Source organism: Cervus canadensis, chromosome 15 (genome assembly GCF_019320065.1).
Source record: "Cervus canadensis isolate Bull #8, Minnesota chromosome 15, ASM1932006v1, whole genome shotgun sequence".
Classification (NCBI taxonomy): domain Eukaryota; kingdom Metazoa; phylum Chordata; class Mammalia; order Artiodactyla; family Cervidae; genus Cervus; species Cervus canadensis.
This window is the reverse complement of record NC_057400.1, coordinates 59,900,436-60,188,793: the sequence shown is the minus strand read 5'-3', so window position 1 is coordinate 60,188,793 and position 288,358 is coordinate 59,900,436. Positions and strand designations below refer to the sequence as shown.

Sequence of the window (288,358 nt, the reverse complement as noted above, 5' to 3'; positions counted from 1 at the left end):
AACCCTGGAAAACATTTGAAAAAGATGAAATTTGTCTTTGGTGTGCCTCTACCCCCACATCTCTGGCGTCTAGTATCTTTCTGTTACCGTTGGCTGTTTAGAGTCATTCCAAGAAGAAAATATGTAGTCTCTACCTTCTCCACCATAAAGACACACCCTTCACTTTTAAACTTTTGAAGTATGATGCCTTCAACTTAATATTTTTTGTCTTGTGTCCCATTACTTTGAATTAAATTAACTAATTAATTAGTTAGTGATACATCCTTAACAGGTTATATAACTGTTTCTGTGGTGGCTTCTCCTGCTGAGAATTCTAGGCCATTGGTAAGAAAGAGACTGATGAGCCTTTTTGTTGCCCCTGCAATCTTAATCAGGTGCCCTCCTCATCTATATGTTTATACAAGCTTGGAAATAATCTGGATTTACATGTTGAAATATCTTTCTATCAAATGTAAATAGAATGCATATGTATTTCTAATCTAAAGTTAAATCATTCTTTCAAATATTCTTTTATAACAGACTATTTCTGCAAACTCATTTTTAAAGTAAGCTATATCTAATTCATTTAATCATGATTACAATATATCAGTCTTATCATAGGAATTGGAAAGATCCGTTAATCATGTCTCTATAATGGAAAATTTAATTTCCTTTGCTTCATTAATTGACAATAAATATTTTCAGGGATTTGAATTTTAAACAGCATTAATGATAGGTGATTCCAACAATACTCATATGTGCCCTGGACAATTTCGATACATTGAAGAGACTTGTTTATTTGCCAGAATTTAAAGCTGCACCTGATTTTTATTTGTCAAAGAACACATTGCTTTTGAGGACAACAAGCAGCAACTGCTTTTAAAGCTCATTTAACAATTAACTCTTTTTTTGTTTTTGCTGTTATCATTTGTTTGATAGAGAGTGTTCAGGTAATATTTGAAACAAAGAACTGTTGGATAGGGAAGAAACGTTTAGTACAGATGAAATTATAAAGATTCTGTTCTTGTTACGTCTTTTCAAGGTTAGCCTCGAGATATTCTAGGACACTGTAGAGAAGTCAGCCACTAGAGCAAAGGCAGTGACAGAAAATTGCTCTAAAGTTACCTATTCATTTATTTGTAAACTATAGGTACATATCATTTGCACCTCTTATTTAACCAAATATAAGTTAATATTTACTGAGATAACATGTAAATGATTTTAAAATGATTTTAAAAATGATTTAAAAATGCTTAGCACTTCAAAGATACAGGATCAAATTATAATTCTTTGCTTTCAACAGGAATAAATTTATACTAATTTACTTCCTATTAAATGAACAGCTTTCTATATTTGAGCTCCATGGCTAATATTCTATTAAAATTATACTTTCTTATCTTAAATATGTTTCTCTAATTAGAAAGGGATCTGAAAAAAATCAAAGACTTTCACCTGAGTGAAATAATTTAAATAATTCACTACAATTTATGCAAACTCATTTTATCCATCCTTATTGTTTACACTTGCAAAATATCCAACAACAAGTCCTGCTTGGTTACAAATTAATGCTGTGAGCTTTGCTGTCTTATTTCTAGAAACAGCAGTTAAATGTGAGATTAAAATCACCCCCGTTCAATAAGTACTTGTTTGTGTATTGCAGATCATAGTCTTTTATCAGGAATAATAATGCAGCTTTACTTTTTATGGGAAATGGAGAATAAAACCTCAACAAATGGATGCAACTCTTCAGAATGGCTCTCAAATGGGCAGTGCTGAAAATTGATCTGGTTACTTGTCAGTTGCATTATTCAGAGATGACATCAGCATCAAAGCTGTAGCCAATTGTGGCTCATTGCCCACCCCGTGGCAACCTTTGATAAATTAAAAACCCTACTCCATAAAGATATAAGCATCTCCAGGGCTGTAATTTGAGCTATGAAACCTAATTAAGCAACTTTCCACCAGGCTCATTAATAAGCACTGAACCAGGTTCTATACAAACACCTGAACATACGACTGTGAATACTAACAAAGCATTTCATAGTATATCATCACCAACAAGTTATTCTCGAGGAAAAGCAGTTAGATGAGACAGTTTTCATAGTAGCTATTTCTGACTTTGTTTATATTAGCTTGTTAGATTATTGCTAACTGGAAAACAGAATTGAAATCTTTTGACAATGGCATGCTCTTTGATGTTCTTCAAACAATTTTATTCCATTGCTTTGGTTCATAAGATATCATGTTTCTTTACCTGGAGGGTTATGTTCATTGAGAATCACAAGTGATGCTGGTGTAGGTCTTCTTTTCCTGATCTGTGAACAATAAAGAACCACCTAAGGTCAGAGTCAGATGCTGCTCCAGCTTGCTCCACAGCTTGCAAGGCTGTCCCACCCTCATCTTTTCCCGACATAAAAGAGTAAATTTCTGGGAGGCACAGAGTAGTTTACTCACTAATTTCATTTTGAGTAAAAGAAAGTTAGACAGTAGAACTGGCAGATACTAATATCACCTTCTTTAATCAAAAACTACATTTCCACAGAACAGAAATAGTTGTATGTAATCAAATGATGCCACCAAATATTAATACTGAAGTGCAATGAAGTACAGGGATGACTTGCTAATTTCAGTGGCTCTCTTGGAGCCTCATAATTGATGATGCTTTCAAGATCCATTACCCTTATTTCTAAACAGGGTAAGAGCAGCTTAGAAAACTCAAATTTCTAGCAGGTTAAATTTAACAGCATACATTCTTAGCTTCAATTAATATTTTAAACTTTTCTTATTTTCTAGATTACTGTTTAGAACAAATTAACAAAGAATGAACATGGCTTTTACGGAAGTATATAATTCACTTAAAACTAAAAGATTTTGTTTGTGGTGTTTTTTCCCCCTTATTTTAAGAGTTACAGGAACATATTAGAATTTCTAATGTATCCTTGATTATTTAAATATGTAAATAATTTCCCAAATTAGTAGGATAGTGGATACATTTTACTAATAATATCTTGTCCAGGATAGAACCAATGCTCCATTTAACATAGATACATTTTCAAGGTTGTATCTGTCTGACTTGAGTTTGGGTGAATCTACTTCAGATTATCAAAACATCCTAGGAAGATAAAAGTCTCAGATTCAATAATTATTTTCAAGACTTTGTATATAATATTTGTAAAAGGATTCAGGAATAAGTCAAGTTTTAAGAAATTAATAATTATGTAGGCAGAAATTTTATTACAAATGATCTTTTTACTAGTTCCATTGAATCAAGAATCTAAGTAAATCTGAATATGAAAGGTGATACAGTAAACCAGCCTCCCATGAAGACAGAAAGAGATAGAAATAAAAATATATGGATATATTTAACTTGGAAAAATATCCAGGTTGTGTTAAAATACTATTTTTAATATCTGAATGTTTTTTAAATTATACACATACCTATGATCCTGTACTACATATATTTATAGTTGCTGCTTTTGATACACAATAAAAACATAAAATATTAAGCCCATGATCTGAAATTATTCCAAGATTTAATGCTTTCATTGTTAAGTGAATAGTTTGATTTGTATAACTAAAAAAATAAAAGCTTGCTAATTCTGAAAAAATATATAAGTTTCTCTAAATATTGAAGCTGTTATTTTAATAAGCAAAAGCAAACAGATTTTTAGATCCAAATCTAAATTGCTGATGTGACCATTTTTCCTTAAGGGGTGCTAATTTTGTATCATATGAAATACTGTATTTAGCCAATAGTTCCTTCAGTGAAACTCAAATACAAGTGCATATGAAAGCAAACTTATTTCTCATTCACATATTCTGGGAAGCCACAAAGTTAGGCAAATTCAAGAGGTAGAGAAGCTTTTCATTAATAACAAGAATGTATGTCTGTATTACTTATGTATAGGAACTGGTCCCCACCCAGTTCCACTTACCTGCTCAGCTGCTTCGGGTGCAATCTGACTCTGGAATAAAGGCACAGCAAATTGTATCTTTTTGGGACTGTTTGGCTCCATGATAATGATGAGAATTAGTCAGAGATGTAAAGGACTCAGGAAGACGAACCCCAGGTGGTGTCTGGGATGTGTTTCCTCAGGCACACTCCGCCCAGCCACACAGAGTGCTTTGTAATAAATAGCTGTAATTCCAGAGCGAGCAAGTGAAGATGCCGAGGTCTGAGTAACTCTCTTCTTCAACATCCACAGTGATGCCTGGCTTGCCTGTTCCCCACCAATCCCTTAGATCCTTCAGCACAATACGGAAAGGAACAAGCTAATTGTATGCCTCTTCACTAATATACACATGCCAAGCATTCACTCAGCAGCTAATTGAAAATGCAATGCTAGCCTTGAAGGACCTGCTGCCCTGGGATTTGAAAGAAAGGCTCTATCCACTGTACATCACTAAGCGGCTGCTCAAAAGTGCATTGTAAGCTCGCTCTGAGTATTGCAGGGATGAGCCATTCATTATTGATGAACATAAAGCAGGAAGTTTTTAGAGTTGGGGGCAGGGTTTGGGTATAGAGTCATTTTATTTCTCTTGGAATACCTTATCAGTCAGACACCTTAGTTACTTCAGATCTAGCTACCAAACTGATGAATGGCCATGGAGGTTAAGCCACAACCAATAATATCAGTTATATTTATGCTGTGAGATCTCTTTAGGTAAGACTGATCACGAGAGACAGAGCATCTGTGGTGTAGTGAGAACATTACCCTCCTGGCTGAGCAGATCTCAGCTCAAGTTCTATTCCTACTACTAACAACTTCTGCAGCCTCAATCAAATTAGAGGCAATGTCTTGGCCCCCATACCTTCCTCAGAAAAACAAGGGGTTTGGACTTGATGACCTTTAAGCTCCTGTTCTGTTCCAGCATTCTATAATTATAGTCCACAATTTTCATTAGAGTGAAAAGTATTGGACTGCTAAATTTAGCAAATTGCTTGAAAGTCACTGCTGCTGCAATGACCTCTATTTCCTGATGGCGCCAGTTATAGCCTCTGATTTGGAAGAATACAGAAGTGACTAGACATCAGTGGAAACCTGATGGGATCCAACAGTGTGATTTGTTGTCAATAATGGGGATATATGCAAACAAAAGGTCTTAGGGGAAAAAAGTGTAAAGGGGGAAATCTTCAGAATGATAGAGTCATATGATAAGGATTATGGTCATATTAGCTAGTGGTGAAGGTAGAGGGGGTCAAATGGCCTACTCTTCACATCTGTTAGTATATAAGGGGAAACAATAGCAAAGCCAGATGGTCTTCATGCATTCAACTCCTTTTGCAAAGGAAGCCTGAAAATGATGCTGCTTTAATAGGAGAAAGAACTTGGGTTCTCTCCTTCCTTACTGAAAGATAGTGTTTGATGAGTGCTAGATATTTAACACAGATTTTTCAATATGTTTTGGACTTATCTACATTTAGACATTGGCTATTATTACAGATATTTACAAATGAAGTTTTCTCTCTTTTTTAAAAAAATTTTGAGTCCATATCCAGAATCCATTTTAATGATTTAAGTATGCAGCGTTCTACGGAAAGATTATAGAAAGTGGTGTATGCATTACTCAAATAGTTTTCTATACCCTCTAGGGGAAAAAAGCAAGTGAAAATGTGGATATGTAAGCACTTTGAGTTGGAGAACAGTGCCGACCAGCAAGAAATCTTGTGATGGGTTCATCTTTATAGTTTCAAGAGGAAACTTACAAATTACATTTTGTGTAACAGTTTACAAATGAAAATATGAATTGATATCATTAAAGGAGGTATTTCTTCTGTGTATTTCTTCAAATTACATGTAAGGAAAATAGGACCATTTCTAGTGAGTAGTTAATCCAAAACTTCATTTAGTGTAATAATTAAGAGGATGCACTTGGCAGCTTTGAGTTCAAATCCTGGCTCTGCTACTTAGTTTATCAAGGTGGAGCAGTAAGAGAACTTCCTTTTAGTGAAGTTCAGATGGATTACATGAGTTTATTTAAATGAATTATTTGAAAGATCTCATTACAAGGCCTGCACATCATAACCACTGAGTAAAACAGGTAGATTTTTCAAAGCTGAAAATACAATTTTAATCTGGATTACAATGGATCTCTACCTATTTAGAATAACTTGATATCAGTTAGAACAATAGGTGGTAAAGTGAAATACCACATGTGCATTACAACATAAACATCACTAAACAATTCTCAATAACCAATTCTCTGTTTTGAATAGTTCAGCCAGAAGTAATATCGTAAATAGTATTGAGTGTCTGGACCCTTTAAGCTGCTTCTTCATCAGGCCAACTCCTGTGCACACTTCAGGCCTCAGCTGAGTGATACTGCCTCTAAGTAGCTTTCATAGCCCTCCTCCTACCCACATTGCATTTAGAGCCACCTCTTCTGCATTCCCAAAGCACCCAGAATATCTCCACTCAGTACAATAGCTGCTGGTCTGTCTTTTAACTGTCTAACATTTTCAGTGCCACACTTGCAATTCACACAGCAAGTGTTTGTTGAGAAGATATTGCAACCTACTCCATGCCGGGCTTTTTGCTGTGGCATTAAAGGAGACACTGTGTTAAAGGTGTTTGAAGTCCTTTTAAAGCTAAATTCTTATTCCAAGAACCACTTAAAATGCAACTTAAATTTGAAATAATCTAAAAATTTTAATATGTTTATATGGGGAGTATAGTTCCCTGCTGGCTCAGCTGGTAAGGAATCCGCCTGCAATGCGGGAGACTTGGGTTCGATCCCTGGGTTGGGAAGATCCCCTGGAGAAAGGAAAGCCTATCCCCTCCAGTATTCTGGCCTGGAGAATTCCATGAATTTATAGTCCATGGGGTCACAAAGAGTCAGACATGACTGAGCAACTTCTTAAATTTAAATACTTATGATAAATATTATGTGAACATTTTTTTCTTCCTGTTACAGATAATAGTAATAGTGACACTTACTATGTGCCAGGCACAATTCTAAGTGCTTTATCTGCATTAACTTATTGAATATTATTAACTTATTCATAACAACTCTCGGACCTAGGTACTATTGCCATCTCTAATTTGAAATGAAGAAACTGAGAATCAAAGAGTTTAGGTAATTTGCCCAATGTCATCCAGCTAATATGTGGCAGAGACCATTCAAATGCAGACAATTCTGCATCAAGCCTGGGCTTTAATCACAATGGCTACTTTCATATAAGGGCTTATAAAGAACCCACCTGCCAATGCAGGAGACATAAGAGACAGAAGGTTTGATCCCTGGGTCTGAAGATCCCCTGGAGGAGGAAATGGCAACCTACTCCAGTATTCTTGCCTGGGAAATCTCATGGACAGAGGAGCCTCGCGGGCTACAGTCCGTAGGGTCACAAAGAGTTGAACAGGACTGAAGCAACTTAGCACGCACGCAGAGAAGTCCAGAGTAGGCACCAGAATCGCTGCAGTGGCTAGATGTTCTAACCTCAAGAGTCCAGTGGTAAAAGACCATAGGTGACAGGACATATGAATAAAAGGAAAGAAAGTAGTATGATTAAAAGATATAAGTAATCATGATCTTACATTTCAAATTGTAAATCAAAATAGAATGGAGAAATTAGGGTTTGATATTACGTCACCAAGCTGACTTGAAAGAAGGCAGTTTTTGTTTTTCTTAAAGTAATGGCCGCTATCATTAAAGATTTAAAAAGCTTCTAGAATAAGCAGTAGCTATAGTCTCTCTTCAAGATAAGAGATTCTATAAGTAGAGAAGGCAAAACATCAGGACAGCAGACCATTAAGTGAAGTGAAGTCGCTCAGTCGTGTCTGACTCTTTACGACCCCGTGGACTGTAGCCTACCAGGCTCCTCCAATCATGGGATTCTCCAGGCAAGAATACTGGAGTGGCAGACCATTAGGCCTTCCTAATTTTACTCTGTAGTATCTGTCTGACTTTATATTCCACAGCTCCTCAAGACCCCCATTTGGCTACACTTTACCCCATAGCCAGTCTTTCTCTGGCCTCCTCTTCCTTCCTGGGAAGCTTTCTATTTATCCAAGTTGATTCATCCTCTAATTCTACTTCCCTAAAAAGTCACCTTCAAATTCTCCGAACAAGAGAAATCATTCCCTTTTTTCCTCTTGTGGTATTTAACTATATGTAGTTTTATGTTACTCTCCACAGCTTTCCTTTGTGTTCCTTTGGACTCCCGTCCTCAACACCAAATCCTTTTCTATCTTGTCTTAATATAAACAGAATCCTTTTCTATCTTGTCTTATTATATTCTTAATATAAACAGAATATAATATATCCCCAACAACAAGATGTTGAGGATCTAGCTTCTAAATAACTCTACTTAGACTTCATCTGTCATGTTGTCAGGAAACAAGGTGTTGCAGTGTACTTGAATTTTCCCTAGTCTGTAGCTCATTCTTTTAAGCACTATTCAGCTCAGTTCAGTCACTCAGTCGTGTCCAACTCTTTGTGGCCCCATGGACTGCAGCATGCCAGACTTCCCTGTCCATCACCACCTCCTGGAATTTGCTCAAACTCATGTCCATCAAGTCGATGATGCCATCCAACCATCTCATCCTCTATTGGCCTCTTCTCCTCTTGCGTTCTATCTTTCCCAGCATCAGGGTCTTTCCCTGAGTCAGTTCTTCCCATCAGGTGGCCAAAGTATTGGAACTTCAGCTTCAGCATCAGTCCTTCCAATGAATATTCAGGACTGATCTCCTTTAGGATGCACTGGTTGGATCTCCTTGTAGTCCAAGGGACTCTCAAGAGTCTTCTTTAACACCACAGTTCAAAAGCATCAATTCTTTGGTGCTCAGCTTTGTTTATGGTTCAACTTTCACATTCATAACATGACTACTGGAAAAACCATAGCTTTGACTATGCGGATCTTTGTCAGCAAAGTAATGTCTCTGCTTTTTAATACACTAAGTTGGTCACAGCTTTTCTTCCAAGGAGCAAGCATCTTTTAGTTTCATGGCTTTAGTCACCATCTGCAGTGATTTTGGAGCCCAAGAAAATAAATTCTGCCACTGTTTCCACTGTTTCCCCATCTATTTACCATGAAGTGATGGGACAAAATGCCATGATCTTAGTTTTCTGAATGTTGAGTTTTAAGCCAACTTTTTATCTCTCCTCTTTCACTTTCATCAAGAGGCTCTTCAGTTCCTGTTCGCTTCCTGCCATAAGGGTGGTGTCATTTGCATGTCTTAGATTATTGATATTTCTCCCAGCAGTCTTGATTCCAGCTTGTGCTTCATCCAGCCTGGTATTTCGCATGATGTACCCTGCATATAAGTTAAATAAGCAGGGTGACAATATACAGCTTTGACGTACTCCTTTGCACCATACCTTGTTTTTATTTGAGTATTTTAATGGACACTTAAAGATATACTCCATACTTTTATGCCTTTTTAAAGGAGTATATATTAATTATTAGTTGTTCTTTTTCCTTTGTGGCATTCATGTAAACAACAGTTATTGTACGCTCTGATCTAGAAAGATGTCATCTGAAGCTATTGATATTTCTTACCACCTTCAGTTCAGTTCAGTTCAGTCGCTCAGTTGTGTCCAACTCTTTGCGACCCCATGAATCGCAGCACGCCAGGCCTCCCTGTCCATCACCAACTCCCGGAGTTTACTCAAACTCATGTCCATCGAGTCGGTGATGCCATCAAGCCATCTCATCCTCTGTCATCCCCTTCTCCTCCTGCCCCCAATCCCTCCCAGCATCAGGGTCTTTTCCAATGAGTCAATTCTTCGCATGAGGTGGCCAAAGTATTGGAGTTTCAGCTTCAGCATCAGTCCTTCCAATGAACACCCAGGACTGATCTCCTTTAGGATGGACTGGTTGGATCTCCTTGTAGTCCAAGGGACTCTCAAGAGTCTTCTCCAACACCACAGTTCAAAAGCATCAATTCTTTGGCGCTCAACTTTCTTCACAGTCCAACTCTCACATCTATACATGACCACTGGAAAAACCATAGCCTTGACCAGATGGACCTTTGTTGGCAAAGTAATGTCTCTGCTTTTTAATATGCTATCTAGGTTGGTCATAACTTTCTTTCCAAGGAGTAAGCGTCTTTTTATTTCATGGCTGTAATCACCATCTAATTGGGGGCAAATTCCATAGATACATAGTTCTTATAGCTGTTTTAAAGCTTTTATCTGATGATTACCAAGTCATTTTTTTAAATTGTCACTTGTCTTTGTCTATTCAGATTGCTACAACAAAATACCAGGGATTGGGTGTCTTAAAACAAAAAGCATTATTCCTTACTGTCTAGAGTCTGTAGCCAGTAGAATACAGAGGACGTGATGATACATGACTGTAGAGTCTAGATCACAAGAGGTTGTACTGTCTTGGGCCTCCATCTGGGAATGCGTCCACTAGACACCAGCCACGGCACTGTGAAGAAGCCAGAGCCGCAGGGAGGATACATCTAAGCACTCTGGTCAACATTTATATTTTTGTGTGTAATGTGAGAAAAATGTTTGAAAGAATATGTTCTGAGACGTTGCTAGGAATTTTCTCTGGGAGATATGTCACATCTTCAATCTTTATATTTTTCTATTTTATGCAATAGGCAGGCATTCAGTTTATTAAAACAAAATGTAGCTTCCAGGATAACAATATAATTTTTAAGTAATATTTTTAAATGGTCTTAATTTTCACACATAAAAACATTGTTTTCACTCCCTTAAGTCAGAGAAATTGAAATGAAATAGCTTTTTTAAAAAAACACACTTTACCTTTTAATTAAGGACAGTTTTCTTTGAATGAGATGATTGTTTTCATAAGAATGTTGAATTAAATGCAAAAAACACTGTGTACCATTCATATTTACCTATAACAACATTATTACAGGAAAGATTACAGACACATAAAGGGTCTTTCAATATACTTGCTGATATATGCAATATAATGCATAGATGGTACAATAATAATTGGAAAAAAATCAGGAAAATCTGTTTTCTTGGAATTTCTTTGAAAAACAGCTATTTTTTTGGTTAACTTATTGATTCTCTAAGCTTGGATGACAAATAGAATATATCCTTACTTTTACATAATTAAAATAGCATGAAAGAAAGAAAGGTGAGAGAAAGAGGGAATTAACAGGGCAGAAAATTAAGCTTCTTAAACTCTAAGGAATCTCAAAATCTGTTAATCAGAAGAAAGGTTTGAAATATAAATGATATTAAGTTCTACAAAATGTGATCAGGCAAAGTGTGAAGTAGGTTGTAGTGATACTTCTTAGTTAGATAATACTTGAAGGAACAAGTTCTTACCAAGTCCTTCCCAGTCTTACTCTTTTAGATGTTTTTCAAAAAAGAAACTTGAATAGGCAACACATTTTGAAGAAAACAAAATAGGCAACAGATAACTCTCAGCTAATACTCCATCTGTAGTTTAATTCTTTAAAATCTGTCATTAAATGCTAGATAGATAGCAATCAACTTCCTTTTTTTTAGATTAATTTTTCAAAGCAGGGTTTTGTGAATCACCTAAGGCTGGTTCCTTGTGACCTCATATAATTGATGTCAGACACAATATGATAGTCAAAAATTTTTTTCAGTAGGCTCCTAAACCCTTTCATCCATAATACAGATATCAAGGGAAGCATTTTGTGTACTATCTTTATGGAGAGACTGTTTTAAATGATTAAAGAAGACAAGAAAGGGCTACACTTGTGATAACGATGAAGCACTTTACTTTAAAACATGTATAACCTTTTAAAGGGTACTCAGGCATGGCTAGTGGAAGATTATTAGGTAAATCCCAGCCAGCTTCACCCTAATTCTGACCCCTGGGGAACAGTGCGAACTCTGATTCATGGTTCTCAGGTTAGGGGCTTCTACCAACCTAACATTGACCTTCTGCTGGTGCTTTGGTGTTTCCCCCTCACTCCTTCATGCTTGTGCTATCTTAAATAGTATCTAAACAACCTGGGGGCACAAGGAGAAAATATGAGTTCCCCAGAAAAATTCCAGGAAGGGCCCCACTGTGTGTAAGGTTGTGATTGAGATGCTTAAGGTTTATCGTAATTCTGGAAGAATCCTATCTTAGAGTGAACAGCAAATCTTTATGCAAGGAGTATGACCAGTCTTTTTCAACTACAATTTGTGACAAAAATAGAACTTTAAGTTTTGTAATAATGTAAAAAAAAAAGCAGATAAGATTTTTCATTTAATGTTTGGTTGTTTGGGGAAATGTTTTAATAGCATCTTCTGCTCAACTTACTTGGACCTGCAAATATTATCAATGGAATCCAATTTGAAATGTATACTTGCTTCCCCCGTTATTGAAAAGTAGAGTGTTCCTATGAAAGCCTCTATAAGCTGAAATGACTTAAAGAAGCAATTACCATCAACTTACACGAGAATGTTTTTAAGCATTCCCAGACCCACCCAACTAACCTACTAAATCATATCGTTATATCATTCACTACGATTGAAATGCTTGTTACATCCGGTTTTATGCTAAGCGTAACATTCCTACAAACTCTCTTAGGCTTTTCTGACATCTTGGAACATATTTTGCTAAGGGTTGCACAAAACCAATCAAGATAAAGCACAGATGCTCAAACACAGTTCAAAGCTATAGAGGCTTGATGCAGAGATGCTGAGTGTAGTTCCGTGGAAGGAGCTTGGGGTCATTCTCTCTGCTCAGGGTGTGCAGTGCTTCTGTGATGTTACCCTGCAAAATGAATGCGGAACTCTGTTTTTACTTTTCATCTATTTCTGTAAAAGTGAAAGATCCCCTTTGATTTCTTTCAGTTGTCGAAAACAGATACTAATGTAGGTCTTGAAGAAAAGCAAAGTGGCATAAAAGCGATCTTTCAGGTAGTGGGGGAAACCTGTGTACCACTGAGTTGTATCAAGTGAAATGTTATGTATCTTTAATTAATATTAGGCATCTGCCTCTTGGATTTCTTGGGAAAGAGTGACATACATGACCATATAAGTCAACTCTAGATATTGGTTCCCTTTTTTTTTTTTTACTAACCTATAAAAAAGGTTTTTTTCTTACCCAAGAAAAAAAGATTTTTTTCTTTTTTTTTTATATAGAAAAGATTTTTTTTCCTTTTTTACCTAAAACTCTCTCTATGCATGCTTGTATAAACCTTGTATTAGAAATACTTCAAGGTGGCATAATTGACTGACTTAAGTTTTATCTCTTATCCCTTAATCTTCCTGCCTTTGGTAAAATGCTGATATTTAGGAGACTGCATAAAAGGCAAAATACAGGGAACACTGGAGACAAATGTCTACATCAGTCCCCAGAAACAGAAAGCTGGTGCTCATAGTGATTTGGCAAGTTTCTCAAAATCTTTTTTTAAAAGAAAACAGAATATAATTTTAAGTGAGGTATGCATATGATTTGTAAACTTTCTATGATATAGATGTCAGTGAGGCTGTGGTAGTATATGAATGAATATTCATATTGAATGTAATTTTACTTTTTCAAGAAATATATTTGATTAGAACACCTCCAAAAGGAAGCCAATTATTTTCTGTACTCTGTGTCAGAAAAAGATCTGCTTTGCCAAAAATTCCTTTTCTTCTGACTTATACCTCAAGATAGGATTAAAGTTGGCCCTTTTAACACTCATGATTTTCCCTTTTTTTAATCATCATTATAGAACTTAACAGATACCCTTCTTTACTTTTTCTGCTCATCTCCTGCTCACCTGCATACTTACTATGTAAAGTATATTACATATTTAGTAATTTATATGTATTTTTTGTTGTTCCAACTTCCATTTAAGCAAAAATAGATTCTTTATGAGATGATTGCATCTTTCAGTGGCATGTTGTTGCAATTAGCAATCTTCTGGTTCTGAGTAGACTCTGAAAAAGAACATGATCCATTCTTGAGTGTTTGCCCAAGTTTCTGTGTGCAACTTAGGCTTATTCATGTCCACAAATAATCACAAGTAACAGAACATTAAAAACTAAAATAATTTGCTGCTTAAGATGAGTCACTTCCAGTAAAAGCAAACCTCTTCATAAGACCATGAAACCTGTATTGAATGTCTCAGGGAGTATGCCATGGTTTCTTGACCATGTTGGTCCGTACTGACTCTGGTCTAGTCTGTGAGTCTGAGTTGCCGGTTGATCACATTTATTTCACAACAGTCTATTATGAGGATCATCAGTACTATCCCACAGTCTATGTTTCTTGAGAGTTTAAAATATTATACACTTTTTTTTTGTCTGTGATTGCCTGGCCCCCTAGTTGTAAAAGTATGTGACTCACCACACTGCTTGTGTAAGATAGGCAGAATGATTTTGGAAGAAAAGAAATCATTCTTAATTCAGAAAGAAGATGAAATTTCATCAGGTTGTCTTGTGCTGAGCACTATTTTCCAGTGCAAATGATGAGTCATGGAGCAAAATGGATGATTGTGTGCATGCTAAGTCGCGTCTGACTGTGTGATCCTATGGACTGTAGCCAGCCAGGTTCCTCTATCCATGGGATTCTCTAGGCAAGAACACTGGACTGGGTTGCTGTACCCTCTTTTAGGGGATCTTCCCAACCTGGGGATAGAAACTTTGTCTCTTATGTCTCCTGCATTGGTAGGCAGGTTTTTTTTACCACTAGTGCCACATGGGAAGCGCCCATTTCAGAGGTGATTCAGTTCAGTTCAATTCAATCACTCAGTCATGTCCAACTCTTTGTGACCCCATGGACTGCAGCACACCAGGATTCCCTGTTCATTAACAACTCCCGGAGGCCTGCTCAAACTCATGTCCATTGCATCGGTGATTCCACCCAACCATCTTATCCTCTGTCGTCCTCTTCTCCTTCCACCTTCAATCTTTCCCAGAATCAGGGTCTTTTCCAGTGACTCGGTTCTATGCATTGGGTGGCCAAAGTACTGGCACATCAGCTTTAGCATCAGTCCTTCCAACGAATATTCAGGGTTGATTTCTTTAGAATTGACTGGTTGGATCTCCTTGTAGTCCAAGGGACTCTCAAGAGTCTTCTCCAACACCACAGCTCAAAAGCATCAATTCTTCAGTGCTCAGCTTTCCTTATAGTCCAACTCTCACATGACTACATCTCTCACATCCTACATCTCACATGACTACTGGAAAAACCATAGCTTTGAATAGATGGACCTTTGTTAGTAACGTAATGTCTCTGCTTTTTAATATGCTGTCTAGGTTGGTCACAGATTTTCTTACAAGGAGCAAGCGTCTTTTAATTTCATGGCTGCAGTCACCATCTGCAGTGATACTGGAGCCCAAAAAAGTAGTCTGTCACTGTTTTCATTGTTTCCCCATCTATTTGCCATGAAGTGATGGAACCAGATATCATGATCTTAGTTTTCTGAATGTTGAAATTCAAGCCAACTTTTTCACTCTCCTCTTTCACTTTCATCAAGAGGCTCTTAAGTTCTTCTTTGCTTTCTGCCATTAGAGTGGTGTCATCTGTGTATCTGAGGTTATTGATATTTCTCCTGGCAATCTTGATTCTAGCTTGTGCTTCATCCAGCCTGGCATATTGCATGATGTACTGTGCATATAAGTTAAATAAGTAGGGTGACAATATACAGCCTTGATGTACTCCTTTCCCAATTTGGAACCAGTCTGTTGTTCCATGTCCAGTTCTGTCTGTTGCTTCCTAACCTGCATACAGATTTCTCAGGAGGCAGGTCAGGTGGTCTGGTATTCCCATCTCTTGAAGAATTTTCCACAGTTTGTTGTCATTCACACAGTCAAAGGCTTTGGCATAGTCAATAAAGCAGAAGTAGATGTTTTTCTGGAACTCTCTTGCTTTTTCAATGATCCAGCATATGTGGGAAATCTGATCTCTGTTTCCTCTGCCTTTTCTAAATTGGAGGTGATTAGGAGTAGGCAATTAAGAAAGCATGATAAGAAAGTCAGCACAGATCATCACCTTTCTTCTCTTTAGAGAAGAAAGTTTAAAGCCTTATTTTCTAAGCACATCTCAGGCCACACCTCCTCTACCACCACTGAACTTCTTATTCTGTATTGAATAACTCAGCCTTTGTCCAACACTGCATCCTTTGTGCATGAGGACACTTGCTCAGAACGTCCTTCTGCCCCACCTTTGTTACTTGACAAATAACTATTCTTTAGGACTGAGTTCAAATGACTTCCCCTTTGAAATGTCTCCTCAGAATCCACTGGACTTTGAGAGGTTTTATTCAGACATTATTTTCTATCCTACTGAAAACATTCAGAAAACCAAAATCATGGCATCCGAACCCATCACTTCATGGCGAATAGATGGGGAAACAATGGAAACAGTGACAGACTTTATTTTCTTGGGCTCCAAAATCACCACAGATGGTGACTGCAGTCATGAAATTAGGACACTTGCTCCTTGGAAGAAAAGCTATGACCAACCTAGACAGCATATTAAAAAGCAGAAACATTACTTTACCAACAAAGGTTTGTCTAGTCAAAGCTATGGTTTTTCCAGTAGTCATGTATAGATGTGAGAGTTGGACTATAAAGAAATCTGAGTGCCAAAGAATGGATGCTTTTGAACTGTGGTGTTGGAGAAGACTCTTGAGAGTCTCTTGGACTGCAAGGAGATCCAACCAGTCAATCCTAAAGGAAATCAGTTCTGAATATTCATTGGAAGGACTGATGTTGAAGCTGAAACTCCAATACTTTGGTGACCTGATGTGAAGAACTGACTCATCTGAAAAGACCCTGATGCTGGGAAAAATTGAAGGTGGGAGGAGAAGGGGATGACAGAGGATGAGATGGTTAGATGGCATCACCGACTTGATGGACATGAATTTGAGCAAGCTCCAGGGGTTGGTGATGAACAGAGAATCCTGGCATGCTACAGTCCGTGGAGTTGCAAAGAGTCTGACACGACTGAGAGACTGAACTGAACTGGTTAAAAGCTAATTATACTAATAATTGATAGGTGAATAATATTTATTGTCTATACCTGCCTCTAGACAAACAAGACATTTACCACATCCCTTTCCCCAGACTTTACTCTCTTGACATAGGGAAACAATCTTTTGTTTTAATTTCAGGTTTTTCTTTGTATTATGTTGTATTATGACATGTTATTTCATTTTACTGCTTTATTTGGCCACCATTATCCTTATATCTCACTTCATCTTGGATTCCTTCAGTTTTGTTGAACTATGTTATTCAGTAAATTTTTAGAAATGAGTCATAGGTAGTAAACTTTCTAAGTCTTGCATATCTAAAAATGAAACTATTTATTTTGCTCTCCCACATAAGTGAGTTTGGTTGGGTAAAGAAATCCAGGTTAATTTTTTTCTTTCATAACTGTGGTAATATTTCTCCATTGTCAACTTGAATCCAGTGTTACTTATTTTAATTGGTAGAGAACTCTTTCATAGGCTAATTTTTTCTCTTGAGAAACTCTTAGGATTTTATGTTTATGTTTGGCATTCTGAGATTACATTAGGGTATGTCTGAATGTGGGTAGTGTTTTTCTATTCATGCTAATCAGAAACTTTGGATCCTTTCAATATTTTGAATGACTCACTTTCATGATTAAGTTTCTTAAATTAATTTATAGTTTGGGATTGCTATTTGTATTTATAGTTGAGTATCTTCATCAAATGGGATTGTTGGAATGTATTTCTTCAGATCAAGTAAGAACCTAGTTTATTGTTCTGTGTTAAATTCAACTAAGTTCGGTCTAGTCAAGGCTATGGTTTTTCCAGTGGTCATGTATGGATGTGAGAGTTGGACTATAAAGAAGGCTGAGCGCGGAAGAATTGATGCTTTTGAACTGTGATGTTGGAGAAGACTCTTGAGAGTCCCTTGGACTGCAAGGAGATCCAACCAGTCCATCCTAAGGGAGATCAGTCCTGGGTGTTCACTGGAAGGACTGATATTGAAGCTGAAACTCCAGTACTTTGGCCACCTGATGCGAAGAGCTGACTCATTTGAAAAGACCCTGATGCTGGGAAAGATTGAAGGCAGAAGGAGAAGGGGACGACAGAGGATGAGGTGGTTGGATGGCATCACCTACTCAATGGACATGAGTTTCGGCAAGCTCTGGGAGTTGGTGATGGACAGGAAGGCCTGGCGTGCTGCGGTTCATGGGGTCGCAAAGAGTCCGACACAACTGAGTGACTGAACTGAACTGAAATTCTGGAAACAGAAGATTCCCTAGATGTTTGAGAGGAGGGTTGGGCAGGGAAAATGTGAAAGGTATACAAATAAATTTTATTTAGGGTCTGAATATGTTACCTGGTTCACTGTCCACCTTGGGAGTACTGTGTCAGAACTTCCATTTGAGTGCCCTGCCCCAAATTTATCCTGTAGATGATGGAAATCAGTGGTTCTCCTTCCCTCTCTTTGCTGTGGATTTGTAAGTTCCAAGTTATTTCAGGTTCTGCTTCCCTTCATCTCTAGCCCCATCCTTCATACAGAGGACTCTCCTAATGAGGTAACACTTTGTATATGAAACAGTCTTTCAGGCTTCATCCTGGGGCAAGTACTGCTGTTGCCAACTGCTTTTGTACAGAAGGTGGAGGATGGGGGTGAGGAGCAAGCCAGCTGGCCCAGGTTATCCAAATGAAGTCTTTAATTAATTGCTCTTACTGCTCCCAGGGGCTGCTCCCTGTCTTTGATTTGTTCAGTCTGCGCACAATGGTTCTTCAAGCCTCTTCAGGAAATGCTAAGGCAATATAGAGCCTTCCTTCTCCAGCAGCAGCCTTTACATTACTACTCTCTCTTTTCTGATTTCTCCAGCAAGATCATCATACCTGCTCTTTACCATCAAAACTTCCTTCAAAATTGCCGATTTCTGAGTCCATCTTCTTTACCTAGAGGGTAAAGTGGATTTATTATCTATTAAAATATTTTCTATCATTTCTATGTTTATGTGTGCCTGCAATTCCAGCAGGCACAAAAGGGGAGCTGGAGCATGTTTTGGTTCACATTTTTTGAGAATGTATTGATTGTACACTACAGTAATTATTCTCTGCTTACATAAGTCTCCCCACTAGAAAGTGACCCCCAGCTGCAGCACTAAAGTCTTGGCAATCCCCATTGTGAGCTCAGTTGTCTGTAAGTGGGGAGGGTGGATGAACAAAGGCACAGAAATCTAAAAACACAAAAACTTATGGAGGAGAGAATTCTGACTGTTTTGTTGCTGGAAAGAAAAAAAAAGAGAGAGAAACTGGTGAGGGGAGAGAGAGAGAAAATTTTATGTGATACTGAGGTTGTTCTTGACCCCTTTCTGAGCTCCAGTTCTCCCATTTGGGAAACATGACTATATGACAGCCAAGATACTTTTCTTGTTTAATCTCTGTTTGGTTCCATGAATTTGGTTCCAGGAATCTATAGGCTTTACCAAGACCACTGATCTCACAGCATCCTACAGATAGAAACCATATGGTTTACACTCATCCTAAAATAGTGAGGAAATTATTTCATTATTCTTTTTTCTATGATTTATGAGCAGCACTCTTTTCCCTTCAAACAATTCTCCACTGTTAGGCTTGGTTCTTCCTCTTTCAACCACCTGTTCTCAATGATATACTCTGTGGCTGATTCTACTAATTTCTGATAAGGCATTAACTGATAAGAGAAGTGTTAGCTGATAAGGAGTGAGGGAAGATTTATAGAATTATATACAGTTTTTTTGAGGCAGCATTTAATAAAAAAACACTATCTCTTCATCAGTTGCAAGGAGAAAAACTACATACAGATCACATGGTTGAACAACATAGGGGTTAGGGATGCCAACTAATCAGATGGCATCTGATTCTATAGCATGAGTACCTAAATTAAGAGCAATTAATTGGCTACTGTAGAAGTTCTAAACACTTAAAAAGATAAAGTCATACTAGTAAAATGATACACAGTGACACTGATATTTGAGGGAGGGTACATTACTTGAAACCTTCTCAAATTATAGTCTAGGGTCAAACAGTCACTTCCCTCTTGCTTGCTATCAGGTTTCAGCTTACAGAAAAATGTAACTTTTTTTTACAGTCTTATGCATCTTCACTGATAATATGTTGTATTTTTTCCAGTTGACACTAAAATAACTCATATCTAATTCTTTGAATTCATGCAGATGTCAAAATATTTCCACATACTTCTACCAGGTGCATCTATTTTAAATTTGAACCAGAAAATTCTAGGCTGAAGACCAGCCAACATAAAATATTTTTTATAAAAGATGTGTGTTCAGTAGTTGATAGCATTAAATTTGCTCTATCTAGAGCAGAATTCAAACAGACATAGGAACGAACAATATGAGAAATCCTGATTCAGATACATATGACTTAAAAACACAAGTTTGTCAGTTGAATAAATAAACAGTAATATTTAGCACTTATTTTATGTGTGAAAAAAGTAGTTATTCACCAACATAAGCAATTTTGAAAATGTTGTTACTAGATTCAAGGAGAGTTTCTGCAAAATTTTTAATTGTGAGTTTTCAATGTAATGAAAGTTTAGAAAACAACCTACACACCCAGAATCACTAAAAGTCAGAATGAGGCTACCAAGTGTGTTTTAGGATATAGAGCAATTGTCATTCTCTCACACGGTGGTGTGTGTGCTCAGTCATGTCTGCCTCTTTGCAACCACATGGACTGCAACCTGCCAGGCTCCTCTGTCCTTTGAATTTTCCAAGCAAAACACGGGAGCATGTTGCCATTTCCTTCTCCAGGGGATCTATCCGACCCAGGGATCTAACACGTGTCTCTTGCATCTCCTGCATTGGCAGATGGATAGATACTTTACCACTGCACCACTTGGGAAGCCCCTTACACTGCTCATGAGAGCTAAAATGGCATAGTCACTTTGGGAAACTAAATATGGAACGTCTACAAAAGCTTAATATATGCATACTCTGTGCAGTCAGCCCTGCTCTCAGGTGTCTATCCGACGTATATCCCAGAAATGCAAATATTTGGGTCTCAAAATACACTTACAAGAAATTTTTAGCAGAGTTACTTATAACAGCCCCAAACTGGAAAGTTTGCTGTCCATCAGTGCTAAAATAAATTGTGAAACAGCTGTATAATAGAATACTCCAAAGCAATGAAAGCTCCAATACTTTGGCCACCTGATGCAAAGAGCTGATTCATTGGAAAAAACCATGATGCTGGGAAAGATTGAGGGCAGGAGGAGAAGGGGGCAACAGAAGATGAGATGGTTGGATGGCATCACTCACTCACTGGACATGAGTTTGAGCAAACTCTGGGAGATAGTGAAGGACAGGGAAGTGCTGCAGTCCATGGGGTCGCAAAGAGTCAGACATGACTTAGAGACTGAACAAAAAAGCAATGAAAAAGAATGAACTATAGCTAGATGATACGACATGGATGAACCTCACAATAAGTTCAATAACAATGTATGACACAGAAGAATATATACTGTACAGTTCATTTAAATGAGGCTAAAAGCAAGCAAAACTATAATCAGAGAACAAGTTATTTTTTTAAAGGAACTATTGACTGGGAGGAGGTACAAGGAATACTTCTGGGGTGCTTGTATTATTCCGTATCTTGATGTGGTGTTGTGATTACCCCTAGGAAGAAGGCTACAAGCCTGCCAAGACCCGGCCTCGTAGACCATGCACCCTCTCAAGTTTATGTCATTACAGTGGATACAGATGGTGTTCCATCCACATCCCCTTGGGTCTTCTTATGGAGCCCCCTCAACTTGTCTCTGTTGTACTTTAGCCAGCTTACAGCTGCAATTTTCAGAAGACTCTCCTTTGGTTACTGGAGCCCCTTTGGCTGTACCTGCATGGAGCTGGAAGAGCTTATACTCCCCACAGGGCAGCCTGTGGCTAATGGCTAACTGGTGTGGGAGAGTGAAAGCCCATCTCCTTTCCCCCAAGACAAGACAAACTCTCTGCACAACTGCCTATAGATTAGACTAGAGCTGTGACTTGAACTAAAACTGCTCCATTGCTTAGCTTCTTCCCCTTACCTGTCTAGTTTCTCCTACTCCTCTACTGGCTTCTTTTGTGAGTTCAGCCTTAACAAATCTCTTGCCCACAGATTCTCACATCAAGGTCATCCTGTAAGAACTGGATCTCAAACAACCATATTGGAAAACCAATATCACATGGATGTGGCTTTCTCTCCCCCATACCACTTCAGAATACTTAACACTGCCTTCCTTATTGCCTAGAGTTTATACCCACACAGTCTGTTTCAGGACTTAAGGTCCTAAAAGTCTTCTATTAATTAAATGGAGACTAATCCAGGAGGCATGACTCATGAAGCATTCGTTCTCATCCTGAGTTCTTGGGTCATCTTTACGATCACTGCTCTAAACTCTTTCTCAGTAGATGGCCTATCTCCACTTAACTTAGTTCTTCTTCTGGGGTTGTATCTTGTTCCTTTGATTGAAACCTGTTCCTCTGCTGCCTCATTTTGTTTTAGATGCTATTTGTATTTTTATGTATGTGGTAGCTAAGTTGTGTTTCTTAACCTTGGAGAAGTAAGCCTTCAATAAGAGACATCACATGTGTCGCAGCAGTGCATTCCTCTCTCATTGCCAAAGCTGTGTGCTCTAGAGATCCCTCCTAAGGGGGCTGCATGGGTCCCTCTGTTGCGGCAGGCTGTGCGGGCAGTCTGATGAGCTTGGTTCCTGTCTCGTCCGGTTGATCGCCAGGCCCTGCCTGTGAGGACGCTGCTGGTTGCTCTTTAGCAGTTCTGGCCATGAGGTGGGCCTGCAGAGCCCAGGGCTAGTGCTGGCTCACTGGTGCATGGAGTCGGGGTCCCAACGACTCTGGGGCTGTTGCCCACCCCTGCCTCCACTGGCAGGTGAAGCAGATCCTGGAGTTGGTGGCACAGTGGTAAAGAATCCATCTGCCAATGCAAGAGATGCAACAGATGTGGGTTCGATCCCTGGGTTGGGAAGATCCCCTGGGGGAGGAAATGGCAACCCACTCCTGTATTCTTGCCTGGGAAATTACATGGACAGAGTGGCCTAGTGGGCTACAGTCCATGGGGTCACAAAAGAGTTGGATGTGACTGAGTACACACACACACTTGCAGGGAGAGATGGTTAGATGGTTCCTGGAATCTGACTGCAGGGCCTGTGGATCCCAGAGCTCAGCTCATATCTTTGGGAGGGGGTGCGGTTCCTGGTATAGTTGGATACAGGGTCCCAGGTGTCCTGAAGCTTGAGTTGGCCTGCTATAGGCAGGACCAAGACCCAGCTGGTCTCAGGGGAGGATCTAGTCTACATTGCAGGGTCCTACTTCTGGTGTCTGCCCTCTGGTGGGTAGAGCTAGGTCTTGACCCTGTGGTGGGCTTGGCCATGTCTAGGGGCGTGTCCAGAGACAGCTGTGGCTCTTGAGGAAGTCTTAGGAAACCTGTCTCCTGATGGTAGGCTGTGCCCCAGCCCAGTTAGTTGTTTGGCCTGAGGCACCTCAGCACTGGGGTCTGCAGACTTTTGAATGGTCTTGGCATTCAAGAGCTACCAGGAGCGTTCCAGCGGCTGACTGTCTGGTTTGTATGTCCCCAGGGTGAGCCACAGTCTTGCCCCTCCCCCAGCCTCTCCAAGAGACTCTCCAAGACCAGCAGGTAGGTCTGGTCCAGGCGCCTATCAAATCACTGCTTTTGCCCTGGGTTGTCGTGCATGTGAGATTTTGTGTGCCCCCTCTAAGAGTGAAGCCTCTATTTCCCCTAACCTTGTGGGGCTCCTGCAGTCAAGCCCCACTGGCCTTCAAGGCCAAATGCTCTGGGGGCTCATCATCCCAGTGCTGGATCCCAGGCTGAGGAATCTGACTTTAGGTGGAAGAAACTCTGTGATATAACTATTCTCCAGTTTGCGGGCTACGCACTGGGGGGGGGCGGGGGGTAGGGCGGCGTGTAATGGGATTTGGAATTTGATTATATGTAGGTTTACCCCTCTACTCATCTCACTGATTTTTTTCTTTATGTATTTAGTTGTAAAAGATATTTTCTGATAAAATCTAGTCTTTTTCATTGATGGTTGTTTTGCATATAACTGATTTTGGTCCGTCAGTGAGAGCAGGTGAGCTCAGGGTCTTTCTATGCCGTCTTGGCCTGCCAACATCTTGTGAAACATTTATCAGTGATTTACATTTTGGCAAAATGCAAAAAGATTAGCAGTGCAGTCATCTGACAGGACCCTCAGCCAGCAGGAGACCCACTGCTGGCTCGTGATTGGGCTCAAGGAATGATGTTTAGAAAAGGTTCAAAGCACAAGCCTTGACTGGAAAGGAGACCTGAGTGGGGCATGAGAAACATTCTTTGGGCTATAAGGAGCAGTGTTAAGATTTTCATCACCTGGACACAGGAAAGAAAGAAAAAAGACTCAAAAAAGAAACTATTTTGAGCAGAAGACAGTCTAACTTTGTGAATTTTATCTAGGACTAGCCTTGAACTAATATCTATTAACTCTGTGTGTGAATGCATGCTGTGATTTAATGAATCAGGGGACTTAATATTTTTAAGTGGTTGCGAGTGGGGCAATAACTCCTTGTCCCATATTGCAATAACTACCTGTCCCAGATGAAACCACAAGCTTTCATGATTGAATGAGATTTCAAGAGCTTGTTTGATAACAGCACAGCTATCCAATGGAAAAGCAGATCAGTACTAATTACTCCAACTCAAATAGGTGATCAAAAATTTTTGGCCGAAAATCCATGCTAAGATTTACCAATATTAACAGCCAGTGGTATGAGCTTTAGAATTAATTATCTAGTGAGTCAATAATCATAAAAATTTCTAACATACCAGATAGAAATTTCAAAAATATTTTAAACCTATATCTCACAATTTAAGTTTATTTATATCTAAAATTATTTTAAATTGGCCTTTTAAATAGTTTGTGCTGAAAGTATTAAGTGATTGAATTGGAGTGAATGGTAATTAAAGTTACCAAAAGGGCCTGTGACAAAAGGAGATGATCAAAACAAAAAAATGTACAAAGAAAACTGCATCGACAAAGGCATGCCAACATTTCGGTTGTGTTTATCTCTGCTTGCTAGGATTGAGGATTGTTTTATTATCTTCATCAGGAAAAGGGTAGTTTATGAAAAACACGATGTGTAAGAGCCTCTCTCCAGTTCAGTTATCTCAAATAGAGACTTAGTGGGTGACTGTCACCAAGGCATGGGCATGCTGTGAAACACATTATTATGAAGGCTTGTGTGAATTGGGTAGAGAGATTTACTTTGATTTCTTTGAATTATCCTATACTGCTTAGAGAATATTCCAACATAAGGGAGCATTACAGACCAAAATGGAACTGTTCTTGTTGGTAGTGGTAAGATTAAACAATCAGCCATTTTCCTAACATTTATTTCCTTGGTGGACAAATACTGAAAAGGAGTGGATAGGCACATGTAAACACATACACATGACCTTTACCTGGTGGAAAATAAATTATATTTGTGCATGTCTCCCTTAGTAATTGCTCAGTGATTCCCTTGCAGTTTATAAATGCCAGTAAATTATAAGGCATGGCAGAAAAAAGGAAAAATAATTTTTAAAAAAGAATGAATTTCAAAGAAAAAGTATAGCTGATGAGAACAAAATTCTTACCAAGAGGTTTTAATTAACAAGTTTTTATTACATTGAATGGGATCAGATGTGAACCTGTGGGATCATTTATTTAATATTTGACATTTCCTGTGAGCAATACCTTTCATTTGAGCATCTTACAATATTTTTTAAACATAAAACCTCTGTAATACCTGCAGTATTGTTTTGTTTTATGATAAGTCATCAAAGAACTTATAGTCTACAGAGGTCACCTAGAATGAGACTGAATCCATAACACACCCCTCCCCCTATGGCCCTCAATTAGGATTTAAGAACTCCACAACTTCAACTCTAGAACATTTTATAACATGAGACCCATATCTTTAACTTTTAGAGGTAATTTTTAAGGAAATGTCTCTAGGAAAAAAATGTCTATACATGAACACATACAGTTAACTATAATCTACCTAAGAATGTATTCCTTATGATTATACAGTGGAGGTGATGAATAGATTCAACGGATTAGATTTGGTAGACAGTGCCTGCAGAACTATGGATGGAGGTTTGTAAAACTGTATAGGAGGCAGTGACCAAAGTCATCCCAAAGAAAAAGAAATACAAGGAGGCAAAGTGGTTGTCTGATGAGGCTTTACAAATAGCTGAGAAAAGAAGACAAATGAAAGGCACAGGAGAAAGGGAAAAATACACCCAGCTGAATGCAGAGTTCCAGAGAATAGCAAGGAGAGATTAAAAAAGCCTTCTTAAGTGAACAATATGAAGAAATAGAGGAAAACAACAGAGTGGGAAAGACTATAGATCTCTTCAAGAAAATTGGAGATATCAAGGGAACATTTCATGCAAGGATGGGCATGATAAAGGTCAGAAACAGTAAGGACCTAACAAAAGCAGGAGAGATTAAGAAGTGGCAAAAATACACAGAAGAATTATACTAGAAAAGTCTTAATGACTCAGATAACCATGATAATGTGGTCACTTACCTAGAGATAGACATTGTGGAGTGTGAAGTCAAGTGGACCGTAGGAAGCATCACTAAGAACAAAGCTAGTGGAGGTGATGGAATTACAGCTGAGGTATTTCAAATCCTAAAAGATGATGCTGTTAAAGAGCTGCACTCAATATGCCAGCAACTTTGGAAAACTCAGCAGTGGCCACAGGACTGGAGAAGGTCTGTTTTCATTTCAATCTCAAAGATGGGCAGTGCCAAAAAAATGTTCAAACTACCATACAATTGTGCTCATTTCACATGCTAGCAAGGTGTAATGCTCAAAATCCTTCAAGCTAGGCTTCAGCAGTACACGAACCAAGAACTTACAGATGTCCAACTTGGTTTAGAAAAGGCAGAGGAACCAGAAATCAAATTGTCAACATTCACTGGGTCATAGAGAAAGCAAAGGAATTCCAGAAAATATCTACTTCTGCTTCATCGGCTACACTAAAGCCTTTAACTGTGTGGATCACAAAAATCTGTGGAAAATTCTTAAAGAGATGGCAATACTACCACCTTACATGTCTTCTGAGAAAACTGTATGCAGGTCAAGAAGCATCAGTTAGAACTGGATATGATATAGTAGACTGGTTCAAAATTGGAAAAGGAGTAAGTCAAGGCTGTATATTATCACCCTGCTTGTTTAACTTCTTTGCAGAATACATTATGCAAAATGCTGATCTAAAAGTCTGTCACTGTTTCCCTAACACCACAGTTCAAAAGCATCAATTCTTCAGTACTCAGTGACAGACTTTAGTTTCTTGGGCTCTCAAATCACTGCAGACAGTGACTGCAGCCATGAAGTTAAAAGATGCTTGCTCCTTAGAAGGAAAACTATGACAAACCTAGTCTGCATATTTAAAGCAGAGACCTTACTTCTCTGACAAAGGTCCATATAATCAAAACTGTGGTTTTTCCAGTAGTCATGTATGAATGTGAGAGTTCGACCATAAAAAAGGCTGTTAGTCGCTCATTTGTGTCCGACACTTTGAGACCCCATGAACTATAGCCCGGCAGGCTCCTCTGTCCATGGAATTCTCCAGGCAAGAATACTGGAGTGGGTTACCGTTTCTTCCTCCAGGGGATCATCCCTACCCAGGGACTGAACCTGGGTCTCCCGTATTGCAGGCAGATTATTTACCATCTGAGCCACCAGGGAAGCAGAGAAGGCTGAGCGCCAAAGAACTGATGCTTTCAGATTGTGGTGCTAGAGAAGTGCAACAGGTACAACAGACTCTTGAGAGTCTATTGGACTACAGGGAGATCAAACCAATCAATCCTAAAAGAATCAACCCTGAATATTCATTGGAAGGACTGATGTTGAAGTTCCAATAATTTGGCCACTCGATTTGAAGATCAGACTCATTGGAAATGTCCTTGATGATGGAAAAGATTGAGGGCAAGAGGAGAAGGGGACAACAGAGGATGAGATGGATGTATGCTATCACTGATTCAATGGACATGAGTTTGAACAAACTCCGGGAGATGGTGAAGGACAGGGAAACCTCACGTGCTGCAGTCTGTGGGGTCTCAAAGAGTTGGACACCATGTACCTACTGAACAACAACAAGATATACATATAAAGAGTTCATAACAAATGAAGTATTAATAGCAGTAGAACCAAAGGTGATTGCAGCCATGAAATTAAAAGATGCTTACTCCTTGGAAGGAAAGTTAGATAGCAACCTAGATAGCATATTAAAAAGCAGAGACATTACTTTGCCAACAAAGGTCCATCTAGTCAAGGCTATGGTTTTTCCAGTGGTCATGTATGGATATGAGAGTTGGACTATAAAGAAAGCTGAGCCCCGAAGAATTGATGCTTTTGAACTGTGGTGTTGGAGAAGACTCTTGAGAGTCCCTTGGACTGCAAGGAGATCCAACCAGTCCATCCTGAAGGAGATCAGTCCTGGGTGTTCATTGGAAGGACTGATGCTGGAGCTGAAACTCCAATACTTTGGCCACCTGATGTGAAGAGCTGACTTATTTGAAAAGACCCTGATGCTGGGAGGAATTGGGGGCAGCAGGAGAAGGGGACAACAGAGGATGAGATGGCTGGATGGCATCACTGACTCGATGGACATGAGTTTGGGTAAACTCCAGTAGTTGGTGATGGACAGGGAGGCCTGGCGTGCTGTGATTCATGGGTAGCAAAGAGTCGGACAGCTGAGTGATTGAACTGAACTGAACAAATGGGGTAGTCTGCACACGTTAAATAGAAAGGTGGAGTGCTTAGGATTTTTTTTCCCCTGACTCCTTTGTCAGATGTAATCTTTCTGAAGTCTCTTAATGTTTGTCAGAGGTTCTCAAATTTTCTTGGTTTGTGATCCCCTAATGTCTCAGTATATTTTTCACCATGCCCCTAAGAGAAAGGAAATACCTAAGTGTTCCATTTATTAAGTAGTTTGGTCTGAACAACTAATAACAGTAGTTGGTGTGATGTCCAAGAGATGGCATTGTGCTTTCCTCAACAATTAACAGTCTCCCTCAGTGGCTTCTATGATCTCACTGCCAGGGGGCTCTTGGGCACCTCAGCTCAGCTTGGGAAGAACAGCTTTATTATTTTTTTTTTTTTCAGTGGGTTTTGTCATACATTGACATGAATCAGCAATAGATTTACACGTATTCCCCATCCCGATCCCCCCTCCCACCTCCCTCTCCACCCGATTCCTCTGGGTCTTCCCAGTGAACCAGGCCCGAGCACTTGTCTTATGCATCCCACCTGGGCTGGTGACCTGTTTCACCATAGATAATATACATGCTGTTCTTTCGCAACATCCCACCCTCACCTTCTCCCACAGCGTTCAAAAGTCTGTTCTGTACTTCTGCTTAGATCATCTATGCATGAGGTGGAGTGAGCGGCAGAACTGGTCTTGGAGGAACTTGAGACAAGTGAAAGGGATTCCATGGAAGGAGGTATCTTTCATTACAACTCCAGGTAAAAGTGCCTATTACTAAAGACTAATGAGTATAATGCTTACCCTAGGAAAGAGGAGAACAGCAGGTCTCTCATATGGAACACGTAGGAAGCCTCAGTCTAGTGCAGATGTCGCATTCTCCTCTTTAGACAAAACCTGCACTATTACAAACCCTCTACATTGGTTTGTTCTATTCATTTCACCTTTTCATTGTCTGTGACTCATTCTATAATCTACATAACCTCAAGGATAACTATTTTAAATAAAATAGGCCTCTGTTTGTATCTGATTCACTCACACCAAAGGAAATAGATTGCTCGTAAATACTGAGCTTTGTTTGGGGCAGCCAGATTTAAAATATAAGCATAAATGAAATTTGCTTTGGAGAGCCCTGATAGGATAGCCCAAAGAACTAGGCAGTTTGTGGATCTGACAGTGAAGTGTGATAACACATCTGTGTGCTCACCAGTTGGATGAGAGGAAATGGATGTTTCAAAGTGCCCTGGGCAGAGGAAATGGTTTTAAGTGAACCTGCAGATGAGAAGTTTCAAGAGTAGGAGGCTTTCAATTGCAGGTGTTGATTGGCTCTGGAACTGACTGTCACACAGGAAACTCCATGAGCATGCATTTGGGAGAATACAGGGATTTTTGTTTGTTTTAGCCAGCAATTGGTGATTCTCCTGTCACTCCAAGAATGCCAGAGACTTTCTAATCAGGCTCTGTTGAGAATGAAATGCTCTGTTCACAGTTAAACACAATTCCTCTTTTTAAGAAATGTAGATAGAGTGCCTGCTAAGCACCAGGCATTGTCTGGATTTATGGAATATCAGGGCCTGAAGTGAAGGATGAGCAGCGTGAGGACAACTCCTTCCCTTTCAGGGCTAGGCCTTGTTGTTAATTTAAGAACAGAAGGCTCCATTTCACAACTCAGAGGAAACAGAGGAGGTGTCTGGGTAGTTCACTTTCCTCCCTGACTTTTTAAATGAGGGGGTTGGAATACATGATCTCTAAGCCCTAACATTCTGATTCTAGTACTGAATGAAGTTCACTTCAAAGTCAGGGAAAGAGTTACAGCAACATAAATAGACCTCAGGGTATAAACACTGTGTTATCCAAAGGGAAAATAAAGATGACAGGCTACATGTTTTAAAATAAACTCACTGTGGTTTTCAATTCTCCATTCTAACCTTGAATTTTATGAGTATTGATTTCCTAAGAAAGAAAGCTGACAGCTCCTACCTTCCTTAAATACCTTTTTATTCATTTTACATAAGTCCATTAAAAAAAATTTCAGGCCCAATATATATAACTTTCCATTTAAATGCCCTTATTACCATCCCCAAAAGGACCTTTCTTATGTAACTAAAACAAAAGATTTAATTTTGGACAGAAAAAGTTACACTTGACATTTGCAAGAAATTAATACCTTGCTTTGCCTTAAAAAACAGTCGTGACTGTTAGGTACTTCAATGAAATGTTATTGATAATACAATGGGATGGGCAAACTAAGGAACTGAGAGACATGCAATACCTGTGATTTACTTAAAATCACACAATTATTTTATATTTCTGCCTCATTATCATCTTAATGTATTTTATTTATCTCTCACAGTAGTCCTCTAGGGTTATTTCCCTGCTCTATAGACAAGAAAATAGAGTTTCAGAGAAAATGTGTTCTTAAAATAGTAATGAATTCGAAAGTAGGTGTACCTATCTCAAAAGCTCTTGCAATTTCCCCCTATATCTTATGAGATTCTAGCACATAATCTTTACTTTGTGAATTGTACATTCTCACATAGATCAAATGGAAAGGGTATCTCCATTTTTCTTCAGAGAATCAGAGGGAAGCAATTGTAAAGAAGGGATAAGGGGGGAAAGTGGCGTTAAAGAACTGCTACTCTATTACTCTAAAATGTTCCCAAACTTACTTTACGTGAACCCTACACAGACCTTATATTGTACCCAATTTGGATTCCCACAGTTCCTGGAATACACCTTAACTAACCTCAGAGTCTTCCCTCTTTTCTCTCTTACAATGCCTGTCCTTTCTGCTCTGCTTACTGAAAGCCTGTTCATCCTGCAAAGTCCATTTCATGAGTCACTCCCCTCTCATGAGGCTCTTTGAACCTCAGTTTTCTCAATCACAGAGTGGAGAAAAGAATTCTGGCTGAGATAATCATATCTACCTGGCAGAGTCATTTAAATGATGATTGACACTTCCATCAGTGATAAAATGTAAAAAGAAAATAAATGTGTTTTTTCCTTACTGTTAAAGATCAAATTTTAGTAGACCCATAGCCTTTAAACTTGCTCTTAGAACATGTTTTGGCATTAAAACTTCCAGTCTAGTCCAACAATTGCAAAGATGGAGGCTAGTTCAGTAAAGAAATAAATGATCTAAACTTTTATATGGTATCAAGCTTTATCCATTGATGGAGGTCTGGGAAAGGAGGGGAGGGGTGCCCTTCAAAAGTAGCTTTGGAAGCAACTCATCTTCTGCCTCCTCTTTTGCAATTAAGCTACTGCTCTGGCCTCTCTCAAGTCAGCCTGGGGAAAGAGGGACTAAAGGAAAGGGGCCATGGCTGGCATGCTCTCCTCTGAGTAACTGTTTTGAGCATCTAGGAATCCACCATTTCTTCATGTATCATAACCCACTGAGGCTGTCTTTTTGGAGGAGATTCCTTTTTAAGATGACCCATGTCAACTCACTTTTGGAAGGGGTCTCATTTTGTTCTCACAAGCCAATTGGAGTGGAAGTGCATAACATCACAATGGTGTCTCCTTACACCCCTTTGACTTCAGACTTCTAAAACTTGAACACCATTATCTGTCTCCTTCAATCTCCAGGACACAAATATCAGAATCTCCCCATTGTCTTTGCTCATTGGCATGAGGCGAAAATAAAGTATCTTTCTATTTCTGTGAGAATGGAGAAGAGAATACAAAGCTCACATGAAGAAATCTCTCTACTCTGCAAACTTCATCCTTGTACCAGGGGTGCCTGATCAAGCTGGCAAGCTACCTGATAACCATCCTGTTATCCCTTAACATCATGCACAGCACTTCACTTTGAGGTAGAAATTGTTAGGCAGTTAGTGTGGGCACTCTGAGAGCTTGGCCTATTTCAGTAAACATCCCACTCCATTAACCTAAAACTATATACCCTCTGTTCCGAATTCTTGACCAGTGTGTCCCTGGTCTGATAAATGATCAACACTCAGATCCAGGAGGGGGAAGTAATCAACTTCTGTTCCATATGTCTGAAGGAAAAACAATTGGTGATCATTAATCTTTAGCCTGTACATCTGATCCATTGTAAAATGGCCAGGGGTCATGACATAAGGTCACAAGATAACTGACTTAATGTCTAAGAAAAATAAGAATCTGAAGATCAAAAGAAGCCACAAAGAGTGACCTTCAAGCTGATTGCTTAGAAATGACATATGTTGAAAGTAAGAACCAATCAAAAATGTACAAATCAATACTAGTATAACTGTTTAAACTGCTTCAAGTCCCGCCTTTTAGGCATGTCACCTCCTCTCAGCGTCCATGCTGAGAGCTTTGAGATAAATCCTGTTTGCTTGCTATTTGCTCACCATTGTGAGTGTTTGCGTGTTTGCTGGGTTCATTCTTCAGCTCTGAGAACAAGAACTCGGACTCCTGTTTCAACTTCATTATCTGGATCGTTGGGTGAGGGAAGGAAATTATTCTTTGGAATCTATTATATTGATCTTTGTCTTTTGGCTCCATTTAACAACCTGTTCCACAGATAAAGGGTTTAAGGAGTAATTGAACCGTGAATGTGAAAGTCATCAAGAACCAAGGAAACTTTTCTGTCTTTCTCTCTCTGTCGTGAAACAGCTACCATTAACTCTGCTTCTTCCTGCTCATAATCCATTTCATTCTCCTCTTTCTGCCCAAATTCTCTTTCTTGGTTTCTCTCTGTATCAATACATACAAAAACCAACTATCCCACAGCTTCCAATGTTATATATTTGCTCCTAGAAGCCACAGAAACTGACTAGCTTGAATCTCACTCACTTCAAAATTCCTAGAGAGAAAATACAATTGACCTGGTCCAGACTAAATATCTATTCCTGATCCACTGTCCTTTGTTCAACAAACAGGCTATCTGACCCCATCCCTAAGGACAGGGAAATTCTTGAAGAAAGGAGATAATAGGTTGGGTAGATACTCCCCAGGGCTTCCTAGGTGACCCAGTGGTAAAGAATCTACCTGCCAAGCTGGATACATGAGTTCGATCCCTGGTTCAGAAAGATCCTCTGGAGATGGAAATGGCAACTCATTCTAGTATTCTTGCCTGGGAAATCCCAGAGACAGAGGAGCCTGGCATTTTACAGTCCATGAGATTGCAAAGACTAGTACACAACTGAACTGACTAAACAGTGGTAGCAGCAGATATTCCCCCACAATGTCAGAAATACACATATTGCCTGCCACATGGTCTGGCATAAATAGATGCTTAGCATTTTCTTCTACCTTTTCAAGACATTTACTGTCTTCTGAGGAATTAGATAGAGCAGACATTGTGGTTAGCTCTCCAAATTACTCTCCCTTTCCTTAGTCACTGCCCCAGTTTTCATTCAGATACCTTCACCTCCCCTGGGCATCTCCCACTAGCAGTGGAGCAAGTGGCTGAAGCCCAACTAATGAACATAATCCCTCTCCCTGGTCACAGTTATTTGTTCCAGGATGACTGATCAGGCTGAGGAGATCAAAGTAGAGGTTATCTGGTGATTTCTGGAGAAAAAGTGTCCTCCCCCTTCAATTTCAAGAGCTGGCAAGAGTAAGTTTTTGTCTTTGTTTTTAATTTCATAACCTCTCCTTTATATGTCAAGAAACAAAGCACAGAAATCTGAGAAAAGTATTTTTACTGAAACGTTTAAATATGAAGCATACAAGAGATGACAGGAGGGAGTTTTCAGGTCGAAAAAACAGAAACAAAAAAGTAACAAAACTCCTCCTTAGGTGTGGTGTCTTAGACTTCTTGGGTTGCTGTAACAAAATACCACAGACTTGGTAGCTAAACAACAGGGATTTATTTCTCATCGTTCTGAGCTAGGAAGTCCAAGGTTAAGGTGCCTGCTAGTTGAGTTCCTTGTGAGGACTTTCCTCCTGGCTTGCAGGTGGTCAATTCACTTTGTGTCCTCATGTGGCAGAGAGAGAGAATGAGGATGTGGGTGTCTCCTTATAAATATGCTAATTTTATCAGATCAGCTTTTTTCTGGTTTTTTTTTGGAGTATAGTTGATTTACAATGCCTATTATGTTAGTTTCTGGTGTATAGCACGGTGATTCTGTGGGTCTGTGTTTAGTTTCTCAGTCGTGTCTGACTTTTTGAAATCTTTTGGACTGTAGCCCACCAGGCTCCTCTGTTCATGGGATTTTTCAGGCAAGATACTAGAGTGGGTTGCCATTCCCTTCTCTAGGGGATCTTCCCAACTCAGGGATCAAGCCTGTGTCTCCTGCAATGCAGGTGGGTTCTTTACCTGCTGCGCCATCAGGGAAGCCCTAGTAATTCAGTAATATATATATTTATATTCCTTTTAAGATTCTTTCCCCTTATTATACAATATGTGTATAGTTCCTAGTGCTATATAGTAGGTTGTTGTGGTTATCTATTTTATATATATCCGTGTATATATGTTGATCCCAACCTCTAAATATATCCCTCCCCACCGCCTTTTCCTCTTTGGTAACCATGGATTTGTTTTCCTAGTCTGAGAATCTGTTTTGCAATTTGTATCATTTTTTTTTTCTAGATTCCACATATAAGTGATATCAAATGGTATTTGCTTTGTCTGGCTTAATGCAGTTAGCATGATAATCCCTAAATCCATCCATGTAAATGCAAATGGCATTATTTCACTTGTTTTTATGGTAAGTAGTATTCCATTGTATGTATATGTATATATATTTATACTGCCTTTTCTTTATCCATCCATCTGTTGAAGACATTTAGATTATTTCTGTCTTAGCTATTGTGAACAGTGCTGCTATGAACATAGAAGTTTTGAATTATAGCTTTGTCTGGATATTTGCTGAGGAGTGGGATTGCTGGGTCATATGGTGATTCTAGTCTCAGTTTTCTGAGGGACTAGGAAAACTAGTGTTCTAGTTTTCTACTCACTGTGTTCCTTAGTGGCTGCACTAATTTACATTTCCATCAGCAGTGACAGAGGATTCCCTTTTCTCCATACCTCTCCAGTATTTATTTTTTGTAAGACTTTTAATGATCACCATTCAGACTGGTGTGAGAGGGTAGGGCATCTCATTGTAATTTTGATTTGCATTTCTGTAATAATTAGTAATGTTGAGCATCTTTTCATGTGCCTGTTGGCCATCTGTATTCTTTGCAGTAAAGTCTATTTAGGTCTTCTGCCCATTTTTCAATTGTGGTGTGTGTGTGTGTGTGTGTGTGTGTGTGTGAGTGTGTGTGTGTGTGTGTGTGTGTGTGTGTGTGTGTGTGTGTGAAGTTGTATGAGCTGTTTTTATATTTTGAAAATTAATCCCTTGTTGGTCTCATTTGTAAATATTTTCTCCCATTCTGTATGTTGTCTTTTCATTGTGTTTATGGTTTCCTTTACTGTACAAAAGCTTATATGTTTAATTAGAATTCAGTTTTTTTGTTTGCCTTTATTTCTATTGCCTTGGGAGGCTGACCTAAGGAAACATTGGTATGATTTATGTCAGAAAATATTTTCCTTGTTTTTTTCTCTATGAGTTTTATGCTGTCTTGTCTCATGTTTAAGTCTTTAAGCCATTTTAAGCTTATTTTTGTGTACAGTGAAAGGGTCTAACTTTATTGATTTAGATGCAGCTGTAAATCAGAGACTGTAAAAAACAGACTGTCTTTTTCCCATTGTATATTCTTGCCTCCTTTGTCAAAGGTTAATTGACCATAACTGTGTAGGTTTATTTCTGGGTTCTCTATTCGGTTCCATTGATCCATATGTCTGTTCTTATGCCAGTACCATGCTGTTTTGATTACTGTAGCTTTGTGGTAGTGTCTGGAATATGCCCCCTGCTTTGTTATTTGTCCTCAGGATTGTTGTGTCAATTCTGGGTCTTTAATGGTTCCATATGAATTTTGGGATTATTTGTTCAGGGAGTGCATGTGTGCTCGGTTGTGTCTGATTCTTTATGACCCCATAGACTGTAGCCCACCAGGCTCCTCTTTTGATGGAATTTTCCAAGCAAAAATACTGCAGTGGGTTACCATTTCCTGCTCCAGGGGATCTCCCTGACCCAGGGATCAAAACTGAATCTCTTGTATCTCCCATATTGTCAGGCGGATTCTTTACCAGACTGCACCATCTGGGAAGCCCCCAGTTCTGTGAAAAATGTCATGGGTAATTTGATAGGGATCACATTAAATATATAGATCAGAACATTTTAAAATTAGTTTTGTTATTCTTCTGGAGCCTTTAGCAACTAACTGAATTAATCTTTGACACTTGCTAATTTTATATTTGTCAGAGTTGTATGTTTAATTTTTTTGAATATTATGTTTTGATGAGCATCAAATGTAAATGGTGAGCAAGCTTAATTTTAAAATAAAAACCTACATTTATAAACATTTAATTCACAATGCATGAATTAAAAACACTTCAGTTGTCTCATAGGATTGGCTATCTGCATGGGAATTTTTATTTTAAAGAGATCAGCCTTTTCCCACACTATTCCTTAGGCTGATCTCCCAAGAAAAAAATGTCAAAGCACTAGGCATACACAGTCTTACTAGCTGACCCTTGAGATGAGTACACAGATCTGTACTTTTATGTTTCACTGATGTTTATCTTTGTAAAACAGATGGACATGAAAAATAAGAAAAATATTGGGAAAACTACAAAGTACTGTTCAGCCATAACTACATTTAAGACCCTCCAAATTCTTTTAGTCATCATCCGTTGTGTAGAGTCCCTAATTTCCTTTTGACCCAGTGATAGGAAATCCTATTAAATTGTTTTACATGAACTTTGAAGCTCCCAAAGTTTGTCCCTCTTCTTCCTGAAAATAATCCTAAAGAAAGAGTATGTGGGCTTCTTTCTACAGAAGTCCTTCTTCTTCGCCCATGTTCTACATAAGTTGTCAGAGTTCAACTGTGGGTGCCTGGTTTTCATTTCTCTTGCTACTCTGCCATGAAAAGATCACAGTTGCTGTCTTGTGCTGGTGATGAGTTTGCTCACAATACAGTCAAAAGGTCAGGGCCATGTTGATGGATAGCAGAAACCAACACACTATTGTAAAGCAATTATGCTTCAATTAAAAAAATAATAATTTTTTTTTTAAATATGAGGGCCATAGTGGAGCCCTCTCAAGTGTAGAGTCCAGGAGAGTAGCTGCTGCTTTTTTAGTGTTGGAGAATGAGCCCTGCATCACAATCCTGAAATAAGGGATTATAAACCTTGATTAGTATCTTTTAATTGCAGAGAGAATACTAAGGAAATAATCATAAGTTAATATAAAAAAATGATCCCACCAGAACAATCAGGAGTAAAGGCCTGACAGTCACTGACTCTGTTAAACCATACAAAACTAGACTGATAAACAACTAAATGTGAAATTCCACCATTGCTCAACATTAGGTCTTGAGATAATGACTTGACTAAGTTGGTATGTTTCTTTCTAAATAAATGATTTTGAATCCAGAACAAGTGACTAGTTGTTCAAATAATAGAAAGTCTTTTGTATAGAACTTGCCTAGAAATGCTAACTCATGGGGCCAAACTCTGTATACGTCTCTACGAAACTTGGGAAACACAAACAAGGGAAGCTCCTTCACATTTTTAGCTTTCCATAAACAAAGATGACAGAGAAAAGGATGAGCTGCTGATGTTTTTCCATTTCATCCTGTGAACCTTTCATTCTGGGAATTAGCACCAGGGCTAAGGTCTTTGGGCACACCATAATTGGACTGTTTTACAAGGAATGCAGCCCAACTGGTACTTACTTAGTTACCGTTGACAGTGCCAGTGCATGCTGCACACGGGATCTGAGACAATCCCAAATATGTACATGCTGTAACTCTGACTTCCAGTCACCAAATACTAAATGCCAATGAAAGGATTTTTCATATATGTAACTTCAGTTCACCCCCTTAAGCTTAACATTATTGAATGAATAAAAGGAAACGTGGGATAATTCTCTGTTGCTTTTCAAATGGGATTCTGCCAATATTTACTATCTCTACTCACAACATTTGATATGATATTTGTCTCCTACTTTTTTTCTCATAATCCATGAAACATTTCTAATAGAAGCAATGTAATCTCCTTGCTCTTGGATTTATGGCTAAAGATATTTAAGTAAATTTTTCAGTCACACCAAATCTAGTAAGAAAAGTATCATTTCCATGATCGTCAAGGAAAGTATTGTAGTAAATAGAAGATAAAACCTTTTCCTGGTCTTTGACGAAGATTGCATATGTCTGCTCTGAAACATTTAGTGTAGTTCTGGCCAATAGACTTTAATAAAGACAGAGCAAATCCAGAAAACAGAAAAAGGAACTCATAAACTGTTGAAGCAAAGTAGATGGTGGATAGTGGGTAGGAGGAGATCTCATTTTTGAGAGGAAAAAATATCTAGTGTTTTGCAATCTGAAAGTCAGTGTGATAGTTTATTTGAAACCTCTTAAAACTTACTAAGGGCTTCCCTGGTGGCTCAGATGGTAAAGAATCTACCTGCAACGTAGAAGACTTGTGTTTGATCCTTGGGTTGGGAAGATCCCTGGAGAAGAGAATGGCTACCCACTCCAGTATTTTTGCCTGGAGAATTACATGGACAGAGGAGCCTGGCAGGCTACAGTCTGTGGGGACACAGAGTTGGACATGACTGAGCAACTAACACTTTCACTTTCACAACGTACCAAATTAATGGATTAGAGACCTCTGGCTTTTACAATTCCAGTAATAGTAGAAATAACAAAATGCCCTTCAAAACCAGAAACATGAAAATTTAAGACACGTGAAAGAAAATACTTTGCTCAAGTGAGGCAATAAATAATCTGATCCAGCACAAAGGTAGTGTGAACTGACAAGGGCTGCCTCCTTTTGGGAGGATTTGGGGATCCAAGGCCCTCTTCATTTTATATTATATCTCTTTCTTTCAGTCTAAGTGATACAGTTAAAAAAAAAAAAACCTTGTGAGCTTCTTATGTATCAGTTTATAACCAGTTCTATTAGAAAAATTCATATCCACAAAACTCTTAAGATAAACCCTTATATAGTAAGGCTTCTTTTGAGACTCCTGTGGGAAAATACACTTGAGAATCTTAGACGTCTGATTATTTAACAGAAATGATGCGGCCAGGTAGATATTAAGATTCCTTAAGGAACTTTCCTTTGTTGAAATGTTTTATGAACAACTGTCTTAAATTCTTCTGAGGTATTAACAAAGATCTTACAGATTCATCTTCGATTCAATCTTTCCCAGAGCCATTTTTTAAAATTGAGTAATTGTTTTACAGATTTTGGGTATGTAAAATGCTTTTATTTCAAATACAGCAAGTTTGGGTTCTTTTATATTTAATAGTTTATTCTTTAGATAACTTCTCTATCGTCCTCAAGTTTCATCTTAGACAATGAAAACCCAAAAAAAAAAAAAAACAAACAGGTGGCATTTTGAATATTATTCCTAGAACTCTCCTTAGCTAGGTCATTTAGTTTATTAGGTACATTCTTCTCTTTGCCACATTATTGCAGACAACTATTGAGGTGATGGAATTCCATTTGAGCTATTTCAAATCCTGAAAGATGATGCTGTGAAAGTGCTGCACTTAATACGCCAGAAATTTTGGAAAACTCAGCAGTGGCCACAGGACTGGAAAAGGTCAGTTTTTATTCCAATCACAAGGAAAGGCAATGCCAAAGAATGCTCAAACTACTGCACGATTGCACTCATCTCACACACTAGTAAAGTGATGCTCAAAATTCTCCAAGCCAGGTTTCAGCAATACGTGAACCGAGATGTTCAAGCTGGTTTTAGAAAAGGCAGAGGAAACAGAGATCAAATTGCCAATATCCGCTGGATCATCGAAAAAGCAAGAGAGTTTCAGAAAAACATCTATTTCTGCTTTATTGACTATGTCAAAGCCTTTGACTGTGTGGATCAGAATAAACTGTGGAAAATTCTGAAAGAGATGAGAATACCAGACCACCTGGCCTGCATCTTGAGAAACCCATATGCAGGTCAGGAAGCAACAGTTAGAACTGGACATGGAACAATAGACTGGTTCCAAATAGGAAAAGGAGTACGTCAAGGCTGTATATTGTCACCCTGCTTATTTAACGTCTATGCAGAGTACATCATGAGAAACACTGAGCTGGAAGAAGCACAAGCTGGAATCAAGATTGCTGGGAAAAATATCAATAACCTCAGATATGCAGATGACACCACCCTTATGGCAGAAAGTGAAGAGGAACTAAAAAGCCTCTTGATGAAAGTGAGAGAGGCGAGTGAAAAAGTTGGCTTAAAGCTCAACATTCAGAAAACTAAGATCATGGTGTCTGTTCCCATCACTTCATGGGAAATAGATGGGGAAACAGTGGAAACAGTGTCAGACTTTATTTTTGGGTGCTCCAAAATCACTACAGGTGATTGTAGCCATGAAATTAAAAGATGCTTACTCCTTGGAGGGAAAGTTATGACCAACCTGGATAGCATATTAAAAAGCAGAGACATTACTTTGCCAACAAAGATCTGTCTAATCAAGGCTACGGTTTTTCCAGTGGTCATGTATGGATGTGAGAGTTGGACTGTGAAGAAAGCTGAGCACCGAAGAATTGATGCTTTTGAACTGTGGTGTTGGAGAAGACTCTTGAGAGTCCCTTGGACTGCAAGGAGATCCAACCAGTCCATCCTAAAGGAGATCAGTCCAGGGTGTTCACTGGAAGGACTGATGCTGAAGCTGAAACTCCAATACTTTGGCCACCTCATGCGAAGAGTTGACTCATTGGAAAAGACGTGGATGCTGGGAGTGATTGGGGGCAGCAGGAGAAGGGGACGACAGAGGATGAGATGGTTCGATAACATCACCGACTGGATGGACATGAGTTTGAGTAAACTCCGGAAGTTGGTGATGGACAGGGAGGCCTGGCCTTCTGTGATTCATGGGGTCACAAAGAGTCAGACACGACTGAGTGACTGAACTGAACTGAACTGATGTTGGCAGACTCTGACATCACAAAAGTTTCCATTCCTTCACCTTCCAATAATATTTTCCTCTCCTTTTTAATGACTTTGCTGACAGTCTCCTCAAGGCCTTGTATGTCTTCCACAACCTGTCTCCCTAAGACCCCTTTGGTTGCACTAACAGTCTCCTCAACACCATTCCAACTTCTCCACACAGTCCAATTCCAAAACCAGTGTCACATATGGAAGGTTTTGTTATGGCAACATCCCTTTTTTAGGTACCCAAATTAGCAGTCGTTTCCTGTTGATATACAGATTATCCCCCAAATTTAGTGGCTTAAAGTAAAAACCATCATTTATTTTGTTCATTAATCTGAAATTTGGGCATGATTTAGCAGGGACAACTGTCTCAACTCTACATGGCATCATCTGGGATGACTTTCCTGGCAACTGGAGAATCCAAAATTCATGATAACTTGTTCACATACTTGGCACTTTGGTGCTGTTCATTGGCTGGCAGTTCAGCCAGAAGCTTCTGTTTTTCTCATAGATCTCTTCTTCCAAGATGTTTGGCCTTCCTTACAGGGTGGTGGCTGGGTTCCAAAGCTAAACATCCTGAAAGAACCAGAATGACATGCATAACATTTTTATGTTCTAACCTTGAAAGTAACAATCAACATTTCTACTACACTCTAGTGTTTGAAATAGTCATAAAGTTCCAACCAATTGCAAGGGGAAATAATATATACTCCAGCTCTTAATGGGGAGGTAGCAAGTTTTTAGAAGAGTGTATGGAATAGGAGATATTCTTGGGCCCATCTTTAGAAAATATAATCTGCTACATTAAGTTAAAAATTATATAAAAATTACTATTTGGCAATATATTTCTTATCACTGATGCCAAAACTATGAAGAAGAATTAAACACTTTATAACATAGCTCTTGTTCCTTTGAAAGTAAATGAAATTTGTCTAGGTGGATTATAGATCTAACCCAGTTTGGGAATCTTTTTATGCCCATCTAAAATGGACATATCTTTGCACATAAAGTACATGTATGCAATTGTTTTCTTAAGAGCAGTTGAGTTGTTCAAGCAATAATAAGAAGAGTTATGCTATTTTTATAATGTTCCATACAGTATATCTACAAGTTCCTTCAATAGGTGAATACTTCCAATTAGCAAATAGTGAGGGCTTCCCAGGTGACTCAGTAGTAAAGATTCTGGCTTCCAATTCAGGAGTCACAGGAGATGTGAGTCCAATCCCTGGGCCAGGAACATCCCATGGAGTAGGAAATGGCAACCCACTTCAGTATTCTTGCCTGGAAAATCCCATGGACAGAGGAGCTTGGCAAACTACAGTCCTTGGGGTCACAAAGAGTTGGTCATGACTGAGCATGCACATGCTTGCACACAATAAAATACAAGTTAGTTTCTAAATTTTAATCTAAATAGTCACTCTTGCCTCCAAAACTATTCACCCTCCCCAGTGAAAAGTACTATGGTTCTGACTGTAAAATTAACATGTCTGATGCAGTAGTATCCTTTGGAATCATCTGTAGCAAGTTCCTGAACAACTTTTGATCCTGTTCTGACTCACAACCTTTATCAAGTGTTTAATGTCCTTTTCTCACCAACCAACAAAATATGCTTTTTTATTAAATGCATGGCTTGCAGAATACAATAAATAATTTGACCTGAGTTTTTAAAAAATGGGCATATCCTCATAAAATATAGCTATCAAAATAATTTATTGTTTTTTAATAAGAAAAAATGTCTATATTTACCATCCAGTTTAGTTCCATTTGGGCTTACCTGGTAGGTCAGCTGGTAAAAAATCCTCCTGCAATGCAGGAGACCCCAATTCAATTCCTGGGTCTGGAAGATCCCCTGGAGAAGGGCTAGGCTACCCACTCCAGTATTCTTGGGATTTTCTGGTGGCTCAGACTGTAAGGGATCTGCCTGCAATGTGGGAGACCTGGGTTTAATCCCTGGGTTGGGAAGAGCCCCTGGAAGAGGGCATAGCAACCCACTCCAGTATTCTTGCCTCGAAAATCCCCATGGACCGAGGAGCCTGGCAGGCTACAGTTCATGGGATTGCAAAGAGTCAGACATGACTGAGCGACTAAACACAAGTTCCATTTAACAAGTATATTTTGAATATCTGTTAGATGCCAAGCATTGAGCTAGGTATACTGTGGTAAATAAGGCCTGTTCTTCTCTTTGTGTAGTTCTAAAGGCATATACTATTTTGAAAAAATATTAAAAGTATATACTGTATTCACATGAAAATCAATGAAGTTGGACCCCTACCTCACATTAGATATTAAAATTAAAACTCTCAGTATCCATACAGATCTAAATGTAATAGCTTAAACCATAAATCTCTTGGGAGACAACATAAGAGTAAATCTTCATGACTTTGGGTTAGGCAGTGGTTTCTTTGATATGACACCAGAACACAAGCAATGGAAGAAAAAAAATACATCAATTGGACTTCATTCAAATGAAAAACTTTTGTGCTTCAAAGACACTATCAAGAAAGTGAAAAGATAGCACACAAAATAGGAGGAAAGGTTTTCAAATCATACATATGATAAAGGACTCATATCTAGGATATATAAACAAAAGAGAAATGGCTTGATTTTTTAAAAATGGTAAATAGATTAGAATAGACATTTTTCCAAAGAAGATATGCAAATGGATGATAAGCACATGAAAAGAGACTCGGTGTCATTCAGGGAAGCTGCTAATCTCTCAGTCGTGTCTGACTCTCTACAACTCCTGCCAGGCTCCTCTGTCCATAAAATTCTCCAGACAAGAATACTGGAGTGGGTTGCCATTTCCTCCTCTAAGGGATCTTCCCAACCCACGGTTTGAACCTGGGAAATACCCATAGAAACCACAATGAGATATGACCACTCACCTATTAGGATGGCTAGAGATTAAAAAAAAAAACAACAGTTTTGTCAAAAATGTGGAGAAACTGTAATCTTCATACACTCCTAGTAGAATTGTAAAATGGTTTGCAGGGTAACTCTATTTAACCTTTAATAACTCTAACTTTGGGGTTCCCTTGTGGCTCAGCTGGTCAAGAATCCGCCTGCAATGCAGGAGACCTGGGTTCAGTCCCTGGGTTGGGAAGATCCCCTGGAGGAGGGAAAGGCTACCCACTCCAGTATTCTGGCCTGGAGAATTCCATGGGCTATATAGTCCATGGGGTCCCAAAGAGTCAGACACGACTGAGCGACTTTCACTTTCAACTCTAACTAGTCGCTTTGGAAAACAGTCTGGCAGTTCTTTAAAAGGTTAAACATAGAGTTGCCATATTCCCAATAAAATCCACTTCTCGATATTTATCCAAGAGAAATAAATATATATATATCTATAAAAAAAACTTGCACATGAAAATTCTTAACAATGTTATTATTAATAGACAAAAAATGAAAATACTCTAAATGTCCATCAAATGATGGATAAACAAAATGTGGTATATCCATACAATGGAATATTATTCAGCAATAAACAGGGATGATGAATTGATACATGATATACACATGGATGAACTTTAAAAACATTATGTTAAATGAAAGAAGCCAGTCACACAAGTTTACATATTGTATTATTCTGTTTATCTGAAATGTCTAGAATAGGCAAATCTTTAGAGACAAAAAGTAGACTAGTAGTTGCATAGGAGGGAGGTGAGACTGCTAAGGGGAACTGGATATTTGGGGAGGTAATGAAAATGTTCTAAAGTTAATTGTGATGATGGTTTTACAACTCAGTGAATATACTGAAAACTGTAGTTTTGTGCACATTAAATAGGTAAACTATATGATATGTGAATTATGTTTTTAAAAAGCTTATACACTCATACAAAGGTATGCACTAGGTAAAGTGGAGGTAAGATAGTTATCTCTACTTGGTGGATCCCAGAGGGCTTCTAGGAGAAAGATATACCTATAGTGGGAGGTACTGGAGAAAAATGAAAGGACCTCCAAGCAGAGAGAACAGAATGTACAAATACAGGGAACAATAGAGTAGCGTGGTTGAGTGTGGTTGAAGTACAGTTGCACGTTGAGAGCTTTCAAGAAATGAGACTTGAAGATGTAAAAAAGGATGAATTTGGACTTTTAACTGCAAAACAATGGGGAGTTGTTGTAATGCTTTGAGCAAATGTGTGAAGGTAATGGCATCATATTTGTATTCAGAATATTCAAACAATATGGAAGAATATGGACTATAGATGAATTACTAAATGCAGAATGGCCTAGGTGAGATATAGTGCCATAACTCAGGCAAGAGGTCTTAACTGAGATATTAGCAATGGAGATGATTACATATGGAGGAGCTAGACTCTCAGGACTTGTAAAGAAGCAAAATACCTAGCAAAAAAAAAAAAAAGACAATATTTGCTAAGCAAAAACCAGAACTTGGGGCATTTACTCTGCTATTTCAACAAGGGAAAAATGTAAGAATTATGTGAAATGGCTAATGCCTCAAATGACATAATTTTTGTATGCAATATTCCCTTGAATGGAAAGACATGACATATGGCACAGTCTAGAAATGTATATTTATATGATTAGAATCTATAAAAGTGGGCTCAAGTACATAAAATTGTAAATACAAACTCTTCAAAGAGAGGCCAAATATATATATATATATATATGTATAAGCAACTACATAACTACTAAACCAGGGGCTTATTTTAGATATTTGGAAGTTCTTTATAGAGTTATTTTTGCAAATTAGTGTCATTATTAATTAGGAGTCCCATAATGTTTGAGAAATAACTATGATATTTTGTACCAGCAACCATAAAAATAGATGGACAGGGCAGCAGCACCTGCTGCATATGGGATGTTTTTCTAGCATCATGCCAGAAAATTTCAGAGAGGTCTAAATGTTCCTGTTTGAAGAAGAAACCAGGAAGTTGGCAGTGAACATCACTTCTCAAAAGTGCTTCTTTTTCTTTTTTTGCTTCTAATTAGATATCAGGTCATGAAACACTGATGCCCACACTTCCTTATTTTCAGTCTCTGAGATATACAAGTCATGATTAGGTAAGTATCACTACCTTAGCAATCCTCATCACCCAGAGCTATAAACTACCCCCTCTAGAGAGAAGATTCTAACTGCTCCATTGTACTGACTTAAAAGTTTGTTGTTGAAATTATATGAGATTTCTGCCAGTTGAATATTCAACTTTAGGTTGTATGTCTTTCAAAATTATATTAGATTGAAAATAATTTGACTGATACATATCAATTAGAGCTCTAATATTCTAATAGTAGAACCTCTCAAAAGTAAATAAATAGTCCAGCTATAGTATATTTTATTTCTAATATTTCTGTGTTGATAATAAATTGGCTTGATATATTAGTTTTTCTCAACTTTTTAAAACCCACACCTCACCAGTTCAGAAGATTTTGAAAGGTTGTGTTTTAAAAGACTTATATGCCAAAGGATTATTTCTTCAAATATAAAATTATAAAACTGAATAAAAACAACATACCTATGCATATATGCATAAATCCACACACATAGACAGAAAAGCCTGGTGTGCTGCAGTCCATGAGGTTGCAAAAAGTTGGGCACAACTTAGTGACTAAACAACAACATGCACATTCACACATACAAAATATGTTCTCATAATTGCCTTTGGACAACTGAGAATCTCTGCTTAGAGGATTTTTAAAAGCTCAACTCAGTGGTTCATTAATTCATTTTTCAAAACTGGGAAGCATAAGAGAAACAGGAGGATTAAGCTAAGAGTAACAGGGGCTTCCCTGGTAGCTCAGATGGTAAAGAATCTGCCTGCCACGCAGGAGACAGGAGTTCAATCCCTGAGTTGGAAGGATCCTCTGGAGAAGGGAATGGCAACCCACTCCAGTATTCTTGCCTGGAGAATTCCATGCACAAAGGAGCCTGGGGGGCTACAAGTCTGTGGGGTTGCAAAGAGTTGGACACAGTTGAGCAACTAACACATACACACACATGCTAAGAGAATGTTGTCAAGGACATTCTTATAAAAAAACACAGTGAATGATTGCAGATAGCCATAACTAAGGATTCGAGTTTTCTGAAACCCCAAAGCCTTTGAATAGGGTTTGATATAAGATAAAGCATTGCATCACTGACAATTACCCTAATTAATCATTTATTGTGGTTCCAATTAAGTGTATTATAAATAATAGAAAAGATAAACTTCTAACAAATGTACCTAATGTTGAGCTTTTCCTGAATTAAATAAAGTTTAGCAAAACAAATCAAAGAATTTTGATTACGGTTCATTTAACATAAAGTTGGAATAAAGTCAACTGTATTTTCACTCATATTTGACTCTGATAATCAACACAATATATCATCTTGATATTTAACACAGGGCTGTATATTTTTGCTTTCTATTCAATTATTATTCCTACCTTTTGCTAATAGCTAATATTAATTGAGTTCTTGTCATATGCTAGATGATATCCTAAATATCCTTATATTATTATACCTTATTAATCTCCTCTAGTAAACCAAAGAGGAAGGTGCTATTGCTATTTTCAGGAGATTGAGTAAAAAAGGTGGCAGAGCACTATGGAGAACAGTGTGGAGATTCCTTAAAAAACTGGAAATAGAATTGCCGTATGACCCAGCAATACCACTCCTGGGCATACACACTGAGGAAACCAGATCTGAAAGAGACACATGTACCCCAATGTTCATCGCAGCACTGTTTATAATAGCCAGGACATGGAAGCAACCTAGATGCCCATCAGCAGACGAATGGATAAGAAAGCTGTGGTACATATACACAATGGAATATTACTCAGCCATTAAAAAGAATGCATTTGAATCAGTTCTAATGAGATGGATGAAACTGAAGCCCATTATACAGAGTGAAGTAAGCCAGAAAGATAAACACCAATACAGTATACTAACGCATATATATGGACTTTAGAAAGATGGTAACGATAACCCAATATGCAAGACAGAAAAAGAGACACAGATGTATAGAACAGACTTTGGACTCTGTGGGAGAAGGCGAGGGTGGTATGATCTGAGAGAACAGCATCGAAACATGTATATTATCGAGTGTGAAACAGATTGCCAGTCCAGGTTGGATGCCTGAGACAAGTGCTCGGGGCTGGTGCACTGGGATGACCCAGAGGGATGGGATGGGGAGGGAGGTGGGAGGGGAATTCAAGATGGGGAACACATGTAAACCCATGGCTGATTCATATCAATATATGGCAAAAACCACTACAATATTGTAAAGTAATTAGCCTCAAATTAATAAAAATTAAAAAAGAAAGTGGCAGAGCTAAGCCTGGAACTGAGGTCTGTCTGCCTCTAGATTGGGACTCTTAATGCTTACATTCATCCACTCCCTTCAGTTAAAGAATATTTTCTTGTTAACTGAAAATATTGTTAATATTGTAAAAATAAATGTGAACACAGACGTCATTTTTTTAGCACACTCAGTACAGATTCAAACATGTAGCCCAGGTCACAGGAAGAACTAGTTTGTTTTACATACCTGAAGTCTCAAACTCAGTGTTCAAGGAAGAATGACATTGAAAGAAATGTTTATTGATAAAATGTTATATTCTAAACCACTTATGATTTAATCCATAATCAGATATGGTAATGCACAGATTCGAAAAAGAAAGCAATGTTCTTAGAGCAGAAACATAGGATTCAAGAAATCTCTTGGTGAGGAAATAACTTGTAGGTCTTGAAGAGCAAGAGGTAAGAAAAGAAGAGGAGAAAGGAAATGTTGAAATTGAGAACAAACTATGAAAGAAATACACATTGCCTTAGAGTACCTGGCTTTTTCAGTCATAAAAGTATTTCCTTACCTAACAGTTTTAAGTTCAGGCTATTATCGATTGTCCCAGCTGGCTCCTGTGTTCCTTTTGTTTTTGTTATTAATTGGAAGGTATAGTGTACTTTGAAGAACCTGGTTTACTGCCAGTTTTGCTATAATTCAGCTAATCCATGAACCAAGACATGTTGTAAATGAATGGTTATCAGTTTCATTGGTGGTCCATTTTGGGTTCCAGGTTTTACTGATGAAGCCAAGCATTCTGTCACTTGGATTTCTAAAAATTAGTTTATTTATAATAGACACAATTCAAAATCTTTGGAAGGTTAAGCCTGTTTTGGGAAACTGTCCCCAAAACCATGAGTGATAATTACAACTGTATTCTATATCTCACATAGTTTCTGATCATGGATGCAGTTTTGGTCACTGCTACTGTGTCTTTTTACAAATAATTTCTGTCAAATGTATATCTAAAGTCTAAAGAAGTAGAACATCTTAAAAAAGATGGGGTGTTTCACTCTTTTACCTTTCCCATTATGGGCATTCCTGCTGCTGCTGCTAAGTAGCTTCAGTCGTGTCTGACTCTGTGCGACCCCATAGATGGCAGCCCACCAGGCAACCCAGTCCCTGGGATTCTCCAGGCAAGACCACTGGAGTGGGTTGCCATTTCCTTCTCCAATGCATGAAAGTGACAAGTAAAACTGAAGCTGCTCAGTCGTGTCTGACTCTGCGACCCCATGGACTGCAGCCCACCAGGCTCCTCCGTCCATGGGATTTTCCAGGCAAGAGTACTGGAGTGGGGTGCCATTGCCTTCTTCAGTTATGGGCATTACAGGCAAAATAGACCAATCAAAGGCTCTCCTAGGAAATTAACATTTACTTCAAAAAATGGTTTAGGATTATACCTGACAGAATCTGTGATGTTATTTGTGTTCTGCTTTTCACTTGGACAGCAACTGAAAGACAACAACAACAACAAGAAATTGCACCAAAATAAAGTTTCTCTTGTGAACCTTGAGAAACTTGATCCACATGCTGGCAAATTTGGTAATTTAGCCAATAGTAAAGTAAAGTCACAAAAAAATAACTTTTTCATTAGTGTTTTGTGCTCAAGAGTCATCCATTAGCCATGTAGTAGATGATTCTACTTATATTTCAGAATGAAAATATAATAAAAATATAAATTCTTAACATTTTTGATTAAAACCCTTGTCTGTTCCTAAGAGTAAGAGGGAACCAGTTTGCACCTACACTGTGTTCCTGCTAAAGATTCAGCCGCTGTTGATTTGAATTAGCTGATTTGCAGGAAGGTGTTTTGGCAGGGAGGAGCCCTTGCCCGTACTGGAGAACAGAGGGTGGAAAGAACGGCAGTGTTTCTCTAGAGTCCTTTTCACCCCTGACCAAGCCCCAAGGAGATGGTAATGAAAGCACAAAGAACCAAAATTGTTTTCACAAGGGATTCATGGGAGAAAGCTGGGTCATAAGAAGTGCTGCTTTTCTAACAGTGTAGGAAATGACAACCCACTCCAATATTCTTGCCTGGAAAATTCCATGGACAGAGGATCCTGATGGGCTACAGTCCATAGGGTCACAAAGATTAAGACACAATTGAGCACACATAGTAAGTGGTAATAATGGGAAGAGAAGCTCTCTCTCCACTTCCAAACAGCATGATACCATCACAACTTTGGCCTGTTGAGGACCCCAGTGGAAGAACAGGGAAGCAAGAGAAGAGGAAATCAGTTGGAAATGACTATTGTGAAGATATATGAATAACTCTTGAATACTCTCAGTATAAATGAATAAGATTTGGAAAATGACCCTATGATTCAGATCAGTCCTCTATCCAGGCACAGGATTGTGATAGATGTTTCTGAATCAGCTCATCACGTAATACCTCTGTGCAAGACCTCAAGTGGTTTTTAACCTTGGTACTAGAAAAATAATAAAAGGAGTTATATGAGATATATGAAAACAAAACCATGAATCATCCATGGATGGGTTTACTAAACAATTCAATAGCACAATAACATATTACAGTATGTTCAACACAGGTGTAATTGTTTTGAATCTCTAATCCCTTCTCAAAAGGAATGGTAAACTCCTCCAAACACCAATTACTGGAACAAATTCTACACTGTAGAGCTCATCTCTTCCTGCAGCACCTCCAGAGCTAGTTTTCCTTTTAGGGTCTCCTTCTGGTTTTTGGCTGGCTGACTATGAGGATTCAGACTATCTTTGTGTTTTACCACTATACAGTCAACACAGTATATACAAACTTATTAGCTGCTATCATAACAGGGCTTCCCTGGTGGCTCAAATGGTAAAGAATCTGAGTCCAATGTGGGAGACCTGAGTTTGATCCCTAGGTCAGGAAGATCCCCTGGAGAAGGGAATGGCAACCCACTCCAGTATTCTTGCCAGAGAATTCTATGGACAGAGGAACCTGGCAGGCTACAGTCCATGGGGTCACAAAGAGTTGGATATGACTGATCAACTAACACACATATCATTAACAGTAAAATAAACTCCTAGCTCATGCTGTTTTTGCTGCCACACAAGCCTCTCTTGAACATGGTTTCTATGAGTCCTTTGGCGGATACCCAAATGGTTTCCTTACTATGTGCTGTGCTTATGTTTGTTCTCACTTTTTAAAAATGTATTTTATTGAAGCATAAGATTTACGAAATGAATTTTGTTGAAGTATAAGATTTATAATGTGTTAATTATTTCTGTACAGTGAAATAATTCAGTTATCCACAGGTATATATACACACACATTCTATTATTCTTTTCCATTATAGTTTATCATAGGATATTGAATATAGTTCTCTGTGCTATATGCTAGGACCTTGTTGTTTATCCATCCTATATATAAAAGCTTACATCTGCTAACCCCAAACTTCCACAACATCCCTCCCTCAACCCCTTCCCATTTGGCAACCATCAGTCTGATCTCTATCTGTAATTCTGTTTCTGTTTTGTAGATAGGCTTATTTGGGCATAGTTTTAGACTCCAAATGTAAGTTATATTATATGGCAGTAATATTTGCCTTTCTGACTTACTTCATTTAGTATGATAATCTCTAGGTCCATCTTTGTTGCTGCAAATGACATTAGTTCATTCTTTTTTGTGACTGGGTAGGATTCCACTGTATCTATGTATTGCATCTGCTTTATCCATTCATCTGTCAGTGGACATTTAGTTTGTTTCCAAGTCTTGGCTGTTGTGAATAGTGCTTCTAAGAAAATAGGGGTGCATGTATCTTTTTGAATTATAGGTTTATCTGGATATATGCCCAGGAGTGGGATGGCTGGATCATATGGTAATTCTACTTTTAGTTTTCTGAGGAATCGTCATACTGTGTTTCTTAGTGGCTACACCAATTTACATTCCCACCAACAGTGACAGAGGATTCCCTTTCCTTCACATTCTCTCCAGTATTCGTTATATGTAGACATTTTAAAGATGGCCTTTCAGACTGGTGTGAGATGATGTCTCATGGTAATTTTAATTTGCATTTCTGTAATAATTAGTGATGTTAAGCATCTTTTCATGTGCCTGTTGACCGTCTGTATGTCGTTTTTGATAAAAGGTCTATTTAGGTCTTCTGCCCATTTTTCAATTATGCTGGTTTGTGTGTGTGTGTGTGTGTGTGTGTGTGTGTGTGGAGTTGTATGAGCTATTTATGTATTTTAGAAATTTAATCCCTTGTTGGTCTCATCACTTGCAAATATTTTCTCCCATTCTGTAGGTGGTCTTTTCATTGTGTTTATGGTTTCCTTTGCTGTACAACCTTATACGTTTGATTAAGTCCCATTTCTCTGTTTCTATTTCTATTGCCTTAGGAAACTGACCTAAGAAAACATTGGTATGACTTATGTCAGAGAATGTTTCCCTTGTGTTCTTTTCTAGGACTTTTACGTTATTGTATCTTATGTTTAGGTCTTTAAGGCATTTTGAGTTTATTTTTGTGTTCAATGAGAGGGTGTGTTCTAACTTTATTGATTTACACGTAGCTATCGAGTATCTACTACTGTGGGCAAGAATCCCTTAGAAGAAATGGAATAGCCCTCATAGTCAGCAAAAGAGTCCAAAATGCAGTACTTGGGTGCATCTCCAAACATGACAAAATGATCTCTGTTTGTTTCCAGGGCAAGCCATTCAATATCACAGTAGTCCAAGTCTATCCCCCAACCACTAATGCTGAAGAAGCTGAAGTTGAATGGGACTTGAAGACCTACAAGGCTTTCTAGAACTAACATCAAAAGAAGATATCCTTTTCATCTTTGGGGACTTGAATGCAAAAGTAGGAAGTCAAAAGACACCTGGGTAACAGGCAAGTTTAGCCTTGGAGGACAAAATAAAGCAGGGCAGAGTCTAACAGAGTTTTGCCAAGAGAATGCACTGGTTATAGCAAACACTCTCTTCCACAACACAAGAGATGACTCTACACATGGCCATCACCAGATGGTCAATACTGAAATCAGATTGATTATATTCTTTGTAGCTAGAGATGGAGAGGCTCTATACACTCAGCAAAAACAAGACCAGGAACTGACTGTGGCTCAGATCATGAACTCCTTATTGCCAAATTCAGACTTAAATTGAAGAAAGTAGGGAAAACCACTAGACCATTCAGGTATGACCTAAATCAAATCGCTTACAGTTATACGGTGGAAGTGACAAATAGATTCAAGGGATAAAATTTGATAGACAGAGTGCTTAAAGAACTATGGACGGAGGTTCATGACATTGTACAGGAGGCAGTGATCAAGACCATCTCCAAGAAAAGGAGATACAAAAAGGCAAAATGGTTGTCTGAGGAAGCCTAACAAATAGCTGAGAAAAGAGGAGAAGTGAAAGGCAAAGGAGAAAAGGAAAGATATACCCATCTGAATGCAGAGTGCCCAAGAATAGCAAGGAGAGATAAGAAAGCATTCTCCAGTGATCAGTGCAAAGAAATAGAGGAAAATAATAGAATGGGGAAGACTAGAGATCTTTTCAAGAAAATTAGAGGTACCAAGGGAACATTTCATGCAAAGAGGGGCACAATAAAGGACAGAAATAGTATGGACCTAACAGAAGTAAGAAGAGGTGGCAAGAATGCACAGAAGAACTATCCAAAAAAGATCTTAATGACCCAGGTGACCATGATGGTGTGATCACTCATGTAGAGCCAGACATCCTGGAATGCAAAGTGAAGAGGGCCTTAGGAAGCATCGCAATGAACAAAGCTAGTTGAGGTGATGGAATTCCAGTTGAGCTATTTCAAATCCTAAAAGATGATGCTGTGGAAGTGCTGCACTCAATATGCCAGCAACTTTGGAAAACTCAGCAGTGGCCACAGGACTGGAAAAGGTCAGTTTTCATTCCAATCCCAAACAAAGGCAATGCCAAAGAGTGTTCAAACTACTGCACAATTGCACTCATCTCACACACTAGCGAAGTAATGCTCAAAATTCTCCAAGACGGGCTCCAACGGTACATGAACTAAGAACATCCAGATGTTCACAGGAGATTTAGAAAAGGCAGAGGAACCAGACATCAAATTGCCAACATCTGTTGGATCATAGAAAAAGCAAGAGAGTTCCAGAATAACAACTACTTCTTTATTGACTACTTTAAAGACTTTAAAGCCTTTGACTGTGTGGATCACAACAAACTGAGGAAAATTCTGAAAGAGGTGGAAATGCCAGACCACCTTATCTGTCTCCTGAGAAATCTGTATGCAGGTCAAGAAGCAACAGTTAGAACTGGACATGGAACGACAGATTTATTCCAAAACAGAAAAGGAGTATGTTGAGTCTATATATTGTCACCCTTCTTATTTAACTTATATACAGAGTTCAGTTCAGTTCAGTTCAGTTCAGTTGCTAAGTCATGTCCGACTCTTTGTGACCCCATAGACTGCAGCACACCAGGTCTTGCTGTCCATCACCAGCTCCCAGAGTTTACTCAAACTCATGTCCATTGAGTCAGTGATGCCATCCAACCATCTCATCCTCTGTTGTCCCCTTCTCCTCCCACCTTCAATCTTTCCCAGCATCAAGGTCTTTTCAAATGAGTCAGTGTTTTGCATCAGGTGGCCAAAGTATTTGTTTCAGCTTCAGCATCAGTCCTTCCAATGAATATTCAGAACTGATTTCGTTTAGGATGGACTGGTTGGACCTCCTTGCAGTCCAAGGGACTCTCAAGAGTCTTCTCCAACACCACAATTCAAAAGCATCAATTCTTCAGTGCTCAGTTTCCTTATAGTCCAACTCTCACATCCACACATGACTACTAGAAAAACCATAGCTTTGACTAGATGGACCTTTGTTGGCAAAGTAATGTCTCTGCTTTAAAAAATATGCTGTCTATGGGTTTGTCATACATAGCTTTTATTATGTTGAGGTATGTTCCTTCTATTCCTGCTTCCTGGAGGGTTTTTATCATAAATGGATGTTGAATTTTGTCAAAGGCTTTCTCTGCATCTATTGAGATAATCATATGGTTCTTATCTTTCAATTTGTTAATGTGGTGTATTACATTGATTGATTTGTGGATATTGAAGAATCCTTGCATCCCTGGGATAAAGCCCACTTGGTCATTATCCTCAATTGTGAAAAATTGAAAGCATTTCCCCTAAAGTCAGGAACAAAACAAGGGTGACCACTCTCCCTACTACTACTCAACATAGTTTTGGAAGTTTTGGCCACAGCAATCAGAGTAGAAAAAGAAATAAAAGGAATCCAGATTGGAAAAAAAGAAGTAAAACTATCACTGTTTGCAGATGACATTATCCTCTACAAAGAAAACCCTGAAGACTCCACCAGAAAATTACTAGAGCTAATCAATGAATATAGTAAAGTTGCAGGATATAAAATTAACACACAGAAACCCCTTGCATTCCTATACACTAACAATGAGAAAACAGAAAGAGAGATTAAGGAAACAATTCCATTCACCATTGCAACAAAAAGAATAAAATACTTAGGAATATATCTACCTAAAGAAACAAAAGACCTATATATAGAAAACTATGAAACACTGGTGAAAGAAATCAATGAAGACACAAATAGATGGAGAAATAGACCATGTTCATGGATTGGAAGAATCAATATAGTGAAAATGAGTATACTACCCAAAGCAATCTATAGATTCAATGCAATCCCTATCAAGCTACCAACGGTATTTTTCACAGAACTAAAACAAATAATTTCACAATTTGTGTGGAAATACAAAAAACTTCGAATAGCCAAAGAAATCTTGAGAAAGAAGAATGGAACTGGAGGAATCAACCTGCCTGACTTCAGGCTCTACTACAAAGCTACAGTCATCAAGACAGTATGTTACTGCCACAAAGACAGAAATATAGATCAATGGAACAAAATAGAAAGCCCAGAGATAAATCTACTCACCTATGGACACCTTATCTTTGACAAAGGAGGCAAGAATATACAACAGAGAAAAGACAACCTCTTTAACAAGTGGTGCTGGGAAAACTGGTCAACCACTTGTAAAAGAATGAAACTAGAACCCTTTTCAACTCCATACACAAAAATAAACTCAAAATGGATTAAAGATATAAAATAAGACCAGAAACAATAAAACTCCTAGAGGAAAATGTAGGCAAAACACTCTCCGACATAAATCACAGCAGGATCCTCTATGACCCACCTCCCAGAATAATGGAAATAAAAGCAAAAGAGAAAAAAAAAAAACACACCAACAAATGGGACCTAATTAAATTTAAAAGCTTTTACACAACGAAGGAAACTATAAGCAAGGTGAAAAGACAGCTTTCAGAATGGGAGAAAATAATAGCAAAAGAAGCAAGTGACAATCTCAAAAATATACAAGCAACTCCTGCAGCTCAATTCCAGAAAAATAAACGACCCAATCAAAACATGGGCCAAAGAACTAAACAGACATTTCTCCAAAGAAGACATACAGATGGCTAACAAACATGTGAAAAGATGCTCAACATCACTCATTAACAGAGAAATGCAAATCAGCACCACAATGAGGTACCATCTCACACCAGTCAGAATAACTGCTATCCAAAAGTCTAGAAACAATAAATGCTGGAGAGGGTGTGGAGAAAAGGGAACCCTCTTACACTGTTGGTGGGAATGCAAACTAGTACAGCCGCTATGGAAAACAGTGTGGTGATTCCTTAAAAAACTGGAAATAGAACTGTCATATGACCCAGCAATCCCACTGCTGGGCATACACACCGAGGAAACCAGAATTGAAAGAGACACGTGTACCTCAGTGTTCATCGCAGCACTGTTTCTGATAGCCAGGACATGGAAGCAACCTAGATGTCCATCAGCAGACAAATGGATAAGAAAGCTGTGGTACATACACACCATGGGATATTACTCAGCCATTAAAAAGAATTCATTTGAATCAGTTCTATTGAGGTGGATGCAACTGGAGCCTATTATACAGAGTGAAGTAAGTCAGAAAGATAAATACCAATAGAGTATACTAATGCATATATATGGAATTTAGAAAGATGGTAATGATAACCCTATATGCAAAGCAGCAAAAGAGAAACAGATGTATAGAACAGTCTTTTGGACTCTGTGGGAGAAGGTGAGGATGGGATGATTTGAGAGAATAGCACTGAAACATGTATATTATCATATGTGAAACAGATCACCAGTCCAGGTCTGATGCATGAGACAGGGTGCTTGGGGCTGGTGCACTGGGATGACCCAGATGGATGGGATGGGGAGGGAGGTGGAAGGGGGGTTCAGGATGGAGAACACATGTAAATCCATGGCTGATTCATGTCAATGTACGGCAAAGCCACTACAATATTGTAAAGTAATTAGCCTCCAATTAAAATAAATAAATTAAAAAAATATATGCTGTCTAGGTTAGTCATAACTTTTCTTATGAAGAGTAAGTGTCTTTAATTTCATGGCTGCAGTCACTATCTGCACTGATTTTGGAGGCCAACAAAATAAAGTCTGTCACTGTTTCCACTGTTTACCCATCTATTTACCTTGAAGTGATGGGACCAGATGCCATGATCTTGGTTTTCTGAATGTTGAGTTTTAAGCCAACTTTTTATCTCTCCTCTTTCACTTTTATCCTGCAGCTCTTTAGTTCCTCTTCTCTTTCTGCCATAAGGGTGGTGTCATCTGCATATCTGAGGTTACTGATATTTCTCCCAGTAATCTTGATTCCAGCTTGTGCTTCATCCATCCCAGCATTTCTCATGATGTACCCTGCATATAAGTTAAATAAGCAGGGTGACAATATACAGCCTTGACATACTCCTTTCCCAATTTGGAACGGGTCTGTTGTTCCATGTCCAGTTCTAACTGTTGCCCACTGACCTGCATACAGATTTCTCAAGAGGAAGGTCAGGTGGTCTGGTATTCCCATCTCTTTCAGAATTTTCCAGTTTGTTGTGATCCAAACAGTCAAAGGCTTTGGTATAGTCAATAAAGCAGAAATAGACATTTTTCTGGTACTCCCTTGCTTTTATGCTGATCCAATGGATGCTGGTAATTTGATCTCTGGTTCCTCTGCCTTTTCTAAATCCAGCTTGAACATCTGGATGTTCTCAGTTCACGTACTGTTGGAGCCTGGCTTGGAGAATTTTGAGCATTACTTTACCAGCGTGTGAGATGACTGTAATTGTGCAGTAGTTTGAACACTCTTTGGCATTGCCTTTCTTTGGGATTGGAATGAAAATTGACCTTTTCTAGTCCTGTGGCCACTGCTGAGTTTTCCAAAGTTGCTGGCATATTGAGTGCAGCACTTCCACAGCATCATCTTTTAGGATTTGAAATAGCTCAACTGGAATTCCATCACCTCAACTAGCTTTGTTCATTGCGATGCTTCCTAAGGCCCTCTTGACTTTGCATTCCAGGATGTCTGGCTCTACATGAGTGATCACACCATCATGGTCACCTGGGTCATTAAGATCTTTTTTGGATAGTTCTTCTGTGCATTCTTGCCAGCTCTTCTTAATATCTTCTGTTTCTGTTAGGTCCATACTATTTCTGTCCTTTATTGTGCCCCTCTTTGCATGTAATGTTTCCTTGGTACCTCTAATTTTCTTGAAGAGATGTCTAGTCTTTCTCATTCTATTGTTTTTTTCTATTTCTTTGCACTGATCACTGGAGAATGCTTTCTTATCTCTCCTTGCTATTCTTGGGCACTCTGCATTCAGATGGGTATATCTTTCCATTTCTCCTTTGCTTTTCGCTTCTCTTCTTTTCACAGCTATTTGCAAGGCTTCCTCATACAGCCATTTTGCTTTTTTGCATTTCTTTTTCTTGGGGATGGTCTTGATGTACTTGATGCAGAGTACATCATGCGAAATGCCAGGTTGAATGAAGCACAAGCTGGAAACAAGATTGCCAGAAGAAATATCAATAATCTCGCATATGAAGATGACACCACCCTTATGGCAGAAAGCAAAGAAGAACTAAAGAGCCTCTTGATGAAAGTGAAAGAAGAGAGTGAAAAAGCTGGCTTAAAACTCAACATTCAGAAAACTAAGATCATGGTATCTGGTCCCATCACTTCATGGCAAATAGATGGGGAAACAGTGACAGACTTTATTTTCTTGGGCTGCAAAATCACTGCAGATGGTGACTACAGCCATGAAATTAAGACACTTGCACCTTGGAAGAAAAGCTATGAGCAATCTAGACAACATATTAAAAAGCAGAGACATTATCAACAAATGTCACCATAGTCAAACCTCTGGTTTTTCCAGTAATCATGTATGGATATGAATGTTGGAGCATTAAAAATGCTCAGTGCTGAAGAATTGATTCTTTTGAACTGTGGTGTTGGAGAAGACTCTTGAGAGTCCCTTGGACTGCATGGAGATCAAACCAGTAAATTGTAAAGATCAGTCCTGAATATTCATTGAAAGAACTGGCAATGAAGCTGAAGCTGCAATACTTTGGCCACCTGATGTGAAGAACTGACTCATTGGAAAAGACCCTGATGCTGGGAAAGGTTGAAGGCAGGAGGAGAAGTGGACAAAAGAGGATGAAATTGTTGGATGGCATCATTGACTTGATGGACATGAGTCTGAGCAGGCTCCAGGATTTGATGATGGACAGAGAAGCCTGGGGTGCTGTAGTCCATGGGATCTCAAAGAGTCAGACATGACTTAGTGACTGAACTGAACTGTCCAACTTTCCCAACCCACTTTGCTGAAGAGCCTCTTTTCCCCATTGTATATTCTTGCTTCCTTTGTCAAAGGTTAATTGACCATAAGTGTGTAGGTTTATTTCTGAGCTCTGTTCTGCTCCCTTGATCCATATGTGTATTTTTGTGCCAGTATCATGATGTTTTGATTACTGTAGCTTTGTAGGATTGTCTGGACTATGTGACCTACTTTGTTCTTTTTCCTCAGGATTGCTTTGGCAATTCTCGGTCTTTTAATGGGTTCCATATGAAATTTAGGATTATTATAGTTCTATTAAAAATGTCAGGATAATTTGATAGGGATCATATTAAATATGTAGGTCATTTTGTGTATTAAGGCCATTTTGACAACATTAATTATTCCAGTCCAAGAGCTTGGAATTCTTTCCATTTCTTTGAATCAGTTTCTTTTATTAATGTTTTATAATTATTTCTAGCATTGTCTTTCACCTCTCTGGTCAGGTTTATTCCTAAGCAGTTTTTTTTTGGATGTGATTTCAAAAGGAGTTATTTTATTATACCTCTTTCTTGATATTTCATTGTTAGTATAAAGAAATGCAACAGATTTCTGTATGTTAACGTTGTATCCTGTGCTACTGTGATTAATCTGTTTATCCATTATAGTACTTTGTGTGTAGAGTCTTTAGGGTTTTCTACATAGAATATAATATCTTCTGCATATTGTTGCTGTTTAGTTGCTCAGTCCTATCTGACTTTTCGTGATCCCACTGCTGTATGCCAGGCTTCCCTGACCTTCAGTGTCTCCCAGAGTTTGCTCAAACTCATGTCCTTTGAGTCGGTGATGCCATCCAACCATCTCATCCTCTGTCATCCCCTTCTCCTCCTGCCTTCAATCTTTCCCAGCATCAGGATCTTTTCAAGTGAGTCAGCTCTTTGCATCAGGTGGCCAAAGTATTGGAGTTTCAGCTTCAGTATCAGTCCTTCAGTATCAGTATCAGTCCCTGAATGTATATTCAGGGTTGATTTCCTTTAGGATTGACTGGTTTGATCTCCTTGCTGTCCATGGGATTGTTAAGAGTCTTCTTCAACACCACAGTTTGAAAGCATCAGTTTTTTGGTGCTCAGCCTTCTTTATGGTCCAACTCTCACATCCGTACATGACTACTGGAAAAACCATAGCTTTGACTGTCTGCATATAGTTTTATCTCTTCCCTTCCAATTTGGATACTTTTTCTTTCTTTTTCTTGCTTGATTACTGTGGAACTTCCAACACTGTACTATTGAATAGCAGTGGTGAGACTGAGGCATCTTTGCCTTGTTCCAGATTTTAGCAGGAAGACTATCAGCTTTTCACACCATTAAGTATCGTATCAGCTGAGTTTGTCACAAGTAGCTTCCATTCTGTTGAGATATGTTCCCTCTGTATGCAATTTGGTAAGAGGTTTTTATCACGAATGGCGTTGATATTTATCCAATGCTTTTCGTGTACCTATTGGGATGATTATGTGGGTTTTGTCTTTTCTTTTGTTGATATGGTGTATCACATTCATTTGTGTATTTTAAACCAGCCTTGTGACCCTGGGATGAATCTAGTTTGGTCATGGTCTTTGATGTGTTGTTGGATTTGGCTTGCTAATATTTTCTTGAGAATTTTTGTATCTATATTCATCAAAGATATGGAATGTAATTTTCTCTACTATCCTTATCTTGTTTTGGTATACATTTGTTTCATTACTACCTTTGGGCTATAATGAAAAGTTCCCTGAAGGTGGCCTCTAAGCTGACATATCTTTGGATATAAAAATTCCTTTTCCTGCTTACCAACTTTCTCTCTCCAAAGTAATTAGCAGATAGGTAGTAAGACTTACTAATATAAATCCTTGCTACTAAAAGTACAAGCATGCTAATGAATTAGAAGCATCAGTTTCGCCTGAGTGCTTCTAGAAATGCAGGAATGTGCAGCCAAGAAAGTAGGACCTGGACCTACACAATCAGAATCTTCACTTCCACAAAATCTCAGGTAATTTGATTTCCATGTGTGGAGAAATACAGAAGTATTACTCTAAGTGGTATTTCATGAGAAATTTTTTCTTGTTACAGAGAAAAAATTTTCTTTGTTGAAAATTGAAATTCAGTAATGTTCACCTTCCATTTAAAAAAGGTGAAAGATATAATCAACTGAATGCAGAGTTTCAAATAATAGCAAGGAGAGATAAGAAAGCCTTCTTAAATGAACAGTGCAAATAGAGAAAAACAATAGAATGGGAAAGACCAGAGATCTCTTCAAGAAAATTGGAGATACCAAGGGAAACTTTTATACAAGGATGGGTACAATAAAGGACAGAAGTCATTACCTTAACAGAAGCAGAAGAGATTAAGAAGAGGTGGCAACAGTACACAGAAGTATACAAAAATGGTCTTAATGACCCAGATAACAGCAAGGTGTAGTCAGTCACCCAGAGCTAGACATCTTGGACTTTGAAATTAAATGGGCCTTTGGAAACTCTACTATGAACAAAGCCAGTGGAGGTGATGGAATTCCAGCTGAGCTATTTCAAATCCTAAAAGATGATGCTGTTAAAGTGCTGCACTCATTATGCCAGCAAATTTGGAAAATTCAACAGTGGCCACAGAACTGGGAAAGGTCTGTTTTCATTTCAGTCTCAAAAAAGGGCAATGCCAAAAACTACAAATTACTGTATGACTGCACTTATTTCACATGCTATTAGTAGCAAGGTTATGTTCAAAATCCTTCAAGCTAGGCTTGAACAGTACACGAACCAGGAATTTTCAGATGTACTGTTATGCCCGATGTCCGAATCCCCGAGCGGGAAGAGAGGCCTCCAAGACAATGCAACTGGCAAAAAGGGGAAGTTTATTACTGACTCGAGCCAGGGCCCTCTGCCGCATCCAACGCAGTGGTGCAGGTCAGAGAGCCCCGAGCCCAAGCTGTTACACAAATTTATAGGGTGAGAAGCTGATTGGTTACACGTTTGCAAAGCAATTTCATTGGTCAAAACTTTCGCGCACGCGGGACTTTCCTGGGGGTTTCCGCCCCGTTCCTAATTTCCTAATTGGCAAACAGCGGTCAGTATTAAGTGAAAGCTAATTGGTCCTAATTGGCAAACAGCAGTCAGTGTTCGTTACTTCTGCTTGCCTCACAGTACAAGCTGGGCTTAGAAAAAGGCAGAGGAACCAAAGATCAAATGGCCAACATTCATTGGATCATAGAAAAAGGAAGGGAATTCCAGAAAAACATCTACTTCTGCTTCATTGACTATGCTAAAGGCTTTGACTGTTTGGATCACAACAAACCGTGTTAAATTCTTAGAGATGGGAACACCAGACCACCTCACCTGTCCCCTAAGAAACCTGTATGCAGGTGAAGAAGCAACAGTTAGAAACAGGCCTGGAACAATGGACTGGTTCAAAATTGGGAAAGGAGTATGTCAAGGCTATATACTGTCACTCTGATTGTTTAACTTGTATGCAGAGTATATCATGCAAAATGCTTAGCTGGATGAATCACAAGCTAGAATCAAGATTGGCAGGAGAAATATAACAGCCTTAGATATGCCAATACCACCACTGTAATGGCAGAAAGTGAAGAGGAACTCAAGAGCCTCTTGATGAGGATCAAAGAGGAGAGTGAAAAGCTGGTTTAAAACTCAACATTCAGAAAACTAAGATCATATGGCATCTTGCCCCATCACTTTATGGCAAACAGAAGGGGAAAAGTAGAAGCAGTGACAGATTTTGTTTTCTTGGGGTCCAAAATCACTGTGAACAGTGACTGCAGGCATGGAATTAGAAGATGCTTGCTCCTTGGTAGGAAAGCTATAACAAACCTAGACAGCATATTAAAAAGCAGAGACATCACTTTGGCAACAAAGGTCCATGGAGTCAAAGTTATGGATTTTCCAGTAGTCCTGTACAGATACGAGAGTTAACCATAAAGATGACTGAGCACTGAAAAATTGGTGCTTTCAAATTCTGGGACCCTTGAAGAGTCCCTTGGACAGCAAGATCAAACCAGTCAATCATAAAAGAAATCAACGCTGACTATTTCATTGCAAGGACTGATGCTGAAGCTGAAGCTCCAATACTTTGGTTACCTCATGAGAAGAGCTGACTCATTAGAAAAGGCCCTGATCTGGGAAAGACTGAAGGCAGGAGAAGAGGGCAGCAGGGGATGAGATGGTTAGGATAGTATCACCAACTCAGTAGACATGAAGCTGAGCAAACTCTGGGAGATGGTGAAGGGTAGGTGAGCCTGGCCTGCTGCAGTCCGTAAGTTCACAGTCAGACATGACCAAGCAACTGAACAACAAGAACTAAAATATTCTTAATTATTTAAACTCCATCCTTTCCATTTCCCATTCATTAAGCCTTTACTAAAACTAAGTCTTCTTGGTAAAGACTTACATCTCCGACCATCCCAGGCTCCACTCTTGCAAATTCTTTTTATGATTTTCATATTTTTTATTTGGTACTTCTAAACTTACCCATTCAGGAAAAAAAGGTGCCCTGTTCTTCCATTGAGACCCCCCTCTCATTCATTTTGGCAGCTAGCATGGTGGCTTGAATATAGTAGCTTTCAAATGTTTGAGTACACAAAGCTTTAAAATGGAAGTAAACATGAAACTCTGATAGTACTTAAGTTCATTTTACATGCAAACTTCGTAGGGGATTTGCCCATTGACTCAGGCTGTTTAATATTTATTTTTTTCATTTATTTTTATTAGTTGGAGGCTAATTACTTCACAACATTGCAGTGGGTTTTGTCATACATTGACATGAATCAGCCATGGAGTTACATGTTTAATATTGATTATCAAATTTTGGGTTCTTGTATAGTCAGAAAAGAACTGTAAGTGGCTACAAAGCTGATTAGTTAAAAATCATTGATATCTGTATCAGTATTAATATCAGTGTTTGGTTTATATGTATCATTACTATTATTAGAATCAGGTAGACAAATTGCTGAATTTGACTGAGAATTTGACTGAATTTGGCCAGAGAATAATATTTTAATGTCTGTTCTTTGTAGCTTAACAGTACAGTTTAAAGAAAATTTTTGACTCAGATGGTAATAATTAAGACTACAGAACTAGATGAGACCAAGAGGCATCAGTGTGCATTCTTTCTCCATGGTGGTCTAGTCTTAACCACATTTTTGAAAGCATCATAGACGCCTTTTCAGGAAAAGAGAATTTTAGCCTATTAGATTATATGCTCCAATTCTTTTGGATCTTGTTACTTATCAAATCTAATCCAAATTCTTCATGTTGTGGTTCAAGAAAATAAATCACTAAAAATATGTTAGGCAAAATAAATACTTTATTAATTTTTTTTTTAGAAATCAGCCTTTGTGTGATGTGATAATTCAAACATTTAAAAAACCTTTTAGATATTCTTTCAAAGTATATTGTTAACCTCTCAACCACTTTTGATTAAAATTTCACACAAAGAAATATAATAGGAGTTGAAAATTATAAATGCTAAAGAATAATTCTAATAACATCTGGTTGTTACTTTACACATTTATTTAACATATATAAAACCAAATAGGAAACTACCTTCCTTTTTTTCCCCCATAAAACAAACAATTCTCACTGGTTAAGAATGAATTGAAATTTATGAGAAAACAAAAATCTAAATTACTTCCATTTTGAAAAAACAAAACCAGCTTATTCATTTCTATCCATTCAAGTCACAGGCCCCATTATTTTGGCAATACTCTACTAGTTAATCTAAAAGAAGAAACATGTCCTTATAATAAAGAAGTCTGGACAATGCAAAAAAGTACATAGTGTTTAACATAAGACGTGTTTCCAAAGAAACAAACAAACAAAAATTCCCGAACTACATAAGCTACAATAAAATTACAATTGTCTTGGGTGAAATAACAATGCTTACAGTGTAAGAACATTAAGTAGTTTTAGGTAACATAAATTCTATCCTACTGCTATTAGTAACCTCCTCAAGAATGAAAAGCAGTTTTGACAACAGGATAGTTTTTCTTCTCGGAAGTGACACTAATTAATAGCAGTGGAGGGAGTATCATTGGTTGTTTCAAGCTCTCAAAAAACGAACCAGTTATTGCACAGTAAACACCTCATAGAGGTCAGTGTTTTAAGAAGCTAGTCTGAAGAAATATGTTATTTATAAGGTGGTTAAGTATGGAAGTTTTCAAGTTTTAAAATTAATTCTAACTAGGCAATCAACAGGAAAATACTGACATACAAATAAATATTAGGCTTTTCAAATGGCTACAGTTTTGATAGTTTAGAAAAGAAATAAAGTCAGCAAAGTGCCTACATTTCTATGTTTTTTGAAAAGATATGCACAGAAGAAATAAACATTGTATACAGTAGCCCAGCTCAGCAGCAAGTATCTTCTGAAGCACAAATGACCCCTCCACCAGTGTATATCATTGGTAACTCCAGTATCACACAGCTAATAGGACCCACGCCAACCTTAAAAGAAGAAAGAAAAGTAAACATTACGCGTTTTTCACTTATTACTGAAGAGTCTTTAAAAGGAAGGATGAGAATAAAGATCCTCCATTATCTATTACGACATGATTAGATGTGAGACCTAATGTACTATGTACAATGAAGCCTATGGGATGTTTCTTTAAAAAACAAAAGATACTAAAAATTTATGATTAAGTCTTGAAATCTTGGACACAACTGAAGCAACTTGGTATGCACGTATGCTTGATGTCTTTATCCATTTGAAGTAATATTATAACCAGGGCAGTGTTATCAAAATTCAGGTTTGAAGGTCCCAATTTCCCCAATTCCAGAATCTATTTACTATAATGAAATTTCAATAAAATGATAAAATATCAATATCACTTGAAGGTTTGAGATTATGAGATTTGACTCACTTAACACTTCAAATGAGGTTATAAAAGGTTTTCACACTGTAAAATAACATATTACATACTTCCTAAAAATAAAAATTTAGCTAGGGAAACAGACCTATATACTAAGAAAAAGCATTAAAAACTAAGTACTAAGTTACATTTAGCTAAACAAAGAAATTCAGAAAAATTTACCTATAAATTCCACTAGTGACTATCTTGCTTAGAATGGGATGCTTTACTTGAAGATACTGCTGCCAGAAGTCCACTTACAATTTCCCGTCTGATTTCCCCAACAATAGACTCTTTAATCTAGAATGGAAAAAGAAGAAAATGAGAATTTAACAGTATCACTATAATCCATTTTATTCTGTTATCAGAAAAAAACAAGTAAATGACATTTAATTTCCACAGTCAGCTAAACTACAGAGAAAACTAAACCTTCATGTAAATCCTTCATGAAATACAGAGAGCAAGCAGGGAATCACATCCATCTATCCTCAAACTTGGATCTTGTTCTGAGATTTGTCTAGCATAATTCAAATAACTCCATTACAAAATATCACACTTCTCAAGTTGAGAACATTAACAAATGTTAAAACTTCATAGGTAATTTACCCTATGACACAAAATAACCTGAAAGAACTGATTATTATGTTCACTTTTATGTTTGTTTTTTTTTTAATTAATGTCTATCTACCTAATGGCAGAAAGCAAAGAGGGACTAAAGAGCCTCTTGATGAAACTGAAAGAGAAGAGTAAAAAAGCTGGCTTAAAACTCAACATTCAAAAAACTAAGATCACGGCATCTGGTCCCATCACTTTTCAAGGCAAATAGATGGGGAAACATTGGAAATAGTGACAGACTTTATTTTCTTGGGCTCCAAAATCACTGCAGATGGTAAACGTAGCCATTGTTCCTTGGAAGAAAAGCTATAACAAACTTAAGACAGCATATTAAAAAGCAGAGATTATTACTTTGCCAACAAAGGTCCATATAGTCAAAGCTATGGTTTTTCTAGTGGTCATGTATGGATGTGAGAGTTGGACCATAAAGAAGGCTGAGTGCTAAAAAAATGATGTTTTCAAACTTGTGGTGCTGGAGAAGACTCTTGAGAGTCCCTTGGATAGAAAGGAGATCCAACCAGTCCATCCTAAAGGAAATCAATTCTAAATATTCATTGGAAGGACTGATGCTGAAGCTGAAGCTTCAATACTTTGGCCACTTGATACAAAGAGCTGACCCATTAGAAAAGACCCTGATGCTGGGAAAGATTGAGGGCGGGAGGAGAAGGGGACAACAGAGGATGAGATGGTTGGATGGCATCACCAACTCAATGGACAGGAGTTTGAGCAAACTCGGGGAGATACTGAAGGACAGGGGATCCTGGTGTGCTGCAGTCCATGGGGTCGCAAAGAGACATGACTTAGTGATTGAACAACAACAATCTCTTGGAAATTAGCAGGATACTTAAGTGGTCTCATTGTTAAAAAAACACATTAGTGACAAAATAAATATACAGGTGTATTCCCTATTTCTACTAACTGAAAGCAAAGTATCTAAGGAAGTTACATATTATTCTAACCTAACATGTACATTTTAAGTGGAGAGAATAATGTTCATTTAGTAAAATATAGTTTAAAACATGAAAAAAAAAATCCTCTGAACAGCCATAAGGTCCGTCTAGTCAAAGCTATGGTTTTTCCAGTAGTCATGTATGGATGTGAGAGTAGGACCATAAAGCAGGCTAAGCACGGAAGAATTGATGCTTTTGAACTGTGGTGTTGGAGAAGACTCTTGGGAATCCTGTGGACAGAAAGGAGATCAAACAAGTCAATCCTAAAGGAAATCAACCCTAAATATTCACTGGAAGGCCTGATGCTGAAGCTGAAGCTTCAATACTTTGGCCACTTGATACAAAGAGCTGACCCATTAGAAAAGACCCTGATGCTGGGAAAGATTGAGGGTGGGAGGAGAAGGGGACGACAGAGGATGAGATGGTTGGATGGCATCACCAACTCAATGGACATGAGTTTGAGCAAGCTCCAGGAGGTGGTGAAGGACTGGGAAGCCTGGCATGCTGCAGTCCATGTGGTAGGAAAGAGTCGGACAGGACTGAGCGACTGAACACCACCACCAAAACCACCATAAACTCTAAATAAGTCAATATTTAGTTGTATGGCATGTTTGTCACCTGTCTGAAAACTTTGCTTTGAATGAGGATTTACATGTCATTTTATTGTTGGAAAACGAAAACAAATATAGAGGCAATGACAATTCCCTCAAGATTTTCTTCTCCAGATGCCCAACACTACACATGCACACCTCCATCTTTTTCTCTCTGATTTGTGGCCCCATGGAATGCAGCCCACAAATCTCCTCTATCTGTGGGATTTTCCAAGCAATAATACTTGGGTGAGTTGCCATTTCCTCCTACGAGGGATCCTCCAGACCCAGGGATCAAACCCACAGCTCCCGCATGTCCTGCACTGGCCACAGATTCTTTCCCACTGAGCCACCTGGGAAGCCCAGGGCATCACCTCTGAGTAGCCCTTTGTGAAGGCTTTAGATGTGTGTTTCCTCAAAAAAACTGATAATGCCTTCCTGAATTAGCACTCAAGACACACTCAACCAGCTTTTAAAAATTCTACATTTCCAGTTTCCTGTCAGCCTATCTCTTTCCTAAAATGTTCCTAAGTACATCCTGAACACATCTCAATGGAAGTCTTTCCAAAAATGGCTCTGTAATAATGTCATGCAATATATACATTACACAATATATATATATATATTTATACATAGATATTCAGAGAAACAAATGCTCCTTAACTACCAACTGTCTGTACTGAAACATATTTAAATAAATAAAATTTTCTCATTTTACCTTCTACTTTAAACATCAAAGGTCTGTTAAGTTCATAGTCCTTCAGATTCATTTTTTAAACAAATATATATTGGATACAAATATGATACCAGAATTTCTTTGCCACAGCATACAAGTACAAATGCAGTGTGTTAAATTAGATCCTCTGTAAATCCATATTTACAAAAGACAATGAGTTAGCAGAGTCTTTCAGTCCTGTTGTCCAATGCACATCTCATCATACTTCACTCAAAAATTTTTTTCATTCTTCATCATTCAAAAACAAACTAGCCCAAAAGTATTATCTACAAACCAAAAAAGTGTGCCAACATTTGGGGGGTGGGGATGGGTGCAGATATCACTGCAGTAAAACATAAAAAAGTCTCTACCAAGGATGTTATTATCTAGTTGGACTCAGAACAAATATTTCATAAAATATTAAAGAGGAAAAACTGTTAACTCGTTAGTGATGTAAGAAGAGAATAAAAAATGAGAGACTAGAATGGGATAGAAGAGGAAAAAGTTATCAAATAATAGCAAACTTTAAGACAGTAATGAAAAAGTAAGGCAAATTGCAGACAACAGTGAGGATGAAAACAGCAGCAAGAGCACCTTAAGAGAGGGAGCAGAAAGAGGCCTAGCTGATAAGATAGTTCCTACCAGTTAGAGAGGAGAGGGACTCGGAATAGGAAGGGTGCCTCAAATGGAAATTTATCAGCATGTTCTGGCACACAGGAAGTGCTCAGTGAATGTCTGAATAAATGCCGCCAATGGGAGAGTGAGAGAGAGTATCACGCGCAAACAAGAACAGACAGTGAGGAACAAAGGACCACCTATAAGTGCTGCAGAACGACAGAACGCCTTTGGTAATTTACTGAAGTGGTAAATGTATGAACAAATACATGAGCTCCAAAGTCTCCCATGTGACAGAGGTGGGGAAGGATAAGTGGTGAGAAAATCAGTGGAATGGATGGTGAAGTCCATTTTATAACTTCCACAAAGTAAAATCCGCTGCAGACAGACCAGTTGAGATCACGGAGGGCATGCACACTGGCACATTACCAAGGTGACGGCAAGCCTGAAGTGGGGGCAACACGTCCATCTACTAGCCTCTCCCGGGTGCCTCGTGTGCGGTAGCCATCACTGCACCGTCACTAACAGGGCTGCAGCAAGACCACAGGCAAGCTGCGCGTTCACCAAAACACATCCAAGAGTGGGCCAGATGAGAAGGTTACTCAGAGGCATGCACCAAGCCTAGGAACTTCAATGAACAGAGAAGAAAACTCGACACAGAGCAATCCATCTGTATACTCTGACATTTAGTTCTGTTCAATTTGCTTCTGTGGACACATGCTCGTTTATTCTATCAAGTAATCTTTTTTACTTACTTTTTCTTTCGGTGTTCTCTTTCAAAAGAATTCTACTGTATCAGTATTATAAGTAATGAAAGCAATCTTTTTAAAAAACTTCACATATGGTGAAATAATGGAAACAAAGGCCTGACAGACATCGTTGTTTTCATGCACCCGTGAGAGCAATAAGAACACTTCCCTAAAAGTGTTTGCCAAACATGCTTAATCCTCACCTGCAAAACTGTTCAACCCAAGCTTAAATCTTCCCTTCCTGAATAATGGCTTTGTTAACAAGGTTAGGGACCCAGAATTTGCTGGGAAGACAATTCTGTTTTTCTTGGTAGCTGATACAATAAGAGTTTAAAAAAACTGGAATTCAGTACCATTATATTAAAGGAAAAATATTAATTTTAATATTTTAATGAATTCAATTTTAAATGAACAGAATCAAGACGAATCTGAATTTTAAATATTTTGCAAAGTTTAACAGAACACCATTGTAACTGAGCTAAAATGATAATAACCCAAATGATTGTTAAAATTATAGATGACATTAGACTAATTTATCCATTAACATATGCTTTTAAAGTGCTTCAAAAGAGTTTATTTTTTTAAGGACATCAATGTTCCTCTTATGCCCTGTCTAGTCTACTATACAATTTGCTTGGTAAGCTCTTCTTTGGACACAGTTAAAGGGTCAGTGTTAAGCTAAAGTTCCTCCAAACTATGTCAAATTCTGAATCAGGAAGTTTCTAACTAACAGTAACAAATTCTGAAAAATTCTTCAAACATTTGTCTTACATGTCAGTCCTTCAAATTATAAAATCTCCCATACTTAATACGGAGGTTCTTATAAATCATTAAGTAATTCTCTAGCACCACCACAGTATGACGGGAACAACCAAGCTTTCTATATATGCTAAGTTCTACCAGCCCAAAAGAATCAATGTTCTGGTTTAGGGATGCTTTGAAAGTGAAAGTGAAAGTCGCTCAGTCTTGTCTGACTCTTTGTGACCCCACAGACTATCCATGGAATTCTCCAGGCCAGAATATTGGAGTGGGTAGCCATTCCCTTCTCCAGCAGATCTTCCTGACTCAGGAATCGAACCAGGGTCTCCTGCATTGCAGGTGGATTCTTTATCAACTGAGCCATCAGGAAATCACTTATAGCACATATCAGGCCATCCATTGACAACATTAAAAATGAGGACTCAAGTGTGCATTAAGAGAGTATTTGTGCCAAATGAGTATAAAAAGTCCAGTTTTCAAGGAAATTTTTCAAACCAAAGCAAGCTAAAGGGAACAAAAATACCACATTTTGTGTCAAGGGAGACGGGAAGTACCTTAAAACTGATTTCCTCAGTTAACAAATACGTTGTGGAGAAAAATAATTACTTAGTTCTACTCAAAAATTGATCTTTGATGTGAAACACCATCAGGCACACCTAACTAACTGAGCAAGGTGGATGTATAAAGCCTGCTAAATATTAGCCAGACACAACCAACCTACAAAATAATTACATTTATAGGACAAATAAATTTATAGAATTAAGATCTTTTAAATTTCAATTTTAATTCATGTCATGAAGTGAAATTACATACATGCAGTGTCTTCTGCTACTGACAGAATGCTTGTTTTGTAAGTGTTAATTTGTCTGAATGTTAGCTGAACCTAGGAACAGAGTACCCAACATGGACAAACATTAAACAGCTACTTAGTTCACTGTGTTATGAAGCACACCTATCTACATCTGGCATTACAATTTCTGTTGGATTTCATTATCACCCCCCCTCTACCACTTCACAGTAACTCACAAGTAACTTATTTTGCAGCCCTTCCAAAATCCAATTCCAGAAGCAAATTTCAGGTCTTTTTCAAGGCAGTGTCACACTATTGCAGCATTTATTTCTTAACAAAACAGTGTTACTGTTCTTATTAGGTTTTCACCTTTTCAAAAATATGTCACTGACAAAAGTTTTGAATGTTATGCTTCTAATATTATTTTCCCCATGAGCTCTGTAGATTTTACTGCACAAATCTGCACAGCATGATTTTTAGGAATGCATATATTAGTGTCATATAAAGCAAAACTGACTTTATTTTCAAGGTACTTCTCAAGCTACTGTCATGCAGCTGTAAATAATGGTACCTCATACATGAACTAATCTCTGGACCCAGAGGAGCAATGGCTCATTTGAAAAAAACATTTTGGTATGTTGCCATCAAGTTACCATTTTAAATATAGCAATGTATCCCTGTCCATCCCAAACTTCCTAAATATCCCCCTCTCCCTTCCCCTTGCCAACCACAAGTTCAGTTCTCTAAGTCTGCAAATCTCTTTCTGTTTGTAAGTAAGTTCAACTGTATCATTTCTTTATAGATTCCACAGACAAGGGCTGTCATCCTGTATTTCTCCTTCTCTGACTCACTCACTCAGTATGACAACCTCTAGGTCCGTGCATGTTGCTGCAAATTGCCACCACCATTCTTGACCTATAACCACTAAAAATTTGTTCAGTATTATTCACAAATTAATTCTAAAAATGTGTTACATTCACATTACTGAATTCACTGGAAGTACAAAGATTAAAAAGAGGGAGCCACTGACTTATTTCTCTGGTTCATTTCAGTATTTTCCATTTCTAAATCCTTACTTCTCAGCACATTATACTAAATGCTTTTCTGTATGATTTTTCAACTGTTCCCTGAGTTAGTTCTATTTACCTTCCTACTAGACTTTAGGCTTAAGGATTTCATGGTCTTACATCCATTTTGCTTTTCTCCTTTACAGAACAGGTACTCATTAAGACACTTGCAAACCATTTTTTTTTTAAAACACAGTAAGCTAGTCTTCTTTTCACTAATGGAAAGAATGAATGATCCCTTTTATCATGAATTTTAGTATCCCAGTTGGAAAGAGCTACGAATAATTATGGTTCTTCCTCAGAGTTACTCTTAAGACAGGGAATAGAATGAGAAAAATAAATTCAACACGTATAATTTTTATCTTATGCACTCTAATGAATTTTGCATCCAAAGACATAATGTGATTTGAGAAAAGGAAAAAAAAAAGTCATACATAAATATGTATCTATAGCAGTCTCCTTTTTAAAATTATATCCATACTGTTCCTTACTATCTGACCCTGGTGCCAAAAGCAACTATTTTACTAATTTCTCAAATATTTTGCCTTTGATTATTAGTCTTCCTAAGCTTCTGCAGTCCTTTCAGTAACCTAGAACTATTGTTAAATGCTTCAGGTCTGCATACTGCTAATCACACAGGGTAAACTTTAATTTCCTATTTTATCTTTGAATGACTTACATAATTTCTATAGGTCTCTACTCACTAAACCAAATAGATTAAATTCTTCATACTTCTTAAAATCTCAATTGACATTATAAAATAGCAGATTTTAATTGTGGAAGAGATCTAAATTATAATCCTTAATTTTACAAAGGTGGAAGCAGAAGTCTAAAGTCCTCGTCACATGTTCACCTATTTTGAAACCTACACATACCTTCTTCACCAAAGTGAATATAGAGAATCGCAATTATTTCACATGGGAGTATGAAATTTGCAGACACAGCATTACAAACATAATAGAAATGAGCTGAATCAATGGGAAAATTACTGAATACAGTCAATCAAAGGAGTATCTTATAAATAATTAATGTTAAAATGAAACCTATTCCAAATAAATTAATTAAGCATAGATTTTACTCACCTCCCTTATGACTTGCTGTAACTCATCTTGCTCCACATTTTTATGCACTTCCTCAGCAGCTGGCAATAATGAGACTTTTCCATGTTCTTCCTCCACTTCAGATTTAGGTCCTACAGCTTCTGAGGTTTCTTCAGTTGCTCCAGCTTCCTCAGAACTTTCCACATCTGGAGGTGTCTGCACAGAGCCTGTTCTAGAAGGAGCAGTTGGTGTTAGGGCCACTGACGCTCGGAATAATTTCTTGCTTGGTACCAGATGGGTTTTGGGTTTGCCCACTGAGTCAACAGGAGGTACTCCAGTTCTTCTACTGGCATGAGAGGGACCAGAACATACAGAAGATGACTCTGATGTTGCTTGGGAAAAAACAGATTCTGAGCTTTCTCCAGGAGGAATTTCAAATCCCATTTCTCCATGGCCCAGGCCCAATTCAGACTTTAGGTATGACTGTTCCCGCATCAGTTCAGTGACCTAGAGATCAGGAAAACTGTAATTTTTCTCTTAAATTAAGACTGGTAGTTAAAAGAAGATTAATATTCTCGATGCTGCCCCAAATCATTTAACTTGTAGAGACATGATTCAAATGCACTCATTTAGTTACTACTCAATTTCATTTGCAAAAACAGCAAGAAAAATTCAAATTCACAGTGAGATCAAGCCATAAAATGTTTAACTAGGCTATAGTTGGATGAAATTTTACTTGGTTCCACATGGGTGTCCAAATTACTTACAAAGAAAAGTAACCAGTAAAAAAAACTCATAATGCCCTCAAATGAACTAATTCGTTTAAAATACAATAAAAATCAATCTTTGTTCAAAATGTAGTCATCTTAAAGATCCAATTACCTAAAGAACCTGGAATCAGACTGTGAAAGCACATTTCCTGAAATATAAATTACTTTTTATGATGCATTACTTCCTTTAGGCCATAAAGATAAATCATTATTGCAATTAACTGGCTTTCTAGTGGCCAAAGATAGCAATGGACTTCCAGAAGTTCCAGACTCACTTCTAATCAAATTAACTAACTTATCAAATTGTGTATTTAATTTTTTTTTACCATCTACATTAGGAAAACTGTGTGTTTATGAAATATTATATCATTCCCTTCCCCAGTGATTTAAAAGGAAAGAGGCTTACTGGTTCCATTACATTCAATGGAGAAGGGCATGACAAGTTATCAGCGCTTCTACTGCCACACATTCCCTGAAAAAGTAAAACAATATATATATATATATGTGATATATGTGTGTGTGTCTGTGTGTAGTTTTTTCAAATTGCAAGTGCTTTATAATAAAATGAGCTAATTATTGCTCTAAAGCAGTCTTTTATGTCACAAAAGTCAGCCTCAGCTGTCACAGGACCCTATAAAATGTGTTACTGTGACTGAAGGTTGCACAGAAGATGTTCTGATTCTCTGATCTCACCAATGCACATTTCTCAGAATAATAGATCAAAACTGTCAATGAGATCAAATAGATCAAAACTGTCGATGACATATTCATTGATAAGATATTCTTAATCTGTGCTATACATATATATATGTATCGGAGAAGGCAATGGCACCCCACTCCAGTACTCTTGCCTGGAAAATTCCATGGATGGAGGAGCCTGGTAGGCTGCCGTCTATGGGATCACACAGAGTCGGACATGACTGAAGTGACTTAACAAAATCGGTTATGTTCAATTAACAAAGAGAAGAGTTCAGTGTTTCAACATTTCAAAACAACATTCTACAACTGAAAGATTTTGGCAAAAATAAGAATACAATTGTTGAAGTTGAAATTGCATGAAAAGGAACATTAGGAGTAAGAATAGTGGTACAAAAAGGAGAGAGATAGTGTTTGTCTCTATTCTTGTTTGTATACATGTTTCTCTGCTTTTACAAAGATCTTATTTGATTCCTTAAAAAACATATAGAATGGAAAAGAATCCAAAATAAAGGAAAAGTGTAAAGGGAACAGTTCTTTTTCAAAGGCAAGAAAGGGGGAAAAAAAGGTTACATGAAATATATATATGTGTGTTCTTCAGTTATACACAATGAGTAACATCTAAATTAGTCATATGCTAACCTACTATCATTTATCCTTTAAAATCCTTAAATTTTTGCATTGGTCTTTATTCTCTATTATTAAATTATGATTTTTCAATATATACATATATGAATATGCTAAATATTTAAGAAGTTAACCACAACTTACACATGCCACTGATTTGTGGGAAAGGCTCATTAAACACTGCATGTTCCTAATGCCATTAAAACATGTTGTTTTTAAATTAAGGCACGTGTCCTAAGTTGCGAGCAACGTCATCAGCAAGTTCTGAGTGAAAGCTGTGACGACCGAGGGCGCATACCATGAGGGCCGAGGGGCGGAAGGGGGGCGGCGCGTGCACCGGCCGGAGCTGCTCCTCCAGCCCCAGCAGGCGCTCCTCCAGCTGCAGCTCCAGGTCCTGGAGTTCCATTCGGACTGCACTTCTCAAACTCTGCAACTGATCAACTTCATACCTGTTAGGAGGCACAGAGCTCGAAAAAGCAGCTTGGAAACTCAGCGCTCACAACTCTCACAAGCTTTGGGACGGTGCTGAAACGCCAAGTTCTACAGACAGCACAACAGCGTCTGCAATAAGTATAACCACCGTAACTGCGTTTTCTTCCTCTAGCTTTCATCACAAATATTCCAGACAATAAGAAACAGATTCCAGCCACTGTCTTCCTCAGTTCAGCGAAGACAGAGAAGATTACTTAGCAAAACATTGTGCCCAATTTTATTTACACTGGCTCATAGACTACATAAAGGGTACACAGCAGTATAAATAAAATTCAGCTTCCAAAAAAAAAAAATAGTTACCAATGCTTTTTAGAATGAAAATATTTTAGGTCAACATTAAGACATATGAGCTTTTACCTTTCCTCCTCAGTCATATGATGATAAACCATGGTTTGCTGACGCAGCATTGCCAATTCTAAATCCATCATTTGCGTTCTAAACAAATTCAGGCTCCGCCTCATTACTTGGAGCTCCTGAAAAGTATTCTAAAATGCAATATAACAGCATTAACTTCCAAATCACACCAATTATTCTGTAACACAAAGATTTAAGTAACAACTTACTTCATAAAGAGGTAGAACAGATGATTTCTGAGTACTATACGGAGCAGCAGCAAGATCAGGTCCTCTCATCATAGGGTACTTCAAAAGAGTGAAAGTCCGATTAGAAAGCAATGTTAAAGTGACTACTTCCACATCATCTAAGGTGTTAAAAAGGCAGAATTTGGGGTGTACATATGCTTCTCTTTGGGGCATAAAACAAAACCTAAAACCACTTCATGTTATAAGCAGAAATCAGATAAATCAGTCACCAGTACCACCTACTACTTCTATCTGTTTTAGTTGTAAGTCAGTATATTTGGAACAGGAAAGAGGCAAAGGAATATATATAGTTTAAATCTATTAATATGTCTTACAGGACCTCCTTCTTGCCTTGAGAAAGTAGAAAAATAAAAACAAAACTCAGAAATATAGAAGCAATAGCAAATGTCGTTCTGAGATCACAGAAACTACCAACTTGGCTGAAGAAAGTGGCAAGCAATCACCACACTCATTCTTAGATATCTGAGTATCTACTATGCATCACTTAGGTAGTGAAAAAGATAAAAGGAAGACAGAAGGCATTCTCAGCCTTCAAGCATTCTCACAGTGGAAGAAACAAGGAGAAAACAGAAGTAGAAACATATACATAATGTTGGCTGGGGTTGGTGTGGGGACTGCTGTGAGGAAAACAACCAAAAATCCAGACTAGGTTAAGTGTTCTCGATAGTGATAACACCTCAGCCGTACCTTAACAGGAAACAGGACTTGGTCAGGTGAAGAAAGGCAGGGGCAGACCAACCCAGGTTAAAAAAAAGTGGCATGTGTGAAAAAACCAGACAGCTAGGGACACACACCTACGCAGGAACCCGTATGTGGAGCGTGCTCACAGGGAATGGGCCTGGTGAGACGGGCAGAGGCCAGGCGATAACGCACATGTCTACTGAGGTGGGGTGGAGTGAGGATGGGGAAATGAGCTGAGTTACTGATGGAACACGGAAGAGAAAACCACATCTAGAGCAGAACAAGCTGGTCTAGACAGGTGGGACATGAAGGTGTAGGTGGACAGGACCCTGGGAATCCCCAGCTGCCCATAACTGCAGCTGAAATGTTAATTTCTCATTTGTAGACAGAACTATATTTTGTAAGGAAGAAAGAGAGACACCCACTTTCTGGTTAGACTGAAAATCATTAGTAGAAGATAATCATCATGAGGATAAAATCTCTGCTTAAAAGTGTATTTTACTACATAACTTTCATTTTTACTGTCAAAGGGGCTTCCTGTCTACATCATCATGAAAAGCAATGCATTAAATACACTCTAGGCTTCTCGACTCTTAGCTGAACCTCCTGCTCATTACATTCCACTGTCATTTTCTTCATTTCCTCAACTGCCTAATCTAAGTAGCTTAGAAAGAGATTCAGAAAGGCAATGTGAAAGGCAAACCAAGAGACAATTTACTTCTTTTTCAAAACTTATTTTGGAAATTATTTCCATCCCACTCACAAATCTGAGAGCAGGGACTTTAAAAGTGACAAGACACACGGACTATTTTTATTCAGATTCACGCGTTTACCTGATTTTTTTCTCTTCTTTTAACCCAGTGGAAGCAGACTAATTCTGTACCAGGAGACCAGCGTCAGGAGTCAGCAGATGAAGGAAAAGCTTAGTCAGAGAGCAACGAGTGGAGCCAGGAGAACACACGGCGACACAGAAGCCAAGGGAGGAAAACTTAGAGAGAAGTGGTGAACACTGTCAGATGGAAGAGAAAAGGACACGCAGCACTTGAGAAGTGTTCTTTTTTAATGACAGAGACAACTTGACTAAGACAGAGACGATGGTGGAGAGGCTAAAGAAAGGAGGACACCTAAAAAACAAAAGCTCTTCTCTAGGAGGGAGACTGGGAACAGAGACATTCACCTTGTTCAGAGTTAGCTACAGCTTTTCCCTTGAGTTAGGAAGGAAGAGGCTGGGGAGGGCGGGGGCAGGTACAGACAAATTTAGGAATGCAAGAAAATGAGGCTGAGGTGGTTGGTGTCTGATGGCTCCTAGCTTTTCAGTGAATTAAGAGGAACTCAGACCAATAAAAGAAAACAAGAGTAAGAAAGATAAACTTGGTTTCATACCTGTGAAAGATTCTGCAGTGAATTTCTAATATCATGCAACACTCTTCGCAGCTGCATCTCGATGGCAGAAGGGGGGTTCACAGAGCATGCTCGGTAAGGGGAGGCGTGCCTGTGTGAGTGAGGACACCCGAGGGGGGCCGGGAAGGCACTGCAGGCGGCGCCCGACACGCTGGGGACACTGTGGGTGCTCAGGGTTCTCATGTGCTCACACAGGGGCCGCTCCTGCCACTCGGCCTGGAGAGAGTGCAGGGAGCAGGCGGACTGGGCGCCGGGCGCCGGGCCGGGCAGCGGCCAGGCCGGGCTCCCCCGCTGACGGCGCTCCTCCGACCGCGGCGCCTCGCTCGGGCCGGCGGCTTCTTTCTTCCCAGGTGTCGGAGAGATGAAGATAGTGGATGTGACTGAAGACTGACCATCGTGCTCGCTCGCTCCTTTTTCTAATCTCTGCTCCTCCTCCTGTGTATACTTGTAGGTGAAGGATGGGGGACTGCATCTGGTCTCTTTTCCAGGGGACAACCGAACATTGACCGATGACACAACCCTTACTGGGCTCAGCAAGGTGGTTGGTAAAGACTGAGACCTCCTTAGCGGGTAGCCAGCTTTTGCAAACAGGTACCTCTGTTTTAACAGATCTTTTGACTTTATCAAACTACGCCCCACTCTTTGAGTAGACAGACTACAAACCTTCATCTGTGCTCTTTGTAAAGCTGTATTAACTCTGTCCACAGAAGAAGGCGACCCCGCTGTATTTTCAGCCCCTTTCTCACCGCATTTAGCTTCAATAGAAGCCAGTGATTTTAGAATGTGGTGGGTAGTATACTGGACATATTCACATTCGCTGCTTTTATCCACGTCACTTTCGGCACTTGCTTCCCTTAGTAATTCCACAGGCTGTGCTGCAGACACATCCTCTTTCCTTTTAGTAATTTCAGTGACGTGATCCCCTGCACTCCAGGTGGACTGCTGATGTCCAATGTTCTCAACAGTCTGGCACTGGAGGAAATCCTGGCCATCTGACCTTCTCTCAGCAACTGCTGCTGCCTTCTCTCCTTCCATCTGAGGACAGGTAAGAGACTCCTCCTCTGATTCCTTAAAATAAGGCTGGTCTTGTGCCGTTGGTGTGACAAGGTCTTCACCAAATGATGTGACCGTTGTCTCACTGTCACAGCTATCTGCACTACTCCCCATGGCTTGCAAGGACTCATGAACCTGTGAGAGGAAAACAGGTAGAAGGATGGAGAATTCAAAGTAGGAGCATTAACAAAACACCAAACTGCTATGATGCTTCTATTCTTTTGGAGTCTCCCACCTTGGTTTTGGCTCTGGTGCTGTTCTAAACTGCTTTCAGTGTCCTTGATCAACAACAACTCTGCTTTCTCACAAAGATTATTCCAGATCTTTACTATTTTCCTTAAATACCCCTTTCAACATCCATCTCCTTTCCTTCCTGGAACAGGAAATGGCAACCCACTCCAGTAATCTTGCCTGAAAAATTCCACAGACACAGGAACCTAGCGGACTACATTCCATGAGGCTGCAAAGAGTCGGACATGACTGAGCAACTAAGCACTCCTTTCCTTCCAACATATGACACTGACTCAGAGAAAATGGACAAAGATATCTTAACTTCTTCCTCAATACCTACAAACTTCCTTGTACCTTACCCCATCATTCCCTCCTCTCAATTCTGAAAGAAAACTGTGTCTCTTTCAAAGCTAATCCCTCCAATCTACTTCTGACCACCTCTTCTCAAAGGTTAGGGTATTTCTCCAGGTTCATCCCAGACTTTTCTGCATCAAGCTCTCTTTCTCTTAGCCAAACAACTTTCCTAAATCATTACTGTATAAAAAAGACAAAAAGACCTATAACCCTATCATCCTTATTTGAAAAAATAACATAATTCATATCTTCCCTGTCACTGATTTACTCTCCAATCACTCTTCTTATTTAATGCATCAGAACTACTCACTCAAGTACTCAATTTCAGAATAAACAAATTTTCATCTTTTCACTCCAGTGGCTACAGCTCTCCTTTTAAAAGTTTCTCCTCCATCTCTCAATTTTTATGCCTGCTGGATTATTCTGAGCCTCCTTTGAAACTTCTCCTCACTGTCTACTCCTTAAATGGGCGCTCCCCTGGTGGCTCAGACAGTAAAGCGTCTGTCTACAATGCTGGAGACCCAGGTTCAATCCCTGGGTCGGGAAGATCCCCTGGAGAAGGAAATGGCACCCCACTCCAGTACTCTTGCCTGGAAAGTCCCATGGACAGAGGAGCCTGGTAGGCTACAGTCCATGGCGTCGCAAAGAGTTGGACATGACTGAGTGACTTTACTTACTTTACTCCTTAAATGCTGTTTCTAAGGTTCTTTTTTAGGTTCTTTTTTTCTCTTATTCCAGTTTTCTTTAAAATTTCCTTATAGATGTTTTAAAGACTTTTCATGTACATTATGTACTGCACACATAAACTATAAGCTCCTTGAGGACAGTTTAAGACATGCCTGTCTTCTGGGTTATCTAACACACTACAGCATAAAAGTCAAGTGATGTTGAGCAAGCTACGGATCCACAGTTTTAGTTAGTTATTAATTAATTATTATAAAATACTGAAACACAGGCACGGATTGTAAAGAATCTGCCTGCAATTCTGGAGACCTGGGTTCGAGCCCTGGATAGGGAAGATCCCCTGGAAGAGGGAATGGCTACCCACTCCAGTATTCTTGCCTGGAACATTCCATGGAAGAGGAGCCTGGCAAATCCATGGGGTGGCAAAGAGTTGGACAAGACTGAGTGACTAATACTTTCATTTTCTTTCACTGAAATACAATGACGGTAGAAAACTTTTTAAAAAACACAAAATAGGTTAAGGATTAAAATACTCTGTTTATTGGTGGTCCAAAAATGAAAGAGAAGCTTTTTGTTGTTGTTGTTTTTAAATATTCAGTCAGAGAAAGATGAAGAATTAGTGTAACTTAAAATGTATAGACAAATGCTCAGATAATAAGACTAAAATTCTAGGATGCAGATGTTATCATTTGAAAAATAAAGATTGCACAGATTGTCTTAAATATACAGACAGTGAAAAATCACCTAAATATAAAGAAGTTAATCACAACACCGACTACTACAGGAAATATTACCTGAAGATGGTTGAGCGAGAGGCAGTCCGTCGAGTCTTCAGCAAATCCACTGCTATCAGAGTGCTGACTTGCAGTACGTAGTAGTTGATCTACCAAAAGAGACATGCAGTTACACAAAGCTGCTATATAGTACTTCGGTGAGTACCTTTATTACATGATTTCCAAAAGATACACGGTACACAACAGTGACTCTTTCTTAGAAAAGCATACATTACTTATGCCAAATTGTGGCTTCACAGCATAGGAAGGGACTTGAATTCAAATAAAACTGAATCACATCAGAAATTCTCAGTGTTTAGTTGCAAATTAAGCTCTAATTATAATGTATTTTGGTCTTATCCTTGGAGAACCACCTGCTGAAATGAAAAATGGCTCTAATAAAAATTAAAGTCCCAAATAAACCAATTTCATAATGTAAAATATGTAAAGACACTTAGGTGAAATCAGACTTAAATGCAGTGTATAAAAACACCTATGGGCTTCCCCGGTGCTCGGTGGTAAAGAGTCCTCCTGCCGATGCAGGAGACACAGGTGTGAGCTCTGGTCCAGAAAGGCCCCACATGCCATGGCGCAGCTTGGCCCACGGGCCACAACTACCGAGCCTGTGACCTAGAGTCCACGTGCCACAACCACTGAAGCCTGCGCATCTAAAACCTGTGCTCCACAACAAGAGAAGCCACTGCAAGGAGAAGCCCACGCACCATAGCTATAAAGTAGCCCCTGCTCGCCACTCCTAGAGAAAGCCTGCATGCAGCAACGAAGACCCAGCATGACCAAAAATAAATAAATAAAATTCTATGTATTTAAAAAACACCTGTTACCTTCCCAATAAGAAAATAAAAATACAATTAAGGCCAACAAATAATCTATATACAAGAAAACTTAAATGTCTCTGATGTTTCAAATGATGCAAACATTTGTAAGTTATCAAACAATTATTTCTTGGCTGAATGAAACTTAATCACATAGGTTCAACTAGAAGGTGATGTTGTTAATTTTTATCATTCCTGGTTAGTATAACCTAAAAAAATTTTTTAGGTAACTGAAACCACCAACTAAGCACAGTAGGCATGATCACATGCCCGGTCACACTGTGAGAACCACAGTGGGGGAGACTTTACAGCTGTTACCGTTACTGAGGATGACACTTCATGACACAGTCAAGCTCTGCAGAAGTTACAGGCTAAATAAATGGTGTTTACCAAGTCCACATTCATTTAAGATTTGAATGATGGGAAGTATCCCATAACATGTTTGAATAAAATCCAAAATTAATTCTTGGTTGCCTGACTTTGAAAACTATTCTCATTACCTTAGGTTCAACCTGGAGCAACATGAAATGGAATAATATTTTTCCCATTAAAAATGTAAAATAATTCTGTAATGTTTTGAAGTCAACAAAACTGCATAATTAAATATAAGGAACTGATCCATATCCTTGATAAGTTTAGGTAAATTGTAGTAACTGTGAAACTGAATTAGAGTAAGGTGTTACCACAGGTCTTAATTATGCAGTATATTATCTGAGAAAATGATTAATATGCCACAGGAGTCATCGCCATAATTATATGTTTGCATATCTTTTTAAAAAGAAAAACTAGACTCAGTGTTCTGAAAACAGGAACCTTATTTACTCCTCTTTGTATCCCAAGTAACTAGAGCAAGCCAACAATAAAAAGTATTTGCTGAATTAATCAATCTCCATAAAGTTATCTCCCTAAAGCAACAACAGACTTAAACTGTTGCTTAGAGGATTTAGAAGTGAAACTGACCTATCTGCTTGGGCAAAGGGCAGTTGCCAAAGAGCCCAGGAAGCCCTGACCAGCTGCCCTCAAGTTCTCTCCTCTAAGACCTGTCTTGGCCACCGTCCAGTAGAGCCCACGCCAAGCGCACTTCTCTGCAGTTGGCCCCGCCTGAATTCACACACACACATCAGGTCAAGTGTAGACCGCTCAGGCTTCCGAGCAGACGTCAGGCAGTGGAAAGAACAAGGAGAGCTGGGTCACGCTCTGGCTTCACCATCATAAGCGGTAACCTCTCCTCAGAAAATGAGGTAATAGGTCTCCTACCTCACAGTGTTACTTCAGAAACTAAGTAGAATGTAGGTGAAACCATTTTTGTAAACTATAAATTACAATTGAGATTCTTTAGTCAGACATCTCAGTTTCACAAAAGACATAGTTTACCAAAGAAAAAGGCAGAATTAAAAAGAAACAGACTTCTGTCCTAATTGAAGCGGTAAGACATTATATCTAATTAAAAACTAGGAAGTTACAGCAAACATTAAAGTGAGAACAAAACAAAAGGTGTAAATTCTATTTATCCAGTACCACAGAGAAACAGTACACCTGTATACTCTGCTAGGCCAAGGAAAATACTGAACATCTTTGGCAATAAGGAAACTGTTGGACTGCTCTTAACATACCTACTGAATGTTAACTTGTGACATGAGTTGCATCACTAAACCTCTATTGTAAATCCCAGGACTGGATTTGAGATTTAGATTACTGTAGCTTCAAAAACTCTATTACTTAAGTAGGAAGTATTTTTATACATGTGCTGTGTGCATTTTTACTAACCCTGTGAGATGAATGTATTACCAGTGATTCAAATTCTACCACTATGATGAACATACTTGCATATCACATCGAAATTTGGAAGGCTACTTTCAAAAAAATGACTAAAACACTATTGTTCTTTCTCCCTCTTTCATGCATATACACAAAACTAGTTTACTGTTAATTTACAAAGATGTGATTCAAAAAAATGTTACCATTTTTAGTTATGCCACCAGAAATAAGAGCTCCCACAGAAGACAAGAGGAAGAAACTCAGATGTGAACACAAACCACATTCCATCTTTCCCGCCACAGGAAGCTTACTCCTCAAAGATCTTAAGGTAATTATACTGTTTTTATCCCCCTTTTGACACAGGGCAAGCTGCTTTTTCCAATGCATCCCTTTACCTATCTAAAGCAAAGATTCCTGGATGGCTATGAACTCTGCCTTACAGCTCAGGAACACATGTATTTACGGACTCACAAAGGGAAAAAAATTAAGCAGGACAGTTCATTTTGTGTTTGACCAGAACTGTGGTGACCTAGGGAGAGTGAGGATCTTGTTTGCCAGTACTATACTACAATAAAAAAAGAAAATTTATATGCATATTGTTTCATATGGAGTCACTCCAGAGATCAGAAGAGAACATGTAATTTCCTATTCTAGGAACATACATATGAATCTTTGCTTTAAAAAAAAAACAAACAAAAAAACAGGGTGGTTCAGCATGTGTGAAGTTTTAAAAATAAATACTCCTACCTTCAGTGCTCATTTAACTTCTCTTCTCCTTTTCTTTCTCCCTAAATCTCCAAAGCTTTACAACTTTAAAGATGATCAGATATGTTTTTCTTGTTGCAAGTTAAAAGTGAAAGAAATTGATTCAAAGGGTCTTTGGTCAATAATTAATAACTCAAGAGAAGAACAGTACCTACAGCAACTCACCTTTGATCTAGTTTGAATTTAACTAGCTTTAACTATTGCTGAGAAACTGGTGTTTTCTGCCAGAAGCACATTCATGTATTATACCTAGGAGCTGAATTTAAGTAATGAAAACCCAGAGGTGGCTAATACAAGTCTATATCTCACGTAAAAAGTAGGCCTGACTTTGTTGCTCTATCACTTCCCATTTAGCCCTTGTGCAGAACTAAAACATTATTTAGAATACACATAATTGTGCAAGAAGGTCATTACAAGATAAGTGAATTAAAATTACTTTATGAGCACAAAAGTCTTCAGGAAGAAACCAATGGTTCTACAATCAAACCATAATGAAGCATGCACACCTGTGTTCTTAATTTTCTTTTTATATTTATAAGCACTACAAACACTGACCAATAAAAAAAAAAAATACCTTTTCCACATCACCCAAAGACATTTCGGTAATGTGCTTGGAAACCAGTGAGTACGGGTTTACTTACCTCTTTTTGACTTGTTAAGACCTAGCTGGTAAGCAGTAGGAACATGAGGAGCTTCTCCCTCTGTACTTTGGACCTGTAGAAAAGTTTTAGGTAGTTAAAACTTGAAAAATCTGTGGCAAAGAAGAATACTTCTTAATAATCATTTACTAACAACCAATCTAACTAAGGAGGTACCAATGCTTTATATATTTAAAAAATGCAACCTATCTCAAAATTGTTATAATGTCCCACATCTCAATTTTATGATCTATTTTTCAGTTAACAACAGGACTATAAGTTTATAGCTAACAAAGAAAACTAACTACATGTGTGAAGTATAATACTTCATTAAAAATAAGTTGCTATTAAATGAAAAACAGAGCCATAAGAAAAAGTTCTTCTCTAAATGTTAAACTTCAAAGTGTAAGGTCAATCCCAGAGAAACACTAACACACTCACTGCAGCACACCGGCACACACTTAAGGTAATTACAAGTCTTGCATCTTGGAAAACAGCACATCATGCTCCCACTGCAAAATCTTTATAAAAGTCCACAAATTTTCAGGTTTCATATAACCACTCAGGTGTAAGACGGCTTTGTCTTGACATAAATGTTCTTTTAAGATATAATTTGGAAGTTGTACATGGACCAGCAGGTTTCATTACAGGATTAAAATGTGAAAGATCTTAGCCATAAATTCTTCATGAAAATTATGTTCAAAAAGATACCAAACCCGCAGAAGCTGTCCTTTTATGCTGTCTTTTTGTTTTCCTACCTGAACAACTACGTAATTTAGGAATTGCCTGATTCTTTACTCATCATACCCACTCCTCCAATACTCTTATCTATCCTAACAACTTCACTCTATACTAAAACTAAATACTTGCAGGGGTATAATACTAATGCCCAACAGTTTACTCTGTGATGATTTGTACTTAAAATAATAAATAACATCCTAGCAAAGTGGGAAAACCCATCAAACATTTTGGCTTTTGGCCTTGAACAAACTGGAAAGTAAATAGCAAACAAGTTTTAGATAGAACCCTGGTTTTGAGCTATGAATCCCATTCCAGAGTAAGAAATATTCCATAGGCATGAGAGTGGAAAAGCCAACATGAAAACACTTAAAAAGTTAAAGATCTTCTTATCCAGTTTTAAAACTGCTGTGATTCCTGCTTTGTTCTTAGCAGTAGCAGCAGCTACATAGTTGAACATGAATCCACGTTTATGTATCTTTTGAAAACTGAAAGCCTACTGGTCATTTAAAACCATCATCTATAAATTAATATAAAATAGTTTCTACTATTCTTTGTTATTATCAAAAAATTATATTCTTCAAAGCAGCAGACATAAGTTCAACAGGAAAACCATTGTTTTGTGTGCAAAGAAACAAAATACATTTTCTTTTTATAGTCCACAGAAGGTCTATTATTAGCCTCTATTCAGGCCTAGCCTACTTCAAAGAGTTTTCTGTAAACCAAATATCAAACAGACCAAAAAAGTGTAACAGAAATCCAAATGTCTCCTTAATTTTATTCTAAGAATCTCAGTTTAGGCAAAAGATTATGATCTCTCATTTTTAAGTGCAGAATTATCACATATTCTGTTCTTCGTGTGTGTGTGCTCAGTCGGGTTCAACTCTTTGAAACTGCATGGACTGTAGCCCTCCAGGCTCTTGTGTCCGTGAAATTTTCTGGGCAAGAATACTAGAGTGGGTAACCATTTCCTTCTCCAGGGGGTCTTTCAGACCCAGAGATAAAACCTGTGTCTCTTGCATTACAAGCAGATTCTTCACCACTACACCATGGGAATTCCCTATTCTATTCTTTAGATTTATAAAATTAGTCACAAGATAACATGACTTTAATGTATATGTATCTTCAGTGAACTATCCTTCAAGATGTTTCTCCACTGCTAAAAAAAAAAAAAAAAATCTTCCTCTCTCCCTCCACTACAAATTCCATAATTAACAACAACAACAAAAAAGAACAGGGCCCTTAAAAATGAGCTGACAGTATCATATTTTACTAATAAAGCTACTAAAGTCAGGATCCTTCCTCGCACTTACTCAAAATCATCAATCACTTAGAAGACAGACTTGCTAGTGATAATGGTTGAATTTCATAGCTTATTATTGTTTCATTATTAGTTACACTTGTGCAGAGGAAAGCATTCAAATTCAAGATGGGGTACCCCACAGAAAATTATAACCCAAACACAGATCTTAAGGTTTATTTGGCAAGATTTTTCCTATTCCATGGTTTTAAATCCTCAGTGAAATTCTGGTCATTTGTTACAAGTTTATCTTTTACTAAATTAACTATAGCTAAATATTGATAATTGAATTGAGTGATGGAAAATGGGTGTTCCCTCTACTATTTAATCTCTGGGTAAGTTTGAAGCTTCTCATAATAAAAATTAAAAAAAAAACCCACTAAAACAAAATGATAAAATCACTGCGTCTCAGTGTTTTGGGATTTAAAGCTGTAGGAAAACAACTTGATAATAATCCACACATTTGAGTTACTACATTTTAAAAATCTTTTAATCAAACAAAGATTTCTTTTTGAATCAATGTCCTGCTACCATGCACATACCTAGTTTGGTTTTTCAAAACCTGTCACATTTATCTTGACTAAAACACATCTTCTTAGGCACCATACTATTGTACTGTGTTTTATAGATCAGCAACACAGAGAATGTTCTAATTCAAAAAACCCTTCCTCTAAGAGTTAAAAAAACTTATACAGCAAAAAGGTCTTCCCAGGTGGCGCTAATGGTAAAGAACCGCCTGCCAATGCAGGAGACATAAGAGACATGGGTTCAACCCCTGGGTCAGGAAGATCCCCTGGAGGAGGGCACAGCAACCCACTCCAGTATTCTTGCCTGGAGAATCCCATGGACAGAGGAGCCTGGCAGGCTACAGTCCATAGGGTTACACAGAGTTGGACATGATTACAGTGACTTAACATGCAAAAAACCAAAAACCAACTTAGTACAGCAAAAAACCAAAACTGAAGCTTCAGAAGTCACAATTCTAATTTTTAATGATACCTCAAAAAATTCAAAGGAAAGAACTATTTTTCCAAAGAAGAGGTAAGAAGCTGTGCATTGCATGACTTGAGTTCTTGCCAGTGTCTGACCCTATCAACCAGCCTGACTGTACAAATTGTATGGCATAATCAACAGGAGTAGGTTTGTACAAAGACCCAAATTCAAGTCTTATTCTGAAAGACCAATGGAACAATTTAGCTGTCAGGTATTTGACTGGTTTGGGATTACTTTAACTCAGGCCAGTAAATATGAGAAGAATCCTGAAATTTAATAGCTAAAAATAAGTAATGAAGTACATACATTAAAATCAGTAATCAGTGTGAAGACAGGATTAGAAACATTTACTAAAGCTTCAGTAGGTTAAAAAATTGCATATGCAGCCAATAGTATCTTAATTTAAATGTAAACTTATTTATAGACTACAGAGACACAAGGCAACTTATTTACAGAAATACATAGATAAAAGCTCTCCTTCCTTTAAGTTCAAAGTATAAGAAATGTTTCCTTTACACCTAAAAGATGAACAATTGCTTATAGAGTAAAATCATTCTGGTTTAACTGTGAATCATTCACACTACTAATCTGTGGCTCTAGACAGTTACCATGATGTATCTATTTGAAATAAATTATTTCAAGAACACAAGAATAATCCAAGCAAGTCATTAAGAATTAGAAAACTCAAGAGTAGGTCTTTAAAACTTTTAGATACACTGAAACTAGCCTGCAAGATATTTTTTATAAGGCAAATTGATTTTTAATTGAAAATAGTGTCTGGCCTTTTATTTTTAATCATAAGAGATAGCCATTTTCACTCTCCAAGGCCTGGCTCAGTCTTATCATCTATTTAACTCTTTTTACATTTAAACAGTTCTTCCCTCTTCCTGGTGACTGTCAGATCTTACCTTCTGCCTCAGGGGGACCAGGCAGCTTCATACTCAGAGCCATGTCTGCAATTTTTTCTCCCACCTAGTTACCTAGAGCAGTTGGCATTCAAGTAACCTGAAAACTGGCTTACTGAGAGACAGTGTGTGTGCTCTAGCTTATATTTATTCGCTGTTTTTACAAAAGGAAGAAAGTTCCCAATAGGAATCAAGCCTCAAGGGAAAAGAGTGCAAAAGAAAAAAGTAACAACCTACTTTGAATGGGATCTAAAAGTTTGCTTTAATAAGATTGTTCTCTTCATTTGTCGGTATGATTCAACAAGCTTGGGAGAAGAGGAAATTAAAGAAACACACTATTTCCTTTCTTTATCCATTGTTCTACAAGCTTTCTTTAAAGTTCCCAAAGGGATTAAAAACACAATTCTAGGAGGTTTTTATCCATATTTGAAATATATCTGAAGAATAAGGATTATCCTTAAAATTCCCTGTATTTACAACATAGCTATGGTTGACTATGTATTATTTGTTGAAAACAGAAATCTTCAGTTATTCTTAAACCATCAATGCCTGTAATCTTGGACTTCAAAAAAAATACACTTTCATGTCAAGTTACTTTCTTCAGTAACTGCTCTTGCCAGCAGAGGGAGCAAAAAAAAAAAAGAAAAAAATACCCCTGCCCATAAAAAAACAACCCAGTTTTAAGGTTCACTTGCCACCAAAGTACATCTATCTAGCACTTAATAAACATTGTAAAGAACTTTTGTGTATATCAGTAACAAAACTCTGGCTTAGAACTCAAGAATTCTAGAAATTAAAAAGCAACATGTAAGAGTGTTTTCTCATCTGAGTCACTAAATCATGTCTACAAGTAACCAACATGTATTTGCATTCTATTGGATTATCATAGAAGAGGGGCCCTAAAGGAAGGCAAGAAGTTACACTTTATGAATGCTAGGACAAGTTTAGACCAAGACAAAGACAAAAGGGCAACTGAACAATAAAATGGAACAAAAAAGTTCTACTAAGTTGTCATCTTCTGAATTCATTATAATAAGATACAAAGAAGCTTACCAAAAAATGTAAAATATTTCACAGGCCTGCTCTTGCCTCCTTTTTAGTTGGAATTAAAGTACTAAAAGAAGCATTCAAAGACTACAAAAAGATATGAACAATTGAAATTTTGCAATAAATGAAAAACCTTAACTGATATGAGAGATACACACTCACCTAAGAGGACATTATATGGGCAGAATTAATTATCACTTCCTAGTTCTCTAAAGCAATGGCAAGCGAATCTAAAACAGCTGTGAACTATTACTGTAACTATTCTGCAATAAAATTTAAAAAGAAAAATTACACATTGTATAATTTATAGCCACAAATCATCCATTTTGAAATTTATGTAAACTAGCAAGAATGTCAGTCAATCCTAAAGGAAATCAACCCTCAACAGTCTTTGGAAGGACTGTTCTGCTGAAGCTGAAGCTCCAATGCTTTGGCCATCTGATGGGAAGAACAGACTCACTGGAAAAGTCCCTGATGCTGCAAAAGACTGAAGGCAAAAGGAGAAAGGGGTGACAGAGGATCAGATGGTTAGATAGCATCACTGGCTCCCGGCTCAATGGATATAAATTTGAGCAAACTCTGGGAGATAGAAGAGGACCGGGGAGCCTGGCAGGCTACAGTCCATGGGGTCCCAGAGTCCGACACGACTTAGCGACTGAACAACAACAACAAAGAATATCATGTTAAAAAAAAAAAAGTTACCAAACACTGGTGGTCTTCCAGGGCTGCAGAAATTCTTTCAAACCTTCTTCCTCAAGGTTCCCTATAGTTTCCTGTCCTTTGTAGTCCCATACCCAGACCTAGCCTCCAGATCTTCATTCACACTTATCCTTCCACTCAGATAACATTAAGAAAAGCGTGCCCAAAGGCACACAGCAATTCAGTGGCCCAAAGAGAACTGAAACCCATCTGACTTCAAAGCCTGCTATCTCTAACTATTATGCAACATTGATCTGAGTTTGAACATACTCTCTCAGGGCATTCTCACAGCATCAAACTGTTAAACTGAGAAAGAAAAACAACGGCGACGGAAGATCTAGAGGAGTCACTATACTGACACCACACAGTCCGGGGACTTCTTGGTTTGTGAAACAAAACACCTGAAAAGTCAAAATCAAGATGATTTTTTCTAGCATACATCCATTCACTGCCTTTCATTTTAAAAACATTATGGGGCACTTTTTTTCCTCACTGTTTGAAACAGTCCTCAGTAATTTTCCACCTACCTCTTCCATTTCAAAGGAGTCCTTCTGCTGTGCCATTATATTTCTTATGGATGGGATCATCAATGGTGCACATGGCTCTTTTTCAGGTGTGGACAAAGGGACATTTTTCAGCTCTGTGCTATTTTCCAGCTCACTGTGACTGGACATGTTGAAATCACTACCTAAATCAGTTTCTATAATACCAGACTCCTCATCCAGTTTATTCTCATGACTTTGAGTTTCTTTACTTTGTCCACTTTCAGCTTCATGGTTAAAATTACTATTTGCTTCATCAGAAAGCCCATCAGTGTCAGAATTCTCCATAAAAGCTGCTGAACTACCTGATACTTCTTCTTTAACTGTAGCTAACATAGAAGATGACTCTTTCTTCTTCACAATTTTTTGAGACTTCTGATCATTTTTATTGCCACTTTCTTCCATCACTGAAACATTTATGATCTTTCCTTTGTCAGCTGCCAGGGAAGGAGTACTACCTTCTCCTTTCTCTGTTTTTTCAACACATAAATTTAGTTTTGATAGTGTTTTCATTAAGCGATTTGCAGTGTTACTTCGGGTTAAAGGTGGAGGCGCGTCTGTCTCCTTGTTGGAGGTCACCGAGGACATACTTCCGATTCTCTGCAGGGGAGTCCCAGAGACTTGGGAATATAAGGAAGAAAATGCATTGGCCACAGTAGTAAGCACTTCAATTTGACGAAAACGGCCTACAAAAATAAAAAAATAAATAAATTATATATATGTTTATATGTGTATGTATACACGTATTATTAATTAAACCATTATTATGGTTCAGAATTTCAATAATTGAACTACTTAGATCACAAAGATTATGAAACCAGATTTTTTTCTTTATCTAACACTTAAAACATCTATATTTACTGTGGAGAGGGAGAAAGATTTTTCACTCTTAAGCACTAGAATTTACATTTTAAAAAATCAGAAGGAAGGACAAAGCATAATGACAACATGGAATAAAATAGACAGAACTGCTATTGATCTATAGCTGTGACTCTCCTTTTAGGTCTTGAACTCTTCCAAATGTTAAGTATATGTAAGTATATATTTTATACCTAATAGGAAGGGGCTTGGATTTACAGATCTCTTAAAACTAATCCAAGAACCACCAAGGTTCCCACTGTTGGGGATTTCTGGTCAACAGAAAAAAAAAAAATAAGCAGAAGATTTAACGTGAAAAATCATCAAATTAGTCATACCTTTATAGATTTATAGGAAAAGCATTTGAAAGTGACTGACTTCAACTAATAGTAAAAGGCCTCTCCTTTATTTATTTCCTTTTGGAACAAAAGCAATCTGGAGATATGTGTAAGGTTCCACAGGTAAGTTACATTCTCCAATGTAACACTTAAGTGGAGAATGGGGTGGGGGGATAGGTAAATTAACTTCTATAAATAGAATAATAAAAATTTAGAATAAGCAAACAGCTATTGCGTTTACCTCAATAATTAAATTTCCACAATTACTCCTAAAAATTAGTAAGGCTTTAAAAACAAGACCATCTTGCTGTGTAGATGCCGTAATTTTAAAAATAACATGCTAACATTTAAAAACCTTACTTGTTAAAGCATAATTTGGATTTTCTACTTCCATCCGTTGCATTTGTGCACTCAGAAACACTTTAATATCTATTCCTCTGGCAAATGATGATGAATTAAAAAATCTGGAAGGAATTTTAGAAGCAATATCTGGTTCATCTCGTCCAAATCCAAGATTATAAAGGATTTCTTCAGGGTCTTCCTCATAAAGTTCCAACAATTCTGAAACACTAAAAAAGACAAAAAGAAATATCAAGATGTAGAGTAAGTTTATAGTCCACATCCCATTATAAATAAATTCACATCCCTACTTTGCTGTGAAAAGATCCTCTACCCCTTCTGCTCTTTACACCATTATTATTTCAGCATCTTTACACATTATGCACCAAATGCGATAAATAACCCTTAAAAGGAGTCTGTTCTTTCAAGCTGCCAGTTTTGAGAAAAAGAGCTAAGCCCTAAGAACACCCTCAGTAAAGAAACTATCCGATTCCTCACCTTATTTGTTTTGTCATTTTAAGAGATGTCCAGTAAATCAGCTAAACAAATTAGAGGACAGATGAGGGAGAATAAAGAGGAAACAGATTAAAGAAAAAATTAAAATGGAAAATGGACTAGGAAGTTGGTACAACTCTGGTACCAAGGGACACCCTGCAGAACTTGAGTTTTTCTGCTGTCTTTTGCTGTCCTAGAAGAGGCAATACAGGTAACAACTGATCTCAGAAAGGTGAGGGAGGAGCTTACTTTCAACTTTTTTCTAACCACTTGCACCCAGGAAGCAGGAGGAATAAAGTAAGAAGAGTTTGGATTACACAGGGGTCAATTCCCGCTCTAATTCTATTGGGAATTGAACTAACCCTTATCTCTCATGCCAGTGATAATCCAAGCTGAGACTCACTGGGGAAACCAGGAATGTTAGAGACAGAATGTGAGCAGAATGAAATTTCAATTTGTTTCAGAGAAAATGTTCAAATTTCAAAACAATAATCTGGACAATAAACTGGTTACTTATGCATATGTATTTGTTTATTTTTATATTTTGAAGATCTTTGGTTTTATATGAAGATAAATCTATGCTTAAATATCAAGCTTTAAATTAGATTTATTCTGATATTTATATCAGAGTAACTCAAGACTCTAGCAGAATGGAAAATTTTGGAAGTAGAAATTATTCCATCATGGAGTTCCTCTCTCATAGGGCTCAAAATACTCATTATGGATGCCAGCAACATTATTAACATATTTGTTAACTTTTACTTAATCTTAATTTTTAAAAAAAGACACTTCTGTCAATTATGTTGATCTATGAAACACTCTGGATTCCTCTTGACTTCATACTGTCAAGCCAAATCCAAGGCTTAAAAAGTTATCAGATCAGGTCATCTACACCACAATGTAAGTGCAGTATAAGCTCAGAGTAAGGTACCTTGAGACTGTCCCACTACTCTTCCCAGATCCAGTGGAATTCATACTTCTCCCCTTCTGATGAAACTGCAGCCTTCTCTCTTTGGCCAAAATATTACTGCTATAAACAAAAGTAGATTATATAAATTTTACCGCCACAAATATTCCTCGTGTTTAGAAAGGAAAAAAAAAAAAAACAGCTACATACCAATTATCAATCTGAGCATCAACTTCATGGAGGTGGTTTGCTACAGGTAAAAAGAGTAAGTGGAATGCACAACTGTTAGCAAGACAATAACTACTGTGATACAATCGTTTAAAAAGCAAATCAGCCATATTGTTACTGCTAAATGTCTATTATACCAAACTCTTGTCCTGGCACATTAAATCTGTGTCATTAAAAATAATATACAGATAGGTAAGAACAGAAACAGTGGCTTGCGGAGGGTGTTTTTGGTTTTGTTTGTTAGCAACATAAAAAACTACTTCCACTGAATGTTTAAGATTAAAAGACATATAAATAACCAATTAAATTTAACAGTTTGAAATAAGTAGTAAGAAGGTATGTGGTATATGTGGTTCTAATTACTAAATTTTAAAACTGTTAATACAGAATACCTAATAAATAAGAACATGAGTTAGCATTATTTAAGTGTTGCAGTATCTATTCCTAACATGGCTTTTTTAAGGCTAATAATTCACTCCAGTTACAGGCAATTTTTCATGCATCTACTTTGAAAATTTCTACTCATTTCAACATACGTTTTCCTATAAAAGTTGCCTTTCAAGTTTATCCTAGACTTACAAGTTCTAAACAAATTACTGTTTAAGTCTAGAGTAAGTTAAATTTACTGCATTTAAATTTTATGGACAAATATAAAGAATAAAATTATTAAAAGTATATCTTTTTTCAGCACACCACACTTTTTCCTTTTTTCATTTCTGATCTGCAGAGCCACGGCAATTTCTCATCCAACAGAAATGTGTCTAACACATAGCATTCAATAAATATTTACTGAATGAATGACAATAATCTTGAAGCAATTTTCAGCAGAACAACATAATAGCTCCACTTTCCTCTGAGACATCCTTTCTGGGTCTGGCTTCCAATAAAATCATTCAATATGGATGAATAGGCAGAGCACAGAGTTTTAGGGTAGTGAAAAATACATTAGATGGTATCATAATGATGGATAAATGTCATTACATATTTGTCTAAACCCATAGAATATACAAGACCAAGAGTGAACCCTAGTGTAAGCTATGGATTTGGGGTAATTATAATGCCTTATTCCAGGAGTTGGTGATGGACAGGGAGGCCTGGCATGCTGCGATTCACGGGTCACAAAGAGTCGGACACGACTGAGTGACTGAACTGAATTGATTCCAGGTTCATCAACTATAACAAATGTACTAGTCTGGTGGGGGATGTTGACAATAGGGAAGCTATGCATATACAGAGCAGAAAGCATATGGGATATCTCTGTACCTTCCCCTCAATTTTTCTGTGAAAAGAACTGTTTAAAAAAAAAAAAAGAAGTAAAAAAAAAAAATTCCATATTGTGAAGCTACTAAGGTAGTTATTAAAAGTGCTATTTACAATAACATTGGAAATGCATTTTAATAAGGGGTTAACAGTATGTTCAACTATCCTGATTGGGGAGCAGTAAGTTTAAGCTTTACACTTTATTTTATAAAGTTTATTCCTGGAAAGGATATTAACAGAAATATAAAAACTAACATATTCACATATTCTAGAGTTTTCGTGTTAGACGGCTCTTAATAAGTAATCTATCACACAGATTGGCTTCAAACAGCAAGAGATCAACAATATTCAGTGGGTCAATTCACTATACATCAACTTACAATTCAAAAAGATTTAATAAAATCCTTAATTCTTTTTTAACAAAAAGCACTCATTAATAACTCAGCTATACAGTAACCAATAATTTCAAAATACCAATAAAACAATAAAAAAAATTCTTAACTTTACATTGTGGAAAGCTTTATTATGAATCCGCAGGAAAAGATAATCTGTAAAAATTTAAACATAGCACAATATGCTTTTACAATCCTAATGCAGCTTTGAACAGACATCAGTATAATGATTTCTAATTAAATTCTAGTAACTCTAATTTGTCTTTGTCCTTTAATCTTCTAAAAATCTGGAAAAAGAGGAAGCGAGGAAAGACAGGAAATACTTAAATGCAAAAAAAAGACAAGCTGCAGCTGCATACCTCATACTAAAATAAGTTTCACTGCAATTTTCTCACATATAAATATTTAAGCTTCCTTTTGCAGGACAAGTCTTCCTTCAGTTATATCATCATTATTTGCCCCCAAACAGTTCCTTTAGAGCATTAAAGTCCAATGAAGACCTTTGAGTATTTCACAATGGTTTTCCAGAGCTATTTCTACAGGTCTCCGAAAGGCTCTCATTAGATTAACACATAAAAGTTTCTGTAAAATGTGTATGAGCCACTTGCAAGAACTTTAACTCTGAGGGTAATAAACCTGAAAACATGTCACTTTCTCTTTTTTAAAAATTTTAAAACTATATGAAAATACTGTTCTTCCAAACATACCTTCAGCTCCCAATGACAAATCATCTTCAAAACTTCCCCCATTTCTCACAAGCACACCTGAAAGAAACATCAGAAGATTCATACCAGTATTCTGTTCTTCCTGACCCCCACATAAAATCATTGTTTTAATTTAAACAAACTGACCAAGCAAAATATAAGATACAGTAAAGCATTTCAGACATGAATGTACTCATAAGTTACTCTCCTTATAATTTCAGGAAGAAGACACAAGTCTTCACTTTACTGTGAAGGAAACCATCATTTGCAACCAGGTAAAACTGTTACAAGTTCTAATCTACTGGCTATTTTATACTTAATAAGCCTTTAAGATGTTCAATTAGATAATGTATCTTACCCAACAGTTTCACTGAAAACCAGATTCTGGTACAGTCATTTCTTTTACCCCCTTATATTAAGTTGGGAGCCAAGCTAGATTTTCCTGATACTATAAATATTTTTTATATACCTTGTCACTACCTGCACATTCTTATTGTACCTTGAACTTTAGAATTCCACCTTGCACAGGTGGTAAAATTTCAGGTGTGGCAATTTCAGTTCATGTAAGCAAAGAAATGCTACACTAAAGCTGACCTAATTCACTCAATATATATTTTCCCTATGTTTACATATCACATTTCTATATTTAATTAGTCTTTATAAAATCTAACTGAACAATAAAAAAAAAAAACGAGTTTCACATTGTGCAAAGGCTTAGTAATTTGTTTAAACTCACCACAGTTTTTATGGTTCATGACAAGGTTTCTCCCTTTTGGCTTTTATCTTAGAACTGCATATTTTATAAACATGAACATCACTTTTATAATTTATACGCACACACACACACATTCACTTTCACTCCCAGGACACTAAAGTAGGACCCTCATAAAGAACAGATTTAGAAAGGCAACTTTCTCTTACCCTTGAGTGTACTACTGCTTTGCTCATCCAGTGAGGCTCCCAAAGGAGTACTGAAATCACATAAACATATCAGCCTTAGTCTTGAAAAGCTGTCTGGAGAGCTGCCACCGCACAGCCCGACACTTTTTAAAGGGTTATAGCTAAGCAAGCTTCTAATCACAGTTTAACATTTCTCCCAAACACACAGGGAATGCAAGTGGATTACATAAGTAATATGCTACCAAGCAAATACCTATCATCAAGTCAGCTCACCAGGAATGATTTAATCACATGTCTGATCTGCCAGCAATTAAGAGCAAGAATGGCAATTACAAATGATATGAATTGGCATTTTCTTTACAAAAACAGAAAAAAAGAGAATGACAGTAGGCATTAAGAAAATGTCTGCTCCTCTCAATCCCTTCTCTAGAAACAGGAAACAGAATTAAAAGAAAACAAATCTTCATCTCAATAAAATTAAAAAATCAGAGTCTAGTTAGAAATAAGGCTCAACAGTTTTCTTGAATCTCATCTAGAATTTTAGAGCACCGCTCAGTGCCTCCCTTACCCCAACTATTACCTTTTCCGATACAGTAGAGAAGTCTGAAATTTATGCTTTTAAACTGAAAAAATACATATATTCTTCATTTAACTCTGAAAAGATTACTAAAAAGTTGGCTTGAGAATCTATCTTAAGAATTAGCCATTACTAAAATTCTTTCACATTCTTATTGTTCAAACAAGTCTTTTAAATGGAAAATATTTTTTCCCATCTCTTTCTCAAAACTAAGCTAAAGAAACAGATTATTTTATTATAAAAGTTCTACTGTGTGTTATAAGTCTTTTGTCAGTAACGATTTGTACCTGTTATAAATTCACACCGGCCATGGGCTCAATCATAAAAATATCAGTTTCAAAAAAATATTACTGAAATGCCAGTGTTAAAAGTTTCTGCAAATATACAAGCAATGGCAATTCTTTAAAAATTCGTGTTTTTGAAATCTAAAAGAATAAGCAGTGCCATAAAATCTCTAAGTTTTTGCACATATTTTAAAAAGCTCTACTTTACGCCTTCAAAAAAAGTCATTTCTCTTCCATGATGGCTTCTTGTGTAGGACAAAACATTGCATTACTCCTTCTGCAGATATCTCTACTGGCCTGGGCACCAACAGAAAATGGCAAATGAGCAGACTATAACTGGCATTCTCCTTCAGAAACAAGTCTCTCACTCTCTTAATCGCTGTCTGACAAATCTTATCAAAAGCTCTATCTCTTCTTAGATGCTACTTTACTCAAGCAATGTGTTTCCAATTAGCTGGTGGGGGGTGGGGGCTGATTTTTAAAATAAAGACTCCTTTTAAGGAACAAGGACAAGGTATCTTTATCTTTATTCAGGATATAGAAAGCAATAAGAAAACAAAGATTATTTGAGAACCTATCATGGGGGAATATGCTGTCTTTAAACCACTTGTACATAATATACAAAGTAGACAATTGCCTGATTCTAGGAAGGATCCTAAATTGCTACAGGGAAAAAAAAATACAGTCACATATACCCTACAGTCAAATCTGTGATGATTAAAACTCACAGTAAAAGACTGTTTGTTCTAGCTTTTCAGAGTACAAGTGAATGTCCCTTTTGTACAGAATAGGTGCAACAGTAGGGAACAAGAAAGAAACTGATGAAAGAAATCCATGAGGGATGAAGCAAGAGAATTTAGAATCTGCCTACATAAATCAAGATTAGCAACAAAACTTCAGGAATTTTCAGAGATCACATGTCCTGGCGAATGTTAACATTTTCCCATTGCATTTATCTGTGAAGATGCACTTACTTATTGTCTGCTTGCTGTGATCTCTTATACAATCTTAATTCCTATATGTCATAAAAACATGATTCTTCTCTTGTTCTTAAACATTTTTTTTGTGTATCTATAGAAAGAAGGTCCATATATCTCATATTTCAGAAGGGTCTGTGATATCCAGAATAAAAGGAGTTCAATAATGGATTGTTCAGCAAGGCTCCAAGCAATTCACCAAAACAGGATACCAACAGAGCAGTGGCCAGTATTTTGTGTCTTTAGGGAAGAAAAACAAACTGGCATATATAAAAATCAGTTCTCTCTCCTCTCCCAAAAAAGACTTCCCAAACTCTGGTACTTGGACAAAAGGTGAAGAAAAGCCCAAATTGAGATGGCAAAAAATATATACAGAAACAAACACCTTAACAATAGTTAAAAAGCCTACATTCTTCACAGGAGATTTAAGTAGCAGACAAGTTGAAAGAAATAATTAAAATATGAAACAGGCACATTTTACTGTAGTAAGATATGATCAATCTCCTCTGTACTTTATCAAACATTTCTGTATCAGCTATCAAAGCATGTAATTAAACTGATTTATGTAGCTTGAATGGCTTCAAAGCTCTATTTCCCTTCTGTGAATTCCAGGGCCATCTGACAAATCCACGTCCAAGGTGTAAACTAGAACAAAATTAGCTAGTTTTAATAGCTCTCCAAACATAATTAAGGCACCAACATAAAGTTAAAGCCCAGTTAATGTAGTTAAGTAAATTAAACTCATTTAAAACACATTTGAAAGGGAAATGACTCTATGCCAGATGTACAGATGTCAAAATAAATGCAAAATAAAATACTGTGTGAAATGTGACAAGCCTTTCAAATAAAAACGGGCCAGCATAATAATACGGCATGATTATCTGTTTTAGGTTTCTGATCTCTGATGCTAACATCAGGCTCCGGAACTGAAGTCCTAACAACTGTAAAGTCAACATGGTCACCAAATAATCGGCGGTCACAGCACTTCCATTTCTAATCGTTTAGAGGAGGAAGCTATCCGCCGGCTTACTTTCCGGTTCAGAGCTTATGAGGTTCACGGGACCCGCAGGGACGGCGGCCCGAGTCACTCCGCCCGGGCGTCCCAGCTGAGCGGATCTCCCCCCGGACGCGAGCGAGGACTCACCGGCAGTCCTTGAGCCATATCGCGATCTTCTCGTTGGGCACGTTTCCTGCGGGACAGAGCGAGGGGACAGCTCGTTACCGACCCCAGGGGAACGCCGACCGCGGGGTCACCCTGGTTACCCCCAGGGAGACTCTTACTGGGGACAAAATGCAGCCTAAGCCACACGTCGCAGTGACCACCTGAAGGGAAATGATGGCACCGGGGTGTCTGTGTTGACGCTGGAGACGCCTTGCCAAGCGCGCGCGTTTAAAGGTCGAAAGTGTCCCCTCGCCCCCTGCCTGGAGCCCAGGATGTCTTCCAGAAGTCAGAGCAGTCGCCCAAGGCGCACGAGACTTTCCTCCGCCAGCCCGCACTCCCCCGAGCTCCCCGCCCGCCACTGCCCGGCCGGGCGCACGGACCTCTCCCCGCGGCCGCCGGCAGCTTCGTTCCGGGGAGGTCGTCCTCGTCCTCGTCCTCGTCCTCGTCCTGCGTCGTCGCTTCTGTGGACAGGTCCTCAGTCTCCGATGCCTGCCAGGAGCCGCGGGACTTGGCCCAGGCCTTCCTCCTGCGACTCGCCACTTGCCACTCCAGTTCCTCCTCCGCCTCCGCCGACGCCGCCAGGGGCCGGTCCATGGCCACACTGGGGGCTCCGCAGCCCCAGCCGGAGCCTGTGAGAGACGCGGCGGCGGCAGGGACCCCCGCCCCTGGCTGTCAGCGCCCCGCCGGGCTGGGGGCCCCGGGGAGCGGGCGCGGGCGCGGGAGGAGGAGGAGGAGGGGACGGGAGGGAGGGAGGGAAGGAAGGGGAGGGAGGGGGCAGAGGGCCAGCGCTTCACATGAAGCCGGCCGGGCGCGGCGCGGGAGCGCGAGTGGCCCGAGCGAGCGCGGCTGGGAGCCGAGCGCCCGCCAGCCCCCTTCCCGGCTCCCCCGCCCCGCCTCCGCCTGACGCCCCGGGGCCTGGCCGGCAGCCGCGCAGCAGCGCGCCCCTCCCTCGGCGGCGTTCCACGCCCCCTTCCGGCCGGGGGTGCGCGGGGCGGGCGCGCCGAGTCCCGAGCTGGGAGGCCCGCCCCGAACCCCCGCTCCGCCCGCCGCCGTGGCTCTGTCGCCTGTTTGTAGGTTAATAATCTTTGCTGTCTCTCCAGTTCTCCTCGCACCCTAAAAGAGAAGGCATGTGGAAAGGCCAAGTTTCCTTGAACCCCCTTCTTCACCCAAGTGTCTGCTTGGGCTCGCTGAAAGTTACTCATCGAGGAGTCCAAAGAGTAGTGTAGGAGGAATTGTGGAGAAAGCTAGAGAAAGAGGCGCGTAATTGGTATTTGTCAAAATGTCTAAACAGGAAAAGACTAGACTGCGTGGAGTGCTACTTTATGCTTAAGAAAGTGATTTAACGTGGCTGTGTTATGTATGAAATTGAATTAAGAATGATTTAAGCAGGAAGTTCCACGTTGAAATTGGACATAAAGAGGTGAAGGAAAATCCAGTGAGAAACGGCTGGGGAAAGTAGAAATATTTGAATTTGGGTGCTACCAGATACAAATGATGTCAAGGTTTGGAACTATTTTAAAAATTAGTTTGAGCATTTCCTTTTGTTGTTTTTAAACTCCTACTAGCAGAAAGACTATAAAATACTAATCAGCATATCCGAGATCCAGACTAGCTTTCCAGAGTCATCACGTATCATTCTGGGCCTTCTGCTGTAAAGTGTGAGGGGGAACTGGAACAGGGGTACTGGTATCTCACTGCCTTGAAATTTCACTATTAATCTTTTCTTTGAATCTCAAAAACTTTCGTCTTCAAGAGTCCTATAGCAAACTACAGCTAACAGTTGAATTGCCCTGCAAAATAGGCCAGAGTCTAGCTGCCTGTAGGAAAGGTAAGCAGGAGAGCCAGTGTGGATGGTACCTGGAGAGAAGGCACTGAATGGGCTGGTTCAGAAGTCACAGAGAACAAACCTGTCTTCAGCTTCATTCGGGGCCCAGAGGGACCCCAACTGACTCAGCTCTGTCATTGCCACATGCTGTTGTTGACTCTATCCTAGCCTCCCAGTTCATTCCTTTTCTTTCTGTCCAATACCTCCATGATCTTCAAGATCCAGCCAAGTCAGAAATTTTCCTGGACTGCATCTTTCCACCACCTCTGGTCACATCTTTTCCACAGTTCCCTGGTATGTAACTGAATGTCTGTCTCATTTATTTTGGGACTGAACTTGTGCAGTAAATGATATGACTGGCTTCTAAGGGTATGTCTGGTTTCCTAGGCAACCTGTAAAGGAAGAGACCAAAGAATGCTATTCTATGTTCTTGCATCCTTTGCACTTTTAGCAAAGTGCCTATCCCATGAGGAACACTGAGTTCTCAACGGAAATTTTCTATGCGTCACATTCCTCAGAATGGACGGTCAAATGGATAAAATACTTGACTCTGTGTTGTATCTCTATGGCCTATTATCTTTAGTTTTGTTGTTTAAATACTTTTAAACAACGAAGAATTTTTGAGGATAATGAACCACATTTTATATTTAAAAACCCACCCACCAGGACCTCCCTGCCAGTCCAATGATTAAGACTGTGCTTCCAAAGCAGGGGACACTAGTTCCACCTCTGATTGAGGAGCTAAGATCCACCATGATGCATGGCATGGCCAAAAAGAAAAAAAAAACAACCACCAAGTCAAATAATAAAGGGGGGAAAATGCCAGCAGATAAGCTTGCTGCTGCTACTAAGTCACTTCAGTCGTGTCTGACTCTGTGCAATCCCGTAGACAGCAGCCCACCAGGCTCCCCTGTCCCTGGGATTCTCCAGGCAAGAACACTGGAGTGGGTTGCCATTTCCTTCTCCAATGCATGAAAGTGACAAGTGAAAGTGAAGTCGCTCAGTCCTGTCCGACTCTTAGCGGCCCCATGAACTGCAGCCCACCAGGCTCCTCCGTCCATGGGATTTTCCAGGCAAGAGTGCTGGAGTGGGGTGCCATTGCCTTCTCCGCAGATGAGCTTAGAGTAACATTAGATAATAGCTTTAGTGCAACAATTCTTGAATTTCTAATCACACAGTCATGTTTTCTTCTACATGATCATTTTTAACCTAAAACACTGTGGGTATAGAAGTAATAGAAAAGGAAATCCTTGTAAAGCTATTTTGAAAAGTAATGACTTTTAATTGTATTCTCAACTTTGAGATTTTACAAAAAGTCCCATGTTTCATTTATTCAAAATTGAATAGCACACTACACATGAGGAGAGTCCATCTGTTTGCTTGCTTCTTCAAGGATTTTATTTTTCCAAACAGCTACTATATTGTAAACCAACTGCCACTACGCTTTGCAGAAGTTCTACATAAAGAATAATGTTTGAGTTACTAATCCCCATGGGCTTCCCAAGTGGTGCTAATGATAAGTCCGTTCAGTCATTCAGGCGACCTCGTGGACCTCATGGACTGCAGCAGGGCACCTCCCTGTCTACCACCAACTCCCGGAGTTTACTCAAACTCATGTCCATTGAGTTGGTGATGCTATCCAACCATCTCATCCTTTGTCGTCCTCTTCTCCTCCTGCCTTCAGTTTTTCCCAGCATCAGGGTCTTTTCAAATGAGTTGGTTCTTCGCATCAGGTAGCCAAAGGATTGGAGTTTCAGCTTCAACATCAGTCCTTCCAATTAATATTCAGAACTGATTTCCTTTGGGATTGACTGGTTGGATCTTCTTGCAGTCCAAGGGACTCTCAAGAGTCATCTCCAACACCACAGTTCAAAAGCATCAAGTCTTCGGCGCTTAGCTTTCTTTACAGTCCAACTCTCACATCCATACATGACCACTGGAAAAACCATAGCCTTGACTAGACAGATCTTTGTTGGCAAAGTAATGTCTCTGCTTTTTAATATGCTGTCTAGGTTAGTCATAACTTTTCTTCCAAGGAGCAAGCATCTTTTAATTTCCTGGCTGCAGTCACCATCTGCAGTGATTTTTAAGCCCCCCAAAATAAAGTCTGTCACTGTTTCCACTGTTTCCCCATCTATTTGCCATGAAGTGGTGGGACCAGATGCGATGATCTTAGTTTTCTGAATGCTGAGTCTTAAGCCAACTGTTTCACTACCCTCTTTCACTTTCATCAAGAGGCTCTTTAGTTCTTTTTCACTTTCTGCCATAAGTGTGGTGTCATCTGCATATCTGAGGTTATTGATATTTCTCCCAGCAATCTTGATTCTAACTATGCTTCATCCAGCCCAGTGTTTCTCATGATATACTCTGCATATAAGTTAAATAAGCAGGGTGACAATATACCAGTCTTGACATACTCCTTTCCCTATTTGGTGGTAAAGAAACTGCCTGCCAATATGGGAGACTTAAGAGACAACAGGTTCAATCCCTGGATCAGGAAGATGCCCTGGAGGAGGAAGTAGTAACCCACTCCAGTATTCTTGCCTGGAAAATCCCATGGACAGAGGAGCCTGACGAGCTATAGTCCATAGGGTCACACAGAGTCGGACCCGACTGAAGTGACTACTAATGCCTACAAGGTGAAGGAAGAAAAATATATATACTAGATGCAGATAATCCCATCCAGCATGATATAGTGGAAACAGTAGAGTCTTTGGTGTCAGACTGAAGTTTGAAATCTGTTCCTATCTCCTTCTGTCTCTTGTATGGCCTGGGGTAAAGCAGCTGATATCTCTAGCTATCACATTCCTCATCTGTGAAATAGTGGTCATGATAACTGCCTGCCCAAAGGTGAAGTGAGGATTACATGAAACAAAGTAGAAATTCAGTATCACTGCTGGAATTGGTATATTGCACAAGACAAAAATCAATCTCATGTGGGGATTTATTCTTATAGTAAATGACATCTGCGTGCTTTTGCAGCTGAAATTTTTAAACATTATAAAGTCAGGCTAGGACAGAAAACCAACTCCAGTTAATTTAGCCAATTTTAAGTAGAAAAGCATATATCAAAAGTGAAACATTATGCTCAGTATAATTCATTACTGATAAAGAAGGCTGAGTGCCAAAGAATTGATGCTTTTGAATTGTGGTGCTGCAGAAGACTCTTGAGAGTCCCTTGGACTGCAAGGAGATCAAACCAGTCAATCCTAAAGGAAATCAACCCTGAATATTCATTGAAAGGACTGATGCTGAAGCTGAAGCTCCAGTATTTTGGCCACCTGATGGGAAGAGCTGACTCATTGGAAAAGACCCTAATGCTCAGAAAGATTGAGGGCAGAAGGAGAAGGGGCGACAGAGGATGAGATGGTTGGATGGCATCATCAACTCAGTGAACATGAGTCTGAGCAAACTCCCGGAGATAGTAAGGATAGGGAATCCTGGTGTGCTGTAGTTCATGGGGTTGCGTACAGTCAGATATGACTTAGTGACTGAACAACAACAACAAGGCCTTAACATATTACTCCAAATTACAAAACAAGATTTACTAGTAGGAAAACTGGCTTGTATCTCAGTTGGTAAAGAGTCTGCCTGCAATGCAGGAGACCGGGTTCAAACCCTGGGTTGGGAAGATCCCCTGGAGAAGGAAATGGCCACCCACTCCAGTATTCTTGCCTGGAGAATTCCATGGACAGAGGATCCTGGCAGGCCATAGTCTAACCCATCCATAATTAGGGTTAGGGTTAGGGTTAGAGATCACAGGGTTAGAGGTCACAAGAGTCAGACATGACTTAGCGACTAAGCCACCAGTCACCATACTAAGGCAGTTTGGTTCTAGTTAAGGCATTGTTTCTTCAGTATTTACATAATTAAAAATTTTATTTTGTGCATCAAAATCTTAATAATTCAGAACCTGATCAGAAAGTGGTATAGTGTTGCAGTTTACCAAATTGAAATATAATATGCTACACTTTTTATTTAATCTGCCATTCTATTTACTTAACACCTTCCAGATCCCTTTGTTGTAATAATAGAATTATCTGGAGGAAAGAATTCTATATAAACTAAGTTTGGTAAACTCTGCTTATTCTCATCTCCCCCAATCCCAACCCAGTCACAATGAATATTAAAGACCTGAGAAGTCCTCAAGTTTGTTTTTTTTTTTTTAAATAAAACTGTTTAACTTTGCTTAACCCAACATTCTAAAGTTCATTTCAACATGTAATCTTTTGGGCCCCCTCAATATAACTGTTAACATTTCCAGGGATACTAGTTTAATGATTTATAATAGGATAAAAGAGGATGAAAGGAAAATGTTTCTGAACCAGTGAATTCTTCAAAAACTTTCAAAGATTTGTTTACAAGTCATATAATTAAACTATGCAGAAAGGTGGTTAGTTTGCCTTAGATTTTTTTTTTATATATTTTAAAGTCATTATTAGCCATTAAAGTATTTCTGGTTATTGTATATATTTTAAAGTAATAAAATTCAGTATTTAAGGTCTATAATTTAAACCTATTACCTATTGTCTGTTTTTTTTCCACATTAGCAAAAACTCTTACTATACTAGTTCACCATCCTCATGAATAAGCACTAACATAGCAAAATAATCTTCTATTTTGATTTGCCTCATTTTCCCGAGTATACATCAGAAAATACAGGTGTTAATACCACTGGAACTTTGCCTTGCAAATTATTTATATAATCTGAGTAAATTTATATACTTTCTCATTTTGTGCATATTAAAAACTTGTCATTTATCGCTCAGCTCACCATTCCTAGGTTACGAGGTCTTCAGTTCTCCACACAGTGCTAAATTTACCCCCTCCAAGGTAAAACCTTTTCGTCTTCTGGTTTTCTTTTCAGTGGCTCAATTTTCTGGTGTTTCTGAGCAACAGGTGAGAATGGCTTATCTATCTTCGTCAACAATGACACGAAGCAAGACTATATAACAGAATAAGCTTTATTTGTTAAATTCATGAAGGAACTCAAAGAAGGTTTTGAAAGTCCTCATAACTGGACATAGTAACACATGGGAAAGCCAAAATGTATTTAATTCGTTTGTGAAGCTTTAAGATCGGTCCTTTTCTTCACTTCCTTTTCAGTCCTGCCTTGAAATATTGCTTTTAAAGGACTCTGATGTTTTGAATCATGAAAGCTTTGGAAAAGGTATATTTATTGATATCAAATGCTCAGTCTTTGCCACTTGAATTAAACATTTTTCCACGGTACACAACAAAACAGGAGGACGTCATTGTTGCATCTTCCAGTTTTCGCAGTTCTTTTATGTGATCGATTTACTGACACGTATTTTCTTCCTAGTTTAAGATTAATTCCTAGCTCTTATGTTACCTATATGATTCTTCCTACTTAAAGGCACTTAAAACTTTTTAAAAATTATTTCACTATGCATATATTTGGAATTATATGTTTATTATAATTGTAACCTCTCCTTCCACCACATTTTATGAGGATCAGAAAAACAGGTTGGTAACTAGATGAGCCATGTATCTGTATAATACTGATAATCTATAAAAGCTTTAAATGGTACAGACCTCACAAATGGTTCTGTAAAATATACACCGCCCCCCCCCACACACATACAGTCCTTTTAAGAAGCAATTCTGATGTGTTCCTGAACCTGAATAAACTGTAAACCGCACTGACCGCTCCCACCACATTTCCCCTCTCTAATCTCCCTTTCGCAGCCCCTTCATGCCCATCTCAGAACAAACAATCTGCATTCAGAACAGGACCGTTTACAAGTTGAATGGAGTTATTTTGGGTGAGTCATTGAAAACACAGTACAAAACCTTTCCTCACTCACCAGAAATGCATTTTTAAAATAAAGCCAAAGAGAACAAGGCTTGGCAAGTTTGAGGACAAAATGGGGAGAGAGCGGGGTTTCTGCCAGACTCAGCCAGGATTCTGTTCAACCATTTTTGGCTATTCTTTACATTCAGCTCCACCAGCTTTCCTTACCATCACTAACCAAAACGTACAAGATTGAGCCGGTAAGCCATCAAAACTAGGACGTTCAGTTTCAACCAGCTCTGCACTGGTAGGTAGGGTCAGTAGATCCCTGAGAACTCAGTGACAGTTTTAAATCCCCCCGTTTGTCCCCCTGAATTCAGAAGTTACATACTTACTTAATAATTTTTTTCTGATTAAATCATTTTGACAAATAATGGTTATAGGCAATTTTTAGAAAGTTCTGTATAAATTCAGTATGCAATCTTTTAAAGTAAGAGAAGTTTTATGAGAGTTAATCCAACAATAAGATATTAAAGGAAATAGAGACAGAAAATAATAAGCTAGTTCCTAAGAACTTTTAAAATTGAATTAATATAAGTCTATACAATGGCTTGATAAATTTGGGGGTTTTAACCTGCAGGTATTCAAGATTCATGCAACAATGTAAGGTCTTATTTATTTATCTATCTATAAAACATGTCACTCACCTTTTATCCTGCAGAATGCTTTCTAGCAGAAATACAAGTGATTACTCTTCTACAACCTATTACAAATCAGCTGAAGCTCACATCTCATAAATGAAGAAAAACCTAGAATCAACAAAGAGACATCCTTAATATAAAACGGTAATTTAGAACTCCTGTAGAGGACCCTACTCTTAAAAGGGGTCCCTGTTCACAAAGAGTCTATCCCCAAGTGGTGGAGACAAGCCAGGCTCTAGTGGATATAATTATGCAAGTATTCTTGAACTCCCTGCAAATTATCAGTTTCCACAGTCACGGTGACAATTATTGGTTAGGCAGAATGAAAACTCTGTGTTTGAAAGTTAATCTGGCTGTGGAAGCATGAGGGTCATAATAAACAAACACATATTTCCTGCTGTAGTTAAAGTACGGTAAAGAACTCTGGTTTCCCACATTTTTTCCTTTTGTGATTAAACAATTGCTTTAAAGTTATAAAATAAGTACTTACACGACCTTCAAAGCTTATCTTTCCTATCTAAGAATGAGTTTATTGTATTTAGTTATATTGAAATATGATCTACATATTATCAAAGGTTAAAGGACCAAATATCTACTGGTGGGAACCTCAAACTAAGAACTTCTTCACAATCTTATTTCAAAACAGAAAAATAAAGCAAACCTCCACTAAAATTTCTTTGAGGTAAGAAAGTTCATTACTGCTGTTACAGTGGCATATTTGGCCTGGATTCCATTAGTATTATCAAACAGCTTAAAGTTGTGTTTGTTAATAGACTGTTATTAAATGAAAGAGCTACAGGGTAAAGGTCAACACACAGGTTGTTTTGCTTAATTTTTTAAAATTCCCCTGAGCCTGTGTCTTTCCAATTTTTTTAAAAACAACTCAGCCCAAGTTGGCACCTTAAAACCTTTAAACACTATAACTACACTAGTGGATATTCAACTTGAAGAAATGCTTTTAGAAGAGCATTTATTTCAGTGGACCCAAGGAAATAACAGTGTTAAAAATGGGTACTTTTGATTGAGCACTTGCTTTGTTTCAGACACTGTATTTATACCTGGATTTACAGTGTCTGGTTTAATACAACTCTATACAAGTTTGTCCCTGGAGAAGGAAGTGGCAACCCACTCCAGTATTCTGGCCTGAGAGAATTCCTTGCATAGAGGAGCCTGGCAGGCTACTAGCAGTCCATGGGGTCACAAAGAGTTGGACACAACTAAGCGACTAATGCACACATACGAGTTTGTAATACCCTCACTTTATAGATAGGGAAACTGAGTTTCAGAGAGGTTAGTGCTTGCCCCAGGCCACATACTAGTAAGGGGCAGAGTGGAACCAGGACTTCCCCCCTGCAGAGCCAGTGCTCCTACACAAGATGTGTGGATGTCTTAGATTCTCCAAGTCTAGTTAGAGAAACCTTGGCAACCACTTCTCATCAAACCGAGGGGACTCTGCACTTACAGTTGATGGGCAGAGGAAATTGGTAACCCGCTACCACTCCTTAATTTTACAAAGAAGGAAGCTGAGCTGAGAAACTTGCCTGCCTAAGGTCAACCATCTTAGTTCATGACAATTAGGGATAAAAATCCATATCTTAGCAGTCCTACAAACAGAAAGGCAGAGGTTAAAAAAAAATTGTTTTTATCTCATCAAATCTTCTGAAAAACTCAGAGAATGTTAAAAACAAAGATTTGAGTGTCCAGGCTTCTTACCAGCATGTAACATTACAGAAGTAAAGTTGATACTTCTGGCCCCAAATCTGTAACTCCACCTAGCCATGTTTCTGGAGAGGACTTCAGGTTGGAGACGGTGAGAATCTCTGCAAACAAGTATGTTCTTCAGCTTATGTTTGAGTCCTTTCTTCTAGGATAACATCCTATTCTATATTAGATGGAAGACTAACCCAAGACTAGCCCAAGACTTTAATACCCATGGCCCAGACGTGTTCTTGCTCTCAGAGGACTTTCTCAGAGGGAACAATGTTCATGATCAAAACAAGGGGATTTTTTCTTCTCAACCTAAAATCTGGCCTTCCAAGCAAGGACTGCCCAGCATAGGACATGACATTTTAAGACTTCGCCTAGTGACACTCAGTCGTGTCCAATTCTTTGCAACCCCAGTCTATACAGTCCATGGAATTCTCCAGGCCAGAATATTGGAGTGGGCAGCCATTCCCTTCTCCAGGGCATCTTCTGAACCAAGGGATTGAACCCAGGTCTCCTGCACTGCAGGCGGATCCTTTACCAGCTGAGCCATAAGGGAAGTCTTCACCTAAGAAATATTTTAAACTCTATTTTGAAGAGAAACAACTTTCAGAAAGATTTTCTAAAGAAACTTCAGTCACTACTGTGACTATCTAACATATGATATGTGGGCATTTTAATATATTTACTCATGATTTAAATACATGCATGTGTGCTAAGTCACTTTAGCCGTGTTCGATTCTTTGTGATCCTATGAACTGTAGCCCGCCAGGCTCCTCTGTCCATGGGATTTTCCAGGAAAGAAGTGGAGTGGGTTGCCATGCCCTCCTCCAGGGGATCTTCCCAACCCAGGGATCGAACCCGCTTCTCTTGAATTGGGAGGCAGGTTCTTTACCACTAGTACCACTTAAGCAGACCAGCAAAGAGCTGGGTGCCTTGTTAGTATCAAATTATTTTCAAGAAGATGGTTTTTACAGAATCACTCTATGATTTGTGCAATGGCATCTGCCTATATTGATTCTCAGTTTGAACAGTGACATGGAATGAAATGTGCCATCTCTAATAAGAATCTTGTTAAGTATATCACCCTGTATTCTTTATAGGAGAACCTCAGGAGAAATATTCTTTTACAATATTTGTTCCAAGAAGAGTTAAAATTACCAGGACATTTTTGTTTAATCTCACAGGCACTGGGAGTTGGATAACTGACAAAATGTCTGTTTTCACATTGGCAGCTAGAAAATTGAAAGCCAAATGTGTGGCTCACTTATGGTAGATGAGTAGGTCATCATGGTATGCATCTTAAACCTTATTCATGGCTCTATTCTGTCCCCACCCTTTTTTTTTTCTTTCATCTTTATTTCTTTTCCTTATAATAAACTGTATAATTTTTGTTATTTCTTTTCTGCAACATGACAAGGACTAGCTAAGTAAAATATGTGAGAATATTGTGCAAAATTATTTGTTTCCTACACAAATATTTACATTTTTAGAGGGACATTAGGAGGGATGTAAACAAAGATATTCTGTTAAATGACAGTATTATGGCTAATATTTTTCCAGCCTTTTAGAAATTATATTTATAATTTAAGGATAAAAACTTATTTGAACTTTAAAAGCTCTAAGTATTCCAGAGATACAAATGTGGGAAGTATGTGCCTGACCCCATGCAGTGTACTTCAGTTTGATTATGTTAAGGCAAGTGGGGAAATTCATAAACTGAGGTTGAAATGGTAGATGAGAGCCAAATTTTAAGGGTCCTGATGTGCTATTCCAAGGGAGTGTGTAAATGCCAGTGTGAAGCTGGAAGCAGCTTTCAGTTTTTAACTGAAGTGTTTTACTGAAAGCTATATAACTGTAACTATACAGTTGGAAGAATAGGGCATGAGAAAGCCTCAGGCAAGGGAACCAGTTAGGAGGCTGATTAGTGGCAGGGGTTGGAGGATGGAGGTTTATGAAGACTAGAGTTAGACAGTGGAGATGGGGCTGCGATCAGATTTGACATATTAGAAACAGAATGTGGGTGGGGAGGAAGAAATAGAATGACCTCCAAGTTTGCTTTCTAGTTTAGGTAACTGGATAAGTATTGGCGTCATTTAACATAACAGAGAATTTAGAATGATTAGTCTTGTGAAATTAATTTGTTTGAAAGTAAAGAGAATAGAGAAGAAAGGAAATGAGTTCATTATTGGGCATATTGGATGCAAGGTCAGAAATAAAGTACAAAGTTGGAACTATGGATGAAAAGTTTGGCTTAAATATTGTAAAGGTGTATATGTGTGTCTATGTACATGTGTATCTGTGTGTGTTTGGAATCATTATATCAGACAGTCATTTTTTTCCATATCATTCTGATCAGTCTTCTTCCTATTTCCCGGGTAAGCTACTCCAAGCCTACTGAGGCAGTAGTCATCAATGACTTCTGAAATATCAAATCCAGTGGATCCTTTCAGCCCTCATTTTCTGGATTTCTTTTTGTCAGAATTGACTATTCCTCACATTTCTTTCCTGATCTTACATTTGCATAATTTATTACTTCCCAGTCTCCTTTACTAACTTTCATCTGTTTACTAGCATAAACTATTAAGTTCTTATCCTCTCTCTGACTGAGATGGAGAAGATTAAAGATGGAGGAGTTCTGGAAGAGAGAAAAGTTTGTTCAGTGTGTTAAGTTTGAAAACCCATTAGACATCTAAGTGGATATATTGAGTAGGCATTTGGGTATTATGAGGGTTTACCTGGTGGCTCAGACAGTAGAGAATCCACCTGCAGTTCCTGAGACTCGGGTTCAACCCCTGGGTCAGGAAGATCCCCTGGAGAAGGGAATGGCAACCCACTCCAGTATTCTTACCTGGAGAATTCCATGGACAGAGGAGGCTGGTGGGCTACATGGGGACACACAGTTGGACATGACTGAGCAACTAACTCTAACACTTGGGTAAATGAGTATAGAGTTCAAGGGGAAAATCTGGACTAGAACCTCAGTTTCAGAGTCATCAGCATATAAATGATATCTGAAGCTACAAATTTAGTTGGGGCCACCAGAGGGGAATTGGTGGAGAAGGTTAAAATGAGGTATTTAAGGATAGTGTCTTGGGGTGCTTCACATTTTCAGGGCAGATAAATGAGAAGCATCCATCAGAGGAGGCTAAGAAAGATCAACTAGCAAGGTAGGAAGAGAACTGAAAGTGATATTCAGAAGGCAACTGGGAGAAAAAAGCTTTTAAAGAAGAGGAAATAGTAAACTCTACCAACTTCCTGAGAAGTTGATTAAGACGAAAACTGAGAATTGACCTCTGGATTTGGAAATTGAGATGTTATTGCTGACCTTGACAAATAATTGTGGTGGAATGGTGAAGAATGAAGTCTTGATTGTAGTGGGAGTCTCTAGGGCTAATTCCTTTTAAAAGAGGGAAACAGGAAATAGCAGGGGTAGTCAAATGATAACAATTAATTGGTTATGCTAGAACAAAAGAGCAGGAAAGTCATTACATATAAATATACAAGCATTCAAAATCATGAATATCTATGTCTGCTAAGGTTGGGGAAAAGCCAGTTCCAAAGTTTTGATCCCTTGGAGTTTATTCCCACTTGATTTTAATATTAGACCTTCTTATAATTATTATACTATCATTTCTGAATAGTGCAGTCATAAGAAAAGTAAAGGTAGGAACAGGAAATGGAGACATCTGATGAAGAGAAGGATGAAGATAGGAAAATAGCTAAAAGGAAATGGTGAAGGATTTTTGGTTATTTTTTTATAGGAATGCATGGGAATTAAAACATGTTTACTGGTTAGAAACAGGAACAAGTAGACAGAAAGGTTAACTATACACAGAAAAAGTTAGGTATTTGAAGGGATAAGATCTTGAGAAAAGGAAGAAAATTAATTTTAGAAGGTGATTTCTTACTTTTAGATGGGAAGGAGATATAAATGCACCAGTGTAGTTAAATTTCCAGAGTAAGATAATTTAAAGGAATTCACACCTATTGTCCTATGTGTACTCTGAGAATGAGGCCAGATCATCTGCTGAAGTGATGGAGTGTGAGCTGTAAGAGAATAAGCTTTGGAATAGTTGCTATTAACAATGGAATAAAACTACAAGAGAAGTAGAAACTCCTTTAAGCACCTTATAAATATTGTCTCATTCATCATAGTATCTCTATGAGATGTGTTCAGTTATTATTTCCTTCTTACAGATGAAAAAAAGGAGTCCCACAGAGGTGGTGCCATTTTGCTACGGGCACGCAGCTGGTAAGTGGAGGAACCAAGAATTCAGCTTTGGTGGTCAGGCTCCAGAGTCCATGCTTTTAACCTCTTTACAGTGCTTATGGCAGTGATGTAACTTCCTTTAGCAGGCTTAGGTACATTGGAGTGGAATTTCAAGAGACAAAATTTTGGATTCCTCCAGGAGAGGATCTCAGCGCTTAAGTGTGATGACAATAGATTTGTTGATGAGATAAACCACAGAAAGAAGGTTGGACAGAAGAGGTAGGGCAGGAGATGAAGAAGTAGGGTCATAGAGGGACTTAAAGACATGAACCTTTGCTCTTTTCTTAAGGTTTTGGATTATTTATGAAGCCTAACAGTTAGTTTGCTAGAAGTAAAGAAGATGGATAGTTGAAAGGAGCAGGAACTCAGATTAAGATAGTATGATTGTGAAATGTAATTAAGAGAGGTGAGGAGTTTCCAGGAAAGATGGGGTAGCATTGGCAGTAGATCAGTGAAGTCCAAAGGAGTTAAAGGCCTGGGCAATAGAGGCGGTCAAGAAATGATGAGTCCAGGGTGTTGGGTGGGGCATCTCTATAAATACTGAAGTCACATATGAATCACTCCAGATGAGACAGGAAACAGGGTGGAGAAAATGGCTGCAGAAACCAGCCGATGACAATGTGAGTTTGATGAGAGAATGAGAGACGGCCTGAGATGAGAGATCAGGCTGAAAACATGAACAAACTCCAGACAGTGGAGTCACACGGGCCAACCAGACTTTCTTGTAGCCACCTGCCTCTGTGAGTATGACAGGGAAGCCAAAGTGGCCATTACCCCAAGATGTGTAAACTGGCGGCATTCCTGAAGAGCTTTTTAAAGGAGTTGAACTTTTGAAATGATTAAAGCCTTAAATTTCCTCAGAGGCTCAACACATTAGCAAAGTAAATATTAGCACAATTAATCTAGCCCATATAAAACCATTATCATGTAAGTACCAATAGGGCCCTAAGGATATAGATATGTTTTAAAAGGTGAGAGAGTGGAAGGAGGAAGAGAACACGGGAAATTGAGGTTTCGGCCATGGGTAATGTGAACTAATATAAAGGAAGAAGAAAGAGCCAGCAACCATGTATATGGAAAACCTCTAATAACATGCCCTAGGAATGATGTAGAAAAGGGGAAGTGTGCAAATGAGCCATTTCCTTCTCTTACTTCAGAATACTCATTACAATTTTTTTACTCATTTTACATACAGTGATACGGGCTTTCCCTGTTCTAAGAAGTTAAAAGCCTCAGAAAACAAAAAATAAATTTTTATAGAAAAAGATCCCACCCCTGAATCAGAAGGCAGGCTAAATTACATAGTTACAGAACTACCTACCTAATATTAGAGGAAATTGCGTTTCAGTCAACAAAAATTCAGATTTGCCTTGGTGACCTGCCAAACCACTACGGCTCCACTTTCTTCCTTACCACCAGAATCCTTTCTATTCCACTGGATATTGGTATCTACATATAACACTAAATGGTATGTTAGCCATCTTATACCGTGAATAGAGAGCCTGTAAAGAAAAACCAAGATTCTGATAAGTTTCCCAGATTTAGAAAATAATAATGCAAGGTCTCCATTAAATTTGAAATTTCAGTTAACAATATCTCATGGGCTATACATTATTTAACTAAAATTCAGATTTAACTAAGTAGGTATGTAATCTGACAACTTGTTGATTCTCAGGATGAAAACATGGAAAGGTGGATAGATCCTAAGTCACGGATGAAGTATTGAGTGGCTAAACAGCCAACTCTGCATGCATGCTAAGCCGCTTCAGTTGTGTCCAACTCTTTACGACCCTATGGACTATAGCCCACCAAGCTCCTCCTCTTGTCCGTGGGATTCTCCAGGCAAGAATATTGGAGTGGGTTGACACTTCCTCCTCCAGTGGATTTTCCCGACCAGGGATCAAACCGGTGTCTCCTGCATTGGCAGGTGAGTTTGTTACCACTAGCACCACCTGGGAAGAATATTTTCATATTGAGCATATCTTCCTTACTGTTAAGCCAATTCTTATTGCATTTTCTGTTACAGCCCAAAGCATCCTAACTAATGCAGTTTTATCAGCCCTCTCATTTAGCAAGTCAGTAATACATATCATTCATCCTCAAGTATCAACTTACAAAGTCTAATTAGTAGTGTCAAAGGGGTTCTTTGTGAAAGTTCTTCATTATGAAGCCCAGTTATGTTTTCTGAATGTATGGTTTTACATCTTGTGTAGTTCTCCATAAAAATTATTTTTGTGTAATGCATAACATATAATGTTTCCCTCTGCACAGTTTACCTGGATTGGATGTTCTCTAAGATCTATTTTAATTCAGAAAATGTTAATTATTATGCAACAAATGAAAGTGTGATATAAACATGGGCAGATATTTTCTTACTTGGTAAAGCATCTAACAATAAAGTCATACAACAGAGATTATTCAGTGTTAAAATGAATTACATAACAAAGGGCTTCTTTTGATAGTAGTCACTTATTTTAAGAGTTAACAGGACTATATTTATAATATTTGATGAAAAGCAGTAATTCAACAACTCTGACATGGAGTTTCTTGAGTTACGAAAAGAGATTAGAATGAAGTCCTTTATGTAATTACATAGTTTCAATTCTTAATATCCCAGAGTACAAGAGAACTTCTAGCAAAATAAAACAAGATAAATAATGAAAAATTTCTAAATTATTATAATCACAGGCTAGGTGGCCCTGGAAGCACCAAAAGTTCTGAATTTTCTATCCATTTCCAAAGATTTACCGAAGGGCCACATCAGTTTGTAAATGCTCTTAAAGTTCTCTTTTCTACCATGAGTGCAAACACAGCGTTTTATGAACAGTAAAAGTTTTGCTTTAACTGACCTCCTCAGTCAGTGTGGAGGTGGCTTAAGCTGACAGGTGCTTTTTATGTGGTGATATATATCTGTGTGCATGTACGCACAGGGCTGTGTGTGTGTATGTGTGTGAGTGTATACGTGCACTTATGCTTGTGAGCCGTCCAGAGGTTACTACATCAAGAAGCCTCTGCTCTAGCCCCCATGTTCATCCTCAAGGCAGATCCATCTGCACCATACCAGAGTAGGTGAAGTCAGTTTTCCTAAGATCTATAGGCCTGGGTAATGGAGGGGGGCTACCAAGGAGATTGTAATCAACACCTTCATTTGGCACGTCAGTACTCTTCAAAATTATGCTGTTAACTGAAACTAGTCATCTCACGTCTCTCCCCTCCCTTTCTTTACACAGTTCTATTTAAATGTAATTCTGCTCTCTTTCCAAGCTTGCCTTCTAAGAAGAACTAAAACAATGCAGTTATAGACACCATTTATTTTAGAAAACTGTCCAATTAACACTGTGTCACTCATACACACATTTTGATGGACTTCCCATGCACACCCCTCAACAAGTATATCAAAGTATCCAGCAAAACCGAGTAATTCCAAAGAAGGAATTATTTTTCTCCTTAGAAAAATAATTTTATCCATATTGGATTTTAGAAAGAATCATGGTACATGCATGCATAGCCACACACCTCTGCAACGCACTTGAGGGGAAGAAAAGAAAGAAAGATTAGAAACATTTAGCATTCAGTGGGGTGGTCCAAAGACACTAGAGATTGAAGAAATACATTTAGAAGTTAAAAAAATTTTCATAAAATAATTTTCATTTGAGATTGATTTTAACCTATATAACAGGATGTGTTTCTTCGCTGCTTCCCCCTAAAAATTAATAATCATACAATATAGGGACCATTCATTGAATTGACCTTGGAAGGATATGTCTAGCTTACTGTTTCTTTCTTTATATTATTTATTTATACTAGGTAAAATTTTGTCTCCATGTCTCACATAAAGAAGAAGCAGAAATATAAACTATCAATGGAAAAGAACACTTCTTCAGGGTCATTTATTTGGAATTTTTTTAAAAGGAATTTCCTTCCTCAATTTTAATTATCTAGTAATAGCCTTTAGTTTTGTATTGTATCCACATAGTATTTCTACTCTCAGAGGTACAAGTTGAATTCAAATATCATTTCTGAAGTAAATAGTACTAACCATTAAACATCATTTATTATTTTCCAAATTATTTTTAAAAGATGATAAAAATTTAAAACTATTGCATAAATATGACATGAAAGCTATGGATTAGGTCATGGTAATGCTTCCTAAATAGCCATATAGAGTATTCATTTGGGTCTACTATTGCATATGTGATTTTATTAAAAAATTTTTTTAATTGGAGGTAATTGCTCTACAAAGTTGTGTTGATTTCTGCTGTACAACAATATGAATAAGAAACAACTATATATATATATATACATAATTATATATATGTATATATCCCGTCTCTCATGAGTCTCCTTCCCCCACCCCATCCTACCCCTCTAGGTCATCACAGAGCACCAGGCTGGGCTGTCTGTGTTATATGGCAGCTTCTCACCAGCTATCTGTTTTGCACATGATAGTATATATATGTCAGTGCTATTTTCTCAGGTCGTCCTCATGCATCAGTACAGTTCAGTTCAGTCACTCTGTCGTGTCCGACTCTTTGCAACCCCATGGATTACAGCACGCCAGGCTTCCCTGTCCATCACCAGCTCCTGGAGTTTACTCAAACTCATGTCCATTGAGTCGGAAATGCCATCCAGCCATCTCATCCTCTATCGGCTTCTTCTCCTCCTGCCTTCAATCTTTCCCAGCATCAGGGTCTTTTCCAATGAGTCAGTTCTTTGCATCAGGTGGCCAAAGTATTGGAGTTTCAGCTTCAACATCAGTCCTTCCAATGAACATTCAGAACTGACTTCCTATAAGATGGACTGGTTGGATCTCCTTGCAGTCCAAGGTATTCTCAAGAGTTTTCCCCAACACCACAGTTCAAAAGCATCAATTCTTCAGCGCTCAGCTTTCTTCACAGTCCAACTCTCACATCCATACATGACCACTGGAAAAACCATATTTTTGACTATATGGACCTTTGTCAGCAAAGTAACATCTCTACTTTTTAATATGCTGTCTAGGTTGGTCATAACTTTTCTTCCAAGGAGCAAGCATATTTTAATTTCCTGGCTGCGGTCACCATCTGCAGTGATTTTGGAGCCCAAGAAAATAAAGTCTGTCACTGTTTCCATTGTTTCCCCATCTATTTGCCATGAAGTGATGGGACTAGATGCCATGATCTTCACTTTTTGAATATTGAGCTCTAAGCCAGCTTTTTCACTCTTCTCTTTCACTTTCATCAAGAGGCTCTTTAGTTCTTCTTCACTTTCTGCCATAAGGGTGGTGTCATCTGTATATCTGAGGTTATTGATATTTCTCCCAGAAATCTTGATTCCAGCTTGTACTTCATCCAGTCTGACATTTTGCATGCTGTACTCTGCATCTAAGTTAAATAAGCAGGGTGACAATATACAGCCTTGATGCACTCCTTTCCTGATTTGGAACCAGTCCATTGTTCCATGTCCAGTTCTAGCTCTTGCTTCTTGACCTGCATACAGGTTTCTCAGGAGTTAGGTAAAATGGTCTTTAAGAATTTTCCACAGTTTGTTGTGATCCACAGTGAAAGGTTTTAGCACAGTCAATGAAGCAGAAATAGATGTTTTAATGTAATTCTCTTGCTTTTTCTATGATCTAACGGATATTGGCAATTTTATGTCTGGCTCCTCTACCTTTTCTAAACCCAGTGTGAATGTCTGGAAGTTCTTGGTTCACATACTGTTGAAGCCTGGCTTGGAGAATTTTGAGCATTATTTTGCTAGTGTCTGAGATGTGTACAATTGTGCGATACCTTGAACATTCTTTGGCATCACTTTCTTTGGGACTAGAATGAAAACTGACCTTTTCCAGTCCTGTGGCCGCTGCTGAGTTTTCCAAATTTGCTGGCATATTGAGTGCAACACTTTCACAGCTGTATCATCTTTGAGGATTTGAAAGAGCTCAGCTGGAATTCTATCACCTCCACTAGCTTTGTTTGTAGTGATGCTTCCTAAGGCCCACTTGACTTCACATTCCAGGATGTCTGGCTCTAGGTGAGTGATCACACCATTGTGGTTATCTGGGTCATGAAGATTTTTTTTGTATAGTTCTTCTGTGTATTCTTGCCACCTATTTTTAGTATCTTCTGCTTCTGTTAGGTCCATACCATTTCTGTCCTTTATTGTGCCCATCTTTGCATGAAATATCCTGTTGGTGTCTCTAATTTTCTTCAAGAGATCTCTAGTCTTTCCCATTCTGTTGTTTTCCTCTATTTCTTTTCACTGATCACTTAGGAAGACTGTCTTACCTCTTCTTGCTATTCTTTGGAACTCTGCATTCAGATGGATATATCTTTCCTTTTCTCCTTTGCCTTAGCTTCTCTTCTTTACTGCATATGTGATTTTAAATCTCTAAAAGCAATCTAGCATCTTTCAAAGAACCATGTACTTATTTTCTACCGCCAGTAATTTAGCACAATAATAGAAATGTCCTTGAATATTCAGAACACACTGCCTGCAAGCCTCTAGTACTTCTTTTGTTGAGCACCAAAGGTAGTACCATTTTATTATCCTTATGCTTACTTTAAATTCTTCTCAATTGCCTTCAGCAGGCTTCTATACACAGCGTGCTTCTATACACAGCATGCTTCTATACACCGTGCTTCTATAAAATACAATCCTATTTTACCAATTCAAGCTCATATCCCACTGACACAAACAATCTTCTCCATTTGGTTGTATCTTCTTCCTCTTCAGTAAATGTACTCACTCACCCCCCGCCCCACTTCATTTCCTTGTTCTTGACACCAGGAATGCATTCTCCTTTACCTTCTACTCTTACTTGAGTGCATCTTTTCCAAAACACTCTTCCTTAGTGTTTTAGTCCATATGGTGCTCTTGCTGTCATTTAATATTTGATTGTCCTGATTCCTGTTAACTAGTTTATTCTTATGCTTTTCTGTAAGTTCCACCCCTTCTTACATTCTGAAACACATTGGAAGTTTCTCTACCAAACTTTGTTTATTCATTGTTCGTTTTTGTACAACTCAAATTTCTAGATACACTAAGTCAACAAGTACAATTAAAAAAAGAGGGGGTTTACTTGTACGAAAAACTACATTCAAGATCCCTTTCCCTTATTTTGGAATGTAGTTTCTAAATCTTTCTCATGCTGGCTACTAACAGGAATATCATTTCAAGTTTGGATCTGGTATTCCCCCTCTTTCTTCCTTGCACAAGGTAATACAGTGGTTTTCAAATTTGTTTTTTAGGAAGAGTTTTCTGTCACACTCATTCTTACCCAGAATTTCAAATATGTGAAAGAGTTTCAGCAGAATAACTTTTATTAAAGAATGTAGTGTGTGAGGGGGAAAGGGAAGTCCTGCCTGCTTGACACTTCCATAGCCCCACCAGTGGCTCCTGGGGCTCCTTGGAATTCTGGAGACACCCTGTGGAAACAGCAGAAACCTTTGTCTTGGCTCTGCTCTTTTCTTTGTTCAGGCTTGCGCAAGTCTCCTCAACCTTAAAAACAATGAACTTGATCTTCAGAGACCATTCCTATGAACTGCAAATCTCACAATGCATGCAGTACTCAAAACAAATGAAAGATTCAAGCCTAGTCTATTTTGTATTCTATTATTGTTTTCAGTCAACATTTTTAGATACTTTATTATGAAAAAATTGGTTGATGTTTGATAAAAATTAGTATCAAGGATTGATCAAAGATTTGAACACTTCAGGGGGTACTTAGATTCTGGTTTGTGCGTACCTTTTATTATCAGTAAATTTCAGTTTTGAAAATTCTACTTTGAGGTAGCATTTCAAAAAAGAAACCAAAGTTTGTATTCAACATTCACAACGTCTAATCGTCTGTATTCCTTCAAGGAAGCAAGCAGTGTAACATAGTGTTCCTACATAGAAACAATCTGGTATAAATATCAGTCAGATATTTGCTTTGGCAGGTGTTTTCACTTAACAGAATGTGTGAAGAAATACACAAACCTAGTGTCAGGCAAATGCCATTGAAGAGTACTATCATTCCAGTTAATAAAATATATTGGTGAAATTAGGCCATTTCATTTTGGCTGTATTAAAAATCTATTTCTACAGGCACTGATTCATTTGTAAATGGAAAAAAAGTCAGGCAAAATACCAAAACAGTAAGTTCCACTTGATTCCGAGCAACCTGTTAAATAAACCATCGCTGCTTTTAACTGCAGAGTACTTAAATGTGCCTGCCAATGTCTGTAATTTTTTTTTAGAATTCCTGGTTTCCCCATCAGATAAACTTGATTCACCTATCAATATAAAAGTCCTTTAGCTGTCAGTTTGGCTTGATCAAAACAACTTTTGAGACTACTAAATCTTTTTACCAAAACTTTTCATTTTACAAAATAGATTTATAATGTGAAAATCTAAATGAAAAACCCAACTCATCCAAGTGTGTATATATATATTTTTATGAATATATATATAATTTTAGAAATATTTATTGCAAAATATAGGTATTTCTAATGAGCTTAACTTTGCAAATAAAAGTAATATAATTATAAAACTTACTGAAAATTTAAATTTTTACCATATAACCCTTATTACTGACAGGTTAAAAAAAATTTAAAAACACTTAATCAGTCTATGTACATTTTTATTCATTCAGTAAATAGTCGTATCATGCTTTTTGTACAAGGAGATGCACCCAGATAGGAACTGAGTACTAAGATTTTGTTTCTGATACCCAGAAACTTGCAAACTACTGAGAGTCATAATGAGGAACTTCAGTATCATCTTAATTGTATAGGCAAATTAATTATCACTTAAATTATCACTTAAAAAAATGTTGAAAAGCAAGTAAGTTCTGAAAATGAATCAAAGGGGAACATTTTTGCCTGGAGAAGCAGTGAGAGATTCCTGGTTATACTTTCTCTCCCTTTTTCCATAGAACCAACATTAACCAGCTTTAAAAGCTATAGGTTATAAACAAACAAAAAAAGTTCCCGGCAAGGGTGAGGAGAGTGATTTTGACTTGGGAAAGCCTGATGGAGAAGGGAAGAGTAAAGAATAAGAAAGAAATGGAACTAATATACACTGAGTACTTAGCAATTGAACTTTTGTGTCTATTATGACACTCTTGCTTCTGCTTAAAGGGAACCAGTTAGAAAGCTATTGAAACCACTGAGGTGTAAGTAGGAGAAGAAGACAAGCAAATAGGATTTCTTATCTTGCTCTATTTAACTCTGTCCCAGTTGGCCAGTCCTTGAGGGAAGAATAGAAACTAATAGAAAATGTTAAATAAAATTTTCTTTCATGTATTCATGCCTTGAATTTAGTAGCTCATCAGTGTTTTTATTTGGTTTAATTAAGCTATAAGTTACAAGGGAAATGGGTAAATAAAGGTAATGCTCAGAAGAGATATTGCGAAATGAGTTTTTGGAATAGATGCTACCCAGGAGCACTTGAATACAACTGCTACTGATAAGGCCCACAAGAAGAGTAATACAACCAAGAAAAGGCACTTGAAAGTAAAAAGATGTTGAGTTTGGGGTCTTTATGGGAAAGATCCCATTATTTTTCAATAGCTGAAATACATCAAAATAAAATCCCAAAGCAAAGCATTCTGACAGTTAAAATGTTGTAGTTTCATTTTTATTTAAAAGCAATCTCTAACTATACATTTGTGTTTCATTTATGGACATTAGTTCTTTATTTTATGTTCCAAATAAATTTCCCTCAAATTTCTAGCAATAGCAAATGGGAATCTGGTTCTTCCTATTTCTCCAAAGTCAAATATCTTAAGAATAGAAAGACAAGAGGCAGGCAATAATTTGAAGTTATGTATGCCTTCCAGAGGCTCTATACTTGGTTCATTTTTGTTTTTAACTGGTGAGAATCTATTATCATTGGTACATTTTTACATCACATATAGTAGAATTAGAGTGCATCTTGTCTGAAGACGAAGTTTCTAAGAAAATAGCCAGATATCTGTGCTCAAGTGTAAAACTCTCTGGTAGGAAATGATGACCAAAAGTAAATCAGCCTTAGTGCGTATTTTAAAAATAAGAATTATTTGATAATTGCTTCTGTTAAGAGCTAGTTACATGCCAGCTAACCTAAAATATTGATAGGAAAGGACTTACATGTCATACTAAATTACAACTGTATTAGTTTCACTTTAAGAGGAAACTTTTTTTGAACTTCTCTGGTTCAGGCTAGTCACAGCAATATCAATAAATCAAATTCCCATAGTTATTGTCAACATGCTTATCTTGGTATGTTGCTTCCTATAATATAAAGTAATAGCATTAAATGCTGTGAAATTCCATATTTTACTTCTTGTGGTATGCAAATTTCTCATAGAAAATGTACATATAATGTTCAGACATTGTTAATTTTGACAATAATCAAAAGTTTTAATTTGGCTACTTAAATATGGTTCTTAAGGAAAATTTGCTATAGAACAGGATCTGAAAAAATTTTTTTTCATTGAGAGGCCAGAGAGTAAATGTTTTAGGAATTTATGAGCCTAAAGGTCTCTTGTCAGTAGTCAGTCCCGCCACTGCACCACAAAAGGAGCCGTACGCAGTATGTAAGTGACCGAGCAGCGCGGCCTTCCAATAAAACCGTATCTTCAAAAGCAGGTGGTGGGTCAGATCTGGCCTCTGGGCCATAGTCCGCTGACCACTGCTATAGAACATATAAACATTTTACGTTTTCTGTGTTTAACAAAGATGATTGAACCCCCCTATATTTAATATGTATTATATATTATTAAATATATTGAGATTTGTGAGGATCAAACCAACCCATGGGGAAGGACTTTAAACACTAAAAGTATTGATCAAAGGGTACAAATGTCTAGTTCAAGATAAGTTCTGGGGACCCCAACCAGTCCATCCTGAAAGAGATAAGTCCTGGGTGTTCATTGGAAGGACTGATGCTGAAGCTGAAACTCCAATCCTTTGGCCACCTCATGCGAAGAGTTGACTCATTGAAATGACCCTGATGCTTAGAGGGATTGGGGGCAGGAAGAGAAGGGGATGACAGAGGATGGGATGACTGGATGGTATCACCGACTCGATGGGCATGAGTTTGAGTAAACTCTGGGAGTTTGTGATGGACAGGGAGGCCTGGCGGGCTGCGATTCATGGGGTCGTGAAGAGTCGGACACGACTGAGCGACTGAACTGAACTGAATGTATAATATGATGATTATAGTTAATAATACTGTATTATATACTTGCAGATTGCTAATTGAGTAGATCCTAAATGTACTTACCACAAAAAATGGTAATTATGTAATATCCTAGAGGTATTAGCTAACAGCAGGGGTGGTAATCATTTTGCCATGTACTCTAAGCACCAAATCAACATGTTGTACACCTTAAACTCACACAATGTTATATATCAATTGTATCTCAATAGAACTGAGAAAAAGACTAGAAGCATCTCCATCTATAAGTGAAAGGCACTATGATTTTGACCATGAGGTATTCAAATATTAATATGTTAAATGAGCATTATCTGTTGTTGTTATCTAGTCGTAAGTTATGTCCAACTCTTTTGCAACCCCATAGACTGTGGCCCTCCAGGCTCCTCTGTCCATGGGATTTCTTGGGCATGAATACTGGAGTGGGTAGCCATTTCCTTCTCTAGGGGATCTTTCTGGCCCGGGGATCAAACGAATCTTCTTCATTGGCAGTTGGATTCTGTAACCACTGTACCACCAGGAAAGCCCATCTAGCTGTAAACATATCAGGACACCTTTTCTAATAGTATAGTCAGTGAGAATTATTTCATTTTTCTAACACCTGGGAAGATTTGGAAATATGTATTATTTATGATCCTCTATTATGTTTAATTCTATTATAAATAGGAATTATGTTTGAAACTAATTTGGTATTTTTGGACTTTGTATTTCAAATATATGGAACCAGCAATATTTCTTTTTTTCTACACCTAAAAACTAAGGTACTTATTTTTTAATGAAATATAGTCCCATTAATATAATATAAAATCAGTATCATGGGGGATGAGAAAATTAGGAAAAAAAGAAATGAGCTAAAGAATGGACAGTATCACACTGTTGCCAAGGGAAGCTGATGTCACTCTCACATGGAAAAGTAGAGAAAATATTAAATCTGAAACTCTCCATGAAGAGTGGGAAATATAAATTCTGACCTAGCTAGACAAAGATACTCCTTTAAATTATTTTAATGTAAAGACTGTTTAGATTAAAAATTGTGAATTATCCATAATAAATTATCCATAATAGATTGAGGAGAATGTATTATGGATTGAGGAGGGGCCCCCTGGTGACCCAGATGGTAGAGACTCCGCCTGTAATGCTAGAAGACCCAGTTCAACCCCTGGGTCCGGAAGATTCCCTAGAAAAGGAAATGGCAGCCCACTTCAGGATTCTTGTCTGGAGAATTCCATGGACAGAGGAGCCTGGTGGGGTATAGTCCATGGGGTCACAAAGAGTCAAACACAACTGAGCAACTAACACTTTCACACTTTCAATAGACTGAAAATTTCAGATTGAAGTGACAGATAACTCACAGATTTATTACATTAAAATGTTTCTGCTTCAGAGACAACCAAAAAATTGCTTCAGAGTCAACCAAAAAGTTGCTTCAGAGTTTTAGAGAAATATGTTTCAGTGTTTACAGAGTCTCAAAAGAATCTTAATTGCATAAATTATGATACCACATTAAGTGTTCTTAGGAATAACTATCACACTTTAGAGAGTGATGACTTAAAAAATATCTTGTAATAATATTACATAATCTAAGGAAACATTTCCAGTTAAGCAGGTGCATATTACATAATTTTGCATTTTTAGAGCGTATAAGGGGAGACAAGAGTGTTTCAAAAGATAAGGGAACTAACAATTCCAGTAACATCATCACTCATTTGAATTAAGATCAAACACTAGACAAGTTAGTGCTAATCAGATGTTTTTCTGACCTATATAAAATGATTCAGCTCTCCCACATCTAGTTACTAGTGAAAAAATTAATGAATTCTTTCATTGTTTGCTCCAGGTTTGGGAATGTTCTCTCTAGATTCTCAAGCAGATATGAATTTTATGCATACTTCTATATTAGTACTTATCATATTACATCACAGATATTTTATATTTGCGTACATAGACATTCCTAGTGCTTAACACAGTGTTGGGCACTTAGTCACATTTTATTGCTTAAATTGAATTAAAGAATACACCACAGGAGTTCTGCCATCACTGATATTAACAGTGTGAAGATGGATGATTCTCAATTTGCTGGCACCATGCAAATAACCTTTCCACAGACTATCCAGGGCGTCGTTAGATGGACAAAGTTGTCTTTCAGAGTAAGGCAGGTACTGTGTTAAAATTTCCTAAACTGTCTAAGTACCTTAGATTTTAATTATTTCTTAATAAATGGTTTCAATAGGAAACTTGAACTATTAGGACCCACTATTATTTTGAGATAGTCTACTGTTAGGAGTAACAGAGAAGAAAATGGCAACCCACTCCAGGATTCTTGCCTGGGAAATCCCATGGACAGAGGAGCCTGTCCTGGCTCCAGTCCATGGGGTTGTAAAAGAGTCGGACCTGACCTAGGGTTTAAACAACAAAGACTGTTAGGTGTAAAGATTAAAGAGGCTCTAAGCCAACACTTCCCTGTAGCCCATCTGTAGGAACAAAGATGTTCTATAGATGATCTACTGCTGTAAGAATGGCTAGATTGAAACACCAAAATTAGTATATTTTCTTCACACAAGAAACCAGGAAGATGTTTTTCCTTTAGAAACAAAGAAATTGTATAATTCTAATGCAGATAAGTTTCTTCCTCAGGGAAGAATACCTGGAAGAGGGAAGTGGGAATTTCTCTCGATTGTTAATGAGGTCATTTTCCCTATAAAATATACACTACCTGTAGACAGATCTGCCCTCCCCAGGCCTGAGGCAAACATTATATTTAGAAGTATTTTGACTTACGCCTCAAAATGAATGAGTACCAACCTGTCCAGCTAAGGGTACTGAATGGGGCCTCTGCATTGCATACAAGTATTTGTGCTGCCTCTTCTTGACTCGTATTTTCGTGACTGGTAGAAAAGACCCACTTCAACTTCTTCCCCCTAAAACCAGGCCCCAACCCTACCCCAAACTCCACATTCCAGGTGAGCTGATCTGTTGTAAATACTGAATATTTTGTGTCTTCTCTCATAGCCTTGTGGTACCTTCTCATGCTGAGCATCCTTTCCACTCTGTTGTCTGCTGTTTCCAACGCTTAGGATGCTTTCCACCCTACCAAAGCCCACAATCTAATTCCTGTCCACACTTCAAGGCCTGATTTAGCTGTAAACTGCTGCAGACGCCATCCCCAGTCCTTCGAGATGCGTTAAGTGTCCTTTCACCCGCGCTCCTGGCGCACCTGTGCAGAGCTGTCCATTCATTGTGTGGTTTTCTCTCTTTGAATAGTTAACCCTGATGACAGTGTCTGCTGCATTAGCTTGTCTCTAGTAACACAAAAGCAAGGAGGCAGCATGGGGAAAGAGCTAAGATTTTGGAGTTTGTTGAGGCTGTGGATCTTAGTGTTACGTTAGGCAAGTTGCAATCTCTCTATGGTTTGATTTCATAATCTGTAAAACAGATATAATACTGTCTACTTTGCAGCATTCTTAATAAGCTTTCAAATATGTACTTGCTGCCATTTTTTAAGCACTTTGCCTGCATCATCCCATTTATTCCCCAGCACAACTCTGTGAGGTAGGTAGTCATATTATTTATCTTCTATAGTTAACAAAACTGAAACATAGAAAAACTAAGTAACTTACCCACAAATACCTTGCTAACAAAGGCATAACCAGGGTTTGAACCTGAGCGGTCTGACTCCGGAGCACTTATAAATTCTGTACTGTATTTCCTTCTACATTAAAATTCTAGAGTGTGGTTCAATTAATTGGTTTGAGTTGCCAGTTCTACTGGACATCATACAGATATTGTGTTTGAGGATCTTCATCTTCATGTATGTTCAGCTTTTAGGAAGTCTCACACATCCCACAGCGCATCCCCGGGGGGCTCAGCAGTAAAGAATCCTGCAGTGCAGGAGCCACAGGTTCGATCCCTGGGTCGGGAAGATCCCATGCAAAAGGGCACAGCAACCCACTCCAGTGTTCTTGCCTGAAGGGTCTCATGGACAGAGGATCCTGGTAGGCAATGCTCTGCAGGGTTGCAAAGAGTTTGATACGACTGAAGCAACTTAGCATGCACACATCTCACAAGGCTTTCTATTTAAAGTATACTTAAAGTAAATTGTATAGATTGAAAAAGAATTGTAATAAGGACAAGTCCTTCTAAAAGCATGTTTTTAAGGTATGTTATTCCAATTTAAGGAGCAGTATCAAATATTGAATATTTACAGTTTCTTGCCTTAACTCTAAGTCTTTTCTCATAGGCTTTAATATATAAACACACCAAATTCATGCTTCATTTATGTCTGACCTTGATATTAAATGCTCTTATGTGAGACATTACCTCCTTAGGCTTCCAGAGTGTCCCAGTGTGTCTAGGAGGCCCCAGCCTCACTCAGACAGGAGGCCAAATCCCTCTGCTTTCTGCCCTTTTTATTCCCTTTGTCAATGTATTTTCTCCAAAAATCTATTTGACCAGTTGTTCTTATTCCTGTTTGCAGAAAAAGATGATCTCCCAACAGATCTACAGATGTGAGATTAAACAAACTCTGTTAAGAATAAAAACTCTCCTTACATTAAAATTCTCAGTTCTAAACTGTCCCTTTTCTATTTCAAAACACAGCAATTTAACGTTTCTTGATGGGATCAGAGAGTTGTGGTGGGTCTTGACTGTGCAGGGTTTAGACTTCATCCTGTATTCCTTGAAAAACTACTTACGATACAGAAGCATGGTATAAAATGCTTTATGGAGATTCAGCTGGCAGGTTTCAGGGGGAACTTGTTAGAGAATTGAGACTGTGAATGAACAGATAGTTGCAATATTGCAAATGCAGGATGTTTTCACTTGGGGAGGGGCAGAGAGAAGTCAGAGGGTTACTTTTGAAAAAGAATGTGAGGCAAGAATCCACGTACTGTCTGAGAGGAGAAAGGAACGCAGGAAAAGAGGGAACAGGAAGAGCAAGGGGTTTCTCTGTTGTATTAATAAAACTGGGTGACCAAATAAAGGATGCTGTAAACAGAGATGGAGAAAGCTGATTCTGGCAGCAGGTGTAGGAAGTGGTTTAGGGTGGTAGACAGGAGACAAGAAGGGGGATGAGTAACTCAGTGACAGGCTGTTTCATGTAAAGGCAGTACAAATGCATCTTATATGTTACATACAAGATTCTTTGTGCTGAAAATGAATATATTCTAAGAACCCCAAAGACTTATTCTTAAATTCTATTTCTGTTAAATAATTTCTAAATCATTAAAAACATGTCATTAATTAAAAAAAATAGGACATTTAATTTAGTCATATAAAAAACTGACAATACTTTTTGAATGTCCAGCAAATATTGAGACACTTCACATAATACTTCTTTCTAGAAATGACATGTTTAAAACATGATTTCTCAAATATTCCACTGACCTTAAATAGTCCTTTCATAGTATGCTCTCTGTCCAGTGAATAAATGAATGAATTAATAAGAGTATATAACCAGTGGGGAGTTATCTTTAAACTGTATGATGTTGTTCAGTCGTTAAGTCATGTCCAACTCTTTGCAACCCCATGGACTGCAGCATGCCAGGCTGCAGTATGAAGGAGATCAAAAATAAAGCTGTCAGTTTTGGAACTATCCCTAAAGCAGTGAGAGTTAGTCAAGAAAACTCTAAGGGAGTGACAGCCGGTGAGAAAAGGGCACAGCATCTAGGAATATATCTTGTGTTAAAGCCAAATTTGAGATATAGAGAGGAGAGGGAGAGCCAAGCCAGAAGGCTGAGTAGGGTCACAGAAATGCGAGGGTACTCAGAATAAAGGATGGAGTCTGGTGATAAATGCAATTGAAGATCTGGGAGGGGGAGGGCTAGAAAAAGTTGTTGTGTGTGCATTCCAGTGGAAAAGCCAGTGAGTAGGAGAGGGTGGAAACTTTGCTAAAACAACAACACTGGATATCGACGTAAAGAAACTGTATTACACAGTCAGGCTTTTGGCATTTGTCCCACACCCGCAATTTACAACGTTGGTTTGGTTCACAAATGCAGGTAATTACAGCTCAGCGCTCACCTTCATTCTGCACCCTGATGAGATAGATAGATATATATATAGTTTGCTGAAATGCTCAGTGCAGCTGACCATATATCATTGTGCCAATCACAATTCAGGATCTTTTCTTTATTTGCCAGGTATTGTTTGAGTGTGAAAAAATAAAACCAAGTGACGCAAGTAGCTTTTCAGTGGCTGTATTATTTGCCAAAGCTATGATTGGATAAGGTCCAATACCTTTAGGATAGGCCCAGACATAAATTAAAAAAGCCATGTGTATTTTGAAAGAAACTTCTAGAAAAAAAAAAAATCACATGATTTCATTGTTTTAATTGACTTTATAAGTCGGAGCCCAACCCCTCATTTACAGTGAGAAAAATTGAATGCCAAAGGAGGTCTGATGGCCTGTCCAAGTTCACCAGACTGGTTATTGGCAAAGTTAGGACCAAAGTCAAGTATAATTCTTGATTCCAGGGCCCTACTCATTTTATAAGCCATGCTGCCTTCCTGTGAATTAACAGACTCTCTGTTGCCAACAGTTTTAGCTCTGACATAGTCTAAAAATACCTTTTTTCTGTGTAAAGCAATCTAGTTACAACACAAGCAAGTACCTTCAGTGTCTGAGACATTCTGAAATTAAGATCTACTATTCCAAACTGAGTCTTGGTAAGGGAAATTTTAACCAAATATTTAATATAAGGTGTTTAAAACAAATTAGTTCAGTTGAACCACTTCCCATATTTTATCTGCCTGTTGTTAGGTTTCACAGGTTAGAAACTAGAAAACACTTTATCTTTTCCATGAGGACTTTGAAATGGATTTAATGATTAATACAATTCACATTTAAGAATGAATATCTTTTTAATACATGTCATTTTGCAGTGAGGTAACATTAGCTCAAGTTCCTGTTAGAGAAAGCCAGTTATCATTTTCTCTCTCTCACCCTCTTCATCTTTGTCCTTGACAAGGAAAACAGTTCCCTAAAGACATTAATGACATGTGATATTTTTTTAACTGTGCTCTCTAAACGGTGTGTGAAAATGAAAGTGGGGCTTCCCTGGTGGCTTAGACTGTAAAGAATCTGCCTGCAATGCAGGAGCCACAGAAGACAAAGGTTCTATCCCTGGGTTGGAAAGAACCCCTGGAGAAAGGAATGGCGACCCGCTCCAGTATTTTTGCCTGGAGAATTCCATGGACAGAGAAGCCTGGCAGGCTATAGTCCGTAGGGTCACAAAGACTCAGAAACAACTAAGCAACTAACACTTTCAGTTTCTAAAGTGCCTGTGGAAGGCACTAAGTCATCCCATGCAAAAATGCTTATTGCCAATGGCAAGAACACTATCTGATGTGGGTTTTTTTGGTTTTCATCAGTATTTACAGTTTATATTTAATTTTATTTTTCACAAGACCACCTCATTTCAGTTCAAACTAACATTTAACAGTACCTTAGCAAAACAATCCAAAGTTTATCCAGTATACACACACACACACACACACACACTCACACTCTACAGTTCTTTTGCAAATGTCAGATACCTGCGATGCCTGCAGTGAAAGAAAGCCTGATACTCATATTCTTAAAGATGCATCTCTAGAGCCTACAGAGGGAAGACCCACATAAATACTATAATATGGTAACAAAAAAGACAGCTTAAAGTGAGCGCTAACTTATTCTCCAGTTGGTTTTTAGGACTCCTAAGGTTTTCCACAGTTCACTGCTTAGGTGGTCATGGGGTTACATAGGCCAAGTGAACATGCAGAGGAGTGTAATGATCCAGAGAGGTTCTGGCAGAAACCCTCCTTTGAGAGCCTCGGGAAGGCCAGGGGCGGTAGACACAAGGCTGGGAGGGGCACGAGGTTGTTATACTTTAGGCTGGCATCCAGGGAAGCCAGATGAGGTCAGGCAGATTAGAGCTGTGGTTCCAGGTAATCAAGGCCCAGAGCCCAGGAAGTCAGAGCATGTTGAAAAGAAAGAGTCTGGAGAACACGTGACACTGTTCTTTCTGCTGTGTGTGGTCATCACAGGTCCCTGATTATTGATCACCACCAGAAGGAGGTTAGAAGTCTGTTCAGCAATTCTGCCTCTCCCTAAGGCAGAGGAGCCAGGATTACATAGTGCATATAATTTTTCCATTTTAGATCACAGGTTACTGGCTTCCCTCTTTCAAATATACTGATAGCCTTGAAAGGAAGTTACTGACTATGTATAACTATTATATTCTTTATATGCTAATCACAGCTAATAAGATTTAAATCTGTGATATATATAAATATAAGGAAATAAAAATATCAATAAAATGACAGTGTAGTTGGTAGGTGGGTCCATCATTTCACAAATTGTGTTCTCTTGGGCAGGTTATATAACCATGTTGATTCTCATTTTCTTCACTTAGAAGACTTAATTCCATATAGTATACCAAACACTAATCAAATAAAACACTCATCTCTGGGCCATAGTGAATACTTGATTAAATTACTTCCATTAATTCACTTACTCTTCTGTTAGCCGTCAAATGCTTCTAAGGACCCTACTATGGGCTGCTCTGGATTCTAGATTCTGGAAAGAGGATGGTCAGCCAGTGAGATGTCCTTGTCCTCAGGCAGTGTATACACTTGCTCACTCCCTCTGTTTATTCACGTAGGCCAGTTACCCACTTTCTTCTTCACATAGTAACAGCATATTTGAGAACATGCTTATGTGTAAGGAAACCTACAGATAGTCATAATGATCATGATCCAGGGTGTGGATCACTTAAAATATCAGTAAAATACCTTGTCTCATTTCAAATTCTGGCAAATCAGATCATAGCAGATTAAATTCAGTAGTTCAAGTTGTCCAAGATCATATACAATGTTAACCTGAGTGGTTAACATATGTGTATTTGTGATATCTGCTCAAACATCTGGTTCATTTTACTAAGGATTACTTAACTGCATCTTATGTAACTTAGTGGCTTCTCCTATTGTCTAGACACAAGTCTTTGACTTCTCCACTTCTGAAATAGACTGTAGCTAAAACATCATCTCTCAGAAAAATAAAATACCACGTTCACACACAAAAAATGATCTTATTCACATGCTTCATTTTATTGATCATCTCCTTTCATGTTACCATTCCACTAAAGTAAATATAATTAGAGCTCTTTTTCTTCAAAAGACTAAAGATTGAACTTTTATTCTCTCTATTGGTTAACATGTTCAGCAGCTCATGAGATTAAAGGCTGTGAAATTTTAAGAAAGTCTCTTCCAGAGTGCATACAAGAGAGCAAGGGCATTCAAGGTAAGAGATTGTGAAGATACCAAAACCTAGCCGAAGGGAACCTGGCTAAAGGAGGCTCCACGCATCAGTCTCCTGCTGGACTCTGCAGAAAATAATCCTCCTCATTTTCCCTCAGGCAGAGCAGTGCATTAAGAAGTGAGATGAAATTGATCCTTCTGTACGTGGATGAGAGAAACGACAACTTTCTAGGCCTTTCTGAAAGGGGTTTCAATCTCATTCTTTTATAATAGATCATTATTGGAAGTATTTCAATGTCCACAGTCAATTAATTGTTGAATGCACCTAATGACAAATCTATTGTATTGCTCATCCTTTCAGATCATCCATAAGGTTATACCCTACTTTGATACATGAGTATATATCAAATATTTTTTCAAATATTTATTTTCAAATATTTAAAAAAATAAAAATATTTTTTTTAATATTTTAAAAGATACATAGACACCAGAGCTTGGCATGCATGCACACACACATATATACACACACAGTATTGCTCTCTGATTCAGCAAGAAGGGCATCTGTTCTGGGCCTTCTGCTTCAGAAAATCTCTCTGCCCTTCCTCTACTACTGCCCTTTGCGCAAGACGGAGAATCGGGAGCTGAAGGATGGTGCCTACCCTGTAAAGCCTGAACCATGTTTCTCGGCCTTCTCTCAATCCTGGAATTCCAGACTTCCCCACCCAAAAGGCCCTAGCCTGCTTCCCCAGTCCCTAGGCCTGGGTTGTTCCATTTGCATGAAACATCCCTAAGCCTGCGGGAGGCCCAAGAGGCAGCTAACTGCAGGGGATCTGATATGCATATGTGAGTAAATGTGGCCACCTGCTACTCTTAAGACCTCTCATCTTATGGGGTGGAGCTGGGGATGGGAAGAGAAGGGTGGGGGCCCTGGGCTGTGGGCTCTTAGGCAGGCTCTTCCAGGATCTCCACTCTTTAAACATGAAGCTCCAAGGTTATCAACGAATTTTAGAAAGTTTTAAAAAATATTTATTTATTTGACTGCACCAGGTCTTTAGTTGCGGCCTGTGGGACCTTTTTAGTTGCAACGTATGAACTTTTAGTTGTGACATGCGAGATCTACTTCCCTGACCAGGGATTGAACCGGGCCCCCTGCATTGGGAGTATGGAGTCTTAGCCACTGGACCACCAGGGAAGTCCCTTCAAAGAATTTTAAATTTTAATTTGGGTCTTCTCTGGTGTTCAGCAATAAAGAATCTGCCTTCAATGCAGGAGATGGGGGAGACTTGGGTTCAATTCCTGGGTGGGGAAGATCCCCTGGAGAAGGAAATGGCAACCCACTCCAGTATTCTTGCCAGGAGAATCCTATGAACAGAGGAGCCTGGAGGGCTACAGTCCATGTGAGCATGGCACAACAAAGATTTATTTTTAAGGTAGGAAGAAAGAGCATATTTTATTGGAAGATACTAACCATGTTTTATAACTTAATGTTTTTATATGTGTACTGTTTTTCAAGTCCCACAAATGTTTCAAGTCCCACACAAAGGGACTGTATGTGTATGTGTATGTGTGTGTGTGTGTGTGTATATGAGTTAATTTTCCTTAACATTTCTGGTATGTGAATTTCCAAGAGGATGACAAAAAAATCTCTACGTTTTATAAGGTATGCTTCAGACTGATTTCATAGTGAGTCCACATTACTTTGGATTGCTTTTCCCAACATGTCTCAGCAAAACATTATATAGCCTGACTAAACAAAGCTTCATTCCCACACAGCTCCACCTTCCGTACTTGGCAGAGATGTAATCTGGTAACACCCTTTCAAGACTATCACTCCAGCCACATTCAAAGGAAATAACCATTAGGACTCAATACAATATTTGTTTTGTTTTGTTTTTAAGGTGAATTCTGTTTCTAACCATAGGGCAGGTAAAACCAAAGGAAAAAAAAAATCCCTAAAGGAATAACATACTTTAAACTTTTCTTCCCACTCATTCTCTCCTTTTTTTTTTTTTTTTTTACCCAAAGCTTTTTGAATTAAAGAAACAAAGCTAAGAAACCAAACAAAGTTGAACCCCATGATATCATTCTGACATTTATCTCCCTTGTACTTCCAGGCCATAATAATAATTTATCAGTAAATATTTACTGAGAACCCTCCAGCCCAAGGATATGCTCTTAGGTGTTAGCATTCAACAGATGTATAACCCAGTGTGGAAAATAAGGCAAAAGAAACGCTAGGCAAGAGGAAAGTGTTTTAATGTGAGTTTGAGGGCAGGAAGGATTATTTTAGGCAGTGGGTAGGAATGAAAAAGGGCTTCCCCGGTGGTTCAGACAGTAAAGAATTCACCTGCAGTGCAGGTCTCCTGGGTTTGATCCTGGGTCGGGAAAATCTCCTGGAGAAGTGAATGGCAACCCACTCAAGTATTTTTGCCTGGGAAATCCCATAGATAGAGGAGCCTGGTGGGCTACAGTCCATGGGATCACAAAGACTTGGACATGACTGAGTGACTAACACTATAGGAATGAATATATTTGGTGAAAAGGCAAAAGGGCATCTCATAATTGCATTTTAATTTAGGGCATTCTGGAATATTCCAAGTTTAAATATTGAAAATATCAAAACACCTTACTTTCACATATCCAGGGCTCTTAAGATTTGCCAACTGCCTAAAGTAACCCAAAACAGAAATCACAAACATGGTAAGAAGGAATAGAGAAAGGTTGGGCCATTGATTTTCAGGGCATTACTGTCAAAAAGATGACTTTTAAAGAAAAGTATTAACAATGTCTTTAACTTTATAGACATTGAAATTTTGCATTGAAATTTTCATAGCAAATATAACTTCTCTTTGGTTATTGTTATTCAGTGGGAACATAGCATATAAGCAACAATGATTTGCAACCTTAACTCCAGTGAGTCATAAATTAGCACAGCCATATGTGGCATAAATGACAGACTGACCCCATGATACACACCCAGCATAGCCGATGATGCTCAAAGTAGGCTGTTTATAAGCCACCCATTTTCCATAACATACAGCTCCTCGGAATTCAGTCACCCTGGTGGCATTCACTACATTCCGTATTGTGAGAATACAAGCATACAAGCATAGTTATAAATACTGAGGCCTGACTAACTATCTTTAATTACTCAAACTATCGTCAAGTCCCTGTTGAAAGTTCTGAGTCATAAATATGGTCCATAAATTACAATTTAGGAAATATCACCAAGGCATTCAGTTAAGTTTGCTCAGTTGGATTGAAGCTGCAACATTGGAAACTGGGCTTCATCGGATGTGAAATGTAATATAGGAAAAGTTTGGGAGTTTTTTGTTGTTTTTGCCTTAGTTTTAAATTTATCTAGTTTTGAAACATCCAAACAGAATCTTCTTAGATATGGTACAATATGTAATCAGTTATGGCAAAATGTCTTTAGAAAAGAAACTGTATTGAAATAGGGATGTATACAGAAATTATGCTGTTGGCATTAGAATTACAGAGGGAGGGAGAAAATTTGAACTCAGTCCCAGGCTTCTCAGCTAGTAAAGAATCCACCTGCAATGCGGGAGACCTGGGTTTGATCCCTGGGTTGGGAAGATCCCCTGGAGAAGGGAAAGGCTACCCACTCCAGTATTCTGACCTTGAGAATTCCATGGACTGTATATATATAATCCATGGGGTTGGAAAGAGTCAGACATGACTGAGTGACTTCCACTTCACTTCACTTCAACCATAGCCCATCTCAGGTCACTGCACTTGCTTCTCCTACTGCATGGAATACTCTACCTTAGCACATCTGCATTGATAGTTCCCTGGAGCCTTCCAGTGTCTGGCTAAATATTGCTTTAATCAAAGAGATTGCTCACTCTCTCTGCCTCACTCTCTACTTTCTTCCTCTGGCTTTCATTTTTTTTTTTCTTAATATGTATCAACATTCATACTTCATATTTTATACATTTACTTATGGGTATTTTGTTTTTGTTTTCGCTGCTTCACTCTAGAATGTATTTTTTATTACTTTATGCTCAGCATTATATCCATATCACATAGTAGACACTCAATAAATTTTTCTTGAGGAAATAAGTGGATGAATTGCTTACATATTGTAGGTCAAGATTAATTACTTGTAGCAGCTCCCACCCATAATAACCTTATATACATTAAGTTATATATTTACTTTGGGAAAGAGAAATGCATCCAAACATCTGAGGTACTCAACAGAACAAAAGTCATAAAATATTCAAAGGCGAGGAGAGACACTGTATATACAAATCTACAGAACCAAATACTGATACCTAAAGTTTCTCAGAGTTGAATTTGCTTACTAGGTTACTCAGTAACAGATAGCTAACATAACTGCTAACTTAATAGCTTCCTAGTGTATGGTTTAAAAGCATATGCAGTTTCAAAAAAGTGTGTTGGGAAAACTGGATATCTACATGAAACAGAATCAAGTTAGATACCCACTTTACACCATATACAATACTTAATCAAAAGTTAATCTTAGACCTTAAGAGCTAAAATTATTAAACTCTTTGAGAAAAAAAAAAGAAAGCAAACCTTTGTGACCGTAGCTTAGGTAATATTTTCTTGGATATGACTCCAAATGAATAAGCAAGAAAACAAAAACAGAAAAACCAGACTTTCTCAAAATTAAAAAATTTTCAAAAGAAACTGACAAAAAAAAAAAAAAGGAAAGAGACAACTCACAGTATGGGAGACTATATTTGTAAATCATGTATCTGAAAGTTTATATCTAGAATATATAAATAAATCTTATAATTTAATAATTAGAAAAAACAAATAACAATAAAAATGGGCAATGGATGTGAATAGACATTTTTCCAAGGAAGATATACAAATGGCCAATAAGCTCATGTAAAGATGATCAGTATCATTAGTTACTAGGGAAAGGCAAATCAAAGCCATGATGAGATACTACTTCACTTCTGCTAGGAAGGCAGTATTGGGGGTTGGCAAAGGTGTGGAGACTTCCCTGGTGGCTCAGACGGTAAAGTGTCTGCCTACAATGTGGGAGACCCAGGTTCAATCCCTGGGTTGGGAAGATTCCCTGGAGAAGGAATTGGCACCCCACTTCAGTACTCTTGCCTGGAAAATCCCATGGACAGAGGAACCTGGTAGGCTACAGTATATGGGGTCGCAAACAGTCGGACGCAACTGAGCAACTTCACTTTCACTTTCAAAGGTGTGGAGAAATCATACATTGCTGATGGGAATATAAACTGATGTAGCCACTTTGGAAACAGTTTGGCCTTTTCTCAAAAAGTTAAATGTAGAATTACCATATCAATAATTCTACAACAAGGTATACAAGCAAGAGAATTGAAAACACATGTTCGCATCAAAATGTGTACTAATGTTCACAGCAGCAATACCCACAATAGACAAAAAGTGGAAACAACCCAAATATCCATCAACTCATTTGTGGATAAACCGTGGTGGCACATTCACACAGTGGAATATTATTTGGCAACAAAAAGGAATGAAGTACTGATATAGGCTACAACATGGAGGAAGCTTGGAAACATTATGCTTAGGTGAAGGATTCCACTCACAAAAGGCCACATATTGTATGATTCCATTTGTACACAAAGGTCAGAATAGGCAAATCTATAGAGCCTGAAAATAGATGACTTGTTACTTAGTTCTGGGTTGGGGTAGAGGGAGTGGGAATAGGGAATGACTACTGATAGTTCTTTTGGGGGTTCTTTTGGGGATGATGAGAATGTTTGAAAATTAGATAGTGGTGAAGGTTGCACAGTTCTGAAAATATACTAAAAATCACTCAACTCTACACTTTAAATTAGGGTGAATTTTGTAGCATGTAAATTATATCTGAATAAAGCTATTAAAAAAGCATATGTACAGTTCAAGTATGTGGGAATCACAGCTGGATGGCAAAACATCCCTGTTGGTACACCGAGGTTGTGCTGCATAATAGAGGAACACACAGCAGCATGAAACGCTGTCCTGAGGAATGCAGATTATACAAAGGCAATAGAACTCTCCCCTTCAGGGTCAGTTCTATTCACAGGCAGAGCAAGAACCTTGGGTTTAAGAGGTGTTCAAAGCCCATTTGCTTACATTTTCTCCTCAGTTTATTGCTTCAAGGTCTGAAATGCCTTTTTATAGGTCATCCTGTGCAATAAGTCATGAATAACCTTATTAAAACAGAAATGCTGTATGTGGAAATGCATAGTACATTAACTTATTAACACTAATAAAAATAAGCTTATTATGAACTTACTTAGCCATGCGTTTCAGTAAGGCCCTAAAGGAATGAAATGTTAATTAAAATTGAAAGGAAGAGAAAAAGATCTGGTACCTGGAACACTGCCCCAAGTATGAAATTTAGAAGTAAAATCACAGATTCAAAATGTGGCATGGCACTAAAGACTATGTTTTTTTGGTCTGTTTTGTATATCATAATTTACCTACCATGCCTTACTTTTCCTGCTATGTAAATCAACATGTAGGCTAGATTTATACAGTTTTATTCTTTGGTTCTTTAAACTTTACCAGGCAAGTGGGAAATCTAGGATTATAAATCATAATCCTTGGCAGTGAAAAGTTACAGAAGTGTTTTTAAGAAAGCAAGTGTCTTGATCAGGTGTTTTAGAAATATCATTCTGTCTGCAACGTGAACAGATTTGTGGAAACAAGATTGATTGTGGGGAGGTAGTACAGGGATCATCAACCCACCAAGATGGAATGTCAATGACATCAAACTGAAAACATCTGCAGAAAGTAATCTTATCAGAACTTCCCTTATCTGACTAAAGCAGTGCTTTATGGGAGTCAGCTGCCACAAACCCAGTCTCTGGGGAAGTCTCTAGTCAGACAGGTGGCTGGCCTTGGGCACTGGGGCATTCCAGAAAATTTTATACACAAGCCTCATCAGAACCTTCCATCTTTTGAAGACCTTAACCCCCACCCCCCCACCCCTCTTCATTAAAATTGCATACAAACCCTTACTCCTAGATGTTTGGGGAGTCACGTCTTATGAGGTATTCTCACTTGCATGTGAAAATTAACTTTTCTTCTATCAATGCGTCTGTCATCAATTAATTTTCAGGCCCCTAACCACTTGGACATAAGTTGGTAGAGCACGTTTTTTTCCTTCCAACAATAGGCTAGGAGGCTGTTAAACTAATACTGGTGAAAAGACAGTGGTGGTTTGTATTAGGGTAACAGTGGAAGGAAGACAGGGTGGCTCAGATGGTGAAGAATCTGCCTTTATTGCAGGAGACCTGAGTTCGATCCCTGGGTTGGTAAGACCCCCTGGGGAAGGAAATGGCAACCCACTCCAGTATTCTTGCCTGGGAAATCCCATGGACAGAGGAACCTGTGAGCCTACAGTCTGTGGGGTTACAGAGAGTCAGATATGACTTAGTGACTAACAAACCGAGAAGGAAGAGACATGTTTCCAGCAGAATTAACAGGGCTTGGGGTTTGGTTACGGTCAGGAGGGAATAGGGAGAACATGGGAATGAATCCTAGGTCTCTTCCCAGGACTCTTCAAAAACTTAATACCCTGCTGGTATTAAGCAGGGTGAGTGGCCTTGAATGGCCTTCAAGATGTGAGTATGCTAAAAAAAAAAAAACAAAAACCTGTGTGTGTGGTGGGGGGCAGGGAGCAGGGGCAGGTGGGCAGCTCAAAAGCAGATAACAGAATTTCTCATGGGAAAAAAAAGTCTTATTTAGCAAAAACATTTTAGTGAGCCATCTTTGATCTGCATTTGGAGCTTGTCTAAAATGAGCTAAAAAGTGGACAAAGAAGACATTGCCTGCATAATGAAGAAGAATGTTTTGCTTCAGGCAGAGGTGGATGAATTGTATTCCAAGACCAGGAAAAGCAGTAAAGAATAACAGGAGGTAGGGAAGATGGCCCTGCAAGACATCAGGAGCTAGATCCTGAGCACAAGTGCTGCCTGATAGCAAGTACTGCCAATGGACCGAGACGTCTGATGTTCGCTGTCATAGTATGTGCCATGCTGTGCTGGGATCGTTGCATCCTTGCATTGGGATACAATGCCCTTGCATCCCAAGATATACACCCAAATATTTAACCCAACTGCCTGGTGTGATTGTGTTTCAGGGAAATACATGAACACACTTGTGTTTTATATTTGCATTTGTGCAGAATGGATGGTCAGGAAGCAACAGTTAGAATTGGACATGGAACAACAGACTGGTTCCAGATAGGAAAAGGAGTACATCAAGGCTGTATATTGTCACCCTGCTTATTTAACTTATATGCAGAGTACATCATGAGAAAAGCTGGGCTGGATGAAGCACAAGCTGGAATCAAGATTACCAGGAGAAATATCAATAACCTCAGATATGCAGATGACACCACCCTTATGACAGAAAGTGAAGAAGAACTAAAGAGCCTCTTGATGAAAGTGAAAGAGGAGAGTGAAAAAGTTGGCTTAAAGCTCAACAACATTCAGAAAACAAAGATCATGGCATCTGGTCCCATCACTTCATGGCAAATAGATGCAGAAACAGTGGAAATAGTGGCAGACTTTATTTTTTCTGGGCTCCAAAATCACTGCAGATGGTGATTGCAGCCATGAAGTAAAAAGAGGCTTACTCCTTGGAAGGAAAGTTATGACCAACCTAGATAGCATATTAGAAAGCAGAGACATTACTTTGTCAACAAAGGTCCGTCTAGTCAAGGCTATGGTTTTTCCAGTGGTCATGTATGGATGTGAGAGTTGGACTGAAGAAAGCTGAGCACCGAAGAATTGATGCTTTGAACTGTGGTGTTGGAAAAGACTCTTGAGAGTCCCTTGGACTGCAAGGAGATCCAACCAGTCCGTCCTGAAGGAGATCAGTCCTGGGTGTTCATTGGAAGGACTGATGCTGAAGCTGAAACACCAAAACTTTGGCCACCTAATGCGAAGAGCTGACTCATTTGAAAAGACCCTGATGCTGGCAAAGATTGGAGGCAAGAGGAGAAGGGGATGACAGAGGATGATATGGTTGGATGGCATCACCGACTCAATGGACGTGAAGAAGTTTGAGTAAACTCCGGGAGTTGGTGATGGACAGGCAGGCCAGGCATGCTGCAGTCCATGGGGTCACAAGTTGTTGGACACAACTGAACAACTGAACTGAACTGAACTGATGCAGAATGGATAGAAGATGAAGGATGTGAAAGAGATAATTCAGCAGTAGTAGGAACTGAAAGAGTAAAGTGGGGAGGATGAACCCACTGACCTTTGCCACATCTATTGGGAAGTAGGGTAGCAGGCGGGGTAGCAGCAAAAAAAAACCCAAGAAAATTATGTTTCACACTACATGTGAGACCCAGGGTAGGGGCAGAAGCAGTGCCATTTACAGTCAACTATTGTAGGCAACTCTGAGTGAAGGGGGTGACCAGGACCTTCATGCTGCTGATACATGGATAAATAGCTAAATGAGAATCTTTTAAATTATCTATTCATAAACCTAACTTCTGAATTTCCTCATTCTTCGTTTCTATGCAAAAATGTGAGTATTTCTCTATTTGTGAATGTAGGTTATCTTGGACTCACAACTAATGGTTCAGAGTACTAAAGAAGCTATTTCACGTGTGTGATGTACCAATTAGGTGGATGAGTTGAGTGTTGGGAACACAAAAGATAATATTGTCTGGAGTAGAAAATAATATTGGACCATTTTTATTCTTAGGACTCAGTGCTTCAGCAAGACACAGGTTTTTCTTAATGAAGACTTCTGAACAAATGAAAATGTCTAAATTCCAGTATAAAACTAGTGCTTTCCCACCTGGAATGTCTATTAAGTCAGTGAAATATATTTTGAAGGAAAATATATTGAATGTCTTATGTAATATTTTAAAGTTTATTTTCTTATTGTTTCAACTATTCTCTGCAGAGGCCTCCTTGAAACAGAGCAATTTAGAAGTTAAATTATGTACCTGCAAATTATCCTCAGGAGTTATTTTTAAAAATCATGTCCTTCATTCATGATTTTCATGGAGACATGATTATACTAGCAAATAACTGGATGTCTGTTGTTACCATCAGGAACTCTGATGAAAAATAATTGTTTTCTCCTCCTGTTGAGATCAGTGCAATGTGTAGTACAGTACTTTTAATTTTTAAAGAGGATCTAATATAATACACCATGAAAACAAACTGTAAAATGAAGGTGTTTTCAAGTTGTAAGTTGCAGGTGTTTGGCCTTCTGAGTTGTATATTCTACCAATAAAAGGTATAAAACTACACTTTTTCGGTTCTGTGATAATGGATCAATTTAAAAACTTAGTAAATCAAGTTTTTTAGATTCTGTGGAAATTTTTAAATTAAATTTATTTACTTTTTCAGCAGTGATAGAAAAGTACAAACATAAGCATTGTAGTTGGTCACTGACTCTTCTTATAGCTGTTATCTGTCCATGCAGTTATTTGCAGTGGTTAGTAATGGTCAATGTATCACTGAGCTAGCCTAACCTTAATTAGCCTGACATACTAACCAGTGATAGTTAAAATGAAGTTATTTTTTTATCTTTGAAAGGTTTAGCTTGTCACCAAGGCTAGTTCCTAACATCATCTAATAGAAAAAATATGTTAGATCTTTCACATGGAACAAGTCTACTTTGGCAGTAGATTTTCACATACAACTTTTAAGTAAGAGTCACCTTCTCTAAGATTTATGATGGCAGAAAATTTTTGCAATAGCTCCACAAAATGGGAAGTGAACAAAATGTCTCTGTTTTTGGAAATAAGAATTCAGGAAATGAAACATAACTAGTCCTTTTATTTTAGCTCCTTTCCCCAGTTTGTTAATTACATTGTCTAACCAAAATTGGATGTTTTATTATTATAATTAGACCTCTCCAGTAGTTCTCTCATAGTTTTAGTTCTCTCTGCCATTTGAAGAAATCTCAAGAAGAGCAATAGATGGTTCACTAATAACATATTCTCCTCCTCCCAGACCCTTAAAGCCATAGATAAAGAGTTAGACTCTAAAAGAGTCTATTTGCATGTATGGAATGAAATCATTAAAAGTAAATTTTTAGCAATATTTTTTCCCTGGAGTATAAGTATTTTGAACTTCTTGGGAAAATTTCAGCAAAGGAAATCCCTTCTTTTTAATGGAAGAAATACTGGGCATTTGTAGGAGTAACCACATTTATCACAAAGAAAAATGGGAGGAAAATGAAAGTTTTATTTTACTAATTAGAAGACGGCAATATTAATGTTAACTATTATTTTCAATTAGCCATTATATCCCAAGAAATTAACACCTGCTATGTTATTCAGTATTCTAAAATACAACAGGTTTCAAGTCTTGAAGTCAGTCAAAAATGAGAAGAATAAAAGATTGTAGCTTAAACTCTCTCACCCCTTCAGCTTCAAAAGATTACCTAGACAATTAACATACCTAGTAAAATTTTGAGTCTCCGTCATCAGCCACTTGCAGCATTTGTGGGAGTGGGAGAAATGAGAGAAAATTCCTCTCGTGTTTCCCTCCCACTGTCCTTTCTTCATGAGAAAGGTCACAATTCTGCTTAAAGCTTGGCTTATAGACTGCTGTAGCTAAAAGAGACTCTTTCAGTCATCTAGGTTCATGTTCTTATTTTACACAGAAGAGGAAACTAAGATCCAGAGAATTTAAATGACTTGCCCAAGGTCACAATGCTAAAAATAATGGGATAGGAGCTGGAAAATACCGAGCAAGGAAGAGTTTTCCCTGTAAATTATTTTTGTGTGTGTGGTTGTTAGTTCAAATATGTTAGTCCTATAAAATGTTAATTCAGGTGAGCCTGCTAAAAATACTTATTGTTTCTTGATATAATAAAGATAGGGAAAAAAATCCAGAGGAATGAAAAGGGAAGTGGTCCACAGAACAAGTGAGACACAACATATGTGCTTTGATTTTAAGCCTTTGGGTCAAAATCACACTTACAATCTTGGTAACCAAAAAGAATCTTGTTCTTGGAATGCTTGTAGGGACCTTAATTACTCATAAGCCTCTTAGGAAAGAATTCACCCTTTGTTTGATATTGCAGTGATTCTTGATCAGAATCGAGAAAGGCAAGCAAGTCTTGATCAGAAAGGCAAGCAAGCCTCTCTTAGTGTTATGAGCCTAGTCATGCATAACAAATCCCTCGGAAACCTTTGATTGAAGGACCATCTATATTTTGAATGATCTTAGTATGGACTAGATGCTTTACCATTCTTTCCCTATTGATGCCAGCACAGCAAACCTCACATACTTGTATCAGGGAGTCAGAGTAGCCAAAAATGATAGAATTTCTAATTGTAGACATTCAACTGATGAAATAACCATGGAACATTTATTCCGAAGTACTGCTGAATCATTATTCTAAAAGATTTAATTGAGGAGTACTCAAATGCCAATATTCAGAGTAAAGTAACTGCAGTGAAGTCATTGGCTTTGGACCAAATATCGGGATCATTTGATAACTTAAGTGACAAGACTCGCTTCTGGTTTTCCTTCTACTCAATTCCGCCTCCGCCTCCTCCTCCTCCTCCCTGCAAAGTATATCTGTTACTACCAGAGGATTAAAAATTCCTTTCTAATCTACTCTCACATTTAGGAGACTAACCAAAAGCTCCATGGGGTCTTAATTTAAGTTTTCCATTTTGCTAAAAGATAACAAAGAAGCACTCTACCTTTATTTCTGAAGTCTCTAGGAACAGCTTTAGCCTGATATTATATTAAAATCCAACATTCAAAATAATATCTGGCATTTTCTTGACATTCCAGAGGCATACTTGAAATAAGTGATGCCACAAGGAGCTAAAAATGGTGAAGGAAATTACAGAAGTGTTTGACTCTCATCCAAAAGATTCTAACAGAGGAAAATTTCCCCCCATCCCACAGTCATCTTAAGGCTTTGTACCGAACAATGCTAAAGATTTTAACTGGTTGGCAAAATACATAGCAGGTGACAAAATATTTTTGACGTGGTAGCTAAAAAATTTTCTTTTTCTTTACATACTTGACCATTTTATAAACAAACATAATAATTAGAAAACAATAAAAAGTCAGGAGTAGGAAACTATAGTCAATATCCTATGATAAACCACAATGGAAAAGAATAGGACAGAGAACATATATATACATACATGTATACATAGGCTTTCCAGGTGGCACTAGTGGTAAAGAACCTGCCTACCAACGCAGGAGACACAGGTTCAATCCCTGGATCAGGAAGATCCCCTGGAGGAGGGCCTGGCAACCCACTCTAGTATCCTTGCCTGGAGAATCCCATGGACAGAGCAGCATGGTGGGCTACGGTCCACAGGGCGACAAAGAATTGGACATGACTGAAGTGACTGAACACGTATGCATGTGCGCATGCACACACACACACACACACACACACACACACACACACACATATAAAACTGAATTACTTTGCTGTAGAGCAAAAATTAACAGAACATTGTAAATCAACTATATCACAATAAGTTTTTTAAAAATTCAGGAAAAATTTACATATGATAGAGTCCTCTATTTGAAAACAGCAAGGCTCCTCAATCTTTTATAGCAAATAGAAACTCTTCAATGCTCAAGTATTTAATTCTCTGGACTCCTCTTCTGTGTCCCCCTGCCCCCATTGAAATACTGTGAGCAGCTTTTCATGCTTACTCTCATGAATCAATGTGAAATTTGACACTTTCCCTTCCTCATTTCAGATATGACTCATTACTCTTGGTGTAATCTCCAAGGACCAGAAGCTCTACTTAAGAGTGAGTAACAAAAGAAGCATCTTTAATTCAACCTGGTTTACCTAGAGAACTCTAATAGTTATTATTCACTGCCTTCTTAAGTATGCATTATAAAAGCTGAGTGCTTGAAGCTTCCGCTCTTCAGCCTTCCCTGGGGCAACAAATGCAGAGAAGAGGTAAACTGACTGCTACATCTTAGACTTGAAGTTTGTCAGCAGTTCTACCTAACCATCCATTATCTCTAGGATGCTATTGGATTTCAGCTTTGAGAGCATTTTATTTATTTTCAAGATTCTGGATCATCTTCCTTTCAGACCTCTCTAACTGTGCATATGGAAAGTAATAGATCTGAGCTACTTCTTAAAAACCTTTGTCATTTAAAGCTTGACCCCTTTTCTGCTGTGTGATAACCACTACCCCACCCCCCAGTCCCTCTCAGACTTAGAAAGTGCTGTGGAGCTCAATGCACTACAGAAATCTTAAATCATCTAGAAAAGCCTGTGGTCTTTCAAACAAGAAGGAAACATAAATAAGTAAAATCCTGCTTACCCTCACTTGAAAATAGGGGGATGGGGAAACTGAGGCCCCTTTACTTTCCCAAATCCTAGAAACATCTAGTCCTGAGAGAAATTGTTTCTTGGTTTAGAAGCTGAGAAGGGTTTAAGTTAAACAATGATCCTTTTTCCATTTCTTAAAAAAAAAAAAAAAAGGCCAGCAGAGGCAAATGTTCTGTTGGACAAATTGTTTCAGCAGATGTTCATTGTCCCAGGGAGAAAACAGCCCCTACTTTGCAGCTTAGCATTTGCAAATTTAGAAACTTAAAATATTTTTAACTTGAAATGGTCCATGTGGTATGAGTGAGATGTAAATATTAAAATCATTTCTGTGGCTACATTAGGTATATCTGATCCAGTGATGCAACAGTTGTTATCTATCTGTGCTTTTCAAGTTTCTATAGTTTGTTGTTGTTTTTTTTCCCTCAATCATTTACAGTTTTTCACCTGGAAGAATATTAATAATGTAGTAACATTTTGAGAATACTTATGATGTACTAAGTACTAGTAATTATCCTTTGACATAAGTGCTGTAAGGATGGCTGTTTTAAAATGTGGGAACCAAGGCTCACAAAGATTAAATAACTTATCTAAATCACAGAGCCAAGGAGTAAAAATGGAATTTGAATGTAGGCAGCTGGACTCTAAGACAGGGATAGTCTAACTTTTTTCTGTAAAGGGCCAGATAATAAATATTGGATGCTTTTTAAGCCATAACACCTATGTTACAAATATTCAACCCTATCTTTGCAGAACAATAGCAGCCTAAGACAATATGTAGATGAGTGAGCATGGATTGTTCCAAGAAAACTTTATTTATGGACCCTGAAATTTGAATTTCATTTAATTTTCATATGTCACAAAGTATTATCTTTCTTTGAATTTTTTTTCAACTGTTTAAAAATGTGAAAACAATTCTTACCGCATGGGCTGCACAAAACCACAAGACAGGCTGAATTTGGCCCACGGACTAGCCTGTCAGTCCTGGCGCAGAGTTCTTAGGGACTGAATTATTTTTTTAGTAGTGTCTTTTTATAATTTTTTCTCAAAGCAGTTTATAAAACTATATTTACATTCTAGCATTTTTAAGTGAGACTTTATCATAGAAAACTGTATTTTGGGAAAAAAGATTGGCTTTTTATATTATATGTACTAGGTTGGAACATATGAAATTTGCCAATACTGGACTGCTTGACCTATAAAAGTGACAATGTTTCAATATTAATATTTATAAATGTCTGTTGTCTCAGAAGGTAACTCTTATTTTATTAGAGGTAAATAAAATAAGGGTAATAAAACATAGGCTACTGACCAGGGAAACATAAACAATTTAAGAATCAGGGTAATAAAACATAGGCTACTGACCAGGGAAACATAAACAATTTAAGAATCAGATGTGTAACGAACTAGATGATCATTAAGTTCCCTTTACAATCTTTTCTATGAAATGAATTGTGATAGTCTAGGAGTTATAAAGAAAGGAGAACATCATATTACCACTCAATTTCTCTTTAATAAGTACTAAACTAATATCTCATTTAGTTTCCATAATGACACTATGCTGCTGCTGCTGCTGCTAAGTCGCTTCAATCATGTCCAATTCTGTGCGACCCCATAGAGGGCAGCCCACCAGGCTCCCCCGTCCCTGGGACTTGCCAGGCAAGAACACTGGAGTGGGTTGCCATTGCCTTCTCCAATGCATGAAAGTGAAAAGTGAAAGTGAAGTTACTCAGTCATGTCCGACTCTTCGAGACCCCATGGACTGCAGCCCACCAGGCTCCTCTATCCATGGGATTTTCCAGGCAAGAGTACTGGAGCGAGGTGCCATTGCCTTCTCTGAATGACACTGTGAGGTAAGTGTTTTTACTGAGTTTATATTGAGACAGTCTAGATTCTTGCCCAATTCAGTGCCTTAATTGATGACAAAGTTGGGTCCTGAACAAAGATGAAAAGATTCCTCCTTTTTTCACTCACACAACAAAGGCAATTTCACTGTAATCTGTCAGTACCACTAAGACTTTTAACGTACAAATTAAAAATATATATTCTTTTCAAATCATTGCTAGAAAACCAATTGTAAAGGCATAGTATTAGAATTGCTCTCATTTTCAATAAACTCTAGAAAACATACTCACATAATTTTTAAACATTTTTGTAGCCACATTTATATTGTTTCTTTGGAATTTTTAAAATGGCAACCCACTCCAGTATTGTTGCCTGGAAAATCCCATTGTCGGAGGAGCCTGGGAGGCTGCAGTCCATGGGGTCGCAAAGAGTCAGACACGACTGAGCGACTTCACTTCACTTCAACCTCTGACTTGGGTATGATCTCAATTTAGTTTTGAACAGAAGAGTGGAAGAAAATGAGAATATAGCTTTTGGTAAACAGAAACTTCATAAGCTAAATGATTACTTTAAACTGATAGGTTTACAAAGTGAGAATTTTAGAGTATCAAATCTCTTTTTTCACTTATTAATGTGTTAGCAGAACTTTTAACTCCTATGTATACTAAGAAAACAATTATGCATACACTGAGAAAAAAAGCATTTGAAAAGGAAAGAAACTACAAAGTAAAATCAAAAGAAATGTCTAGATTAGATCATTAAAATTATTAATACCTTGCTTCATTTATACTTCTCATTCCCTCTCTAAAGAAGAAACCAATAATTTCATCAGTGGCTACTGACGAATAAACTATGACATTGGTAAGAAATTCTGAAGAATTTTCCTCACAAGGAAATGAATTACTCTGAGATACAGTTACCCTGGAACTTTTTTCTTCTTTTCTTTTCCCTTTCTTTTATTTCCTTTTCCCTTTTTTCTTGGCATAGTGAATAAAATAAATTTCAAGCACAATTGGCTTCTTTCCACTCACAATTTTCCATCTTTACTTTTATGTCTTTTTTTCCTAAATGCCATATTGACTTCTCTTACTAACATTATTTCAACTCATCAAACTATATTTTCCTTCATTCAAAATTTACTTCAAAAGTCAGTCTTCTCTAGGATGCACATCAAGCAAGTTGAAGATAAAGACATCTGCCAGAAAGTGAAATTCAAAAATTAGTAAAAAGGTTCTTGGCAATTCCAAAGAGACAGAGGGTTTACATGAAAAAAATGTATGAACAGACTTTTGCAATGTGGTTGAAGAAAGGGAGATTTTGGATCTTCTGATTTCCACTAGAATGTAATCACAGCAAAAATATGATTTTTATCTTATTTACTACTGAATTTTCAATAAAAACTGTTTCTGGAACATGATAGGTGCTCAGTAAGTATCTACAAAATGAATAAATGGCTATTGAAAAGTGACTTCGGACATGAAATCAGGAGCACAACAATTAAGCAGATGATATTATATTATTGTCTTGCCTTAATGAGTCTTCTTTATTCTTTATTCCCTCATTCACATTGTACAAGTCACTTGGACAAAGCACTATTTAGTACTATGACCTGACATGCGTCTAAAGATAATGTGACCATTGTCATATTTATTTTGTAATAATCAGATTCCAAAAATCAGATTAGCAGATTATAAGCAGATTCCCAAAATGTTCGATTAAAAATTACGTGTGATCCTAGAGGCCAATATATAAATAAAAGGAATGAAGGCACATGAGATTTCAGATTTTAGAAAACAACTCCAACCTATAATCATATATTTAGCTGGGATGAGCTTTGTGAAGCCTGAAGAGCCATGTTTCTCAGTCTCAGCATTATTGACATTTGGAATCTGATACTTCTTTGCAGTAGGGATTGTCCTGTACATAATGAGACGTTTAGCAGCTTCCCTGATCTCTATCTGCTAGATGTAGGGAATACCACGCCTCCTTTCTTGGACAACCAAAAAATATCTTCAGATATTGCCAAATTGAGAACAACTGCTCTGAAGGAAAGAAGAGAGACAATATTCTCAGGTTTTAGAAATACTTATATTATAAGCAAACATAGAAAAAGGAATTTATAAGAGTGATTCAAAAATCACATCACTGCAGCTGAGAAATTTAAAATCCCAGTTTAAAAAACTATATTAAGAATAAAAGAAAGGAACATCTCCTGTGGCTTATAATAGCAAGATAAACTTTGGTGCTCATTGTGTATAGATAAACAATAGGACCATTAACATTATGAAAATATTTTGCATAATCTTCTCCATTTAGACAGATAGTCTTCTAATATTACAGACCATTTTTAGGTAAGAGAGAAAGAAAATACTTTATTCCTTTATACATTATTCTGATTTCTAAAATTTGGTAAATTTCATATCACAGGAATAGGGGAAATTATCAAAGGCACAATGATGTTTTTAGAAATATTTGAAATTGTTTTAAAAGTTGTACCATAAAGTAAACAATCCAAATTTTTATAAAAATAATTTAAAATAGGTGGTGTTAAAAAATTGCTAAGTAGTAAGGATCCCTGAAATAATTCTAGAACAATCAAAGACATACTGAGTGCCTATAATAGAGGAATGGACTGTCAAAAACCTTGATTGCACTGTATATGTCAAATTACTCTCCTACTTGACTGGGTTTCTTGAATTGTAGATCAGTGTGATACTAAAAATACAGTGAATTTTGATTTCCACAAAGGGTTTGTGAAATATTCTTAGGCTATCTATGTTCTTGCAAAAGACTTGAAAAGCGTGGGCAGATTGAGAGTTCAGTTTGTTTTCCCTACACCACCAGATAACTAACTATTCCCCCTACCTTCAGAAGGGTTCCTTGTTATAATGCTTTTTTGGGAATCTCTAGGACTCCTCAAAATGAATGTTCAAAGTCATTAGACTCAACAATCAATAAGTGGCCTTCAAACTCTATCATCTTATGGTATTTTAACCACTGTGATCTACAAACTGTCAGTGCCATTCAGTGTCTTTTTAATTAAGGTTGAACAAAAATTTTATAGATTTATTCCCATCCCATCTTAGGTGGACATCAGACTTTTTGTAAAAATCTTAATCCACAAAGAAGCAAATCAGTATCAGTTAGTATTTGCTTAGTTTAAAAAATAACACTCAAATAAAAACAGGATTTATTGTTACACTATTAAGTATATTTAATAGTTTACTAATGTCACAGTCATTTGGTTTTACTTAAAGAGAAGAAATGGTGTGCTAGATGAGAAAAAAAAAATCTGCCAGTCAGATATTGTATCAGTCTGACTTCTGCTCCACTCCACCCATTCCACATATTCACCTGTCACCTTGCTCCAATAAATTCAAAACAACTAGGCAAAAACCTTACTAGCATAGATATTTTAAGCACCATGTGCTCAGTTGCTTCAGCCAAGTTCAGCTCTTTGTGATCCCAGGTACTGCAGACCACAAAGCTTCTCTGTCCATGGGATTTTTCAGGCAAGAATAGTGGAGTGGGTTGCCATGCCTTCCTCTAGGGGATCTTCTTGACCCAGGGATCAAACCTTGTCTCCTGCATTGCAGGCAGGCTCTTCACCGCTGAGCCACTGGGGAAGTACATAGCTTAAAGTACTATGGTACTTTAAGCCCCATAGTACTAATAATATCAAAAGTGTATTTTCAGGGCAAAGAGAACTTTTTAACCAGATGAAAAAAGGAATGTAAGCTAGAATGAAAAATTTAAATTTACGTCTTACCTGGGAAGAAGTGCACTATTTCAAAAATGGTAATAAGTCACACCAAGTGTACATAACTATAGCCATGCATTTATCTAAATGGGCTGCTTAATCTTACAACTACATAAAAAAATACAGTGTAATGAATTTGTGATAACTGATAATACTGTGATTTATTATTTTACTTAAAAAAGTATAGAAATTCTAAAAAAAAAAGTATAGAAATTCTAGAAAAGAGTTTCCAGTTTGACAAGTTAAAAATAAATGGATGGTTTGCATGTCATATTCAATCATCACTTCATGATAATGATTCATATTATTTCACATAATAGTTTCCTAACCAGAGTATTGGTTCACTGCTGGAAAACCCAAATCATTTATCAGGTAAAGGCATGCTGCATTGCTTTCTTTCCAGCATCAGCGAGGGTCCTTATTGCACAGGTCATCTTTATACTCAGATGTCTTCAAACTCTGAACAAATGGAAACTTACTTAATGAGACAACAAACATTTGACCTGACTTGTATCCATGATGATGATCTTCCTTGTAAAAGAAATGCATTCCTAGGAAACCCAGAGCCATGGAGAAGAGGAGGTAAAGCATGACTTTGAAAGAGAGAATCAATAACAGCACTAAGCTAGGATCCTCTGCAAATTTGACAAAGCTTGTTTTCAACATACAGTCTATGTAAACTGTGTGATGTTGTAAGTTTAAGTTCACAGGATTGCAGAGTTCAACCTGTAGGCTTGTGAAAGTGTGAACTCTTTAAGAGTGAGAAGGTGATTTGACCTAACAAACTCAATACACAGAGTCCTCCTCAAGCACTTACCCGAAATTATTACCCACGGTAAATGTTACATTGCCTGGGAGCAATTAACTTTAAATCAAGAAATGCTATTTTCCTTCCTGAGAAATAAGGGTGAACTTTTTGTTTGTATTACATTTGGTCCATGTACTCACAAGGAGTTCAAGGACCCCTATTTTGTCTTCATCTTTAAGACACAATCATGAGGAAAATAGCCAACAGAAAACAGATAAGATAGAGATTTTGTTTTAAAAGAGAGACAAGTAACTTCTTGTGTACTTGATACATAAGATCAACAAGTCTTCCTTTTGAAGTTCACAAATATAAAGTCCATGTCTCAACTGGAACCAGTCAGATTTGAAATCTTTTCTCCAAATAGAAATAATGATATTTGCTTTCATAGCAATGATTTTAGAAATTTCAACCCTAAATACACTCACTTCTCAGTTTACATGTATCCATTATTTAGAAATCAATGAGAAATTAAGTCTAGAGCCTGTCTTACTGACCTCCATTATTAGGGTAACTTCTTTAAAAAAAAATCTTTTTCCTCAGAACCTTCATCTGGAAGAAAAAAATCATTTTAGCATGCTTTTACTTGAAAATGATCCCAAGTAAAATCATCATTTCATATTCACTCATTCACTCATAAAAGCATTTAAATGATTTAGGAAAAGTTAAGCATGAGGGAGAGGATATCACTTTTAAATAAATCCAAATCTTACCTGGTAAATTGAAATGGAACAACACCCTGAAATCCTTCTTGACTTGCCTTCTCTCCTCAAGGGACGACTAAATCACAGCAGCCAATATTCTTAAACCCTGAAAGAAAAATCAGGAAGTTTGATCTGTGCACATAATGGCCTGCACAATGTAAGAAAGCGCCGTTTCTTGGCAACTAGGAAACAATCCTTTTCAATTAACTCAGAGCAATTGGCCCACGTTTGTTGTTAAACAGAGTAAAGAAACTGCTCTAAGAACTCAAAAGAACCTTGGTAATAGCTCACCAAGAAAGTCAGGGCAGTTTGTTCATTTTGAAAAGCATTTTTAATTAATTGACTGCCCATTCCACTCACCTAACCCTTTCCTAAGAACTTTTATTGACGTACCTGTTTCACTTCCCTGTTGCACATTATTTACTTAAAACCTCAGTCCTGAAGAGTTGCATTTGTTGTTGCAAAAACACAGTGAAAAGGTGAAAGATAATTCTAGCAAGTCAGGAGTGTGTAATGTTATCTTGCATACTATTTGCATACTATATTTTGCTTTCTAAAACATCAGCTTGAATGCAGCCCTGAATGCTCACATAATTCAAAACAGTTGTATCTTCTATTTTTTTCATTGTTAAAGACCACCTCCAGCAGGCACTAATTTCAGGTGATATGTAGGAAGTGTAGCTGGGCTCGGTTGATTTGTGTTGATTTAACTATTTGCGGGGGGGGGGGATATGAATCATATATGAACACATAATTTTCCTTGGGGAGATTGGTTCCAGCTCCCTACCCCCCACCGAGAGAAACAAACTCCATGGATGCTTAAATACCCTATGTAAAACGGCATAATATTTACACATAACCTGTGCACATCTTCCCCTATACTTTAAATCTTCTCTAGATTACTTCTAATACCTAACACACTATAAATACTATGGAAATAGTTGCCAGGCAGGTAACAAAGTCAAGTTTTGCCTTTTGTGAACTTTCTAAAATTTTTTTCTTCAAATATTTGTGATCCATGGTTGGTTACATCTATGAATGTAGAACCTACAGATATGGAGAACCAACTGTACTTGTGAGAATTTGATGAATTCTTTGGATAATCTTCTTAGGGTGCTTTGCATTCTCCCATACATATTTGAAATTTAATGTATTAATTGGGGTCCATATGTGGGACCCTTACTTAAGAATTTCTGTTCCAAAAGGCAAGTGGTGAGGAAAATATGTTATATATAGATAATTTTTGTTGCTAATCAAATTTTACCATTGCAAATGGTAAAGCTTTAACTATCAAGTATGTTTGTATCTCCAAAGTGAGAAGACATTTTAAGATAGATAATCTCCATATTCAGTCAATGTCAAATTGGATAAATTTTGTCTTCACACAACCCCCCCTCCCATTTTGCCAAGGTTGACCAAGAGTATATGTTATGGTGTTTACTGTCAATAACTCTTTTGTTTTCCTTTTTCCTTTTATCATCCAGATCTCCCTAAAATGTGTATCATTCTTGTCATGCTATCATTAATGGGCAATTCTTCTTAGGTAATACCTTTTAAAAATATAACCTTTTGGAGGGATTGTCTTCACACAAAGCACTTTCTCTGTTGGTGGGAATTTGAGGCAGTGTTGCACACTGTTGAAGGTGATGTATTTAGGTAGACCTTCTGGCACCTTCAAATCACATTCTCAACAGCTGTATACACTTTCCATGGATAGAACTGGCTGGGATAATTTTATAAGTGTTTCTTCAACCTTTGTACTAACTCTTGCACTTGTTTGCTCCATGACCTCAGGTAGATTTGTTAAACATTTTGTGTCTCAGTTCCCTTATCTGTCAAATGAAGTTAATAATATTTACATCATAGGGTTATTTTCAGGATTGATTAAGATTGCATATGTAAAGCCTAAAGCAAGGCCCAGCAAATGGTATGTTCAAAGGTTAGCTATGTTGTTAACATTGTTGTGGTTGTTTGCGTTTCTGAACTGAGTAACTTTCAAGGTCCTTTTCAGATTTCAGATTCCCAAAATCCTATATAATACTGAAATAAAAATCTAAAGTTATATAAACAAAGGCTTTTGAGACATATAAAATGACTCTTCTTCCTTTTTTTATAGATAAGCCCTCATTCATCATCTAATATGTCTAATATTTAGAGCTTTTATATGCCCTTTCACTAACAGAGAAAAATGACAATTGTTTTGAAAAGTGAAAAATGTCTTTTTCTTTCTGAAAAATGCATTCTTGTTAAACAGATTCACTTCATTTAACCAAATGCAGAGAGAAGCAGAAATTCTGCAAGAATCTTTTCTCACAAGACATTTTATCACATGCAATATAATTGTTTTAAAAATTACAAGCTTTTCTTCTTATATTCTTAAAATGTATGGACTTTACTTCAGTTTTGGGCATCCATTTAGAAGTATTTTTAACCAGCAGCTACAGATCCTAATATTTGAGAGGTAATGCATGCTTTTGAGCATTTACTATAAAAACAGCCCAGCCAGAGTGGGCCGTAAAGACTCCATCTGATCCTCTACAGCTTAAAAGGTAGGTTTAACCCTAGGTCTTGGCTAAATGCATTGTGCAGCTTCCTCAATCAAACACCACACCATCTCTCTGCTAGGAGAAAATTCAAAATTATTTTGAGAGACCAAACAAACCAGCCTTCTTTGGAAAGATTGGATTCAGCCACTCAAGTAGATATTAATTATCATATACCTGGTACATAACAGTGCCTCCCTTGTTCTTTATTTCTAGCAGTCTTATTTGCCTCAGTATCTTGAAATAACAAATTCTGGAACAGGGGAAATTACCTATGAAATGTGCAAAAAAGCTGAAAGGACAGTATTTGTTTAAAAGTACTGAACTCTGGAGATTTTAACAGAAATACTCTGGAAAATTTCAATCTGATGTCTCTCTTTACAGAAGATTCGGTGTAATGTGAAAACAGTGCTGCATAAACTACTGGGAAATGTGAATTCCTCATCACAAATTCTGTAATAGCCTAAGTCTCAGAGTTATTTCCCTCCTATACTCTGAGAAAGTCCTCAAAGTTCAGTGCTCCCAACTCAAAGACCATAAAACATAGCATGCTATACAGTTTTTAGTAATAACTTTTGAATACCTTTATTTCTAATTAAATATAATATTGAAAAATGATTCATCATGGGGAATATTACAATTTAAATAAAAATAAAATCAATGCTCTTACACAAAAAATATAGAAGTCACATAATCCTTCTGTGCTTAATCACTCAGTCGTGTCTGACTCTTTGCAACCCCATGGACTACAGCCCATTAGGCCCCTCTGTCCTTGGGGATTCTCCAGGCAAGAACACTGGAGTGGGTTGTCATGCCTTCCTCCAGGGATCTTCCCAGCTGAGGGATCGAACCCAGGTCTCCCACCTTGCTGGCGGATTCTTTACTGACTGAGCCATCAGGGAAGCCCACAATTCAAATAAAAATAAAATCAATGCTCTTATACAAAAAATATAGAATTCACATAACCCCTCTACAGCTTATAAATTTGTAAACAGGGCACCAAATCTCATATGACACAAGCTGATGACTTGTGCAAAATAATTTTTATAGACACTATGTAATGATGAAATATTTTACAAAATGAAATATTTTATATGTATTGACTAAAAACAGAAATAAAAATTTACCAGTTTATAGTCAATCAAGTCAAATATTTCTGAGTCCTCATTTTTGGAGCTGAGAAAAAAACTGAGTATAAGAGATTAACCAAATGTCTATCAGAAAGGTCATGTTTCTGTAATCTAGGATTCTAGGTTTTAAGCCTCCAGTAAGAAAGAACTGACCTCATCTTCTGACAGGGTGGGAAAAGAGCTTCCCCTCCTACCCCACCGCCCCCACCCACCCCACCCCCCATCCGCCCCCAAGAGTTACTGACTGAATGTCTTGAAGGAGGTCAGGAGATATGTATTTTAGTCCCAGCACTGGCACCAGTGAGCTTAGGGCTACTGTTGAGAAATACAGGTAGTTGGGTCTCTGCTTCTCTGACAGAGGGAACACTTGGATAATTGAAAGAGGAGGAAAGTAACCAAAAGGGAAAAATGTGATTGGTCATGAGGAAAAAGAGGAAAATACAACTCAGCTTCCCTGAGCCAGAGAATAGGGTAGAGAAGGGTGAAGCATGAATCTTGAGTGGCAGAAGATGTAGACACACCTGTAATGGCTTCCCATTTCCTACTTGCAACTTCATGTAATGAAAGCCAAATGTCCTTACGATAGACCAGCAGGCGGGACCTCTCTGACTTCTCCTTTCTCACTATTCTCCCCCTACTGACAACTTGGCTGCCAGCTATTTAAAACACAGCATCCTCCTCTGCTTTCTTCACATCGTTTCTTAAATGTTATCTTCTCAAGAACCTTTCTCTGATCACTCTGCCTGAAAGCACAGCCCCACCAGACCCCACTGACACTTCGTGTTCCCTTCTGCCTTCACGGTCTCTCATTTATTACCACATTTGATACTTAGAGTGTTCATTTTGTCTGCCTCCACTAGATTGTAGACTCTGTGATAGAAGGGATTTTCCTCTGTTTTGTTCACTGGTATATCCCAAGCATCTAGGCACATTATGGGTACTACTACACAGGATTAAAGAGGGTCCCCATTAACAAGTGTTGTGTTGTTAACATTTAGAGACAGGAATTTTACTTAGCATGAGAAGCAGAGAAAAAATTATTTAAAAGATTCATTTTAAATTTCTCTGGGCTTTTCTAGGAAAAAGAAAAGTAAGAAGGAACTGAAGTATGGGAATCTTTTCAACTGTTACAGTGCTTCAAGGCATATTTATTTTCCATTCTTTCACAAAGGTAAGCATGAGTAGTTATTGTTTAACCCTATCAAAAGCTAATAATTCTGTCACTTTAGCCTTGGGGAAAAGAAAAACAGGAAACATTTTATCACGGTGCATAGATTCATAAGTAATATTTTAAAAGGTTATTTGAAGGGTATTAACAGAATTGCTTTTGAACAGACCTGTATTAAGGTAAAATTAAAAGTTTAATTTTATTTAAACCTAGAAATTGGCCACTTATATTTTACGTATGTGGCTAAACTGAGGGCTTCCCTGGTGGCTTAGTGGTAAGAATCCGCCTGCCAAAGCAGAAGACACGCGCTTGCTCCCTGGGTTGGGAAGATCCCCTGGAGAAGGAAATGGCCACCCACTCTAGTCTTCTTGCCTGGAAAATCCCCTGGACAGAGGAGTCTGGTGGGCTACAGTCCGTGGGGTCACAAAAGAGTCGGATACGACTTAGTGACTAAACAGCAACAAAGCTAAGCTGAATATTATTTTTTGAACAAAACTTTTATAGAAATAAGCCTTAAGCATTGGAACTTATTAAATTAATAATGGCAAGATTAATCCATCATATTGCAGAATGCATTTCTTCCAAATAGCCTAATTCCACAGATTAAGACAGGAATGGCCTCACCAGTTCATCTGAAAAGCAAGGAAAGACCTTGCCCACCTCAAAATCTTTCTTTCACTCCTTCCCCAACTCTTCTTCCTTAGGAAAATTAACTTTTTATATCAAATTAGGCTTCCCTCCCATAATAATATGAATATACTTCTAAATTATTTGCAGAAGGAAATGTGGGTACTCCAGTACTCTTGCCTGAAAAGCTCCGTGGACCGTAGCCTGAGGAGCCTGGTAGGCCACCGTCCATGGAGTCGCAAAGAGTCGGACACGACTGAGCGACTTCACTTTCACTTGGTAATGGCCCGGTGGCTTTTCAACTATTTCACCTAGCAGATAGCTGAGTCTTCTCCAAAGTACAACCTCTGACCCCGGGGGCCTAGAAGTGCCAGGGGGAGGGCTGGGTACAAAATTAGAATTGACAGAGAACAGAAGAGGGAGCAAGAGGCGAGAAGTGTTTTCAGCTTCCTGCTTTGTCCTGGAGACAAGTGATGCTCTCAAAGTCACAGAAGTCTCCAGACACTTCCTGACATTCCGTTCCTTCTTCATTCCAATATCTTCAGAATTCAAAGTACTTCCTTCACAAGTAAATTCGCATTGACAAGTAACTATCACATTCGTTGTTGGTGTTTGTCGTTTCGTCACTAAGCCATGTTCAACTCTTGCATCTGCATGAACTGTATCCTACCAAGCCCCTTTGTGCATGGGATTCTGCCGGCAAGAATACCGGAGTGGTTGCCATTTTCCTCTCCATGGAATCTTTCTAACCCATGGATTGAACCTGCATATACTGCATTGGCCGGTGGATTCTTTACCAGTGAGCCCCCAGGGAAGTGCCATCACATTCATGCTACATTGCTACTATGCTAATGATATATCCTTCCCCAAATATTCCCTGTCCCTCTCCCCCAATTTCTATCCCTCAGTCTCTCTCTCTCTCTCCCACCCTCTCTCTCTCTTTTTCATACATACAGAGACACACACACACACACACACACACACACACACTACCTGTTAAAAGTATGTATACTCCCTCTCATGTGACTTGTTAACTATACGTGTACTTTGGGCCAAGCCCTGGTCAGTAAATTGCATGTGTTATTTCCTTTAACCCTTAAAACAACCTCAGAAGGCAAATACTTTTATTTCTATGTTACAAATGAGGAAAATGGGCCACAGAGAGTTTAAGTAAATTTCCTAGTCACACTTATTAACCGCAGAGGCTAAAGTCAGATCTGACTCCACAATGCTTGCTTTAATCATCGTGCTATATGGTCTTTCCTCAACCCCCTGTCATACCCAACAAATGATTATATTTGAAAATTCCCATGACTTTTGTGTGTTAAACAAATAATAGCATAAATTGGAATGCTGGCAAATCTACTGCTTATGCCCTTTTGAATAGATTTCTTATTTCAATTAGCATTTTTTTTTTTTTTTGGCTTTTCATAAAACACCGTGAAGTACTTTTAAGGACAAAAGGAACAAACATTTTCATGTCATCTTACGTAATGATGGGCAATTTAGACCTAATCCTTTTAGCCCAGAGATGGAAGACTGACACTCTAAACAAAGCTCATTGTGTTCTTTTGTGCTGCCATAACAAGGTATTTAAAGGATGAAATTCTGCCTGGCAGATGGACTTCTTGGCATAACTATACGTGTATCACAGAAATTGTTTTGTTTCAAAGGATTCAAACAGTGTGCCTGACATTTCTCAGAAGATATTTCTACTTGTAAATATGGTAACTTGTGAGATGGGGGTGTTAAGGAACAATAACGGGGGCTTTTAAGTCTTCTCTTTGGCCTGTTTTTATTGTCCTGTTTATAACCTTGCATGATATGTAAAAAGTGCATTTACTGAAGCTGATTCAACCTAAGTAAACACTCACAGTTGAGGTCCTGAATTGCTGTGTTAAAATTCCAACCACCCAAAGCTTGGGAGATGTGAGGAAACTAAGCAGATGCAGGGGCCACATGTGTGTGTCCTGGGGGACTGGTGAGCTGAGCTCTCGGTGGGCAGTTAGCATCAACAGCCAGCCATGAGAGTGAGCCTTTTTGGACATTCAGCCCAACTGAGCTTTCAGAGAACTGCAGCCCTGGCAACATTTGACAACAACTGCATGAGAGACCCTAAGCAGGATCTACCCAGCTGAGCCCTTCCCCAAACTCCTGTCAGACAAAAGCATGAGCAAAATAAAATGAATGTTGTTTTATATTAGTAGGTTTAGGGAGATGTGCTACGTAGCAAAAGTTAGATTTTGTTACCTAGAAGTAGGGTGCTACCAGGACCAGTGAGCACTGAAGTGGCATCAGTGAAGGCCTTAAGGAGAGTGAGTGAAGCATTACTGGGGGCTGGAAGATAGAAGGCCTTGGATATGCAGTGGTGGGAAGCTTCTGTCACTGCAGAAGACAGAACTGCACCTAGTGAACTGATTGATCTGGATATGGCTATTTCTAGGCTAAACGTTCAAAGTGACAGCTAAGGTCTTCTAGCTGCTATCATAAAAATAAAGAGATATGAATTAAAATAGAAATTATTCCATTTTCAAGGAGTATGTAGGACAAATAAAAATTGTCCTTGCTTTGCTAGGTTTAAAAATAAAACAAAAAAATAAAATAAAATCAATTCTCATCCCTAGTCTCTCCCAAAGGAAGACTCTCAAAAGTTAAAAAAAAAAAAGAGCCTCAGGGCAAAGAGCAAATTCAGAGTGCTGTCTGGAAACATGATCTTTTACGGTAAATATGAAGCAAGATGTATAACTATAAAATCCTTTCTTCAGACATAGAAAGATTTCAGGTGATTTCTCAGAGAATCTTTCAAAAGCCTTGTATGGATTTTTAGGATGTGCCTCACAGACCCTCTATTCCCAATTGAACAACAGCCCTTCTAAGAACCTTAAGCAGTCTCATAGGGAACCCAAAGTAGAGATCTACTCTGAGGTCAAATTTTCAGTTCTTGTACAGGGACACACTGCTCAAGACTGAATATTTTAAGCAAAATGCAAAGTATCATACTATTATATAAGCCAAAACCAAACCAAGTTTCAAATGAGGATTTTTTTTTTTTTTTTTAGGAGTTTACCTCAACAGACTCCAAAACATAACATTCTATCTGGAAGGGGAAGTGTGTGCATGGGCACTGTGATTTTGCCTGACCAAAGGCCCCTACCAAGCTGCATTTGTTGACATAGAGTCCCTCAGGGGCAGGACATCTACTGTTGAATCCGTTATCAGCAAGCTTTGGAACTAGCATCAGAAGCTGCTAAGCTCTTAACCATACAACTAGCTTACATTCTCAGGCAGTCCACTTTTAGGGAACAGACAGTGGAACTGTGAGTTTGAAAAGAGCATCCTGTGTGGTGGTAGTAGCAGGTATCAGAGGCAGAGATGTGAAGGAGATTAAAAGGAAACTTACAAGCTCAGCAGTAGGAGGTACACATGATCTCAGTCCCACCAGAGCTTCACCTCTGTGACCAAATACTTGACAGTGTTGACAAGTGAACTTGAAAACGTTGAAAGTTGCAGAGCCTCGAACATCTGCTCCCCTACCATGCACCAACAAGACAGAGAATTCTCTGGAAATGTGTTAATACTCGAGAGTCTTTTGCAATGAGCTGTATGACAAAGTGCTATTGAACAGTTTGAAAACTCAGATTCAGTCAAAGCATGTTATTACAAGAGCAACATGCAGTAAGGTGTTATTGGAGACGCATTAGAATGGAAGATCTAAATTCTCCCTCTTAGCAAAGATTGACTGTAGCAGAAAGGTGACAGATGCTGTTTTTATGAAACCCAACCAAATGGCAGACTTGAACTGGAGGCCTCCGTGGAGACATGGGGAGTTACAGCTGATGATGCTGGTATAACAGCCTTCCCAGTAAAATCAACTTCCCTACAAGTAAGGTCCCAAGGAGTGGTCTCCAGCTTCCAGTTCTGGTCTGAAACTCAGAAAACCTGATGAGAGACTGTGTAATTTAACTTAATGTATGAAGTCTGAGCTCAGAAAGCTGGGACCATCTACTTTTAACCTAGGAGTTACTCATTTACCTGGTGCGTTTTCAATACCTAGAGCTGGCAGGTGAAATTATCTTTCTCCCTCCTTTAAAAAATTTGCTTACAGGAAAGATGGGTATTTCCAAGCAAACAACACTTGCTATAGGAGACTTTCCTTGAGCCACCCAGAAACTAACAGCAGGAAACAAGGAGGAACCAAGGAGAAAACTAATCCCTACAAGCAAAATTGCCCAGTAGATATTCTGGCTCATCCTTCTTATAGGAGGCAGAGATTAAGCACGTGAGGGCTGAAAAGAGCAGAAACTGATGTTCCTTCCTTGTACGTAGGAATCATTAACCTGAAAGTCAGCCTTGATTCTGATAGTGGAAAGGATGACAGAGGGTGCTAGTGGGAATTTTTTTTTTTTCAGACCCATATTCTCTAAAGCTGTGATCTTCAGGCTGCAGGGACAACTGTATGACACCCAGAAAGCCACATGCCACAGAAATGTCTGCTGGTGCAGGAAGACTTCCTGGTTAGGCCTGGGCAGTGGCGGTGTTGGCGTGAGTGACTAGCGCTGTGTAAGTGAGTGTGAGAAAACTTCCTAGTATCCAAGTGACAGGGCAGAGTCAAAAATAAGTAGCTCAGGTGCCAACTCAAATCCTCAAAGGAAAAAAAAAAAGGAGTTATTTGGGCTCACAGAAGAGTTTGAATCTTGGGAGCCAAAAGTGAATTCAGTCTTGTCTTTTCATCTATACCCCAGGATGCTGTATTGGATGCTACTGTGCACCACCAACGTTTGCTTCTAGAACCAACTTACCTACATTGATTGGAATTTTGGATGCTGACCCTTCACAGCTGCATCCTTTAGGCATTGCCCCTGGCTCAGGAAAGCTGCCTCACCCACAATGCTGCCCTCTTCCTGGGCCGCAGCACACGTTCAGCGTCTGGGTCCTGCAGGGTACCAAGGCTTGTCCTGCTTGTTTCATTTCAAGACGTCTCTAAAGGGCCATTCCGCCTTCACAGGTGGATTTGTGGAATCCACTGAGGCTGTACTTGTCATTCACAAATCACCCTCCCTTTTCACATGTCCTTGATTAGTGATAATCCTCATAACCAATGAAATATTTTGCTGCTAAAACTCAAGTGTCAAGACACTTGACTACATGCTAGGAAAAGCAAAATTATGAACAGGTTTCTGACTTCAAAGATTTTAACTTACAGAAATGATCAATGACTACAAAGTATCTCACAAGGCTGTATGGCCTAAGTGTGAAGGTACTGAGTCATTCAGTCATCAAACTTTAAACACCTGGAGGTACTTTGTACAGCCGCATGGAGGTCGTTAAGCAGTGGGCCCTGCCGCCAAGGATTTCAGTGGGTTCTGGGGAAGAAAGTTGATGTATTGATTGGCTGCACTGGATCTTTATTGCTGTGCGCGGACTTTCTCTAGTTGTGGAGAGCAGGGGCCACCCTCTAGTTGCGGTGTGCAGGCTTCTCATTGCACCGGCTTCTCTGTTGCAGGGCAGGGGCTTTAGGGCATGCGGGCTTCAGTAGCGCTGCACGTGTGCTCAGGAGCTGCGGCTCACGGCTCCAGAGCGCAGGCGTAGTTGTGGGGCGCTGGCTTAAGCCGTTCCGGTGGCATGTAGGATCTTCCCCAAGCAGGGATGAAACCCCTGCATCGCAAGCCTGATGCTTAACCACTGGACCACCAGGCTGGTGCTTCCCTCCTGCCCCCTCATGCCCTAGCCCTTTGTGAAATAATTAATTACCTTTTCTGATTCAACTCAAGTTCTTTTTCTGCAGTGAGGATGTACATAAACAAATCGAGCCTCCATGAGGAAACTTACCAGAGAAACTACAGGGAGGCTCCATTGTTGAAGGAATAGCGTAAAGGCAGGGAATGGAAGGGCGGTTCCTCACAATTGTTTCTAATAGCAGCAAAAGAGGGTATTTAACAAGAAATGACATTAAAAAGAATTCATTTGAACCAGTCCTAATGAGATGGATGAAGCTGGAGCCCCTTATACAGAGTGAAGTAAGCCAGAAAGATAAAGAACATTACAGCATACTAACACATATATATGGAATTTAGAAAGGTGGTAACGGTAACCCTATATGCAAAACAGAAAAAGAGACACAGAAATACAGAACAGACTTTTGAACTCTGTGGGAGAATGTGAGGGTGGGATATTTCAAAAGAACAGCATGTATACTATCTATGGTGAAACAGATCCCCAGCCCAGGTGGGATGCATGAGACAAGTGCTCGGGCCTGGTGCACTGGGAAGACCCAGAGGAATCGGGTGGAGAGGGAGGTGGGAGCGGGGATCGGGATGGGGAATACGTGTAGATCCATGGCTGATTCATGTCAATGTATGACAAAACCCACTGAAATGTTGTGAAGTGATTGGCCTCCAACTAATAAAAAAAATAAAAAATAAAAAAAATAAATAAATAAAATACAATTATAAAAAAAAAACAACAACAAGAAATGAGAGTCGAAAGTGAGAAGAAGCCTGAGGCAAAGGTAAGGAATTCTGGTTTTGTTTAGTCAGAAGTTTAAAGGTTGTTTCTAGTTTATCTCCTATACTTATTTTAAACTGTATTGTCTAGTTCAGTCTCTGTTTCATGTCCTGCCTTGTTTATTGACAGTATCATGATCGCATTCTAGACATCTTCATTTTATGAGTCATCTTCATTCCACTTAATTTGTCTCCATCCTTGGCCATATTTGTCATCTTGTTTTAAGAAATAATAAGCTGTTGTTGTTTTAAACTACTTGGTTTTGGGGTGGTTTGTTACACCACAGTAGACGACTGATACATAATTTGGACTCTTGCCCAAAAGCTTTGCTCAGGGTGACCTTGAAAGACAGCAGTGAGAGACAGTCTCGCCATTAGCAGAGGATTCTGTGTGTGGGTGATTATCTGCTTTGTGTCAGAAGAGAAGTAGATTGTAAGATTACTCATGGGCTCATTAGCAATGACATGGTTTGCCTAGTTGTTCAGGGGCTTGGAAGGATAAAGAGTGAGAAAAAGAGGTTTGAAGAAGAGGCATGTGAATTGACATATAAACATAGACACGAAGTGTGAATGTCTTTGTTTCACATCAAAGTGTCCACCAGAGGGGACTTCCATGGGATCCAGTGGCTAAGACTCCATGTCCCCAATGCAAGGGGCCCAGGTTCAATCCCTGGTCAGGGAACTGGATCCCACCTGTCACAACTAAGAGTTTGAATGCAACCAATTAAATATCCCACGAGCTGCAACTAAGAGACCGGGAACAGCAAATAAATTAATTAATATTTTTAATGCCTACAGAGAGAAATCATTGCAGAAGGGATACTAAATAACCATGTAGTAGAACTTAGCCAGTCTTTGTTGAAAGTCACTGCAGTGTTGCACAGAGGGTTTATACAGGAGAAGCTACAGAGACAAGCTACATAGCATGAGCCCGGCAACATGTACCACCACTCACCAGGGCAGACCAATCATTTAGCCAGCCAGCAGCAAGACTAATCCTTCCCTCTAGTATGGCCCCATGCCTTAAGGGGACCAACTAGACAACGTTGGTTACACTGTGTCCGTGAAATTTCGAGAGGAAGAAATTTAGTTTGATGTTCTCTATGTGATTGCCTTTCCTGCTCATTAGGCTCATTGGCTGCACCGTTATCCAAGAGCAAACAAAATGTTTGATATACCAATATGTGATCCTGCATAAATTGCATTGGACCAAGCAGTGCACTTTAAAGCAAATGAGGTGTGACAGTAGGCACCTAACCATGAGATCCACTGGTCTATTGCATTTTACCACTCTGATTCGGCCAGCCTGATAGAGTGATAGAATGGCTTTTTGAAGGTATACACCAAAGGTGGGAAGTTGGAAATCATACTGTGCAAGAATGTGGTATATACCTTCACCCTCCAGAATAAAGAACACACCCTATATCATCAACTGTTATGTGATACTGTGTTCCCCAAGGGAAATTCATGGGTCTGGGAACTACGGGTTACAAGAAGGGTCTGTGTTTGTTATCACTTCCAGTGACCCATTTGAGAAAATTGTTCTTCCCATCCCCACAGTCCTGTAAGATTTTAATGGACTTGATTCCCAGGGGAATTCCTGGGCATTCCTCCACAGGAGTCCCATTAAACTTCAGCTATGACTGTCACATGGTTACTTTTGGTTCTTTGTGCCAGTAAGCAAAAAAGGGATTGACAGTTCTGGCAGGGGTACCTGACTCTGACAAAGAGTCAGACACAACCGAGCACGTGAACAGAAACAATAATTAGAAGGTAGGACTGCTGTTACATATTACATAATGTCATCGTTTAGTTGCTCAGTCGTGTCCAACTCTTGCAACACCATGGACTGTAGCCTGCCATGTGCCTCTGTCCATGCGATTTCCCAGGCAAGAATACTGGAGCGTGTGGCTATTTCCTTCTCCAGGGGATCTTCCCAGCCCAGGGATCAAACCCACACCTCCTGCATTGCAGGCAGATTCTTTACCATCTGATCCACCAGGGAAGCCGTAAGTTACATAGTAGGATCAGGGAAAAGTAGATTTGGCACCCAAGTGATCTGCTTAGGAAAGGAGGTGAAGGGAACTGGGCTCTTGGTATTCCTCTAACCAATTTTAATGGTAAATGCACTTGTGCAGAAGCCGTATCCTGAAAAGGGCACAGCAACTATGAGCCCAGATCCCCCAGATCTGGGGGGGACTGGGGGGGGTCTGGACTGGGTCATCCCACCAGGTAAGTGCTGGAGACCGGCTGATTACCCAGTGGCAGTCAAGGGTGGGTGGATTCTAGTATATGAGGTTAAGAGATGAGGGAGACTATAAATATCAGGTATGGTCTTGAATATAGTTGTAGGGCTAGGGCAGGGGAAGAGGGAGAAAGGGAGAAGAAGGCTGACACTGTAGTTTGTCCCACTAAACTTCTAAAAGTTTTCCCTGGAAAGGAGGTGAATGGTATTCCTGGAGAAGTTGTTCCCTTGTTGAGGGAATATACGACATGAAGCGAGTAGAACTAAATGACATGGGAAGGATTGTAGTGGATGCGTTTGGACACCTCCTAGATGCCCCTTCCTGGTTAAGGCTTCCTGATCCCCTATGCTGTGGCTGCTGGTTACTTACAGGTGCCTCCAGCTCTGAGAATTGCCCTCAGCTGAAGGAAACTGCCTTGCTCAAGTCTCTGTTCCCCAGTTCCTGGGGGCAGCCATATACGATGATTGATTGTTGTGGGGCCACATTCCTTAATGTGGGACATTCTAATTCCATTGTAGGATCATCTCAGCCTTGAGGGATCTCTGTGGCTGCTGTTTCAACCATTTCAAATCCTACCTCTGCACAATTCACTTCCCTTGCAAAGAGCACTTCTGTTTTCAAGAGCACTGCTGCTAAACCTCCTGCATGCAAATTCTGGGGGAATTTTCCTTAGGAGATTACTGTGTATTTATAAACCTAACTTCTTAAGAAAGGCGGGTTCTGATACCTCCTTTATTCTGATAACCTCCCTCAGGGGTTTTATGTATCGAGTGCTGAGGGCAGGAGATCCTTATATTCTACACAAAATAAGAATTCAAAATTCACAGAAAGCAGTTTCATAGAGAGGGAACAAAGACTGCATGAGAAAGTAAACGAAAGGTGAGGAGACCTGGTAAACATGGGAGGAGTAGATTTCTTGTTGAAACTGGTGAAGGGAAGTTTTGTTTTGTGAAGGAGAGATTGAGTTTTGCATCCAGGTGGACAAGGAGGGAAGAGTGTAGTATCTGTGGTCCCTCCTTGGGATTTCTACAGGTCTTTGAAACTGGAAGACTTCCCTGGTGGCTCAGAGGGTAAAGTGTCTGCCTGCAATGCGGGAGACCTGGGTTCAACCCCTGGGCCAGGAAGATCCCCTGGAGAAGGCAATGGCAACCCACTCCAGTACTCTTGCCTAGAAAATTCCATGGATGGAGGAGCCTGGTTGGCTACAATCCATGGGGTTCCCAAGAGTCGGACACAACTGAGCAACTTCACTTCACTTTACTTTGGAACTTTGAGGGGCAGAAAAATCCATGGCACATATCAGATTATAAAATAATACACTAGGTGTCTCAAGTTGTATTCTTTAGAGTTGAATTTTTTTTCACCCTAGTACCTCTTCCTAAATGTATGCAAAAAATCATTTGGTGCTATTATTATTGTGATTTATCAGCATTGGGGTCATATTGACTTTGCTTTCTCTCACAGGGTACATCTAATATGTCTAGAAGTCTCAGTGACTCTACCTTCAAAATATATACAAAATTCAGGAAGTTCCTCAGACAAAAAGAATTATGAGACCAAGCATAAACCTGTATCCATGTCAAGAAGTGAAGAGTATGGGAAATGGACTAAGGCAAGGTAGTATAAAGTTTTTCTCATTTTAATTCCTCTAAGAGATAGCTGTCTGTTTTTTAACGGGGTATAGTTGCTTTACAATGCTGTGTTAGTTTCTACTATACAATAACATGAATCAGATATATGTATGCATATATCCCCTCCTTGTTTCTTGAGTTAGGATTGTATTGCTGTAAATTTCCCTCTTAGAACTGCTTTTGTTGCCTCCCATAGGTTTTGGGTCACTGTGTTTTCATTGTCATTTGTTTCTGTGTATTTTTTTTTCCTCTTTGATTTCTTCAGTGATCTCTTGGTTATTTAGTAGTGTATTGTTTGTGATTTTTTACAGTTTTTTTTTTTTTCTGTAATTGATTTCTAATCTCATAGTGTTGTGGTTGGAAAAGATGCTTGATTCAATTTCAAATTTCTTAAATTTACCAAGGCTTGATTTGTGACTCAAGATGTGATCTATCCTGGAGAGTGTTCTTGTGCACTTGAAAAGTGTATTCTGCTGTTTTCAGATGGAATGTCCTATAAATGTCAATTAAGTCTATCTGGTTTATTGTGTCATGTTAAAGCTTATGTTTCTTTATTAATTTTTTCTCTAGATGATGTGTCCATTGGTATAAGTAGGGTATTAAAGTCCCCCACTATTATTGTGTTGCTGTTGATTTCTGCTTTCATGGCTATTAGCACTTGCTCTGTGTATTGAGGTGCTGCTATGTTGGTTACATAGATATTTTAAATTGTTATGTCTTCTTCATGGATTGATCCCTTGATCATTATGTAGTGTCCTTCCTTGTCTCTTGTAATAGTCCTTATTCTAAGGTCTATTTTTATCTGATATGAGTATTGCTACTCTAGCTTTCTTTTGATTTCCATTTGCAAGGAATATCTTTCTCCATCCCCTCACCTTCAGTCCGTGTGTGTCCCAAGGCCTGAGGTGGCTCTCTTGTAGACAGCATATACGCGGGTCTTGTTTTTGTATCCACTCTGTGTCTTTTGGCTTCCATTAGCTTTCTGACCTCATCTCTTGGTTCTAACCCCTCACTCATTCCATTCAGCCACACAGTCTCCTTCCTTGCTTTAAGCTTATCAAACACACTCCTGCTTTGTGCCTATTCACTGACTGACCCTCTGTCCAGAACAGCCTTTCCTCTGAAAGTCACTTGGTTAACTCCTTCGCCTCCTTTAAAGCTTTGCTTCAATATGCTTTTCTCAGTGAGCGCTATCCTGACCATCCCCTTTAAAATAACCACTTGCCTCTGTCATTCCCATACCTGCAAAACTTGCTGTATTTTTTCAATATAGCATTTATCACTTTCTATTAGATCATGTTTATCATGTATCCTCCCACTAGAATATAGGCTCCTGGAAGACAGTGATTTTTGTTTCAGCCTGGTGTTCTGTGTTTTGGTTTGTTTTTCCTGGTATATCATAAACACCCAGAACAGGACATAATGTGCCAGTCACTAAATATGTATTCACAGTATTGAGGGAAGGAGATGTGGGGTGGGGGGAGATGAACACAGTGAGGTGGGAAGGGGAGGGGAGAAGATCAAAGAGAAGAAAAAATTTTGCAATATAATTTTGCTAACATTTAATGATAGATACTATATTTGAAGTTTTGTTGCAGTGGACACCATACTTCTTATTATAGAATATGTGATTACTTTAAAAAATTCAGTATCCCTTTTTTCTTTTAATATTTGTTTATGTATGTGATGGAAGTTTCTGTTGCAATTTTCATATTTCTTCCTAATTTTCCTTAGTATTTCATAAATTTTCTGACCTAAGTCTAGCATTTATATGGGGATGGGGTTTGCCCCGTGTCTCCATGTTCTAGAAGTTACCTGTCAATGTACACATACATATTTAATCTCAGGAAGGGATCTATATTCTGAAAGGGGTTTGTGTCTCAAAGTTTAAAATGTTCATTAGCTGTTCATAAGACAGTTTAAAGATTAAGATGGTGAGCCTGAGAATCAGACTGTTTGTGACTCCTGGTTCTGCCTTTTACTAGCTGTGTAGTTTTGAGCATGTAATTTAGCATTCTGAGCCTTTGTTCCCTTTAGAAAATGGGTTGCTAAAACTAACCTTGTTGGTTCTTTGTAAGTACAAAAGAGATGATACGTGTGCAAGGCATGGCAGAGTACTAAAGTGACAGTTATTACAATGACTAATATTTATAAAACCCCATTTAAAATTGATTATTTAAAACTCAAAATGGCATTTCTTTTTAAAATGTTATCTATACTGGATGAATTAATTCCCAGACTATATTAGAAAACAGATAGAAAGTTAATATAAATTACATTCTACACCTAGATTGACTATATAAAATTGTTTTCATAAAAAAGAATTGATCTCCATAGAGGTTGGGGAAGTATCTCTCTTCATTTACTTACTCATTCACTGAACTTACTCATTCATGGTTTTCCATCACCTTCTTTTTGCCAGGTACTAGGTGTGTATAGGGGGCTTCCAGATGGTGCTACTAGTAAAAAACCCACCTGCCAAAGCAGGCAGACGTAAAAGACGCAGGTTGGATTCCTGTATAAGGAAGATCCTCTGGAGGAGGAAATGGAAACCCACTCCAGTGTTCTTGCCTGGAGGATCCCCAAACAGAGGGCCTGGCAGGGTTCAGTCCACAGGGCACAAAGAGTCGAACATGACTAAAGCAACTTAACATGTATGCACTATGGAATCTAGGTGCTGAAGTTCATGGTTCTTCTTAGATTTTAATTGGAGCTACACTTTGTTCTTGAAACTCCTCCAGAGGTTTCCATTTCTTAAGATTCCATTTCTTAAGGTTTGCCCACAAATTGGTTTAGTTATTAAACCTAGCAAAAATGATTGACTTTGAGACAAGATTAGGTTTTGATTTCCTTAAAAGGGCCAAATTGGCAGTTTTTCATTGGCTTCACTTTCCAGACAATAATAAACTAGCATACTATTTAAGTCTGCCTCAAAAATGGAATGCCATATACAAGTATGTGTTTATCAGTGTGGGAAGGGATTTTGCTTATTCTTACAGTCTCAATCCAGTTGAAACTGTATTAGAATGCTGTTGGGATGCCCATCAGCATTTCATAATCTCTCAGCCACCTCATGTTTTTCTGTCTAAAGCATAGCATGCTTTCTTCTTTCAGATTTTGAAATTTTAATTCTGAATCACTTCACTGGCTTCATGAAGAAGTTGAACAAAGCCGTATTCAGCTTTTCATTATCTTTCAATTAATTATGATCCTCCAAACACGTTAAGCGTGAGAATTTAAATTGTCAAATTTGCCTTCTGGGATGCTTTTCTTTCACAAATTAGTGTTTCTCTGAAGCATCCCATAAAAATAATGATACTGACATTCTCAACAAACAAAGCAGCTGCTGTTCTTTCAACAGTTCTCTTTGAGCTAGGAGATATAATTTTACATCCATAATTACATCACAGGCCATATTTAAAAAAATATTTAAAAACTGGCGTCTGTGTCCTGCAGATGATGAAACTTAGGCACCCTTGTTGAAGTGTATGTACTTTGCCAATGATTTTTTTTTTTAATTCACAGAAGAATCCTTGATCTTTTTTGCTACTATTTTATTTCATTTCGTCCTGTTCCCATTTCCTGCACTCCTCCTCCCTCTCCTGCATCTCCCATGAATAAACGTAGGCACCAAGCCTCAAGATTTCCTTTTCTCGTGGAATATGCTTCACTTAGGTGCTTTGTCTGAGGCTCTTTCTGCACTTATCATACAATAAGTTATCCAGCTCAAATACAGAGTATATGCTTTATTCCTCTCAAAGTGTCATGTATGCTTGATCTCATTTAGTATTAATAGCAGGACCTCAGTAGAGATTGATGTATTTACTAAAAGAGGCAACTGAGACACACATAGACTCTTATCTAGTATTTCACATATGCCATTACTTTTGAGGCTGACATTAGACTATGGTTTCTGGAAGCTCTGCCCAAAGGAATTCTTTATTAGATTTTGATGTAGTTTACAATGACAATTAGCAATCTGTAGTAATCTAGGGTAGCTAACCTTACCACAGAAGGCCCCTCCACCGTACCAGAGACCAAAAAGTTTAGGGATACAAGGTATCAGGATATGGCCACTCTGTGTGACCCAGTTATTCAGGGTGAGTAAGTAATGGTTGGATGCCCTCAGGACCCTGTTCCCAGCCATGAGCTAGAAACACAGAACTGATATTGGAGAAGCCAATAGTGTATACAATTTGTCCTTTTATCTAGGTTCCAGTTCTTCTTTCCTTATGTCTTTTTTTTTTTTTTTTTTTGGTCTCACAGATTATGTGACTTTCCCCAAGTAGTTAACTGACAAAGTGCACTTTGGCTTCCAATTCTGAGCCTCACTTCCACTTCAGATATCATCTTTCTTTTCTGTTTTCCCATGCTCAGACAGTCCATTATTCCCTCATGATGCTTCACCACACTGCAGGCCCTTAGAAAAACAAGCTGGGTCAGTGCTGACAGAGAAAGAATATTAAATGCTACAGCACAAGCTGCTCTTTCAGACTTTGTTTACTTTTCACATCCTGTGTTCACCTCTGACTGTGAAGGGCAACCATGTCATCAACCAAAAATAATATGTCAAGCTCTAGCCATGTTCCAGGAACTGTCTAATACATCATCTCTTTAATGTCTAGAGAAAATACCTACTGAATCATTGGGATATCCTTCTCCCTTGATATGTTTCTCCAATCTGTGTAGCTTTATACTTTTCAATAGAGAAATCTCTACTTAAGATAATAAAATGGAAAAGATAAATTTCAAACAACCTTGTATATTCATAAAACGTAAGTATTCATAAAACAGCCAAGATATTAGATGTTAATACCTTTCATGGATTCATACAATGAAATTTTCTTCAAAGCATCCTAAAGAACAATAGTGAACAAGATCCTAAATTTTCAACTAAGCCTTAAATGAATACACATATTCAAGGCAAGAGTAGGTAAAAGGGTGTTTTCATAAAATTCCAAGTCCCAGTCAATTATATTAATACCAAAGCTTTCATAGTAAAGGAGTTCTTATTCAACATAAGTTTTCATTAAAAAAAAAAAAAACCCGGATAACAAATAAAACAAGCAATAACATCATGCCTTATTTACCTCCAAAGTTATAGTTGTAGATGACTCCCCATAAGCCAGTAAGTTATTTCCAAGTCAAGTTAGTTCTTGTAGATGTCACTACAGCAGATGATTCTTCATTACAGTGAATCCAGAGGTAATCCAAAATTCTACATTAAACAGCAAAACAAAAAGTCAAAGTTGAGAGGAGCGGCTTTGGTTCTTAAGCTTTTTCAGTTTGTGCTACGAGGCTAATTTTTTTTTAATTAAGAGTAGATTCATCTACATGGCAGTGTTGGCAGTAAATTCTCAGAGAGAGAAAAAGATCAAAATTCCCTGAATCCTTTAGTTTTTATTCTTTTGAAATATTCCCTCTAACCAATTGAGTTATGCCATATTGAATAATCTGGTTCTTTTGTAACACAAATGACATTGGCATTTATCTGTGAAATGTTTCCAAGAATAGAGTTGGCCTTTCCTCCTTAAAGTAGTTATCTCTTCAGGATTCCAGTAGGCCAAACTCAAGATTTCCCACATCCCTAAATGCCACTCTGTTACCACCTCTTAGATATAGCTTGCTAAACTTTCTGCCAAGATTCGCTCAGGAAGTTTGAGAAGAGATAAAAACTTTGAGAAGGGCAAAAGACAAAGGAAAAGTCACTGAAAACACAAATGTTTCAGCCACTCCTTTTCAGTTATAACAGATGTGCTGATGTTATTCCCATTATCAGTGTTTCCTTTGGTTACAATTTAATACTGTGATGATCCACAGGGCAAGAACAGTGTTGATGGGTGTCTATTAATCCAGTCCTTTGTGCTGTGCTAACATTGGCACTTAATATATACTTTTAGATAATACCCACTATAATGGAATGGAGTCAAACACATGGTAAATTAGGAGGGAAATAAGCAAATTCCATTTAATTTGCTTTTCCAAATGCAGAAGTTGAATTACAGAGTATGTATGAGTCATGACTACTCATGAACTCCAAGTCTCCCTTCTAAGATGTCCCCAGCTCAGAGCCACTTTGTGCTGAAAATATTTTTGCCTGGTCTTTTCAGAACTGCTTCCGCACAACGCCTTTGTCAGTGGAGTGTGCTGCCAGTACATTGCTGTTTCCTGCCGTGACCACTCTCGTTACTCTTCACTCTCTTTCTTCTCTTTAATTCATCCTTGCCGTCTCTAGAGAACGCAGTTAATAACCTTAAAGTATCTAATGTGTCCCATCTTTGAGACTAACAGTCTTGTCTATACAACATAATATAGTAATTATATACAATGTTCTATTTCACTTGTGTGGACTTAATCTCCCCTTTAGATAAAAAGTGTTTTAAGGCAGAGTCTACATCTTATCGTTTTTATTATCCCCTCAGTGCTTGTCCCCGGAGAAGGCAATGGCAGCCCACTCCAGTACTCTTGCCTGGAAAATCCCATGGACAGAGGAGCCTCGTAGGCTGCAGTCCATGGGGTCGTGAAGAATCAGACACGACTGAAGCGACTTAGCAGCAGCAGCAGCAGTGATTGTCCCAGTAATGGACACGTAGGAAAACAAATACATCTCCCAAGTTCCCATACCCTGCAGCACTCTAGACCTCCCTAGCACGATGCTGTCCTGTGTTTGGATGCTCTAGACAGTTCATCTCTGATATGCTCTTCCTTGCTACATGGCAAAACACCCTGTCCTCAGAGCCCAAGTTGATACCATAATTATGGGGTTTTACCAACAGCCAACCAAAGACAAGGCCCTGCCTCTCCAAACTGTGCTGAACAAGGATCATGGCAAATCAATGTTCAAAAGATCTCGAGACATACAGAGGTTTTGAAATCCCTAAAATTACATAAAGTAGGTAGCCAAATATTCCAGCTGGGCATCTGGCTAGAATTAGTCCCCACTTTGAGCATTCAGCATGTTGTTTATACTAGCTCCTTTTGCTTCAGGGGGAGCTGTTATAGCAAGTGTTGATCAGAATATAGAAGATCATGCTGCTTTTTAGAAGTATAAAGTGCTCTGCAGAAAACAGAACAGGTGAAATCTTATTTTTAAAAAAAAAAATGGAACTGCTATGTTTGACTGACTTAAGGATAAAGAACAGAACTCTGGAAATAATGAAGAAGACACCACATAGCGGGAAAAAGTGTTTTAAAGAACTCATGAATTGAGTGAATCAGAAAGAGAAGTAACTAAAAATAAATTGACAATGCTGGAGAAAACTTTGAATTTTTTTGGAAGCATTGTAATTCAAACATTAGTAGAACTACACACTGATCTTAACCTTTTCACAACTGGAAATGATGTTCAGATGTGTGAGCAGTGAAGCAGGGAGAGAGTGAGGGAAATAAAGAACTTTGTAAAAGATGATTTTTTTATGTAGTATTTGATTCGTAGTAAAATTATAATCTTCAAGGATCTCTGGAAGAAGACTGGTTGATTTATAAAATTGTATTTATTTTAATATTGAATTAGAGAATTATATTTATTCAAAAGCTTCACATTGCATCCAAGAGCATAGTTAGGACCAGGCTGTCCACGGATAGCTTTTTAAAGGAATAGGACTGATTTGTGATTTGCAATTATTGGTCTATCAAGAACACTATTGAACTGTTTCATTGTTGGAGTAAAAAGTCTAGTTTCTTTATTTTAGTGTTTCATCTTACCACATTCATATACTTAGTAAATTCAACTATAGATTTATGGCAATAGAACTAGAATTTAATGAAGCAGGGTTTGCTGGTCATCAGATTTTGGTTCACTTGAGTCTATTAGATCTTGAATCTGCTAATTTAGTGTGTGTAAACTTGGATAACTTCTCAATGCATCATTTTCTCATCAATAAACTGAGTTGCTAATAATTTGTACCACACAGGATTGTTGTAAACATTAAGTAAATGATAACATGCAAAACAGTAAGTGTGAGTCAGCTTAAAAGCAGATATTTGATTAATATTAGTTGCTTTTATTCCTGTGGTAGTACAGGTACCAAATCTTAAACTATGCTTATAGAAAATATCTTAGGGAAATGTTTCAAAATCCCTAGAGACCATTGTTCCCAAGATACTGTGACATATACATTATAGAAATTTACTTTGAGCTTTTTAAAAAAAAATAGTAGTAGATTTCCAGGAATAAAAGTAGACATACTACAATGTTGATCATTTTTGGGTAGTTTTCAAACTTTGTAATGTTTTGCTCATAATGTATTTCTGAGCAAATTATTTTTTCCTGTGTGTTAGAGCTTGCCATGATTTAGGTCACTCTTCTCAAATAACACTTTAATGCTGTATATTATGGATCTGGAACCACCAGCTTTATTGCCTTTCTCACAATACTTTTAGTGTATTCACCAAACAAGTTGCTATAAAATTCCAGTTATTTCTCTTAGATTATATTATTTTTTTAACATTATTTGTAAGTTAAATATGCAAAAAATATATAATATTGGTAGAACGGAGAGGTGAAAAGAACATTAGACTGAGTTTTCATAGCTCTAGATTCTAGTCCTGACCTTGCCACTAATAAACCACATGCATTTGGGACTTCCCTGGTGGTCCAGTGGTTAAGACTGCATGCTCCCAATGCAGGAAGCAGGAGTTCGATCCCTGGCTGGAAAACAGATCCTGTATGCCACATGGCTTGGCTAAAAAAGAGAGGGAAAAAAACAACACATACATTTGGCAAGTATATTTATAAAATAACATTAACAACCAACATTTATTCAGTTTTTAGTCTTTATGTGCCAGATACGCTATTAAGCGCTTTGCTTTATTCACTTATACAACTTCTTTACAACTTCTTACTGTTGTTAAGAAGGGTCTGAGGTTTTACCCTCCTTAGAAGCTAATGAATGTGCCTGCCACAGTTGCATCGTTGTTTGTGAAAGATGAGAATCCTTGGTTAGAGACCAAGGTCCTTCTTTGGAGTTCTTTGAGGGCCAGGTAATGCCAACACATGCCACATGCCATAGTTTATGTTAAAGGAGAGGAATCCTGAGATTAGGAAACCCAAATCTTTATCCTGAAGAGTAAGCATAACTCACTATTGCTCCACAGGGAGACATTAGCTTTATTTGTTGGACAGTAAGCAAACCTGTTCATTGCTCTGGAGGCAGATGCTATCTCTGTCTTTCAAGGCTGTTATCCACATAAACAACTTGGAAAAAGTATTCAGAACAAAAGTAGTCAGCATTTCTGCCTGAAACAACAGGCAGAAATATGAGAAACCTATGGAGAATTGTCTACCAACACCCATGATATACTATAGATATATAGTAGATACTATAATTAAGACGCTAAGGAAGTGAGAGGCTAAGTAAATTTCCCCAAGACTTGTGCAGAACTGGATTCAAACCCAGTCAATTCCAAGAGCCTGGGATCTTCACCAGTATAATCAATTGATATTCTCTTGAATGTAAACACTTATTTAAATAAATAGCAAAATGCAAGTGTAAGTTCTTAGTGCCCTCATCCTGCACCTCACTTTACTCATCTCTAAAGTGGGCAAAGGGTGGTGGAGAGAGGGCTTGGGTTATTGGCTCTCTCTGAGAGACTTTTAGATTTACTATGTCATGATTCTAACATTTCTCTCTTAAAACGAAAAGACAGCATGTGTAAGTGGATGTGATGCAGACTGGAAACACAGAGAAGAAAACAAGAGCATCTATTTCATTGTTGGTGTACCTTTATAAATCTTTATCAGGATCTTTGCATGCCTTAATTAAGTTTTATGGGATTTGTTAGAAAAATGAGTGTTCAATTACTACTTAGGGTATTTCTGGCCTTTCTAATTATAGCTTATAGCTGGAGTAAGCAGATACTTTATTTTCCAACTACCCCATCATAAAACTTCCTTTTTCTATAATATGAGTGAGAATATTATCTAAGAATAAAGTGAGGGCAGTCTTCAAGTTGCTCATGCCTGGCATGTTACCAGGGAAGCATGTCCTGGATAGAGCATTACCAAAGAAGGGAAGGAAAAGGAAAGAAACTGTAATAACATCAGTGAGATAGTCAGGCTGAGAGCACTCTTCACATCCAGAGAAGCTCAAGAGATGTTTTTTTTTGAGTTCCAACTCTGGCTTGAAAACTATATTTAGACATTAACTGACACTCTAACCCAGAGCATCATATCAGACACTTTATCTTATCATCGTGAGTTAGACTGTGGTCACATGCTGCCCATTTCCTGAAGTCTGTTGAAACCTCATTTTCTTGCCAGAGAAATCCCTCTGGCAACCTTCACAAGATGAGTTTCTTAGGACTCTATCCTTGACCCCTATCTTCTGTCATTCTAGCAAATTTCTTTAGTGTGCCTCATCTCTGGGCTTCAAGGACCATTTATATGCTAATTAACCAAATATCTCTAAATATGGTTCACCATGCTCTCTCCTGAGCTCCTGTTTCATGCAGTCAACTTTTTGTTTGACATCTCTACTTGAGTATATCAAGGGTATTTCAAACTCAGCTTGTCCAAAATGGAACACTGCAAATCCCCTTTTTCTACTTAAATAGTCCCCGTACTACTTAAGGGCATCACCATCCACTCAGTTTCCTAAGCCAAAAACCTAGGCATCTTTTACTTTACTCTCAATATCCAATTAATCACCATGTCCTATTAATACACAGAGAAGGAAATGGTAACCCACTCCAGTTTTCCTGCCTGGAAAATCCCATCGACAGAGGAACTTGGCGGGCTACAGTCCATGGGGTTGCAGAGTCAGACATGACTTAGTGACTAAACAACAATTAATACTCATTCCTAAATTTCTCCATGTCCACCAACAATATCTTTGTAGAAATTACTATTAATTTTAATCTTGACTATTATATCATTCCTTAACTGGTCTCCTGTAGCCAGAATTCTCTCTATAAAATGCATACCAGATCATGCAAACCTTCTGCATAAAACCTCTCAATGGCTTCCTAGTTACCTACTAGAAAAAGTCTGAATTCCTAATATGATTTACAAAGCCTCCATAATATTGACTAATTATCTTTATTTAGCATTAGTAGTTTATTTTCAGACCATGCCTCCACAGACTCCAGGCTCTGTCTTCCTGTCCTTCATAGATCTTACATTGGACATAATTTCCATTGCCATTCCTACTCACCCTACTCAGCTTAAACTGTATATTGGAGAGTCTTCTCTGACCTCTAGATCACTATAGGTTCCCATAGTGCCTTGAGTTTTCTGTATCATTATTGCGTACTTAGTCGTGTCTGACTCTTTGCGACCCCATGAACTGTAGCCTGCCAGGCTCCTCTGTCCGTGGGATTTTTCAGGCAAGAATACTGGAGTGGGTTGCCATTTCCTCTTCCAGGGGATCTTCCCGACCCAGAGATCCTGCATCGCATGTGGATTCTTTACTGCTGAGCCATTTGGGGAAGCCCTCTATCATTAATACTTGTTTCCCTTTATAATAATTATGTATAGCAGTGCTCCTGTCTCACTGGACTTTAAGCCTGAGCTGACAGCGACAGTACTTGAATCCCCATCATCTGGCCTTGAACATGGCACTTAGTAAGAACATAATAAATCCTTATGAATAAATAAACAAAGAATCTGCCCAGATGCTCCTTTTTGAGCAGGAAACTTGCCCGTCATCAGTGAAGCAGCATTCAGCCCGTTGTCATTGAAGGTCTGGGGTTAATTCCTGGATCTCTTTCCCAATATATACATGGTAGAGCCTAGACAGTTTCTTGGATCAGGGTTCAAAGTGCCTGCCTTTGATTTCTTAGGAAAGTCCAGATTTAACAGCAAACGTTAAGGCAGTTCAGAATTAGTATCCAAAATAAAAAAATAGGCAATGTCAGACTTTTAATGCATGTATTATATATTACATGTCTTTCACATTTTAAAATTGGAATTTTATAAAGCATTTAAATGTAAGAGCAATTAAAATTGTCTCATCTTTCCTTTTTATCCTCAGTTTAAAAAGTATCTCTCCTTAGGTGAATAGCAGGACTATTATTTGTTCCTTATCATCTAGGAATTTATAGCAGGGTGTATAACCACATTCCACAACCTCCAAGTTTAGTCAGTGTCTTGAATGCCATCAAGTGTATATCATCAAAGTATATTTTGGGTTAAAGAGCAATAGAAAAAAGGATATTCTTCCCAAATTACAGCAAATTTAAATTATAGAACTCCAAAACAAAACTTATGAAAAGTCTCCTCCCTATTTTAACCCATTTACCCCAGGGACACCTCTGTGATGTGTAGGGTGGGTGCTATTCTTGTGGGTTCTAAGCATTGCAGTGGGTTGCTAGGGAGAGAAATACTCGTTGATTTCCTTCTGCACATTGGAAAAAGTAGGTAGAACAGGGGAGGAAGAAAACTGAGTCATACAGTTTCCCTTCTCTGCTCTACCACTGACCACAGATTATGTTTTATGTGCTTGCTTCAGTGATAAATAACTGTGAAGTGGCTGAGAGGAACCTTGGCCTTTCATGCCTCAATAATAAAAAATTTAAATGATTGCAAAATAATTGATATCAATATCAATACATAAGGAATTATGACTCCTTCCTTGAGCCCCATCAACAAAATAACATGATTATAACTTGAATGAGTATATCTTCAGATTTGCTTAGGACAGTCTTTATTTGGCCTGCTGTCCTGGGCTAATTATTAATGACAGTTTCACTCTCAAAAATGTCTTTGCAATATAAATTATTATGTGGTTTTCCTAAAAATTATGGGCATTTAGCATAACACCAATTTTCTAAGTTTTTTTTTTAATTCTTTCTTTCTTTTTTTTTTGAAAGCCTACTACGTGCCAGTTTTGATGGCTCTTTTTCATTTGCAATCTATTTTTCACAACAAATTCACAGGTAGATAATGTTGCTCTTTTTAAAAATAGAAAATCATAGTGTAGAAATATTAAGGCATTGCTTATGGCTTCTCAGGTGGCCCAGATAGTAAACAATCGGCTGCAGTGAGGGAGACCCAGGTTTGATCCCTAGGTTGGGAAGATCCCCTGGAGAAGGGAATGGCACTCCATTCCAGTTTTCTTGCCTGGAGAATCGCATGGACAGAGATGCCTGAAGGGCTATAGTCCATGGGATCTCAAAGAGTCACACATGACTGAGTGACTTTTTAACACTATGGCCATGCAGCTAATAAATGACAGCTACAATTTAAACTTCTTCCAGGCAATTAAAAAATCCTTCTCTTTAAATACCAGTATATACAGCTTCAGAATTGAGCCTTAAAAACATACACCCCTCCACCCAAAATAAATAGATAAAACATACAGACTGAAGCAGCAAGCAATTCAGAGTGGCAAGATCAAGATAGAGTTTAGTTTGCTCCTGGGTGGGTGGTGAAGTGTGACCAACTCAACCACAGACACTGGCCTAGATCATAAATTCTAACACAGTTCCGTTGTCCCAAATATATCTTCAGACCCCTGTATATACACGTTGGAGGCACTATTGATTAAGAAAATACTACTCTAGGCAAACTTTCACTTTGGGCTTCTCACGTGGCAGTGAGGCAGAACGGAACTCCTCCCCTGCCTACTGCCCACTGCTACCAGTCTTTCCCACACCCTAGATAAGAAGAAAGATAATAAGGCTCTCAAATAGAAATTTCCCGATTATGAGTCATGACTTACTCAGCCTTTGTTACAGAGAACCTGAAAGCCTCTGAAACACAGTGTTGATTTTGGCAGTCTTAACTCCCTGTGCTATTATCAAGAAATGAATTACTTGACTAATTTGCTTGAAATTACCTCTGTAATAAGTATATTAGAGCAGCGTATGTTAAAGAGGTTGGTGTTTAATACTATACATGTGAATATCTACTCATTTCTATGAGCAATGCTTCACAGCTAATAGTTCCTCAATAAAGATCTGTTATATTAAGTTTAAATAAAAATACTAATAAAAAGTAAGATCGTTATAGAGTTCTTACTATGAACCATGCATTATATTCAGAGCTTTATGGGGATTATCTTTGTTTCTCTGTCTCTGTTATAGATGTAGATAGACATAGATATCTAAATATATATAAATTTATATATATTTATATGTATATATCTGCATTTTTTGCATGATGTGTTATAAATATTTAATTTTTCCTTAAATTAAGTCAAACATGAAAATAACCACATACATCACCATGGCTTCCTTAACAATTAGTTATTACTTATGATAAGTACCTTGTAGAGATAATTTCTGAGACAGATTAAGTAGCGTATATTATACAGGAGTATGTATTATACAGATCAAAAATATATTGTTATACTCATTTAAACTGGACTAAACAACATAAGTTATTTACAGCTATAGTATAGATGCTGTTTTTATCTGCAGATCATAGATAATAACATTACCTAAGTATTAGGGTTGCCAAATAGATAAAATTAGATAATGCATGTGAAAACTTCTGCCATATCTCAGGCATTTTATAAATTAATTCCCTCCTGTTTATAATTACAATGAGACTTTTATATAGGAGAAAAACTTTGTCCAGTATTATGTGTTAAAGGCAGTGTTTAAAAATATGTACACTTATTTTCTTTGTAAATATTGTTAAATTGTTATTAATATGTAAACTTAAAGTATTAGCTATAAGATTGAGTTGGGAAGGTAAAATTGTATGGTCTACAATTTTTCAAAGATAAGTTCTGAAGATTTCTCTTGAAAGAAAGTTTTTTGATGTCTGTTTTTTTGTGCTTTGAACCAAAATGATGGGAAGGAAGGTAAAATACAAACTCCTCTTCCTCCTCTTTTTTTGATACAAAGATCCTGCGTTTTATTATGTTATTCTTTCAAAGACAACTCAATTCAAAGTCAGCGTAGAAAGAAAATAAATTTAAACCTTTCTTCACCTTGCTGGGAATGCAGACACCAAAGTAAAATTCTCTTCCTGCATCCAGAGACTACAGTTCCAGCAGTTTCAGGGTAATCCTTGATTAATCTTAGAGGTATGCTTCTTCCTTTTTTTTTTATTTTTAATTTTTTTTCTTTTATTTACATGTGTTCCCCATCCCAATCCCCCCACTTCTTCCTTTTTTAAAACAAAAACTTTTTATTCTATATTGAGGTACAGCCAATTAACAGTGTTAGTTTCAGGCAAACAGCTAAAGGACGCAACCATACATATACCTGTATCCACTCTCCCCCAAACTTCCCTCCCATCCAGGCTGCCTCATGTGCTATACAGTTGGCCCTTGTTGGCTATCCATTTTAAATATAGCAAGGTACACATATCCATCCCAAACTCCCTAACTATCCCTTCTCCCCATCCTTCCCCCGGGAACCATAAGTTCATTCTCTGGAAGCCTGCTTCTTGATTATGACTGGTTCAGGAGCATAAGTGTGTTAGTTGATCAGTCATGTCCAACTTTTTGCCACCTCACAGACTGTAGCCTGCCAGGCTTCTCTGTCCATAATTTTATCATAAATTTATATCTCATTAGGAGGATGAAGTAAAGTTCAGTGAAAGTCGCTCGGTCATGTCCAACTCTTTGCAATCCCATGGACTATACAGTCCATGGAATTCTCCAGGCCAGAATACTGCGTAGCCATTCCCTTTTCCAGGGTATCTTCCCAACCCAGGTCTCCTGCATTGCAGGTGAATTCTTTACCAACTGAGCCACAAGGGAAGCCCCATTAGGAGGATAACACTGTAATTGTTCATTTAGAAAGTCCTCTGAAAAAATAGCTCTCAGAAACAGTTATTTTTAAATTTACTCAACAAGTATTTATTAATATTATTTATTTTTGGTGCAAATATTAATTTTTTGTGTAAAACACACAAACACACTTACCATTCTCTAGTAAAACTAGAAAAAAGTTTGGGTAGTAATAGACTTGTTGCAGTATTTGTCCTTTGGATAAGGGAACTATGGTTTGTGTTTTTCATTCTGTATTTTACAAGCATGTATTTATGTTATTATCTAATAAAATTGTACTTCTTTTATTATTTTTTAAGTTGAAGTATAATCGATTTATAATGTTTTAGCAAGTGATCCAGATATATATATATATATTCAGATATATATATATATTTGGATATATATTTTTTCTTTTTCAAATACTTTTCCATTATAGATTATCACAATGTACTGAATATAGTCCTATGCTATACAGTAGGTCCTTGTTTATCTATTTCATATATGTTAGTGTGTATCTGTTAATCCCTAATTCCCAATTCATCCCTTTCTCATTTCTGCTTTGGTAATCATTAATTTGTTTTCTATGTCTGTGGGTGTCTTTCTGTTTTGTAAATAAACTCATTTGTATATTTTTTTTAGATTCCACATATAAGTGGAAGTATATGTAGATTCCACAAATATCATATATTTGTCTTTGACTTACTTCACTCAGTATGACAATCTCTAGGTGCATTCATGTTGCTGAAAATGGCATTATTTCATATTTTCTTGTGGCTGAGTAATATACCATCATGTGCATCTGTGTGTGTGTGTGTGTGTGTGTGTGTGTGTCTGTGCGTATATCACATCTTCTGTTTCCATCTTCTTCAGTGGACATTTAGGTTGCTTCCATGTCTTGGCTGTTGTAAATAGTGCTTCAGTGAACATTGGTGTGCATGTATCTTTTCAAGTTAGAGTTTTCTCTGGATATATGCCCAGAAGTGGGATTGCAGGATCATATGGTAACACTATTTTTAATTTTTTAAGGAACATCCAAATTGTTCTCCATAGTAGCTGTACCAATTTACATTCCTAAAAATAGTGTAGGAGAGTTCCGTTTCCTCCACACCCTCTCCGGCATTTACTATTTGTAATAATTTGACTTTTTACTGATAGCCATTCTGATGAATGGTGGTACCTCTTTGCAGTTTTGATTTGCATTTCTCTAGTAATTAGTTTCAACCCTGAATATTCATTGGAAAGACTATTCCTGAAGCTCCAATACTTCAGCCAGCTGACGCAAAGAGCCAATTCATTGGAAAAGATTCTGATGCTAGGAAAGATTGAAGGCAAAAGGAGAGGGAAGCAGCAGAGGATAGATGGTTAGATATCATCAATGTCTCAATGGACATGAATTTTTGACCAAACTCCAGGAGATAGTGAAGGACAGAGGAGCCTGGCATGCTCTAGTCCGTGATGTCACAAAGAGTCTGACACAACTTAGTGACAGAACAACAGCAAAAATAATAATTAGCAATATTGAGAATCTTTTCATGTGCCTGATGGCCATCTGTATATATTCTTTGGAAAAATGTTCTATTTTGATCTTCCCATTTTTTGATTGAGTGAGTTGTTTGTTGTTTTGCTATTGAGCTGTATAAGCTGTTCATATATTTTGGAAATTAAGCCATTTTCAATTGTATCTTTTGAAAATATTTTCTCCCATTCCACAGGTTGTCTTTTTGTTTGGTTTATGCTTTCCTTTTTTGTGCAACAGCTTTTAAGTTTTATCAGGTCCCATTTGTTTATTTTTGTTTTTATTTTGATTATTCTAGGAGGCAGATCCAAAAAAGTATTGCTGTATTTATGTCAAAGAGTGTTCTGCCTGTATTTTCCTCTAGGAGTTTTATAGTATCTGACATTAAATTTAGGTATTTAATCCATTTTGAATTTATTTTTATATATGGTGTTAGAGAATGTTTTAATATTATTCTTTAACATATAGCTGTCCAGTCTTCCCAGCATCACTTATTGAAGACACTGTCTTTTCTCCATTGTATATTCTTTCCTCCTTTGTCGTAGATTAATTAACCTTAAGTACATGGGTTTATTTCTGGGCTTTTTATCCCATTCCATTGATCTATATGTCTGCTTTTGTGCCAGTATCATGCTGTTTTGATTACTGTAGCTTTGTGGTATAGCCTGAAATCAGGGAGCATAAGTCTTTTCTCTCTGTTCTTCTTTCTCAAGATTGTTCTGGCTATTTGGCATCTTTTGTGTTTACATGCAAATTAAAAAAACTTGTTCTATTTCTCTGAAAAATGCCATGGTAATTTGATAGTGATTGCATTAAATCTGTACATTGCCTTGGGTAGAATGGTCATTTTAACAATCTTGATTCTTCCAATCCAAGAACATGGCATATCTTTCTATCCATTTGTGTAGTCTTCAGTTTCTTTCATCAGCATATTATAGCTTTCAGAGTACAGGTCTTTTGCTTCCTTGCTGTTGTTCAGTTGCTAAGTCATGTCCAATTATTTGCGAGCCCATGGACTGCAGCACACCTGGCTTCCCTGTCCTTCACTATCTCTATGAGTTTGCTTAAACTCATGTCCATTGAGTCAGTGATGCCATCCAACCATCTCATTCTCTGTCACCCCCTTCTCCTCTTGCCCTCAATCTTTCCCAGCATTAAGGTCTTTTCCAATGAGTTGGCACTTTGCATCAGGTGGCCAAAGTATTGGAGCTTCAGCTTCAGCAACAGTCCTTCCAAAATCAGGATTGATTTCCTTTAGGATTGACTGGTTTGATATCCTTGCAGTTCAAGGGACTCTGAAGAGTCCTTTCTAGCACTATGGTTCAAAAGCATCAGTTCTTTGGTGCTCAGCCTTCTTTATGGTCTGATACTTGCATCCATACATGACTACTGGAAAAACCACAGCTTTGACTATTCAGACCTTTGTCAAGAAAGTGAGGTCTCTGCTTTTTAATACACTGCTGGGTTCATCATAGCTTTTCTTCCAAGGAACAAGTGTCTTTTAATTTTGTGGCTGCAGTGATTTTGGAGCCCAAGAAAATGAAATCTGTCACTGTTTCCACATTTGTCCTATCTATTTGCCATGAAGTGATGGGACCAGATGCCATGATCTTAGTTTTTTGAATGTTGAGTTTTAAGCCAGCTTTTTTTTCCACTCTCCTCTTTTACCTTCATCAAGAGCCTCTTTAGTTCTTCTTCTCTTTCTGCAATTAGGGTGATGTCATCTGCATATCTGAGGTTATTGATATTTCTCTCAGAAATCTTGATTCTAGCTTGAGCCCCATCCATCCAAGCATTTTGCATGATGTACTCTGAAACTTATATAAGCAGGGTGACAAAATACAGCCTTTAAGTACTCATTTCCCAATTTTGAACCAGTCCATTGTTCCATATCTGGTTCTAACTGTTGTTTCTTGACCTGCATACAGGTTTTTCAGGAGGCAGATAAGGTGGTCTGGTATTCCCACCTCTTTCAGAATTTTCCATAGTTTTTTGTTATCCACACAGCCAAAGGCTTTAGCATAGTCAATGAAGCAATTTTTTTTTTTTGGAATTCCCTTGCTTTTTCTATGATCAAGCAGATGTTGGCAATTTAATTTCTGTCTCCTTTGCCTTTTCTAAACCCAGCTTGTACATCTGGAAGTTCTCAGTTCACATATTGTTGAAGCCTAGGTTGGAAGCTTTTGAGCATTGCCTTGCTAGCATGTGAAATGAGTGCAATTGTGTGGTAGTTTGAATATTGTTTGGCATTACTCTTTGGAATTAGAACAAAAACTGACCTTTTCCAGTCTTGTGGTCACTGCTGAGTTTTCCAAATTGGCTGGCATATTGAGTTTAGCACTTTAACAGCATCATATTTTAGGAGTAGAAATAGCTGGAATTCCATCACCTTCACTAGCTTTGGTCATAGTAGTACTTCCTAAGGCCCACTTGACTTCACTCCTTATGTAGGTTTATTTCTGGGTGTTTTATTCTTTCTGATACAGTGGTACAAATTGTACTTTCAAAAAGGACATGGGCTTCCCTGGTGGCTTTAGATGGTAAAGAATGCACCTGCAATGAAGGAGACCTGGGTTCAATCCCTGGATTGGAAAGATTCCTTGGAGAAGAAAATGGCAACCCACTCCTGTATTCTTGCCTGGGAAATCCCACGGACTGAGGAACCTGGCGGGCTACAGTCCTTGGGGTCTCAAAAGAGTTGGACATGACTTAGCAACTAAACAACAGTAACAAAAAAGCACATATACAAAGCCCTTCTCTTTTGAGGTAATGCAGAGTTCCAAATAATCTCAGGGAGTTCACGTTTCATTTCCTACTTGTAATGTGGTGGCTAATCAATCCTATATTGCATAACATTCAGTTCCCCTATTGTAAATTTCTTTTTGTCCTTATAACCAGATTGGGTCACAGTTCATGACCCGAGATAAGTACCAACTCACATTTTCAGGACTCTAGGCTTCAGGGTAGAAAATCAGTTGTGGATGCTATAGGGCAGATCATAAGCACACAAACGTACAGCCAGTGAAAAGATGCTGATATGAAGCAGTCCATCCTGCACAGGAGTCCTTTTGGCTTTAGTCTGGAAATTCACAGGAGGAAAGCTGACCAAGTATTTGAGGTTCCATATCTCAGGAAGAGTCTTGAGCCAGGAAACCAGTCTAAAGTCTCTCTCTCACATGTTTTCATTCATCAAAAACTACATTCTCTGGGCTAGATTTACTAGTGTTAAGAGTTATATACTCATGAACCATGATGGTGAGCAGTCATAAAACAGAAGTGTAGTAGACAGCAAATTACAGCTAATAAGCAGAAGGTACACATATTCTAACCACTTTTTACTTGCCTTGATGGTTTGTAATCACTCAGTTTCTTCCTGTATTTCTATTTCCATCCTAAACTGAAGAAAGGAGGTGAAGTATGACAGGCAGTTTATTTAGCACAGCTCTCATGAGCTTGACTTGTAATTAAACAGTCATAGGTCTGAATCCCATTTACCACTACAGAAACATATCACCTTACAGACACCTAACCCTCAAATCTACCTCCTCAGGTTATTGTAAAGGGTAACTAAAATAATAGCTGTACAATGCTTAACTCAATGTCTGATACAGAGGAAACCTTCAGGAAAGGCTAATACCTAACAATATTGTTGTTCTCTTTCTTGATGCTTCCTTCATTTGTCTATAGTGTCTGTTTTTACTACACAATGGACTCTAAGCTGCAAATGCCATTTAGGTAAAACCCTCCAACTATACTTGCTTTCTTATAGTTGTAATGAAGGAACAAGCAAAATAAAAGTGTGTGTAATAGTTTCTAGATTGTGAAGTTTTAGTATTTTCAGAAATGCCAGGCTCCTAGAGAACAAATAGTTCAGTCATTAAGTCCATGTCTGGTTCTTTGCAATCCCATGGACTGTAGCACGCCAGACTTCCCTGTCCTTCACTATCTCCTGGAGTTTGCTCAAATTCACCCACTGAATCAGTGATGCCATCCAACCATCTTATCTGCTGTTGCCCCCTTCTCCTCCTGACCTAAACCCCATGAACAGAACGAAAAGGCAGAGAACAAATAGCTGAGAGGAAATTGGTGTATTTGGCAAACTGTTACTTAGTGGCCTGCAGCTCCTCGGGCAAGTTGGCCACAGGAGAGAAGAGGGCTTAGTCCTGATTGCCAAGAGTAAGGCACTGAGCTTAACAGTTCCCTTATAGTAACTATGAAACTCCTAAGAGCCACCAAATCCTTGCTTTCCCTCTGACACCCACTGTGATTCAAGTTGACTTGGAGCTCCATTTTTCTCATCTCAGAATGTAAGGGAAGCATTCTGGGCAAATGCCCTGGCCTAATTCAAGCCCTTCTCTCTCCATGCCTCAAGTCTATATCAGAGGCAGCTAGGTGCCGGACTCCCCTTGGACTGGGAACTGACTAGGTTCCACAAGGACACTGCAAACTTTGGGCAGCCAGGATCAGGCCAAACTTAACCAACCCTCTCCAGGCCTTCTGTGCTTTATCTCCATCTTTCCTTTTTTTAACTCTCAGCTTCTCAACTGTGCAAAAACTAGGAAAGGGAAAGCCCAGGCCACATGGTTAGATACCATCTTACTCCACATAGTCACTCCGTATCCAGAACCTCCGAAGGGAAGTATGGCATTGAAGGACTGTGCTTCAGTATGTATCATTGAAAGAAAAAAAACCTTAGATACTAAGTATAGTCAACCCCTTAGTTGAATCCTTGGGTGTGGAATTTGTGGATTTGGAGGGCCAACTGTACTGCATCATTTTATATAAGAAACTTGAAAATCCATGGATGTTTGTGTCCCTAGGGGACCCTGGAATCAAACTGCCCTGGATATGGAGGGGCAATCATCAGTTCATTTAAGTCTCTCAGTCGTGTCCGACTCTTTGCAACCCCATGGACAGCAGCACACCAGGCTTCCCTGTCCATCTCCAAATCTCGGAGCTTGTACAAACTCATGTCCATAGAGTCAGTGACCCATCCAGCCATCTCATCTTCTGTCATCCCGTTCTCTTCCTGCCTTCAATCTTTCCCAGCATCAGGGTCTTTTCCAATGAGTCAGTTCTTCACATCAGGTGGCCAAAGAATTGGAGTTTCAGCTTCAGCATCAGTCCTTCCAATGAATATTCAGGGCTGATTTCCTTTAGGATTGGCTGGTTGGATCTCCTTTTAGTCCAAGGGACTCTCAAGAGTCTTCTCCAATACCACATTTAAAAAGCATCAATTCTTCATTGCTCAGCTTTCTTTATAGTCCATCGTATGCTGTCTAGATTGGTCATAGCTTTTCTTCCAAGGAACAAGCATCTTTTAATTTCGTGTCTGCAGTCACCATCTGCAGAGATTTTAGAGACCAAAAAAATGAAGTTTCTCACTGTTTCCATTGTTTTCCCATTTACTTGCCAGGAAGTGATAGGACCAGATGCCATGATCTTAATTTTCTGAATGTTGAGTTTTAAGTCAACTTTTTCCCTCTGCTCTTTCACTTTCATCAAGAGGCTCTTTAGTTCTTCTTCACTTTCTGCCATAAGGGTTGTGTCATCTGCATATCTGAGGTTATTGATATTTCTCCCAGAAATCTTGATTCTAGCTTGTGCTTCATTCAGCCCAGCATTTCACATGATGTACTCTGCATATAAGTTAAACAAGCAGGGTGACAATATACAGTCTTGACATACTCCTTTCCCAATTTGGAACCAGTCTGTTGTTCCATGACCAGTTCTAACTGGTGCTTCTTGACCTGCATACAGATTTCTCAGGAGGCAGGTCAGGTGGTCTGGTATTCCCATCTCTTTAAGAGTTTTCCATAGTTTGTTGTGATTCACACAGTCAAAGGCTTTGAGTAGTCAATAGAGCAGAAGTAAATGTTTTTCTGGAATTCTATTGCTTTTTTTGATAATACAGTGGATGTTGGCAATTTGATCTCTGGTTTCTCTGCCTTTTCTAAATCCAGCTTGAACATCTGGAAGTTCATGGTTTACATACTGTTGAAGTCTGGCTTGGAGGATTTTGAGCATTACTTTGCTAGAGTGTGAAATGCGTGCAATTGTGCAGTAGTTTGAACATTCTTTGGCATTGCCTTTCTTTGGGATTGGAATGAAAACTGACCTTTTCCAGTCCTGTGGCCACTGCTGAGTTTTCCAAATTTGATGGCATATTGAGGGCAACACTTTCACAGCATCATCTTTTAGATTTTGAAATAGCTCAACTGGAATTCTATCACTTCCACTGGCTTTGTTCGTAGTGACGCTTCCTAAGGCCCACTTGACTTCACATTCCAGGATGTCTGGCTCTAGGTGAGTGATCACACCATTGTGATTATCTGGGTCGTGAAGATCTTTTTTGTACAGTTCTTCTGTGTATTCTTGCCACCTCTTGTTAATATCTCCTGCTTCTGTTAGGTCCATACCATTTCTGGATGCATCAGACCTGGGTATGGCATAAACCCTCTTGGAGGAGGTCACCATTAACCCCACCATAGAACCACCACAACTTACACAGAACTGGGGAAACAGACTCTTGGAGGGCACAAACAAAACCTTGTGTGCACCAGGACCCAGGAGAAAGGAACAGTAGCCCCACAAGAGATTGACCCAGACTTGCCCATGAGTGTCCAGGAATCTTGGGAGGAGGCATGGGTCAGTGGTGGCCTGCTGCAGGGTCGGGGACACTGAGTGCGGTGGTATGCACAGGACCTTTTGAAGGAGGTTGCCATTATCTTCATTACCTCCACCATAGTTTGGCCCCAGGTCAAACAACAGGGAGGGAACACAGCCCTGCCCATCAACAGGATATTGGATTAAAGATTTACTGAGCATGGCCCTGCCTATCAGACAAGACCCAGTTTCCCCTCCTCAGTCTCTCCCATCAGGAAATTTCCATAAGACTCTTATCCTTAGCCATCAGAGGGACAATCATAGTTTCTTATAGAAAAGGGGCACTGAAGAGGTTTGCAAACAGACTTTCCATAATACAGTTCTATTTCTTCTCTGCTAGCCTCATTTGCAATATAAATAAGGCCTTGAAGGCAGTTTTGGAAATACATCAAATCATAGAACTGAAATGATCTAAACAACTGATGCATCTATCTAAAAAACTTCATGGGATCCAAAAGGACAATACCTGCAAAGTTAACAAGGATACTTTGCTAATTAGGGTCTTCTCTCTTCTGCCAGAATACCTTGTCATAAAACCTCAACTATGCCAATTGTCTAAGGCTTAGAATTATCACTTCATCTGTTACGTGATCTGCAGAATATCAAGGTTTTCAGATCCCTTCTGTCAGTGAGGTAAAGTATAGAATCCTGGGTTTCTTGTGAGGTTTAAAAATTAAAAAACATTATTAACTTCCTGTTCAGGTGCTATTTAAAAAATAACATCTGAACGCTTTCCCCAGCCCTTACTTTTCCTTTTTGTGTGCTACACTCTATTGCTAATTAACAATAAAAATGATCACTAGGGGAAATCTTTGATGGATTCATTTATTGATAAAAATAACTTGGTACTATTAAAACTTGTACAGAATCAGAGATTTGGAGTTTATTAGATGTATTAGCAGATCTTGAGCTGCTTCTAATTCAATCCAAGATTAATTCTTAAACATTCTCTATATTATATCATACAACTAAAATTATTATTTTCAAGTTTTTAAAAATACAAGGATTCAGCAGAGGTAAAAGCATCGAAAAAGGATTAATTTAATTATAAATACCTTTACTGATTATAAAATTACCATATACCTAGTCTCTTCCATTGACCATCCCTCAAGTATTTCACTAGGTTAGAGGGGAAATCAGGATGGATAATTATAGAGAAAGCATTCTGGAAATATGCTAAAGGAAACAGCAGACACATTGAAATAAGATGAGCATTTTGATCAACAGATGAGTTATTTCTGAAAAGACAGTTTGCCTTTGAAAATATTTATAATGAATGCAGTCCAAGTCCTTGCCATTGTTAATGATTTCAACATGTTCTAGGCTGGAAGACCAGTTTAATTATTTCACAAATCAAAGAGGGGAGGCTTCCAGCACAGGACCCATCAAGAATAGCTCTTCATAACAATTGCCAAATCCTTGAATATCCAAGTTCCATGTTATTGTGAGTCTAATTGTGTTCTTTCCCCAAATTCATACATTGGAATCCTGATCACTAGTATTTCAGAACGTGACCCTATTTGGAGATAGAGATGTTGCAGGTGTAATTAGTTAAGATGAAGTCATGCTGCAGTAGTTTGGGGCCCTAAAATGACTGGCATCTTTATAAAAATTCAGTGTGACTGGTGCCCTTATAAAAAGAGGAAAGTTGGCCTCAGAGACAGGCATGCAGTGGAACACCTTGTGAAGACTGGGGGTATACAGCCGTAAGCTAAGGAACTGCTAGAAGGTAGGAGAAAGGGCTGCAACAGGTTATTTCCTAGCCCCATAGAGGGAGCGTGGTCCTGCTGACACTTCGATTTCAGACATCTGGTCTCCAGAACTGTGAGGCAGTAAACTTCCCTTGTTCTAAGCCACCTCATTTGTGATGCTTTGTTACAGCAGCCCTAGCAAACCAATATAGGTATCGATTATTTTTTAACTCTTCTAAATTTTGCTTCCCTTTTCAAACAACACAAAAATGTCCAACAGGGTAAGGAAAGAATCATGAAACAGAAGCGCCGTGAGCATGACCAGACACACTTCTCATTCACTCCACTATCTTACCTCTAATCCTCCAACGTACCCAGACTCCATGCCATTGTGGCACGGTGGTGACTTCCACAAGAATAATCTTTCTGCCTTTCTCAGCTCATGTTCTCAAAAGAGGGAAAGCAAAGCCAGCCCTCAAGGCCAGCCCCATTGGCTACCTGCCTCTAATAAGTCAGGCCCTCATCATAACTTTTCCTGTCTTGGTTGGAGGTTATGTTTCTCCTTTTAGATGGGACTGGGTCTCTTACCCTAGTGACTGCCCCTACCTTTAAGCAAAAAGGTTGAAATTCTCTCAACAAAAATAAAAGACTTTCTTTATGTTGACTTATGAAATAAACTGCCCTCTCTCAATACATATATATACTCCCACACAAACACTATAGCAAACTTTCTAGTGCATCAGAGTCTGATTGGTGGTCTAGAAGATGTTGACAAAGTGGTATGTGAATGGACTAGCACAAATTTTTGAAGAATAATGTATTTGAAGACTGACATATAGCATCTGCATAGTAAATACAGAGAGAAGAACAGAAAGTAAAAGATACTTTTGTTTTTTGTGCCCTCAGCAGGACCTCCGTTCCTTGTTGAGTGAGAGTATTGAAACTACAGGATAATTAGTATGTGTGCCGTCTAGTTTAGATGTGCTGGAATTTGACCAGAACTGCAGTTACAGATTGGGCCAGCTTTTGTAAAAACCTCTTTGTTTCTCTTGCTCTCAAACACATTGTAAATTCATTAAATGGCCCAAGGCTTTGTGGCTGATTCTCACACTTTTGTAAGAGCTTATAAAGGGAGTGTTTGGGGCCAAGTCTTCTAAGTAGGACTCAGGTGTGGGAGGAAATGGTATGATTAATCCTCCTCCAAAGTGATAAAATCCCTCATTGGACACAGCAGGTCACACTGGAAGTCAAACCTCTAAGCACACAGCTAACGTGGATCTTTGGGGATGTTGTCAAACCCAAGGCCACGAGCAAGCCTGTGACTCAGTCAAAAAGGACCACAGGACAGGAGACATCTGACCGTGCACAGTGTGCTTGCCAAGACTGCTTTCTGCTGATGATCAGCTCCTCTCAATTCTGGGGAAGTGTATAATGTGGTTGAGTGATACTGCATTAAGTAGGAGACAAAAAAATCATATAAGTCAAATCTACAGATAATCAAAAAGGCACATTTTGGACAATGCTTTTGATATTCTGTACTTTTACTTTATATCCTGTAAAAAAATTTTTTTTTTTCACCCAACAAGAGATTGGCAGAGGGGAGTGAAGGGGAGAGAAGCAAAAGAAATGAAGAATTTGCAAACTGAATGAGCTGACCCTGAACAATTAAATGTGTTGAAAATATATACATTTCAGGAAGAATTTTAGTGTGGAAAAACCCTAAAGACAGAAACCTTATCTTTAGTATTTAGCATTTTAGAAATGCTACTTTAGCATCTTCTGCTTTAAGTGGTAATTAACACAACATTATAATTCAACAATAATTCCATAAAAAATACATTTTAAAAAAGTTTTTTAAAAGCCCTAATCTGCTCCCTGGTTGCCAGCTAGTTAGTTAATAATGTGAAGTGGAAACCTGAAAAAATTTCAAGCGTGTGATAAAAGTGTTGTTTTTATGATATAAATATCTTCTAAAATTAAAGTAAAATAGTATTTCCCAATTCATTCCATTTAAAAAGAAAAACAGTGGCATGTTCCTATTGAAACGATTCCTATACTTTCACATCTAAAAATAATTACTTAAAAACTTTTGGCAAGATCTAGATGATCATTGATATTGATCAATAATCAATGTCATTGTGAACATTGTGGAACACTTATCTCATTATTTCTCCTAAAAACATTAGAAATTCGCTACCATTCTGAAACTCTTCTCAACATTTTTAAAATACTTTGTTTTAAAACAGTTTTAAAGGAAAATTGCAAAAATAGTACAAAATGTTCCCATATACTCCATTATCCAGTTTCCCCTATTATTAACATCTAACATTAATATGGTACCTTTGTTACAATTAATGAACCAATATGGACACATTATTATTACCTAGTAAAGTCCATATGTTATTTAGATTTCTTTAGTTTTTGCCTGATATCCTTTTTCTGTTTTAAGGTCCCATCTGAAATACTGTGTTTTACTTAGTCATTCTGTTTCTTTAGGCGCCCGTTGTCTGTGATAGTTTCTCAGACTTTCCTTGTTTTGATGACCTTGACAGCTTGAGGAATACTGGTCATATATTGTGTAGAATGTCCTCAACTAGGGTTTGACTGGTGTTTGTCTCATGAGTAGATTGGGCTGATAATTGTGGGGAGGAAGACCACCAAAATGAAGTGCCACTTTCATCATATCACATCCAGAGGGTGTGTACTGTCGACAAAGTGGTCCACTGAAGTCACTCTTGATGTTGACCTGGGTCACTGGCTGAGATGGTATTTGTCAGGTGTCTACTGCAGTTATTCTCCTCATCCCCACTTTATTTCATGTAGTCTTTGGAAGTGTACTTTTTTTTTTAATATTACTTCAACTTTTGAGGAACATTTTGGTTGGTTCCAGTTTGGGGAGATTATGAGTAAAGCTTCTCCAAATAGTCACAAGTGGATTTTTAGGTGGATGTACATTTTCAGATTAGCTGAATAAATATCTTGGAGCATAATTGCTGGAACATATGGTAAAACTGTTTAACTTTGTAAGAATTTGCCTTCCAAAATGACTGAACCATTTTGTATTTCTACTAACGATCAATCAGAACTCCTTTTTCATTGATTTCAGTATCAATTAGTATTGTTAGTTTTTTGGATCTTTAATCATCCTAATACATTGGTAGTAGAATCTTGTTACTGTTTCATTTTTAATTACCTAGTGAAAAATGATGTTGAGTATCTTTTCATGTGCTTATCTGCCATTATATATTTTCTTGGGTCCCCCAACATATTTTTAAATACTTAAATAATTTTATTGTTGGAGTTGGATCAAAATATTATATAGTTTTTCTATTTACATATTAGATAGTCCCACCCAAGAAAGTTTCCTAAAATTTCTGGTGTTGAATTACATAGATAGTATTATCCCCCATACATTACCAGTTGTGACATTATTTGTAGAAGGGGTCTATTTTGTTTGGTAAGTTATTATATCTGCAGTCTACATAATAATCTTAAACATTTGTGCATTTAAAAACTTCCTCTTTCCACACCCAAGAAGAAAGACAGAGCCCAATAGTACTTATTACCTAACAGTGAAGGAGAGGACCAACATATGCCCTCAGTTGCCACATTGTCATGGGCTGTGTCCTTGGACAAGTCATGTTGCTATGGGAGGCCTCAGCATCCTCACCTGTGAATAATGGGGTGATTGTAGATGACCAAAGGTTTCTGCTAACAGTCTAGTTTTATCCTGTATTTTCCTCTGAAGTCTCAGGCACTGAGCAGAGTCTCATTAACACAGTATTCTTTTCTTTGGCTGCCTTCCTCCTAATATCGCCACATTAAAGCTCCTTTGTTTAGTTGTTAGTACCTTTTTCAGACCACTCCTTAAGTACAACATGTAATTTTGTTGGCCTTTATTAGCTGGAGATTACTTTCCTTTGTTAATTTGCTGTTTTAATTTTTTCATATCTAATCTAATTAGGAAGAACTCTCTTTGTTTGAGAGTAGTTAAATTTTATCAGGGCAAATTAAATACAAGATAGCTTATGTAAAAATCATTCTAGACTGCTTACTAAAATCTAAATTAAATCCCTTTTTATTTCTTCACTGGGAAGACTTTGTGAACAGAATTTGGGTTCTTGATCAATTTTAGCTTTTGGACCTACTCTTTTTATAAGGGACAGATTTCATAAGTCAAGATATTAAGCCTGAAACATAACAAATCTCCAAAGGGTCTTACTCAGGATATATTTGATAAACTCTCTTTCTTGTTGCTAAATGCATCCTGTTGCCTCAAAAGAAATAAATACACCTACCTCTACAGGGAGCAATTTTCTCTTCAGGGAGTATTTTACGCATTCAAGTTCACCATGGGTCAGGCTAAGAGCAGCACTAGTATAACTCATATTTCTACCCACAGACATCCTTAACTGCTTCAGGATGTGGGATGAATTAGAATATGCACATTAGGCACAGTTTATGACACACAGCAACCACCCGCTTGGGTCGCCATTGTGTTTAAGCCACACAGATTGGCCTGTGAGTCATCAGATCGATGTACCAGCAGAGGCTTGCTCTCAGAGTCTGCACAGTTTACTAGCAGAGGATGTATCTGAGAGCTTTTGAAAGTCCAAGTAACTCAAGTGATAGGTAATAGGAAAGCAGCATTTTTTCCTCAAAGAATAATATATTCCAAACCAGAAAAATAAAACTTTCCCTAATGAGTAACTGTACTGGATTTTCACTCTTAACACTGATCTTAAAGCACAGGTCTCAATCCAGGGACTTGAAGGCGTTCATTGCTCCCTCTAACACATTTGTCATTTATCAGTAGAAAATTGACCTCACTCTGGATGACCAGACTTACATTCATGGCCTTGTGGAGATATGAAATTCAATGTGTGTTTATCATTGAATTAGGAAAAAGACGCATCCATGGGTTTTGCATAAAGGCTTAGGAGGTCTTATCCTCAAGTGAAATGCATGACTGATGCCTCAAGCATGTCCCAACAAACATCTTAAGGTGGCTTTACATGAGGCGGCATGCTGTCTCATTTGCCTACTGTGGGTGAGCCCTAAAACTCCCAACAGTTGTAGCAGATCCAGATACTGTCAGATGTCATGATACCTGGAACGGTTTTAGATTGGAACTTCATGAATATGACAAATTTAAAACTAAGAAATAACTATGTATGTAGATTACTACAGAGTTAACTTACACGAGAGCAACTGCAAAAGGTCTTGAATAGAATTATGAGGTCCTTTATTTAGTAAGGAATTAACTTTTTTTAAATTTTTTTATTTTTTTTATTTTTTTTTATAGGAATTAACTTTTTTAAACAAATAAAACATCCTTATATACTTTTTGGGTCTAAATTTCTAAGTTGTTTTATACATTTTCAAACTGTCTAGATTCTACTGATTCTCTTTTGTGCGTTCAAGTTGTTCTTTTCCTGGAAAAAATAATACAAGCTAACTTTCTTTAAGGACCTACCATATTTGTAGGACTGTTCTAAATTCTTTATGTGTACTAACTCAGGTTTCTTTCTTCTCTCAGGGCCTCTATTTTCCAGGACATTCTCTGAGTTAGTCTACAACTGCTTGGTGTCAGAATGTAGAAGCTGTCTTATCAAGAAGGAGTTTGCTTTCCCACAGTCTTCCTTACTGAAGTGGGTTGTGACTTAGTGATTGTCCAGGAATGGCTACTCTGCTTGTGTGGCTTTGAAATCTGTGTATTTCTTTGATTGTATACTGCATGCTGACCTCAGGAATGAACTTCTAAAATGTAATTTTTAGAATAGGATCAAATTGGAATAGCTTTGCCCACTGCCCACAAACATGGAAAATATACCTGCTCTATGAAAGGCCAATAATAGATTAATAGAGCTCTGTGAGAAAAATCAAGATTGCCACTGCAGAATATTGCAATTGTAATCTGTTGCCAGCTGCTCACGGTTCATTTCGTGTTCATTGCTGTACAGGGTATACATGTTCTTTGATACCTGATCTAGCTATGATATCTAATTGGTTCATTTTTCACTTCCCATTTCTCAGATGCATTTTGCATAGACAGGATTCTGGATAACAGTTTCACCCAGTCTCTTACTGTAAACCACGCTATTGATGTGTAGTAGTTTACTCTCTTTGGAAGGATGCTATGCTTGACAATAGGGCTCTCAATTTATAATCTGTGTATCCTCTTTAACACTTAGTTCAGAAATAATGTAATTATTATTTTTAAATTATTAAAATTTGAGTCTACTAGTCTATATGCTTTGTATCCTTTATCCTCTTAATCCTCACAGCACTCCTGTGAGGTAGGTACTGTTCTTAGTCCAATTTGACATATGATCAAAGTCTGATTTGATCATGTTAAATAATTCACCATTTAGAGTTTAAAAGCTGATTCTGGAATCTGGTCTTCACTGTGATCATTGTGTCTTACGCATAGTGTTCATGCTAACAAAACAAAACATGATGACTCACTTGTTAAGATGAAAGCAGATCTTAACATTCTCTCTCCATGGTCATGTAAAATGATTAAGGAGGAAAGTGGAGAAAAGCAAAAGAAATCCTTGGTCTTCAGCCCTAGGGGAGCTCTTGCAGGTTTTCCAGGGTGGATATAAACATAGCCGAGCAGTTGAAAGTACTGCTTTTAGCCAAGAGAATGTGATTTGAGTTTCAGCACCTGTCATACTGGCTTATATTAAGAAGACACTCAGTAAGACATTGACCTAAATCCAAATGGGTTCACCAGAACAGCTAGCCTTGGTATGAAGGGAAATGGAACAGAACTACCTAACCTTCATATTATCATTTTATGGTTTGCAATATACTTTTGGAACCCCAATAAACATTGCTTGTGGAGTAGCTAACGGTAATGCCACCAAGCCACTCGTACCCCATGGTTTTAGAGGTGCTACTGTGTTACCAAATAGCTCACCATCCTTTTACTCCTCCAGTCTTCACAACAGTCTGTCCTATAGATAGGACAGATATTATTATTCAGTTTAGTAATAAACACTAATCTCTTTAGTATTTTAGAAATTTGATTCTAATAATTTTGAAAATTGCCAAGTAAGAGGGGTATCAAGTAGTTTGCACTTTACTTTGTTCTGGGAGAACTGACTTCAGTGAGCCTTTTAAGTCTTGCAGATGCAGATATAGATGGAGACCCATATTTTCAGAAAGCTCTGGGCTATAAAAATCTAACCCAAATGCTGCTACTTCCAATGGATATGTTGAGCTCTATTTAATTTTATAATTTTATGTTTGGGGATTCTATAATGCTATAAACCCAATTCTATCATTGGGATTTTTAGCAAGACTCTACCCTGCCACCCCCAGTCTTTTTTTAGACCTCCTTAAAATCAAGAATACCATGTTCTTGGAAGGTTTGTGTCTTTTTTGTCTAGCTAGATATTCACAGGATTCTGGGAGCTGAGGCAAGGCTCCAACAGAGGGAGTTACAAGACTCACACTTCCTCTACCCTTTTCCCCCAGTGTGAATCAAGCTGTGACGGGAAACTGACTTGGGGTTTATGCTCTGCTGCCTGGACCGATAGGTTGGTAACCCGAATATGTGCTAGCTAAGACAGAAAAACCCAGATATTGAGAAATAGAGGGAAAAATTGTGATGGTCTCTTCTAGGCTTTTGTGGTCAAATTACACACAAGTGGGGGCTGGATGGATAGGTGGGGTCTAATCTCAAGGAAACATTTAGTATTACTGCCTGTCATCCTGGCTTCACTAAAACAAGTCTGCCTTCACTTAAAACAAGAACAAGGAAGACTCCCAATAGTTGGACTTGGGCTGGAATTTGGAAGTGCTCGAGGATTCTTAGTTGTAGGGTTGAACTGGTCTCCATGAAGCCAGAAGCTGGGGGAGCTGGTCAGGGTCTCTGCAGTCCAGCTGGGTTTGTGGGTCTTAAGAGTAACCAGCACGGATTACAGCTGTTGGTTACTCTGCATGAGACTGCGGTTGTATCCAGGTCTTCAGAGACCACCCTAAAGTCACTGACTACTGTCAGTTGTGCCAAGAAGAATTAATGAAGGCCGAGCCTTCCCTGGAGCTGGAGAAGGAGGTATCAGTGGGATCACCTCTGTCAGACCCAATGTCCTAGGGGTTGACAGGATAAAAAAGGAGACTTGCATACCCACACCTGAATAGTTAATCATTGTGAATCAAACTGCCTAATTATCTAGAATATGACCTATCCTCCTACTTTGCCAAGTCTATCATTCTCTTCATAACCACCTGGGAGACCAGTTCAAACTTAGGCTTCTCTTCCCTCTCCTCTGGCTGCTGCCCACAACCCATCCCCTTCTCTTCCCATGATGGCTCTGTCCCATGTGAGGAGGGGTCTTACTTTCCCATGTGTGGCTATCCCAGGCCAATCTCCAAATGCACTCCCACAGCAAACAGCCACCCTTAAATCTTCTTGAGCCTGTAGGGTATGCCCATCCTATGTTCATGCTTCAGACAAGGGGCCCAGGATGGAAGCCTGAAGTTACGCTGGGCAGGATATTCTGGAGTCTCTGGGACCCAGAGCATAATCCAGAAAAGGGCAGGTAGGCCTACTGGCAGCCCATGGGGTCGGATGTGGCTGGAGGAAGGTCAAAACAGGCACCTCGCCCAGTTCTAAGAGCAGGATGCCAGTAAAGGACAGTTTTCCAAAATGGCTACATTGTATGTGTAAGAAGCAGCAAAATCAACAGTGGGATGGACAGAGAGCAAGAGAGAGGAGGAGGAATGGAGAGGGAGGTCAGAACAGAAGAAAGCTAAAAGGATCCTGCTAGAGATCACAAGACCCCTGAGTAACTCTCAGAAATAGGTAGAGTGGAGTGATACTGAGAGGGTCTCAGTTTAAGCAAATCTGCCACAGGAAGGTTCAACTGTGGAATTATAATTTGGAAATAAAAGAGTATATCAGTTGAGATAGATTACATCAGACTCAAAGGATTAGATCTGATAGACATAGTGCCTGAACAACTACTGATGGAGGTTCATGACATTGTGCAGGAGGCATTGATTGAGACCATCCCCAAGAAAAAGAAATGCAAAAGGCAAAATGGTTGTCTGAGGAGGCCTTACAAATAGCTGAAAAGAAGAGAAGCAAAAGCAAAGAAGAGGAAAGATATACCCATCTGAATGGAGAGTTCCAAAGAATAGCAAGGAGGGATAAGAAAGCCTTCCTAAGTGATCAATGCAAAGAAATAGAGAAAAACAATAGAATGGGAAAGACTAGGCATCTCTTCAAGAAAATTAGAGACACTAACAGAATATTTCTTGCAAAAATGGGCACAATAAGGGACAGAAATGGTACACACCTACAGAAGCAGAAGATATTAAGAAAAGGTGGCAAGAATACACAGAAGAACTATACAAAAGAGATCTAATGACCCAGATAATCACAATGGTGTGATCACTCACCTAGAGCCAGACATCCTGGAGGGTAAAGTCAAGTGGGCCTTAGGAAGCATCACTACGAACAAAGCTAGTGGAAGTGATGGAATTCCAGTTGAGCTATTTCAAATCCTAAAAGATGATCCTGTGAAAGTGCTGCCCTCAATATGCCATCAGATTTGGAAAACTCAGCAGTGGCCACAGGACTGGAAAAGGTCAGCTTTCATTCCAATCCCAAAGAAAGGCAAATCCAAAGAATGTTCTAACTACCACATAATCACTCATCTCACACTCTAGCAAAGTAATACTCAAAATTCTCCAAGCCAGACTTCAACAGCATGTGAATCAAGAGCTTCCAGATGTACAAGCTGGACTTAGAAAAGGCAGAGGAACCGGAGATCAAATTGCCAACATCCACTGTATCATAGAAAAACAAAAGAGTTCCAGAAAAATATCTGCCTTATTGACTACAGCAAAGCCTTTGACTGTGTGGATTATGACAAACTGTGGAAAATTTTTAAAGAGTTCAGAATACCAGAGACCACCTTACCTGCCTCCTGAGAAACCTTTATGCAGCTTAAGAAGCAGCGGTTAGAACCGGACATGGAACAACAGACTGGTTCCAAATTGGGAAAGGAGTACGTCAAGGCTGTATATTGTCATCCTGTTTATTTAACTTATATGCAGAGTACATCATGAGAAACACTGGGCTGGAAGAAGCACAAGCTGGAATCAAGACTGCCAGGAGAAATATCAATAACCTCAGATACGCAGATAACACCACCCTTATGGCAGAAAGTGAAGAGGAACTAGAGTCTCTTGGTGAAAGTGAAAGAAGAGGTGAAAAAGCTGGCTTAAAACTCAACATTCAAGAAACTAAGATCATGGCATCTGGTCCCATCACTTCATGGCAAATAGTTGGGGAAACAATGGAAACAGTGAGAGACTTTATTTTCTTGGGCTCCAAAATCTCTGCAGATGGTGACTGCAGCTATGAAATTAAACAACACTTGCCCCTTGGAGGAAAAGCTACGACCAACATAGACAACATATTAAAAAGCAGAGACATTACTTTGCCGACAAAAGTCAGCATAGTCAAAGCTATAGTTTTTCCAGTAGTCAAGTGTGGATGTGAAAGTTGAACCATAAAGAAAGCTGAGTGTCAAAGAATGGATACTTTTGAACTGTAGTGTTGGAGAAGATTCTTGAGAATCCCTTGGACTGCAAGATCAAACTAGTCAATCCTCAAGGAAATCAGTTCTGAATATTCATTGGAAGCACTGATGCTGAAACTGATACTTTGGCCACCTGATGCGAAGAAGTGACTCATTGGAAAAGCCCCTGATGCTGGGAAAGACTGAGGGCAGGAGAAGGGCACAACAGAGGATGAGATGGTTGGATGGCATCACCAACTCAATGGACATGGGTTTGAGCAAGCTCTGGAAGTTGGTAATAGTCAGGGAAGCCTGGTGTGCTACAGTCCATGGGGTCACAAAGAGTTGGATGTGACTGAGCGACTGAGCTGATTGAGCTGATATCAGAACAGGTTACATCACATAATTCCTTCATCACAGTACATCCCCAAATTAGGAGAAAAGAAATTCTAAGGGGTTTTCAGAGGCTTCCACAGTCACGTTTGTACTGCACTGCCAAGTAATCATTCAGTTCCCAAGTCCAATATCCTCTGTGACAAGATGAAGAGAATCAGCCCAAGGAGGTAAAGGATCTTTACAGCAAATGTGTTGATGAGAGCTTGGCACAACTTCTTGTTGATACCTGGATGCAAGGAAAAATTCTCACTGCATTGATTTTCCTCAATAGGTCTTCCCGCCTCAGTGATTTTTGCTACTGAGTGAACTGGATTCCTGGTTGTTGGCAGTGTTTTTATGTCCTTTTGATTCCCCATATCTAATTTTCTAACTTGGTGTATTTTTTAATACTAACCACAATGGATTTCTACTTTGAGTCAACATCATTAGCCCACTTCCCCAGTACAGGCTTATTGACTTTACCAATAAACTCTTTGTTTCCTTCTCATGATGAGATGTTTTCGACCATTTTTATTGCTTCTTTTCTTATACTGTATAACTAGTCTTATACCCCTGGATCACTCCTATTACATAAATTCTGATACTTTTTAAAAGGATTCAAGAATGGGTACTGCCTATTGAGCACCTGATTGTGCTGGACACCTTTATCCTTCAGCAATTCTCTGTGATAAAAACAACAAAAGTAATGGCTAACCTCTATTGAGTACTTCCTGTGTTTGGCAATGGCTAAACTCTGTACATCTGTTTGGTTGCTTGCTGTCATGGGCCCATCAAGGAAAAATCACTCCCATTTGAGAAATGAGGGGACTGGCAGAGAGCTTTATGTAAACTGTTTAAGGCCACTGCTGGTGAAGCTAGGATCTGAACCTCAGTCTGATTCACTCCATGTCCATTTCATTATGCCTGTATTATTTCTCATATTTTGAAATACAGTAATTTAGTGTGGCTGCTTTTTTCCCAGAAGACATAAATCATTATTGATAGTTATTTTACTCTGATCCATAACATGTGGTTTGCCTGGGACTGTTAGAGCTAAAAAAGACATTAGAACATCTAGTCTGATACTCTCTTTTTATGGTCAGGAAATAGAAGTTCAGAGGCATTAAGTGACTTGCTGAATGCCTTGCAGTGAGTTGGACAGAACGAACCCTAAACACTTGTTTTCCAAATTCTTATTCTGGCTTTTGTTTGCTCATTTGTTTTCACAAACATTTTTAGGAGTTTATAATACGAATTCAATTTGCCAATTCTGAAAATTTCGATTGGTGATTTTCTCTGTATTATCATTTTTAACCTTCCTGTTTCAACAGTGAAACCCAACATTCTCTAACTATAAAAACTAAATTATAAGTCCTCAACTAAAAATTCAGATACTGAAAAAAATCTATATACAAATGGAATACCACTTTTCACAGGTAAATGAGAAGTAACTTTGCTATTATCAGAAGACTGATGAAATCAAGAACATTTTTAAATGAACAGTTTTTAGGCTTTAAAAGAAAATCTTTATTACTATTATATTTGTAGCCATATAATTGTGCTATGAATACATTTGTGCTTCCCAGGTGGCGCTAATGGTAAAGAACCCACCTGCCAATACAGGAGACGTAAGAGACAAGAGTTCCATCCCTGGGTCAGGAAGATCCCCTGGAGTAGGAAATGGCAACCCACTCCAGTATTCTTGCCTGAAAAATCCTGTGGACAGAGGAGTCCAGCAGGCTACAGTCCATGGGGTTGCAAAAGTCAGACACGACTGAGCAACTAAGCATGTCTGTGATCTATAAAGCAAGGCATAAAGTGTGGCAAAATTACTTAACCTCATTGAAGGAATGCCAGTTCCCTACTTCCAACAGTAATACACTTGAATAGAATGGCTTATTAACCGTAGGTTGGAAGACTAACATACAGTGACTAAACAATGTACTAGATTAAATAGTGAATTAATACCCATTAGTAGTTTAGCCTTGATTTCCAAGTATGCTGCTACTTCTACCACATCATTATCAGGCAATAATTGCTGTGTCAGAGAAAACAGTGGGGATGATCCATACTTCTTGCCATTCTCAAGGGTGAATATGCCATAGGAATTTAATAAGGGACAAAAGGGTTAAGTTCAAAATAAAACAGTTCATTGGAAAAAAAAAAAAAAAAAAAGGATATGCGAAGGACCACACACATTTTCAAAGTAGCATCTGGTTTGTTAGTCAATGTTGCTCAGGCATGATATCACAATTCTTACATGCCGAGAGCCAGAAAACTCAAAGGTAACGTTAAGAGCCAGCTGCTAAATTCAGGTTATTATATGCCTGATAGCAGGAGCAGTAGAATAATTTAAGTGGTTTCACTACCAACCCATCGACCAGACCACTTCTCTACATGTCTGTCTATCCACTTGCTTGTATGCTGTGTGTAATTGTATAAGTTTTTGTATGACAAACGTGTGAAATTCAAGTATTTAGTCAGTTTTAACCTTGAGGATAATGACAAAACATCAGTTATGCTATTATATGACTGCATATATCTTTAAAATTTTAGTTGAACCAGTTAGGAAATATCCAAAGCAATTTTTCATGAATATGCCATATTTTTCTGTTTAGAAATTTTTGCAATTTGTCTCTCTCAGGGAAGTAACACAACATTATATTTCTGTGGATATGTGTACCATGTTCTGGAGAGGTTAATATCCCAAACTAATTGCAAGACATTATAAGAACAATACAGTGTCCTAACACTTTAGTCAGAAACAGTATAGAGATATGTGGTCTGAAGTTTTAGAGAAATCACAGTCCTAAAATACCACTTATTTGGCTTAATTGTAGGCATTGAAGAGGATCTCAGTGTAAAGTAGTGTAGAGTTGGAATTAGAAAAAACTTAAGCCAGAAACCTTCAACGCCATTGAAACAGGCCTAAGTCATGTTTATTTTCAAACACACAGCCACACACACACACACAGCATTCTCTCTTATCTTAATCTCTTTCACAGCCAAACTTTGTGAACCCTGTTTTCTCAGTTTTTCTCATTTCCTGTTCACTTGCTTCCTTTTAGGAAATATATTAAAATATTTCAAATCTGTCCATGTTTCCCAAGCTGTTCCAGTCTGAATCCCACTCTGCCTAAATTACTCTTGCTGGGGCAACCAATGACCTTCGTGTTACTAATACCAATGACCTTTGTGTCGCTAATACCAATGGCGGTGATCAACCTGTATCTTATTTGACATCTCACTGTTCACAAAGAGTTGACCAGGACTGAGCGACTAAGCTGCACGCAATTCAGCACAACTAACTGGCAGCCTCCTCCCCAGGTGAATAGGTCACCCTCCTCTCCTGTTGCTTTTCCATCTTCTCCACCTTTCCTTCCCCATCTCCTTTAGAGTCTCTTATCCTCCTCTACACAAGTAAAATTATTTTAATTTTTATTGAAATATAGTTGATTTACCATCAACTATAGTTTCAGATGTACAGCAAAGAGATTCAGTTATACTTATCTATTTTTTTAGATTCTTCTCCATTATAGTTTACAAAATACTGAATATAGTTCTCTGTGCTATACAGTAGGTCTTTGCTGTTTATCACTTATATATATATATATGTATGTGTATATATATATTTATTTATTTAATAATTTAGCTGCACTGAGTCTTTTTTTTTTTCAGTTGTAGCATGTGGAATCTTTTTTTATTTTTTTAGTGTAGCATGAAAAGTGAACTCCTAATTGCAGCATGAGGGATCTGGTCCATGTTGTCGCAAATGGCATCATTTCATTCTCTTTTATGGCTGAGTAATATCCCATTGTGTATATGCCACATCTTCTTCACCCATTATTCTGTTGCTGGACACTTAGGTTGTTTCTGTGTCTTAGCTCTTGTGAATAGTGCTGCAGTGAACATTAGGATGCATGTATCTTTTCAAATTTTAGTTTTCTCCAGCTCTATGCCCAGAAGTGGGATCGCAGAATCCTATAGTTTTTTTTAGGAACCTCCATACTGTTCTCCATAGTGACTATACCAATTTACATTCCCACCAACAGTGTAAGAGGGTTCCCTTTCCTCCACACCCTCTCCAGCATTCATTATTTTCTGCTCATGTTTAAGCAGGGAACTTCTCAGGGAACTGCTTGAAGCATTCATCTTTCCTCTTTCATAGCTCTCACATCCTTGGCAATCTCAAGCACTTCTCTGAGTCATGTACCCCTTGTGCACAGACAACTCCCAGCATATATACCAGCCCAAACCAACATTCTGAAATCCAGAACCTTATACCCTATTGCCACTTCACCATCTCTACTTAGATATGGCACAGACAACTGAAACTCAACATGTCTAAGTCTGAGCTCATTTTCCCACCCAACCCTTCTTTCTGCCAGTGTTTCTTTTTGAAAAGTGCATCACATACTCCTTGTTGCTTGTGCCAGAAATAAGGGAACAAGGTTGAACCAAAACACAGACAACAGCAAACCAATTGTTCAACATTTATTTAGTGGGTGTAGTAGTCTCCTAGGGCCACCATAACAAATTACCACAAACGTGGTGACTTAAAACAACAGAAACATATATTCTCATAGTTCTGGAAGTAAGATGTTTGAAATCAAGGCGTCAGCCAGGTCATGCTCCCTTTGAAAGCTTCAGGTGGTTAGGGATTGAGTTGCCTCTTCCTACCTCTTCCAGCTACTGGTGGCCCCAGGCGTTCCTTGGCCTGTGGCTTTGTAACTAGTCCTACGTCTGTCTTCACATGGTCTCCCTCTTTGTCTCTTAGAAGGACACCAGTCGTTGGATTTAGGGCCCACTCTAAATCCAGGATGATTCACCTCCAGATCATTAACTAATTACATCTGCAAAAACCCTGTTTTCAAATAAAGTCACATTCTGAAGTTTGGAGTGAACATGAATTTCTGAGGACACTATTAAACTTACTACCAGGGAAGTGGAGAGGAACAAATTTCATAACTATAAAAATATAGATAGAAACATATTCACTTATTAATTCACTTCCACTGGCCAGAGCAAGAAAATGTTTTGGGGAAAATAACAAAATCTCTTCACTTTTCTCCAGTTTTAGTCCTCCTCAGCCATTTTGTTTTCCTTTGCTCCAAAAACTTAATCATTTTTTATTTTGGTAAATGAGAAAGTACTTAAATTCTTATAATAAACAAACAGGCTTGGGATATATGTAGACATGTCTGATATATGTTGTACAGCCGAACTTAACATTGTAAAGCAATTATACTCCAATAAAAAAAATACTTAAAAAAAAATAAAAAAAAAAAAACAATGTATGCCATTAAATAGCATTAGGCCTAGTTGGTTTTAAGATTTTAACTGTTTTGAAGGGTTAATTTTCAGCTGACTGCTCTGAAATAGGTTCCGAGTGTTGTTCAGTCACTAAGTCAGAGAGGCCTGTGCTAATGCGGCATTTTTATTTTTCAGTCTCCACTCATGGGCACTGGATACTTCAGTACTGTATAGTGGGCTGTGTTTATACTTTGCTAAGTTATCCAGTGGAGTTGTAAAGCCTTTGAAAGACCAGCACTCTGACACCTGCCCTGCTGGTCCTTCCAGGAAGCTTGTCTCTCTGAAGTTATCCTTTTGACGTTGCCTTCCCCTCATCCTCTACATCTGATCAAGTCCACTGCTTTACCTTCTAAATCTCTCTCCAATCCATCTACTCCTCTCCACTTTCACTGCTGCAGCCCAAGTCCAAGCCACTGTTTTTGTCTGCTGGAACCACCTCAATAGCTTCCTAACTGATCTCTCCTGATAAATCTTTCACAAAGAAACAGCAGAAGCTTTTCTAAATGCAATCTTGATCATTTCACTCATCTGTTTCAGTATCACCCCCTTCCTTCATTTTAGAGGCTGAACTCTTTACCAAAGCCCTCATGGCACACTGCTTCTGGACCCTACAACTCTGTAGCTTCATCTCTTAGTACACATCTTCTACAGAACCATGTTCCTTGATGGAGTCAGTCTCCCTCTAACCCACCTCAGGGCCTTTGCCTGGTATGTTTCTTAAGAATTTAAAAGCACGGGCTTTGTACTGCATTCAAGATCCTATTCTATTTATGAGCTATATGCCCTTTTGTCAATCTTTGAACTTCTGTAAGCCTCACTTTCTGCATTAAAAAAAAAATGTGAATGAAAGTAACATTCTCAAAGTTGGTGTAGGGTTCAAATATGAAAATGAATTAAATTTTTCCAAGTTACATAGTACTGTATAAATCCTAGTTATAATTAGTACCATTATTCTAATAGCACTATCCAGTTGAAGACCTTGAATCTCACTTTAAAGTACAACTTACGGACAATGTTAACTTGAAAGATTTGTATCAATATGTAAGTGCTTGCAGAAGACTTTTTAAAAAAATTACTCTAAAATTGATTGTGTTCTACATATGTGCCTATTATAATAATTCATGAAGCATGCATTTTTCAAGCCTTTTTGGGGACAAGTTCCAAATTAGCAGAATCCAAATTGAAGTTTTATGTTATATAAGGGAAAATGAGGTGATTGCCTATACAGTTTTTTTGTGCAATAGGGTGACCAATTTATTTTATCTTGGTTGGCCTGAGATTTTGGAGTCTCAGCACCAAAAGTGTCATATTCCAAGGACCCCCTCAGTTAGTTAGTTAATCACCCCAGTGTACAACTAATGTTCTTGATGTTCCTTCCACCTGCAAGAAAATCCTTTCTGTGCCTCAGCCAAGGCTCCGATTCCTTCCTGATTGTATATTCAAGGGTCCTCTAACACATGTGGAAATGGTGGAGTCAAGGGAGGTGTAATACTGCCTGACTTGGCCTCTTTCAAAGCCCTGACAACGCTAGTGATGCTAGCGGCTTGAGAGTCTAATTAACCTTGGAGAGTTGTGAGCAAGTGATGTGATCTGATAGCAAACCCTGGGTTCTGTAGCAACCACAGGGGCCAAGATGGCATCCTGTTCTGTGGAAGCAAATACTCAGGGTGAGGAATGGGGACTTCCCCACTCCTAGGGATACATGGGAATTATCCCAGGGATTCTTGCAACTGAGCAGGCCAGGCTTGTCAGTTATAACTCTTTCAAGTCTTGGTTACCCCAGAGAGGTTAAGCAGTGCAAATTAAGGCTAGGTTGTACTTGTTCTGCTGGGTACTGCTATGCTACCCACTAAGCGAGACATCTCATGAATGTTGGGGGCTGGGGATCTCACCAGGGGAGAGAGAAATGGGCTTAAAAAAGGGGAAGGACTGCTCATGCCACAAAATCACCATCCTACAGTTTGGCCCCAGAAGAGGGCAAAAGGCAAGGTTCACCGTCCCAGTGGCCATCAGGAGAGCTGGAGCGGAAGCCTGCTGTGGAGGTCCTTAGGGGAAAGACAGTCTCCCATCAGCGTCACATCATGCACGAGTCTTCATGTCCTGCCTGTCCAGAAGGCAGGACGTTTATAACTCTAGTGCGCCGTCTTCTCAGTTCTCTTCACAGCCACCTACGAGGTGCTTACTATCACTTTGGAAACCCAAATCACCGTCTTTCCAGCTCCTGCCCGTTCCCAGTGGCTTCCCTCTCCAGGGTGGCATCTCCTCTTTGATAAAATGTTTTCTCCCCTTATAGGCTTCCCTGGTGGCTCAGATGGTAAAGAATCTGCCTGCAATGCAGGAGACCTGGGTTTGATCCCTGGGTCAGGAAGATCCCCTGGAGAAGGGACCCCAGTATTCTTGCCTGGAGAATCCCATAGACACAGGAGTCTGGTGGGCTACAGTCCATGGGGTCACAAAGAGTTGAACACGACTGAGTGACCAACGCTTTCACTTTTTCACTCTTTTCTCCCTTGACATTTGCCCTTTTAAGCGAAGCCATCCATGTCAGTGATTGGCTGGTGATTTCCTGCCTCCATTCATATTATGACCGCTTCATCTCCTAGAGAAAAGAAAGCAGCCTTCAGTGCACTCTCTGGCTATGTGCCCCTTTGGGTGGGACTCACATTTTATCTTAAGTAAATTATTGATAGAAAAACTAGAGGCATGGCTATAATGAAAACATCAGAACGAATCCCAGGTTTTTGTAACAGAAAGACTGACGTATTGTTGTCATGTTTTTGTTTGTTTTTTTTGTAGTCAAAGCACGGGATTCTTTTGTTCTTTCTGATCATAAACACCCTGGGTTGGGATCCAAGTGCTAATTTTCTTTACACTGAAATACCCTAAGAGGATTCAGTAGTGTCCTAGCAGGGCTGTGGGGTCATTGACTTGAACACTATGACACCACTGTCTCGGAGTCTTACATTTTGTCAGGACTTAGCAGCAATTAGTCTGATGCTATCTGTGGCTGTTGGGTGCTTGTTTGCCTTAATCCACAGCTTAGGCCATCCTTTTGTTTATTTTGGTTCCTTTAAAAAGGCCCTCTTTGTGGTCTTGGGCACTGTAAGTAGATGGAGTGAAACCAGGAGTTAATGTGTAAAGTTTTTCATCTTGGGAGAGTTTTGTTTCAGACTAACTCTGGGTCACATGTGGATGGAATTGAGTTTTTGTTTGGACAGAATGCTTCGGCTTGGAGAGAAAGAACAGGAAGTGGTACATTCCAGGCCCCAGGCAGCAGCTTCTGCTTGTCAAGCCTTTGTGGACAATAAGGTCACAGACATTTAGTGAGGGTGGCTCTGGGAAGTAATTTACAAATTATGCTAGGAAAAACAACAACAAAAAGGTTTATTATTAAACTAAGAATGATATGAGCACACTGCAGAATCAAGGTTGTAAAATGAGTCTCCTCCAATCCAAGTATCAGGAGACTTTGCCAACTAAAGAGAGACACTTCAAGTGGGAGGGAAACCAAGGACAGAATTGGATTCATCCTCCAGGCAAATTAGTGTCTCCTGGGCAAGAACTTGGAGGAGGAGAAGTAACAACTGCTGCCCAGGCTGTGAAAGTGGGCAGCCAGCAGACAGAAGCAGAACGCCACTTTTAAGTTTCAGCCACGAAGCAACGATGGCGGGCAAAAGTGGCTATCAGAAAGTTTGTGCTTTCTGTCTGAAGGAATCAGACAAAGAAGCCAACAGGCATGGCTGCAGCTATTACAGATGTAACCTGACAAATACACACATTCAGGTTAGAGAAAACGACTGACATCCTCTGGACTTTCCTGAAGCCTGGGATTCACAATTTCTTGGTATTAAGAAATCGTTTCCTGTTTGTTTTATTCCATCTCTGAAGAGTTCCCAGTGAACAGTCTGTCATGCCTCTCCTGGCGGGGATACCTTGAATGGGCTGAATCATGGATTGCTGTTCTCATGAGCCCTGACCCCTTTCCTGAATTTAGAAAAGGCAGTGCCCGCACTGGAGAGGAGACTCAGATACCATCTAGTGTCATGATGATGAGCTTGTGGTTAATTTAGCATGGCCCAGTTTCTCAGATGGGCCAGATTATATAACCAGACTGTCAGTATCTTCCAAGAAAAAGGGTGGTGGATAATGTACTTTCTCACTGGAAGCATACTTCATCATCCTAAAGTTCCATAAAGAATCTGCATATACCTGAATCATACATCTAACCAGGCCAAAAAATCTTTCACAGGGTAAAAATGGAAACTGACAAGTTTATTACAAAGCACAACTGCTTGGGAAAATAATGAACTCTTATTAATGTTCTTTTTAAAAAAAAAGAGAAGAAGAGATAAATCTGTCAAATGAGACTGTTTAAAGACTGAAAATTGCCCAGCTTGCCCTCATTGTGCTCAAAAGATGGTAGCCAATTCTTTCAGACACACAGTCTTCATCTAGCCTCCCAGCACGTTGCTTTATTATTAGTAATGCCATTTGTGTTTGAGCTAGGAGGAAATCCAATGTCAAATGAAAGGGGTTTCTCCTTTTTATGAATTAGCCTTTCTTTTGCCATGCCATCAAAAAAGTGAGTACACTACTAATTTCCCAAATCTTTTCCAGGCTGGCAGTGAATAATTCAAGTAAATCACTGGATGCCTTTATCTCCGAGTGACTCATGCTGTTGAGAGCCAGCTTTATGGGTCTGAAACCCAGCTAAGTTCTCACTGCTCCTTTGTCTTCTTACATAGCACAGCTAGGTTTAAGTGAATTCAAAAGTTGTTCTTGAACTGTACAACTTGTTATTATTATATCCTGTAAAATTTTATCTCCCTGCTTCGTTGGATCTAAGTATTATGCTGATATGATATCTTCTTGGCAATCTGAAATGTAATTTTGACACAATTCTGGAAACTTGTGACATATTATGGTATGTCTCCATAATAAAGAACATCTGTTTTATTTTTAAAAGGGAAACAACAAAGCTCAGTTCTCATATTCTCTGATTTTTTTTAAAAAAAGATTATATATAATATTTAGGAGAGTGTAGTTAATCACATTTTAATCTAATATTTTTAGAAGATAATCTTATATACTCAAGGTGAACTTGCAAAAATAGCAAAGAAGGGATTCAGCCATATGTCTTAATTGAAGTAACGAAATCCAAAACACTTTCTCAAACATGGTGAAAAACATCTCTGCCCTTAGGAAAAAAAAGTAGAATTTCATATTGAAAGTGTGTGTCTCCTTTTATTAGAAAGATTTAAGGATTTGGAACCTACAGGTTGGAATTCCTTTGTCTCTGAATCAAGGCTTACTTCCTCTGAGTTACATTCTGAAGAGGTAAGGATCCTGCAGACTTTAAAATCTTACAGAATTTTCAAATGGTTTTAAGAGAAATGTCAGTTTTAAGTGGTTTTCCTCATGTTTGATAAGATCATATTTCGTGACTAAGCAAGCATATGAAGTTAGTACTCCTCCAATCCTTTCATTTTGAAGATCAAAATCAAGTTCAACTGAAGAGCCAAAAGAGAAGCACTGTCAGCTTGTTAAGCTGTCATCACAAACAGAAGGACTAACTAATCAAAATAGGCTATGTGGCCCATGAAAGAAAGAGTATTCCTGATCCTTCCTTGTGAATAAAGATACGAGTAGCTTGTATCTTAAATAACAAGTAGCAAATACGAATGCTTAATATTGTTGACATTTGTCAAGTTCTGGCATTTGAGACTCTGATAGTAATAAATGTACTCATCACTCAAGAATTTGAAATGACACATCCACCACTTTCAATACATAGCTTATTAAAGCTAAAAACATGCAAAATAGCTATAAGAGTCAAATTAAAAAGCTGTATCTGAGCAAACAGAACAAGGAGTTTTAGAGAACTTAAGCTGAGACAAAAACAGACTGATGTTTCATCAAAGAGCAGGTACGTACCAATTGTAAAACCTCAAAATGGTTACTTATGCCCATAAGTAACCTGAGCTTGGTTATAAGCTCATAACCAAGCTCATAACTCTGAGCTTGGTTTCCACATATTAAAAATTGGATAGTGGATCTTATTTTAGGATGTTATTGTGCATACTAAGTAAGAGAACATATATAAAGTGTTGACTACATTCTTGACATATAGCAGGCATTCAAGTTGCTAGTAGAACTCTCTTCTTGCATAACCCCTATATTGTTGTTAATGAGAACTTCATTGTCATGGTGAATGTTTTCAAACTAAGTATCCTTATAAAATAGAAGTAAATTGCCTCTGATAAAACAGTGATTCAGATAAGAGGGCTAATGAAAAGTCATTGTGATTGGCATTACATCATTTGAAGATCTCCAGAAACAAGAAGATGGTGCTTGTGAAATCTTTTGTGCTACTCTTACCTATTAGGGCTATAAAACCAGGAATTCACTGTCCTGCTTTTCTCTATCTTCTTTGTATATTCTCTTCTGCCTATTCTCTATCTTCTTTGTATACACAAGACTTTAATGACCTAAATCAACCACATTAGTATTGGGGGCAGCACAAGATTAAACAGATGCACTAATGAGAAAGAAAAAAATAACATGAGATGACAACACTTTAGTCACTGAGGTTCTTCAAAACAGGATGTTCTTTCCACACCACCTCTTCCTCTCATTCACTGAGGATGACGACTTACAGTACTTTGGTGCTTGGCAACTTATCATCCCAGAAGGAACTTGGCATCCCAGAGATGTGTGTCGCACTTGTTCTGCTTGTGTTCCTCCTCCCTGCCAGGGGTTTCCAGGGTGCTGACAGAGAACATGCGACTTTCTACCAAAGCATAACTTAAAGTCCTCATGAGAAGGAAGAGTCAAAACTTATAAGAATTATTATTATAAAGTTTCGTTTAAGGAGCTTTAATTGTTAAAGTATCCTAAGTAGATAGCACGAGGGGAGAAATCATAAAGAACTGAAAGCTCTAGCAATGGTAAATCAAGAGATACTGGTACCTAAGAGTCTTAGACAAGGCAAACTTCAATATCCAGTCAATACTTGACCTTTATGCAGTTTTGCTTAGTAGCTATTATGTGCAAGGTACTACAGAGGCCACATGGAATACGCTAGTATGGAACTGTCTTGAGAGTTTATGGTGGTAGATACAGACTCAGTAAAGATTATTGATTTTGTAATACAGTAAAACACAGTCACATTTGTGGACATAGTGTTATAGCATCACTGAGGGAGGGGGCATAACATTACTTGGGAGGTATTAGAGAAGAATCCTGGTAGTTGTAACACTGAATCTGAGTCTTAAAGGAGTTAGCCACTGGTAACAAGGGAAGGACAGGTCATTCTAAGAATGAAAGCCCATATGAAAAAGTCTCAGAGGTGCAGTGCATGTGCAGGGAACCAAAACTAGTAGATTCAAAAACTTAAAGAGTATGACAGTGGGTGGTGAGCAGGATGCAGCTTGTGGAGGATGTCATTTTCATATTAAGAATCTTTTTTCTAAATTGGTGTATAGTTGATGTATAATGTTGTGTTAGTTTCAGGTGCATGGCAAAGTGACTCTGTTTTATAAATATGTGCTGTGCTTAGTCGCTCAGTCATGTCCAACTCTTTGCGGTCCATTGGACTATAGCCCGCCAGGTTTCTCTGCCCATGGGATTTTTCAGGCAAGAGTACTAGAGTAGGTTGCTGTTTCCTCCTCCAGGGAATCTTCCTGACCTAGGGTCAAACCCGTGTCTCCTGTGTCTTCTGCATTGCAGACAGCTTCTTTACCTACTGAGCCATTCGGATTCTTTTCCCTTATAGGTTATTATAAATATTGAGTGTAGTTCTCTTTGCTATACAGTAGGTCCTTGTTGGTTATCTATTTTTTATATAGTAGTGTGTGTATGTTAATACCAAATTCCTAATTTATCCCTCCCTGCCCCTTTCCTCTTTGGTAATCAAAAGTTTGTTTTCTATGTCTGTGAATCTATCTCTGTTTTGCATATATATCTATTTTTATCATTTTTTTCTAGATTCCACATATAAGTGATATCATATGACATGTCTTTCTCTCTTGACTCACTTCACTTAGTTTAATAATCTCTAGGTCATCCATGTTGCTGCAAATGGCATTATTTCCTTCTTATTTATGGCTAATGTTCCATTGCATATGTGTATATACACCACATCTTCTTTATCCATTTATCTGCTAATGGACATTGAGATTGATTCCATGTCTTTGCTATTGTGAATAGTGCTGCAGTGAACATTGGGCTGCATGTATCTTACTGAACTATGGTTTTCTCTGGATATGTGCCCAGGAGTGGGATTGCTGGATCATATAGTAACTCTATTTTTAGTTTTTTAAGGAAACTTCATACTGTTTTCCATAGTGACTGTACTAATTTGCATTCCTACCAACAGTGTAGGAAGGCTCCCTTTTCTCCAAACCTTCTCCAGCAGGTAATAGTATTTGTAGACTTTTTGATCATGACCATTCTGCCTGGTGTGAAGTGGTACCTCACTGTAGCTTTGATTTGCGTGTCTCTGATAATTAGCAGTGTTGAGCATCTTTTCATGTTCTTGTTGAACATCTGTATGTCTTTTCTGGAAAAATGTTCTGTTTAGATCTTTGCCTATTTTTTGATTGGGTTGTTTTGTTTTAATATTGAGCTGTATAAGCTATTTGTGTATTTTGCAAATTAAGCCTTGATGGTTGCATCATTTGCAAATATGTTCTCCCATTTCATAAGTTGTCTTTTTGTTTTATTTATGGTTTCCTTTGTTGTGCAAAAACTTTTAAGTTTAATTAGGTCCCATGCATTTATTTTTGCTTTTGTTTCCATTAATCTAGTGGATGGATTCCAAAAAATATTGATGCAAGTTATGTCAGAGTGTTCTGCCTATGTTTTCCTCTAGGAGTTTTACAGTGTCCAACCTTACATTTAGGTCTTTAGTCCATTTTGAGTTTATTTTTGTATATGGTATTAGAAAATGTTCTAATTTCATTCTTTTATATGTAGTTGTCCAGTCTTCCCAGAACCACTTATTAAGAGACAATCTCTTCTCCATTATATATTCTTACTTCCTTTGTCACAGATGAATTGACTATTTGTTTATTTTTGTTTTTATTCCCTCTCCTAGAGGAAAACATAGGCACAACAGTCTTTGACATTAATCGCAACAATATCTTTTTGGATCCATCTCCCAGAGTAATGGAAGTGTTTTCACATTAAGAATCTTAAATGTTAACCTATCAGGCCTATAGGATAGTGTAGATGATGAAGTGTTGAAGAGATTTAAGCAAGGAAATAACTAGATCAAGTTTGCATTTTACTTCAGGTAAGATTTACTGTACTTCAAATAGTACTGTGGAGGATAGATTTGAGAAGGAGTAACAGTTAGTGGAAGAAAGAACAAATAAAAAACTGTTTCCTTAATCCAAGTAAGAGATGACAAAGACCACAACTAAGGTCAAGATAGGAATGGAGAAAACGGACTTATTCAAGAAATATTTGCATGCAAACCTAGCCAGTATAGACATCTGAGAGGGTAAGGAATGTAAAGTGAAATTTTAGATTTCTAATTTGGATAAATGGTAAAGATACTAAAGGAAAGAGAATATGCGAAGAGGAGCCAATGAAAAAGGAAAAACAAAAGTTCAACACAGTCAATTCTGTTTGAGAGGCCAATGAGCTATGTAGGTGGCAAGAACAAATAGGAAACTGGATGTGGAAATTCAGAACTTGAATGAGAGTTAAGACTGGAGATAGATATAGGAGTCATTAGCAAATAGGTACATGTTCAATCAGAATGGGGAATTTTACTCAGGTGACTCTTATGAGAAAAGCAGCTTGCAAAAGACATAACCCAGGGCTATGACAACATTTACTGTGTGGGTAGAGGAAGATGTGTCAGCAAGAGGATGGTCAAAAAGATACAGGAATAGCTCGAACGATACGGCTTCATGGATCTTATAGGAGAGAGCTTCAACAAGTGAAGAATAACGGCACCAAATGTAGCAGGGCTTCAGCAAGATAAGGACTGACAGAATCCACTGGATTTAGCAGTCAGTAAGACGTCAGGGACACTGAGGGAGGCGAACATCAGAGTGATGGAAGGGCACATCGTGGAGAGGCTGAGAAATCAATGGGAAGGAAGCAAGTGGAGAAGCTTCTTCACAGGATATAAATCTATCATGGCACTGTAGGAAAACTGAGAGGACAGTGGGTATTTGACTACTGTTTGTTTAAAAAAAACAAAGATTCACTTAATCACGTTCATAGATTACAAGGAACACAGAAAGATCCATTTTCTTTGATAAATAACATCAAGTGTTAGTTGCTCAGTTATGTTTGACTCTTTGCAACCCCATGGACTGTAGTCCACCAGGCTCCTCTGCCCCTGGGATTCTCCAGGCTAGATGACTAGAGGGGGTTGCCATTCCCTCCTCTAGGAAATAACATCAAAGAGATCATAGATTAATAAAAACTGAAAGAATTAAAAAATTCATTTAAAACCGTTATTTCTTCCCCACTAAATCTTTCATCTATATGCCTAGCAACCTTCAACTTGGACTGATTGTACTTTTCCTGACTTTTGCAGCCAACATTTCTGCTGGCATTGCTAATAAGCCATGAATGCAAGCAACATAATGGAGAAGGAAATAGGAGGGGGGAAACAAGGCCCTGAAGAATTCAGCCTGGAAAATCACCTTCTGAAGGGGTCCAGGTTGGCTGGTCAGACACTGAGTAATGCCAAGTTGGCTCTACTCCTCTGAAATGTATCCAAACTACAATCTGAAATGCTAAACACTGCAGAACCCAAAAAAATTCATATGCTATAAAGTATGGGCTTGGTCCACTTAAAAAGGTTATTGTTTTCCCGAGAGAGACTACGGTGTCTGTAAGTGGTGGCATGAAAGCAAAGCAATTACTTAATTATCTTACTTCCCAGCAGAAGATGACATCTAACCATTACTGTTTGGCTGCATACCTTTTAGTATCATCCCTTCTCTGTGAACACCCAGGGGTGGTGAAATCAAAGGTGTTCTGAGAACACTCCTGGGCGTGTTGTACTGACTTTGGCAAGCCCAGGAGCTCTGCCTAGTTTCAGGTGGCAGACTCTTCTTGATTATTACTGTGATGGTAGTACTGGGGCACAGAGAAGGCAGTGGACTCCCACTCCAGTCCTCTTGCCTGGAAAATCCCATGGACGGAGGAGCCTGGTAGGCTGCAGTCCATGGGGTCGCTAAGAGTCGGACATGACTGAGCGACTTCACTATCACTTTTCACTTTCATGCATTGGAGAAGGAAATGGCAACCCACTCCAGTGTTCTTGCCTGGAGAATCCCAGGGACGGGGGAGCCTGGTGGGCTGCCGTCTATGGGGTCGCACAGAGTCGGACACGACTGAAGTGACTTAGCAGCAGCAGCAGCAGCAGTACTGGGGCAAAAGCAATGCAGAAAGTAAAATCCACTTTTGCTGCTTATTGGTTATTTCACATGTTTTGCATAATAATTGGAAAATGAACCCTAAGGACTTCTTATATTTCTGACTCAGCCTTCAAGTGAAAAAAAATTTTTATTGGGCTTATTTTTTACAAGCTGCCTTAAATTCTTTTGGGGGGAAAGGTAGAATATCCATAAACTTAAAAAAAAAAAAAAAAAACCCAAGAATACTCAGTTGTGGACACAGAAGTCAATTAGTGGCAAATTCAATGACAAATCAAAATACAATTAACAAATTGAAGCAAATATACAACATAAGGCTAGAAAGTTATGTTTTCCTGGTGGTTTCTAGAAGGGAGTGTCAGTACTTAGATCTCTTCTTTGATTTTGAAAGATAGTTCAAAAGATTGAAAGTAGTGAAAATGAGGAGACCTATACTAAAACATATTCCTATGAGCATCAATAATGAACCTTAATAATTTCCTTACCTATTAAACTTCTACCCAAGTATATCAGTATTTAACCAGGTGTGCCAGCCTCCTTCCTAATGCCTCACCCCAAAAGTCTGCTCAGCTATTGCTTAAAACCCTAATATAGCCTAAAATTACTTATGATTTCTAGGAAATGATGATTTACATATAAATCAGCAACTTCTCATGACTCAAAACCATTAAGGCAACTAAGAAAAGCCTCCAGATGAACCTGCTGAGAAAGTCTCTTCCTAGACTCTGGTCTAAGTTAAGGTGGATGCTCCATCTCTCCTGGCATCCGGAACCACTTGTTTCACAGCTGACAGTGGTAGCTGAGATCCTGAATAGCTCAATGAAACATCGGACAATTGTTTAAGGTTTCAAAAGCTCAGCACTAGGAATTTAATGTTTGCTGTTTCTAAGTTCTAGGAAGATGCTGCAGCTTCTAATGTTTAGTGTTAGACCTACTTTGTTAAAAGTCAAAGAAACTAAAACACTGAGTTTCACAAGTCACAGTCTTCTTGGTTTATAGCTCAAAAAAAAAACCTAATTGATAAATGCTAAGAAAAAATAATTACATATAATAACTGTATTGCTTATTGACACAGTAAAAAATAGGAGTCTTGTATTCCTCAGACCTCATTTATCTCTCTTCTAGAAAACTGTAAAATATGTCCACAATAACAAAAGAATTAACTCTAAAATTTATAACACTTAAGCTTAAATTTTATATATGACTTGTAATATTTAAAACAAAAACAAACAAACAAAAAAACCCTATCTTTTCCAGTACTGAGATGACAAGTTTTGGAAATCTGGGGACATTTTTCTCTGTTGGTACATAGTAGATGCTAAATTAAAACATTTTTAAATTACAGAATTAAAATAGAAGTGTCCTTGCCTAAAGTCAGAGAGAACTAGACAATAACAGACCATTATTCATGAAAGTTTTATTTGGGAAGGTGAGAAGAGTAGAACATTCTTATGATGGTCCTTCTTTGTAGTGAAGGAAAGAATAGATCTTCAACTGACTACCTGGGGGGAAAAATAGAAAATGCCATATTAGAAAAAAAAAATCTAAGTTGGTATTCCTAACTTTTATCAAGGGTCTATATATTGTGCTAAATGCATTGCCTATACCAGTGTACCAGTGCCTATAGCTTACATGTTAAAGAATTAACAGACTACGCCACACACAGGCAGGCACACACACACCCCTCATTGCAGCATGTAATAGTCCTGCCAAATCATCCTAATATTTATTTGCTCCCACCGTAATGAACACCCTTGTCCCTTCTCTCCTCCAAGCTACTAGCCCGTCCTTATTCCTCCATGACTACAGTGACACCTCTCCTCCCACTTCCAATTCCTCAAATCAAACTCATAATTATAATTTCCCTGACCAAGAGACGGAAGTAGTATGGGAGAGAATATATAATTGGCTGAATATGTAGGGGTTTTTTAAGCACCCAGAGCAAATTAAATGACACATAACAGAAGGAAAAATCTGGTCTTGGTTCACACTATTGTTTTCAAAAATGTAAAATTTCAGTATGGTGCCAAACCATACAATGACTAACCAATGAGAAACCAATAAAATATGACAGATCCTATGAGACTGGGTGATAGTGAAAGCCTGCGGGCTTTGTAGGTGTGTGCCTAAAGATCCCTTCCATCAACCACCTATGCCTGTTATTAAAGATCAGCTCAGATACTCACAACATTGAAGAGCTGGGTTTTTTTTTAACTTCTTTATTATTTAAAAAATACACTATATTCTTCCATACCAAAAAGTAGAAGGAGCTATAAAAGTAAAAACCAAAACCTTCAATGGCTTCCCTGAACATTCTATTTAATATTTGTATAAAGCAGTTTTTAATATAAGAAGGCCTATTGATGCCTTAGAGAAATAGGATGCCTACAACAATCTTGTAATTATCCACTTAAACTAAGGATTTTGATTTTGAGCACAAAATTTCACTGTCTTTAGAGGGGTAAAAAAACAAAAACAAAAACAAACAAAAACCTAGTGGGTTTAAAAACAGGAAGATATTTTTATGTTCCTGTCTTAGGAACTATAGAGGGATAGATAATGACCTTGTTTATTCCTTCTCATAGAAAGTAAGAAAATTTATTTAATTCTATTAATCCTTAATTATCTCATTCTCTAAATAGTGATATTTGTAACTTCTCCCTCTGCTAAACATTTAAGAATCAATTGATAACCAGTTGGTTGAAAGGTGTCATGATATATGTTTTAGAGACAGAAAGCCTATGGCTCATCTCTAAAAGACCATACCTCTTTATTTACCTCTTCCTCCTCTTGGGTGGGCCCAGCTTCCTTAAAAACATCAGAAGAAAGGAATTAGTTGAATAATCAAGGCAATACAAAAACACCTCATTCCTGCCCTTCCCATTAAGTTGTGACTCATTCTCCAAATGTGGTTGCTGCCTCTGGTAGTTTAGTGTCACGTGCCTCCCTTAGGGAGCAAATCCAGTGTCTTCAACAACACTCGTATATAAATAGTATAATTACAGCATTCTTTATGTCACACCAAAGACACTGCAAAGCTATTCACATTATTTATTGCAAAGCTATGGCATTATTAGCTACAATTAGAAAGTAAAACTAACACTAGTTTAAAATATCATTTCCTGGTAAATCCAGATTTTTCAATAGCAGAAAATGATAGGAGGGAGAAGGGATGAGTTTGAGAGGAAAACTAATAAAGTTATCACTTAGTGGAATGCTTTGGTTGTTTTTGTTGTTTAGTCACTCAGTCGTGTCCAACTCTTTGTGACCCCATGGACTGTAGCCCACCAGGCTCTTCTGTCCATGGGATTCTCCAGGCAAGAATACTGGAGTAGGTAGCCATTTCCTTCTCCAGGGAATTTTCCTGACCCGGGGACTGAACCACATCTCCTGCATTGGAAGGTGGATTCTTTACCACTGAGCCACCAGGGAAGACGGAAAAGGAAATATAAAGATGCAAAAGGAAATGACAAAAACATGGAAAATGACAAGAAATAGGTCCTTGGAAATTCCCTGGTGGTCCACTGGTAAGATTCTATGTTTCCAATGCAACATGGGTTTGACCTCTGATTGGGGAATTAAGATCCTGTATGCCCTGCAGTGAGGCCAAACATAAAATAAATTTAAAAATTGTTAAATTTTTTTTTAAAGGAAAGAAATAGGTCTTTATGAAAGACATAATGCTTGGCTTCCCAGGTGGCACTAGTGGTAAAGAACCTGCCCGCCAGTGCAAGAGACATGAGTCATGGCTTTGATCCGTGAGTCGAGATCCCCTGGAGAAGGGAATGGCTACCCACCCCAGTATTCTTGCCTGGAGAATCCCATGGAGAGAGGAGCCTGATGGGCTACAGGCCATGGGGTCACAGAGTTGGACACAACTGAGCGACTTTCACGTTCACTTTTTCAGGCAAAAATTCCACGCAGGCATTGACTTGACTTGTTGCCATTGGGATGAACCATTTGCTGCCACATCTGAGTGCCTTTCTTAATTTCCTCCCCAGGTCAGAACACTGTCTCCACGGGCCCTGTCTGGCTTGATCAGTGAGACATGGACCAGGCTGGTCGGTGTCCCGAGTTGGGGGTGGGTGCAGGGGTGGGGATCCGCATCTCTGCACCACACAGCCTCACGCCTTCCCTCTCCTGTGTGTGCTTGCTGTGCCCCCTTAAATCTGACGACAGGCAGCGAATCCACAGGGCGCCTCCTTTTCAGAGCAGCCCAGAGTAAAGCAAACGACTGGGCAAGATACAGGTTTCAGAGTGCCGCGGCCTATCTCTGTGCTCTCCTCCCACGGGGAGGCTGAAATCAAACCCAGTGCCTTGACGTTCCTGGGGGGCACAGCCCTTGTAGTGCGCTGTTGCCCAACTCACTGGCTTTGTGTGTGTGTGTGTGGGGGCGGGGGGGGCGGTTCCAGGCCAAGCCCCTGAGGCCTCAACCCCTTTTCTGCATGCCCCTGGCACGCTGTGACCCCAAAGCTAGGCGGCCTAGTCCTGGCAAACAGCAGAGGTCACTATTGACAAGATCTTGCCTGTCAGTGACTTTTAATAGCTTTTAAGGGGCTTGGCCCTCTCATTTATCTCTGTCTCCCGGGCTTGAGGGGAAAATGCTGCGACTGTTTTCCTTACAACGTCAAGGCCCTGCCTGCTGTCATCGCCTTTTGATCAGCCACACTCAGTACACTGAACTTTCTCCTCTGCCTTCAAAGTCCCAAGCTGCCAAGCTAGTGTCTGCAAAGTAGTAGTATAGGGCATGCAATTTTAGCCACTAAAGACATAGAGGTGGACTATCTCACGTTCTACATTCCATTTCACATGTTCCACATTCTACTTAGAAACAGGCATATGATAGTCTCCTATGCATATTTTTCAGGATGCTCCCCACCCTATGTAGTCCTCAGAAAATCCTGCCCATGTGTTTAAGAATTCATTACTTAAACAAATGACACTACCCCACGCCCTTTAATCAAATGTCACCCTCAAGTTAGCAATTCTGTATCCAAAGCCAAACTTCTGATATGAATAAAGCTGTTTGAAGACTTTGATTCACATATAATAAAAATTGTTGAGAAAAGATAAAAGACCCTTTAAAATGTCATTCTGTAAGTTTCCTTAATAGTATCCTTTCCACCTCAATCTTGTCCAGTGTTGGTTTATAAACACCAAGTTAAAATCCTTGCTTGCATGAAAAAGCTTTTAATCCTCTTCATGATCTTCTGAAAGGCCATACTGAAACCCTAACCACTGTGGGCTCAATACTATGTCCTTCACCATCCAACCCACGCAGAGTAGATCAGTCTTTGACAGTACAACCAAACAAAGCAGGGAAAAGGGATACAAGTGCCCCACCTCAATTAGGCACACTGGATCTTGTAGCTCTTCTTATTTTTTTTCTTGATCATTTGCATAATTGCAGTTCTTTTCTGAGTCACCTTGCCAATGGAGTCTTGGCTGCCAGCCCTGTAAATTGCTTTCATACAAATCTAAAAATCAAGAAGTAAAACACGTTGTCCCAATTAGCCAAAATCCAACCCAGTTCACTGTTGGACCCAAACAGGACTTTCTAAAGACAGATAAAATCAGTGCTGCTCACTTTAGTATTCAACCCCTAAAGATAAATTTGGTTTACTGTCCTCCTTCTGGCTGAGAGAGAAATAAAGCCTTAATATTCTCGTTCAGGGTCACCGGCTGTGTTGATGTTGCGGAGGTTGTAAAATAGACTGAGGTTGGGGGCTGGTGGTGAAAGATGAAGGGAACAAAGCTTCCTTATGGTTACCCAGCCAGCCCCTGCCCACCAGTGGGAGGCCTGGAGAGGACAGAGGAGCCAAACTCACCTCCGCGAGGGTACAGGACGGACATGGAGAGAGTGTGTATGCTGGCTGACGGAGCGCACTCTGACGTGTATGCTAGTGATGGCTCCATTTGTTGACACGGCCGCTCATTTATGCGGCCGCTCTTTGTTCTTGACTGAACATAGATCATTCGGCAGAGCAAATCTTTGTTTCTTATGAGCTCATCTGCTCCTGCCGTCTGCGGCCACACCTGTAATAATAATTACGGCCCACTGCTTGAGATGCTGTAATCCTTTCTAGTGAAACCAACTGTGAGTTCACAAACAGAAGTTACTTAGCTAAGAGAGAATACCTGAATTGATGGAATCAGCTTCATTAGTCCCTTTTATCAGTTACTCTGGCTGTTTTTAGCCTTCATTAAGATTCAGATGATTAATATTTTTTAGTAACAGGGAAGAATCTTTACATTTTTCAAGGGAACTTTGGACAAGCATACTGAAGCAGTGTTTTCTAAAGAAAATAGCCTGATACTGAGAGAGAAAAGAACTGGTAAATTTGCACCTCAGATATTAAGTTAATAAAGGAAAGAGAATCCATGTAGAATCACTGGAAGTAAACACCTAAGAAATGGTGTCAGTAAATCATTATGTGTTGACTGTTTTGATCTTTCTTATGAGATGGGTATGTGTTTCAATATATACACTAATACACTACAATAATACACTAATAGACTCAAGTATGTTGCTAAAATAATTCTGCAGCATGAATAATAGTCCACCATTAAGTCAAAGCTGTCTGATGGTTTTTCAAATTCACTGTCATTAAAATGAAAAAATTTTAACACAGAACGTTTTTGTTTCAATTATACTGATTTTTAAGGACATGCAGGCCTTGTTCTAAAGTAACAGAGTTCCTTTTTTTTCTCCCCTTTCTGAAGAGGCATTGTTTGTCCTTGATATAATGTTCTTTACTAGATACTCAATAAGAAAAGGAATTTGTGATTATGGGCCTGTTTTCAGTTTGCAGTTAACATCTCTCTCTTGCTCTCTCTTTTTTTTTTTTTTCATCCTCAAAATAAGAGGAGTGGGTTTTTAAATCCATGTAAAGCAGATAAGACTTTTTTTTCCTCTACAAGGTTTCATTTCTAAAATCTGAGCCCAAATATTACAGCCTTCAATTGGTCTATTGTATTTTAGTCAGACAAAGGATTTAGTCAACTGCAGTGGCATTTCAGCTTTTTAATCCTGTTGCAAATTACTGGATGTACCATGAGATTTTTCTGTGGTGTATCAAATAAAATTCAACTTGAGAAAATAGAAGAGATGAAATGGAAACAAGTAAGGCCGTATCTAGGACAATGATAATGAATTAGCTTCATGAGGTCCATATTCAGCTATGAAAAAATGTTTTTGGATAGAATGAGTGTGTTTTACAAAACATATATTCATGAAGGAAAAACTGCTTTGAGTGATAAGGAACCCCAGAGTTTTACAACGAGCAATCAACATTGCCTCAAACCGCTGTTCTCAAAGTGGGCCCCTGGATGGGAAGCCCCAGCATGGGGTAGGGGGGACGCATAAGAAATGCAGTTTTTCAGGACACACCAGGGACCCGCCTGTTCAGAAACTCTGGGGCTGGAGCCCTGCCATCTGTATTTTAACATGCCCTTCAAGTGATTCTGTTGCCCACTCAGGGTTGGGAACCATTGCCTTAGACGAGTGCAGCAGCTTCCTATTCAACCTACTTACCTCCAGACTTCCTTCCCCAACATTATTCTCCATGCTGTTGCCAGGATGCCCCTCAAAACTACTCATCAATCATGCCAGCCCCTTCTTTAAAACTCTTTCCCAGTTCCCCGTTGCTCTTGGACAGGTTATTCACGGTATTCAGTTCTTTACGCACTGGTTCCTGGTTAGCTCTGCTGCTCCGTCTCTCCCGACTTCCCCTGATCACTCCAGTCCTCCCACACCCGTCAGCCCACGTGCACACACAGGCACACACCTCCACAACCTGCCCGCCCACAAGGGTTCAGTCATTCTGACCTCCTTTCAGTTCTGCAGGCACACTACCGGCTTCTTGTCATCCCTGGGCTCTGGCCGTGGCTCCTTCCTCCAGAGATGCACCTTGCCCCCTGCCTTGTCACCCAGGTTCCCTGCCTTTCTGCATCTAGATAACTTGTTTTCATCCTTCCAGGGCTTGCGTTGATTTTTACTTATCTCCTCCAGGAAACTTTGCCTGAACACTGCCACCCATGCCTCGACTGGATTCCTTTAACATGTGTTACCACAGAATGTTCTGTATACTTCCATCATTGCACTCACCACCCAGAATTACCAATTTGTCTTTATCCCCCCCTGACTAAACTATAAATTTCTAGATGGGAAGGGCTATCTCCTACAGTTTGGATATCCCAACATCTAGCACAGGACTTGGTTCATAATAAGCATTTAATAAATCTGTCTTGAATGAAAGAATGTTTTCTTTGGTACAAAGATGAACAGAATTGGGTCCAGAGAGGTCGAGAGTCCTGACACATCTACTTCATTGGCATTAACACCCTGATCCCTGTTAATGGCTCAGTGTTCTTGTCATTAAATCATACTGTTTTTCAGACCCTCAGAAAACTCACCCCAATTATTCTTTTTTTTAGCTGCTCTACTCTAGAGAGAGAACTGGGATTCAGCAGTCTTTGGGATTCAATTTGTAACAGTTTTACTAACTTGATTATGATTTTGTGGTAAGATATTCTAGGGAAGGTGATACCAGGAATCCTGACTAATCACTTAGTATATTACCTCCCTAATTCTCTAGCACACACAGGCCATCTATTGTCTGCATCATACAAGAGTCCTCAGATCTTTGCAAGATTCAAGTGCTCTTCGACGTGAAAGGTCTTATAAGGTAGCTAAACCGGGACAGTCACCTCACATGGTGGGTGAGGATATGGGTTCTGGCTCAGACTGGTGACTCAGCTCTTGCCCCCACCCTGTGCCAACTGCTGGGACGTGTAAGCTTCAGCGCCCTCACCTACAAAGTCCAGGAGAAGCATATGGCACCGTTGTGGAGACTGAAGAAAGGGGATTGATTGAATGCATTTAGCACAATGGGCTGCAGGAAGTGTTTGAGAAATACAAGCCAAATTAAAATTAATACGGTGTTGAGAACTGTAGTGACCAGTTTCAGCAGAGACCAGATTTATGGAAAAGTTGAAATGCAAGTTAATATCGACTTTAGACTAAAGTTTAACTAAAGGAAAGGGCATTGCTTCTTATATGTGTTATTTTCAAAAATTTTTGTCTAGCAATGGAGATATGATGATAAAAGTCAGATCCCTAAAGTTCAACATTAACATAATGGCACCATTTTTTTCAGCTTTATTGAAGTATAATTGACACATAAATTAGTAAGATATTTAAAGTGTACATTGTGGTGATTTGATATGCATGTATATTGTGAAAAGATTCCCACCACCTAGTTAATTAACATATCCATCACATATTTAACCTTTATTTGTTGAAGAACAATAAAATTTTACCCTTTTAGGAAATTTCAATTATATAATTACAGTGTTATCAACTGTAGTTGCCATGCTTTACATTAGATTCTTAGACTTTATTTGTCTTACAGCTAAACATCTGAATCTTTTCACCGATCTCTCCTTATTTCCCCCAGCACTCTCCAGGTACCCTGGAAACCACTTTTCTGTTTCTGTGAGTTAGATTTTTTTTTAATTTAACATGTTAGGGATACCATGCAGTCAGTATGTGTAAACTTGCCTTGTCTTTCATTTAGCTTAGTGTATTTCACTTAGCATAATGCCCTCATAGTGGCATTTTAATGTAAGCTGTTTGTTAAAGGCAAAACGTTTCAGCATTTTAAAATTGTCTCCCTTTTTTCATTTGTAAAGATTGAACACACTGTTAAGATCATGGAATTAAGACAACCACGGTATTTTTGTTTTTCAGAGTACAAGTGCTGTGCACGGCTTTGAGTATAAAGGAATATGGTAGACTTGTCCAATTAAGATTCTAACTCTTCCTGCTTTCAAATCATGGTCAGCTCATAATCTTACTCTGCACCCTTTAGAATAATCTAAACATTAAGCTTCTCTTGGATTCAGTGGGAACACTATGCCCAGCCAGGCTTCACGAAGTAGAGTGAGAAGAGAGACAGTCCTATAGTGAAGAATGGAATTTTCAGTTGTCCTTAGATGATGGCATTAGGAAGGATTCAAAGAAGGGATTCAATGAATTAGGCCTGTAAGAATGAGTTGCAACTGGCCCTTTTATAGAGAGGCCCTTGTTAGAGCTGACACTCTGCTTTTGTATTCTCCAATGACTTCTGAAAGATAGTGTATACACTGCTTCAGAAGGATCAGGAAATTCACTGGTTTCATTAAGACGTTAATGTGTCAGTAGACATGCTCACTGCATAATTAAAAAGAATCCAAACCCCTTTCTATTAATGAACAGATGGCCAATTTAATTACAACATTGTTAAACATTTGTTGACTGTACCTTCATTCTTGATGCAGTACTAGAGCTTAGATGATCAAATACATACTCTTTATCAAGTCTATATTTTAAGAGAGAAAAATCTGGCTTCAGCACTTGCTAGCTGGGAAATGGTACTTAACCTCTCTAAGCTTTAGTTTTCTGATGTGTTGAATGGAAATCTGTAAAACTGTACATCGTCCTTAGGTCTGAGAGTTAAATGAGATCATCTCTGTGAAGAGGGAAGCATAGTACCTGACTGATAGGGCTCAGCAAACATTAGCTATTATAATACAAACCCATTGTTTCAAATCTATCATTGGAGGTTAAAGATGTGGAACGAACACACACGCACAACACACACACATACACACACACACACACCCTGCCAGTCCCAATTAAAATTTCAGTGGAAGCTCAGAACGAGAGGCTGTCATGATGGGGGCTATAGTTCCCTTCCTCCTGGAAATTCCATGACACATTTTACACACAAATATGCTTGCACTCAGCTGAGATGGGGCAATAATATTCTGGAACCTAGTCAGCCCTTGAGAGAAGAATGACTGAGAATGTTTGTGCTTTTTCTATTCTTTCACTTGAGGGCCTCAAGAACACACCTTGGCCCCCCATCTCCTCACTCTCCTGGTCTGACCTACTCCACCTTTCTCTTTCCCTCTCACATCTGGTCATGCTCAGCACTCTCTCTAGATCTGTGTTTTTGCTCTTTTCCCACCAGCTTTCCAAGTCCCCCCCCTCTTCTTCTCATGTTTTCCCTCCCATCGTCCTCCCATCCCACTGCCAGCACCTCATTCTAAGAAGCAGTCCCTATAAAGCCTTTGAAGAAAGCTCAGCGATGTGTATTTTGTCTCATGCACACAGCGAACTGGTTTGACTGATTAATTGGTCATTGGTACAGTCATTGGTTGATGGAGAGCTAGAAAGAAGAAAAAAGAGGGTTCACTTCAGCTCTCCATGGAATAGGGGGCATAAGATTAGTGACATCTCTGAAATTAATTCAGAAGGATAACAACAGATTGAAATAGACTTGTTCATTCTGTTCTGCAATTTGAGATAAATGAGTCTTCCTTGGTGCCTGAAGAGGATACTGTTGTACAACAAATTTGTACAATGAATTCCCCTGCAGGGTTTTATAGACTGGAAATGAGAATCATTTAAGAGGGTATTGGATATGCTATGACTGGTAGATCATATTAAATTCACCTTCTTTGACCAACCTCTATGCTGTTCTCAGAGTCAAATGATAAATTACCTTTTCTTCAGAACCTTGTTTTCTACTCTGGAAATACATGGAGCCCTGGAATTTTCATTTCATGCATCTATCCAAAAATGCAAAATATTGTGAGTCCAGAGTTATAGAATGAAAATGTGACTTCAGATAGACTAGTGAAAGGATAGAGGGTAAAGGCTGAGATTTGTAATCTGTTATTGTTGTGATTACCCTGTAGAAATCATTTGATCTGTCTCATCATATCAAAATGCTGCAGGTTTCACTTCACCTCTGGAAGTCATGACTAATGGGTTGTTTGGTCACATTTTCTCAATTTCAGAAAAAAAATTTCAAAATTTTCTTCATTCTGTTATATGAAGATGACTACAAAATAGCAGCATACACCAATGTAACCAATCATGGCATGACCCCTAAGCGGCCAGCAGTCCTGGATGGCAGCACTTTCATAGCTGACACACCCAGAGGGAGGTGTGTCTTCACATGCAGTGCGCGGGGAAGTTTTTCTCTTACACACCTGTGCATTCAAACACCTCGGGTCAGAGCAGGGTCTCACCATGCCTTTTACTTTTCAATCATCACTTTTGAGGTCAGCATTTCTAATATACAGTCCTAAAGATAACTCTAGAGTCAGTATTCAGGAAGCTAGTTGAGGTCTTGATATTTTGCTTTTGTTTTCTTCTTCATACTCAGTTATGCTAAATAATTATGTTCATGGGCATGTAGGAAAGAAGAATTAGGAATTTGGCCAATTACTAAAATTAGTTGCTGTTTTAATTGGATGCAAGTATTTGTAAGACATCAGAAATCTCTATCAATTGCAATTTCCCCCCATTTGAAAGTATCAAATTTGACATATTTTTTAAAATCACAAATGTCTTATTTAGGTTCCTGGCTATTTCTCCCAGAATGAATTAACTATAGTTTTGGGATTTTTTTATGGGAGGGGGTTGATTTGTGAGTGTAGAACAAACAGACCATCAGAAACTTTTAAAACTTTACAAACCATGCATAAAACAGACATGGGAAGGAACTTTAAGCTTTATTGGATTTATTCAGTGGCTTCCACAGCTTCCCCCAAGGAACTAAGATACAGTTGTGACTATGTTTATTTGAAAGAAGCAAAATTGTGCTAAATAGATACTTTTTGTCTTTTAGGAGTCATAGAGTTAGATGTGATACTTTTTTCCTTATATGGATTTAATTGATACTGCTATAAATTCCTTTTGTATAAAGATGCAAACAAAATCACAAAATGTAACAAGAGAAAACAAGATTTATAACACATGTCCAGAGAAAAAGGATCGTCCCTCCCTCTCAGGAAAAAACAACTCCTTCAAATGAAACATGAACCATGCCATGGTCAACAGATTAGAGCTGAATCTAGGAAGGCAGTGAGGCAAGATAACGGACTCTGGAGGGCAACACCTCATTTTTGTCTCTGCATTTTCCTGCCTATAGAGAAGTATAAACCACCCCAGAGATAGGGGAAGGCTTTGAAGAGCTGCAGCAACCTACTTTATAGACTTAGCATCTGAAACCAGAATCATGAAGTGTAGCACAGTTCTGTGCCTGGCTTTGCAAATTTGATCAAACTTTTAAGTAAAAGTAGAGAGATAGTAAAAGACAAGTGGCTTAAAGATAACTGTCAGATTGGTAGATGCTTGATCAGAGCCTAAATTCAGAATTGAAATATTTATCTTTCAAATGCCTGGGTCAGTGGGACCAACAAAAGGCCTCCTCAGAAAAAAATGATGAGGTTCATTGTTCCCACAGTTATTCAACATCCAGCATACGAAGAGCTCAGAGAGGTGGCAGACTGTGGGAACCGTTTCAACATTTATACAAAGAAGCCAAATTTAGTGTCGTGTCTGGGGTCCCATAACCCAGTCTAGGGGTGTGCTATTTCTTTTTCGATTCTTTTCCCCAAATGACTATAAGGTTGATTTCAGTTGGCTTCTAGATCACCATTCCAGCTCCTGTGTCCTCTTGGGCTTCCTTACAAGGGCACATCTGGGGTTCTAACCTGCGAATACCACGTATCTTCCTATTTCAGGATCGTGTGGTTGGTGTTAGTGCTACACTAGAGAAAAGTGGATCCAGTCTCGAAGCAGGAAGGACGAATCCATACCTGTTTTGTTGTGTGTGTTCTTCCCTGATGGCCAGGATGCCAACTAGTGATTCCGGTAAATTACGTATAAAACCGAGGCCAAACCAAACCAAACCAAAACCAGTCCACTGACACATCCTGATTACAAGTTTGATGTGAGAGAGCTGGGGTGTGATGTGCCTCTGTCAGTGGGTTTTAGTGGCAGTCTCTTGAGGGAACTTTGGGAGACTATACCTGAACCCAAAGAAATGTTGGAAAGGCTGAGAATTCCAGGCTCTCTTTGGCATATGGTAAAGGTGTTTCAGAGCAGCTGAGTCCTTTGTCCAATTCCATATGTAAATATTTAGGTAGCTCCTTTACCCATTCATAAATAGACTTATTATCTAACATTTTACAAACCCAAGTGAACATCTCTGAACAAAGTTTTGATAAATATGCCAAGAGCTGATTTATCAAAGTTGAGATTAAAAGGTACCGATGAGGCTCAATAGGATTATGATCCCTAGTCAGTTTCTGAAGATAGCCTTGTCTGTGAGTTTTACACCCATCTTACCCCTGCCGTGCTGTATAAGGAAGGAGTACATCAAGGCCGTTCCATTCTTATCATTTCAATAGGTGGATTTGAAACTCAGTGGCCTGCGAAGACTGGGAACAATTAGTTCTCAGGTAATTTTATCTGATGTAACACATCATTAGAGAGAATGTATTCCATCAATTATCTTTGTTTTTGTATCAATTCCCTCTTCCCAGCTCCCAAGGAGAAATAACCATGGAGTCTTAAGTACTGAACATAATATTTGAGGTTCTCTTTATATCCAATGAAGCATGGTCTTTGAGAATTCTCAACCCTTGTACTATACAAACTGTCTGAACTAAATGGATCTCGCCCGTGTGATTTTTCACAATGCTTCCATTGATAAACTAAGACGTCAGCCCCCTAAGCAAACGTGGTGGTGATGTCATTGCTGATACAGTTCCACCAAATCACACACTCTAGGGAGGCAAGAAAAGTCAAAGTTGCAACATGCTGATGAAAGAAAGCATTGCAGCAGGGATAAGGAGACCAGAGAAGACACTCAGATGCCAGCTGCTGAGCAGAAAGAGAAATCTATGCAGACTACACTGCTAGCACGGTACAAATACAAGCAAAAAATGTGACTGCGTCTTTTGGGGAAAAAGTGTTACTTTAAGACAAAAGTGCTAAGAAGTGAAATTTTGAATTCTACGTGACCTGGCAGGCAAAAGAAAGCTCTTATATTATAGTCATCCTGCAGTGCCCAACATTTAAACTCAGCATATTGTCATCTTTATCAGCAATAAGGTATATGGCAATAAACATATTAAAGTTCCCCTAACTAAGGAACCTTCTGTCCTTCGAATCTGTCTGAATGGGTTTCAGAGTCTCAGAAAAGTGAGGCGATTTCCAGAAGCACACATCTCTGAATACAATAACTTCTTTTTATTTTAACCCTTAGATTCCTGAGCACAGGGGAGGACAGTCTATGATAATTTGACCAGAAGTTGGCAGAAAACACAAAGCGCTTTCAGGAGTGGCAGATTCAGAGGGCCAGTGAGTCCAGTATGGAAAGAGGGAAGGTCCCAAGGACACGGAGTCCTTGAGGCCCCAGGACAGCTCTTCTTAACTCGGAAATGGGCGGTATCGTCACAGTGCTGCAGAGTGCATTAAAAAATCCAAAGAGTTTTAAAATTCATAAAATCCAACAAATATTAATTGGATATCCACTGTACCATGATGAAGAATACATAGTCTTTGCCCAGAAGTTGCTCATTTATAGCTGGGGAGATATACAAATAGGTAGTGTAACACAGATTGGAGCAATGACTAAAATTAGAACTTAGGGGCGACAGAAAATGGGCATCTTTGTTAGGAATGGCTTCCCCAAGGTGATGAAGCTTAAACCAGGGCTGGAAGGTGAGTCTAAGCTAGGTGGAGGAGGAAGTGGGTAGGAGGGCATTGCAAACAGAGGAGAAACAATCTGTACCAATGCATAAAAGCAAAAGAGATATGGCAACGTTGGGGAAAATGAAAGGAGTTCAGAATTTGCAGGAGTGTAGGGGACACCAGGGCTTCCCTGGGAGGTCAGCAGTAAAGAACCCACCTGCCAATGCAGGAGACTAGGTTTCCAACCCTGGGTTGGGAAGATCCCCCAGAGAAAGAAATGGTGACCCACTCCAGTACTCTTGCCTGGGAAATCCTGTGAACAGAGGAGCTTTACAGTCCATGGGGTCACAAGAAAGTCAAATATAATGTAGTGACTAAACAATAGCAATAGGGGACACCAGGAAAGTGGCAAGTGAGATAAGACTACAGATATAGGCAGGGACCAGTTCGTGAATTCTTCTTTTTCCATCTTCTTTTGTTTCTGTACAGAATTTGCTTGGTCTTGAAAGAACTAAATGTCTTAAAAAGCAGGCTTTGGTATATGTAGTTTACTTTAACATAAAAATACCCCAAATTATAGAATTGATTGTAAATTTTCATAAAAATCTTACTCCGTTCACTTCAGTCGCTCAGTCATGTCCAACTCTTTGTGACCCCATGGACTACAGAACACCAGGTTTCCCTGTCTATCCAACTCCCAGAGCTTTCTCAAACTCATGTCCATCAAGTTGGTGATGCCATCCAACCATCTTATCCTCTGTCATCCCCTTCTCCTCCTGCCTTAAATTTTTCCCAGCATCAGGGTCTTTTCCAATGAGTCAGTTCTTCACATCAGGTGGCCAAAGTATTGGAGCTTTAATTTCACCATCAGTGCTTCCAATGAATATTCAGGACTGATTTCCTTTAGGACTGACTGGTTGGATCTCCTTGCAGTCCAAGGGACTCTCAAGAGACTTCTCCAACACCACAGTTCAAAAGTATCAATTCTTCGGCACTCAGCTTTCTTTATGGTCCAGCTCTCACATCCATACATGACTATTGGAAAAACCGTAGCCTTGACTAGACAGACCTTTGTTGACAAAGTAATGTCTCTGCTTTTTAATATGCTGTCTATGTTGATATAACTTTCCTTCCAAAGTGTAAGCGTCTTTTAATTTCATGGCTGCAATCACCATCTGCAGTGATTTTGGAGCCCCAAAAAATAAAGTCAGCCACTGTTTCCATTGTTTCCCCATTTGCCATGAAGTGATGGGCCTGGATGTCATGATCTTAGTTTTCTGAATGTTGAGATTTAAGCCAACTTTTTCACTTTCCTCTTTCACCTTCATCCAGAGCCTCTTTAGTTTCTCTTTTCTTTCTGCCATAAGGGTAGTCCCATCTGCATATCTGAGGTTACTGATATTTCTCTCTTGGCAATCTTGATTCCAGTTTGTGCTTCATCTAGCCCAGCATTCCTCATGATGTATACTGCATATAATTTAAATAAGCAAGTGACAATATACAGCCTTGATGTACTCCTTTCCCAATTTGGAATCAGTCTGTTGTTCCATGTCCAGTTCTGTTGCTTCCTGACCTGCATACAGGTTTCTCAAGAGGCAGGTCAGGAAGCCTGGTATTCCCATCTCTTGAAGAATTTTCCATAGTTTGTTGTGATCCACACAGTTTTCACCTATTTCTCAGTAATTTATCATTAAATAGCAAAAACAATAACAAAAAATGGCAAAGCTTTAATCATGACCGATTCCAGGAGTAGGTATGTTTGGGATTGTGTTAGAAAGGCCGCTTGTTCATAAATATACCACGTGACATCTCACTGGGGTGGTGTCTGTCAGCAGAGCTCAGTTCCTCCCCTCACCTTCTTCAGGTCAGTGCTCAAACGCCATCCTCATAGTGAAGGTTCCTGTGAAAACTAGCAATGTCTGCTCTCCCCAGACCTACCCGCTTCGTGTTTCCGTTCTCTGTTTTAGTTTCTCCACAGTGAATTATAAACTTTTATATACTTTATTTGGGTATCTCTGTATCCTCTGTCTCCCATAAACTATACAAAAGCAGAGATTTCCTGTTGTTTGCTGCTGCATCCACAGGATACACAGTGCTACCTGTTACATAGTAATTATTCAATATATTTTAATGTAATTGGATGCAATAGCTTTGAATATGCAGACAAAGCCTTATACATACAAGGACATCTAATCTATGACCAAGTTGGCAACACAGGTTAGCAGGGAAAGGATGAATGATTCAGTGAAGTCATTTTATTACCTTTGAAAGTGAAAATTGCTCAGTCATGTCTGACTCTTTGTGACCCCATGGACCATATAGTCCATAGAGTTCTCCAGAATACTGAAGTGGGGAGCCTTTCCCTCCTCCAGGGGATCTTCCCAACCCAGGGATTGAACCCAGGCCTCCTGCATTGCAGGTGGATTCTTTACCAGCTGAGCTACCAAGAAGCCCAAGAATACTGGAGTGGGTAGCCTACCCTTCTCCAGAGAATCTTCCCAACCCAGGAATCGAACAGGGGACTCCTGCACTTGCAGGCGGATTCTTTACCAATAGAACTATCAGGGAAGCCCTTATTCTCTTTACCCAGCTTCTCTTTTTCCTAAAGTGGCCTAGCATTAGCAGAGCTGAATCCCTACAAATTAGATTTTTCTTTTAGTCTCTGATCCTATATATTATTCCCTTAATATCAATAAGACACAAAGCTATAGAACAAAGTGGGGTAATTATCCATACAGATTTTAAAATGTATTTCTTCCATGTGTGTGTGGGTCACTCAGTCATGTCCAACTCTTTGTGACCACATGGACCATAGCCTGCCAGGCTCCTCTGTCCATGGGATTCTCCAGGCAAGAATACTGGAGTAGGTTGCCATTTCCTTCTCCAGGGGATCTTTCTGACCCAGGGATCGAACCCTGGTCTCTCACATTGCAGACAGATTCTCTTCCTTACATCATACCTAAAAGTTAATTCCAAGTGGATTGAGGACTTGGAAGTGAAAATTTTAGAATTAAAATAATAGAATTTCTTTTAAAATTCCAGATAAGGAAGAATTTCTTAAGCAAGACAGAAAAAGTACAAATTATAAAGGATCAGATTGGTATATTTGACTGTATTAAGATTAAGAGCATCTATTCATAACATATTCAGTTCAGATCAGTCACTCAGCAAAAGGGTGCAGTACTTGGGTGCAATCTCAAAAATGACAGAATGATCTCTGTTCATTTCCAAGGCAAACCATTCAATATCACAGTAACCCAAGTCTATGCCCCAACCACTAATGCCATAGAAGCTGAAGTTGAATGTTTCTATGAAGACCTACAAGACCTTCTAGAACTAACACCAAAAAAAAAAAAAAAGTCCTTTTCATCATAGGGGACTGGAATGCAAAAGTAGGAAGTAAAGAGATACCTGGACTAACAGGCAAATTTGGCCTTGAAATACAAAATGAAGCAGGGCAAAGGTTTACAGAGTTTTGCCAAGAGAACACACTGGTCATAGCAAACAGCCTCTTCCTACAACACAAGAGAAGACTCTTCACATGGACATCACCAGATGGTCAATGCCCAAATCAGATTGACTGTATTCTTTGCAGCTGAAGATGGAGAAGCTCTATACAGTCAGCAAAAGCAAGACTGGGAGCTGACTGTGGCTCAGATTATGAACTCATTATTGCCAAATTCAGACTTAAATTGAAGAAAGTAGGGAAAACCACTAGACCATACAGGTATGACCTAAATCAAATCCCTTATGATTATACGGTGGAAGTGACAAATAGATTCAAGGGATTAGATCTGATAGACAGAAAGCCTGAAGAACTCTGGATGGAGGTTTGTGACATTGTATAGGAGGCAGTGATCAAGACCATTCCCAAGAAAAAGAAATGCAAGAAGACAAAATGGTTTTCTAAGGAGCCTTATATATAGCTGAGAAAAGAAGTGAAGCTAAGGCAAAGGAGAAAAGGCAGGATATACCCATCTGAATGGAGAGTTCCAAAGAATAGCAAGGAGAGATAAGAAAGCCTCAGTGATCAATGCCAAAAAAAAAAAAAAAAGAAGAAAAAAATAGAATAGGAAAAACTAGAGTTCTCTTCAAGAAAATTAGAGATATCAAGGGAACATTTCATGCAAAGAGGGGCACAATAAAGGACAGAAATAGTATGTACCTAATAGAGGCAGAAGATATTAAGATGTGGCAAGAAAATACAGAAGAACTATACATAAAAGATCTTCGCGACCCAGATAACCACATGGTGTGATCACTCACCTAGAGCCAGACATCCTGGAATATGAAGTCAATATGGGCCTTAGGAAGCATCTCTATGAACAAAGCTAGTGGAGGTGATGGAATTCCAGCTGAGCTATTTCAAATCCTAAAAGATGATGCTGTGAAAGTGCTGCATTCATAATGTATACCTTTTTAAAAAAGGAAAAGTTCAAGTCACAAACTGACAGAAGATATTTATATGCATGTAACCAACAGAGGATTAAAATCAAGAATATTTAAAGAAAATCTATAGTGAATAGAAAAGGATGAATATGGCAATATGAAAGTGTAAAAAAAAAATAAGTGAGTAACGTTGTTATAAATCAAAGACATGCAAATTAAAACTACAAGAAAATACTATGTTTTACTTTTCAGTTTGGCCAAACTTTTTTAAAGTTGGAAAATATCAAGTCTTCCCGAGTTTGGAGTAACAGAGCTCTCATCCATTGCTTGTGGGTGGGTAAGTGGTACAACTACTTAGGGAAAGAAAAAAAAATCCTTCTGACCCAGCAGTGTTATTTTTAGGTAGATAACTTAGAAAAACTGTTGCATATGTATATCTAGAGACACATACAAGAATTCAAGATAGAAGTTTTGCTTGCAACAACAAAATGCTGGAAACAGTTCAAACATACATTAATTATAGAATGGAAAAATGAATTTTACTAAAGTCACACAGTGGAAAACTCTACCACAGTGAAAGGGAAGACTCACACTTCATATGTCCGCCTGGATGAACCTTAGAAACACAGTGCTGAAGGAAGGAAGGAAATCATGGAAGAGAGCATGTGAATCTGTTACAATAACGTTCAAATCCAGTCACACTTAAGTAGTAATTTCTCTAGATATGTAGCAGAGTGATCCAAAAAAGCAATGAATTGTTGATAAGAATGAATTTAACAGTGTAATTGTTACCCCTGGCTGAGGGAAGCCGTATGGCCATAAGGGGACAAGGGCTAACCTTTTTGTTTGGGAATTAAAACAAATTCTTAAATTCTCTTCCCTCGGCAAAATTTATCTGTATGAAATATTAAAACAAAGCAAAAAGATATGGCCTAGCTTGAGATTTCTGAGGTTTTTGTAACATACCTTCCACCATGTAGCATGCCCACCCTCTTCACAATTAAACTTTCTAAACATGGTAGGCGTTACTATTCTCCCCATGAAGGAGCTCAGTTAACTCATGGTTGCAGCCTGTTCAAAGTCTGAAATGACTTTGCTCCCCTTCAAAGCTGTAATTATGTAGTACTTGCTTGTAAAGGAAATTGATGTGATCATGTCTGGCTAGCAGGAAATTAAGCAGATAAGTGGTCAGACCATTACACGCAAGCTCTAATGGACTGGCAGCTGGATACCTGGCTCCCTGTATCCCAAGCCTCTGTTTTGCCACACGGATTCTGGGTTTTGTCTTAGTATTATTTTCATATCATCACCACATGTCATTTTAATTACTGTAAAATATTTAAATTATAAAATATTAACTATTGGAAAGAAAGCTTTTGCACAACTTCAAATGTGGAGCTTATATTTATTGGCCAAAGGGTGCTAAATAACTGGAACAAGGAAATTTAAACCACAGCAGCAACACCTAAAATGATTTTTAAAGTATTATTAGGAATATTCTGTAAACTGCAGCCCAGATTTATAGCCATTAGTTCTTGTAGAAGGAGGTATTTTCTCCCCTTTCTGTATTTGAAAAGGGAAAAAAATTCAGTCCATAAAAGCACTAGAATCGTCATTAAAACTTCTTATGACTTAGGGAGTACAATTTTCATTTCTTTAAATCATGGAAAATTTCAGTAGATAGTTTGTACTGCAATGAACATAAATACAAACATAAATCACTATTATATTCCATTATCCTTCAGATATCAAAAAATAAAAACAACAACCTCCCCCAAACCACATGTATCTTAGCATACAGTTGCTGTATTTAGGTTTGGGGAATTAGAATTCCTATTTTGGATACACAAAGGAGATGCCTACAAGGATTTTGAGAGGCAAACCCTATAATGAGATGAACTCCAAAATAATTGTTTTCAACTTCTTTGCCAGTAACTGTGAGATCTTGAATATGTATTTTTATGTTGGGGGACTCTGTTTCCTTGTCTAGGCTCTCTCTTAAGGTTGCTTCTATTTTAATATTCTATGCTAGATTTCATAGTCTGTCTTTAAACTAAAAGACATACTATTTCAGGATGTAACACACGTACTTGGCAGGGGCAGGGATGGCAGTACGATGATCCAGTGGAGGGTTCACCCTGCGAAACTGGCTTTTTAGGATGTCTTATGCCCAGAAACTCATGTAGAGTAGGTGCTTCACAGCTATGTTAAATAAATGAGTGAACGCATGGAGGAATGGTTTAAACTCAATGAAGCTACCAAATCTTGTAATTTGACTGCAAATCTGTGATTTTTTTTTACTTCATTAAAATATTGTAGCAAATTCTGTGTATGAGTTTTAAATTATCTGGTTTTTCTTGGGAAGTTTTTTTAACTCTTTATCTATCCAGGCCTTCTGTGGCCTACCCACAAACTAGCAATTTAAAGAAACGGAGTTTTGAAACAGTTGAAAGAACCTGATTAGAAAGCAGATATTTACTTTTCACATTAGCATTTTATTGGCCAACTGACATGCTTTCTACCCACTCACTAAACAATCTTGGGCATGTTAATTCTCCATCTTGGGTCTCTGACTCTTTGAAAACTGGAAATAATGATGTTGACCTATTCTGAGGAGGAAACAGCTAACAAGCCATAAAGATCAAAATTCATCTCTGAGCCTCTGGAAGGCTAATCTGTAACATAAATTAATGAGAGTTATTTACTTGGTTGTTTTCCTTTGGAGAAAACTTCTGGAAATGAAACAGTACCCATTATGAAATTTGGGTTTTTTCCTTCCACAGTTGCCAAAGTTTGTTTGTCTGGATTGTTGTTTGTTGTGGGTTTTTTCCCCTTCTAATTTTCTGACAGAGTTTTGGAAGTAAGATCATTATCCTTGAGGGGTCTCTTTTGGGTAGCAGGTCAAGATTTTGTTCATGATTCATCAAAAGAAGTAATGAGGAGGTGACTAAAAGCCCAGGGGCAGGTTCTTTGTGAAAAAAATCTAGTCCTGACTCTTTTTTTTTTCCCCAGTCAGTTGAGACAGTGTATTTCTGGATGGTTATTGCTAAATTTTGGATAGGCACTTTTTAAAGACATTATCACAAAGTTATGAAAATATTTTATCAAAAAAGATCTGATCTTTATATAAAGATCATACCTAGTTTTTATTAAACTAGTTTCTCCTTCCTTACAGGTTTTACTGACCATGGTAGTTAATCTTAACATCAGTAAAGGTCACTTGCCCTGTGCAATAATAACTTATCAAATAGCAGGGCTATAAAATAGTGACGATCACCCATACACAAGGCACCATATGGCCCAATTCAGTACTAATACAGGGGACGCTACAAGCTTGGTAAACAGCAGGCATGATGTGGCCTGTGTTAACAAGAGTGGGTTTACTTTCTGTCTAGCAGTGGAAATACAAAGTCATATAATGGTAAATTTTGGCCTCACAGAGATGAAGCTAATATCATTAGCCATTTATTGCAAAGGAACTTAAATCTTTCCAAATTAAACTCAGGATGGATTTTAATCACTCAGCTAATATTGGTAAGTGATTATGCCTCGAGCCATTATGATAATGATCATTATTAGCAAGAGTCTGTTTTTACAATGTTTCTAATGTTTAAAATTAATCTGGAAGTCAAAAGCCATTCAATCATTTCACCTGCAGCAGGGTTTAAAAGACATTTTTCACATAAATGTGATTTGAAAACAAAGCTAAGAAGGCAATGGAAAAATACACAATAAAATCAACGTGTTAACTACAGCGCCACCATGTGACCTAACTCTTAATTCCATATAGAAGTAAAAGTGCAAATACACCAAGGAAAAGAAGTATGTGTAAAACAAACCATTGGAAAAAAACCTCAGATGGATACTGGTTATTGACCTGTAATGTAAGAAAAAAAAGTACATTTGAGGGATGTAAAAAAGTTGACCATTATATATAAGATGGTGTCAGCTCCCAGCATGAAGAATTAAGTGTGAATGAAAATTACTGCACAAAATTTTTAAAGCAAGTCTTCTATAATCTGAGAAATCTGTTATCCTCTCTGGGTGTCAGTTTTCACATCTACAAAATTTTAGAATTCTAATTTTAGAATTCTAAAATTTTAGAATCATCAGACTAGATGATTTCTTACTCATTTACCAGGCCAGGAGTCCTGTGGCAAGAATCACTTCCAGGCATGTGGCTCAACAAATTTTATGCAAAAATATGCATATAAATTCTTATACAGAATGAAATTATACTCTAGTAGTCTAATTAATGACATATATAATTTGAAGTAAATCACTAAAGGTATTACAGAACAAAATAGAAAAATAGAAATATCGCCTAACTCCAGAAAAAAAAAATTTAGAAATAATTCATATCAGTAATGTTTAAAACATTTATACATTCATATATCAAGTATATCTTGATTTCCAATGATGTGCCAGGCATGGTACTTTGTTTTAGGGATTATAACATATTTAGAAATTATTCTCCCAGTAGGGAGGGTAACAATGACAGAAGGAACTCAGAACTGTGTGAGGCTAAGGAAGACATGGGTTGAAGAAGAATGAAAGATTAGATCAGTTTCTGAGAAATATGTAAAGTCAATCTATACACTAAAGTATCTGACCCCACTCATATGAGCTATTCCTGGAAATGCTGTTTTCATTCTCAGGCCAAGCATCATAAACTGAAGACCAATCAACCAAACAAAAATGACTAAGGGAATGACTAATGGGAGAAAGTTAAGAGGAGCTAAATATAAAGGAACTGACTATATAGACTAAACCAGGTCTAAAAATAGAACACTGATGAGGGTGTTATTGTTTTATGGGGCACACAGTGATAACCATGGAAGTGAGCAGTAACAGGAATTAGGAAGGGGAAATTTTAGACAGTATCAGAAAAAAAAAGCTTCCTGACAGAGAAAATCATTAGCCTAATAGCATCACTCAAGGAAAATGTTAGACTCTCCACTTGTCTATCTGTGGGGAGCCCCTGACTGCAGCTCTGTCTGGAGTGTATATTTTTAGTCTTCCAGGAGGACAATGGGCTGGACACCTCTCAGCCTTTCCTTTACACTCTGCCAATGGTAAGAACCGGAGTGGGAAATCAAGAGGAGGAGGGGGTCAAAGCAAAGCAAGTGTGTTCCTAATGTCATGTAGACATAGGTTTTGGAGTTTTTCAAAATTGCAAACTACCCAAGGAAACCATTCCCCCCCCGCCCCCGCTTTAACTTGCTGTTTCTCTCCCATTGGTTTGAATCAAGGAGATAAACAGGCCCAACTCTCTACTTCCCTGGAGACAACTGAATTCCAGTTCTTAATGCCTTAACTAGACATAATACAGGAAATGCGGTTTGAAAGAAGTCACACTTGCCATGTAGAACAATTGAAATTCCTTGTTCTCTTTCTCCTGTCCTGAACTAATGCAGAAAAAAGCCACCTGGCCAAGGTGTTAGTTCAGAAGCGCTCCGTCTGTCTGCCTTCCTCTGACTTGTCTGCCTCCTCAGGCTCCATGACAGTGACCTCCAGGGAGTCAGAATGTCCTCAAATCTTGTTGGACGAACTCTGTCAGCCCATGCTTGCCTCTGATCAGACCATGCCAGAGAGACACAGAGCATTGATTATCTTCTGCTGCCATTTTAAAGGGCAGGAAACATAAAACCTCTGTTGTTTCAGCAGCTGCCCTTTGGGTTCTGTAAGGAGGCACCTTTGCTTGGCTGCCGTTCCCAGTGTAGGAACTGGAGCCCGGCTGTGTTATTCTCATAACTTCTGTCTTGTGGTTTGGACCTTGGCTCCTCTGGTTACTTGTGTGACTTCCGACTTTAACCGTCTGCTTTGTCCCTAGACTGACAGGTGGCTGCACTGTTTCTGGTTTTCTGGCATTTTTTTCTCCTACACGTAGGCTTCGACCTTGATGTTGATTTGTAGAACTTTGTACTAATCTTTGCTTGGATTTATGGGGTAATTTTAAAAAATTGTTTTAGGCTTAATCTGTTCAATTGTGCTGGGACGAAAACTCTTCTTTGTTTGCACACCTGTACCTGAGTATTTATCACGAGAAAACTTGCTTTTCTTTTGCCATTCTATGTACAAAGGAATCATTACAGTAACAGTGATACTCTGCTGAAGTAATATGGTTTAAATTATCATTTAATCCATAAGTTTGTTATTAGTTATTATTACAATAGTCACTTTTGCAGGTAAGGGGGCTTTTTTTTCTTTTACTGATTGTGCTTTTTTTTCCCCCCAAAGAATTGAGGTAGTGGAATTTTTTGGTTTGTTTTAATATGAGTGGTTAGATATATAGGTTCTAGAATAATCATATAACTGATATATCCAATTGGTTTACTAGGGCATTACTCATCATGACTTATTATGTATACTCTATAATTTTCTTGCATAAGTAAATTATTATTTCTTTTAAGCACAAATGGCATTCACATTTCTCCACCCTCCATAATTTAGAAATTTTGATCAACAGACAGGTAAATAGATGGTGTTTCTTGATGGGTTATAATTAAAGTACCAAACACTTACTTATGTCAGAAAATAGACTGCCTTAAAATATACCTATGAATGTGCCTCAAGAGGACCCATGTGACTTCAGTAGCAGAAAGTACTTATAATAGAAAATTGCAATTCTAAACTATGGTGAAGTACAAATACTAAGCCTCCAACACTTGCTAAAACCGGGACACAACTTATAGAGATTCTCTGATTTATAGAAATATCAATCAGTTCCCCTTCTTGTTCTCAGCTGCTCCCAGAGGGCAGGTTGTCAAGAAGAGCATCAGTTACCATATCTGCCTAATTTCTCCTTGGTAATCTGCTAGAATTGTCAGAGCATATGACTAGGGTGTGAAAGATATAATGACTTATTATATCTTAATATATGCTAAACCATAAATTCTCCCCTACCCAATAATTTGTGACATAGGCTTCCAGGCCACATGGATTTTAGAATTCTATCTAATACAACCATTTTGCAATCATAAATCGGAGATCAACCTAATCACTTGGAACTTCATGGAACCAAAAAAACAAACAAAAAATACCTCATCTCTAAATTATCATGCTATGCTTTTTTATGATTAAGCAATAGGTAATAACTAGATATCAAAAAACTAGTAAATAACAGATCCTAAATCTGAATCTTAGAACCTTAGACATTTTAGAAAATAGATTTTAGTTATATCTATTTAACAGTTTGTTGATTGTATCAGTTTAAATACATGTAATTACCATTTTTATAGATTATAAAGGTCAGATGTTGGCCGCTTCATAAGGTTTAACTACATAAAATCAGAGGAGAATAAGAAATTTCATTGAACACAGTTATGTGCTAGACATTCTATTAGACACATATTTTTTTTAATCACATTAGAGCTTCACAAAACCCTGCAAGGTAGGTAGTTATCATTCCCGTTTATAGAGGAGAAAATGATGTGATATGACAAAGCTGATTTTGCTGTGAGGTTTTGGTTTAAACCTGTGTCCTTTCCACTGTGCTGTGCTTCTCCCTTAGATTGTTTCGAGGGAATGGCTCCACTTCTAGTTGATGAATTCTCTCGAAAACACCCCTAAAGTTTAGTCAAGTAGCCTCTTGTTAGACCCGCCAATGTTCAACCCTTCACTGAACACTCACACCTTTCAGTTCAGTTCAGTTCAGTCACTCAGTCGTGTCTGACTCTTTGCGACCCCAGGAACCCCAGCACGCCAGGCTTCCGTCTCTATCACCAACTCCCAGACACTATACAAACTTAAGTCCATTGAGTCAGTGATGCCATCCAGCCATCTCACCCTCTGTTGTCCCCTTCTCCTCCTGCCCCCAATCCCTCCCAGCATCAGGGTCTTTTCAAATAAGTCAGCTCTTCACATCAGGTGGCCAAAGTATTGGAGTTTCAGCTCCAGCATCAGTCCTTCCAATGAATACCCAGGACTGATCTCCTTTAGGATGGACTGGTTGGATCTCCTTGCAGTCCAAGGGACTCTCAAGAGTCTTCTCCAACACCACAGTTCAAAAGCATCAATTCTTCGGCACTCAGCTTTCTTCACAGTCCAACTCTCACATCCATACATGACCACTGGAAAAGCCATAGCCTTGACTAGATGGACCTTTGTTGACAAAGTAATGTCTCTGCTTTTTAATACGCTGTCTAGGTTGGTCATAACTTTCCTTCCAAGGAGTAAGCGTCTTTTAATTTCATGGCTGCAGTCACCATCTGCAGTGATTTTGGAGCCCGAAAAAATAAAGTCAGCTACTGTTTCCACTGTTTCCCCATCTATTTGCCATGAGGTGATGGGACTGGATGCCATGATCTTAGTTTTCTGAATGTTGAGCTTTAAGCCAACTTTTCACTCTCCTCTTTCACTTTCATCAAGAGGCTCTTCAGTTAATCTTCACTTTCTGCCATAAGGGTGGTGTCATCTGCATATATGAGGTTATTGATATTTCTCCCAGCAATCTTGATTCCAGCTCGTGCTTCATCCAGCCCAGAGTTTCCCATGATGTACTCTGCATATAAGTTAAATAAGCAGGGTGACAGTATACAGCTTTGACGTACTCCTTTTCCTATTTGGAACCAGTCTGTTGTTCCCTGTCCAGTTCTAACTGTTGCTTCCTGACCTGCATACAGGTTTCTCACGAGGCAGGTCAGGTGGTCTGGTATTCCCATCTCTTTCAGAATTTTCCACAGTTTATTGTGATCCACACAGTCAAAGGCTTTGGCATAATCAATAAAGCAGATATAGATGTTTTTCTGGAACTCTCGCTTTTTCAGTGATCCAGCGGACGTTGGCAGTTTGATCTCTGGTTCCTCTGCCTTTTCTAAAACTAGCTTGAACATCTGGAAGTTCACGGTTCACATATTGCTGAAGCCTGGCTTGGGGAATTTTGAGCATTACTTTACTAGCATGTGAGATGAGTACAATTCTGTGGTAGTTTGAGCATTCTTTGGCGTTGCCTTTCTTTGGGATTGGAATGAAAACTGACCTTTTCCAGTCCTGTGGCCACTGCTGAGTTTTCCAAATTTGCTGGCATATTGAGTGCAGCACTTTCACAGCATCATCTTTTAGGATTTGAAATAGCTCAACTGGTATTCCATCACCTCCACTAGCTTTGTTCCTGGTGATGCTTCCTAAGGCCCACTTGACTTCACATTCCAGGATGTCTACCTTTGGATACAACCAACTCCAATTTTCTGTCTTTGCTATAAAATTTTTATTTCTATTGTCAAAATCTGCCTCCCTGTAACCTCTGTTTTCTTCCTGTTTCTGCACTCTGGGCCAATCCAGGACAAGTCTAATTGCCCATACAAACAGCAGTCTTCAAAATCTTCACCTTGATGGAGACGGGGCCATCCTTCAGGATGCAGTCAGTGCATTAAATCAGAACCTTCTGCATGGTGCTATTTTCTCAACAGGGAGAATACCTGGATCTGGGAACCAGAGACTGGAATTAGGATTGGCTTTCCTTCCCTTTCAGTGACTGGGGATTTTGTGCTTCCCACAGCTATAAACTCTACAAAGCTAGTACTCTATCAGTACTCTAGAGGTACTGGTCCGCAGAGAGAGAATACTCTGCAGGGAACAATGAAAGGATTCCATTGAATATACTACTGGCTATGGCTGTTGCTGGGCCACCTTGGACCAGCAGGCCAAAAGAAAAGTGACCATAGCAAGTCACTGGCAGGGTAGCTTACCTTGATCAACCGGAGGACAGATACAGGGCTGCTTTTACACAGTAGCGTCAGAGAAACGTATGTGTGGAACCCCGTGATCCATTTGGGCCCCACTGATACCTCCTTGCCTGAAATGGGTAACATGTGTGTAGCAACTTGGTCTGAAAAACATATGATTGTTGAAGCCTGAGACGTTTAAGGAATAAAGATTCAGGTAACACACTCGGTAAGGCACTTAGACGTTTCACTGTGGTAGCTGAGAGTGAGGGGAATTTAGGATGCATAATAGAGGTTACCAGGTACAACCCTGAGACCAGCTGCAGTGATGAGAAGTCTCATTCATCCCATTAATTTCCCTGTAAGTTTCCCCTCATCAGGAGAGGCCCATGGGAACCATGGAGGAACTTTGCCTAAACCTGATTGGAGAGACAGATTTGTGCAGTACAGGTAGACGGGCGGCTGTGGGGGCACAGATCTGCTGCGGGGAGCATAGCTGACTGCTGGGTCCAGTTCCTCTCCTCTGGATCCATCACAGTGTTCACACTGAGGCCAGACTCCACAGGGTGCTCTCAGCCAATGACTGAGGACAATGCCCAGCTGATTCTTACCAGACACAGAGTTTCTAGGACTTACCATTTGAGTTTTGCAATTCCCCAAGTTCTCAAGCATGGCTAAAACTTTCCTAGAAACACATTTTTTTTTTAAAAGAATATATTGAAATATCATTGATTTATAATTTTGTGTTCGTTTACAGCAAAGTGATTCAGTTATGCTGCTGCTTCTTAGTTCCTTGTTCTGTCTGACTCTGTGCGACCCCATGGACTGTAGCCCGTCAGGCTCCCCTGTCCATGGGATTCTCCAGGCAAGAGTACTGGAGTCGGTTGCCATTCCCTTCTCCAGGGCATCTTCCTGACCCAGGGATCGAACCTAGGTCTCCTGCATTGCAGGCCAATTCTTTACCACTGAGCTACCAGGGGAGCCCAACTCAGATATATATGTGTGTGTGTATGTGTGTGTATACTTTTCCATTATAAGTTATTACAAGATATTGACTATAGTTCCCGGTGCTACACAGTAGGTCCTTGATAGATTTTGTACACAGTAGTGTGTATATTTTAATCCCAAACTCCTAATTTATCCCCCTCTCCTTTTCTTCTTTGGTAACTGTAGATTTGTTTTCTATGTCTGTGAGTCTGTTTCTGTTTTGTAAATAAGTTCATTTGTATCATTTTTTAGATTCCACATATAAGCCATATCAGAACTACATTCCAATCTGAGACTCTTTCTACCCAGTCCTCCTTGCTCCCCTCATCCTTCACAGGTCTAAGACCTGCATCATAGTCTGATGCTCTCTCCACCCACTCCTGCTCCCTCCGCTTTATCCTTCATAGGTTTTTCACAGAATAACTCTCTTGCCTGTCTAATCTTACCTTGGTGACCACTTCTCAGAAGACCTGAGCTAACATAGAAACCAAGATCACTGCAGCATCGCTCACTATCATTTCTGATCAGATTTGAGCGGCATCACAATGTTTTCACCAATACTGGTACTCTGCCCCTTTCCACCAGTTATGGGAACCATAGATCCTTCTCCAGAGAGAACCAGGAACTCATTTTCCATGTAACATCCTCCTGGCCTAAGGGAGTTCAGTGTGGGAGATGGAAGATGATTAAATAGTTAAGTTGGTTTTACATCTGGCTTTTAAGCCTCAGTAAGTTCTTTGTATCCATAATCTGTATCAGCTATGCCCATCCTCTTCTATCATCTAGCTTGTAGGTCATCAATAAATATTTCTTGTACTTTTTCTCATACCACCAGTTAAGGGCTTCAGCATACTCGAGATAGTATGTGCCAGGCAATTGCAATTCCTTCATTTTTTCTTCCACAGGAGAAGAGCAGATTCCTACACGGTGCTCAGGTGGCTTGCTTCCAATGTGTCTTCTCATTCTGGAGCCTCTCCCAAGGTACACTCGCTCTTTTCCACATGTGACATACACACAGTGTATAGTGTGAGAGCAGGCTCCTTAAATCCTGGTTCCGATACCTATTCTGAAAATAGACCCAGCAGTTAACCTCAGCCTAGTGTCCTCATTGCTAAATGGAAGTGATGATATCTCCCTCAGGTGGTTGTTAAAAGTATAAAGTAAAGTAACAGTGAAAAATTGTAAAAGAACTTGTAAATATTAGTCGTCATTATTCTTTACTTCCTCCCCATGGAAACAGGTCCTAAACCACAGACTTCCCAGTTTGACTAGATGAAGATCAGTTTCCTCAATTCCTTGTTCTACACTCTGAACATTGTGAGGCTGTCACGGCTAACGCCATGACAGGCAGCCTAGATTAGGAGTAGGCCTGGTTTCCCGGGGTAACATAATTATCAGGCCTCCTGGAGCCAGCCAATCAACATATGCCTAGCAAGAAAAAGGGAACCTATCAGGGGAAAGCTGAAAGCCCCACGTTGGGCCAACAAAAATTGCCTTGCAACTGTGTAGCCAATCCGCTTGCGCCAACTACCTGCTGCTTTTTTTGACCTAATAAATACCCAAGAGAACTGGGGCTTGGGGCCTTTTCGTCCTCACACCCTTGGTGAGGGCGGGAGGCCCTGGCTCGAGTCAGTAATAAATCCCCCTATTGCAAGTTGCATTGTTTCGAGGAGTCTTCTTTCCCGACCGGGGACTCGGACTACGGGCAGAACAAACATGAGTTTACTCTCATTCTCTGTATGATTGTAAGCACAGTGCTGCACGCCTATGTGGAAACAACCAAAACTGCTTCACTATTCTGTTTTCTGTCTGAATTAGTGTTTTCTAATCTTTCAAAGGGAAAATACCCTAAGTGAATAATTATATTGACATATGTCTAACCCAGTGACCTACACAATGAAGCTCATAATGCATGCTTAAAATGATAGTCATGGTAAGCTGTATTGATGTAAAAATATTTACTGTCCCTCCCTGGTGGGTCTTTCCAGTGAAGCCCATCCAAGTGACAGGATTGTATTCCCTAACCAGAGACATCTATCTTGGCCACATGACTCGCTTTGTCCAATGATATGTTAGTAGAAATGATGTAAGCCACTTCCAGGAAGAAACTTTAAGAACCATGTATGGACCACCATTGCCCTCCTCATTTAACTTGAAAAAGCCAGTGTTTCACATCGAGGCTTCTCCTTCGGCTTAGAGATCCAGTATAGAGAACCTATGGCAGACATAGCTTGTGAAAGAGAAATGAACGTTCATTTTTGTGCTGCAGAAGCACTTGATTATTCTTAGAGCCCACCTAAGTCGACTGATCGAGTCATAATAGCATATTGTCTAAGTGCACCGTTCAATTTCAGTGTGTGTATCAGTCCACAAACGGGTATGCATGAAGGAGCATGTTTATTTTCTGTATACTAACTGGACCCCTTTCTTTGAGGTTAAAGCTTTTGGAAACCAAATGTAAGAAACCTTAGGGCTATTTGTGCTTTTCACGTTGCTCTGTACTCCTCTCTGCTTACAACCCACAGAGACAGACTATTGCTAGAGTAAATGTATGGGGGGACTGGAAAATATAAGTGGGAAACAAATCTCAAATTACTACTTAGTCATACTCTTCACAAAGTAATATAATGTGAGAAAAGAGTGCAGGGTGTACTGAAATCAGACCAGTGTGATATTTTGCTTATCATGAACAGTTCTCTTTCATTAAAATCCTAGGAATTTTCAGTTTACTGCTGTAGACATACTTTAAAAAAACAAACATGGTGTTCTTAGATTTTGCTCTACTTTATTTTTAAAAACTAAAATATGCTTGTAATTTTCTTTGTTCTACAATTCTACACAAAAAGAAACTAGAATGAAACATATGGATGCAAAAAAAAGTTTCATTTGTTGCCAAATAGCTTCTCTACATAACGTCTGGACCTGTAGAACATCTGCACAACTTTTCATCTGGATGTTTGGCGAATACAGAGAAAATATTTCCTTCCTAAATCTAATTCTTACGTAGTGCTATTCTAATAGCATATTTGTTAAATGCTTCTAATATCCTATTATTTTATCAAATAAAATATGGATACAGTTTTGGAGCATGGATTGTTTACTGTTGTGCCTGCCCATGTACAAGCTCTGATCATTAAAAAGGAAATATTTTTGGTGAATTCTTTCTCCACAGCCATCAATCTATTTCAAGAGAGATTAACAATAGAATGTATCAAAGCACTCTGTTCAGTGGTCTCTGTTGTGCATGCCCTTGATGGGAGATGAGAGAATTCTATTCTTTGGCCAGATGCTGGTATCATCCTAGAACATCTGCATGGATGTCTGCGTGGCACTTAGGGTAAGGGGGGACGTTTGATTGTGCCCTTGAGGGTACGGAACATGGAGACAAGCATCATAATCATCCTTTGCAGAAACTCCAAGGGACTCAGTTACATGTTTTTCCCTTGTCAACATCTGTCAAGAACCACATGTCAATTACTACTCCATCTTTTCTCAGGTAATAAAAGAACAGAGAACTCCCCAATGAACAGTCTTTATCTTTCCAACAATACGCCCAAGGCCTCTGCTTTTAGATGAAACCTTCATAAATTTGTTGTCATTTTCTACTTACAGGGATCTTGGCAGAGAAAGAGGCCTGAATGGACGGGAAAGATGTTAGTTTTAGCACAGAAAAACATATACGAGTGTCTGTTTCAGAGTATTTAATAAAAAGAAAGGCAGGGTAAATTTAACTGAGCTATTTCACCTTCTCTGGAGCCATCCTTGTGTTTTACTGATAAGATCACCTAATAGCTGATTTCTATTCAGTCTCGTTCTTTTCTGTTTGTACAGTTTTATCTTTAATTTTTCATCTTGTTTGTTGGCTTGTACAAGCATGTGTACATGTACACGTGCACCTTAGCTAGCGGAAACCTCTTCTAAATTAGTGAACACATGCGTGGTGATAGCCCTCTGTATGCCTAGGCTGAGACCTATAGCACCTGTGCTTCAAGATAAGCAATATGAGAACTAAGATACTATTTATGTGTGCCTTGGGTAATTTCATCTTCTTCTAAGAGACAGCCAAAAAATAATGCACAGAGGTCTTATTTTAGCAGAATCTTTTAATATAATTTTAATCTGTTGAACAGCATTAAATCATCATTTTCCCTAGATCCCAAATGTACCATTTGTCAAGGCTTTTTGACACAAATCAACAGAAAGGCTCCATATTTCAGCTCAGACAGGTGGATAAGCATCTGAAAACAGGTGAGCACAGAAGTAGAGAACTTCCTTGTAAAGAGAGGTCAGTGAATTGCCAAAGTGCCTGTGGTAGGAAAATGGTTAGAAAGAATCACCAAATTTCACTATGAGTAGCTTAAGATGACCTGAGGGCTCATGATCTGTTGTAAATTTTCCACCTTGGTTTTTCTCCCATGTAAATTTTATAGGTTATGATTTCTCTACACTTAGTCACTTGACCAATGTAAACCCCTACATGAAAAGGGGGGAGATTTCTTAACCAGAAATAGTTAACTGATAAAAACTTACAAATCAAAATACACACCAAAATTGCAGAGAGCCATATGAGAGCACAGAATTAGTACATGCAAGGAATTCTGAATTAAGGAGAAATGAAAAGTCATAGGAGGCAGTGAGTCTTACAGCTTTAGTACTAAAACCTAAGTTTGAACCTCTACCCCAGCACTTACTATCTTTGTGATCTTAGGCAAGTCAGGACCTTTCTTGAGATTCAGTTTCTTAGTATATGATATGGAAATGACCATCCCTACTTCACAGTAGTTTGGTAAAGGGAAATACATTGGATAATATACATACAGCTGTTAGCCACACAAATTAAGGACTCAGTACTGGCTATTGTTCTTATAATGTAACAATGGAGATTTCTGGAGAAGATGGTTTTGATCTGCATAAAAATTTATCCCTAGACCTGAGTCATGAGATAGGTTGATTTCATTTGTCCCTGAATCTCCAGGGAAATTCAGTTTTTTCTTGTTCCCAGTTAGGTTATGAACTTATATTGATTTGTATTAATAAAAGTGATGTGGTCATTTTGCATAAACCTTTCCGAGGCATAGGCTGTGATGTGTTTCAAAGTCTATGTGTATCCCTTCTCTTGAACATACAGTTAGGGGCTTTCCCTGGTGGCTCAGATGATAAAGAATCTGCCTGCAATGCAGGAGACTAGGGTTCAACCCCTGGGTCAGGAAGATCCCCTGGAGAAGGGCATGGCAACCCATTCCAGTATTCTTGCCTTGAAGAATTCCATGCACAGAGGAGCCAGGCAGGCTATAGTCCAAAGGGTCACAAAGAGCTGGATGTGACTGAGGGACTAAGATTTTCTTGCCTTGAGGCTGAATTCTGGCTAGTGAGATGTTGGCCAAATAAGCATTGCTTCTAAGCCTGGCTCATAAAATGCTCCTACCTCCAATATTCCACATGATTTCCCCTTCCAGTTGGTTGGACCGGGTTCCCACAGGGTGACCCTTGGGGTCCATATGTTAAAGACAGTGGATTCACAGATGGAAGGGGATTGGATCTCCAAACAGCACTACAGGAGTGCTACCCAACCAGGAACTATTTCACTGGATTGTAACATGAAGTTGTTGTTGTTCAGTTGCTCAGTGGTGTCCAACTCTTTGCAACTCAGGCTTCACTGTCCTTCACTATCTCCCAGAGTTTGTTCAAGCTCATATCCATTGAGTCAGTGATGCCATCCAGCCATCTCATCCTCTGTCTCCCCCTTCTCCTCCTGCCTTCAATCTTTCCCAGCATCAGAGACTTTTCCAGTGAGTCGGCTCTTCCCATCAGGTGGCCAAAGTATTGGAGCTTCAGCTTCAGCATCAGTCCTTTCAGTGAATATTCAGGGTTGATTTCCTTTAGGGCTGACTGGTTTGATCTCCTTGCAGTCCAAGGGATTCTCATAAGTCTTCTCTGGCACAATTCAAAGGCATCAATTCTTTGGCATTCAGCCTTCTTTATGGTCCAACTCTCACATCCATACATGACTACTGGAAAAACCATAGCTTTGACTAGACTGACACTTTGTCAGCAAAGTGATGTCTCAGCTTTTTAATATGCTGTCTAGATTTGTCATAGCTTTTCTGCCAAGGAGCAAGTATCTGAATTTCATGGCTGCAGTTACTGTCTGCAGTGATTTTGGAGCCCAAGAAAATCAAGTCTAGCACTGTTTCCATTTTTTTCCCCCATCTATTTGCCATGAAGTGATGGGACCAGATGCCATAATCTTAGTTTTCTGAATATTGAAATTTAAGCCAGCTTTTTCATCCTCCTCTTTCACCTTCATCAAGAGGCTCTTTAGCTCCTCTTCACTTCCTGCCATTAGGGTGGTGTCATCTGCATATCTGAGGTTATTGATATTTCTTCCCGAAATCTTGATTCCAGCTTGTGCTTCTTCCAGTCCAGCATTTCTCATGATGTACTCTGCATATAAGTTAAATAAGCAGGGTGAAAATATACAGCCTATGTACTCCTTTCCCAATTTTGAACCAGTCCTTTGTTCCATGTCCAATTCTAACTATTGCTTCCTGAACTGCATACAGGTTTCTCAGGAGGCAGGTAAGCTGGTCTGGTATTCCCATCTCTAAGAATTTTCCAGTTTGTTGTGATCCACAAAGTCAGGCTTTAGTGTAGTCAGTGAAGCACAGGTAGATGTTTTTCTGGAATTTCCTTGCTTTTCCTATGATCCAATGGATGTTGGCAATTTGATCTCTGGTTCCTCTGCCTAATCTAAATCCAGCTTGAACAACTGGAAGTCCTTGGTTCACATACTGTTGAAGCCTAGCTTGAAGGATTTTGAGCATTACCTTGTTAGCATGTGAAATGAGCTTAATTGTGTGGTAGTTTGAACATTGTTTGGCATTGCCCTTCATTGGGATTGGAATGTAAACTGAACTTTTCCAGTCCTGTGGCCACTGCTGAGTTTTCCAAATTTGCTGGCATGTTGAAAGCAACACTTTAATAGCATCAGTAACATGAACTAGAAATACTTTTTTTTTATGTTAAGCCACTGATAGCTCAGCATTTTTGTATGATGGCTGGTACTGTTATCTTAACTAATAGTTTTAATGGTATTCTTGCTATAGCCCTGCATCATCTATCTTTCACTGTCCCCACTATCCAGCCTTCTTTTCCACAAAAGTAAACCTGATCACATTTTATTTCATTCATTATCTCCCTCCTCAATTATGCATTCTTCTCTACTTTGTCTCCCCTAAGACCACCAAGTTCTATACCTTGTCTGCTTAAGAGCTACAAAGATTCTTTCCTGTGAGCTTTCCCCAACTGAATGGAAATAGAAACATTGTCTTTCGTCTCCATTTTTATTATAATTTCCATTCTTTTTGACTCATAGCAGGGTCTCTGGATGTAGGTAATGCTTACTTTTCTGGAAAATGGTGGATTATTCATTTTTTAAAAATATTTATTTAATTTATTTATTTGGCTGCACTGGGTTTTAACTGCAGCATGTGGGATCTTTAGTTGCAGCATGTGGGATCTAGTCCCCTGATCAGGGATCAAACCCAGGCCTCCTGCATCGGGAGTGTAGAGTTTTAGCCACTTTTTACCAGGGAAGTCCCAGTGGTAGATTATTCTTAAATGGTTAAAAATAAATTAAAATTTTAAGTAAGAACTATGATTGGTGTGTGTGTGTTCAGTTGTATCTGACTCTTTGTGATCCTGTGGACTGTAGCCTGCCAGCTTCCTCTGTCCATGGGATTTCCCAAGCAAGAAATACTGGAGCAGGTTGTCATTTCCTTCTCCAGGGAATCTTCTCAACCCAGGGATCAAACTCACACCCCTTGAGTCTCCTGCATTAGTCGGCAGATTCTTTACCTGGGAAGCCCCATTGTACACACAAAACACTATGTAAGTATTTTATGTCGTTAAATTGTAACATCCTTATGGTAAAACTCTCCAGTAGGTATGGCTATGATCTCCATTGTGCAGATGGAAAAACCAACAGCTGAGGCATTTGGCAACTTGTCAATGTCATACAGCTGGTTTATGGAAGAGACAGAAAATATGAAGCTAGAACCTGTACTCTCTTGATTGTGACCTCCATGGCTTCTCAACATGTGGTCAGAGACACCAAGTTATTTTACAGTGTACATGAAAGTATACAGAAATAAGTTATGGAGAAAAGAATATAAAAGCACTTGTTCATGAGATAGACCAGAAGTCCCAGGTTGCATATGAGCCATTGGTGGTGGTGGTTTAGTCGCTAAGTTGTGTCTGACTTTTGCGACCCCGTGGACTGTAGCCCACCAGGCTCCTCTGTCCATGGGATTCTCCAGATGGGAAAACTGGAGTGGGTTGCTATTTCCTTCTCCAGAGGATCTTCCCAACCCAGGAGTCAAACCCTGGTCTCCAGCATTGCAGGCAGATTCTCTACCGACTGAGCTATGATGAAAGCCCCGTATTAGCCATTAGCCTATAGCAATTTGTTGCATTATTTCCCTCAAACACTTTTATAAAGATTCTTATTCAGTAGGGTGTAACATCCTCTTGTCCATAGGGACAGACACTCTGCTTCAGAGAAGGAGAAGCAGCCAGCCCATTCTGATCGTAGTTAGCTCTTTTCTGTGTGACCCATTAAGTCCACTCTCCAGCGCTGAAAGCATTCCATGCTTTTTCAGCTAGAAGCCTCCTGGCACTGTTAACTATTTCATGGTGATATACTTACTTGTAATTTAGAAACAAAACCCACTCAAAAAAATCAGCATGAAGGCAGACGTGCACTAGGCACCTATACTGTGCCCAGCAGTATGCTGATTACTTTACATACACTACATTTAATCCTTTAATTCCTGTGTGATTGGAATTATTTGATCCCTGCTTTTAAAAAATGAGAAAATTGAAGCAAAGATACTGGGTAATCTACCAAGGTCACACAGTAAGTATAATATCACTCAACTTTGAACTCAGAAAATCTGGCACCAGAGGCTGCCTTCCCAACAACACAATAACGTGGAGCACAGTCTCCAGACAGCTGGTCTGCAGGAGGCCCCTGGAGCAGTCAGCACCTGAACGGTGGGTGCCAACCTGGAAAACGTTTTGTATTAAGCTGTGAGTGTCTTGGACTCTTCTCTTTGTCACCGGAGAGCGCTCCTGAGTTATGCTGGCAGTGAGAAACCCCAGGCTTGATGGAAGCGTTGAAAAGGGTGTAGCTCAATTCAATGCATACATGGGCTTCCCTAGTGGCTCAGACAGTAGAGAATTGGCCTGCAGTGCAGGAGACCTGGGTTTGATTCCTGGGTCGGGAAGATCCCCCGGAGAAGGGAATGGCTACCCACTCCAGTATTCTTGCCTGGAGAATCCCATGGACAGAAGAGCCTGGTGGGCTACAGTCCATGGGGTCACGAAGAGTTGGACACAACTGAAGTGTCTTGGCACGCACACACAATGCATATATATTTTTGAGGGAGTATTTGTTTTTATTGTGTATTTCATTTTTAACTAATTCCTCAAAGTTACTGAATCTGAGTTTTTTTTTAAATTGAAATAGTAGATTTATAACGTTTCAGGTATACAGCAAAGTGACTCAGTTATACAATACATGTATCTGTTCTTTTTCAAATTGTTTTCCATTGTAGGTTTTTACAAGATATGGAGTATAGTTTCTTGTGCTACACGGTAGGACCATGTTATCTATTTTATATATAGTGATGTTTATCTGCTAATCCCAAGTTCTAATTTATCACTCTCCCTGCCACCCCACTGCTTTCCCCGTTGGTAACTCTAAGTTTCTTTTCTATGCTTGTGAATATATTCCCATTTTGCAGCAAAGTTTCTTTGTATTTTTTTTTCAATTCCACACATAAGTGATATCATATGACATTTGTCTTTGTCTGACTTCACTTCATGCAATAATCTCTAGGTCCATCCATGTTGCTGAAAATTATTTTTTATGGCTAATATTCCATTATATATATATATATATATATACACACACATACATACATACACACACACACACACAGAAGTAACATGGAAGCAACCTAAATGTCCATCAACAGGTGAATGGATAAAGAAGACATGCTAGATATATATAAATATATATTGTAAATAGAATGCACACATTTTAAGAGATGTAATTTATTATAGCTTTCTTTGAGAAACAGATACTTCCAGGGCACTAAGCTGGGTTGGGTGTATATGAATTGATCTTTATACTCTGTTTCTACAAACACACAACAGGGAACAACTTCTCCATGAGGTTCACTTGGTAGCTGACTTCTTTTATCTGGGGAAGAAGCACTGTAGCTCCAGAATACAGACATGACACTTATGAACCCTTTTCCTGGAAATATTCTAAGGGGCATTATATTGGGTCAAAAAAGAAATGAGGCTAGAAAGTAGTGTGCCATGTTTTTCAAGCTTTTTAGGACCTAAAGAGCACACACACTAGAATCTCAAAGAAATTAAGTATGTGATTATGTAGTTTAATGTACATGTCTTCTTTCTAATATAGATATGGAACTTCATTTTTGGTCTGGCTATTCAGCCAAAATCTATGCTTTCCTTTGTTTTCGACCTATGCTTTTCTAAGTCTTTAGAAGATCAAATAATCACCTTTACTGTCATTTTTGGCCTCCCAGAACTTGTGTGTGACCAGTGATTGTCACAAAGTTACCATCATTTATAATCGGTTTAGCAAAATCCATGATATAAATAAATCAACAATGCATACTTCTTGGAATACTGCTCATATGCAGATATTCACTTCCAAACCAGCTTATCATTCTGGAAGCAGTTTGGGGTCCAGATCTCTTCGTGGGTTTATTGTTGTAACTGTTCTCTCATTCAATTGTAAAATCAACATACAGGTGCTTTTTCCTTAATGAAACATGTATATCTGTGAAAAAAGAAAAGCTTATTCAAATCTGCAATATCACACACTGAACATAATAGGGAGTGTGTGAATATATACATATGTATATATATACACACACACACACACACACACACATATATATTTATGCTACTTGGCCTATGAAGCTTCCTCTTCATTAGCGCCAGGCCAGTTCCAATTAATACTAAGATTTTTATGTATATAATTGTATACATAAAATTTGTGGTTTCAGGCCATTGGTTGAAAACAAAAAACTTAAAAAAATTTTTATAAACTTAAGATTTTTAAATTTCAGTTTGAAGTGCATGGTTTATAAAATTAGATTCTTTGATTATAGCCTTTCTCTTTTAAACTAACTAATTTGCTGCTTAAAGTTAAATCCCTAGGCTCAATTGTCATGATTCATTGGTAAAATTGCTGCTTGAATGGTTTGAGGGCCTACAGTGTCATGACTTTTATTAAATTGTCTTCATTTTCAAAAACAAAACATAATAGGGTTTATAGGCAAATTATTATCAGAATCATGCCACTCAAGCAATTTCCACTCAAAATATATAAAACTTTATAATGGTGAGCTAACAAAAAGAATGGTATTTCTAATAAAAATACAGCACAGCTTTAAAAATCTATTATATAGCTCATAAGGTAGTACTACCTTCTGAGTAGGTCCTGGCCTTAGAAAAGCACATAAAATGACAACGGCACCTAAAGGAGTTTGTAGAAGACCTGGGGCTGTGAGTAATGGAGACGAGGGCCAGGAGCGCAAAGGTCAGGCAGGAACACTCCATGAGCACCTCTGGGAGAGCAGGAGGCCAGATGGCGCCAGGAGGACGGAGGGCGGGGTGGGCTGGCACAGGGCCGCCTAGCCCAGGATGTTCAGCTGTCCTAATGAACTTTGCATTCAGCTGCTGTTACACCGTGGTATAAAGCGTGAACATGCTGGGGAAAGAGCACAAGTGAACCAATACGACCTCCAAGCTGACGTCATTCCTCAACCCCAGTTACATAGGAGCTGAGTCACACTGCAGAACACGCATTAAAGCAGAAACACTGTCAGGAACAATGAGAACGATGATTCTGGAAGCTATTGATTATGTACAAAAACAAGCATTAAAAATTTTTAAACAGTTAAAACACAGGCAAAGAGATAGTAATTAATCTGACTTAGAGGATATATCAGTTACTTCTGTAAAGTGCATTATATTGTGAGCCCATAAATGCTTATAGAAATATAAAAAATGATACATATAATTAATGAAAACTATATATATGAAAAAAGCATAAAGAAAAATCATATACCCCCAAATATCTTGCTTTTCTACCAACTTTAGTCCAGTCATTTAAAATCATCATGTGCACTAAAGCTTCTGTGTATGCTTTTATTTCTGTACTGCAGTGTCAAACTTTAGAAATTTGACCACTAAACTTCATAGAATACATTTTTCTAACAAACATTGATAAGACTTCACACTTATTCCCATTCCCCAGAAGTTTCTATTAAGTTGGTGATAATATTCAGTTGTAGTCAGTTCCAGCTTAATGTTGATTTTAATATCCAGTCATTTGACATCTTTGATGCCCTTGTCCTTAATGAAGAAAATGATGATTTCTGACAAATTTCTTATGAATAACATAACATAATTTAACTGCTATAAAGTTATGTTGTCTACTATGGTAGCTGCTAACCACATGAGACTATTCAACGTGATTTAAATAAAAGTAGAAATGTAGCTCCATCACATTCAAGTGCTCAACAGCCCACGTGGGACTGTGGGCTAGTGCGCTGAAAAGCCCAGCTGTAGAATACTCCCACCATCACAGAAAGTTCAACAGCAGAGCACTTATTCTGTTGACCTGCACAGCTCTGCCAAATTTCTGGAAAAGCACAGTAGTTCAAGAGTTAGTGAACCTTCAGAAAGTGTTAGCAAACCTTTAGCCCCCTTCTCCCTTTCCTCCATAGTGCCAAGCGTTGGAAGAGTCCTCTCTCCTGGTTTTGCCCTGGGTGCAGGGGAGAGAAAGCCCGCTCAGGCCCCCTCGGACACCATGGGCCAACTTTGGCAGATGCTGTCAGTACCCTGCCCACATCTTTGGCTCTGTGACTTCACGATGCTGCAGCCATCTTCCAACAGCCAGTATCTCCATTTCTGTGCCCAAGCCTTTTTCTGAAGGTGTTGTGAGATATTCTGCCTGGACCCCTGGCAGGTGCCAGGAAATTAACACCCAGTAAAAGAAATCTTCTAGTAATATGGTTAAAAGTTAGTATAAAATTGCTCTGGCTGTCCCATTCCTTAGGTGAGCTGCGTGTTTGGAAGCATCTTCTAGAGTGCCTCACGGTGCGGGCTGGCCCCCTGCGCTGACCACCTTTCCCTCTCCTCTGCTTCATTGCACTTCCAAATAAACCTCTTGCTCTCAAATCATTGTCCAAACTAAGACAATATCCACTTGGTGAGGTAAAAGGGGTAATCGGAAAGGAGGATCACAATACTAAAGATAACCAATATTTATATGCCATTAAATTGTGACTTCCTTGAGAGCAAGGATTATATCTTGGGAATTTTCTATCCCCCAGTCTAGCACATCCAAGGCTCTCAGTAGTAGTATAGCATACAGTGTTTCACACGTGTTGTTTCTTTGATATCCCAGCAATCCTCTTCAGTAGCTATTGCTGCTATTTCTCAGCTGAGCAAATTAAAGATCAAATGATCTAAATGAATCGCCCAGAGTCAAACAGTGAGTAGTCGTGTTCCGCCGAGAACCAGGGCTTTAGACACTCCGCGCTCATCCTGCCTGCAGCCAGCTGGTGCCGCTGTGCTGGTCGTTTTGACCACTGACTGGCCTGCTGGCCTCTCAGCAGACCTCAGCTATGCCCATGCCGTGCCCTGAGCTCTGCCTGACTGAACAGAGTGAAGCACGCTATTTATTTCTGCTCCTGTTCAGTGGGCTAAGTGTATATTACTAACTTCTCACAGTAGTTTCTGTTATCAGAGAGAGTGGCTCTTGTCTCAAAGGCTTGATCCTAGGACAAAATGCACAGAAGACAACAGTGAATTTCTTGCTCTACCCTCTCATCTCTGCAAGTCCCGATCCCTGTCAGACTCGCCCTCAGAAGTCTCAAGGCCCTACCTGATTGTATTTTGTTCTGGGCTTCCCTGCCCAAGCAGTGCCAAGATTCTGGAACCATCAAAAAAGGAAGAGGAACTTCTGCACCTCCAAGCATCACTCCAGATTTTGCCCTTGCCCTCCATCCCCACCCTTCTGCTCTCTGAATTTTTTTGCTCAGACTATTATTATTTTAAATTCTCTAAGTTTCAGCATCCTGATCTGTAGAATATACATGATAGTGAAAGTACCCATTCATTTAAAGAGTACCCTAAAGTGCCCATAGGTTATGAGGGTGAAATGAGACAGTCCACATGAAAGCAGTCAGTCAATGGTCATTTCAGTCACTCAGTCGTGTCCAACTCTCTGTGGCTCCATGGACTGCAGCACGCCAGGCCTCCCTGTCCATCACCAACTCCCGGAGTTTACTCAAACTCGTGTCCATTGAGTCAGTGATGCCATCCAACCATCTCATCCTCTGTTGTCCCCTTCTCTTCCTGCCTTCAATCTTTCCCAGCGTCAGGGTCTTTTCCAATGAGTCAGTTCTTTGCATCGAGTGGCTGGAGTATTGGAGTTTCAGCTTTAGCATCAGTCCCTCCAATGAATATTCAGGACTGATCTCCTTTAGGATGAACTGGTTTGATCTCCTTGCCGTCCAAGGGACTCTCAAGAGTCTTCTCCAACACCACAGTTCAAAAGCATCAATTCTTCGGTGCTCAGCTTTCTTTATAGTCCAACTCTCACATCCATACACTCAGCACACTGTAGACGCATAATTACTATTAGATACTATTATTGGACATATGTTCTATGTTCCCCTCCCTTCTATAAGCCTAGTTTGAACCTCAAGAAATCCAAACCTGTCACTAATGGAGGTGGCTTGGGCCCCCATATATTGAGAAACTGAATTTAGATTAATATGTTATCTCCAGATTAACAGGAACTTTGGGACTCACAATTCCGAATGGAAAGACATGCATTTTTAATGAGAGAGCAGTCTAGGAAGAAAGCCCATTTGCAAGCAGGGTGCCACAAGATGGTAGAAACCATTTGCCTCCACATAGAAGCCAAGCTGTTTATCTCCCAGTTATTTGCAAGACTGTGCTAAATGCTCAGTGTAGGTTAAACAGCACATCCTGTATGTGAAAGTGGCAGATACATTCTGATAAACACATATATGCATGTTTTCATAACCAAACCCTGCCAAAAGAAAGGTGGGGCTTCTTCAAATTGAATAATTAAAGGCTGAGGGTATTTTAAAAATCAAAGTCATCTTGTAAGCTATTTTATTCCTCCTTATTGTGCTTATGTATTAGTCACTTCAGTCGTGTCTGACTCTGTGTCACCCCATGACTGCAGCCCACCAGGCTGCCCCATCCATGGGGATTCTCCAGGCAAGAATACTGGAAAGGGTGGCCATTCCAAGGGATCTTCCCGACCCGGGGATCGAACCTGGCTCTCCTGCATTGCAGGCAGATTCTTTAACATCTGAGCCCCCAGTGAAACCCATTATTATGGTTAGCCAAGGGTAAAATATTGATTTCTTATTTACAACCTTTTCTTTTTACAGTATAGATAACAAAAGTCTATGATACTACATGTCCTATCCAAAAAATTGGGACACTACATTTCCTATCCAAAAAATTTCCTATACAAAAAATCATTTAAAAAATTTTTTATATTAATGCTGTAACTGTCACTGTTACAAGTGCATAAGAATTAAATTCCACTGCTATACATTTAATAAAGCACCTAGTGGAGAACATAAACACTTGACAGGAAGTTGGGAAAGCCCCAGAAAATCTAGGCACCGAGGTGGAAAACCGCAAGTGTTGCTGCCTTAATTTCCCTTTCCAGACTTTACCACAATAAAGCTCATCCTCCAGCTCACAGATACTTTCAAACTGGAATGATTTCAAAGGAGAAATGGCCACTGTCTTTCCTGTATCCTGAGATGAACTATAATTCTCAGGAAGACAAGAATTTAGGCATATAGTCAGAGTTGGTAGAAAAATTTAAGCTATCTATTGCCAAACAAGATGGAGTCAGTCACACTCCCTAGAAAAGTGTTGGGGACAGAAGCTCTCCTTTCAGTCTCCTTGGTTTTACAGTCTTTTAATAAGCTGTCCTGAAGATGGCGCCTCGTGCTTAGCTATGTGACAGCCCGCATCATTTTGTGATTCCATCTGAAACCAAGTCCCTAACAGCTACACAGATTCACAGAAAGACCTGTAGGAAAGGCTGCCTTGAAATGATATTCCTAAAGTATGAAGATTAATCTGAATCACTCAAGGAATAATCTGATTAGATCATCTTCAAATTTTCAGTTAGGAAGAGGAGTTACAGGAAAAAATACAGCAAGTGCTGTTTGGGTTACATGAACAGCCTGTTCCGAAAACTAAAATCCGTCTGTGACCTTGTTCCTTCTCTTTTGTCCTCTCTTTGTAGCCGATGGTACCACCATCTATCACATTGCCAGAGCCAGAAACTTGAATGACATCTTTGATCCTTGTCTCCACTATAAATCTCACCATCAGCAATGCCGCATCCACCCAGTCCTATCTACGCTAGTCCATAAATGTCTCTCACGTGTGTGCTGTCTCTCCATTCCCTCTACCACCAGCAAAGTCCCAAAGTCCCACCCCCTCATCCTGGTGCCCCTGCAGTAGAGCGTTTGCCATTTGCCTTCTCTCAGTCCACTCTCCATCCTTCACCTAGAGTCATCTTTCCAAAGACAGGCTCAATCATGTAATCTCCCTGCTTACAATATTCCATAGCTCCCTAGCGCTGTCCGCTTCCCTGATGGCTCAGCCATAAAGAATCTGTCTTCAGTGGAGAAATGCAGGAGATTTGGGTTCAATCCCTGGGTTGGGAAGATCCCCTAGGGAAGAAATGGCAAGCCACTCCCATATTCTTGCCTGGAGAATCCCCATGGACAGAGAAGCCTGGCAGGCTACAGTCCAAAGCGTCGCAGAGTCAGACACGACTGAGCACACAACACTAGTGCTCTCGGGTCAAATCCAAGGTTATTTTATAATTTAGTTGCCCCTGCCACTGCCCATCTTCCTGGGCTTCATCTTGCAGCACTGTTGCATTTGTTCTTTTGGCCTCGTCATAATAGATTCCTTCTCAGTTCCTGACCTGTTCACCGCAGGGTTTTCTATTCCTGTAGCTGCTGCTGTGCCCCAAGCAACAGTTGCAGCTCACCCCTCTACATACCCGGAGAATCACCACCTCCATCCATCTACTTCCTACGTATCCTGTTGGTTTCTGAATAAACACCCTTTCCTCATGGAAGGGACCCATCCAGTAGATTAGGATCCAGCGATCTATGATTCCATAGCACCCTGATCTTTCTTGCCTTTCATAGTCATCTCATTTGATCATCATCATCCATGTATTTTTCCCTTGCTAGAGGATAAAGTGAGAAACCAGGAAGAGTGCCCGTCCCTAAGCAGCATTCCCACAGTGACCGGTGAGGTCTTTGGTCCTCTGCCTCTATCACCTAATCTCCTGTCCTGACCGCCTGTGGGTCTCCCTCATTTCTTTGCTTCTGCCTCCTTGCTTATTCCTCTAACCTGCTTTCTCCAGCTTGGCCTCTTTGCTGCTCCTCTGACTTTGCAGGCATGATCCTGCCTTGAGGCCTTCGCACTGGCTACTCCCTTCACCTAGGATGCACTTTCTCCAGTTTTCTTTGTGGTTCTCTCCCTCACCTGCTTTAGATTTTTACTCAAAGGCCACATTCTCAGTGGAGTCTTCTCTGACCACCCGATTTATCACACTCACCCCCAGCATTCCAGTCCCTCTCCCGACTCTATTCTTCTCCCTAGCTCTTGTCACTGTCTAGTATACTTTCATGCTTTGTTATCCACCTAGGATAAAGTAGGATAACTATCTCCACTAGGATGTAAGCTCCCTGAAAGCAGGGACTTTGGTCTCTCTGGTTCCTTACCGTATCTCCAGCACCTAGAGCTGTGCCTAGCACAGAGTGGTCAGTGGAACTTTTCATCCTAGTCTCACCTTCAAGATTTCATAAACTAAGTCTTTTCACTTTTTTGGCACTAAGTCATTCTAATTTATGAGTGGGAAGAATTTTATCCTCACCCCGGAAGTCTTCCCTCTTCCTGATTACTTTAGCTTCCTATTTTCAGAACTAGTATGTCTTTTTGATGGGAGATGAAATCAGAACTAAAAACAAGTCTTCCCAAGAAGACATAAAAGTGGAAACTTGTTAAAAGTGTCTCCTCCTGAACAGCTCCTAGAGTGATGGCTCCTTATCTTTCTGTTAATTGATGAGACACTCAGAGAAAAATGTTGGTTCCCTCCCATAACTGGGGTATATGCTGAAGATTTTCATGTGGAAACCCATGGATTTGCCTGGCTATCCAACCAGTCTGATTATTTGGGTCAAAATGTGAGGTTTCTAAAGCCAAACCAGCTGTGCAGCTAGATGGAATCCAACTTCCTAAGCAGGAAATGGCAAAGAAAAATCAGATTAAATGACTGCAATATGGATACATAGTCCTTTTGTAAAATTTCAGGCTCTTGAAGTGATCAGCAACTCCAGGGGAAAACGGCACTCATTCTCACAATATGTAAGGCTGATTCATGGCTAATGATTTATCATGGATGTTTGATTTGTCTTCCATTTTCAGAGTTATAAGATGAGCAAACAGATGCTCACCACCCTCTAATTTCAAGGGAATATCATATTGCAACTGCAATTAAGCACAGTCTATAAGAACATGTGAAATATCATTACAGAAGAAACTGAGAATGATCATTTATAATATAAAATAGGAGTGAAAAAAAAATCTCTCACACCAAAAATTGAATTTTTCACAAAGTTTCTTGTTAATTAAAGCCAAGGAAAAGGAGAAAGTCTGATACTCTATTTGAATGAGAATGTGAGCCCATGACTTGAAAAAGCAGCTTGTGTTATTTCACCATACAAGATAGCAGAAGACTTGCCCCCCAAAAGAAAGTCCTTGGGTACAATGAGAAATGGGAACTGAGGCGGCTGCTATTCGGTTAGGCATTCTCACAAAGGGGAAGGTTTGGGTGACAACTGGACTGTAAATGGTCAAGATGAAGGTTGAGGAAAGAAGCAAGAGAGGAGCAGTCATCAACTGAATATTCCTGGAGTGAATTCTTCAACAGAGAAGAAAATGAAAGTCTCCACAGTGATTTAATTAAAATAGGCTTCTAGACCGGCAGAAATGGAGGCAAGAGAGAAAGAGAGAAAAAGGCAACTTACAGAAGAATTTCCCACAATGAGGAGAGAGCAGAGGTATGGTCAGGGTTCAGAAAAAAGAATGAAAACAGTGACCAAAGCATGAATAAAGTTACAAAAACTAAGCTGTGTAAGTATCTTCTTTTCCAAAAGACTGATCATCAAAACTTGTTAAAAGGATTATATTTTCAAAGATTCCTCAAATTAACAGAGAGATGAAGACCAAGCATAATGGAATAGACCTTCTGGAGTAGAAGTATCATCTAAAACTCAAGAGGAGTTTCTGCTCAACAGAAGACTAAATGATAAAACTAGGATGATGAGTAATAATATGGAAATCTACAGCCATTCCTATCTGTTTTTGGAAGTGATTCCTGGATACCTTGATGATAAAAAATAGTGTATATACACACCTAGGTTCAAAGGAAAATTGGAAGGAAATGGCAAATCCTGGGAAAAAAAAAAAGAAAGAAAAAAAAAAACCTACCTTCCCATGCACTGAAAAATTGATGCTTTTGAACTGTGGTGTTAGAGAAGACTCTTGAGAGTCCCTTGGACTGCAAGGAGATCCAACCAGTCCATCCTAAAGGAGATCAGTCCTGGGTGTTCATTGGAAGGACTGATGCTGAAGCTGAAACTCCAGTACTTTGGCCACCTGATGCAAAGAGTTGACTCATTGGAAAAGACCCTGATGCTTGGAGGGATTGGGGGCAGGAGGAGGAGGGGACGACAGAGGGTGAGACGGCTGGATGGCATCACCGACTCGATGGGCATGAGTTTGAGTAAACTCCGGGAGTTGGTGATGGACAGGGAGGCCTGGCATGCTGTGATTCATGGGGTATCAAAGAGTCGGACAGGACTGAGCGACTGAACTGAACTGAACTGAACTCCCATGTTGGAAAAGCTCTCCCTTATATTGAAACTATTTTTAAAATTTTTTTTTTTAATCCATAAAGAAACCTAAAATAAAGCACTCTGATCCATTCTACCAAGCAGGGTCCAAAAGTATGAACAAATAGAAGCTGACTCTCAAAATATGTTCCACTGAATGCTGTTGTCTGGTTATATACACTGGAAATGTCAGTATTTAACAAACTTAAGTAGGTTTTGTTACTATTAGGAGAAGTCATTGGGCATCCCCATCATTCTTACCAGCTGTGCCAACATTGCAAGACCCTTTCCTTCCCTTTCCTGATCATTCCTTTCCTGGGCCATTTGTCATGGTGGTATTGCAGCGAGCAGCTTGGCAGCAGGAGGTCAAGTCTCCCTCTGGGAATAGACTTGCCAGAAAAAGGGTAGACTCCCCAAGTTCTTAGGTGAATTCCTCAGCTGTAACACGCATCCATAGGTGTGCAGCATCACTTGGGTCCTCTCTGCATTTCCTTGTGGGTTTGGGGGGATGAAGGGAACAAAGGCAAACATGCTACTCATGCTACTTGCTGTAATAAAGGTCTTCCTTTCTGACCCAGGAATCTTGTGATCTCCCAGCATCCATGAAAAGGGAATAAGCTATCTTGTTAGTTTGGAAGTGAGATAAAATCCCTGACACTTACTGTAGGATTTCTTCGGACCTTTATTCTGTTACAGTTACTGTGATCCTCCAAGGAGAGAGCATGGCACAAATCATCTCCAAACTTATGTGATTATGCAAATTCATTATACTATTTAACAATGAAAAGAGCTAGGATTTTGCGCCATGCACCTTGGGATACCCTATTTTAAGGACACTGATTCAGGTCTTGGTGACCTATATAGGACATAGACCCTGATCACTCTTTCCCTGACCCATTTGTCATGGATGTGTTGCAGTGAGCAACTTGCAGCAGGCAGCCTCAAGGAAGGAGGTAGTCTCCCTCTGGGACAGGAGCAAACTTGCTGGAGAAGAGCTGGATTCCCCAAGCTCAGGGGTGAATTCCTTGGCTGCAGAAAGATTTGCCTCCCAAATGCATCTCTTTCAATGGCCTGTGGAGTTACCCACAATTCCCACCATTTGAATTATCGCTTTGGTAGAACACATTTTTTCCAGAATGTTCCTATTAAAATGCTAACGTGTTACCTGGAGGTGTGAGGCATGAATGTATTAAGGCTTTAACTTAGATGAATATCTTAACATGGAGGAGATTTGAAGAGTTGGGCTGATGAGACCTGGAAGGTGGCCTATGGGTTAGGAAAGGCCTTAAAATTGTGTCTGGACAAAAGAGGAAAAACGGGAGCACTGTAGTGATGAGTCCTCTTTTGCCTTCCCATCCCTTCCCCAAATCCAGTACTTTGGGCCAGTATTTATGTTTTAAATGAATTATTGAAATACTGATCTTGCCCCGTTCCTTCTCCTCTCTTAAATTTCTTCTTTTCCCTTTTGAACTCTAAATTTGTCAGCCTCACCAAATGAGTAGGTAAAAATTTGAATATTACTTTTTAAAATTTTTATTTATTTTATTTTGGCTGTGCTGGGTCCTCACTGCTGCTCAGGTTTTTCTCTAGCTGCTGCCAGCAGGAGCTATTCTTGTTGCGGTGTGTGGGCTTCTCACTGCAGTGACTTCTCATGCCATGGAGCACGGGCTTTAGGGCATGGGGGCTTCAGTAGCTGCAGCATGTGGGCTCAGGAGTTGCAGCTCCCAGGCTCTAGAGCACTGGCTCCATAGTTGGGGCACACACAGGCTGTGGAGCTCACTTGCTCCACAACTGAGATATGGGATCTTCCCAGATCAGGGATCAAACCCCTGTCTCCTGCATTGACAGGTGGATTCTTTACCACTGAGCCAGCAGGGAAGCCCCTGCATATTAGCTTTTTTTAGAGGAGGTTAGAGTCAGCATCATTTGGGGGGACAGGGGAGGAATTTATAGACTATCAGGCAGATATTTTCAAAACAAACTCTTCATCCCTTGAGGACATTTTTCGAGGCCCTAAAAAACGATGAGCCTTTAGCCTTACACTTACCCATTCTGTTGAATGCCAGTCTTGCTAGCCTTATGTCTTTAGTCATTTTGTTTGCTTTATGTGTTTTTGTTTTTTCAAGCAAGAAACTGGGAGTTTTATAGTAGGTATGGCTCAATAATTTTTTCAATTATAACAGTTTCTGCTTGAAAACCATGCATATTCTAATGCTTTTACTTGAGTCACAACTTTCTAGAAGCTGTTTATCACAGTGATTTAACTTGTACATGATTTTGCTTTGCTTTCATCACCATTTGGGGAAAGTTATTCAGAGAGAATGAACTAGGAGCTTCTGTATTTGCTTTCTTTAAAAAAAAAAAAAAGAAAAGTGGTTGTGTGACCTTGGCACTCAGGATGTTGTGCGACAGGAAACTGAGATTTTCCATGAAAAGAAGTCTCTCCCTGTGGTGTTTATGGCATGTTCTCATACATCAGGCTTTATGCTACGTCAAGGACGGGCACCATGTTATCCTACCATGGCATTTCGAATATCACCATGGCAGATGGGCTATTACAAGAGAAATGTAAAATGTTCCAGAACTGCCAATTAAATTTCTAGATCTAACATAATATAGTCTCTCTGGAAGAAAATATTCTTGGATCAACCAACTCTCAGTTCTTGGGTCATAGTCAGAGGTCATCTTCAGAGGAAACCTCTGAGCAGTGAGCAGGAAAGCTTGACCTGACTCTGACCATGCTGTATAAAGTGCAGGGTTGTTTGGGTCCGATGAATTCTAAAGCCCCAGGGCACATGAGCCACCTTTTAACATAATCATCTTCGGGATTCCTACATGGTCAAAGTTCAAACACAATGAGAAATAAATACAGCTGCATACAGACCCTATGGTTCTTAAAAACAAAATTTCCAAGCAAATCATGAAAGAGAAGACTGCTTGCAGGATATATTCATTTCTGATTACAGTTGGGACACCCCTTTGGCTCCTTATAATTCATGTTACAACATACTAGTTCTTCCAGGGATTTCACAGAATTTTCTGGCCTAGGGAAGTTATTTGCATTCAAGATCTTCAGTGTATTGGCACTGAACCTAAGACATCACCCACTGACAAATTATTACCAAAAAATATGAATATTTTCTGTTCACTTGTTAAAGTCTCCAGAGAAATCTTATTAAAAGTTTTCTGGGAATCCAGGGGCTAGGTCTTTGTGCTTCCTTTGTAGGGGGCCCGGGTTCAGTCCTTGGTCAGGGAACTAAGATCCCATAAGCCACATGGTGCCACCAAAAAAAAATTTTTTTTTTCTTCCATTGAAATAGATGGAGCAAAATATTTTAGCAGGGGGCAGTTTTTTTTGTCACTTTGTTTCATTTTCTTTGGGCTTCCCTTGTGACTCAGCTGGTAAAGAATTCACCTGCAATGCAGGAGACCTGGGTTCGATCCCTAGGTTGGGAAGATCCCCTGGAGAAGGAAAGGCAACCCTCTCCACTATTCTGGCCTGGAGAATTCCATGGACTGTATGGTCCATGGGGTCGCAAAGAGTCAGACACAACTGAGCAACTTTCACTTCACTTCACTTCCTTTTCTTTAAAGAGGGGAAAATGCCTTTTTAGTTTATGCAGAATTAAGAGTTAATAGTAAAAACAGGAGTTGCTCTTCCAAGGCCACTAAAATTGCACTTCTATAGCATAGCATCCCTTATGTTTAGGGCCAGTAAACACTTTTAATAACCCCTTCTTCTGGTGCCCAAGGTTCCTGGAATGCTCTGAAGTGACTGTAGGTACCTTGTTTATTCGGAAAATTTCTTTAGGTTCTGTCTGGTCTCCTTTTTTCAACGCTTCTGACTCCTTTCTGGATGCCTCCAGTGTATCCTGAGCCTTCTTGGCTTAGGAAGGCTCCCTCTTAGTTGCTGTGGATACCCTTCTCCTGACCTCTATGACCATCTCATTGTAGAGCCTGCTCTGCCCAGATGCATGGGAGCAGCCCTCATCAATGACTGACAGAAATCAGTAAAGGAAACAACTTTAAATATCTTACAGTTTTATGTGTTGATTATACCTTAGCAAAGCTAAGGTATGTGGGGGGGGGGGCGGTGGGGCAGGTGCAGGAAAGGAATTTTGTGGATACATACCCCAGCTCCCAGCTCGCTTGCACACAGTGGAATAACTCTGAAGTCTATGTTCTACAACAGCTTCATCATTTCTCTGGCAGCTTTAAGCTCCTGTTTCCTACAGTAGTAATTCCTTGATAACATGTCCTTTATCCACTGCCTTCATTTTCCCATATTACTTGACCATTTCCCTACCTGTGTTTTCTGAGATAACTTCCCAAAGACCTACCTGGTTTTTGCCCCAGGGCCTGCTTTTGGGGGACCTTAATCAAGATACTGCCATTGTCAGGATTATTCTTTTCTTATATACTTTCATCCTGTATTTAAGTGATGTCATACTCCATCTTCAAACTAGGCAGCCAGATAACATCTTAGTTCCAGCATCCTGGGTCCCTACACATCTTAGGATAAGGCTGAGCATCAGAAGTTATATTTATACTAAAAAGGCATGATTTTCATTAGCAGTATAGTTTTCTTTTATTATATATTTACCTTCCTAGACAAATGGATCTATTATACTGATATGCTAATGATTCATGAGTATATGTCTCTAGGCCAGAGCTTTCTCTCTATGTTTGAACATGTGTATTGAATGGCCTACTTGTCACTTGGATATACCCATAACCCATCACATTTAGCATAAACAATCTTTAGTTCAACAAATTTCCTTTAAACCCTGTTCTGCCCTCAGGCTTTCCTGAATGATTCACCCAACTGCTTAAGTCAGAAACTCAGGAAAAGCTTTAACAACTCTGATTTAACCCAGCATCTAAGAGCAAGCCTTTAGCTACAAGTAGTAAACAACTCAATTTACACATGCTTTATTAACAGTGGCTTAAGTGCTGCTGCTTTATTTTTTTCAGGTAACAGCTAGGTTCAAGGTAGGTGGTTGTGGTGTTGATTCAATAACTATAAAATGCCTGTAAGTATTTTTGCAATTCACCTGGTGTTGCCCAATGGGATCAAGATAGAGCTGCATCATTTTTTTTCTTTAAGGAAAACAGAAAAAAGCTGCAGCGGCCACGAGTCCACTAGGAAACATACCTTATCCTGAAGAACCTCCCAGCAGACTTCTCTATATGGCTCATCTGTCAGACAGGCCAGATGATTGGCCCAGCTGCAAGGGAGACCAGAAAGGAGGGAGCAGAATCGCTGTGATTGGATTACCCCATCAAGATTCATTGACTTGAGATAGGCATGTTGGCACCTTAAACACACACACACACACACACACAAGAAGAAGGTGAAAATAGATACTGAGTAATTTGCAGCATCTACAACACCACCATCGTCCTTCCAGGCAAACATCAAGGTAAGTCTACCTTATCCTACGTGCATGTGTGCTCAGTCGCTAAATCTTGTCCGACTCTTTTGGGACCCCATGGTCTGTAGCCCACTGGTCCCCTCTGTTCATAGGATTTCCCAGATAAGAACACTGGAGTGGGTTGCCCTTTCCTTCTCGAAGGGATCTCCTTGACCTAGGGATCAAACCAGTGTCTCCTGCATTGATAGGTGTGTTCTTTACCAATAAGCCACCAAGGAAGCCCAAGTCTAGTTTATCCTACTGTATATCTAAAATATGTCTCATTCATTTCTACCCCAACTTAGCCTAAACTACTATCATCTGTGCTAAGGACAAGAACAACAGATTCTTCATCGTTTCTCTGCTTTATAGTATGCTGTTTCCTTCAATTCTCTTCTCCAAGTTTATTCAGTGTGTTCTTTCATGAAATTAAATCTGAACATGTTATTCATTTGGCTTAAACCACTTCCGTGGCAAACACCAGGCAATTTCTTTCCTCTGCTCATCTGGTCTGCCCTACTTAGAACTTGCTTCACCAACCACTCCCACTTATCCACATGTAGCCAAACCCTAATCATCCTTTAAAGTTTTCTCTCATTCTTCCTATCACATCACTCATCTCTCAGCTTCACACTGCATGTGTTCTCAAATAGTATATTTGTATTGTTAATTGTCCTGTTTAACGCAATTCTGTTTTATCATTGTCTCATATCATTGTCATCACTGCTGAACAGAGTTTCTTTAAAATAAAGCTTTTATTTCATTCACAGCCTGGTCCCTGCTACCCAGCAAAATACCTGGTCCATAAGCAATCAGTTAATGCTTATTGTTAGATAACAATGGACATGAATTGGAGCAAACTCCAGGAGATAGTGAAGGATACGGAAGCCTGTTGTGCTACAGTCCATGGGATTGCAGAGGTGGACACAACTTTAGTGACTGAACAACAACGACAATAATGCTTATTGAGTAACAGGTTGATTAATTAAAGAAAAATACTTGCATGTTGTTAATTGGGCAGACACTGTAATGAAAGAATGAACTAGAGACAACATAACAAGATTATTGTGTGAACTCTGGATCCCTACACACTAGCTCCCCAAGGTCAGCTCTGTGACCTTCTGCTAGTTAAGTTAATCTCTTTGTGCAAATTTTTGCATGTAAAATTTAGATAATGATAATACTTAAAAGGCTGTAATCAGGATTTAAAAAGTTAATGTTTATAATTATAAGTAACACACAGAATAATACCTGACACAAATAAGTGAATAAGACAGTCATGATACGTGTCCCTGCAGAACTTACAGTAGAGGTCAGTGCTGTCCAATAGAAATGTAAGATGGACCATATATATATATAGTTTGAAATTTCCTGGTAGCCACATTAAAAGTCGTTAGAGTACAAGTAAAATTAATTTTAAGAATTTATTTAAACTAACATATCAAATTTTATTTTAACATGTAATCATTTTTTAGTTATTAATGTGATACTTTGCATTTTTTATTTTGTATAAGTCCTTGAAATCCAAAGACAATTTTATACTTACAGCACATCTCAATTCAGATGCTTGATTTTCATCTGTTACTGAACCTGCCTTTAGATTTGATAAACTTTAAGTTGAAAAAGTAGACACATATCTAAGTAGGTCTAGATATATTTTAATAAATTTAAATGTATTGAAATTAAAGTTAAGGGTTCCTTTCCTGAGTCACACTAGTTATTTTTCATGTTTAGCAGCCACATATGGGACAGCACAGGATTAGAGAAAAATACGACAAGCAAACAGACAGTTATAGAATGTGATGAAATGTTATGTTAGGGCAAGAAAAGGGCTCTGGGAGCACAGATCAGGGTGCTGACACCTCTTGGACAGAGGGAGTTTATGTAGGGGATTTGCCTGGAGCAAGCGCTGTCTCTTCTGAGATCTCAAGATAGGGAGGAGCTAGCAGGTGACAAAGGGGAAAACGCATCTGACGTGAGAAATGGTGCTGGACAGGAGGGGAAATGTAGCGTTTTCACAGACCTGGGCATATTTCAGAGACAAATGCAAAAGGTACATATGCATGTAAAAAGTGGGAAATGGTTAGAAGGGAAGATGTGGAAAAGGGAGAAGTTGAGAAGGAGGCTAGAGAAGTAGGTGAGGGAGGAGATCTTAAGAGTTTCATGAGACCCTGTGAAGGAGGCCAGACCGTCTGGAAGGTAAGGAGGGGTCACTGAAGGATAAACCGGGTAGTGATGCAATCACTGACTACATGATCACCGACCATTCTGACTACATTATGAAAAAGGTTTGGAAGACAGAAACCAATGGCTGGCACCTCATGCCCATCAAAACAGAAAATAGCAACAGGTGTTTATAAGGAGTTGGAAAAATTGCAACCCTTGCGCTTTTTTGGTAGAAATGCAAGTTGGTGCATCCACTATGGAAAACAATATGAATGTTCCTTAAAAATGAAATTAGAGGTATATACCCAAAAGAATTTAAAGCAAGCTTTCAAAGAGATATTTGTGCACTCATGTTCATAGCAGCATTATTCACAAAAGCTAAAATATGGAAGTAACCCAAGTGTCCGTTAATGGATGAGTGGATAAGCAAAATGTGACATATATGCAATGGAGTATTATTTGGTCTTAAAAAGGAAGGAAATTCTAACACATACTACAACATGTATGAAACTTGAGGACATTATGCTCAGTGAAATAAGCCAATCACAAAAAGACAAAATATTATATGATTCCACTCATAGGCGGTATCTTGAGAAGTCAAAAATATAGAGACAGAAGGTAGAATGGTGGTTGCCAGGAGCAGAGTGGGGGATACAGAGTTACTGTTTAATGTGAATGGAATTTCAGTTTTGCAAGATGAGAAGAGTTCTGGAGATGGATTGTGGTGATAGTTGCACAACTATCTCAATTCAGATTTAATTTTTATCTGTTACTGAACCTGAATTTAGATTTGATAAACTTACAGTTGAAAAAGTAGACACGTATCTAAGTATATATAAATGTACTTAAAGGCCACTGGATTGAATACTTGAAAAAGATTAAGATGATAAGTCTTGTGTGCTCAAATAAATTTTATGTTATGTATATTTTACCACCATAAAAATATGGCTGGACATCAAGTGAAAATCACTATAATGCCATCAAGAGATAAAGATGAATTGAGAAAGGGACATTGAAATACATACATTACCGTGTGTAAAATAAGTAGCTAATGGGAAGTTGCTCTATAGGCAGGGACCTCGGGCTGGTGCTCTGTGACACCTAGAGGGGTGGGATAGGGTGGGAGGTGGGAGGGAGGTTCAGGAGGGAGGGGACATACTATACCTGTGGCTGAACCAACCCAACACTGTAAAGCAAGTATCCTCCAATTAAAACTAAATAAATTTTAAAAAAGAGATAAAGACGGTTGCTGAAATATGGACAGAAACAAGTGGATCAATTTTAAGGATATTAGGGATACAATTAATGAGAATTTATTGGTGATGGATTTTAATGAAGTGTGAGAGAAAGTCAGGAGTCAAGCTATATCCCAGAATTCTAGCATGAAAAACTGGAGTGGACAGAGATGATATTTGTTAAGGCAGGAAATCAAGAGGAGAGGAGACACAGATTTGCCTGGGCTTGGGGGTTCACCTTCAGACACACTGATTCTCAATTGCTTGCAGTGAACCCATGGGAAATTGTCTAGCAAGGAGTTGGCAAGATAGGTCATAATCTGTGGAGACAGATCTTAGATCCACTCTCAAATGGAGTATAATGAGAACTGTAGGAGTGATGATATCCAAGGAGTATGCCATGGACACTTATGTTGTCTGCCAACATGTTTCCCTCACTTTTCTTTTGAGTATTTGGCACTTCCTCATCAACATTCTGGGTGATTTGAGTAACAGTCCCTCTCTGGCCCCAAAGGTAGAATAGGAGACCCAGGTCTAAGTCAGGTTGAAGACCTCATACTCCT

The 288,358-nt window shown here is 38.7% G+C and overlaps 2 protein-coding genes and 2 long non-coding RNA genes across 8 annotated transcripts in view; all 4 read right to left on the bottom strand.

Annotated features, from left to right (window-relative positions):
- Positions 1-4,226, bottom strand: part of PPP1R1C (protein phosphatase 1 regulatory inhibitor subunit 1C) — a 127,497-nt gene extending 123,271 nt beyond the window's left edge. Inside the window, exons 1-2 of one of the 2 annotated variants that reach the window (XM_043488362.1) lie at positions 3,915-4,226; positions 2,234-2,315 (exon numbers count right to left, since the gene is read on the bottom strand). In XM_043488362.1, the coding sequence (XP_043344297.1) occupies positions 2,234-2,315; positions 3,915-3,995 (163 nt within the window). In that variant the 5' untranslated portion in view covers positions 3,996-4,226. The remainder of the gene's footprint in view (positions 1-2,233; positions 2,316-3,914) is intronic. The other variant, XM_043488363.1, reaches the window with a different exon arrangement.
- A 61,550-nt stretch (positions 4,227-65,776) lies between these two features.
- Positions 65,777-104,162, bottom strand: ITPRID2 (ITPR interacting domain containing 2). Of its 4 annotated transcripts, none has more exons than XM_043487661.1 (18): positions 103,611-104,162; positions 103,213-103,258; positions 100,252-100,301; positions 99,334-99,390; positions 96,957-96,996; positions 96,771-96,869; positions 95,366-95,574; positions 93,795-94,495; positions 87,589-87,661; positions 83,613-83,701; positions 80,479-81,684; positions 78,376-78,453; positions 78,170-78,297; positions 77,619-77,769; positions 76,404-76,469; positions 75,270-75,734; positions 67,521-67,637; positions 65,777-66,933 (listed from the first exon to the last, which is right to left on the bottom strand). In XM_043487661.1, exons 1-17 carry the CDS (start codon positions 103,822-103,824, stop codon positions 67,533-67,535), a joined length of 3,777 nt encoding a protein of 1,258 aa, XP_043343596.1. In that variant the 5' UTR covers positions 103,825-104,162; the 3' UTR covers positions 65,777-66,933; positions 67,521-67,532. The 4 variants fall into 4 exon arrangements, with proteins under 4 accessions (XP_043343596.1, XP_043343598.1, XP_043343597.1 ...); XM_043487663.1 differs by having other exon boundaries at positions 76,416-76,469; positions 103,611-103,967; XM_043487662.1 differs by having other exon boundaries at positions 96,771-96,866; positions 103,611-103,967.
- A 7,362-nt stretch (positions 104,163-111,524) lies between these two features.
- Positions 111,525-180,440, bottom strand: LOC122453612. The gene is made up of 3 exons (XR_006273121.1): positions 180,218-180,440; positions 159,289-159,385; positions 111,525-111,619 (listed from the first exon to the last, which is right to left on the bottom strand). It is a non-coding gene; the product is annotated as an uncharacterized LOC122453612 (long non-coding RNA).
- A 49,264-nt stretch (positions 180,441-229,704) lies between these two features.
- On the bottom strand, positions 229,705-235,993 carry LOC122453992. Its single transcript, XR_006273254.1, has 5 exons — positions 235,837-235,993; positions 234,131-234,338; positions 233,646-233,779; positions 231,069-231,110; positions 229,705-229,804 (listed from the first exon to the last, which is right to left on the bottom strand). It is a non-coding gene; the product is annotated as an uncharacterized LOC122453992 (long non-coding RNA).
- Positions 235,994-288,358: the final 52,365 nt, after the last annotated feature.

Excerpts from the sequence above, each read along its gene's own strand:
- ITPRID2 (XM_043487661.1), bottom strand. The coding sequence starts at position 103,824 with ATGGACCGGCCCCTGGCGGCGTCGGCGGAGGCGGAGGAGGAACTGGAG. Across the intron at positions 95,575-96,770 it reads AGTAGTGGGACAGTCTCAAG|TGTTTCAGAATTGTTGGAAC; the intron begins GTACCTTACTCT and ends TGTCTTTTTTAG. Across the intron at positions 77,770-78,169 it reads CATATGACTGAGGAGGAAAG|GTATGAAGTTGATCAGTTGC; the intron begins GTAAAAGCTCAT and ends GCCTCCTAACAG.